The sequence below is a fragment of the Xiphophorus maculatus genome, chromosome 2 (genome assembly GCF_002775205.1).
Source record: "Xiphophorus maculatus strain JP 163 A chromosome 2, X_maculatus-5.0-male, whole genome shotgun sequence".
Classification (NCBI taxonomy): Eukaryota; Metazoa; Chordata; class Actinopteri; order Cyprinodontiformes; family Poeciliidae; genus Xiphophorus; species Xiphophorus maculatus.
The window spans coordinates 25471200-25755432 of record NC_036444.1 but is presented as its reverse complement, the minus strand read 5'-3'; the positions used below and the strand labels follow the sequence as shown (position 1 = coordinate 25755432).

Sequence of the window (284233 nt, the reverse complement as noted above, 5' to 3'; positions counted from 1 at the left end):
CTGCCAATCAAATCCAGTAATTCTCAAACCTCAGGTGGTTCCAAAAAACAGACAAAAACCCACGCAGAATCTGCAAATGGAGACAAATTTGGCCGGGCTGACCGGCGAAGAACTGGCTAAAGCCACGCCTGTGGAGAAAGGGCTTTACAGTGCCTTCCAAAAGTATTTGCACCCCATGAACCATTTCCTCTTTACTGGTATCGTACTCTTACACTTGATTGGCCTTTAGAGGAATATAGAAGGAATACCAATTTCGTTTTTCATGTATCGTTTTTCTTCCATTTTGTGGTTGCACACTACTTTGGGTTGGTCTATATAAAAATCCACATAAAATCCTGATTTTTAAACTTAAACTTTGTGTGTTGTACTGTTAGAAAATGCAAAAAATCTGTAATATTTTGATAAATTGCTGTACGGAAAACCCACAAGGATGCACGAAAGCATTGGACTTCCGGCTACTTTAAAATAACATTTAGTAGAAGCAGGTAGAAACAGTTTAATTAGGTTTTAGTCTGCGTGTTGAACACATTACATGCTAACTCTAGTTTATTTGTATAGCACATTTTAGCACCAAGGCAGTACAAAGTGCTTTACCCCTTAAAACCATGATATGCTAACTGTTTATGGAACAAGCAATAAACATTTCACTTAGTCAAATTTTATCATAAGAATCATCCAATATATTGATTAATATTCCAGTTATCATGACTCAAAGGTAACTCTAAACAGGTGGAGGAGTGGGGGTGGTTGGCCTTGATTTAAGGAATACTGCAATTTTTCAGTTTTCTGCAAGTTTGTTCCACTATAATGGAGCATAAACTTTTTGCATGCTTCTGTTCAGATTTTCTCCAGACGGGAGGCTCATAGTGTCCTGTGGGGACGACCGCTCCGTCCGTCTCTGGGACACATCCACCAAAGGCTGCATCAACACTTTCACCAACTGCGGAGGGTAATTCTGTCGGCCTGTTTCCTGTTACTTCTCAGTGGGTGGAGTTGGCAGAGTAATTGGTTTCGGTGGAATAATCATTACATCTGTTCCAGCTCGCTCACGTTTGTCGACTTCAACTCCAGCGGCACCTGCATCGCCTCGTCAGGAGACGACAGGTGTCTTAAAATCTGGGATTTGCGAACCAATAAGCTGATTCAGCACTATCAAGGTATGGAAGAACCACTTAGCCGGGGCTGGAGAGGCTCTGCGTCTCCTCTCAAACAAATTTTCAAACATGTTTCCGCACATTTAGTGAGATTTTCATACACCACCAGACTCACTGCATGAACATCGCACTCATTTTGGGCTTTTGAAGCAAATTTTACATTCAGACTCACACACCGGCACTAATTTCTGGCTAAATGTTTTTGGCAAATTGCGGAGAAACCAAACTCTTTTTTTGTAGTCATGAACAAGCTTCTGTCAAACCTCTGGCTGAATATTTGACCACTCTTACCAAACGTAATGCAGCTTGTTTCTGTTTGTTCCTGTTTGTTCTGGTACTGTTTCAGCTTTGAATTGTAATCATTGAATTTTCCTTGGAGCTGAGGTAGGCTGCTGTTCCAGAAGCTCATTCTCCCATCGTGTTTCAATAGCCGTGTACCAATGGCCTTGTCGTTCTAATACAGTGTTTTGCTTTGAGATTTATTCCTATTTTTTGTTTTGCTGCGTTTTCAGTCCACAGTGGAGGAATCAATAGTTTCTCCTTCCACCCGTCCAATAACTACCTAATCAGTGGCTCCAGTGACCGGACGGTGAAGATCCTGGACCTGCTGGAGGGCCGGCTCATCTATACCCTGCATGGACACAAGGTGGCGTTGCAGCAGAGGGGAAAAAAAAATCTTCCTTTGTCCTTTTCTTTTGCTTTTTTTGTTTGTTTAATTTATTTCTTTTGCTCTTTCGTTTACTCTTTCGTTTGCCTTTTCACCTTTTCACCCTTTTTTCTTTTGCTCTTTCATCCTTTCTTTTGTCGTTTTTATTCTTTCTTTTACCGTTTCTATTTCACTCTTTCACTCTTCCTCCCTTTCACTTCTCCTTCCTGTTTTATTCCCCCCCCCCAAGTTCCATTTCATCCTGTTTCTAAGATAATGGCCGGAGTCATTTTTTCCGAAAGTGGTTTATTTTTCTGTCTAAAACATTATTTTAATAAGGTGACGATGTACAAAGGCCACCTGCTTTACAAATCTCTTGGTAATCTCTCATAGCATTGTGGAGCATAATGGGATGAGAAGTCTTTTAAAGTCTTGTTTTATTTACATGACAAATGTGTCGTAACCATGGTGACAGTGTTAATCTGAAACCACAAAATTTGGGAAAGTCACTATCCATGCCTCTGCCAAACTGTCCCATTCCTGTGCATCACTTGGCTGTTATAATTCAATGAGGACATTTTGAACATTAAGTTATTTTCATTTCTTTGTGGCGGTTATTTGAATTATGGTTTATGATGTTTATTTGAATTATCTTTGTTCTCAGGGAGCCGTAATCGCTGTGGCCTTTTCCAGGCTTGGAGATCACTTTGCCTCAGGCGGAACTGATTGCCAGGTTGGTATGACATGACTTTCTTTCCTAATAGTTTGATAGTCGTTCTCCACAATGTTACTAATTTATTCTGTTGTTCAACACTGTTAGAGGAACTTATTTAACTTCAAAATGTATACTTTTTTATAAAATAGAATATTGTCTTGCAGTTGAATTTTTAACTTCTGAATTTTCCACATTTGTCCTACTTTCTAACTACAAACCTTAATGTCTTTCAACAGGATTTCAGGAGACAGAAAGTGAATTCTTGATTTGATTCTGTGCTTTGACTAGGCTATTCTAACATATGAACATGCTAACAGACGTAAAGCATCTTATTGTAGCTCTGGCTGTATCTTCCGGATAATTTATTTGCAATCGTAGTAGCGTACTTGCAAGTGACGTCATTTTGGTGGAAAGCCGTAATGACAGAACATTTTTCTTATGTAGAAACTGTTGCTAACATGGGAGCAAGTTGCAAGGCTTTCTGCAAATTGCAGCTATTGCAGCTTCATCTGTTCTGATTTTAATAGAGTATTCTTAAAACTAGCTGAAAAATAAATACATTTGTCAAACAACAACATTGATGCTGCTGGCAAAACAATCGCAACAGGTTTGTTCTTTGAGCATAATGTAATCGTTGTCTGTTATACAATAATAAAAAGCACACACACACAAAACTGTTAGTCTTTCTCTAAACATTTTAAACTTTGGGCTCCATGCATTGGATTTCCCGCCTCAGGTTCTGCTGTGGAGGACGAACTTTGACCGTAAACGTTACCGGGACGTTCTGCTACAACACAGCCAGAGGTCCACCCCTGATCCTCCGCCCCACCTGTCTGACATCCACCCCAGGGCACCCCACGCCCACGTCCACCGCTCACAGCCCACGGGCATTCAGGTATCTCCTGCTTCACCTCCCAGCATTGAAACCCAATGAATTGTTTCTGTTTTAAATTGGGGAAAAAAAATATGCGGTTTCATTCCAGGCTGTTGGTTTTCCATGTGTAGCCCCGTCATACCAATTCTTTTTTGTTCACAGATCAATCCAGTCGTGACAAACATGATGTCCTCTGATCCTCAGGTCGTAGAGGTCAGCCGATATCTCCATGACAACAAGGTAAGGCGACCAGCAAGAGGAAATCTGCACAATTACAGCAAAACAAGAAATCATCACTGTCTCTGATCTACTTATTGCTTCTTCTTTCTCTGCCAACTCTATGAAGTGCCTCAAATTGTAACATAGTAAGGCAGGGCATGCCAATTCTGCCACTAGGTGGCAGTGGAGACCAGTGTAGAGTAATGGTGTATGTCTTATGTCAGTGTGTCTTGTTTTAATTCACACAGATCGATGCACGTTTTGTCTACATGTCGACCTGTCTAATATGATCGCTCCATAATGGAGACCAATCAGAGGCAGCTGGTCAGTGTGTCCTGACTTTGACTTGCAGAAAGCAGTTTCTCACAGTTCTGCCAGCTCTAAAACTCTGGATGTGAATCGGTCTTATCCGCTTACTCTACAAATGTTGATCCCGGATAAAGGCTGGAAACATGAGGAGGATGTGGTTTAGTCAGAATGTTCAGGTTGAACGAGCATTAGTGTAAACGCTGCAGTTTCTTAGAAGAGCTGGCTGCTTGGTTTAGTGGAAGTTGTAGGTAAGAGGTTTCATCTTATCCGGGGCTAAGGTTTATTCAAGTTCAGAAGATCTGTCATGGCTGCCGAGTCCCGATCCAAGGAAAGAGTTTCAGATTTATTGTATGTAACAATGATTGCAACAACTGAAAACAGAGAAGCAATGTCAGCAACATGGTCATTTTAGGATATATGATATTGGTTTATATTGGTTATTGGCCATGACATCAATATTAATAATGGATAATGTTACTGGCCACAAATATTTATATATTCATATCTTTTAAAGGTTTTCTTAGCACTAGTGGCCTTTATTTGAGAGTGCTCAGACAGGAAAGTGGGTAATGAGAGAGAGAAAAGACATGCAGGAAAGGTCATCAGGGCGGGACTTGAACCTGTGATGGCCACATCGAGGACTAAGGCTGCCATACGTGGGTTGTGCTTTACCCCTGCGCCACCGCAGTGCCCCATATTGGTGCAATCCTAATTTTATTTTAATAGCTGTATAGATGCACATATCATAGGGTTTCATTATTTTAGAGAAGTCTTCTTTCTACAGCAGTTGTATGTGGGGATTCAGTTAAAGACCATTGTGTCAAAGATCATATTTCTCTAAGTTTAAAATACCTATTTTATTGCAACTATTTTCTCATAAATACGAGACCAGTAGGAGTATTTTTAATAATACTGTCTATTCAGTAAAACCCCAAGTTGCTTCATACTTCCATAGCACCGTATTTGAAATGGATAAGACTGAAGTGGTAATTCCTTGCTTCGACTTGAGAGAAATGGGCGCCAGTGATTCCACATCATCTCTCCGTCTTCCTGGGCTCAAAAGTGATCGGAGATTAGTTGCTCTTTTTATCCAGGTCTTAGATCTGAATCTGACATTTACAGTCATGTCGGTTTGTTCACTTAGGAGCAGTGTGTTGCCCTACATCTAATTGTAACTTGCTCCCTGCAATTACCTCCTGTGTGGGAGGAAAATGGTGAATGAACCGAGCCAAGTGGAAGTCATTTATGATGAGGATGGCCAAGTCGGATATGTGGTTTTACTTCAAGCCTCCATTAAGGACACATCCGTAAATCAGCCGCTCACGATTTGGACAGCTGTGAGGTTAAGGAGAACTCTGAGCAGTGCATGAATGAGCCAACAAAGACGTGAGTTTTAGGATACGAGTTCTGTTTGTTTGCAGATGTCGGTTTTAAGGAAATAATCCACTCATAACAAGTCTTAATCTTTTTGTGTCAGTAGACGGTCATAGTTTTGTGCTATCTGGTAATTATCCGGTTCTTAAGTTGTTGAAAACTTGCCTCAAATGTACAATAGATTCCACACTGTTGTTGTTTATGAAAGCAAAGCAAGAAAGGGAAAACTGTGTCTGAATGCAGTTTTGCATCGGCTGTTGAATAGTGCATTATTCATTTGCCACTTTTAGGTAAAATAACTCTTAGACATCCGACTGTGTTAACTTCAGATAATTGAGGTTTGCATCAGGTGTGGACTCTGATGCCTTTGAGACGCGTCTAGTTTCAGCCATTCTTCTATTGACCTTTTGCAACTACGTCACCTAGTCACATCGAAGAGCTGTGATGGACGTCAGAAGTGAGGGCTGGGAGCATTAAACGCTGCCACTGTGGTTGTTTTCCAAAGTTATTTATGCCAGTATAGCCATGGTTCCTTCTTGTTCATGTCCAGCTAATCTGACTGTGCAAGTAGCACATTTAGTTGGGGCTCATAGACGGTGATATTTCCAAAAGTTGGAAACAACTAGCTTAGAAACCGACCCAAACCTCTCCCCTCCTGACATGTTTGTTGGTATGATTAAAATGTTGACTTTGCCCGACTTCATTCCACATGGTTTATACCACTATGTCATAAAGGGTGATCCCATTACACCAGGGCAGATTCAAGCATGTATTAAAGTCTAGATGTTTACCAGTTCTTGTCGTGCATGGTAGGCTACATGACGATGGGGCATTTTCTCCAGGGTTGTCAGTAATTAGAAATGTACCTTTTCCATGATACAATATTTGATTGCATCTTTCTAATTAAACTTATGCATGACGTAAATGAACGTTAATCTTCTTACCTTGTGAAATCTACACTGACGATCGATGGCTGCTGTCAACAGCAGTTTTCTTTCCTCATCAAGAGGTTTATGACAGAATGACCAGTTTGGTTTTGCATCCTTGTCTGTTTGTCCTGCTGACTGCGCAGTGCCCTGTGATCATTTTTCACAGTGAAATCAGCTACATAAAAGTGATTTTAGGCTACCAGCTGTTAGTTTTACAAGAGTTATTTTGACGTTCATCTTAGCGAAGTTGGCCGCTTTCTGAGGAGTGTGATGTCACATGCAAAGGGTCAATAGTTTTGCTGTGTGGCATAATTGTCTGACCGATGAAGTTTGACTAAAATGGGACCATAAAACTTATCAGATGGTCTCAGACTTCACTGTAGAATATTTGGCATATAGAGGATAAAGACGAGCACAAGGCCCTCCATTCTGTGTGTGATGCTTCAGATCATTGAGAAAATAAGACAGTTGCTCTCTCTGAGCGATGGTTAGGGTGCATCTGTAGTTTATTTGAGTTATTTTGTGTTTCAGTTAGTTATCTCTCTTCTCTTTGTGTTTAAAAAAAAACCCTGTTTCTTTTCCCATCCATTGGGGTGGGAGGGTAGACATCCACGTGCCAGCCCCTGGGCCCCCAGGGGCCCTTCACAGCGAGCAGCAGTTCTAATAATAGTGGAGCAGGAGAGTTGCCTTCTCGTTTAGCTCAGTTGTTGCACATGCATCAGTTTTCTCCTTGCTAAAAATAGCAGCAGAACGTTGGTCGCTTTAGGGCAGCGTGTTCTAACTCTGAATACCTCCATGAACTGTGGTGATGTTAAAGTGTTTACCACCTTTAGCTTATTACTAATATGTTTTGTCTGCATTTTCTCTGTTTATGCTGATGATCGTCATGCTATTTTATATACAATCTATTAGAATCTATTAGAGACAGAGGGACGGTGAGTTTAGGAAAATGCCAGTCCTAATGGAGGATAGTATCTGTGTTTCCACAGGCCATAAAATTGCACAAATTGGATTTACGAAAATAAATTTGCGCAGTGGAAAAATGGCTCTTTGGAAAATACCCACGTGTTTAGATAAAAAGGTTTTTGCTCCGGGATGAGATGGTTTTCCTGGTGTAAAAACTGCAATGGAAACACTTTTTTTTTCGGATCACGATTTTTTTGAACCGGCGAAAACGACGAAGAAGATGATAGGAAATGGAAGGAGGACAATGTTTTTAATGAAATGAACAAAGTTAATTAATGGAAACACTGCAACTATGATATTGTGTTTTTTCTGTTTTTTTTTTTTTTTTTTAGACATTAGTGGAATATTGACAAAGTTTTACTCATCTTCTATTCAGACAGCTGGAGAGATTGAGCAGCTGTTGACTGACTTCCAACTTAATGACACATTGTTGCCACCTACTGGACTGGAGTGTAAACAGCAGGTTAGCTGGGTCAGGAAAAAAAAGAATGTGATTTTAATTGCATTTCTTGTTTAATAGAAACAACGTAATTGCTTAATTGCGCTTTTTTCGGCATTAGCGGAATATTGATAAAGTTTTAAGCACATTTGTAGTGGAAAAGAAGCAACTGTCAAAGTTTAACTGAACATAATGATCGGAAGTCACTTAAGTGTTTTAATCCAGATCAAAAATGTGCGACGTGTGTGTACATGTAGGTTGTTTGGGCATGACTCATCGGGTATGGGTCATGTGAATGTGAGTGACGGTCATTCATGTTCAGATTGGTTCTGAGCGGGGAGCCCCAGCCCCTCCAGTCAGCTCCTATCAGGTGAAATCCATCATCAGGGAACGTTCCATTCTCTTCCTCTCTTTCCTCCTCGTCCTTCCCTCTGGTCTTTTCTTTCCCCCTCCCACCGTTCTACATGTACTTGGAGTGCTTTCCCTTCCGCTCGGCATCCTTGTCCCCCTCCCCCACACACCCTCCTCACATCACCCTAATGGGTTCATGTGGAGGCGGAAGCATGAAGATGAGGCCTGAGAGAGCCTGACAGCTAGCTGGTGAGAGAGAAAGAGGGGGCTAGGAATTGCAGAAAGTCCTGAGGTGGTTGTGTGGGTGGTTAGACTGGGATGTTCCTGTCTAAGGAAATTCTCCAACCGTCAGTGACCTCTTGAGCAAAACACATGATTCTTTTTTGGGGGATTTTCCCTTCACTTTAGCGCATGAAATGTTTTTATGTGTAAAATTTCATTACGTTCTGGAACTCAAACACCACATTAAAGGGAAAAATACTTCTCTTGAATCGACTGAATCATCCCATTGTGTAGAGAGGCAAAGAATTCACTGACCTGAGACAGATGATGAAATGTTCTTAAAAATGTCCAGGAAAGACAGTTTTTTTTACCATTAAATAAGTGGTGCTTCACCAAAGTGTAACTTGGTCTTCACACCAAACTTGTTTAGTCCGTTTTCATCAAACTCTAGTTTGTTTGTCTAGAAAGTCTGGTTCATTTGTGGAGGTGTGACTGCGCAATCAAACTCTGATGCGGACTAAAAAAGTGAACTCTGGTCTGCCTAAAAAACAAACTGTTAGGCAGACCAGCCAATGTGCTTGGCTAAAGTGAACTCTGGTGCGGTTCGACTGCATATGTGCAGACCAGAGACCGCTCCAAAAGCAGGAAGCGAAGTAGAACAGGACATTCTGGGTAAATACAACTAAAACAAACGCATGAGTCTAGTGCCAGTGGGAGAATTGGCTCATGGTCTTCTACCAACAATTAAAGAGAAATCCTACAATCACCAAAATTTGATGCCACTAAATGTTTGTTTACATTTTATGAAGAAGGAAGTTGTGCTCTTTGTCTACTTAAAAGGTTTTAAGGTCGTTTCCTTTAGTGGTTCTTGGTGCAGCGCCACCACAGGTGAGGGGGGCAACAGGTTGTGGGCAATGCAGAGTGTGGTTGGTTCGACGCAATCAAACACTGCACAGCTGTCTTCCCTTCTTAATATAATAACACTTTAAATTTAACAATAAATCTAGCACAAGTAGATTTTACTTGTGCCTTGTTTTTCTTTTTCTCTGAGCATTGCTTTGTCTACCTTTGAGGACAACCCCTTTATGCTTTGCATTATATATTCAGATCTAGCACAGTTAGCATCGCTCTAACCCTGTTAGGTGACATATAAATATACATCTCACCAAAACCCACTGAAGTACTTTTGTACTTATTGTATCCCTTGTTGACAAGTAGCTTGTACTTCGACTTAAAATAGTTTTCCAAACAGCACTTTCTCTTTTATATTAACATTTTTCTTATATTACTGATGACCAAATGCTCCTAAAGCAAATATTTGTGTGTGTTCATGTGTGTGTTTAAGAGGTGATTAGATAGCAGACGGTTAGATATGGTTACTTGTGCCGTCTCTTGTGTCGCTGCAGACGTTAGCAGTGACGCCAGTTAGACCAGATTCTCTACCAATGTGCTTCTTATCGACCTCTGTGTGTTCGCGTGTGTGTGTAAAATGTTATCACGTACCCCATAAATGTGATTATTGCACATTCCTAATTGTAACAAGTTTGGGGTAAATTAAGTGTTTGCTCATGCTTAATGACTGCACTCAGTTGCATTATCAAGCCAATGTTTGTGTGTGGCGCTACATTAGCACGGATGACCCTGCTCCTCTCCAGCTTCCTGTGCAGGGGAAGTATTGAATACTTGATGACTGAGGGGTTGAGACGCCAGGTTTAAGTGCTGTGGAGGGTATCACGAGTGAGAAGACACGACGGAAACGAGATAAAGATAGCAACAGCTACAGGGGAGAGGGAGGGCTCACTTTCCACCAGGACACGAACTCCCAGAGGCTGCATAACACCCTCACACCCACCCCTCTGCACACACACACACACAGACACACACACCAAGCTGTGGCGCACTCACCGCTTTCATTCATGCAAAACCCTCTCCCTCCCAAAAAACAAAAACAAACAAAATGCCTACAGTGTTGCAAATTTATTCTCACTATATATTCTTATATACTCTTAATCTCACTGCCGCTTACACACACAAACAGCCTGCTGTGCATTTTTTATTTTTAGCAGTTTAAAAATAGACGGGAACATGTAGGCACTTCACATGATGTTTTACTGCGTTACATGTGAAATGTGATGCTACAATGGGAGTGAGTCGGATGATTTCATATCTAAATATGGAATGTATTGAAACAAACCCAAAAGACTGTGATTCTGTTGTTGGAGCTGTTGTCTGCAAAAATAACACCGTTAAATTTTTTAATGATTTAAGTTCCAATACAGTACTGTGTTAACTTCTTCTCACACCCTAACATAGGGCTGGACAATAAATGAATAACGAAATAGACGCTTAGATAATATGATTGATAGAGTATTCAGTAATTTCACTGAATTCCGATCAAGAACCCCTAAAGGTGCGCCAGCAGCAAACACGTTTTGCGCCTGACGCGTGCAACGCTAGGTGTAGAGCAACACACATCGAGGTTGAAGTGACAGACTCGTTTTTGATGCACATAATGCGTTTGGTGTGAACGCGCCATTAGCATTTTGGAAAATGTAGTTGGAGCAAAGACTTCAGCTGCTCCAACTCTCATGGCCAGCTTAGCAAGGTTGGTGGCATCAACTAACAGGTTACCTAGCAACAACTGGCTAAGTAACTTGTGCAGCAGCAGTTTAGGGTTTTGCCACTGTGCCTCATAACTGCTTAAAAATAAACAACAATGGAGTGAAAACTGGATGAAACAGGAAAGATCACGTCACTAGTATGGCAGAATTTCAGATGCATAAAACTAATAACTAATTATTGATATCGACTGATATGAATGCTTATGTTGCAATTCATTATTCATCAGTATCACCCAGCCCTACCTTAACAGTTTCTTTTTCATATTTTGTCAAGTTTTGACTCCATATTTAATGTGATTTAGAGTGTTTTCACACTTCACGGTCCAGTAGACTCTGTTCGAATTGGGACCAAAATCGCAATATTTGTTACATGTCCAGCTGGTGCGGTTTGCTTTCATACTGCGTTGTGCCAAATGAAGCAAACCCTTTGGACAACCTGTATTCCTCCTTGCCTGTGGTGGCGCTACACCGAGAACCATTGAAGGAAATGGCAACCTCTGAAGAAAACAATGAGCGCAAATTCTTCACGAAATGTAAACATGGAAAGCACCAGGTACATGTGAAGCGAAAGAAAAGTGATTTTTCATTTTCAAAACATTTCACAAATGCATACCCGAAAAATGTGGCATGCATTGCTATTAAGTCTCCATTAATATTGTGACATTCCTCTCAATGTTCTCGAGCTGGCTGACCCTCATCGACAACCACGTGCCTCTCTTCATGCTATTCTTAGCGCAGCTGAATACCCGTTCAGATATATGTTTTTTAATGCACTGGTTCATAGGCATCTACTCAAAAGAATCTGAAGAAAAGCATTAGAAAGAAAGAGTTAAGTGTTTTCTAACCAGAATGTCAATGCCGTGTTTGTGTCCTTGTTTTCTCTGAAGGATAAATTATTCACAGAAGGAAATCTGCACATCTCTCCCCACTAGCATTTCTTCTTCTTCTTCAGCTCACGTTCTGACTGGATGTTTTCTGTCGTATCTATGGTGTTGGTGTGTGTGTGAATTTTGACTAACGGTAAATTGGTAATAATTAAACAGATTCCGTTAGCTTGTGCTGATTGTGCAACGTTGCTGTTGGAGAAGCGGAAATGTTACTGAGCTGTTTAAATGGCTAATAAACGACTTTAAGATGCTAACTATTCCATAAACGCAGGCCTCTACATTCTTTGGCTTTTCCTTTTTGCCAGTCTCATAAGTTTAAAAAAACAAAACAAAAAACCCCAGCATCAGCAGCTGTTAAACATTATTTTAGCAACAGACATGTTACATGTTGTAGCTTGTTGTTTTAGGACAGTCCTTTGCTTGCGAGCCATGGGCTGTCTTTGTGCTTCCAAGAGGAAATGTTTTTGGGGAATTACCTTCACTCTTTCATAATTTCAAGTTGACTGAGCTGGAGAAAACCACGGACCACCCAGCAACACATTAAAAGCTTAAGTGGTACCAGCCAAACCAGTAGAGAAACAGCTTTTGGCACATTACTCCAACATGAAGCTGAGGATTGAAACACATTTTTACGGTTGTTCTGCTTTATAGCTGCATGAGTATTAAATGGATGTTCCAGTCACATTTTGGGACATTTTCAGAATTGTCTCAATGCAGGAGTTATTGTAGTGCAGGTTAATTCAGTCGGTTTCCGTAAATGTGAAATCAAGTGTAAAACATTTTGTTTTGAGACTCTTAATTGGAAGGGATAGTTGCATCACTAATCTATCATCGTATTTATTCTTATTTCTTATATTTGTTCTTCTTCTGTCTTGTAACTTTACTTTCTTTATCCAATCACTCTTCTCGTTTTACACATGGTAGTTTTTCTCTGTTTTGTTTGAGATGCTTCCATTCTGCTACCAACTGCTGGCCAATAAATACTACTTTTTAAGTTTTCTCCACAGATGCATCTGCTTGTAATTGTAATAGAAAAATGTGTCAAAGCACACTGCACGTAATGCATTTCTAGAGAAAACTTTTTTTTTTTTTAACAGCCATTTTTTTAAACAACTTCTCACTTCTTGTCGAAAGCAGATAAGAATGTACCTTATTATTAATTTGGTTACTAATATTGCCATCTCGTCATCTGCCATGGTTGTCCATGCAGGATCCTGTGCTCGTGCTTTGTCAAGGGTACAGCGTGTATCCTGGGGGACGTGTGGGGGGGAACGTGCTGACAGTCAGTACATGCACTGGGCTAAAAATAGGCAGGCAGGTTTATTTACAGGTATTACCGGGACACCTGAAAGGCAAGCCATGTTGTGTTGCTTTTCCTCTTTTTGCTCTGAGACGTGGTTTTGGTTCGGCTTCGAGGGATAAAAATAGACCTGGGAAGAATTAATTATATTGTTTATCATTTTTTGTAAAAATTGCTTATATGAATGTTGATTTATCGTTGTCACATTGAATTCCAATGAATGATACTGTCAGGAAAAGAGTGAAGTTCAGACAGTTTGGCATAGACACTCGGGGGCTGAAACTGAAGCACAACCAGCAGGAAGCAGGAAGTCAGTCACTGAGCAGGAATTATGCCATGAACACGGGATGGTGTTTTGGGTCAACTATATTTATATTAACAAAATTAAGTGAATTTATTTGATAATGAAGCCATCCATCTCACACCATACCCTGCTACTGTGCTATTCATTAGAATCGGACGTAAATCCAGGCCACTTTGCCACAATCCGGTTGCTTTATTTTTTATTTTTTAACATTATTAATTGAAATTGATCGGAACAATTTACAATAAACTATACAGTAAATGCCTGCCTCTAATCCAAAGCCTAGTAATGGTTTGGATTAGAGGTAGGCATTTATTGTAACGCAAAAATAGCATTAAAGATAATGTCAGGCTGTTTTTTTTTTTTTTTTTTACATTAATTTAAACAACTTACGATAAACAATAAGATAAATGCCTCTAATCCCAAATTACCCAAACCTAAATTAGAGAATTTCTTTTTATTCATTTCATTTTTGTACATTTTGGGGTGAAAAAAACCAATTGAGTTTAGTTGCAGTTCAAGAAGCAGCTTATTATTTATGACATATTTCTACAGGTATAAGGTCCATGATAACCTACACAGAATGACTTTGAAAGGCTGCTGCTAAAGCCAGTGTTAGAGAAACGGTGTGCGTGTGTAGGGGTGTGTGTGTGTGTGTGTGGGGGGGGGGTGTGCGTGTGTGTGTGTGTGTGTGTGTGTGTGTGTGCTGCCTGTGGAAATAACAGACTACCTTAATGTCTGGCAGGGCTGCTGGCTGATGCTATTTTCTGCCTTAGTGGAGGCAGAGAGGATGTGGCCCGGTGAACCGCGTAGGCAGATCAGACGCCTCATGGCTCCGCTGCTTGCCGGGTTTATTTCTGTACGCCTCATCTAGGTTTGCAGAAAAAATATGCAATTGATTTTTCTGAGCTCTCAATTTTTTCCTTCCCCAACACTGAGAGGGATTCACCTGTAAGCATTGATTTTATGTGGACAAAGGGAAGCAGAGGCGTGCTGTACCTTTAATCAACTTGTAGAAATGTATTTATTTTCCTCCACTGGCATTTTGGACTTGAGTGCATAAAGAATAATCATGTCTTAATCATCTGTGTTAGGTTAATTTTTCTGTTTCTTGAAGACTCTTGCTGTAAACCGCCATGATTAGATGAGGATAGATTGTAGTGTTTAATTCTTTACCAGCAAATTCTACTAAGAAAGAACCAAGAAAACAAATATTATGGGAGTAGAGAAAACCTCCGTCTTTCAAATTGGACCAACACTGAGCTCCAGATTAAACACAAACTCAACCTCGTGTTATCCTCTGTAAATTAAGCTCTGAGGAATTTATGTATCTGAAAGGAGAATTTTACTGAGTGATCTTAGCCAAAATACTGGAAGATGTTCTGCTTTTTTCTTCCTGTGGAGTGGATGTAGAAAACTGCACATTCCAGTTAAAGTGCCATATTTTGTAAAGTAAAAATTAAGACTAAGATGTTTAAAATAATAATAAAAAAAAAGTTCAGTAAGTTGTTTGTAAGTCCATCCTTTTTGAACCATTTTATGATCTAATTTCAAAATGTAGGCTTCTTGAGTAAAAGTCAGTCAGCACACCTCACCACATCATTTTGCTTTGCAAAGTTTCTCCAAATATACCAGATTGTGAAAATATTTCTAGTTTACCCCTCGTTTCGCTTTAGGTCACTCCACAGATATTTTCATATTTAGTTCTCCAAACTGTGATTTTCTTCTGCTCAATCTAATCTTTTGTTGACTTGGACGCATTCATCTCTTCACTATTATTATAAAATTAAAAATTCTTCTTGATCCTCAGCTTTCTTGTTGAAGGTTTTTTTTTTTGGCAGTATTGTCCAGTATTTGGAATTTCTCAGTAAGCCAAATTCCAATCCATAATATAATATTGCTGCTGAGCTTGCGTGCTACATGATGATGAAAGAACAACAGAATACAGTGACTGAGTGTGAAAATGTATCAAATTGGGATATTAATGGATTAAGTTCAAATATGAGTTCAAGTTTAAGTAAGACTCTCTCCGTCTACTTTTTATAGCCTCTGCACCCAGGCTGCCCTCTGTCATGATCAACAGGAACCTCTTAACTGTATTCCTCTGGTGAAAAGTTTGTCTGATTGGATGAAAATACTTCTGAATCCAAACTGGAACCTGTTATAAGCAGCTGTGTTTAGTTCACCAACCTAAAACGTGACACTTCCCTGTTAAGCCATCAGCTTTCAGAGCGTTTGAAACCCATCTGACCTGAATGTTTGCTATACAGACTAGTTTCATTTTGTTTGCTTCTTTGTTTTTATGGAATCTTTGTCAAATTCTTATAATTTGGTTAGACTTTACTTCAGTATCTTTTTGCATTCTGTTAATCTTGTGCAGTAGCTGAAAGAGTTAATTGACCTCTTGACCCTAGGCTGTTATTGTTCTTGTACTCTAACCTGTACACACACTGCGTTCTGTGGATTATATGCTGGCATACCCACTTTAGGAAATACTTAGGGATTATATTACAGCTTCCACCAAACATGTTTTTGTCACATTTTTTGCTCTGAAGTTTCTGGGCTTTTGAATATCTCACGTTCGGCTTTAATCAGATCTAAAATGAATTCAGCCAAGAAATGCTGACGTTTACTCCAAAAGCTGTGATTATGTCCACCACACTCAGTCATTTTTATATTCGTAAAAGACCCGGAGCACAGGAACGTTTTTGTTGGGTGATTATGAGTTTTGTTTGATTGTTTTTCAAGGTTCAGAAGTAAGGACCTTGGCTAAAAGATGCCTGAAGGGTCTTGGGGTGGCCTTTAGTGCGGTCTCCGTGGGAACGGAAAGGTTGGGTTGTTAGCATAGTGCGAGAGCTTATGTGATTTTAAAACTCGACTGCTAGCAATCAAGAAAAAGTTGTTCTCAATGGCAAATGAGTTTCCCACAGGTTCTCTGCAGACTTATTGGTATTAGCTTGAATGCCAGAAGCGATTAGCAGGCATGTGCGGCGGCGCAGCTCACTCCAATATTTCTCATGGATACGATTACTTTGGGCTTTAATAAAACAGTATTATTTGAGTAGATTTACAACCTAATATTTACATATTTTCTCTGATTTTCCTCAGCACGTGCATTCTTCCTGTTGACACTCTTTCATTTTTTTGTCTCCCTATGAGTTGTTTACCTGCCCAGCAATCTGCTGCTTGGCTTTCTCGCAGGTTGACTGAGTCACGTTAATTGTTGGATATGTGTGAAGATTACATAGGATTTCCTTCCTGCTGACCTCCATGTGCAGCATTCACTAAAGTTCACAATATAGTTACGTATGCCATGCTGATCTGATTTAGATTCAGTTTCTTTCAGACTAATGTGACATTTCTAAGAAAAAGACAAACATCCAACGTTAATTACTTATTCCTGCTATGTCAATGTCTTTCTTTGTATTCCAGCAGTTGTTTTTTATTTTTGCTCTTAGTTACAAAACAGCAATTTAATGATTTGCCTTAAACTACATAATGTAAATGTTCTTTAGAGAAAAAGTACAAATATAATCATTATAGCTTTTTAATTTTTATTTTCTCTCTCATTAATGTAATGTAGCACACCATGTATTTTCTACTTTGACATTAAATGAATTTATATTAAAACAAAGAAAAGAAAATAATAGCTTTACATACTTTTTTTAAATGTTGTTTAGTCATCTGGGACTTTAATTTAGGTTTCAGCGAGGTTCACATCATAATAAATTCAACTTAAATGTAACCAAATGTGGCTAACAAAGCATTACCATAGCTGATTTTTAAAATGCAAAAAAAAAAAAAACAGTAATAAGAGTATAAAAATGAAAGGATAAAAGTAAACGCTAAAATTACTACTTTAATTCGAAAAAGGTTTTCCACATTTGTTAATTTTATATATTCCTCTTCAGATATTTTGCTTTGTGGTTAAAAAAAAAAAGTAGCTGGGACAAGATCTTTTAACTTTTACCTATTTTTTGTAACTGAGACAGATCTTGGTCAAAAATATGTTTGAAACAAAAAGTGGATTGCAACATTTTTTGCCCTTCAACAAATTTTCTTATGTCAGCCACACCAATGGATTGAAGAAAGTTTTAATATCCACCAGTGCTTTGTGATGGGTTCTAAAATGTAGAAGTTGGCACTGCAGGTTTCGGTGGAAAGTTTCGGTCTGTTTCGGCTGTGTGTGCCATTCTGCTGTCTGGCAGCCTGCCACACTGAATGACCAAGGTCATTTCCATAAACTTTCTAACATTTATCTCAAAACAAAAGAATTGGGCTAAGTTTGCTAAAATCGACCGTACTCGCTTAAGATGAGTGAAATATTTAAACCATTTACAATATGTAAATGGTGCCTTTGAACAAAAATAAAGAGAACTATGAATGTGAAGGAGAACTTCCCTCGTGACCAACTGCATTCGATCATTTCAGTGGGCCTAATGAAAGGAAGTCACCCATTAATTTCTTTCTTCAGTAAAGCACTCTAGAAAGTCCCTGTGCTGCTTTAATAAAATTATTACACTTCTTCAGAAGCCTCGTTCTGAACTGACATCCATGTCCTGCGTTAGAAAACTCTGATCTTGTGACACACAGCAGCTGCTGTGTTTGGAGCAGCTCATGATTGAAACAAGCCTGGCCAACAAGGGATCTCTGAAGTTTGCTTGGGCAAAATGGATTAGGGAGCAGAATGTAATTACTGTGACTTTCCGTTTGGTTCATTTGGTTTCGTTTGTTGGTTAAATAAGACCAACATCTGGTTGACATTATGCCTTTTGGGCCTTGACCTGTTTTCATTGGGCGAACTACGTACCGAATGCGCCAGGGTCATCTCAGTTTTTGTGCAAGAGAAATCCTTAGAGGCAACATGCACCAACATGAATCACTGTCAGTTTGACACGGCTGGCCTTTGTAAGGAGACTGTTGCTGCATTTACCAACAAGGCCGCTGTGGCACAACAGGAAAAGAAGGGAAATGTGTGTTTGAATCCAGTTCACTCTCACCAATTTAGAGATGTACCGATCTGATATTAATATCTCTAACGGTCCTGATATTGACAAAAATTTTAGATGGGGTATCAGTGACAACGTGCCCAGATCTATTCAGTCTAATTCTATGCTTTGTGCTCTGAGCGACGTCATGCTTTATTATTTATTTTATATTCTATTTAGAATTCCTAATTGCTTTCTGGACCATTTGAAAGAAGGTTTGTTGCAGTTTATTTTTTTACAAGTTTGACCAAAGTAGTCAACACATTGTTTTTATCAGTTTCAGTTTCTTTTTGGCTGTTCTACTCATAACTGCACTGACTGAACAAATTAAAGCTGTGTTGTTTTTACATGGTTGACCAATCTTGTGAATCTGTTGTTGTATTTAAATGTGCTGTACTGGTGTAGATTTAACAAATAATTCATAATTCAGTATATTTATATCTGTGTTTAAGAAAAAAAAAACCCTAACATTTTAAATGAGCTCAGTAGTGTTTTTCTGCATCGGATCGGCATCGGCCGATACTTAATCTCAAATATCTCTATTGGTATCAGAAAAATAGATCTTATGGATCAGGCATACTGCCACTGATATCCAATCTAGAATTTCTTTCAACATCGGTCCTGATACAGATATTGGCATCAGATTGGTGCTTCTTTAATAAAATACACCTGTTAGCATAATTTGAACAACAGATGAATTAATATTCTCATTTTAGAATGTCTTAAATGGATTTTATTAACCTTGCTGAAGTTAAGTACCTTATTTGTCTGCAGCACAAAATAGAAAGCAGATAATATATTTTAGCATCACACCCTGGATCTAACATTAAAGATCTTTGTGCTGGTTAGGCTGAACGCCTACATTAAAACCTGTCTTATGTGTGAGGACTTGAGTTAGCGTGGATATTTCACTAGGGTTACCAAATCAACACCGTCTGCTAACTAATCCTGTTTTTTTTTTTGTTTTTTTTAAATCCTGAAGTAGATTTTTGTTTTTTCAAACTACCCACATATCCAACACCCACTCCAACTTATGCTTGCATTAAGCTTATCCATAGACAGTCTTGGTGTACAATATCCCAATACTGTTGAAACTTATGAATCATCAGTACATGTCCCAGATGGAAAGTATGAGACATGGAATGTGCATGTGACAGATCACACTGACAGTTTGTGATCTGTCAGTGCAACATGGATTGCTGAGCCCCCAGTGCGGATGGTGGGAATTATGTTGGACAAACTTTCTGCTTTAGATCGACAGTAAAGCATAGTTGAGCACTGTAAATATAATTGTTAATCTTTGTTTTCGGCAGCAATATAAATTCACAGCATGCAGGCTTGAAGGTTGGTAGACAGGGATTAGTATCCAACTGCAGAGAAGCTAATTAGGAAAATAACTTTGACCTTACCTAACCTTCATGAAGCTGAGATTTGATTTTAATAGAGAGGCACATTGTGTCTCAAATTGATCATCCTTTGCATATGAATGGATATCCATTTATATTTCATCTTTCTAGTGCTTATGACATTCTGTTATTTAAAAGTCCTTTCCCCTGATTCCACCAGACTGTTTTCCTGTTGCTCCTTACTGCTGCTCAATGCATAATGCTGGCATATTGACCGTCTACACCGTTGCAAAAGTCGTCGATTGTACAAACACAATAGTGAAGATAACATCAATAAAGGGCACATGCATTAAAAAAAAAAAGTTAGCTTCTTGCTTGTGTGATGGCAAAATCTTGGCGGCACATAAAGCACGATGACAAAAGCCCACCTGTGGCTGCTGGGGCCTGGAGCAGCTTTCCTAGCTCCCTCCTGCCTGCAAAGAGAAGGGCAAAGGCTCAGCATGACCTCCGACATCCCCCCTGCCGCCAGTACTGTCAATCAAGCAGACAACCTTTAGCAATTCCTTTAGTCTTTTGCTCTGTGATTGCGCCTCAATGATGGATGCACTAATTGCATCCTGTTTAATCCTGTCAGACGTTGTTCCAGCCACCTGCTGCCACTTAGCTCTGTGTACTGCTGGGGACATTTGAGTTTGTGAGGCCAGCGTGTAAAACTGTTGCTGCTTGCATGAAGAAAAAAGGTGTTTTTAGTTGCAGCTTTACCTACTGTGCTCATCTGAAACGGCTCTAGTGTGGTGGACCAACATACTAATTAAAACTCTCAGAATTACTACAATAATTTGTCAAAATGATTGTGGAGATTTTTTCCAACGAGCCTGTGACAATAACAAGTTTTGCTGGATAATAAATTGTCCCAGAAGTTATTGTGATGAACGATAATAATATTGTTTATGACCATCTTCATGTTATATAATGCTAATGGTATAATAATAATAATAATAATGCAGGAACACATTCTCAAAGATGAATAAGCTTCAAATTCTAATGAACATTTAACACTGGAAATGGAAGACAATTTAAATTTTCAAAAATAAATTGGCCAAAGTGTTGCCTGGGGTCCATTTGTGGCCACTGGACTGATTGTGTGTGTGGCCCTTAATTTCAATTCAAGAATGATACAATTTGCCCAAAATACATCAAATGCAAATTTTCTTTTTCTAATTGCGGCAAAATTAGCATAGACAAAGTAAAATCTTCTTGCAACCGAAAATGTTGTCAGCAGCACTAATTATTCATATTTAAATAACCAGGCTTCATGCATTCTCTTGCTAGGACCTCAATGACTTTTACTCAAAGTCACTGATAGATGACTTTGAGTCAAAAGCTGTATTTTCTGCATCCATATATGTTTTAATGACTTTATTAAACTTGGTTAAATACGGTAAGGATTTTAAAAAAAGAAAGAGTAACCTAAATCCTAACTTTATTGCTCAAAACTGACGATATATATTTTTTTGTTTTTCTTTGCAGTAGATGCCTACAAAATTTGCAAAATTTCTTTTTGGACCATGTGACAAAAAGTTTGGACACCGCTGCTCTAGATCATTTCTGTACCCTTATTGTTTCCATTTCCCAACACTTACACGTGAGCGAGGCCAACCGCTTTTGAAATTTTCTCCAGTTTAAGATTTAGTCCTTATTTCATGGCTCAAGGATTGTGATTTTAGCCAATGTGTGTATGTGTAGGTGAGAATGTCTAATACAATGTGAATAATGTCAGTAAATCTTTGTAAGGGGCTTTAAAATAGGTTAATCCGTCTCAAAGCCACAATGATGCCGATTCACTTCCTCACTGTGAAAGAATTTCCCTTCACCTGAGGTGTTGGTGGGAAAGAAACGGCTGAGAAAGAGGCCTTTGAAAATTAAAGTGAAATCCTAATTTCCTCTCTAGAAGAAACATGTTTTACGAAACCCTGCAGCAGGACATTAATCCATTCAAAGCGTATTTCACATAGCAATCATGCAGAGCTGTAGACATTTGCCTGTTGAAATTTTTGTCAAGTGGTTTCTGTCTTTAATTGCATGTGGCAATAAACTCTGCTGGCAGATTTGTCTGTCCGTACTTTCTTTCTTTCTTTCATTCATTCATTCATTCATTCATTCATTCATTCATTCATTCATTCAATATGGTGCCTAAGTCTTCGTGGCTGCGTGTCAAAATTGCTCTACTCGTTGTTTTTCGTTGCCGACCTATTTGTCAGACGCGTTTGACTCAAACGCTCCAAGCGCTTCAAATCGCACAAAGACTTTGAATGTAAAACGCGTTTGGTGTGCCTCCGCTGATTGGACATTTTCACGTTTGGCTTTAGTACAAGAAGTTATTCTGGCTTTAGCACATTTTTTGGTTATATGAACATCGATTATGTTGCGATTTAAAGTTTGTAATTGTTTAATGATTTGTTAAGTGGTTTGCGCTTCAGGGCCACCATAATCCATCCATCCATACATTAACCTTTTTATATAAGGAAGTTGATTTCTCTCAAACATGACATGAAGAAATTGTAAAAACCTTTATTTACTATAATAAAGTTATAGTTAGCGATAACTGGCCTTCTGAACTGGATTTGTGTGTGGGCGTATTTGCAGTGGGGTTATCATGTCTAAGCGTGTGCACCGATGCTTAGGTCTAAATGATGGGGGTTTTATTACTCCCATATGCTCACTCCACAGTAATTGTATTTGTCATGTGGACGGCTGGTAAATTATAGCCCACAGAGGTAAACGTGTTCCTTGCAACGAAGATCAAAGTGAAGACTGAAGATGATGAGGTTTTTGCCCATAAAAGAATCAATATGTAGAACTTTGTCTTTTTTTAATCAAGTAATTAGTTAACCCTAACCTTTGGTGTAAAACCTTAATCCCAGTGGCTGCAGGCTGCCTTTTATTTGCTCTCTTGTCTTTTGTTTGAAGAACGCCTTGACAGGACCTTGGTATGTTCCATGTTAATGATTCACAAGTTTTCTCATGCAGTATTTAGTTGGAACCATTGAGAGATGTACGTGAAGCTGAAGCTGAAGAACTTATTCCAAGTACAGAGACACACAATACAATACACATTGGCCCTAACTAGTTTAACCCAAAAAAGGCCATCCTCCAAGAGATGAATGTACATCTGCTTGGTTCAAGGCAGACTTGCAATCAAACAATTGCTCAACCCTTTAAAGGGGACAGTAAAAATGCAATTTCTGAGCATCAGTGGAGGATATCAGAATGCAATTTTTTTTCTCTTTTGCTGGAATTTTTCTTTTTTTTTTAAATTTTCATTAAGAAAATCTTTTAAAGTATACTTTTTTGTGTCATTTTCCCCGTTGTAATTTTGGAAGCCTGACGAGGTATTATTGGTCTATTAGACTAAGCATCTGTCCAATAGCAAACATGCAGAGAGCTATTTATTTTACAAATAGTTACAGTTACTAAACGGTGGGTTTGCTTAAAAGGGCTATATTATGTCTTTTCCAGCACAATCAAGTGACTATGTTACCTTCAGTTGTTATATGAATACTTTGTATATTAAATATGACTTAAAAGAAATTTGACGATGAAATTTGACCCTTTTAACAAAGTCTTTGCCAGCATTGCACTGAGAAGCAGCTTTTATAATGAGGTCAGCAGATTCGCAGTTCCACTACATGTTTGCTAATTGCTGCTGACTAGTCTGAAGGAGGCCAGTGGGGGAGTCACAAAGGCAGTACTAAGTTCAACAAGGCGTTTTGCACAGCTGATTGGTTGCTGCGGAAGATTAAAGGATTTCTCAAGCATGCATGAAAGAATCACTCCAGATATGTTTTATGAGGAAATATAATATGATGTAAAGCTCTAAAAAGTCAGTTTTACATAATATTGCCCCTTTAAGTCAGACAGAAACTTTTGTCTGAAATCAAAATTATACAGGGCTGAATGTAAATACCATACTCTAAGATATTCAAGTGGGTTGTCAGCCCCCTCTGTTTCAGATTCCAAACAAACCCGACAACCTGAGCTGTTGGTTTCTGTTGGTAGCAGTCGGTCTTGCATAGTCACAGTAATTTTGTTTTCCTTTCATCCTGTCCAGGTTAGACGAGGACATGTTAACTTTTGCCTCTGGGCAACAGGTGAGCACATGACATCCTGGGAGTAAATTATAGGGCTAAAACAAAGAGACACACACAGTTTATTTAGAATCTCCACTTGGCTTTAAATGCTCTTCAAGCAACGTTATCTTTGTTTAGTCATTTGCAACAGCTGTTAACGTTGGATCAGACTAATGTTAGCTTATACCTTGTTCTTTGTGGACATTAGACCATTGCTTTTAAACCACACAATGGATAACGATGATGGGGTTATTTTTTGCCAGTTCATGACTTGTTTTTTGGGGTTTTTTTGTTGTTCACTGTGACTCATCCTCTTTGAAGAAGTGGATGAACTGAATGTGTTTCCAGATTACAGGATGGTTATAATTCCACTTCATGGCCAACAAAGTGTCTTTCTACACCTACGCACTAAGGGCCTTGTAAAAGCAGTGAATGCTGAGCAACCTCCTTTTGGAGTGTGCTCTCATCCAAGCCCTTTGTGGCCCAAATTGCCTCTACTTTTAGCATAAATGGTAACCTGTAACCCTGTCGATGCAGTTATTGTGTGCTTACCGTTATTGGTCCACCTCCACAGTTCAAATTAGCACATGTACAACAAATAGTGTGGTTATATATGTTTGCCTCGATCTAATATTGTTCAGTTAGCAGAGGAGTGTTTTCTAAATTTTTGCTAGAATCTGATTCACCAAAATTACTGAAATTAATAATATCTACATGTCCAAGTTTGATTGAGTTAACAAAATTATTCTGCGGCGGCAGCGCGGCTACGCATGTAAAAGAATAGTCTTTTTGCCCTCCATCGTTGTCTGCATGCGCAAAATTTCCTTATGTAAACAATACCATGCAGGGGGTCTATATTTGTAAATCTGATTATGATTAAGTCGGTGCCTCACCAGCTATGAACCTCACCGCACGTCGCTGCTGTCAGGGTACCTGTTACGAACATCACTTTAAGCAAACACCACTTTTAATTTGTTCAGTTTAAAGTTGCAGGTGCATCATGTAACATTTTAGACGCCTTCTTACAAGTGTGTCTTGTAAAATAAACGTGTTTCCACCACAACTTATGGATGCGAGGAGCGGCCATATTGTTGGCCCTAAGAAAAATCGTCAACTTCCCGAGGGAAATCCGACTTCGGGAGAGCGTTCCAGATAATTTCCCCCTCCCCACCTGAAAAGTCAGAATTTCCTAGTTGTGACTCCAAATAGAATCCACCAGGTGTACAATTTTTATTGTAGATACATAACATCATCACTTCTCCATTAGATCTGACTGTACGACTTTAGCTTAGAGGTATGTAATACGTTTAACATATACCCTTTATATGATTGAATTGTCTTCCTCTTTCCCCATCTGCCATGCTTCACACATCTTTCAGGAATCGGTGCTGCCTGCCATCAGGATCAGTTCCTCACTTTGAGGCAGAAGCAGCATTTTTGCATAAATTCTGAACAGAAGCTGACGCTGTTATGCAACAGCTGAGCCAGTGTGGAACACTGTTGCAATAGGTCTCAGCATGAGGAGCGTTTGGGTGGGTGGCGTTAGTCACTGTGTGTGCATGCGAGCTTATGTGTGTACCGATGCTAGAAAGCCATTGGACCACTTTAGTGATGTCTGGCTGCTGGATGCTGTGCATGTGGATTTTGTGCATTGACATCAGAGCATCTGGACCCGAGTTTCAAACCCCAGTTGTTGGTGTGATGTTTTTTTTTTAAATCCTAAAACACAAACTTGCACAAGGTAATAGTTTTTCCCAAGAGCACCAAGTTACAGCTGGTACTAGCTGCCAGTTATAATCAGCAGAAACCCACAGGCACATATCTTGAGTCCTCACTCAGCAACTACCACTGACAACCCAACCTCACTTCCCCCAGCTGGAAGCTCTCTCAACAAATCCTCCCTTGATGAGTAACTGTACCCAGTGTTCTAATTACTACTTGTGATATACTAGCTGTTCTCTCCACTCCCATCTGTTGTTACATGGCATGTATGAACCAAACCTTTGCTTAGTCATTTTGTAGAAAATATGCAGCAGCCTTTTTTCTGGACTGTGTTGTAGCAAATACGTTCATCAAATCAAATCAAATTTATTTGTCTATCAAGACTGTCTTATGGAACCTGGGTGTCTCTTGAAGGTTACTCAATACATCTTACCTGAAACTGTTTTTTATCATTTGTGAATATATCCAGATGTATTTGGGTTTTTATTTCTTTTCATGAAGGCTCATTTCTCATGTTTAAACAAAAACCCCTTGACCACCATCACCCTGCACCAAGACTTAACTGGACCACACCAGTCGTGTTTTAATTTCTGGTTCGTTTAATTTAAAATCCCCACTTTAATTTTTTGCTGCCCTGGATGGTCCAGCTTCTTCCTGCATTATTGAGTTGTTATAAGTAGCTGCATTTCCATTACAAATGTGAGCAAAACTTTGTCAATATTCCACTACTGTCGAAAAAATACAATTAACCCAATTTAAAATGACTTGTGAACGAGTATATTTGCGCAATTAGTCATTAAAAACCTTGCCACGCCGTGATCCTCCAGCTACTTCCTGTCGTCGTCTTCTTCTTCGTGGTTTGTGTTGGTGGCAACATCCAGTTGTTGCTCACGTGACTCGTGTGTTTCGAAAAAAGTGTTTCCATTGCAGTTTTGCGAAATAAACCAATTTTGTTGCAGCCTAAACCTTTTATCAAAAAATGTCCACCCATCCATCCATCTTCTTCCGCTTATCCGGGGTCGGGTCGCGGGGGTAGCAGCTTCAGAAGGGAGGCCCAGACTTCCCTCTCCCCGGCCACTTCTTCCAGCTCTTCCGGGGGAATCCCAAGGCATTCCCAGGCCAGCCTAGAGACATAGTCCCTCCAGCATGTCCTGGGTCTTCCCCGGGGCCTCCTCCCGGTGGGACGTGCCTGGAACACCTCACCAGGGAGGCGTCCAGGAGGCATCCTGGCCAGATGCCCGAGCCACCTCAACTGGCTCCTCTCGATGTGAAGGAGCAGCAGCTCTACTCTGAGTCCCTCCCGGATGACTGAGCTTCTCACCCTATCTCTAAGGGAGAGCCCAGCCACCCTACGGAGAAAACCCATTTCGGCCGCTTGTATCCGCGATCTCGTTCTTTCGGTCATGACCCAAAGCTCATGACCATAGATGAGGGTGGGAACGTAGATCGACCGGTAAATCGAGAGCTTCGCTTTTTCGCTCAGCTCTCTCTTCACCACGACGGACCGGTACAGCGCCCGCTTGACGGCAGACGCTGCGCCAATCCGCCTGTCGATCTCCCGCTCCCTTCTTCCCTCATTCGTGAACAAGATCCCGAGATACTTGAACTCCTTCACTTGGGGCAGGACACCCCCCTGACCCGGAGAAGGCACTCTACCCTTTTCCGGCTCAATGTGTTTCTTCAAAATTTCCGTGTTTCCATTAAGCAAATGTATTTTCAAAATCTCAAATTGTGCAAGGGAAATGCAGCTAGAGTTACACTTTGATTGCATGTATATCTGAGTGTCATCAGCATAGCTATGAAGAAAGTGACAAACATTTGGCTGCGTATTAGGTTCAGAGAGCAAGACAAGGTATAAACACTCGTTTTTAGGAATGGGTTTTAAAGAATCTGTAATTGTTGAACAGTTTCTTCCAGGTTTGACTCATAGTTTTCAGGTGTGCCTGAGTCTAATGTGGCTCCCATATTACATTTATCCACATGCAATGAATTTGATCTGCAAAGAGAAGCTGTCCTGAACATACCTGTAAATCTGTAATTGTGATTTGCTCATCTTGTAGAGCTTGCATGGGGGAAAAAGGAAGCATAAAGAGTAAATATCCCTCCCCTTCAATCCAGGCCAGGACAAAGCAGGTATTTAAAATGGATTAATAAAAGATTCTTAAAAGGAAGTCAGAAGTAAGGTTGGGGTGAGATCTAAAGCTTCAATTTCCTCCCAGTCCCACCAAAACACCACAACAGAGGATTTGTCTTTCACTCGTCTGTGCCCTAATTGTTATCTGCCAGTACACAGTATCTGCTAATGCAGCTGATTATACGAGACTTGAACCCATATCTAAAGATCGTGGTGAAGCAGCACTGTTGCTTTTCAATGGCAAGAGCTCAGAGACTGTTGGCGAAAACAGAGGAGGTTCATGTGGTTTTGAGGAAGTGAATACATCCACTTCTGTTGCCACCCGCCTTCATTCGCCGCTATCTGTCTGCTTCTCACATCCGCATGATAGCCACCCACACGGTAAAATCAAAATGTCCTGCTCAGCAGTGGACTGCCATTAAGTGATTTTTTTTTTCTTTTTTTCCTATCCATAGATTTGTCATCTAATTAAAACAAAAACATTGCTTGTCATTATGCTATCACGTACATTTAAAATGGTTTAATATTCTCCCATCTAACTTATAACAGAGTGTCTGCACGTCCTTTGGCAAAACATTACGTGAAGAGGTGACAATATGTTAACCACAGATCTTAAATTTTGTCTTGACAGGATTATTTAATTCTGTATGTTATGATTTTGTTTTTTGCCCTTGCAGGACTTTTTTTTTTATCAGCCAAATGTTTGAGTCACACTCGGACACATCGTTCATTGCGTTCTCTGACTCGAGCAGTTGAGGCCACCAGTAACTCGCCGCTGACACACCCTTGCTACTTTGCTGGCTTTTTTTTACGTGCATCAAATTTATCAGCAGTTGACTGGACTAAGTTTGCACATTTCTGTGGACATTTAGGTCTTACATTCTATTCATAATGGTCTTAAAAATGTGCAAAATGCTTCCCATGTTTAGTTTGATCAGCATGCAAGGATCAGTTGTGCATCACTGTAGAAATACCAGCATCATAAGGCTGAAGAGTGCTGGGTTCATTTTGTTTAATCAGGTGTTTATCTGAGTTTCAGTGGTAATTATCCACCATATTTTAAGTTACAGATATTTCCGAGATTATTCAGGAAATTGTGTTCAATTATTCAAATTGACATGTTATTTGTAATAGTATTAAGCATCACAATATAGATTTTCATTGAGAACAACAAGACTGTAAATTTGTTGTGGTTGAGGCGCGAGGTTAGTGAGAGGAGGCACTGCATTCACAAACCTCCTCACTTAAGATCAAAGAACTTCTTCGAGGAGTCAGAGTACCAGACGTTTCAGCTAAATCTCATCCTCATGGTAATTGCTTTTTTGATCGGACAGCTGCGACTTAATTTAGGCTCGGAGGGCAAGCTATTCACAATTCTTTTGATCATAAAACATTCAAACAGTCCCCATTAAGGTTCTAACATGAACAGGCCTTTTGACAGCCATTCCATTTTAGGTAATACTGCTGCAATCGCGCTTGTAACGACATCAGCGCATCACTGATTAGCATTTAACTGCTGCGCTGGATACTGTTGCAAAATGTGTGAACTTATGTTGGAGGTACAATATACCACCGTTTATGTCAAGTTTACTAACATTCCCCTTTTTGATGGTGTGTTTCAGAGCTCTGAAGCTCTAAAACACACCATGTCTCATACCGTGCACTCTGCACACTTAAAAATTCTCCACGATAAGGAATTAAATTAAAGACTTAACAATTGGTCAAACCAACATCAATCAAAGGCAACGAAGTCTTATGCAGACTCTCATTAGAGTCAGAACAGACAAATTAAGAATGGGTGATGTTACTGAATCGCTGATATGTATTGATAAGAAATGCTTATATCTTATATATACACATTTTATATTAGTCGAGATTGGAGATGTAGCAAAGTCTTGTGACATTATAACAGCACACTATGTCTTGTTGGGGTTAATGCTTTCTTGTGAGCACCAGCCAGTTCGGGTTACTATGGCTTTGCCTGAAGAAATTGAAATAGAAGATACTTCAACTACACTAAATCATTTCTTTGTTGCATTTAAAGTTCCAAGTGGAAACCCAAAATTGTGACGGTGCGACATACGAGACAGGGAAATTGTGTAAGTACTCCATGTTGTTTAAATGCAAAAAGTGTCAGAAAGCATCGCTATAACAACCATTGGATGGATGTCTAAAGGTACATTAAAGCTACATAACAATCACAGCTATCAGTAGCAACTGGGAAACGTCGTATAGCCGACCATGCACAGTGAGAGAACTGTCCTAAGGTCTGAAGAGATAAAAACAAATCAGAAAATGAAGTTTGTTGAATTTGTGGCAAAATCTGTAAAAATGCTGAATAAAGACCTTTTGGAAGCAGAAATGTTATCTTTGAAGTAATATTAAAATCTCGTCCTGTATCGTTCTTGTAAAATCAGTATCATGTCTCGTCTCACGTTTTAGGGATCATTACGCCCCTAGTCAATATTGATAATAGATTTCTTTTTGCTTTTATATCCATACTGCCAAACTAGTGATGTGACCTGACTAAGGAGTGCCACTCTACAAGTTGATACCACACATTTTTAGAGTTTTAGTTGTAAACAATTATGAGAACCATGTATTCTTTCCTTCCTCTTAAGAATCATGCACTGCTTTGGGTTGGTCTGCCACATGACATTACACTGAGGTTTGTGGTTGCAACGTGACAAAATGTGAAAAAACGTTTCTGCGAATGGGACACTTTTGCAAGGCACTATCCATGGTAACATTTAAGCCTACACAGATGCCACAGAGTTTGTTGTTTTTTTTTTACATAATTTTTCATATTTACCCATCTAACCAAACTTTTGTGATGATCTTTGTCGTACATTTAAACTAAATATCAGTGTTGGGGATCCTAAAAGGGAAAATAGATCGGGTAGGTGTCAAACCACCACTCGTCTAATTATAAACTAATTTTCCCGCAGAGCTTTTCAGCGTATTTCTTATGAATTTATTTGAAAACTTGCATTTTTTTTTCTGTTGCACCAGAATGAGTGTCGAAACTGTTGGTTCATGTCACTCCCACTTCCTTCCCCCTCTGTAATTACAGCAGCTCATTCTACCCACCTTTGCATTTGAAACCTGCCTTGCAGCAACGCCAACACGACATTCCTGCCACGATTACCTGCTGTTACAGCAAACCATGACTCCGGACTTCCTGTGGAGCCTCGAAGGCTCGATTCTTACCTCCCCTAAAACCTCTTGGGTTCCGTTGACAATGTCAGGCTTGAGCTCGGTTGAGTGCGCAGTAAAGCGGTGTTTGCTTCACGTTGTTTCCGTGGTGCATCCCATCCACTCCGTCCGCCCCAATTAGCTCCCGACGTGCTTTTTAATTCAGATGTTCTTTTGACAAATTTGCATTTCAGTTGCGTGCGTTTTCCACCGCCCATTTAATACCGCACACACCGATTGTCTACATGTGTTTGAACATTGACTTGTTTTTTTTTGTGCATCAATTGACACAAAAGACAGCTGGGGTGCCTTGCCTGTTAAACGTTTGATTACACCCAAACTTCCTGGAAAAGGGATGGGGGAGTGTGGGTATGAAGGCCCGGGTCTGCTAGGCATAAATGAGCAGAGCAGATGTTGGCCAGATGTGGCGAAGGAGAGAAGAGGGGGAGGGAGTTCATGAAGGATGAAAAGAAGAAAGAGGGGAAAAGGGGAAAAAAATGAACTGAGATAGCAAAGTAGACTGTCTGCCACACACGGACAGCTTTGTTCTCCTCTTCCCTCTTAAGTGTAACCTTCCGCCTCTTCCTTTCTTTAAAACACATTCCTCCTGCCTTCTTCTCCTCCCTCCATCAGCCTCCATCTCCTCCCTCCATTGGCCTCCTTCTCCTGCTTCCTCACAAGTCTCCCTTTGAAGTGAGGACAGCGTGCAGGAAGCAAGCTGGAATCGATTGCTCCGTGCATTAGGCCAGGAATGTGTGACACCCCCTCCTTTTCCTATTCCTTCCTCTCCCATCCCTCAGACACATCCCTCATTAATTTGCCCCCTTCTGTTCCTCCTGTTGCACCACCAAAAGTCACTACCATCGCCCAACTTCGCCTCACTTTCTGGAGTTTAAACATGGATGACCGGTCCCAATTGTTCCTCATTTCAAAATCAATCATTTTGTTATATTAACCCTACCGAGGGGTCGTCACGACGATAAAATTTCAGATTTGATGCTTACTCTGAGTTTCGTTCTGCAGTATTTTGGAAGGTTTTGTTGAAGAGTTGTTTCGGAAAAGTGTTGTCATTTGCAGTATGGCCTTTCTAGTGCAAGCCCAATTGGAGATGCACCGATCCGATATTAATATCGGTATCAGTCCTGATATGGAAGAAAATTCTAGATCTGGTATCAGTCTAATTTTATGCTTAGTGCTCTGAGCGATGTGCTTTGTTTTTTGGATTATATTTACAAATGCTAATTACACTTTTTGAATCATTTGAAAGAAGATTTGCTGCAGTTTGTTTTTACGTGTTAGACCAAGCTAGTCAATTTATTGTTTTTGTCACTTATTATTTATTGTACATCGACTGTTCTATTTCTAATTGCACATTAGGGGCATAATTTCTAGGTAGCATGGTCAGGGTTTGCACTTTAAGGTTGTGGTGCAAGTTGTTTAAGTAGACAACTTAAACAGGAGTTTTATCTACTCCTGTTTTTCTGGGATCAGTAGCATAGCCAAGTCACAGAATAGAGGGGAAGGAGAGGTGGAGATTCCTCACTGGTGGGAAATCTCAGGAAAGTCTTTGGTGTTCGTAAATGTTCAGTGTTCTCTAGGTGCAATGTTCTTCAAATTGTAAATCGCAAGAGCTGATATTTGGGCATTAAGCGAACGAGTACCGAGTTCATTGTTGATGTAATCTCCTGGAATGTAAGAGGCCTTAGGAAATTGATCAAACTCAAAACAGTAATGAATAGACTTAAACAATAACATCCAAAGGTGTTTTTTATCCAAGAAACACACTTACTTACAAACGAAGTTGCACGACTAAGAAGAGGATGGCCAGGTCAAGTATTTTCTCCACATGCCAGCGGGGTGGCAATTCTTATTCATAAATCTTTACCTATTTGTATAAAAAAAGCTATCATAGATCCTGCTGGGAGATTCATAATAATCCAAGCCTCACTGATGAACCAAAACTTAATTTTGGTTAACCTGTATGGTTCTAATATACACTGCCTGGCCAAAAAAAAGTCGCCACCTGGATTTAACTAAGCAAATAGGTACAAGCCTCCTATTGGATAAGTACTGCATAGGCGATTATCTTTCAGCTGGCAACAAGTTATTTAACCCCAGCTGATGCAATGAGTAACTCCTCATTTCTTAAACAACCATGGCAAAAGACACATCCTGTGGTCGTGGAAAAGACATTAGTCTGTTTAAGAAGGGTCAAATCATTGGCATGCATCAAGCAGAGAAAACATCTAAGGAGATTGCAGAAACTACTAGAATTGGGTTAAGAACTGTCCAACGCATCATTAAAAACTGGAAGGATGGTGGGGAACCATCGTCTTCAAGGAAGAAATGTGGTCGGAAAAAAATCCTGAATGATCGTGATCGGCGATTACTTAAACAATACATTTAATTCCAACATTCTGGATACATGTGCTAAATGTGGAGATAAAGGCAATTTGATTCACTGCCTTTGGGAATGTCCTGAGATTCAGAACTTTTGGAAGGAGGTTTTGGATAAAATTTCACTTATTGTCGTTACTAAACTTAATTCCGTCAAATCATTTCTTGCCTTTCTCTTCTCAGTCTGCAGAACAACCTTGAGAATTGAATGTCTTTCAATTTCAACCTTTTCGACCTGTCAACTTTTCAGTTTGTAATAAAGACACACTCTTTTTTTTCATCAAATAGATGGTTAAGCTAACTGCTGCTCAGCCATTAAATGAGGCGTTTCTTCTTGTTCTTTTCATACATCTTGAGTTTGAAACCCGAAGGTGAGGTCCTTGTCCACATCCACGCGTTCGTACTGTATGTGCACCAAACGGAAACATTCACATTTCTAAAACAGTCACCTTCAACGTCAATCAATATAAATTGATTAGGTTTTTTTTTTTCCATTTTACTACAGTATGCCTTCATAAACAGAGCAGTGATATTCTAGATTTAAGCAATAGAATGAACTGGAGGTTGAAAGTCTTACAGAATCTCTTTAGCTTTAACCCCTCGTTTCTTCTTTGCTTCCTATTTTATACAATTTGAAGCAAACTGAAAACACACGTAGCGCATGGGTCATAATGATGATGTAGAGGGAACAGAAACACTGTCTTCTAAATTACTTACAATTAAAAACGTTAAATGTTAGGCTAATGTCAGTAAAGAGGCATTCAAAGAAAATGCTCAACACACTTTTCAGATACAGTAATTTCTGGACTATTGCTTGTACCTGGTAATAAGCCACACCCACCATCTTTAACAAGAAAAAAACTAGACCAGACTTTTCTATAAGTCGCAGGTGTCTGCGTTGTAACAAGATATTTACACAGAAATGAAATGCCGTAAAAAAAACCACACGAATATGCTTCCTTCAACATTACAGTCACGCATTGTGATGTTGAATGATCTACTTTGTTGATCATTCAGATAAAGTATTATGTCTGTATTCTGCTGATACTTGGGGAAATTTTAAGGGGTATGAACAAACTTGGCGAAGAAGCAGAATTCTTCTTCTCCTTCTGTTCCTCTAAAGATCTGCTGGCGGAAACATTTGAAGCAACTAGGCATCATGTTTACAGATCCGCTCCTCTTCTCACACAGCATTTAAAAAAAAAAATGGATCTGTCAGTCTGTTGCATTTGTGAGAACACTCAACAATAATGATAATAAAAAGAGTCAAATTTCCCTGAGAATAGTTTGTGATTTCTGATAAATGCAGTTGGAAGAGCTGCATGTGCTACAATAAGACGTCTTCTCTGTGAATACGACAACAACGCTCCAGTTAAACAGAATATAAAGTTCCGGTATTTAATTGGTTTTGTCACATTTTTTGAGCTTATAAAAAGTAATGCAACAACTTAAAGTTTGAGCCTTTAACTAGCTTTTCTTGCCGATGCCAGTGCATGATCTTATCAGTTTTTTTGTAAGCAAGTGTTGTATAAAGACGGCATCAGATATTCAGTACCGCTCTGTGACACAGCAACATCTAGCATGCAATCACTCCAGTCTATCAGATTGCAATGAGCTCAAGGTCTCTTGCATGTCAAGACAGGAAGCAGTTTTTATGTGTGTGGCGTATTAAAACCAACATGTTTTTGCCGACTCTTGTGTATATCTTATAAAGGAAAACGCAAGATTTTAAATTGTCCACTGGATCAGTAAAAGCCTCCTAACTAGTACCGGTGGTCAACAGACAGAGTGAACAGCGTGGTAAAATGTCAAACCTGTGCTGAAGGATGCAGGTGTGTTTTCTGGCCGTTCCCAACTTGTGCTGGATTTCGGCCCAGATGAACCGGTCTGATATTAATATCTCTATCATTTTCTTTATTATTTCTTTTACATTGGCTGCTATTCTCCTAATTGCGCTGACTGAAGAAATAAAGGTTGTGTTTGTTATTACATGTCTGACCAAGCTTGCATTTAAGTGTGTCGCACTGGTGTAGAGTTATCAAGTTTGCAATTCAGGACATTTGTCCGTGTTTAAAAAAACTAAAATGTTTTAAGTCAATTGAGCGCTGGTTTTCTATATCAGATTGGTATTGGTTGATACTGAACCAAAAATATTTCTATTGTATTGGAAGTGAAAAAAATGGGTCGGCGCAGCCCTAGTCTGGATGAGAAAGGTGTGATTGAATTGGTAATTATACTAGTATGAAAGAAGATAACAGCTGCTGATGGTGCATTGGCTTCTTGAAAGGATTGCATGGTTTGATTATTTTTTTTTCTCCTCAGTAATTAGCAACTTTAATTTAAAAATTGCATTTGAAGTTTACTTGTGTTGTCTTTGACTAATATTTAAATTGGTTTGAGGTTCGGAAACACCTAAGTAAGACAAACAAGCAAAAAAAAAAAAAAAAGGAAATCAGGAAGAGTGCAAACACTTCTTCACACCTCTGTAGATGTCCCAGTACTGATTGCTGGAAAAGGTGTCTTAGATGAGTTGATTCTGAGTCATAAGCAAGCTGAACACCCACCACAAAAAGTGTTCCTATCCTTGAATAGTTGAAAGCTTTTAGTTTTTCCCACTTTTGACGCCCACACAGGCAGACTTCCTGGAACGTCGTGTCACCGGATCGAGAGCGGAAGTGTGGACCCGAGGTGAAAGTGCCAGCAGGGCGGGGTCGACTTCTGGGAACCAGACCGGCTCAGATGGCCCGAGAAGAGGAAAAGGAAAGGCGGAGGAAGAGGACACGGCGCAGACCCGCCCACGGAACGTTCTCCCCGGTCGTCCATCAAGTCTGGACTTCACCCTGCAGCACATTGTTCGACAGCTGGACGTTCTCACGCAGGTCAGCTGGAGGGGAAATCTGAAAGCTGCTGAGAAGCAGCTTCTTAGCTACGTTTGTGACTCATTTCAGTGGAATAGTTTTAATACTGTCAGATTTTTTTTCTTTCAAATTTAGCTGTCTTATTACTAATCAGAAATGAATCAGAAATAGTGGACCCTGCTAAAGCAATATTATAGCTGCGCAGTCCTTCATTGTCAGTTAAATAAGCGTCTTTCTATTTCATCTCATATATTCTCATATATAATTTTTCCTCTTGGGACTTTTTTGTCAGACAAAACTTTGAGTCGTGTGTAGACATCTTCACTGCGTTCTGTGACTCGAAGCAGTTGAGGCTACTGATAACTAGCTGCTCATATACCTTTGCTTGCTAGCTTCTTCTAAGCCAGTGGATCTCAACCTTTTTTGGGCCAGCTCCCCCTATCCATTAAAGTCAGTTAAATTTCGCCTGTTTTTCTGTATCATATCAACATCGGCCTGCGCTAAACCTCAGATATCTGTATCGGTATCGGAAGTGAACAAAGCAGATCGTTGCATCCCTAGTCTCAGTGCCTTAAAATGTTGCCGCAAAGGAAACGTCATTTTTCAGAAAGGTAAATGAGAAACCAGGTCATCCATTCACAGAGCCTCTTCTGCGTCTCCCACTTTATGTTTCCAGAGTGATGACGGAACCAACTCCACAGGCCGTCCGACTTGCTTTTGCCTCTGTAATTATTCTGCGACTGCTGTGTAATTATTGTGCGTTCTAATCCCACCTGCTCTCCATGCAGACCGTTTCCGTGTTGGAGGAGCGTCTCACCCTAACAGAGGACAAGATGAAGGAGTGTCTCCAGCATCAGTCTCAGATCCTGAAGGACTTGAAGATATCGGGACAGAGATCTCGGACGGCGAGCGAAGAGATGGATGAGTCCATTTTTCATTTCACTTAAGGATCGTCTTCTGCCCCCTCATCTCTCAGGCAGAAACACCCAGAGTGGCTCTCTGGCTTCTCTCGTAACTGTTAAGAATGTATGGGTACGGGTATATGTGTGAGTGATTTATTTATTTTTGTCTTTTTTTTGTCTTTTTTTTTAAACCAACACCACGGTGGTCCTTATCTGGGGTCAGAGGGTTAATCAGGATTCTGACGGCAGTCAGTGATTTATGGTGCATCTCCTCGTGCATACGAGCGATCGACATGTTTCCCCGTGTTTCTATCATCACGTCTGACTGACAACCAGCTGTACGGCCCAGCGTCCATCTGTGTCTGAGCCGACATGCTGAGGTGTAACCTGCTGTGACAACAGGCCATCTGCCACAGCGCCTCCCAGCATTTGCATGTGGTTACTTGTAAATAAGCCGGTGCTTTTAGCAGTTTGCTGCTGCAAAAATTTGTATTATTATTTTTTATATATCAATCTGTTTTGCATCTGTTGTTGTAATATTCTGATACATAGAAGCATCAAACTGGGCACATTTTGCCTCAAATTAACCTTTGATGATTATTTATATGTTGATAGATAAAATATGATATTGCACTTTTTTAAGGCTATCAAGACCAAAATAGACTTTGGTTTTGCATAATATTTTTATTTTGCAAACATGTTTCCTCTGACTGGTCGTAATATTATTATGTTTCATGAAGTTGTGACTCGATTCTCATGTAGAGTCTTTTTTAGAAAACTAAAGATTAGGGTGATTGCATACCAGAGGTGTTGAGGAAGCTCAGGTTGCTTTGATATCGGCCCTCAGTTTATCTGTATTATTGGGTGTGGTGTTTCTCATCAGAAGATGATACTATAAACTAGTACTGTCAATGAGAACATTGACAGTACTAGTCTATAGTGTCTCAGTGGGATTCAGGTCAGACTAGTTTGCTGGCCAATCAAGCGCAGGAACACCATGGTCATTGAACCAGCCATTTTGGTGCCTTTGGCTGCGTGGGAAATACCAAGTCCTGCTGAAATATGAAATCATGATCTCCACGAAGCAGGAAGCATGAAGTGCTCTAAGATTTCCTGCTAGACGGCTGAAAACCCAGTGAAGCAGTAACGGCAGATGAAATGGAACATGTGTTTTTATCATCTGTAAGGCATAGTCATCAAAATATCATGAAATAAAGGCTTGGAATATTTAACTCTGTGTAATTATCCTACATGATTTTTACTTTCTAAAATAAGTAAGAAAGAATGTTGGTCTTTTACAATATAATTTTTTTAAAATCTCTTACACAACAGTGATAGTTTTAAGAAGATAAGTCCTTGGTAAGTGTACATTCTTCACATCTGACACTAATTCTAATTCACAAAGCAGATGCTAACAGTACTGTTAGCAGCTAATGGTTATCCAGTATCTTCAGTGCTAACAAATTGTTTGCTGTTAGCTGCTAATGTTTAGCCAGTGTCTTCACAGTGTTGACAAAACATTTGCTGTTAGCTGCTAATGGTTAGCCTGTATTTTCACAATGCGAACAAATCGTTTCCTGTTAGCCATTAATAGTTTACTGGTATATTCACAGTGCTAACAAATCGTTTCTATTAGCATTTCACTAATAGTTAGCCAGTATATTCACAGTGCTAACAAATCATTTGCTGTTAGCTGCTAATAGTTAGCCAGTATTTTCACAGTGCTAACAAATTGCTTGCTGTTAGCAGTTAATAGTTAACCAGTATGTTCCCAATACTAACAAGTCGTTTGTATTGTGTCACATTTTAACACAAATTGTGGAGGCTTGTTTAGTGCTGTTGTAACAGTATTATAAGCCAGCCAAATATGGTTTATTTCAGGAGCTACATCCTGTCTTAGATATACAGCATAAGGTAACATTAGTGCATACCTTCATATCATTGGGCATAATAAGAATTTACACTTATTTCACCAGATGGAGTCACATTCTGGCAATTACTATGTCACACTTAGCTATTTTTAGCCATTGACAAAAACAGATGTTTTAATGTTGCGAGACGTCTTCACAAATCATCAATTTGTTTCTTTCACTGGTAGTGGACCACCATGCTTCCACTGTGCGTAGCTCCGTTTTATATTGGGCCAAATCTCTTCATTTGGTTTGCTGTATAACGCCCTTCACACTTTGACATGTTCCTTCTTGCTGTATATCAAACACTCCATCTTTGAGATGTTTATGTTTTCCGGCGACTGAGGTGTGGTGAGCTGTGTGGCTGAAGTGGGAGGAAGCTGTAAAAACAAAACCCACACGAATGGAGAGCTCTCCACCGACTGTTGCTTATCTTGCCCACCACATCCTTCATGTCCTCCCTGGATTTTCTGTTTTTCTTTTTGCATGTTCCTTCTTTTTCGTTTTTTCCCGCCAGATGAAAGTTCTTCTGCCAGCTGAGAAAAGCCCAGAGTTCAACTCTGCCAAAGCAGCAAGAGCACAAATAGTGTGATGTTCACAAGTTAAAAGTGTAATTTAAACTTAAATCAGAACATGCTGCATGTTGATATGATCAGATTTTCTTAGCCTTTCACTGTTGGCCAATGCCATTTCACCAGGCAGACGTTTTCCTTCTGGAGGCCCTCACGCTCATTCACTGCGAACGAGTGCACACACAAACAACATTAGTCGCAAAACTTCGTGTATCCAGAAGCAGGAGAGCCACAAGCAGATGGTTAATGACCAATTTCCACCTTCACTTCCACTCAGATCTCATTAAGTGCACACAGGTCTTGCTTTACTGCAAACACAAGTGCAGTGTGGGGGCGTGTGTGTGCGTGTGTGTGTGTGCGTGTGTGTGTGTGTGTGTGTGTGTGTGTGTGTGTATGGGACTACCTTAAGTGCATCGTGAACATGACCCTATAACATGTTAATGGCTTCCTCAAGGAGGGGTTCCCCGTTGTTAGACAAGTTAGTGGGCTTGTGCATGGTGGCAGTTTATTGCTGAGTGATAAGTCGTGTGTTTGTCCCGACAGTTATAAGTTGTGGATGTATTTAGGGAACTGTTTTTCTCAGTGCTTGTTAGATCAGCCAGATATGGTGTCTAACGAAAGTATTAAACTTTTCCTAATTTTGTGACATTACAACCGCAACCTCAATTGTATTTTATTGGTATTTTCTGTAATGGATCAAAATAGTGCATCAAGGTAAAGTGTGAGGATTTTCTTTTTTAAATAAAGTGTGATTTTCAACAATTACCACAGATTTTCAATTGGATTTAGGTCTAACCTTTGACTGGTGACTGCTCAGTGTAATATTTTGTACTATAATATCTTCTTGTGTCTCAATGTAAAGAGGGATGAAGAAAAAATTGTTCCACATACTTCATGTATGTATTTTTCATAAAGAAAAAAAAAGATTTTACAAAAGAAAACAATTATTTTCTTTCCTACTCCTAATGATTTTAATTAATAAAAAGTTAATAAATAAATACACTGAAATGTGTAGCTGCGAAGTGACGAAATGTAAAAAAAGCTAACTTTTTTTGCAGCTTTTCAAAAGTTCGCTCAGAATTCACATGACAAGTGGATGATAACATAACTTGTGTGGAAAGAAGCCACCACAAATTCCCAATGTTGAAAGCAACATGGACCGAAGAAGTTACAGTTTGCCAAAGGACACATTAACGGGCCTGAGAACAAATGCTGTGACATTTTGTGGACTAATTTAAAAAAATTTAAAATAGGCCCTTTTTGGGCCTATGGACCACCCAGTTTGACAAACAATGCCAAAGAACTGGATTAGGGCCAGTTGAACTGTGAAGCAGTTGGCTCAAGCCTATTTTATTACACACCATGAATCATGGATCAGATTGAATTAGGGATGTGAATCATTAATCGACTTGTGATTGTCAATTAATGTTTGCTAGGTTAAAATGATTTCCTATCTTTTAACTAATCATGTCCGCTAAGACTGTTTTTCAGTGTTGTAGTGTGCCCACCAACCAGAAGAAGGTGCCACTGGTCATCCTCATCTGGACACAGTTGATAAAGAAAGAAAGATGGCGGGACAGTACCAGAATGGGAAAGCAAAAAGGTCAATATGGAATCCGGATTGGGATGCAAAATATATTTTATGCAATTCTGTTTAGAAATATAAACACTCGACGAACTCCCATTAGTTTTTAGCTGGACTATGAGCTGTTAGCTAGACTCTTACTAGCATTGGTTTTAGTCTTGCTAACTATTAGCTTGTCCATTAGTTTGATCGTTTTTAATTCTTGGCTCAATTCTTATTTGCTTTTAACTTGATCATCATTAACTATTAGCTTGACAAATTTTAGCTTTTGGGTTGACTTTTAAATGATTTTAGCTTGACTGTTATTAATTAATGGCTTGACCCAATAGCCAATAAATGGTTGAGCTAACAATCTAAGGATGGCCAAGCTAATAGATAACAAGAGTAACCCCAATGCTTATAAGGGCCAAACAGCTAATGAGACCAGCTAACAACTAATACGAGTCAAACTTAAAACGTAAACAAAAGCTATAAATGTTTAAGCTAATAGTTAATGTGGTGAAGCTAATTGCTACTTAGCGTTTACCTTGTGACTTATTAACTAACAGCTGATAAGAGTTAATAGTCAATAATAATAGAGTTTTGGTTTACCTCTTATTAGCTGTTTTATTAGACTGACTGAAATTAGGATTTATCTTGACTTTAATTAGCTTTTAGTTTTATTTTTATTAGCTTTGGCTTGACTTATGAGATATTAGCTTGACCCTACTAGCTTTTGGTTCGACTCTTCTTTCCTATTAGTTTTGCCCATTAGTAGTAGTTAATTAATGATTAATCAGTGTTAATAGTTAATAATCATTCATTATTAATGAGCAATGATTTTTCATCCATTAATTTTATTATTAATGATTAATAGTAAATCTTTAACTATAATCATTAATTTTTAATGATTAATTGCTAATGATTAGTTAATCATTAATTAATGAAACACTTAATGATTAATTATTAATCACTAATGATTAATAACTAATGGTTAATCGATTATTTGATTAAGTGATTAAAAATGATTGATACATTAATTGTAATTAATTAATTGGTTAATTAATAGCTAATTAATTAATTAATTAATTAATTAATTTCTACAATTGCTTAGCTACTATCTTGACTTTGATCAACAGTTTCCAAAAGATGTTGAATCTCTTCATAAGATAGTAACAAAGTGAAAAATAAGTCGTAAAGGTTTAAGAGAAAAGAAATGGATTAAATATAAAAAACATGTTTTTCTATAGTGATCAAATGTTCAATCAACATTTGGTAAACGTTCATTTGTGAACTCTTAACATTTGACTTTGAGGTAATGTTCACTGAACATTATCTGTTCACTGAACATTATCTGCTAGCTGGGTTATGGGGCAACCCGGAGCACGGAACCAACGCATGCACACCGTGCAGCTCTTCATCCATCTACTCTTGTAAGAGGAATTATGAGTAATCAATTGAACTCACTTTTGTGATTTACAAGGAACTTTCAGACAACGTCCCTTGAACGTAGTCCTGAAATGAATCACCTTAAAACATTGAGAGGATTAGGATTATGTACTTCCTTATCGTTCCAGATCCTCTAAAAAAAGATAACTTTTGTGATTTTTGGACCAAGTGGGGGAAGCCAGAGCACCTGGAGGGAACCCACTCATGCATAGGGGACAAAATGCAGACTTAATGCAGAAAGACCCCCCTATGCAGCCATACTTTTTTTTAAAAATCAAATAATTCTTGCAGGAAAAATTTAGATTAATCAATTGAACTCATGTTTGTAATTTTGGTCCCTGCTAGCAACGAACATTCAGACACCATCCCTTGCTATCAGGGACATTATCATCCTAACATAAAACCTTCAGAGGATTAGGATGGTATGTTTTCTCATCATTCCAGATCTTCCAAAACAAGATCAGCAACAGCCATATATACGGTGCCTTCATTTCTGTCCTGGCCTTCACAGTTGACTGATTCAAGATCTTCTAAAACAAGATCACCTTCATTCACATATATAGGGTTTTCATGTCTGTACTGGCCTTCATGGTCTTCCAAAACAAGACCACCTTTATTCACATACATAGAGTCTTCATATATGTCCTCGCCTTCAGAGTTGACTGATTCAAGGTATTTCAAAGCAAGATCACCAAGGTTCACATTTGTAGCATCTTTTGTGTTCTGTTGACTTTCAGGGGTTTCTTGTTCGGGATCTTCCAAAGCAGGCTGATACGGACGCACTTGTATGAAAATCGGATGACACTTGCTCATTGACGAAGCAAGGTCAGGATACACTCTGCACACAGTCCCAGAGACGACATTTTCTACGAGTGTTTGTTTTTCACACTCCTCTCTTGTTATGCCTACGTTTTGAGGCTTTGGGGAATCCTCAAAGCCTCTGCTTCTATTGTAACTTACATGAGATTCAATTGTGTTCTGGTTTTCAGGATTGACTAATTCAAGATCTTCCAAAACAAGATCACCTTCATTCACATATATAGGGTTTTCATGTCTGTACTGGCCTTCAGAGTTAAGTGATTCAAGGTCTTTCAAAGCAAGATCACCAAGGTTCACATTTGTAGCATCTTGTTTTGTGTTCTGTTGACTTTCAGGGGTTTCTTGTTCGGGATCTTCCAAAGCAGGCTTATACGGACGCACTTGTATAAATATCGGATGACACTTGCTCATTGACGAAGCAAGGTCAGGATACTCTCTGCACACAGTCCCAGAGACTACACTTTCTACGAGTGTTTGGTTTTCACACTCCACTCCTACGTTTTGAGGTTTTGGGGAATCCTCAAAGCCTCTGCTTCTATCGTAACTTACATGAGATTCAATTGTGTTCTGGTTTTCAGGATTGACTGATTCATGATCTTCCAAAACAAGATCACAAGGCATCACATCTGTAGGTGCTTCACCTTTGTCCTTGCTTTCACAGTTGGTTGGGCTTGACAGGCCTGGATGAACTTGCTTATGACGGAACATAACAGAACTGACATCTTTACAGGTGCTTTTCAGAGCACTTCTCAGATAGCTTTTTGGGAGATGAACTTTTCTGGGATGTGTGAAGGTTCTTTTGAAACAAGCTACAAGTTTGTAGTCAACAATTGGATGGTTAATTTTCATGAGATGGAAAAGCCTATCTCTTACCACATCCTCGTTTCCACTTAGAAGTTGGAAGATGTCTGAGCCAACTTTTCTGTCCATCTCTGGGAAAATGATAAAATCTAGATCCTTCAGTTCTCCCCACAGAACTCCAGAAAGCCTCTTGTAGATGGGGATAATGTCCTTCTGTCCATAATTTGTGGTAGATCTGTGACTAGCCTTACGAATCAGTTTCCAAAGAGTTAGATTTATCATTTTTCTCCGTTCATCTGTTCCATGTCTCATTTCCATCTCTCTGTCGTTTTCCACCAATCTTTTTCCATTAGGATAAGTAGACTTCAAACAATCCTCACTCAGGCAGTTCTCTTCTGCATACAAGCCTTCTGCATCAAACAAAGTGTCTTTAAGCTTTGTTCTTACAGATGATAAAAATTTATCCGTGTTGGTGGGTTCTTCAGGAATGGGATTCTCTAGGTGATGCTTGAATTCTTGAACTATTCTTGGATACGACTCTGGATATAAAAGGATTGCAAACAAATGCAATTCGCTTGCGAGGTGGAAAGAATCACTGGCGATGCTCTGAAAGATTCTTTCACTCAACTCTTCTGACATTCCTGACAGGATGTCCAGATCTAATTTCCCAGTTTCTGCCATAATTTGGCATAAGAGCTTATTCTGGGCGTTCTCAAACGTTTCTCTGACGAGGGGCAGGGTTGGTTCATCTGCAACTTTCTCAATAACCTGCCACAGAAGGTCACTGAGAAAGTCCCTTTTCAAATAATCAGGAATCCTCATGGAACAAATCTTTTGGAACTGATTTGTGCATATTTTCCTTAAGGACGTCCACTTCTTGGGTTTTGTCTCCATTTCGAACTTGCTAACTACAGACACTTGCTAACTACTGTAACTACTGTTACTCACAAAGAATATTTGCGAATGAGTTCTGTGCTAGAATTGTACTGTGCATAATGATGATTTGGTGATGTCACAGACTCTAACATCATCAATCATTCTCTGAAGAGAATGTGGCAAGAGTTTAAAGAAATATAAACTGTCAGAAATGGTAACTGACACATTTCACAACATATTAAACAACCAGGAAGGAAAAAATCTGAATTCTTAGACTTAGATTTATTTTATTGTCGTTGCACAAAGACACAACAGTGAAACTGGCAATGAAACGTCATCGCTTGGCCATCGCAGCACACAGAAAAAACCCCACAGAAATCACAAGTGTGTCTATAAATACATAAATATACAAGTAATAATAATATATTGCTAATTATATGTAACTTAGTATTTTCAAACAGTCTTAGGGATGAGATTATTGATCTATCTGATGGCCAATGGGAGGCAACTATGTCTGAGTCTGGCTGTTCTACAGCGGAGTCTCCTGCCATACGCCAACCAGATGAACAGACCATGGAGAGGATGGGTGGAATCAGAGAGGATCTGGTTTGCTCTGGCTTAGCAGCGTCTTTGTGCCATGGTGCCATAGGGGGTAGAGGAGTCCCAGTGATCCTCTGTCCTCTTCGCAGCGACTTCCAGTCTGAGACAAGATGGAGATACTTTGGCTAACTCCGACTTTTCGAGTCAAAATTGTTTCTATTTTTGACATGGAACTTACAAAACACAACTTACAAAACGTACAAAGTGAAAGCAAGATGGTGAACTCCGCTAACTCTGCGAGGGATGGGGCTAAGAAGTGGGTCAAACACACACATCCATTTTCAAAAATGGCGCCCTCTAAAGGACAAAAAAAGTGATGCAATCAAATTTACAACTAAATATTTTGTCCATGTTCAAAGCATGTTTTTTCTTTGTTTATTTAATAGCTATAATATTGCGCACATAACACTGTTTGATGTGTTTCTGTGTGCGGTTTGGCTGGAAAGTGCAGTGAGTTTTTCAGAGACAGATTGAATTCTAGTCTTCAATAAAATAACACTTTGAATCCTAGTTAAACCTTCAACTCTGCAACTTTGCATGTATTTGTTCACTGTATGCTAAACACTTCTTTACCAGGACGTGCAGTGAAAGCAAGTCTGGGTCACAGAACAAAAGAAGCACATGAGGCACATGGTCCGGAGCAGCAGCAGCAGCGTCATGAAGCATATTAGAACAACAGACTTTTGCAGACTGGTGTCAGTGTAAACACTCGTGGCCTGTTTTTTCAGGGCTTAGTCCATTGAAAGCTTATCTCCGGTGGACGGGGAGGCGGAGTGGATCGGCATGAGTGAAAAAGGGGAAGAAAGATCGACTCCCTCAACGCGTAGACTGAAAGGGACATCCGTCCAACTACATAACATGTTTGTTTTCGTTTGATCTCTGGGCTGTTTTTTTTTTTTTGTCTCTCCGTTTTTGTTTAATCCTTCCTGTTCCTCTCTCCTGTTCACAGGAAACAGACATGCATGTACCCAAGGCCTCTGACCACATGTTCAACCTTTTCTCATCTGACCTGAAAAGTTTTTTCTTCAAGCAATCCTCCATGCTGTGCAGCAGAGTCTGGTGAAGTATAAAGACAACCCCTCCATATTTCTAGGCTCCCCCATTAGAAAAGCATAACAGAGCAAAATCCAGATTTTTTATTTGTATACACGTACTGTATGTAATGAGGGGGGAAATGCCATATCCAGAGCAAATTACTTTTTTCAATTTCTACTTTACTTATTTTGTTATCCTAGTGTTGACGATTTTTTAACCCATATTGTCCCGTTTCCTTGGTGTATCAATCCGTAAATCAATTAGTCATTCATGTTTGTTGTTGATATGGCAACAACAAACAATTACGCAACATCTGACATAGACGTAGTGAATAAAATCTCAAAAGTACAAGTAGAAGTGCAATCCCATAAAGTGCTATAATAATAATAATAATAACAATAATAGTTATCCAAAGTTACATATACTTATATGGACTGGTGAGGAAAAGAGGCTCAATTCCTTATCAAAATCCCTGCAAACATGAATGGTTTGGGGGGAAAAAAATGTTCCTTCTGTCTGTTTGTGGTGCATGGACAACTCCATGCTGACTATTATAGAAACGTGAAATATTAAGTCTATAGAGCATAGGCATCTGAGAAGGATGTAGTTTACAAATCCTGTCTGGGAAAAAAAACTCTTTCCAGGAGAATAACCTCCTAGTTTTTGACCCTCCTGCATGTTCTGATCTAAAAATCTCATTGGAAACATTTAAATATGGATTGGATTGGAATGGATGCCAATTCTGAACTGAAGATGTATTTCACTAAGTCACATTAACCACATGGAGTCTGTTGGAAACATATCAAGTATGTCTAAATATTGTTTATTTTTAGTAAACCAAAATCATTGACTCTTTCGGTTCTGTTTTAATGTTAATTTGATCAGCTGATGAATAACATGTCTGAATTTAAATATTGTATTGAATGAATTACCCTTCTTCCTTCTTTTTTTGCATTTGGAAGCTCTATGTAGGACCTCATTGCAATCTAGCAGCAAAATCTTCTAGAACTTTTTCCTGGTCTTAGGATCTCAATAATGAGTGTAACCATGAACTACTTTTCGTTCTCAGGACTGGAGGTTCAATAAATATATTAACAAGGCACGACAAGTTATTTAAAGGGATTAGTACAAACAGGAAGCATTATGAAATTTTCCAGGACTCTGAAAGTGTGATGGTCAGCGTTGCAAAAGCCTGTTTGCTGACTTGCATTGACCCATAAGAGCTGATCTGTTGTCCATGTGCTGAAAAGCTGAAAAAAGTGTAGACACCACACACATACGCACGCCCCCACACACACAGTGCCACTGACAGTTCTCTGCTTCCTATGGGACTTTGCTTACCGATCTTACATCCGGTTCCTTTTTCAGTGGAACAAGGGGCCGAACATCTTGGCAGGTCATCTCTGTTCTTTAGTTGAGGAAGCAATGGACTTCCTGACATCCTGGACTGTTAGTGGCCCATGTCAGTCAAGGGTCACCCATCCTTCCTGGCTGCTATCCTTCCTTTTGTGAGTTAATCTTTAGCATATCAACGTCTGACATAAATTTATTTGGTTTTCAAACTGCATCCAAACATTTATCAAAACTTTGGTGTCCGATAGTGTCTCTGTACTACAATATTTTCATAAATCTCAAAGTTTCAAAAGTCAAAATAACAAAAAATTTTTTAAGAAGACTGTTGTGAAAATCACTACAAGCCCTCCAACAGAACACCGGTACCAGAAGAAGCCTAGCTAGCTTGTTATCTTATGGCAAATAAAGACTAAGCAGCTTCTATGACACCAGGGTGTAATATTACACCAGATTCTGAATATGTGAGCCATCTATTACTAAACAGGTTATTATTATGTTGGACCTGTAGACATGATAACTGTTCTTTTTAATGTAGCATTATTTTATGTTTTCCCTCCCGCTAACATAATTTTGAAATACATGAATAATAAATGATTGAGTTTTTTTCCACAAAAAAACTGTGCATTATTATCAAAATTAGAAAGGAATAGAAAAAAATATTAAAATCTCATTAAATGTCAACAAGCATGCTGATTAAAAACAAGGTTGTGTTTGAACTCCCAACTCAAGAAAATTTCCCATAACGTTCAGTAATACCGTCAGCTGTTTTCTGTTAATGAAATCTTTTGCCAAAAGTCTAGCTGAAACATTTGTCATTTCCCTAAAATATATATATCTATATATTTATAGTGCCCACCACATTTAGTAGCACCCTTGGTAAAGGTGCATTAAAAATGTCTTGTGTTTATAAAAACTGCATCTTCTCCTACCCATTTTGAAATCTGGTGGATGATGTGAGATTCAGTGAGCAAGTTTTTCATCCAACGTTTATGGAGTGCAGAGCTTTGTGAACCCTTTCTCAGAATGTAAACAAAAGTCTGATGAAATTCGGCCACCGGGTTGCTCAACTGGGCAATGGTGTAAAACATGTGGCTTAATCAACTCAGAAATGGTTCACCAGACACAAAATCAACTTGGTCCATGGCCGACTCAATCCGCAGACTTACACTCAGTAGAATGCCTGTGGTGTGAGCTGAAAAGAATAGAGAATATTTAAGAACATAAAATTTAGTTTAGCATTGTATAATGTTAAAGAGAGGATAAGAGTTGTCTTATTGGTAGAAGGACGTATGTAAAGCATTGAAAGCAGGAGTGCCAGTAATATTCCACTGTTAATTTGATTAAGAATCTATTGTTTACTTTCTCTGGGATAATTTCCCTTCTTTATAGAAAGAGTCCTCACATTTACCAGGGGTTCGTGCCAGTGAGGCCAATACTGTACATACTGAACAGAGGATGAGAAGAATCACATAGAACGAGTGATTCACAGATCTGGGAATACTTTCTTTAAGATGGTTTACCTAAGAGGCTTACAGAGTCAGGTAAACATTCTTATCAGCTTAAACTCAGGGTTCGTAGAGAAATTGCTGTTTGTCTTCAACAACATTAAAGCCCACACTTCCAGGCTGGCTGAGTTTCTAAACTACTTCATAGTCTCAGTTGGTTTCTTGCTTGATGTCCGGTGTAAACGCTCTCACACTCCAGCCGGGTGCCTTGACAGGATCCCCGGCTTATCCAGAGAGAACGGGACTCCCTCTAAGAAATGAGTCACTGAGTCATTGGCTCCGTCTCTCACTGGGTCTCCATGTGTGCGTACAGTCATGTGTTTGGCTTCAAACCTCAGGAGCTTCTAGTTAATAGTTTTCCCCGTAAGCCTGTTGTCACAACCGGTCTAGTAGGATGCCAGGACATCACACATGGCTTGTTGTAACAGGCTGTGCCTTCTCACACAGCAGACTCCTCAAACGTACCTGTAAGCCAGTCGCTGTCTTCAAGTACGGCTGTGTGCCGAAGAAGATGTAAAGATCTGACTTCAGTCACACTTGTCTCATATGTGATGTTCACCGCAGAGTGGAAGTGAATGAGATGCACAGCGTCTCAACCAAAGCCCAATGAGGACAAGACTAAATTATATTGGCAGGGCATCGGATGCTGCCTGTGATATTTTTCCACCCACTGTCAACAGTTGTTTGCTTTGCTTGATTTAGATCAAGACATATTTGGTGCATTGGACTCTCCAGTGTACAGGTCACTACTGACACAAAACTTGCTGCGACTTTGCAGAACCATTGTATCTTTTCAGTCATTGGTTGCTCCTTTTGTTGTTCTTGATTTCTTTGGTAGTTTCATCATGTAGAACAGCGGCCCTCAAGTAGTCCTGCCCTACATGATTCAAATGTGTCTCTGCTCCAACACACCTGGTTCAAATTATTGCTTGACTTATCTATATATTTACAGTGCAGCCACCAAATGCCACAGAAGCCTGTTAATCTCCCTTCCATTTAAGTTGGAAGCAAGGAGACGCCTAAAACATGCCGGACTGGGGCACTTGACTTGTGGACCAGGTTTGGGAACAAGTGATGTAGAGGAACCCCACCAATCAGACGGACATTACCTCTAAAACCTTGGATATGTTGCAGTTTGATCAAGCGTGTTGTTGGTCTTTAAGATGTAAAGAAAGACAAGCAATATCAGTGTGTAGAAGATGTAGGGAAATAGTATGGACTACTCAAAGGACTTGATTCACCAAAGCTGTCAATCTGGACTGTTGAATCTATCTTCTCTCAGACCAGTGAGTTCAGGTATTTATACTCTCACATTTATTCAGGGGCCAGTAAAACCATCCATTGTGAGAAGTTCCATCTGAAGGTCGGGCAGATGGGGAGTGGCCATTTTGTGGACAATGTTGGTTGAGATATCTTCAGCCATGACATCTCAGCAAACATTTTTTTTTATTGATAAATCACATCTCTGACTGTAGTTTGGTGGCTGTGCCTTTAATAACTTTGCTTTGCACTCCTACCTCTATTTATGTGGGTCAAGTAAAAATGCATCATCATTGTTATTGTCCTCGGAGGGCAATCCTTCTGAATGGTTACTGCACCATTCAAGAACTTTCAGTCTTTGTTTAGCGTTTTCTGTGTCTGGGTCAGTTCCAACAAGTCGCCCTTAGTGAAGCCCACTTCCTACTACAGCAGCGTCTTCCTGACCTCCGCTCTCTGACCCTTCATCTCTTTCACCATCTTTTATCCCATCATCCTCTTAAAGTGGAATTAAGAGAATCTCCGAGACACCTGCTAGCTCTCACTCTGCTGATAGGCTTTTTGTTTGACTTTTAAAAACTTCTTCCAGAGTAAGTTCTTAAATCTTTTAGTAAGTCAGTACACTGATGCATTAAGATTTAAAAATATCTTGCGTTTTCTTGTTTTTAGAAATGTGCAGCCTTTAAAGCGAGGATCTTTGATTGCATTAGACTTTAATCTGCAATGTGTCAAAGGTGGTTATCAACAGACTAAGAACATCGTTCTTAGTCCGCAACGTCACAAAAAACATTTTCTGTTTTGCAATAATTCTTTCCGTTATTGCCCTTCTTCCCTTGAGGTTTACGTCTTCACATCTTCCTTGCACTCCTTTCACTTTCCCTGCTGCTACTTCCAAATGTTCGAGCCTCATCTGTCAGCATGCCTGTTCCCCAGACAGCGGAAAAGGAGGGAAGGGAGACGGACGATAAGGTGACAGACAAGAGACAAGAGCAGAGCCTGAGTCAGTCCACACTGTGCAATGAGCTTCCTGGAAAGATATATTATGGGTTTTTTTAAACTCATGATGTGAGTATGGAACAGGATTAGGGCCACTGAAAAAAAAAAATTCTGACTTAAATCACAGAAATCTGATTTTTTTTTCTTCTCAGAATTCTGACTTTAACCCTCTGAGATCAAAAGTGAGAATTCTGAGAAAATCCTAATCCTCTTCCACACATGACGCATTTTTTATAAGAACATCCAACTTCAGTTTTTTTCTGTCTCCGTTCATCAGCTTTTTCAGATGTCAACATTTTTGTAGCATTAGGGAAAAGCAAAACTTCCCACGTGAAGCCAACTATCTGTCTACTCCTGTTTTCCTCCATTTTACGCATCATCAATCGTGACCTGTGTAACCCAACAGGAGCCCTTTGTTCTCCACATGAAAGAAATCCCTAGACCAGAGATCAATCAGCGACTGATAGAGAAAAAGGTTTCCATCCGCTCGGGTATCCATCGATACCGTGTCTAATGGAGGGGAATCCCTGGACTGGATTTCAGTTCATTTCTGAGTTTTAAGGCAGCTATTTTCTCCCTCTGCTATTCACTAATTTGTGTGGCCACCAAAATATCTGTTTTCCATGTTACTTTGGTCTTCTCACTAGTGTCTGCGTTTAGTCTATTATATAATACAAAGTGGTACAGCTATGTTTGTGTTTTAAAGTTTTTGTAGTTCCTATAAATACCAGTACATACCAGAAATTAGAATATTGCAAAAAAAAAAAAAAAAACAACAAAAAAAACTTCAGCAATATGTTAAAGTGAGTAGCAATTCACAAAGTGAAACGCTGCTGTTTCAAAAAAAGAGATTGGAGCGCCAACTTAAAAAGTTGGAAGTATTAAAGCAGATTAAAAAGGCTCCTTTGCTGTAAACTAAAGAGTCGAGAAGGGATGGGTCGAGCAAACTTCAGCATAAACCAGGTGTTGTTCTTGCCTTTGATGTAGTGGAGGACTTATTAGCTAAACAGGTTGTAGCCCCAAGACGCTGTCGCCAGGCTTCCTGAACAGAAAGGATGGGAAATGGAAAGGAAGGTTTTTGTTTTGGCTAAGTCATACTCAGGCGCCACGAAGGCAGGAAGTGAATTGTTCACACTACAAACTCAGTATTTTCGATGGACGTTGCACAACAGGTGGTTCACATAAAACTCATGAGATGATAACAGCCAGTCAAGTTAGTTTTTGGAAGGCAAAAATGTAAAAGACCAAATGAACAGATCAATCCTTTTGCTTCGTATAAACACGAGCTAGGTCACTTTTTCTTCCAGCTGTTGCTGCGATAAGTAAATACTGTAACCCAACCGCTCCATCTTAAAGGGGTGGTGTTATGCAAAATCTACTTTTTTGGGGATTTATGTCATGTGTCGTTCCTTCATCAAAAGCGTAGCCTTGGTGTTGCTTTGACTCATTCTTGCATGTTTGGTAAATCCTTGAATCTCTGGGATGCCTCAATGTCTGCCTCACACAGCTCCACCAGACTAGTTCCAGCAGCATTTAGCAAACACCTGGTGAAAATGTGTCTCTGCTGAGATTACCATACAAACTACATGACTCCTAACAATTACTGGTAAACAGCATCATGGAGAAGTACACAGAGTCGCAGTTGGCCCATGAGTCAAACGGGCCAACACCAAGCACTCTGAGACCCGCATGATTTACTCTATCCAACTCCACTTACTGGTCACTGTTGGTTTCAAAATAGGCAGCACTCTTTAATTTTTTTTATTTAAAGTAACCGCTGGATTTTCCAAATAGGAAATAAACAATTAGATGTGAATCTCCATCTAAACTCTTAAACTTATAAAAACTTATTGGACATATATCCCTGCAACACTTCTCCAATCCATCCTGACGTATTAGTCTTCTGTTGCCTTGTAGGCATCTGTCTGTGTGACGGTGACGTCTGATCTTCAGTGGAAGATACTGTCAGCACTGAGCTTTCCGCATCCCAAGAGCTTTGTGCTTAAGCAGCATTAGTGCAACTAAGGCTGTGCAGCCAGGCACGAGACCCATTGGCACCTGGCCCTCTGCAGGGCTGATTGGATTGTAGAAGCCAGGAAATGTCGACCAAGGCTACAGATAGACGGATAGTGGGGGAGGTTGGGCAGGTGGAAATAAGGAAGGTCGAGAAGGTCAGAGAATGGGGATGCACTGACAAGACCAGCTCTGATCAGCTCCTGTGATGTCTCTAGCTGTGTTTCCGTTAGCCTTAAAATTGAGCAAATTGAAAGTACAAAAATGTATTTGCTTAATGGAAATAAGCCAATTTCTTCTTTTTTTATTTAATAGAAATGTATTTAATATCAAAGTAGAAAATGCCTGGTGTGGTACATAATATATTGTGTTTTAAAGAATGAGTATTATTAACCATACGTGCATGTGTATGTGTGTGTGGGCGTGTACGAGCAAAGATGGTGGTATGAATGACATCATCAGTATGTGGAGCAATTAAAAGAACACAAACAAAAAAACAAGTGACAAGCCGATTTCTAAAAAAGACGTTTTTTCGATAAAAAGTTTTTGTGCTGGGATGAGGTGGTTTTTCAGCCGTATCAAAAATTGCAATGTAAACACTTTTTTTTTTCTTTTATACAAATAGCAGTCACCTGATCAGCAGCCAGACGTCATCACTGCCGAAAACACTGAATAAGGCGACAGCAGGTGGCAGGAGGATGATGGTTTGTTTTTGCTTTTTCAGACAATATCGAGCTGATTCCACCAGAACTCTCACAGCAAAACACAGTTCATAAAAGGCTGTTTCATTCCAACATGTTGAATCCACAACTCTTCTGTAAAATCACCGACTTCAATGTCCCCAAAACGCCGCATACGTAGCCGCTCCCATACCGCTCCTCTGATGGCTGATAGACGCCATTGCTGAATTACGAATATATCTGTTTACATACGTGGCTGCCATGGGTTTTAATCACTTATTGAGTGAACAAGGTTCTTCACATGTGAATTTAATTTAATTTCTTATTTAATAGAAACACTACAATTGTGAAATTCCGACCTTAGCAGAATATAGGCCAAGATTTGCGGCCATTTGTACTGGAAGCACAGCTATTGATAGACTAGAGGTAGTCGCATTACAGACGTTTTTCATTTTAAATGTTTAATATGACGCTGACAAGAGCTCGGTAAATATTTCCAATGTCCCTCCTGGAATGCTCGCGGAACATATTTTCCGCGTGTCCTGCTGTCGCTCCATCATATGGGAGGTGGACGAGTGCGGTGACAGTTGGTGGTGCAGGTTGCGGGGCGGTGGCGGTGATAATCGCTGCATCTCAGGCAGTTGGCTCCGAACACCGGCGACTCTTAGCGTCTTGCGGCCGTCTGCTCACTGTCACAGTGTGTCACTGTCACAGCTGCTGAAGAGCTGAAGGAAAATCTGGCCGTGGATTTAAATCCATGGCATACATTCGCTGGGAGAGACTTTAACTAATGAAAGTGACAAGAAGGGGATTTGTTGAAGGTCACCAAAATTTCAATTTAAGACCTTGAAAAACAGGTGAAAATAACGTAGGAATGAATAATAGCATCTATTTTTGGACTAACCTTTACAATGAAAGAAGGAATCTCATGTTTTTTGGGGGATTTTTTGTTTGTTTTAATTCCCTCTGCTACTAGGCAATGTTGGCGCCCTTGCACTATGCACTACTCTAGTAACCTTTGACAAAACTGGAATACAGAGAAAAGGGATCTTTGATCATTCTTTGCAGAGAATTGGAATATTTTCTCCAGAATTTTTGCAATCTGTGGAGATGTAAAGTTATTTGTAAGAGCCGGCCTCCTGAATGTTCTAGTTTTCTTCCTGGTTCAACACAACCAAATCAAATATTGGCTCATCAGCAGGCCTCCGCAGATCATTGGCATGCTGAGGAAGTAGCAGGGTGTTGAACCAAGGGCGCAAATCCCATCTCATTATTGGGAGAGACCATAAACAGGGAATTTTTTTAAGAGTAATTTTGGGGCGGCAAAGCTCCTGTCAAATGTAACGTAAAATGTGGTTTAAAAATGGTTTTTATTGTGTTCAAGCTGCATCACCAAAATTGACTAGTATGTAGCAATGCATATCAAATGTGTTTTTCTCAGTAAACAACCTGTTGGCACCTGTAGAAGTCAAACTAAGATCCAAATGCTGATATGTAGATATGAGTTTGGTTCAGTGTCACTGATCTAATCTCTGCTACACCTTTACAAAGATTTAAGACAAAGTTTTAATGAGTAACTCTACTTAATAAGATGCCTCATAAATATTGATTTATTGCAGTGGTTCTCAATACAAGTTATATGTTATTTAAATTAGAACTTTAAGTTGCTTTAAACTTTAATTTTTTTGTTGTTGTTTTGTTTGTTTATGTCCTGGATGGCTGAGAATCTATAAATATGTAGAAATTGACTTTATGGGAAGTATCACAACTTAAACTGAAGGCTCAGCACCAGAGTTTTCTAGAAAAATATTCAGATTTTATTTTGAGGTCTTAGAGGCTCTACATTGAAAATAAGAAATAAAGGCATACTTTATTTTATTTTATTTAATTTTTTTGTCTACTGCAATAGTCCCTCTGCAACAGAGACGGTTCTCCTGAGTTCTGTGTCCTCTCATGTTCGACTCCTCAATAGGGTTTCTTTTAAAATCTCATTTTTTAAATCTGAAATCGCCATCGGAGAAAGTTGATTTTGTGTCAAGACATGTCTACTTCATCTGTTCATTCGTTCCAGGCCCACCAGGAATGTTTGTTGTCAAAAAGATCATTTCATTCTCATCTGACCAATTCAGAGTCTCAGGAGTGTTTAGCAAATTCTTTTAACCTTTCTCTGGTATGGCTTACAATCAACTGGTAGCCATTTAGATATTGTAAAGTGGTTGTTATGGAAACAGGCTGGAGTCAGTCCAGTGAGCTTTTTGGGGATTATTTAAACTCCCTTTGTATTTTACTTTAGTGTACATCCTTACCATGTCAATAAACATGGAGGACGCTATAAAAAGGAGGCAAAAGCATCAAAGCGAGACTGTAGAGAAAAACATAAATCAAAATAGGTGACCTGGTTAGATGAAGGACATTTTCTTCTGAATCAAACAGCTGGCTGAGCAGTGACATACATCAGAGGTTAAAAATGTATTTCAAGCAGCAACTCTATGCTCTCAGAATGCATTACTGCTGCTCATCTGTTAGCTGAAGAAGACAAAGATGTCTGCATCATGGAGAAGCTACGATGCATTTTATGACTCTAGTATATTATTGTTGAATATTGTGATGACGGTGTTAAATTACTATTAACTCACATTTCCTTCACTATGCTAAGCTTTGGCACAGGAAATATAGCCCATGAAATACAACATCCAAGCAGTCCTTTGCGTTTATACGCTGTCATTGAATTGATGATTGCAATTCATTGCTTTGCAGCTCTGTAATTAATCAGAACTTCAACTAATTGTTGAAGTCCTGGTAGTTATTTAGTGAAGAACCGTACAAACTCCTCACTGTGTCAGACAAACACTCCTCAAAAGCCTACATGTCTTCTGCAGCCATAAGAACTAGATAGTGGACCAGTTCAGGAGAGATGTCGACGTTTCTGTCCAAGAAAATTTCAGCATAAAAAAACCCGGCGACAAACTTCTGACCAATCACACAACTCTTTGCACAGCTCTCTGTGGAAATGGCTCCACCCGGGCCTGGTGTCATGAAGGGTCAAATTGCCAACAAAATGATGCAATATTTTTGTCCAGCCTTTAGGTCAATGAGAGCTGAGCTCAGCTCCTCAGATGCAGTATGAGGGAGCCTCGGCAACAAACGGGTCAGGAGTGGCAGTAAGAGAGGGACCCACTGACATATGGCAGATATGTCATTGTTCTGATCTTTGTAACGTCTACGTTTAAGAACAGAAACCAAACCTCCCAATGAATGTTGTCAAATACATACATTCATTAATCAATATACATTAATATTTGTTCGCCAAATAAATATGTTTTATACAGAAGCCAGTACTTCGCTCAGTTGTCTGGTTCAATAGCGAAACTCGTTTGGCTCTTCATGTTAAAGCAAATTCAAAACCGTGAATGAATTCCAACAACAGAGTTCCGTTTTGTTTGGAAGGCGCTGATAAAAAGGTTTATGATTAAACTGCCAGCTCATAAAAGCGGGTGTTCGAGGACATGCGGTGGTTTATAACAGGATTTCCTTCACCGCGTTGTTCCAAAGGTTGGCTGGGATGACCGATCCCGGCGTCGGAACAGCTAAACGGAAACCAGCCGTTGGCTTTGCTGAAGCTAATTAACCGCTCTCTTTAAGAGCACGCTCATTGCTCGCTTTTAGGAGTCGCTTTGTGTCGACTGAATTCCTTGAAGTTCATTTCTTCCCCTCCGCTCAGGCGGTCAAAGGTCGTCCCTTGTTCTGACTGTCTTGTTCTCATGGACTGACTCCAGACGTCAGAACAATACTGGGCCACTGTGTGTTTCTGTGCGACCGAGTGGCAACCTGGGTGGTCCGTAGCTGCCCTACGCCGGGGCTGCCGGGGTTAAACCCAGTGCAGACAGTTCTTGTTTTGGTGTACAGAGCAAATCCTTAACCTTTTCGTAACATTTGGAGAGTATTAGAAATACTCCACAGATCCATGTCAAGCACACTAGAGAGATATTTGGATAGCCTCTGTTTGCGGAGCAAAGAGTAGTTAAAACATAAATTAGTAGACAAGTAGACACTCAGGATAACTTCCAGGAACCAGAATTTAGACAGAAGTTACCAAATAAATAAATAAGGTTTTGTCTTTTTGTTAGCTTCCGAAAATAAATTTGCTTAATGGAACACACCAATTTTGAAAACAGCTGCCGTTTTTCAATAAAAAGGTTTTTTTTTGCGCTAGGACACGGTGGTTTTTCAGCCTTATGGAAAGAGATGTATTTCGCAAAACTGCTATGAAAACACTTTTTTGACATCACACGAGTCACGTGGTCAACAGCCGGGTGTTACTACTAGAAAGAAAACATCAAAGAAGACGACAGGAAGTGGTAGGACGGAGGATGATGGAGTGTTTTTGCTTTTTTTTTTCAGACAATGTCCAGTTGACTCCACCAGAGCTCTCACAGCATCACATAGTTCAGAAAAAGTTATGTTTTATTCCAACATGTTGAATTCATAGTTCTGTAAAATCACCAACCAAAATTTCCCAAAACGCTGCACATGTAACCGCTGCCAAGTAGGCAGAGCTTGTTGCTCCAACCTGACATGAATACATAGACGCCTCATTGAGCGGGTCGTCCCGTTGCTGCGATACGTCACAGCGTCCGCCATATTAAATGTGGCCTCTGTGGCAGTAAGCTAATACAAGTAAATGGACCGAACTTCAGAAAGTGCCGTTCTACAAAGTATTTTAAGTTAATACTTGTCACATTTTCTCACACACACGCTAATATATTTGGTAATCAAATGAATGACAGAGTTTCTAACTTTTGATATGATTATTTAATTGTTTTGGGGGATTTCTGAATAAAGAGCACAATGTTTTTATTTGATAGAAATGATCCTGATCATTTTTATATTGACATTGATGAACAGACACACACTTTCACAGTGTTTTATTAAAGAACATATTTACATGATTCCATAATTGAATGTGCATTTAACATTTCAAGACGAGAAAAAAAGAGAAGAATTGTTGTATTAATTTTTTTATATATTATTGATAAATGACTTTGATTTATCAAAGTCATTGTAACTTGACAATGACTGATAAGTCTAAAGTCTAAACATTGGTTGTTATCTGCAGGGCAGATTTCTGTATGAATTCATCCACACACGCAGTAGCTTTTATCTCTACCCAGAGTTCCTAGAAGTTTGCTCCTTGTGGTTTATGCCAGCAACCAGATGCCGATAGTAATAACTGCAATAGTGGCTTAATTACACAGGGGGGGCCTCCACGCTTCACACAACAGCCAGCAAATCTCCAACAAACAACCACATAATTACCCTCATCCTGCTTGATATCCCATCATCTCCGGCCCCTGGAAGAGGGGTGTCATTACCCATGATGCTTTTGGGCCTCTTTCCTTTCCCAGCGCTTTACCACATTCCTTTAATTCTTCAGCCCTCCTCGCATGGGGGGCTCCAGACCCCAAACATGGGTGGCTGCATGTCTCTGTTGGCATGCAGGACCGAAACAGCTGCAGCCGAGTAAAACGGGTCGTGCCTGAACATGCACTTCTGAACTGCTTTCCTCGTTGGGGGTTTTCAAGGAGAACAGATCAATGCCTTTTTAAGGAGCCGAATGTTTGTTCCCACGGCTTTTACAGCAAGAAAATCCTCCGCAAGTGGGTTTGGTGGACGACACGCTGTCCATCTTTCTTAAACATCTTGGTGTTTCAGTAGAAATTAAAGGGTGATTACATAGTGAGGGGTAGATCAGGAGTATATTTACCAGGACCAGTTGGGTTTAATGAGACTTCAACCTTCTGTTTGAGAGGAGTTTTGCTCATTCCAAACACACAAACAGGAAGTCATAAAAACACCAATGCAGTCCTGTCAGTATGTCGGAGCTTACAGGGAGGATGTTTTGGCGCTCTTGGGATTTGAGAGACAAGCCCTTCAACAACAGTGTTCCTGTGTTTATGTCTTCCTGAATGTTTTTCAGGAAGCCTAGAGACTAATACAATGACCTCACCCTGCTGTTGAACATTGTTTGTGCTGCAGAATGCTCCAATTTTCCCCTTTCACCACTTCATTTCCTTCACTCTGCATCCACATGACAGTGTGCAAAAGTGTCCAAACCTTTTGCCAAAATGTTCTCTCTTTTATTTTAATTTTAACTACTCAACAGACTTTTTTTTTTTTAAATGAAGCTTGTATATCATTAAAGATCCAAATGTTTTTAGTTTAACAGTTAACCAATGAATCAATTAATTGCATGATAAATTAAAGCAAACTCAATAATTTACTTTTGCATGATTTATATTTTTTCTCTTTTCTCGCTCTTTCTACCAAAACCTGGATGATAAAATTCTTCAGGGTGGTTTATTGGCCTCAACTAGTCCCTGTTTTTAAAGACAATTTTGTTAACTAGACTTCATTATTCATTTTATCTATTGTTTATGTTGTTTTTTGTATTTATTTTGGATATTCAAAATGTCTTCCAGTTCCAGTGTTAAATGCCCATTTTAATTGAAAGTTCATTCATCTTTCAGAATGTGTTCCTGCGTTATTACACCATTACCAGTACATTACTTGAAAATGGTTTTGAAACACCAATATTATCATTTATCGCAATAACTTAATACATTTTTGTGCAGCAACATTTTTTTATTGCTGCAATCCCGGTTGCTGTAGCTGTGCAGAGTAAAAATATCCTAACAGAAATGAATGGAACTACTAACAACACTGAGGCACAACGATGGGGCCCCCATCATTGTGAAACTGTCTCCATCCACGTCCTCCCCACCAGCGTTTCCTGTTTTCTTCAGGCTCGGACTCATGTGCTTCTGTTTGTTTGCGGAGGGAGCTGCTCTCTAAGGACGCCCGTCAGTGTGGCGCTTCCTGTTTTCACTCGCCTCGGAATGTTAAAGTGCAAGACCGCAGAAATTCTCTGTTCGCTCCGTTTGGCAGCTAAACACTTTGACATTTCCCTCTTCTGCTCTTCCATGTCAGTTATTAGTTATTCACTAGTTTGCCTGAAAACATAGTTTCAAACGGGATGCAGCCTCTAAACGTCTCATGGAAAATATCCGTAACTGCAGGTACTCAAGTTGTCTTTTTGGACCTGTTGATCAACCCTCAATGCAGTAAAAACTTTTCTCAGGCGTTTCCAGGGCGGCCTGCTAATAGGGTTATGTAACTCAGGAGGATCATTGTTCACTTTCTAAACATCCGATTCTGTTTCATAACAACACTGAGTGACGGGTCGACACGCCTCTGTTACCAAAACAAGCTGAGGCTTGTTGTTGGTGTCGCTACCTGTTGCCTGTCAAACAACAGTCTGTCACAGGTTTGTGAAAGCGCTACTTCGCTAACCTTTAAACGGTTGTCATGTTTGTTTTTGGGGCAGTTTAAAGTAAAATCCTTAATTATTCAAAAAGGAAATGACTTTTCTGGGTGAACCTGCTGGATAGTAACAACAAGATACATAAAGCAGTTTTGGTCGGGTTAACTGTTACTGTTTTTTTATTTTACACCACTTTACTCTCAGACATTGACTCTGTCTTCTGTGTCCTGGTGGATGCAGAGTCAGCTGGACAAGAGAATGTTGGACTGACCAGAGACACACAGAACCTTAAAAGAAGCCGTGCCTCTAATATCCAGAGAAGTCCGATCCACAGAAACCTGATTGAGCTGTATTCATTCATAATAACTGGTCAACGGCCAAAAAACTTGTCTGGGATTTTTCAACTGCTTTAGGGTTATTTCAATGAGCTGAATCCAAAAATCACATTGGTTTTGCTCAATCAGATCAACTTTCTGAACTGTGGAGCAACATGGGCATCAAAATGCAGGACTTGTTCTCACATCAGGATCGGTTTCCTGAGAATCTGATCAATGAATGATGAGCAGGAGGAGAGATTCCATCAGGACAGAAAAGAGACGGAGAATTTTACACAATGAAGACATAATGTTCAATTTACATGTACTTACCATTAGTAATGTTCATTATTCAATTTACAGAAGTCCAAATTTGTAACACTTAATTGTTATTTTAAACCAAAGGATTTCTAGAGAGAAGGATGTTCTAACCTTTCGCCCAATCACAATTCGCATACCTTATCTATATCTATCAACAACTGTTGTTTAACACTTAAAATAATGTTATTTTTTTATCTTTGGGTGTATTTAAATCCATTTCTCTTTCAAAGACACACAGATGTGATGCACAGTGGTGACGTTGCCTTGCTGCTGGGGTCTCAAACTGCATTCTTCAAGGTCCGGTTGTCCTGCACCTTTTAGATGTCTCTCTGCTTCAACACACCTGGCTCTAATATGCGCTCATTAGCAGAGCTCTGTAGAGGTTGACTGCACGCTAATGAGGCAGTTTCACCAATAAATTCAACTGTGTAGGACAAGGAACACATCTAAAAATTGCAGGACTCTGGCCCTCAAGAAATGCGGTTGAGCCTACTGTCTTGCAACAATAAGGTCCTGGGTTTGAATCCTGGCATGGTGTCTTCCCACATGGTGTTTGCAATCTCTCCCCACGCCTGGGCGGGTTTTCTCTGGATACTCTGGCTTCTTCCCCCAATCCAAAAACTTGACTTTTAATTGAGTACTCTAAATTGTCCTTGGGTATGAGTGTGTGTTGCTGGTTGCTGGATATGATAGACTGGAGACCAATCGAGTGTGTTCCCTGCCTTTTGACCATTGATTGCAAGAGACCCATCAAGGAGGACTTTTCAGATGTTAGTTTGGCTAACAATGACATCCTGAGAGTTAAAAGAGTATGAACAGAGACGTGTGTGTGTGCGTGTGTGTTGGAGGAACGTGGACACCCTGTGAGGAAGGGGAAGTCGTCTTAGTGGGTGTCACACAGATAAAGAATGCCTGTGTGGTACTTTAATGAAGTTGAGTGAGCCGTCGCAGCGGCCCCTGACCCCTCCTGTCTGCTCCAGGTCTCCCACACACACAGATACGGTGAGCAGATCCAGAGCAGAGACAAAGCGACGGACGTGATAACACTGGAGCCGCCATTGTCTCTACAGAGCCGAGTCTGGTTTGTGCCGGTGTTTGTGTGTGCGGGGGTGTGTGTGTCTGGTGTTGTCACGAAACAAACTTGAAGGAGGCTGCCTGGAAATGAGAGCTTACACATGTGTGTGCTTCTCCTTATAATTCAATCAGTGGAGCGCTGTTTGTAAGTTCACTGTACAACAACAACAACAACCCCAACATGGACATTCTGCTTCCTGTTTCTGCATGTGTAACCTCCAAACGAAAACCCGAGGCCAAGGAATGAGTCGTTACGGGACCGGTGCTGCTGAGTGTGTGTTGCTGTGGTGCCCTGACCAGATAAAATCGATGTGATAAAGAAGCATCCATGCACTTGTTATCTAGAAGCTGCTTCTGCTTTGTCCCTGCTGATTAAAGACTTGAAAAAAATTCCCACTATCTGTCTCCTTGTCTCCTTTAAATGCGTAAAAGGGGCAGTGTTGTATAGAATTGAAATTTTTGAAAACCTGCAGTGTTACCTTCATTCTTTCATGCATGTTTGGCCAGTCCTTTAATCTCCATGGCAACCATTCAACTGTCCAAAAAGCTTGGGTGGACCTAGCACCGGCTTCGAGACGTATCTCCTTCTCGGAGCTCCAGTTTCCACGCTCCCGACCTTCCCCCTCCCAGGGCCCCCAGTCAGCTCCTTCAGACTAGCCAGCAGCAATTGGCAAACACCTGAATGAACTGCACATCTGCTGATGTCGTTATATGAGCTACTTCTCAGCACAACGCATGTAAAAACATTGCTAAGGGGTTTATAGAGGAGCCATGTTGTGATGACGTCCTGAACATAAGAGTTTCTTAAAGAGACAAAGGCCCAATTTCAAGGCTCTAAATTAGGAAGTCAAATTTCTTTAAAGTCATATTTGACGTAAACAGCATTTTTATAACAACTGAAGGTAACTCGATTATGCTATAAAATGGCATGATGTGCCTGAAAAACGCATACTGTCCCTTTAAAACTGAGATCATGGTAGTGCTTCTTTAGGTAATTTGATTCTGATGTATGCTTGCAATACTGCAATATTGTAAGTATTTACACAAATATGATGTATTCCTGTAAATTAATATGATGAATGAATTCATTACCTAAGCATACAGTGGCATAAAAAGTGTTTGCCCCTGATGGATGCATTTGGGATATATACTTTTTTTCCTTTTTTTAAAAAAAATCAAACTAATAGTTAAGATTTCCAAGCAAAGCTAATCTGAGCAAACACAAAGAAGTTTGGACGTTATGAATTTATTTATATCATGGAGACGCTCTCCAAAGCTGCTGGTGAAAAAGTAATCACCTGCTCAAACTAATAACTTTACCGGCCTCAGCAGGAGCAGCTGCCACCGACAGAGACTCTCTTTACATCACAGTGAAGGGATTTTAGTCTGTACATTTTGTACAAAACTGGTGTGAGAATGTTTAAGATGTAAAAAAGGAAACTTAAAGCTTGAAGTGTCATTAGCTTGAAGCAGTGGTCAGTCATGTTCTCGTTACTGAGTCGGTGCTTCGGTCTATGAGTGCGCTTATTGTTCCTGCAGATCCAAGCGACTTTTCCAAAAAGCCGGCTCAGGTTCTGCCCGGCGCCTTTAGCGTGGGTGTTGTGCGATCGCTTTTCCTTCTTCTGCAATGACTTGCAAGTACATTTAATACCTGGTTCCTCTTTCAAGTGCAAACACAGACTTCCTGTGCATCGTGTGTCTGACTTTTAGTGTTTTGAAACCTGTCCACGTATCCAGACGCTCTCTCATTGTCCGCCTCTGTCTGTCTCCGACGAGGAACATCATGAGAAGCCACATCCACTTCCTGAGTGTGTGTCATGCGCATCATGACACAGACACACACACGCACGCACACACCCCCACTGGAAGGCCTCGCTCCAGATCATGATTAGTGCATGTTTGGGAGTCTTTGTTTGAGGACAAAGGCTTTTCCCATCTGAAATGAGCAGCTGGTAGCAAGGAAGCAAGGACAGGGAGGGGTCAAAGGGCTCTTTGTGGGTAAAGTGTGGGGTAGATAAGTGATGGAAAAAGATGGATTAAAGGAGAGACGGTCTTCATATGAGGCTACAACATATGACAACAGCAGAGATTTGCTAACTTCAACTTTTGTCACACTTCGACCACAACCGTCAGTGGAGTTTATTGGGATTTTCTGTGATGAACCAACACAAAGTAGTGCATAATTAGGAACGGGAAAGAAAGTTGCATGAAGAATCTGTTGAAAGAAGGACTTTTTAATCTCAGAGGGAAATGCAAATTCAAAGCTTGTAAGAACAGCCACATGAAGAAGCTTTTTGCGATCCAGGATGTGGTGTGGAACTATGGAACAGTCTGACTGGGGGATTAAGGCAATGTCCAAACAGAACCAGTTCAGAATCAGAATTCCTTTACTGTCGATGTGCAAGACAGCACAACAAAATAATTTAAAAAAAATAACATTCAAAGACAAAATGTTATTCAGACAGTGGTAAGAGGAGTATGGTGCGGCATATTTATTAAACTTATTCATGAGTGATTTTAATTACGTGTCTTATTTAATGGAAACAAAGCAATTGAGAATTTTTTTCCTGATTTTTTTTTGTCGATATTGAGTGGAATTTATAGTGGAAATGCAACTAGTGATGCACTGCTTTGTGTTGTGTGACAAAAAGTCTAAAGGAATTCCTTTAAATGTATCACTTCACGTCACAAATTCAGTTTAGAGTACAACATGAAGGTATAAGGACCAATCGAGTTGCCCACCAATATTTCACACAACCTTCATGCAAAAACAACTGATCTTTACGTCGGTTTAGGAAATGTTTAGGAACCGTTGGTGGAAATGTTTGGTTTGGTTTGAACTCTTTCAGTTGCTCGTCACACATTCGTTTCACAGCTTGAGATTTTGTTCTGGACAAGTCGTTTCACAGCTGGTGCTGTGACGAGGGGCGGGGGTGGCGTGGGGTCAGAGACGTGGGACGTTCACGGGAAGCCGAACAATGTGCCAAAAAGTATGCGGTGAAAATGGATGTGCTCTGTTAAAGTCGCTGAGCAAAGATTTTTTTTAACCATTACCGTCGCGGCAGCCTATAGATGGAAGGTGACGTGTGTTTTTTTGTTTTGCCTTTACCAAGAAAACGATCAAAAGCACACGGTAATACTGAGTTTCTACCAGATAATGGAAGACTTTATAATTCTCTGTTTCCAATGATTCTCATGGAATATATAAGATTATGCCCCCTGATATTATTCACAATAGCTCTGATTAACTTCATGCTGATGGGGAATGTTTCTCAGACCCACATAACCAGACTTCCCTAAAGAAAAAAACAAACAAACAAGCTTTGGGAAATTGTAGTCAACGACTTTACAGAAGAGCGATGGATTCAACATGTTGGAATGAAACACAACTTTTTATGAACTGTGTGATGCTGTTGGAGCTCTGGTGGAGAGATTAAAAAAACACACACACAAAAAAAACAATCCATCATCCTCCAACTACTTCCTGTCGTCTTCTTTGTCGTTTTCACCAGTAGTAACATCCGGCTGTTGATCACATGACTCACGTGATGCAAAAAAGTGTTGCAGTTTTGTGAAATATATCTATTTTTACATGGCCCCCAAAAGACACACCTCATCCTAGTGCAAAAAACTAGATTTTTCAAAATTGGCTTTTTTCAATTTGTGCAGTTTTATGGCTTAAGGTGAACGCAGCTAGTGATCTATGCAACATGGCGGGTGTTTTATTTGGACAGCATCAGACTTCTCATCAGACTTCTATGGTGAATTTTCAGGCACCAGATTTCTTAGCAGAGGCCCAGAGGACAGAGGGTGGTGAGGGTGTGGGGATGAGAAACAAAGGATGAAAGAGGACGAGAAAGAGGGGGCAGAGGGCAAAACAAGACGGGCAGACGCAGAAGAATAGGGTGAGTGGCAGGGAGGAGGGAGAAGGTAGTGATGAGAGTGAAAAGCGGAGCGGGAGCCATGGGGGTCTGAAAGAGACCAGAATTCATTTGAAGGTGAATAGAAGCAGCTTGGTTTCATTCAGAGCGACTTCTGTCATGCCTGAGGAGACGGAGGAGGTGGGGGCGACCAGAGGGGGGCCCAAAGGCCAATGTTAACTCTGGAGCCGCTGCACACTTCATGTGCTAACGAACGGCTAGGCCTCCAGCCCGGTTGCACGACACAGCAGTCCCGCCTCAGTTCAGAAGCTGTTGAATGTGTCTGGATACGGTGGAGCTGGTTTGACACTTTTAACATTTAGAATTGGCCTCTTAGTTCATATTTTGTCCAACTTTTTTTTTTTGTTTTTGTTGCTGTCACTGAAAAGCCTGACAGTCCAGGTGAATGCTTTTCTTCATTCTTTATTTTGTCCCTAAACTGTTTGTTTGCTTCATTTTCCACTCTCACTAAAATGGTGAGTGTGGCCATACAAAGCTAAAATAGAAATATGTATGTAAAATGGGGGAAAAAATGGTTAGTGCACCTATCGATTGTGCCGCCTTTGGCAGCATGCCACTTACTTGAATTGATCTTTTTGGGTTTGTGTATGTGGATTTGTCAGTCTCTCACATCGTCATGGTAATTTTTTTTTGCCAACTCTTTCTAACATTGTTTCAGTTCATTGAGATTTGGGCTGTTCATTTTTGGACAGGTCTGAAGTCCTCTATGGCGTTTCAATGCATCTTGATTCTTTCTCAGCCATTTTGTTGGGAATTTTCTGCTGTTTTTGAGATAATTGTACTGCTTGAGTCGTGGCTCAGCTGTTGGACAGATTTCCTTAAAGGAGCAGTGTATGTATTTTCCAAGTTAACATAGTTTCTTGATAGTAATGAAGTATATGTTTTGTGTTAATTTCGTTTGTTAAAAACTGCTGTATATATCAAATATGACTTAAACAACATTGGGCCTCTGTCTCTTTAAGAAGCTTCTGCTCTTTCCGAAACCTCGCCATTATGAGCAAACAATCTGCCCCAATGGTCAAGCTTTTATAGAGCTGGTCTCACTTGCTGAAAATCTGATTGATGTTTCGTTTTTAAACCCGTTCTTGTCCCAGACAGGCAACAGAAACGGCGCACAGCAGCAACACAAAGCTGCAATCTGTAAAGCTGTAGCAACTTGGGGAGGGGTCTGTGATATTTCGGTTTTTCTTTTATAATAAACATTGGAAAAAAATTTCTACATTTCTGGGGTTTGTTTCTGTCAAGATAGTGTACATGCACAAGAAATAATATGAACTGTTTTTATTTTAGCAAATGGCTGCAATGAAACAGAAAGTGAAAATTGTAAAAAAAAAAAAAAAAAAAAAAAAAGTATTTAAATTTATTTATTTATTTATTTATGTAGTACTGGTCTGGTTAGCCCTGAAAAAAAAATCTGATTCGTCGGGGTAAGGCTGTAGCCCTGCATTACCACTATAATGACCGCACTACTTTGTAGTCTCTCTCCTCTCCCCCCCCCTTCCTGTAGTTCTGCTGTTTGTTTGTACTCGCCTCCATCCGGAGCCGAAATTCCTCTCCGTTTTTGTGAATGACAAACTCATTAACAATTCATCAACAACGGGCCGCTCCATTCGGCCCCCCGTTTCTAAGGCGACCGCCGCTGAGCACTCCTCCGATTGGTCGGCCGGCGCAGCGTATCCAATGAGGACGCTCCGTGTGTGCAGCCATTCAGCAGCCCGGAGAGAGAGAGAGCTCGCTCAGCCAGAGCGGCGTCGATTCACACCGAGCTGCGGAGGAGAAAGGAAGTGAGGGGAAACGAGCCGCATCCGCCAGTCGACTTGGAGCTGACCGTAAGCTCGCAGCTCTCTCCACATCAACCGCAGTTTCACACTGAATCTCTGCAAATAAAGACGGCGGGTGGGGAAGCTGCTGCGCCCCGCGACGGTGGAGTTATATAAGCGCAGAGGAAGCGTCCGACTCGCTGCAGGGCGGCTGTGACTCATTGAGAAATAACTCGGGCTCTCCAGGCTGATGCATGAATGAAGCGCCACTGAAGGCAACGCGCAGTGAGGAAAGATCGTTTTCCACAAGAGGGATATCTGCGTGGAGAGAATATTATTATTCTTTTAAACTTTTTTTTTTTTTTTTAGATCACATGAATTTATTCCATTGAACAGCGGTTTGGACCAAAAAAAATTCTTCTTTTTTTTTTACCACTAAACTTCCCTCTTATTTCCCTCCTTCAAACCCGGCGTTTCGCACTCCTGCTTATAAATGCTCGACAAGCTGAAACCCGTCATCCAGCTCGACTCGGTTATGGCGATCAGCAAGACGGTGGGCTGGCTCCGGGAGCAGCTGGAGACGCGCAGGGACGGCCTGCTGGTGATGGACTGCCGGGCGCAGGAGCTGTACGAGTCGTCGCACGTCGAGACGGCGATCAACGTGGCCATCCCGAGCCTGATGCTGCGCCGGCTCAAGAAGGGCAACCTGCCCGTGCGCTCGCTGCTCTCCGACGGGGAGGACCGAGAGAGCTTAGTGCGCCGCTGCAAGACGGACACCATCGTGCTGTACGACGAGTACAGCCGGGAGTGGAACGAGAACGTGGACGGGGGGTCTGTGTTGGGGCTGCTGCTGAGGAAGATGAAGGACGAGGGGTACAAGGCCTTCTACCTGGAGGGTGAGTTGAGCTTCATTCACATTTCCACACACATACTCACGCACACACACACAGTTGTGCTGATTTGTTTGTGTAAACACGGGGAAACTGTAAGTTTTTCAATGCGTGTAAATTTTTGTGCATGTTTTTTTTTTTTTTTTTTTGCAAAACATGCAAATATGAATACTTGAAGCTGGTGTTCATTGGGATTCATTTTCCCCTCGTTTCTCCAGGCGGGTTCAGTAAATTCCAGGCAGAGTTTCCAGCCCTGTGCGAAACCAACCTGGACGGCTCCTCCTCCTCCTCCTCCAGCAGCAGCAGCAGCAGCTCTCCCACCACGGCCCAGGTCCTGGGCCTCGGCGGCCTGCGCATCAGCTCGGACTCCTCCGACATCGAGTCGGACTTCGACCCGAGCAGCGCCACGGACTCGGACGGCAGCCCGCTGTCCAACCCGCAGCCCTCCTTCCCCGTGGAGATCCTGCCGCACCTCTACCTGGGCTGCGCCAAGGACTCCACGAACCTGGACGTGCTGGAGGAGTACGGCATCAAGTACATCCTCAACGTGACGCCCAACCTGCCCAATCTGTTCGAGAACGCCGGGGAGTTTAAGTACAAGCAGATCCCCATCTCCGACCACTGGAGCCAGAACCTCTCGCAGTTCTTCCCGGAGGCCATCAGCTTCATCGGTAGGTTAATCCCGGCGGACATCTGGCTCGTTCACATGCTGCTGCTGCTGGTGGTGGGGCTCGGTTAAACAGTTTCAATCGAGTATATATATCGCAGGGTATGTAATAAATCCCAATTAATCGAATTGAATGGAAAACTACATACTGAAAAAAATAATCAACCTTTTTTCAAATCAAAAAACATTTTTTGCTGCTAAATTATTGAATAGTCATAAGAGCTCAACAACAAAGATATTTATTGATATTTATCGTCTAAATAACAGACTTATTTAAATATCCTAAATAACAGACTGTTTTCAGTCTGTTATTTAGGATTTTTTTAAAAACCCATCATATTGGTGCAAAGTGAAATTATTTCCATTTAGCTTTCAGGTGTTTCAGGAATCCTTTATATTCAAGTAACTTCTTTGGGGGAAAAAAAAATTTAAAAATGTGAACTGGATGCTGACATTAGCATCGGACTTCACATGTTTCGCATTGAGTTGCTATTTCAGGCTTGTCTATTTACAGCGATAGGCTAACTTGTTTTTGTACAATGTGCACACAACAGTACTCTTTTTTTTTTTTCCCCAACATGCAATCATATTGTTTCTTAAAGTTAAAAATTGAATACAATTTCTTAACACATTAAAATCTATGTAATTTAGTGCAAGTCCCCTAGTAGCCTACATGCTCTTTTTAGGGGGACAAATAAAGAAAAAAGCCACTCAGTTTTACCAGAAAGGTTCTCCCAAAGAACATGTTGGCAACAGGTTGCAGAGTAATCTGTTGCCAACTGGTGAAATAAACAACTCATACATCGTTTACCTAATTTACTAGCCAACTTTCTCAATGAGCAAAAGTATTTGAATAGACAGGAAAGATTATTTGAATCCTGTTTATACAACAAGGAGTTATTTTTCAATGGCAAAAGGCAAAGAAAAGACATTTACTGATCTCCAAATGTGTGTGAAAAGTGGCTGAAGTCAATCAGATTGGCCAACCACATCTGACTCTCAGCACACTTGTTTGAGCAACTGTTAGGACTGCAGGCTGAAAGAGTCATCACTTTAACAAGGGATGGGTTGGGGTGGTATGACCTTCCAACAGTGAGTAAAAACACATCAGCATTTTAGGGTTTTACTGCAAAAACCTACAACTAAAAATGGCATCTGAACAGGCCTTTAAACTCAACATAATGTTGACATTTTAAAACCTGGGGAAAGCTTGTCGTCGGTAACCAACCCTTATTTCAAGACAACGAACAGCCAAACTTAACCAGCCATAAAGACTGGGGGGAACAAGACTATTCTCACATTTGCTAAACAACAACATGGAAAATAACGCAAAAGAAAAGCTACTGATTATTCAAAATGGATGTAAACACATCAGAGGAAGTGGAAATTGACAGTAAGGCAGCATAATCCTGTTAATATATGTCTTATCACTCTCTGGAGGTTCTTAGGCTCATATTGGGCCACTGACATTAGACGAGGTGTCCTCAACTGTGGCTTTATCAGGCAATCAAGCAGGGACACTCAGATTAAATCCACTGTGTTGAAGTGCGAGTGTGCCTCTGATGGCGCAACGGCTAAAATGCACTGTGTACAAAATGATTTGACTTCAATGGGAGGCGTTCTGGCCTATCTGTTGTCCTGGGGCTTGTGTAATTGCAGTACAAAGAGCAGCGTTGAAACAGGAGAATAGGGGAGAGGGGGAGGGAGAGCAAAGGGAGGGCGGTAATTTGAGCACAACAGGAAGGAAGTGGCATTGAAAGTAATCTAGGACATGGCATCAACCCTACCCCCCCTCCCTATCCCTCTTCTTCCTCCGCATAACAAAAGGAGCCATTTACAGGGCCTGTTGACATCCTGTTTGCCTTGACAGGGTGCCCTCATGACTCTTACATTTACACGCTCAAATGGCACCATTGTCACACCAACCCTGGGCGAGTGGAAGAATGCTTTAATAGACTGTAATAGTCAATTTCCCAGCCGGCTATTCCAGGACAAAACAAGGGAAAACGTTGATTCAGTTTCTCTCCGGCGACTCCCAGTTGTTGACAGGCGCTGCTGACAGATAGTCGGGGATTAAAAACTTTTCCATTCTTGGATGTGGGCCAGCTTGTAAACACAGTGCGGATCTTTATCACACGTTGTGCTGGGTGCGGCTCAAAGGGTAGATAACAGCTTTTGTACATCATCAGCGTCATTGTCCAGAAAAGGTAGAACACCCAACGGTTTGAACCACTGAACTGTAAGAAGTTTTTAAGAAAATCTAGATTTTAGTCGCCCATCTAATTTTGCATCCAAGCAATTCCTCACAATTGCGACAGTTGCGTACACTGACATAGCAAAGGCAAGGGCAGTTCAAGATATCGTACTGCTGGTTTGTTTGGTTTTGAGTAGAAGTTCTAGTAAAGGTTCACAGGACATTGGCTAAAATTCCTCTTCTTTTTCCCCTGTAACCAGATGAAGCTCGGGGTCAGAAGTGCGGCGTCCTGGTCCACTGCTTGGCCGGCATCAGCCGCTCGGTGACCGTAACCGTGGCCTACCTGATGCAGAAGCTCAACCTGTCCATGAATGATGCCTACGACATCGTCAAGATGAAGAAGTCCAACATCTCCCCCAACTTCAACTTCATGGGCCAGCTCCTGGACTTTGAGCGCACGCTGGGCCTGAAGAGCCCGTGCGACAACCGCATGGATCCGCCGAGCCAGCAGCTGTACTTCACCACCCCCACCAACCACAACGTCTTCCAGTTGGACCCCCTGCAGTCCACGTGAGGTTCCGAACATCAGTGCCTCTCTTGTTGGTGGGGGGTGGAGGGAAGTGTAAGACTACCACCCTGAATTCTCCTCTACGTCTTGAAAAAGTTGCAAAAAGTTTCTCGTTTTCCCGTCATCTGGTGTGCGGACCTGGCTCTGGACGATGCAGACGGTTTTTATTGGAGGGGGCTCGACAGCTGCTGAGCGTGACTACTGGAGTTGCCAGAGTGGCCTGGCCAGTACACACCTGCTGCTGTCTGAATGAGGACGGACAGTTAAATAAAGCAACAGACTCATTTAAAGACTTTCTACAATCATATTTCTGTTGGACTCTTGCGGTATTTCCTGTTTTTCTTGTGAAGGTGAACGGTGATCTGGAGAGCTGTACGTTCTGCTTCACAGATTCTAGGCTGGTGTGCCAAAGAGACACGATTGTTCAAACTGGACAGAAAAATGTTCTATGTTTGTTTTGGGGGTCGTCCCCCATGACTCGTGGGCGCGTTGACCCCCCTTCATCTTCTGTGAAGACTCACCTGTGTGGGGTTGAAGCACCTCAGCTTTCGTAGGCCACCCCACGTACTGGACTGATTTTTACACTTTTCAAACATTTATACTGTACATTGTGCTCATACCTTAAACGTAAGAGAGAGTGCGTACCTTTGGAAGTGTGTACTGAGGAATTTGTTTCATATTCTAGTTTCCTGTAAGCAAACCAACCGCATATTGATCATTATTCTTGCGTTAATTATGCCAAAAATCAATAGACTTTCCAAGAATCGTGCAGAAATGTGTACATTTGTAATATATTTATATACTCCATATTTGCTTTATGTATCAATTCAGCCAGCCGGCCTTTTTTGTTTTTTGGGGATTTTCTTTTGCACTCTCCCTCCCACAAAACAGTTGTTGTCGTTTGCCTTACTTACTCTCACGGGGTTTGCTTCACTTTATCCTCAAGAGATTTTACATTTCCCCCCCCTGCTTTGTCTATCTTAGAATCATCCGAGACCCTGATCAAGTTTGCCAGATTTTTCTTTTTAGATAGCCAGAGCTGCGTGAGGGCCCACCCACCGTGCGTGGTCCGGTGTGGTCAAATCTGCTGGGTGTTCAAAGCTTCTTCAGGGAAAACTCTTTGAAATGCAGTTATGAATTTGTCAGGATGAGAGAAGTGAAACTCTCTTAGCTTAAAATAAAATAAGAAAGGAAAAAAAAAAAAACTGTTCCAGGAGGATGTTGCCATGTTGGTGACCTCCGCCTGCCCTCCACCATTCTCCTCTGTTCTGAATGTAAAGGAAAGATAAGTTATTAATAAATTGCTATTTTGTCTATAGTTTCTGTCTCTTCTGCCTTTTTTTTTTTTTCCTTCTTCCACCAACATGGTGGTTGGTGTTTCGTCTGCTCGCACGCTCACACGTTTATGTAAGTGTTTCCTCACAGCTGAGTGTTAACCAGCAGGCCCGGTCACGACAACACAAACAGTAGCAGCGAATCGCGAGGCCCTCCATCAAGCTCCAGCTTTCCATCAACTGCGACGCTTGAGACACTCCCTGTTTTTTGTTTTTATTGTTTGTTTGTTTCTTCCCCAGCTCGAGAAGAAGCATGTCCTGTGACATGACGTGTCGATGTGAACACCCTGTTCACCAAAAAAAACCAAACAACAACAACAAAAAAACCCCACAGAGCTGCTGAACAGGTGCAAAGTGAATTGAGTCGATCTGGTTTTTCCAGGTGCCGGTTTGCTGCGAGTTCACCTCCTCCCGGAGGGCAGGGCCAAGCGCGTTCAGCCGTGAAAGGGAGCACAAAGTACCTAGATGTTGTGTCATTCGATAGCGAGAGCTGCGGCGTGTACCTGCGATGACCTGGAGCGTCTGGATAAGATGATATTCACGGTGCCGGCGAGGAGATTGCATTCTCACACCAGCAGTCACCCGTCTCATGTCGCTGCACGTGCTTCACATTTCCAAACATGACTGCAGTGTGTGCATGCAGGGCCTTCAACTTTTTATTTATTTTTTTCTTCATTTTAGCAGGATGGAATGCCATTGATATTAAAAATCTTTTTTTGTTTGTTTTTTCAAGGGAGTCCCGGTCAAGAGGCAGGAACAAAAAGTTACACAGTTAAGAGCTTTAAAAAACTTGGTACATGTCACTGAATTGGCTTCATTCATTTCTTTTTGTTTGGCTGTAAAAACACTAGTGCTGTATTCACATCAGCCGTGTTTAGTTCACTTTAATGGAACTCTAGTTGGTTTGCGAGGAAAGTCCAGTTTGTTTGGAGCGGTGCGAAGGCGCAATGTAACTCCAAAACGGTGAGCTCTAGTCCGCCTAAAAACCTTGGTCTTAATGTGGCTTGAATGTGAATACCAAGCTAACCGGAGACTATAGTGCAGGAAATTCTGGGTAAATACAACCAGAAAAACCCCGTGTTTGTGCTGGTTGTATTTGCGGAGAAATGGCTCGGTTGTTTTTTTGTTTCCTTTTTACCAACAACAAAATGAAATCTACTGCTAAAATCTGATGCCACTCCATATTTGTTTACATTTTGAGAAGAAGGAAAGTTGTGTTGCCCTGCGATGGACTAGTGACCTGTCCAGGGTGACCCCGCCTCTCGCCCGAAACGTTCGCTGGAGATAGACACCAGCAGCCCTCCTGACCCCACTGGGGACAAGGGAATAAGAAAATGGATGGATGGAAAGTTGTGCCAGATTTCTTCTTCAGAGGTTTTTGTGTCGTTTCCTTCAATGGTTCTCAGTGCAGCACCACCACTGATAAAGGGACGTTTTTCAATTTGGATCGTTTTGACACAGCATGGTGTGAAAGAGAAGAGCGACAGCTGAAAACGAGACAAATATTGCACATTTCTGTTCTCAATCTAACAGAGTCCACCGGACATTCAGCTGTGATTAAATGAGAGGAATTCAGTCAATTTGAAAGTTTCTTGTTGAAAGTTCAAGGATAAGGGAGTTGAGTGAACAAAAGTCTTCTTACCCAATTGTGTCCGAGCCAAAGGGAGAGAAAGAAACAAGTTGTGTGAGCAAAAAGTTTAAGTAATTTTGTATTTTGTCCTGTCAAAACCTCAAACTCCAATATACTGTGCCTCATGTGGTTGGTTGGGAAAAGTTTTAAAGGGAAATGAGATAGCAGTAGAGGAAAGAAAGAACCACAGAGAGAACACAAGTCAGCTCCCTGAAAGTCTGCCTCTAGACCTGCAGAAAGAGAAAAAAAAACTAAACTGAGAAACCACAGTAACAAACAACATATGGATTTACAGGAATAACAATTGTAACATCACTAAAAAGTCAAGTGTATATTATGCATAGTAAAATTCTGACAGGAATTATTTATTAAAAAATCTCTTCTATCTCAAGTGGTACCAGTTCTTTCCCTTGATGCCAACTTTGTTTAGGTGACAGTTTCCTCCTGCTGCTTCCACTGATCCATAGTTATAGTTCTCAGTCACATGATGACCGACGGATTTTATTTCCCTACTTATTCACATTATATTCGAACACAAAGGGTTCAACGCAGCATTTGACCAGAAACTGAAACCATGCAACCAGAGCAGGTTACCATAGTGCCACAAAGCCGCTCTATAAACAGTCAGATTTATGGCATAGTTATGAAACCATGCCACTTGGTGAATGATAATGTCACCATCTACCGCATGGCTAATATAAAGCAATTCCTGGTTGATTTACATTGTCAAACATTGAGCATGGGAACCTGGACAGAACCAGTACACTGATTATGTAATATCGAACTTTTATTGGCGGTATTGCTAGGTAGCAATGTGCCCAACGTGTCATTAACGGCCATTACTGTCAGGAGCAAAATCCCAGCGGTCCTTCCCATTTGGTCTTTATTATGCCAGTCTTGGCCAGGGCTGTCTTGCAAAATATATATTTTTTTCTGCCTTTGGGATTTGTCTGGTCAAATAAAGGTTAATAATATAAACCAATTATGTCAAAGTCACTGGTACCACGTTCTTTTATGGTTAAACATGAAAATGTTGGAGAAGACAAGAGTGAAAGCTTAAAAAGAATTACATTTCATGATGGATTGCTCAGTAAAGAGAAAATGACTCTTTAGTATATGTGATATGTTGAGATCTTAAGATTCTCATCAAAAGAAAGTGTTACTTTTTAAGCACTACCCAGCAGCTGTCACTAAGTGACTTTAGTGAAGTAAGTGTAAACTCTTATTATAAGTGTTGTGGGATAGACAAGGCCATGGGGGGGTAATAGACGAGTAGGCTGTGGCATTTAATTAATTCTCACTTGGCAGTAGGAGACCCAAAGTGTGTCAAGAAAATGTACCTCAAACCTTTACACCAAGAGCAGCCTGAATCATTGACAGAAAGCAGGATGGATCAAAGCCTTTTACATTATTTACACCCATTTTGATGCTTCCATCTGAACGCAACAGTTCTTAGACGACAGGTCTTGAGGTCAGTGCAGGCATGGAAATCTAATCAGCAGTCATTCCCAGTGTTGGCAAAAGTCTGCGTTTTGATCACTGTCACTTTGACCGACGGAGGCACTGCGTCGAAAGGAGGTGAGGCAAGGCAACAAAATATAGTTGGAGTAGCTTTATTTGGTGTTGCATGGTCACCATTACACCAACACCCAATTTTTGACTGCGAAACAAAGAATCCGGCTTTATCCTTTGGCCAATTCCACCCACACCAGGTGAAGGGGTAACAAACAAGCAAGGAATAATTTGCACAAACCCAACACAAAATAAAGGGTACAAATAAATATTTACATGCATGCAAATTAGAAACAAGCTAATCTTAAGGTCAATCAAGAAATTAAATTAAACTTAATATAACTTTCAGAGCATTACCCCTCTTAGTTGACACGGTATGTTCCAGGAGCTTTTTAACTGCACCTGGAGCATTTGTCTCCCTTTCTGCTCCACCCTTCTGAGGAGACGCACCCGAAAGGTAAGACTCAATTAACCCAACACCAAACAAAGTAAAATAAAGAAAGGAAACAAAATAAAGTATTTGTTCTGTAAATAAATATCAGTAATCAATAGGGATGGAGCCCCTAGTCTCCATCACATTCACAAATTCAATCATTTAAGGTACAGATGCAACACTTGCATCACAAACTTGTTCAAATTAACCAATCATTTTTTGTTGATACACCTAAGACCTCAATAATACTCCCCAGCCCAGAGCACAAGTCTGGCATTGTCTCCTGCTGCCACTGTAGCTAATCAGCTAGGTAGAAATGGCTTCTGATTTGTGCTAATGGAGCCTATAACCTCGAAGCAGCTTGACTCTTAATTAACAGAGCAATACACAGATTTGCAAAACCACAGCTGTGACATATGAAATCCATCCACCATGACTTGTAGTAGTAGAGTGCTCCAGCCCCCAGCAAGGAATACTCTCCTTAATAACGCTACCCTGATAAATATGGAACCGAAGACTCCTGCAGTGACCAAGCCTGTGAGCTTAAGAGCGAAAGCACATGTGTCCTGAGCAACCTGGACATCATCAATCAAATTCCAACCCGACTGCAACCAACCATCCTGTTCTCAGAAAGAGGCTGCGATGATGTCACGGCAGGACTGAGACTGACAGATGAAGCCCGGGATATGAGAGGTATGCAAGCATCCCAGAGGGTCTCGTGGTTTTTCTTCCTGTTTGTATAGCTCAGTGTTGCATGGCTTTAAATCCCAGGGATTAGAGGGCACAGGAAACGACCAGCGCTAATTTTGGACAGGCGTGCAGATGAGCTCGGCAGGCCCCTTCAGCACCTTCATCACCACAGCGTGGCGACCCTGTGATCAGCCGGGCCATAAAGGGATTTGGAAATGCATATGGCTGGGTCACAGTGAGGGCTGCCATGTTATATGGCAATGCAAGACATGCGGTCGGGTTAATGACGGGACAGGAGTCACATTTTCTCTATGTGGCCGACATTAGAAATATCTCTTACAGTTCAAATAAATCACATTCACTCTGTGAAAATTAGTATATTTCGCAAAACTGCGATGGAAAAACATTTTTGCATCACTCGAGTCAAGTGAGCAACAGCTGGATGTTTCTACTGACAGGAAAGATGAAGAAGACGACAGGAAGTTGCAGGAGGATGATGGCATCATGTTTTTTTTTAATGATTTATCGGGCAAAGAAACATATTCATGTTTGATTTTAATTGCGCTTTTTATTGAATTGCAAAGAGCATTTTTTTAAAAAAGATTGGTGGAAAAGTTCTGCGCACATTTACAATGGAAAACGCAGCTATTTACACTTTCCATTTGGAGCGGCCATCTTGCCAAATTGTTTGGAATCCTGTTTTTTTTTTAAAGCAAAGTGTGGGATATCTTTGAGATCAACACGTTCTACCAAGTGCATATAATGATTTTTTTTTTCGTTTCTTTCTGCTACTTAGGATGAATAAGTTCATTTTTTTCCCCACCACCCGTGTTGAAAACGTTCTCTCCATTTTATGAATGACATCCGGCTGTGTGGTCAAGTGTGCAACCTTGTTGCCCCACTTTCCGCTGGATTTCTGGCTGAGAAACTAAAGACTCTCGTCTTGCGGTTGTGGAGCTAAACTCGGTGTGCCAGCTAATCCTCTGCTAACGGCTCCTGTCCCTCTCACCCTGCAGCGACAGTGTGTTGACAGCGGCCTCCGCCCCTTCATCCTTCCCTCCTCCATCCATCCGTCCATCAACGCCCCCACCCACCTGTCTCATGTCACATTGCTTCCCCCTCATCCTCCTCAGTAATTTCCTGTTGCCCCCGTGGATCATGTTACAGGTTCCAAAACGGCAAAAGCAGACAGATAGACACACACATACGCAAGAGTGAGTGTGATTTCACTTTCAGAACACGCAGACAAAGAAGGCCGAGATACTCCCTCATATTCATGCAGACACTCTGCTATTACAGCAATCATTTGTAGTCCATTTATTCCTTACACCATCACATTTTCAGTGATCACAAGTACACTAAATAACTTTACTGTCCTTTTTTTTTTGGAATTACAGGTGATTACTTATCCCAAGATAACTAATCATAGCCACCACTGACGGCCAATAAACAGTTTTCCTATAACGGGAAGATGTTTCTCCATCACTGGCACATTGAGCAGCGAGTACATGAGCAGTGGAGGAGCCATATATACATTTTTGGAACTTAATGCAAAATGTTATTTTGTGTTTACGTGAGTTTAATTTTTTACTCTGCTATTTGAAAAAAGATAAGCAACTGTAATTGTATTGTGCTTAAGCTTATTACCTGGTGCCTTTTGATTGGTTATTGACTAATTAGTTTATGAAAGATGAAAGTACTTGCTCATTGTAGAAGTCTGGCACCTTGAGAGTAACACAGTCTTTTGACCATTACTTTCTATTTGTTTTGAATCTGGTTGTTGTTTTTTATTTTCCTTTTAAATTCAGTAAAGACTTAAAGATGACCGTCGGATTCAAGACCTCTTATTTTTTTTAGAAGAAATGTGTCGTGTACGAAAGAGCTTCAAGGGGCTAGACTAGTGAGAGCTTGCCACACTTACAAGCAGGATTGACAGCGATAAGACCCGCCCCTGGCTCTGATTGGTTGGTTTTGGTCGGGATTTCTTCGAACTGAAATAGTAGCTCAAGCAGGTGGAGGAGATTGATCTTTTCACAGATTATCTGTCTCATGACACTGTCACAACATGGAGACAGTTATACTAAATATGTCAAAAACCTTTTTCCATTACACAAGTTACACATTGCAGCTTTAAAGAATAGAATAGGAGTGCAGGCTAGCTGAGAACCAGGAAATAGCTTGATTTTTTACAACTTATACAGTTAGAATCTTGTTACAAATCTACATACAGTCAGTCTGTCCTCTTTGTTGACACTGAAGAAGAAGACACTTCTGATACCTTCACCTTTTCCAGGATCAAGTTGAAGGTTTTGGCTGAAATGTCCGAATGTTCCAGAGGAACAGTTTCAGCAGGATTACAAAATTACAAAAAAAAGGAACAAAACGGCCTTACCATGGAAACTGCGTGGGCTGAAAAGCCTGTGACACAGAGCGCATTATTATACTGTTTCACACAGGAACACTATCATATGGAGCAGAAGAGCAGCACACCAAGCCCCAGAACAAGGCTCCTCAGTCTGACTTCACCCCCGACTCCAGACATTCTTCCAGAGAGTGTGGGCGGCTTCAGAGATCCCAGTGACACGAGCGCTGATACTAACAGCAGGGAGGAATGTTGACGAAAACCATACGCTTTACATTATCAGCCACAATACAGCAAGTGGCTTCTGCTAGCCGCTAACACTTAATATATCGCTTCCTATTCAAAATAGATTGTAGTTCAACCTACTTTTAAGGGGCAATATCAAGCAGAATCAACTTTTTAAAGCGTTACATCAGTGCTATAATGATATTCCCTCATCTCAAACATTTTTAAGTGTTGCTTTGATTCTTTCATGCATGTTTGAGAAATCCTTTAAATTACCATTCGACCACGCCTGGTTGGATCTTGCTCCGCCTTCGAGGATGAAGCTCCTCCTCTGACTGGCAGTTTCTGAGCTTCAGCCTCACAGAGCAGTCCACCCCCACAACTCCCCTCCAACGCTCCTTCAGAGGAGCCAGCAGCAATTTGATGAGCGTAACGCTTTTGGTGTCAACGCGCCATTGGAGTGCTCTGAGTTGATGCTCCAAATCATATTTTTCCGGAAGATTTTTGTAATTTACAGCAATTTTCAAACCTTTCTAGAACATCCATCCATCCATCCTCTATGTCCACACATCAATAGAAGAATTGTGGGGTTTTGCTCCCACTTCACAATTCTGCACTACCAAACACCTACCTTTAGCATTCACTACAGGCTGGGCTATCAGGAAGAGGCTGATAGCATAGCCCGCACTGCTGAGATCCATTTTTTCCACAATTATTTGTCTCATTTTATTTTGTCACAACATAGAGATAGTTTTATCTGCAGCTTTAATGGTGACTTTTTTGCTGAAGAGACACTGATTAATATTGCTAATCTGAACTAATACAGATGCTCTCTAATAATTAATGTTATTTAAGCACCGTTTTATGGCTGTGGAAATGATCATTGTCACCATCGTTGATGTTTTTGGGTCTCAGACTAGTTGGAGTGCAAAAGAGAAAAGGAAAACTTTTCCTTCCCAACATCACACCTGCAAAGTCATACAGTTTGCTAAACTCTACTAGCATTATAACTCAAACACAGAGACTGCATTTCTATGAAAGTTTTCAGATGTTTTTTTCAGGCATATGTTTCATCAGAGTTCCAAGAAATGTTCTAAACTGTATTAAAAATCTGTTCCAAGTAAATCACAGCTGAAATAAAAATAGCTGTGATTCCTTTTGCCTGGATGAAATAACCAGTGCTGCCGCTTCACTCTGCTTCATTTTGAAGAAAATCGTGAGTCAGACTAGAAACTTATGAAACCTTGTCCTTCAGAAACTATCTTCGGCTCCTCCTCGAGTCAGCGTGTCCTTCTGTGCCATTCAACCCATACCTAAAGAATGCTCAGTAGTCTTTCTATTGCTGCAGTGCAGATAAAAGAAAGATGGAGGAAGAGGAAATAAAGAGAGAGAAACAGGTATAGAAATGGGGAGTGTGTTGACTAAAGGTGATGTCCTAACAGCCGTGAATCATCAGCGGGCCCATGCAGTCAGCTCTACAGGTTTATAAATAGTATTAGTGAAGAGTGGGTATAAAAAAAAATAGAGAGAGAGAAAATACAGAGAATGAGACGAAGCGAGCGAACATCGCATTCCGCCTACACACCCCGACCTGCTATCCAACACTTACTGTAACTGCTGCAGATTTTGTTTTTCACTTCTCTATTCAGAGCAGTGTTTACACTTTCTGGATGTGTCGAACACATGAACAGCGTGATGAGAAACAAGGCAGACATGGTGGAAATTTTAGGCTCGTAAACAGCCAGCAGTGTAAGACACAATTCAGATGTGACAATGCGTCCGGCTCATCAGAGCCAGTCGAGGCTGAGGTTTTAGCTGGAATTTTGGAATGATGAACTTTTAAAAAAAATGTTTTTGTCTCAAATACAGTAAAGGTTTCATAAATCAAAAAGTGTTTTGAAAAGTCAAGTTCCAGACATGTTTTCAAAGGGTTTGGTTGGTTTGACACAGAGCAATGTGAAAGCTGAAAATGTAGCAAACGTTGCAAATCTACCTGGACTACCAGGTGTGAAAACAACGTCGTGTCCTGAATGTTATCGGTTAAATCTTTCTGAAAATAAATTGGAACACCTTTCTGTTTTTTGGTTTGTTATCCAACATCCCTTATTTTTAATTAATCTAGCGTAATTAACAAGGCTAAGGACCAGGATCAAACCAACCCAAATATATATCCAAATATTTTGGCCTATCCCTTGTTTTCATTCTTTCCTACATGTTTGATAAATCCTTTAATCTACCATGGCAACCATTCAGCTGAGGAAAAGGCCTGGTTGGACCTAGCTCCGCCTTTTAGACACAGCTCCTCCTCAGATCATCCTGGTTTCCGCCTAGTGGAGGAAGGATGCTCTGTGAGCTCCTTCAGATTAGCCAGCAGCAAATAGCAAACATTTGATGGAACCACACATCTGCTGATCTCATTATAGTACCTGCTTCTCAGTGTTACATTGGTGAAAATGTTGGGTTGATAGAGGAGCCATGTTGTGATCACTTCCTGAAGGCGGAGTTTCAGAACGAGCAGGGGTTCTGGCAAAGATCAGATCAATACTGATGATCGCCTGATACTTTTGTTAAAGTAGTTATGATGAGGTTGCTTTGTTTTTTTCTTTTTCTTTTCTTTGACAGATTTCAAACAAAGACTTGATGGTTTCCAATATTTTGAACTTGTCTCTGCTTTAAGACGTCTGTAATAACCTGCAGGATGCTTTCCTTGTCTTTCTTCCCCTCCGATTTATCCATGTTGCTTCCTGTAATCAGTGTCCGCCCACGACAGGCTACTGACATGTTGAGGAACAGGAAGGGCGAGCAAGTGATTAAGGCAGCTTCAGGCCAGGCTGTCCGCTGTACTCAGTACATAGATGAGTAATACTGCTGACACAACAGTACCACTTCATGTGTGGCGAGGGGGGCTGATAAGGGAAACAGTGGGAGGAAGTTGAGCTTCATCATGTTAAGATTCCACCACATTTCACAATCTATTTGGGGATCAACAGACAAAATCACAGGGTCACTGACAGACCCAATGTGTTCCCACTCTACTCCTACTACTACTTAGAAAAACTGTTGACATTCGTGGCTAATTGCGACCAAAGTGTCAGATTGTTTGTTTTTGTCAATGTCAAATGCCAGTTTATTTATAAAGCGCATTAAAAGACAGTTTGCAGCTGCATCAAATGCTGGGCAATAATCACAAAACCACAATAAAATATGACGTATTATAATGAAACCCGGCGTTTGGAACAATAAGGCCTAAGAGGTGCAGTAGGTGACTTATATAAAATGTTTTTTTTTATATTTGTTGAAGCTGTAGTGACACTATGGTATGAGACAGATAATTTGTGCAAAAAAATTCAAGCTCCTTTGCCTTCTGTGCTTCCAGTGCTAACAAGAAACGACCAATCAGAGCCAAGAGGCGAGCCTTAGCGCTATCACCTCTTCATGCGGCGCTGCGCTGCTCTCTGGTCCGCTGCAGGTAGCTCTAGTACTGTTGCACTGACACAGTAACTCCTGGGAAAGGAAACCCCAGCCAAGCACAGATCCAGTAGCTGCAAGGATATGTTTCAGAAACCTGACATTTAAAAAAGAAAACAAAAAAAAAAATCTTTTCAACATAATATTGAACCTTTTTGAAAAACAGAATTTTGGATTGTAATTATCTCAAAGCCACAATCCTAGAAATAACAAGCTATAAGAGCTTGGAATATTTTTGTTCTACACGAAATGAATCCAAGTGTTATATGAGTTCACTTTCTAAATTGAGTGGTGAAAATATGAAACTTTTTTACAATATTTCAAGTTCTGGAGCTGCACTTGTATGAACTGAATAGAATTGGGGGGAAAAAAGCAATTTCTTTATGTACCCAGAATTCTTAGCAAAAACAAAAACCTGAGTTTGTCAAGGTAAAGAAATGTACATATGCACAAACATATTACACATAAAATGTATTAGATATATGGAAAAGTGACTTATAAAAGCTGTTTGTTGACACATTAACAATTTTTCTCATTGAGGGATGTTTTTGTTCAGACCAAAACAGGTTTGCTCTGTTTTCATCCACTCTGACCACCTCAGTACCTTTGCTATTTTATGCTGTCCTCATTTAGAGAAGAGGCTGTAAAAATAGACGCCTTTGAATCTGTGCAGCTTTGTTGTCCGCATAGCAGCATCTGGTGGCAACACAGCTCTCACATTTACCCATGAGCCATTACTGCATAAGGAACAAAAGAACACATAAAGACCAGTGATAGAAATGATCAGACCTTGCTCTGTAAAACACCCACACTCACCAAGTGCGAAGAGGAAGAGAGAAATGACTGTGAACTGTTAGTGGGACTCATATTTATGGAAATAATTTAGTGTTACTTTAATGCAAAAGCTGGGACATGTCCACATCTGTTTCCACTTCCAAATGTACTGGATCACGTTCTTATGAAGCACTTTCTCAACTTTTGCTGGCTCAGTACATTTCTCAATTAATCTTAAATACAGAAATATAATCGGTGACACTTATTTCTGTAGACAGTGTTATTTTTCTTAGTCACAAACAAGAAAGCACAATCTGGTGACCTGGCAATGCAAACACCCCCATCAAATGTAGAAGCTACAAACAAAGAAAACCTATTTTTGAATAAAGTCACAGCAATCCTCGCTCCAACAACAAGGACAACGGGTGCCACAGTCATCAACAATTATATATGAGTGGAAACACAAAGAAAATCTCCAAATATCAGCAAGAAGAAGAAGAGTTCTGTGTCCAGGGATGAATGTGTTTTAGAGGGAAAATATGCATGTCAGGCCCAGAAGAAAAGGCAAAGCTTTTCTGAAGAAAACAAAATCTCCATGTAAGTTGGGACTTGACTGTTCAGCATTAGCCTTAGCCTTATTGGGACACCAGTCCCAATAAGGCTAGCTTGTGAAATGCTTCTTAAATGTTAGCAGAAATGGGTCAATAGTCACATTTACTTGGTTTGCTTGAGTAACTTTTTGAATAAAACAAACTTCTATGGGTAGCGTTGCCATACTTTTTACTTTTACTAGAGTCACATTATTATGAAGTAATATATTCCCACTTGAGTAAAATTCCTGGCTACACACAGAAAATGCAGACAAAACCTGTTTGTATACAAGGTCCAGTTGATGCATTTCCATTACAAATTCATGCAAAATGTTGTCAATATTCCTTGATCTATAATCCTTGTCTAAATTCTGCTACTGCTGAAAAACCATAATTTTACATTATTGTACTCACTGTAAGCATAAATGTAATAAACTCTATATTTAATAAGGTGAAATTGAAAAAGTGTTTCTTCTTACAGCATCGGCTATCATAGGTGCTATTATTATCTGGGTGTGGTGATGGACTCAAACCGTCAGGTCGGGTCTGAGACGGTTACAAAAGATGGTCTACAAAGTCGGCCTTTCATCAAAGACTAATGTCCCAATAAGGCCCAGAGGAACTCTTCATTCCTTCATCTTTAGTCGCGTTTATTCCTGTAACATCGTCTTCACAGGCTGCAAAAACGTCAGACAGCTGCAGCTGATCCAGAATGCTTCTGCTCACCGTCTAAAATTCACCATTTCACCCCAGTTCTAAAGTCTCTACAGACTTCAGAACTTAATGTTATTTCAGAAAATTATCTATTTTCTGAAATTTCCAGTATTATAGAAATTATTACAGAAAATAATTTCTCTAATGCTATCATTAGTTCATAGACCACTGAATGGTTTAGCATCAAAATGCATCAAAAATCTGTTGTCATATCAACCATCCAGACCACTCCAGTCTCCTGGTTCAAATTTATGCTGCGTCCCCAGAATTAGAATCAAACATGAAGAAACATTCAGCTTTTATACTCCTCTAATCTCGAACGAACTTGCAGAAAACAGTAAAAATCCCGAAAGAGTTCCTTTAAATTTCAATCAAGGTTAAAAACCCCATTAGTTTTGAGCCTTTGACTGTTCCACTTGTAGTGAGATTTAACATTCTTCTTCATGGAATAGGACTCCAACAGAACAACAGTTTCACAGACAGCGCAGTTTTTCTTTGCGTTGTGATGTGAAAGATGACCGAGGTTTAGGTGAAGAAAATCTGACCTGTGTGCAAATAAACCTCATAAAAATACCTCGGTTGAATCTACAACAACCAGACATGCTGGCTCTGGGTTATAAATAGAGAACAAACAGTCCAACTTCTCAACCTTCATTTTTTTCCTTCATCACGGTGGTGACACTAAAAACACTAAACCAGAGTGCCTATGTCTTCTGGACTGACAGTTGGGTGAAAGGCGACTGAAATCAATATCCTCTTTGTGTCGACAGCTCACCTCTTCCGCCGGAATCCAGACACGTTAAACCCCTGAGCAATGATGGACTTAGGCAGATTTAGCAAACCGCTGCTGTGTGGTGTGCTGAGGGAAGGAGGCTTTCGGTAACATGAGTTCACACAAAACAGCTTAGGCCTTCAAGAATTATGTTAAGGGTAACTAGAGGACAGAATTTCTTCATTTCCTTCAGAGTTAGCTCAGCTTTGCTCCTCCCCCTCACACTGGAAAGAGCTAAACCTCAAAGGATTTTATAAAGAATTTAGGTCACACCTCTACGTAATGTTTAACAAGTCATTCGATTTTGAGACGTTTGTTTGACTATATTCCTCCGCTTTAGTAGTTCCTAACTCGGATGGTTTATTTAACTTTAATTGTAAAGCTTTTCAAACTGCGGTACAAGCACTCAGAGTGCCAGAACCCAGGAGTCGAGCTGTCTCTGGAAGTTCTCCGAAGATATTTTGGTATCAGTCATTTCCATGACAAAATACGCAATAATTCAATTAACAAAAACAAGGGTGGAGGGCAGTCACAGTTTCCTAGTATGTCATGAAAGTTGTGGGACATTAAGTATGTGTGCTGCCTTTGATGTGCAAAGGAACAGCCAGGTTCTGAAGAGAGCCTGACTGTTTTACAATAGATGGTGTTATGCTGCATCATGTTACTTTTGGCATGATGTTAACATTGCTGTATTTTCTTTCATATTAAAGTATCATATGACAGAGTGGGTGGGAGTTAAATTTCAGTGCTCTATGAGTTTCCCCAAAAGGGAACTATAATTATTTATTAATTAGAAAGTAGGTCAAGCCATCAGTTTGTCATTTTTTCCATTTTTTTCTCCAAAGAGTTTATGTCACACTAGTGGCTCGTATTTTTTGCGACAGCAGGCAGACAGGAAAGAGGGCGAGAAGGACTCCTGGCAAAGGTCGCCGGGACCGGGAGTCGAACCCGCGATGTCGATGACTAAGGCCTCCAAACCGGGGGCGTGCTAACCCTCTGCACCACCACAGCATGCCCCCCGGTTTGTCATTTTCAAGCATCCAGCATGCCAAGGTGAGCTAGGCATCTGTATAGCGTAGAGTGAGACCAAGAAATGCTATTAATGACTGATTGTTGTTGTTTTTCCAATTTTAGTTGCATCACTTATTGGTACATATATGTTATGTATAGTGCATGTATATATTTGAGATCTCTAAATATTTGGTCCAAAATAGCCTAGCTTACCAGCTGATCACATTAGGTAAGCTAAGGTTTTAAAGGTATAGAAATTGTTTTCTACTGGTTTAGTGTGTTTCTGTGGCATTGAAACTGAGGGAGGATACATAACAGTAGTTGCGATTCCATTAACCATGAAATTGTGCAAATTGAAATTATAAAAATGAATTTGGTGGCGCTACGAAGTGATTTTTCCATCAAAATGGATGTATTTTGCAAAACCGCAATTTTTCACAGCACACGAGTCACAAAATCAACAGCCGGATATTACTACTGGTGAAAATGACAAAGAAGACGACAGGAAGTGGTAGGAGCATGACGGTTTGTTTTTGACAATATCCAGCTGGCTCCACCAGAGCTCTCGCAGCATCACACAGTTCATAAAAAGTTGTGTCATTCCAACATGTTGAATTTTTAGCTCTTCTGTAAAGTTGCTGACTACAGTTTCCTTAAAACGCCTCTTATTGCTCTCCTATGTACTTGATGAGGGCTGTGAATATGTCTCTTGTAACTGTTCACATCCGTCGCTGCGCTGATTTTTAATGACTTATTCCGTAAACAAGCTTATTCACATGTGATTTTGATGTCATTTCTTATTTAATGGACATGCCACAATTGTGAAATTGTATTTTTTCCCCCCAACGTTAGTAGAACAGAGACAAACATTTGAACACATTTGTAATAGAAACGCAGCTAGTGTGAGCTGGTTGCCCAGTCCAGTTGACGCCATTTGCGCTCATCTGACAGAAAGATTCGGACCTCAGTGTTTGACCACGGACTTACGGTCTCATCACAGACTGAAAGTGGCTGAGACGTTGTTGACGTAAATCCACAGGCCAATCGCCGAATGTGGTCTGCTGCCAGTCAAATCGCTTGCATGCATTCCCCGGCTAGATCCGGCTAGTGCTGCATGTTATCGTTTAAAAGTATAGCTGTCCCCAAAATGTCAATTTGTTGGTTTAATATCTGCTTAATGGAGAACTAAAGAAAAAAAAACACTCAGCCCTCAACAGGCCATGTGACAGTATAATAAATATGTAGTAAAAGGGAAGTAAGTAAGCTGAGCCATCTGTCATGTGGTTCAGACTCGCTGTTTTTGTCTGCAGCCTCCATGTTGTCTCTGTAAACTCTCACACCACATCATCCGATGACTCTGTGGGAGGAAAATTGCAGAGATAAAGAGAAACCCACTGTCATGACAACAGACTTAAACCTTAATCCAGCTCCGGTGAGGTGTGTTTGTGTGCAAGTGTATTTGTGTGTGTGTGTCATCATACTTGCTCATTCTTGTGCTTGTAATCACAGTGAGTGCTGGTTGTTGCTGCTTTACTTCCTTCCTTCTCTGTTGACGGAGACCAGCGCTAATGACTGACATTTGCTGACTAAATTATGGGCTCTGAGACTTTGCAAACTCTGAGAGCACATCTCTCAACCTACAAAAAGCCTTCGAACTTTTCAAACTACTTTGAGACTCGACTCATTTTGGGCAGCACTAACTGAAAACATTTGTATCTCCAGTTGCAAGTGTGAAAGACACTAATTGAACTTTTTCGCATAATGTCAATCGATGCTCATTTGCACAAATGTTTCATTAGGCATTTATGTGATAAATAGACACAAAAAATGACTACAGCTGTTAAGAGGAAAAGAAAGGATGCTTGAAACTTTTTTTAAAAAAGAAAATATGAAATGTCAGCTTAGCCTCATGGAATCAATGTTTTGAAGATCCACTTTTTGCTATGGTGGCTGCAGCAAGTCATTGTGACCTCATAGCTGGAGCTCATTAAGGCCAATCAGGAGAAGTCCGAAGAAGAGTGGGTTCCCTGAGGCGGATGCCAGATTGCTTTGTGCACGAGTGGTAATTAGACTCCCTTCTTCTCTCTAGATGCACTTCCATTACAAATGTGCACAAAATTTTGTCAAAATACAGAAAAAAAACCAACACAATTTTGGAACTAAAGTAGTTTGTTCACTCGGTAACTTATTAAAAAGCATATCGTGCCACAATCATCCAACTACATCCTGTTGTCTTCTTTGTGGTTTGCAACAGCGGCAACATCTGGATGTTGATCATGAGACTCACATGATGCAAAAAAAGCGTTTCCATTGCAGTTTTGCGAAAGGAATAAAGCCAAAAAAAACAAACCCCACCTTATTCTACCATTTATTTAATGGACGAGATGCAATTGCAAAATTGTGTGTCTTTTTACATTAGAGGTTCTCAACGAGGGCGGTACCGCCCCCTGGGGGGCATTCAGAGGATGGCAGGGGGCGCTGACGGAAATTTTTACTACAGGGGGGCTTTGTGATTTCTTTGGGGGGAGTTTGCTTGAAGGTAAACTTTACACCTTAAATGCACAACAATACCAGTTTAGACTTTGAGCAACTTGCTAAAACTGAATTGTGTAACATTTAAACATGCTTGGCTCTCTTTCACTTCTGTGTTTGTTAACTTCTTGGCACAGCTCCGTTTTCCTGCTACCACTAGCGGAACAAGTCGGTGTTGGGCCGGGGGGCGGGGCTAATGACCGAGCCCTTTATACCCAAATAATAAAGCTCATGATAATTTAACTTTACAACATAGACATGCCCTCAACAGCTTACAAGTTTCACCACCACAGAGAGCAACTATGTCATTCTGAAATCCATCTGACATGAAGTACAACAAACCAAGAGAACAACAGAAACATCAGTAGTACGGCCCCTGGCCTCTTGAGGCTGTGGAGGCTTGTTTTTGTTATGCAGGTTCAGCTGTTTTAGCCGACCCCTCTCTTGAGCTTGTAGATAGCTGCCGCAAGTGTGAATTGCTGCAAATTGTGGAGCATTTTAAGCTGCAGGTCCCAAAACAGGTCCTTAAAGGTGACCTCAAGGCTCTAATAGTGGATAAGTTGATGGAGATTGGTGTGATCAAAGAGCCTGATCTGCCTGAGGCTGCTGCAGTGCCAAGCCAAAACGCCTTGTCTGTGGAGGACCTCAAAGATGGTTCCAGTGTGGAGGCAGCAGTGAGTGACCGGGGAAAGACACCTTGTACACTCCCTCGCTATGATCCACTCGTCTGAAGGTGCGGTTGGCACGTCTCCTAATGGAGGCTGAGGAAAAAGCCCAAGACAGAAGAACTCAGCTGGAGCTTGAGATCAGGAGGCTGGAAATAGAGGCCAATAAAGCTATACAGCTGCGCAAACTTGAGCTGGAGGCCCAGACTCGAGCGCCCTCTCCTTCTGTCACACCAGATTCCACCTCCATGTCTGCTATACCATTTGACATCAGTAAGAGTATTTCTTTAGTACCTGCTTTCAGAGAATCTGAGGTTGATTCATATTTTGCAACATTTGAATGCGTTGCTGGTGCTTTGCAATGGCCTAGGGAAACCTGGCCTCTTTTGTTACAATGCAAGTTCTCTGGTAAAGCTCAAGAGGTGTTGGCAGCGCTTCCTTTAAAAGACAGCTTAGAGGGCGTGCCGTGGTGGCGTAGCGGTTAGCGCGACCCGTATTTGGAGGCCTTGAGTCCTCGACGCGGCCATCGCGGGTTCGACTCCCGGACCCGACGACATTTGCCGCATGTCTTCCTTCCCTGTTTCCTGTCAGCCCACTTTCATTTAAGGGACACTACAGCCCACAAAAGACCCTCTGGAGGGGTAAAAAAAAAAGAAAATTTAAAAATAAGATAAAAAAAAAAATACAGTTTAGACTATGATCTGGTTAAAGCTGCTGTCTTACAAGCATATGAGTTGGTCCCAGAAGCTTATAGACAAAAGTTTCGACAGCAAAAGAAAACTGCTGGACAAACGCATGTTGAGTTTGCCAGAGAGAAAGGCTTTGTCTTTGATAAGTGGTGTGCTGTATCCAAGGTCAACAATTATGATACTTTACGTGAGCTAATATTGTTGGAAGACTTTAAGAAGTGCATTCCAGATCGGGTGGTGTCATATTTAAACGAACAGAAGGTGATCACTCTGGCGTCTGCTGCTGTTCTTACTGATGAGTATGTGCTTACCCATAAGTCATCCTTCATTCTTAATGAAAAGTCACATGTTAGCTCTGTGCCACAGTCCCACATGGTTAAAACCACAGTTCCAAAAGAAAGCCGTGAATGTTTCTACTGTCACAAACCTGGACATTCAAGAAATGATTTTTATTCCTATGGCTTTTTTGTTCTCTGGGAAATTATTTTTGATGATAAATACAGAAACAACCATAAAATTAAAACGATAGTGATAGTAATATTAATAATAAAATAATATTCAGTGCAAAGTAGCCCACAAATTCTTTGATAGGGGAATGTGAGGGACCTGGATATTGGATAAGGGGGCGCTGGCCTAAAAAAGGTTGAGAAACATTGCACTAAAGGAACATAGACAAAGTTTTGCACACATTTGAAATGGAAACACAGCTTATGTTCAAATGCTGGCTTTTTGGGGGGGAAAGTTATGAGCAGCAATTTCAATCTGTAATTTCTATAAGAACATTTTATGGCTAAATAAAAGGTTGAAAAAAATGTTTCAACTTTGTGAGAAAGGTGCTGCGAAGTCACTCATTTTAGTCCACGTCAACGACAAAATAAACTCCATCTCCACATCCTGAAGGGACTGCTTTTTCTGAAGATGTTGATCAGTTGTAGCGCTCAGCTTCCTTTCATCACCTAACCATTCTGTTCCACAACAGTCACGAAGAGGAATGTAGGGTGCGCTCTCACAGCTGATTGCCACCAGCCTGGCCCTGGCCCTCTCTTCCCCCTGTTTTACAATGCAGGAGGAGTGTTAAATTGCCTTGACCCCACATTCAACTCGGCCAAATTGATCCTGAGGAGTGAGATGGATAGGATGGCTGGGTAGCCGACAGGATGTCAGCCAAACAGAGTTCAGTTTTCATGGTGGTTCCCTTCTGGTCAAGGCAAGGTAGCTGGTTAGTGGAGTGGATGTTGCTCACATTGACCTGCTGTTACCGTGTTTATTTAATGTGTCCGGAAATAAGAGATGCAAAGTGAATTAATGTTGTAAAAGCTCTACTATGTACTCCTGCACTTGTTAAAACACATTGAGGACAGCAGCTGTTAGTGAGGGGAATGTCCATCACATAGAAACATTTGTCACTCTGTTTCTCTTCCCTGTTTTCCTTCCAAAGCAACTAAGGAACATTCAGCAGTCCTACACCACATACACCTTTTATCACCTACAAAACTGTTGCAAGGCCAAAAGAAGTTTCATTTTCCTCAAATAAAAACATGTACTCTGGTAAAAAAAATGAAGTTTTTCACTGACAAGTAAAATGCTTTCTCTTCTGCAAATCATCCTAAGCTGGGGGTCTCTGAAGCCTCTTCTCTACTGTCAATCATCACTGTAGCCGAGTAACTTTTGCTTCAGTTTTCGCCAACCAGATGTTTAGTTAGGTGTGTCTGCATTGGTGTTGTGTTCCTGTGCACAACTGATAAAAAAGTTTGGACCTCAGGGCTTGATCATAGAGTTATCGCTTTGCATCTTGCCAACTGCTACAGTCTTATTGATAATGGCGGTTGAGATGTTGTTGATGTAAATCCACAAGCTGATCAACGAATGCGGAATGCTGCCAATCAAATCGCTTGTGCGCAATTCCCAGCATCGGAACCGAATGGGATCGGCAAATGGAGGCAAATCTGGTTAAAGCCACGCCCATGGAGGAGCGGCTTAACTGCAGTCTGTAAAATCTGAATTTTTATTGAATTTTTCTTTAACGCAACTTTCCACAAACATCAACATTCAACAGAAGGAAACCCATCCTTTTTTCTCAAAGTTGACCTTTTCTTTATGTTGAAACCTAGAAATAGAAATAAAACAGGGACTCTTCAAAAGTGACAACAAAATTCCTATAGTCTTTTATTTTTCCAAAAAGTCACGTAAACATTTGTGGCTCCGAACAAAATCCCAGGGGCAGAAATGGACTCTTCGGGTTTGCTACAGCGGCTGAGAACAAATGCAAGACACACTTTTGAGAGATTTATTAAAGATTTAGAAAACTTTCATTTGTCTTCAAACAAACTTCACAGGAACTTTGTTTTGGTCTGTCAAATAAAATCCCATTAAATTGTGTTGCAACTTTTGATTGCTTGACTAAATCTGAAAATGTTCAAGGAGGCTGAATACGCTCGCAAGGCACAGAATTACTTTACAAAGTGTGGTAAACACAAAATACATACTAAAAACAATCTAGAAGTTATTACCATATTTATATATGTTATATATGTTGTTACCTTTGCAATCAAAATGTGTATAGTATGGGCTCTTAAGGAACTTTTAGTGAAGTGCCAGATGTGGCTCTTCAGTCCAAGTTGCATGACTGCTGTTTTTCAGTAGGAGTGTAGGAGTCATGTTATAATTTGATGTTTTCATGGGGAATCAATGGGATCAAGGCAGAAAGAAAAGCTTTGGATAGCACCTGTTTAAATCATCTAGGAATACACCCACAGTTTCCCAGAAAAGCTAAAAGATTATCCCAGCTTTTTCCTTCTCTTTTATTCCCCTCTTTATTTCTCCTGTGCCCTGTCCAGCCCTGTTCTCCTCTCTGGTCCAAAAAACATCGAGCTGAGAGGAAGGGCTATGGTCTAACCAGCAGAGAGGGAGGGGCTGGTGGTGAGGGTCATTGAAGGAGTGAAAAACAGGGCAGCGAAAAGAAAACGAGGCGAGAATAAATTCCCAATGATGTTCACTTCAAACATTGTTGAAGAGACCATCGTTTTCAGAACAAACTTTATTTTTGAAGTCATGTCTGGACTTAGGCAATGTGTACACAAAAACTGTCTGTCATTCCTAAAAAGGTTCCCTACAATGACAGCAACATTTCTAAAAACTGTCATCAGTTGACCTTAACTTTAGGTGCTAAAGTTAGCATTTCCAGACCTTTATGTGGTGCTGGAATACAAGAAAAATAGAGAAGAAGCTGTGGATCTTGCACAGGAACCTCAGTCGGGCCCAATGGTTTTCTTAGAGGCGGAGTTATGACATCATCTTCAAAAAGTTGCACAAAAATCTGTAAACACAAATGCAAAGCTGGTATTCAAAGATGCGTGTCCTTTAGATCTTGTGAACAAAACAAAAAAAGCCATTCTGGAAATTTTCTGGTGTTTATTCACAGTGATCAGAGAGAAAAGAGAAAGAAAGAGAGGAAGCTGAGATGCAATAAGGTCCCAGTGACAAGAATCGTACCCCAGATATCCAGATATGTTATGTAAAATCCACTTTTTTGAGCTTTACTTCATGTTGTCATGTTATTCACTCATCACAAACAGACCTGGAGTTTTGCCTTGATTCTTTCATGTTTGTTTGAGAAATTCTTTAATCTCCCGCAACAACCATTCAACTGGTTCAGCAAAATACCTGAGTGGTAGAGTCGCTAAAAACTACAGAGAAAGGTGTAACTGCAACAAATTTTACTTACTTGCTCTGTCACTGTTGGAATGACAACAGGGAGAAAAGAGGAGAAACAGATGCAGTCAGTGCCAAAACTCTTGATTTTGCCACAATATGTCATTAATTCACAGTATTTAGACTTTAAAACTGAATCATAATCACTTCAAAGTAAAAAGGAAGTTTACAAAATACTCACAGAAACACACACATAGTATGTCTTTCTATTTTAACAAGCACTTTGCATTGATTGGCATTCATTTTTCATTCATTTCTAGAACTCTAAGCCTAAGCCTATAACAGCACTTCGTCTTATGGGGTCCAGGCTTTGGGCCTCATAAGCGCCAGTGGGTCCCCACAATGTATGTGTTAGGTAGATCGTCCTTAAAGTGTTTCAAATGCAAGGCCACACATACACACACACAGACACACACATGCAGCAGCAAAGTTTCTTAAAAATCCTTTAATGTTCCACAGACCTTGTGGGTATTTTTATTTATGCCTAAGAATGCAAAACCTTAAAATACAAAATATGAAGGAGACAAATATAAACAGACATTCGTGATCTAAAGTTGTCTTGCGGTTGTAGTGAGAAGAAAGTAAACGTCTCGGACTGTTTTAAAATGGTATGGCTGATTTATAGTGCTAAAATAAAATGGGATGTTGAACACTCTCCTTTTAAATCACAAAATGGAAATGAAAAAAAAATGTAATCATACCATCTCCCATTCGTGACCTTTTTTTTTTACTTTCATTGGAATTCATTTCGGTTTATTTATACATACAAACTGGGCCACAAAGTTGGAGGTGGGTGACATAAGAAGGTAATGCTTTACTGAGAATAATTCTTCATCTTGCACTTCCACTTGAGGTCCAGTAGTTTTCTAAGGGGAAAAGACTCAGAAACCTTCAGTGTGGGAGAATGTGCTTTGATATTCTGTCAGCTCGTCGAACATTGAGTGTGCGGCGGCAACTGGAAGTGCTTGTTCTCAGCAACAGAAAGGTGTGAAAGGTTTCTGTGTGAAGAGGAGGAGGATTAACAGCAGAACAATGAAGATCCTCCAGTTTTCATTCCTACTTCTCCTTACCACCCGACAGTTCCTTCTGCTCACTCTCACCTTTCCTTTTCGTTCCCAGACACACTATTAGTATTACATTTTCGTTCCTTATTCAGATAAAGTCTATTTATTTCCAAAGGTGAATCCTATAAATGTAAAATAGCACGTTATTGTTGATTTTACAGGAGAAAACTGCAGATTGTTATCTAAGGGAAAGCTCCATGTGTGGTTTAACCAACACTGGGACGAAAATTACAGAAAACTGTAGGGAATCACATGAAACTTCTGAAATTCATGCACTTTTAGCAGCGTCTGAGTCACAGTTAGTGTTTATCAATTGAATTTCAGTGGTATTTTATGAGCGTTATTCTACGAGTGAGGATAGAAATGATTAAAACTCTGTTACACTCATGTGGTAGTTCTCCATCCACAAAAAACTGTTTGACAGAAATTAAGTCGGTTGTTTTACTATATGAAATTACTAAGATGGGTGGACCAGAGTCTTCCAGGACACTGATACCAGCTGCCATGAAATTGAATGTCTACATTTGGAACATTGTCCTGTTTGGAGGTCCAGTCTTCAGCTTCAGCTTCCTTACGGATGGGAGGCCATTTTCTCTCCGGATTTTCTGATACCTAACTGATTCCATAATGCTCTTCACATGCTGCAGGTTTCAAGTGACAATTTTCTTTTAAATGACCTTTTAATTGTGAAAGTTAGAGATTTCCAATCCAAATATCTTGGACAATTTCTGGAATTAGTCATATTTCTAACATGCAAAGAAACTTTACCATCAACAGTCCTGAAATTTTAGGTGTAACATCTCAAGCACACCTGATGTATACGAACTATTGAAGGTGTAGAATTTGAATCCTCACAATATTAGTTTTACTTCACTTTTCAGCTGTTCTTCTGCTACTTATCTATTGTGAACAATCAACATTTGAAGTGGAAGTTGGACTTTTGATGCAACTATATAGGCTTGTTTTTATTTCTATTACTTTTATTGAGACCCCCATAAAACTGTCTATTTTAATAGTTCACACACCAAATACATCTTAATGTGCATTAACAAACACGATAGAAACTCTTAGCACTGCTGCAGAAGCTAATATCTACAGTTCACAGTACAATGGAGTGGCTGCTTTACAAATGCCTGTTAACCCCATTATTCTAGCTTAAGCTACATTTTCTTTTGGAATATTTTAGGTATGTGTTATAGAAACCTGAATACACGGAAAAAAACACAAGTACTGCATTGCAAATAGGCAGTGGTCTACTGTGGGAAGCTAGCAGCTAGCATCCTTCTTTTTTCTGATTTTAGCCATTTAAAAAAAACTCAAACTGAAAGTACTTTTACCACAATTTTTTTTTTTTACAAACCTTCTGTAAAACAACATTTATCCACAGAAAATAGATGAGGGAACTACTTCTGATAACATGGCTAGAGAATGTTACTTCCAAAAATCTTACCACGTTTAGTTAATTTCCAGGAATCAATGCGCTTAAAACTACAACTAGTAGCTCACAACATAGCTTGTTTGCTACATAGTGACAGCAAATTCCTCATAACAAGTTTCTTTTGAATATGATATAGTCATTCACTGAAACAGACTGCTAACTTGTTAAACTGTGAGAGGGAAAAGGTGCCAGAAGTGTTAATACTCTGCTAATGTCAGGGTGCTAATGGGAGTACCTGGTCAAATGGTGTGGAAATAGCTCATAGCCCTTTCTGTGACAAAAAGTGCTGGGGTTAAAGGTTAAGGGCTTCCTGCAAATTGTTTTTTTACTTTGCATTTCTATTGTGCTGCTGCTGGTGGGGGAGGCAAAGGTCACCATGGGGTTAAAAGGTGAGCTTTTGAGTTCACAAAGAAACAGAGTTGAGGAAACTGCAGGTAAAGGGTGATAATTGCTCTATTGTAGCCTAGATGACCCAAATCACGTCTGGCTTTAAATCTATGGGACAAAGATCTCAGAATAACAACGTGGTGCTAATAGGGAAGAAGATTGATATTAAAAATGTTCTTGGCCTTAAAAAACATGTTGTGAAGTCAGTCAAGTTCAACTATATTAAAATACTACTATGTGGTGTCAATCTCATATCCTGTCAATGACTGTCTCTAGATGCATAAAGCTGGTAGAGACATAACCCCCAAAACAAATATTGACTAATGAACACACACATGAAACCATGCTTTTCTTTTCCTGTCACTTCAAGATTCCACATCAAATCTGTTCACAGGAAATCCACGATACATTACACTGACAGCTGTGGTTGCAACATGACTAAATGTGGAGTTGTTCAAAGGGTATGAAAACTGTCGAAAGGCCGCGCTGAATGACTAATATTGGAATGTGGGAAACTCGTTTTTTCTACTTTCACACAGGAACCATCCTCGATGCTCTCGCACGTCTCTCAGAAACACGTTCTTGTGGAAAATGTCTTTTTTTTTTACAGTCACTTTTGTCAAGATAAAAAAAAACAATACACCTACATGATGTAAGGTGGCGTTGAGCGAGATCTGTAGACGATTTGTTTTACTATAGCTCCATCCACTCTAAAGCATCAAAGCCACCAATTTAAACCAAATAAATGCAGTAGATGAAGGAATAAATCAGCTGTTACAGATTTACAATTATATATTGCTGATGGAACTGAAATGATGCAAGGAACTGAAAGACAGTTTACATTCAGTCACATCACGACAAGCCACACATATCTATAGAGTTTTCTTTTCTAACAAGAAATGATTGCATGTATCTACAATGACGGGGTGGAAACATACTACCACATTTGGGTTTTATGAGTGGCAATTTTCATGCAAATCTGTCCACAGTTGTTTGAGTCTTTATACAAAAGCACATGAGGGCTTGGAGAGGCAGATTTACTGTCCGGGTGGAAATTCTGTCCCCATTTCAGGAACTGTTAATGCAAAAATGCGTCTGTCCAACCAAACCGTTTGCTTTTCACTACTCGAGATGTTTGACGTTTTTTTGCTCCTCACAGCATATGAAGGAATAAAAATGCCAAACTGGAGCTTATGTTTTCAAAATATCTGCTTTCCTTTATTTACAAGCTGTTTAACTCACCCATACGCACTTCAGGCAACTGAAAACAATATTATTGCACCTCAAAGATAAACACTTATGTAAAGATTAATACCTCAAATCTGAAATATGAATATGGCTACAAATTAATTATCTTTAAATGCAAACTTATTGGTCTGTTTATTTGTATATAAAGTCATTTGAAATAACATTCAAACTAGATTTTGTTTTTAAAGTAACCTGAACTCCATTCAAGTGCATGGCAAAAGTGACATTGCAGTGCAGAGTAAAGTCTAAACGTTGGCAGTCTGCCATTTGTTCCTTTGAATTTCAAAGCCATAACCAGCACAAAGTAATAATAATAATAATAACTCAAAATATGAATAAAAAAATTCTAACTTTTGTGAGAGTTTGAAAGCGGTTAGAAATGCAGTCGATGCTTGTATATGGGTTAGAGATGTTTTTGAATAAAATGTCCAACAACATTGCAATCAGGCACATCCAGCTGTGGAATTAAAGATGACCTACTCTGAGTTTCTTCTGCCGCATTATGTTTGTGATCAGCTACGCAATTCAGTTTCGCGAGAGTTCACATCGCAGTGACCGCTTTGATTGCAAAGCTATCACTTCAACATCGAATCAACCAAGAATATAAACCCCCTAATACTCAGACCTCGGTTCTTTGCAGTCTACATGGGAAATGTGCCCAACAACCTGAGCTCGTGTGCAAACAGCGTCCTGGCTGAACTTCCATTGATCCTGCTGTCTGGAATAACTACAAACTGAAAGAATAATGAGGGCTGAAGTCTTTTTACTGGCTTAGTGAGAGGAAGTCAGTAAATGAAGGAAAGGTGAGGGGCAGCACATCTGTTTACAAGCCCACATATGAAAACACAAAAGAGAGATACAGCATATTGGACACGGCATAGCTGAGTGGTGGATTAATGCTTTCTGCTGCGTAAACATATGTTTTGAGTACTCTAATGAGGACTGCAAGGCTCTAGCTCTGTTGCGCACTTGCAATAAAAATCCCCTAAAAAGGACAAAAATGCTGGGACTCGGCAAACGCCCAGGTGCGTAAAAATGCAGAAAAGGAAAACTTATGATCTCATTTGTAGGGACCAATAAGGCGGAGCTCCAAAGAGTGTCAGAGCGGCACCTGAACGGTCGATGGTGAAGGCAAAGAGAATTTCAAGTAGAGCCAGACCCATTGTGCTTTGCAGGACGTGTGAAACTGAGAGAAAATCTACTGAAATGCAATAAAAAAAATAAATAATATCACAGGCTTCAACCCTGAGCTGGAAGTGAAAAATGTAAATCAAAAGTCCATTGGCTAATCACATCTTAGGCTTCTGAATCGTGACTGAATCGATTCGCCAAGTCACAAAGATTCCCAGCCCTCGTATTAACCGCTGAACCTGAAATGGAGCTATGGACTCATTTGGTTTATAAAAGCAGTTTGGATATATAGAGAATAACATTTTTACAGCTTAAGAAAAGAAATGGCCTGAGTGGTGAGAAGCACACCATATGCCTCCTTAATGAATGAAACTGTTTCATTTGTTGAGGCGCTGTAACCTCCATTTTAAAAAATACCAGAACATGAGAAGTTCAGTCAAACATCCACTGGCACCACTCACTGCTTTATTTGGGGTCCTCCCCAAAAACCAGTAACTGTCACCCCATCAGGCTGACCTTGTGGCCTTTCTCACGCTACTGGCTAAACGTATTATACTGATGCATTGGAAGAATCCTCTCCCACCCTCACATTGTCATTGGGTAAAAGATGCCCTTTTCTTCATGAAACTGGAAAAAATTAGGCATACTCTCTAAGGCTCTGAAATCACATTTTCAAGAATATGGTCACTGTTTCTGGACCATGTTATGACACTCGATGTGACCCCATGAGTGGTGCTCCCCTTCCTTCCCAGTTGTAATGGCATACACCCTTCATATACAGTAAGTCTTATAATAATTTTAGTAGCACATAATACATTAAGCCCTTTAGGTGCCCCCTTTTAGTTGTTTTCTGCCTAATTTATATTTTATTTACTTTCTGTTACCTCTGTTTGTTTATCTTTTAGTCAACTACTTTTTATCCACACACTTATGGAAATAATTGCTGGGTTTTTGTTTGTGTGTCTTGTTTCATTTTTGGTTCTTGTTTTGTCATTTATTAGTTTGTGTTTACTCTTCAAAGTACTGTCTCAAGTATGACTTGAACATCTATGTATGGTGCTCATTGTTTTGTTAAAAACCAGAAAAGAAAAAGAAAAACATCCACTGGCAGTAGAGTATTGATATAGTGTTTGTGCTCTTCAATGGCTGAATATTGACACAAACCGAGTGTTAGGAAAGGCAAGGTCAAGACTTTCTGTGAAGACTGACGATGGAAGGGACTATCACCTTTACCAAAAGATTTGTATGTGTGAGAGAACAGAAACATCCTGCGTGGTGCTGGCAAGATAAACTGCTACATGTTGAGGTAACTTGCATGGGAACGCTCAGTCTATAACTTTACAAGCTGCACATCATTGATTGAAGTCCCGGGTTTGGCCTAGAGGTTTTCCAAGTGCAGCAAAATGCTGCTTATAAACCATGGGCTAATTTAATTGCACGGCAATTTGCTCAAAAGCACTAAAGTAAATCTTAACCTCACAGTCACAAAATGGAGGAATACGTTTTGTTACGCCAAAGTTTGAGGAGGCAGTCATCTGGATACCAGAAGAAGGAGAACCTGAGCATCTCTACCACTCTGGCTTCCAGTTCTTTCCTTCCTCACGTTTTCTCAGTTCTGGTTCTCTGGGATGCTGAAGTTCCCTTTCACACTCCTCCTTTCCCAGGTGAAGATGAACAAGGCATACTGTACCTTCAGCTGAACCTCTGTTCTTCATCCAGCAGATGTAAAACAACAAAAGAAAAAAATCATGGGGCGTCAAGTGGTTTATTGGTTTATTTAACAGAGGCTATAGTCCTCAACACGGTTGACCTGTTTCCTGTCTACAGTTATCTAGCTGACTCTAGGTCAAAGGATGTCGTCTTACAGAGAAAATGACAACTACTTAAAAACAATCATTTAAATTGTGAAGAGTCAACAGCAAGAAAAAAAATACAGACAATCTATAATATGCAATGGAAAGATGTCAGTTAAGAAAAACAACTCAGCTTTTTAAACACAAATTTTCTGCTCTAGGATGAGGTTTTTCTTTTTTTGGCTGTATTGAAATTAGTACACTGAAAAGAAAATACCTTTTTCGCATTACATGAGTCGCATGATCGACTGGGACTGGATGTTACTACTGGTGTAATAGCCGAAGACAGAAAGTGGGCAAGTGGCATGTTTTTTTTAATGACTTATCGCATGAACAAACTTATTCACATTTGTTTTTAACGGCATTTGTCATTTAATGCAAACAGTAATTGTGAAATTGTGTTTCTTAAACATTAGCGGAATATCAACAAAGTTTTGCGCAAGTTTGTTGTGGGAACGCGGCTATAGAAACAAAACCTCCCCATCCATCTCCAGATAACATCCATCTCCACACCGTCCAGATAACACTGAGACCACATCCAACGCGAGTCAACACAACACCTCCACCTGCAAACCGCAATTCACTTTACTGCAGAATGCTTAAGCGTGCATAGTGGCGAAAGTTGCATCTGTCTGGGCTTGAACATTTTCTGTAAAATGTAATGCAATATGTGATGTGACTTGGTGTCCACAACCCAATTAATTCAAAACTGAGCAAATAATCTGATTGATTTTGTAATTTTTTAAACTAGAGACCCAATCAACACATCCATCCATCAATCCATTTTCTAACACCCTTGTCCCCTAATGGGGCCGGGAGGTGCTGGTGCCGACCTCCAGCGAATGTTTCGGGCGACAGGCGGGGTCACCCTGGACAAGTCGCCAGTCTGTCGCAGGGCAACACAGAGACAGACGGAACAAACAACACAATCAACACATAGCTTACTTAAATTTTGTAAGCTTTAAAGATGGCTTTTGCCAGATTCTATGCTTTTTGGTCAAATTCTTCTTTTGAGGCCTGCTGGCAAAATATTTAAACATCCTTCTAAAGAACTCTGAAAAAGATTCTGTTCAAAAACACCTACCAAAAAAAGACGTTACAATTTGTGCTGTCCTTCAACCTACGATGGCAGCAGCTGTGCAGATGGAAATGAAGTTTGCTTTGCCCAGGCAGGCGGGAGGCTGGCTAACAGGCGAGAGATGTGGGGGCCAACTTCAAATGAAAGAGTGGAGAGGAAGGGGAGCATGCACTCATAAACAAGAATGTTTACATGGTCGGCCTTGTTTAGTCTGGTCATATAACAGGGATCATTACCCATGGCTCCTGGTATCATTGTGTACTTCATGCATGGCTTGCTTGAGAAAATGTAAGGAGAAATAGTCTTTGGTTTAAGTTACCCAATTCGAAATAATTTGACTGCTGTGAGAAGTCTTCGTCTTACTGTCTTACTGTAACCGTGAGAACCAGCAGATAAGCTAACAAATGCAATGTTTCTAGAAAGAACAGCATTATATGCTTTCCAGGCACATAGCGCCATTTTATAGCACAAACAAGTAACTATGTTGCCCTCAGTTGTTATAAAAATGCTGAATATATCAGATCTGACTTAAAAGAACTTTGACTTTGATATTTAGTCTTGAAATTGGGCCTCTGTCTCTTTAAGAAACTCCTGCTCTTTTTTGAAACTCTTTCTTCAGGAAGTGATCACAACATGACTCCTCTATTAACCCTTTAAGAAAGTTTTATTTATTTATTTATTTTACCAGAGTTGCACTGAGAAGTAGGTTGTATAATGAGGTCAGCAGAAGCTCAGTAATCCAGGTGTTTGCTAGTTGCTGCTGGCTAGTCTGAAGGAGCTGAGTGGGGGAGTCGTGGGGGAAGGGAGGCTCAAAAAAGTACATTTTACTCAATACTGCCCCTTTAAGCCTTTATCAGCTATACAAATGCTCTACAAAGCCAAAGGTATTCTCTCATCTGCCTTCACATATGTATGAATTGAGTAACATCCAGTTCTTAATATGATTTTCCAACCCCTCCATTCTTCTGGGAAGGTTTCTAAGTGTGTTTATGGAAATCTTTGACCATAATTCCAGAAGTACATTTGTGAGGTTAGTGCACTGAAGTGGTGGGAGGTTGATGACATGGCATGTTTTTTTTATAGGGCATCACATGAACAAACTCACTGCGGTGAGCTCTCCTCCCAGCTGAACCTTACCAGCTACTTATATCTGGGATTTGATCCCCGATCAAATCTAAATAACTCTAAGTGACTTTCTGCTGGTAGATATTATCTGTTGGGTTCACATTTCCTTACAACAGTGAGTAGAAAATTAAAAAAAAATCTATAAATTATAAATTGTCAAAGTGGGTATGAACTGAAATGTCTTGTGTTAGATGGGAAACGCTGGGATAGAAATCGACCAAAAATACTAAAGTATGGAATGTCAAAAGGACTAACTTACCAGGAACCATAATGGAAAATGTGTAAGCAAATGATTTATTTCCAAATAGGTAAAATTAAGAACAGTGTAGTAAAATGAAATATTCTAATTTTCCTATTGGATGCATATGAAATTGAAAACATGCCCAATGAAGACCTTTTGATTTAAGTTTAAACGGAAACAAACTAATATCTCTGAGGCTGTAGATGGTTTCTAATGTTCTCCATGTGAGGATGCACCCACATGACATTAAAGGTCACTTAGCTTCTTCCTCCTCTTTTTTCTTCTTTCTTGACACACACACACGCACACGCACACACACACACACACACACACACACACACACACACACACACACACACACACACACACACACACACACACACACACACACACACACACACACACACACACACACACACCCCAGCCAAAGCAGGGTAGCTTCTGAGGTAATGGCCCTGAGAGAGAGAGGCAGCCCTTCTCCCCTGAGCTCCTCCTGCATTATTGAAAGGCCAGTTCATTCATGTCAACAGGAACTTCCTGCCTCCCTGAGCAAGTGTAAGGGATACACACAGGGACCTGTCTGCTCGCACTCTCAGTAACCAGAGAATGCCAAGACCTTGCTAAAAGGAGCCGCTACATCCGCTGCGCCGGACAGAGTGAGTTGGGTTTGCGTGGGCCGCTGGGCCACACCGAGGTGGGGGTGGGGGGGGAACATGACACCAGTGGAGGAAACAATAGACGTCTTCAAATTTGTGATTTGTGATCCGGAAACCAAGAGAACCAACTTCACAAGGAGTCTAGAAAATTCTTAACTGTTCGCTCGCTTATTCAGCTCAAAGTGCTTTGCAAATGTCTTGCACATTTGGTTGTAATGTGACATCTTGTCACATTACATTCATCATATGTCATTGGACTTTCATGTGATTGATCAGTAATTTGCAATTTTTTTAGTTCTGCCAATGTTTTTCAAAAGAGTCTGAAAAGTGTGGCATGCATCTATACAGAAACCAACTGCTACTGCTGTTGCATTTTCGCATGCTTCTCCTAGTTTTGCACATCTAAAGAGGGAAATTGCTTTATGCTTCAAAGCAGCAGTGTGTAACTATGGTAAAAAAGTACATATTTTGGACATATTTGTTGAAACTGTCACTATGTGGTGACAGTGTGGAGACAGATAATCTGAAAAATTTTTGCTCCTCTGCCTTCTCCAATTGCCAGCTAGAAACAACCAATCAGACTCAGGAGGCGGGAACTAGCTTTGTTGCTCACAATCTCATGTGGCGCTGGTAATCCCACCTTTCCCCTTGCACTTCACTTTGCGCTAGCATAGCATGTTGTGAAGGGTAAAGCTAGTTAGCATAGCCACCAATGATGGCAGATAAATGTTTTTTCTGTAACTGTAAGTTGTTTCTCCTCCTTTAGCAGATTGAACATTGAGTACATGAGGTTAACTGAGCGCTGAGACCCGCCTTCGGTTCTGATCGGTTGTTTTTGGTGGGTGCATTTCCTCAGACCGCAGTAGTAACTCAGGGAGGACATGGAGGATATTGATCTTTTCACAGATGATCTTTCTCATAGCATAGTGTCACAACATGGTGACAGCTTTAAAACAAATATGTAAAAAAAAACCAAAAAAACAATAACATGCTTTATGAAAGTTACACAGTGCAGCTTTCATTGAATTCATTCCATTCCAGCTTTGGCCCTGTTTTAAATGCTGACCTTTTATATATGATTGACCGTATATAGTAGCCATGCCACTGGCTTTGCTCCTCACCGGTCCACGAGTTCAATGGACTGATCTGTGTTTTTCAGTGAGGTTGTGATGTGATTATTTTCGCCGTCAGCTCAGAGTTTGTGCTCTGATGTCACGAGATTCAGTGAAGCCAAAAATAACCACAGCTGCTCACATGACCAATAAACAAACACGATTCAAACACTCTTTTAGTAAATCGAAGCTAAATATATATTCACAGTGTATGTGAAAATATATTTTCACATATATTTTCACATACACTGATCAAATGTTCATGATCATGAACATTTGTGTAGCTTTCACACCTATGGAGGACGGGTCCTGCCAAAATTGGTAATAGTTATGGAAACAAGAACATGGATTGGTAAAGTAGATAATGTGCCAAATATTGCATCCAGAAAATAACAAATACATTTTTTAATTTAGTGCAACGTAAATATTTGGTTAGGATTTTCAGCAGTATTAATTTAACATTATCAATATTATTTAAATGTACTTTTTACTTTCAATCTTATTGGGTTTTTTTCACTTTTTGGTCATTTTTTTCATGTTCTATATTTTTTTATTATTTGCCATGTATGATTTCATTATTTATTTTTTCAGTTGTTTTCCATTTTCTATATTTGTATATATTTAGTCTTTTTTTTCATTTGCCTCACTTTTGTCCATACAATAATTTATTTTCTCCCCCCCGTTTTCTCTTTTACCTGTTTATCTACAGATTTCCTTTTAAAATATTTCATGTTCTCCTTTGTCCCTCTTTCTGACTCATTGTAAGACCTAATTTGAAAAAGTGGCATCTACATAAAATCTATACAGCAGCTAAAATAGCTACTAATAAAGAAAAACAAAGAAAACCAAACCATCATCCTCCTACCACGTCATGTTGTCGTATTCGTCAGTAACAACCAGCTGTTGATCACGTGATTTGTGTGATGTGAAAAAAACAAATTTCCGTTGCAGTTTTGCAAAATTCATGTATCTTGATACGGCCGAAAAACCACGTCATCCTACAATGTAAGAAAAACCGTCTCTAATCCACGGTAAAATACCAGCAGCTCTGGTTTGCCAGAATTTTACCGTATAAATACGGATTTTACCGTACATTAGAGACATTTTTTTTCAGTGTAGCTCAAAAATTTCAATTTAAACACAGCCATCGACAGTTAAGATGTTTAATTATGGTACAGATTCAACAAATTTGAGCAACTGCGAGTAGATATGCAACGGGCTAAAGATTCGTTGCTAATCGAATCTTTAGCAACAAATGGCTCGTTGCTAAGAATCTTTTTGAGGTAGAGCCACAAAGTGAACACTTTATTCAAAACACATGACTCTGAAGACATTTCATCCAGATGTTATGATGTTTTAGCGTTTACTAAAACTGCACTGCAAAAACACTGCGAAACGTTTTAGGACCCAATAAATAAATTAGTTTTATGTTCGCTAATGAGACAACAAAAGGCAGCAAGACCAAGCAAGAACCGTATATTCTTTAGCAGCATCAATTTAAGCAACATCCTAAAATAATGGACTAAGTCATTTTTTGAGAAAAGTGATTTATTTTGCCTAAATTATCTTTTGGCAAACAAGACACTGTGATGTTTGTTTTTGTTTTGTTTTTTAACAAAAACACTTTTGGCAAAAAAAAAAAGACAAAACAAAAAAACATTTTAGGAAGGTGATGATCTGTAGACCTCATTGCTGACTCCTGTTAGCTGGACGGCGCAACACAAAGTCCCTGCAAAGCTCACATTCTCGTCACTCATGGGCCGCCCTGAAGCGTTATTTATTTAACCTTTCAGGCTGGGGGCCACAAGCCTGCTGGCCCTGGGAGACAGAGCAGCTTCTTTGAAAATGGGCCACTTGTGGAATTCCCAACAGTCCTTTTAAAAGTGGCAAAAAATTCGTGAGTATCCTGGTAAACACTGAGGGGTCTGACCTCATCCTAGCTGGAAGTTCAAGAGGTCACCGCTGACAGGCGGCGGAGTCTCATCTCACACACATGATAAGAGGCAGATTACAGACTCATCCCTCAGGGAGAATCTCTGTGACCTTTAAACTCTTGAAACACAGGCCAGGGACCACACACCAAAGTCATAACGCATAGGACCTAATGGTTCTGATTTTTGTTGCGATACATGTTTAAAAACAAATAGAGATTTAAGCGCACATTAAATGCGCTTCCATCCATTTAACGTGGATTTTAGCACGTTTGAAATACAAATCTTACCAATTTAATAATGCAGGCATCATGACGCCATATTTCCATCGCCAACAGTCATAAAACCAATCGCTTCCAACGTCCATGGCATAATTCCTCACTTGTCAGTGTGAAACTATGCTTCGTGGCTGTAATGTTAAACGCCGGCTTCCTGCGGCCTTTAAATAGGAACGTCACAGTGGCTGATTTAGGAACACATCCTCAAAAAGACACCTGGACCTCATTCCTCTGTTGACCCCCCACCCCTCCCCTCACCGAGACAAATGGGTTTAAAGCCGCGAACAGAGTGAGGTAAAGATGACAGTATTTTCTGTGCTGCCCTCATTTACCCTCCTTCACAGCCCTTGTGAAATGATCTAAGACTGTTAAAGTCAAACGGATGACTCAACATGGTGTCACGGCTCAGCGGAAGCCTGGCTAGGAGAAGACTCAAATATTGATGCTGTGAAACGCGCCGAGTTCTGAGGTTTGGCAACGCTCTGCTACAACCAAAGAAATTCTACTTTCAAGTCCATTTATGCAGTGATTTTGCCCCTAGTGACATAAAATCTCTTTCTGTTTAGTTTCTTTTGGTGCTTTTCACTCTTAGAAGAAACTTAATTTGCAAAGTTTAAAAAAAATGAATCATGAGGGAAAAAAGGAGATGATTATGAAAACAATGCAAAACCAAATTTTCAGAATCTCTAAAGTTTGAAAAATTGGGATTTCTATCACTTATTTATAAGTACAGTGTTTTGTTAAAGGAGCAGTAAATAAAATCTACATTTTTTAGCTTTAAATCACATTACATTTTTTTTTGCCAGTTGTTTGTTGATTCTTTGGTTGTGTGTGAATTGTGAGACAGTTATTTTTTGTTTTTGGGCATGTGCACCGACTGATGGCACCTTTTGAATTTTGTTGTTCTTGTGACAATGACAATAAAGATTTATCTTATCTTATCTTATCTTATCTTATCTTATCTTATCTTATCTTATCTTATCTTATCTTATCTTATCTTATCTTATCTTATCTTATCTTATCTTACATTCCCCCATTAAAAACATACCTGGAGTGTTGCCTTGTATGTAAAGGTAAAGCTATTTATGGGGGAAGTTTCACAGTGCACCTGGTGGGAAATTTATTTATATATCTGGACATCTTAGCAGGTGACCTAAAAGATATCAAGAGATACTTCTTGTCGGTATTGGAGTAGCTGAATAACTTCTAACAGTATTTGCATTGAAGCCTAGAAATGTTGATTTTTCAAGAAGTCTCGATGGACCAGTCTGTGTAGTCTGCAGTTTTCCAGCTTCAATTTGAAAAACGAAAACGTTTAGTATTTGTCTGAAGACACGCACACTCTGTTGAACCAGTGCATGTACAGACTGAACTTTGAAACTTTAAACACCTAAAATGCAGAGGACGGATCAACAGGCACCGACGGCAACAGAAGCGTTTTTTTAACACGGGCCGAGATATTCAGCAGGCCGAGTGCGAAAGCTTCAAAAATAATCCATCTACTGTATTCCAAAAGTGTTCTGCATTCATCTAATTATAGACTACGTAGATGGAGCCTCGCAGCATCTTTAGAAACAATGAATCATTTAAGATTTGAATAAGATTCTTTTTTTTTATAACAATTAAAAGACTGAATCACTGCTCACTGCTGTTAAATTGTCAGATGAGTCACTTCCTTTCCAAGGTGCTCCGAATTATTCTCATTACACGGCAAAGTTGTGAAAACTGAGACTTTGATACTCAAATTGAAATGTTGCTCAGTGATGGTGAATCAGTGGGGAAAGTTACAGTCCAGAACTTTACCACTGTAGTCTTTTGGGAGTCACTGTAATATTTGAGGAAATAAGTGTTGATGAGGTTGTGTGAAAACAAGGAACATCATTAGTCTAACGAGGTAAAACTAGTGAGTCCCTTAAAAAATGTATGTAGATCTAGGATTGAACATAATTCTCTGACTTAAATGGCATGAGTCTCCCATTGGCCTTCCTGAAATCTTCACTGTGTGTTACTGTATGATAAGATACTTTTGATAATTACAGTCTGCCCAGATTTTCCAACATAAAACAGTAACAGAAGGTTAAAACCATTTTTGTTGCCAAACGATGAATACAGGAAGCACACCAAGCTTGACTCAGACACATATTACAAAGTCTTACCTTGGATTAGTCAGACTGCATAAAAACATAAGCGTACTGATTTCACGGTCTTACTGGTGACTTCAAGGGTATCCAGGTAGTTGGAGAGTTCTCTATCTTTGTACCTCCCACAGCCACTTTAGCATTTAGAAAGCATGTTACCTCAGCATCGGGTCATTAAAAATTCAAGGGCATTTTTTTAGTTAACAAGTAGCTGTCTTAGCAAAATGCTAACTTCAGTGCCAGCAAGGTGGATAAATGATGTATAGGTTGGATGATATCATTTAAGAGTCATGCAGAGCATTATGTCTCAAATTTTGATTGGATTATGTCAGCTTGCCGCAGGTTTCTGAAATCCTTCTAAGAGAAAACTTCAATTTTGAGCACAAAAACTAATTGTATTAATATTGTAGAAGTCGCTAAACTACTTTCACAAATTGGTGCTCCAATCCCAAGAGGCAGTGAGGCAGCTTTATTAGCGCCTGCTGCAAAGTCAGTTTCAGTGTAAATAACCCAATTGGTGTGTATTATGAAAGTCACTTCTACACTTATGCCTAAAAGACTGAGATACATAGCAAATATTGGCACAGGGCACTGCTGCTTACTTTGACAGTCACCTTCATGTGGGCAGATGTGAAAGCTCCTCGAAACTAATCAGGGGAGCTCTGAAAACATGGCTCTCAGTTTGCTATCCGGCAAAGAGAATTTGATCTAATGGCAGGAAGCTATTTATTGTATATTTTTAGTTTTTCTGTATTGCTGCATTCCTTTCATGTCTACGGAGTAACGTGATAGTTAGCTTGCTGCCTCGCCTGCTAATCTGATTGAGCTGCCTCTTTTGATAGCACTCTAAGCAGGAAGCTGGTGTGCCTGCAAAGTTTGGAAATGTCTGATCAAGATAACACCTTCTGCTGTACTGAGATCTGACACACCTTAATCTGTAGGATCATTTCCCAGTTGATCACCAATAGGCATCTAAACTTGAAGCAATCACCGGAAACCTTTCCTTTCTCTTACTTTGTCAATGAATAGCAAACGGAGGAAGTTAACAACAACACAAATGGCGGCTAGCATTATGCTGCATGACCTGTTTGACACGTGTTCTGATACAGATGTATGCTACATGAGGACTTGGTTCATCGGAGACGGAATACTGTTTTCTACACGAGGTGAACGGTCAGGGTCAAGAGCGCATGTAGGTTTCAACAACATGCTAAAATCACAACACCGTCTTGTGACTTGTCACAGCAACTACAGCGGATTCAAAGCGTTTTGGCGGTCTGGACTAAACATGAACTTTTTCCCCATCCAAACATTCCGTCAGTTTCCTGACAGCGGTCTTGTGTAAATGTAGCCTAATCTGAAGATGCTTTGCTGGAAAACAGTAACATTTTTGCAATACTCCAGTTACTTTAGGCAAGTGGGTTTTCCAACATTTTGCAACAAGCACCACCACAGTAAATAATAACTTTTTCAAATACCACCATCCTGATAGCAAACAGCAATGCAACGGGACTTGAATTGTAACTTTTCATGAAAACAGCAAGTCCACTGGCACTGCTTGATTGGTACAAGGACTCGGTGTAGTTATGTGAGCTTATTTGGATTTCTGAATGTTGGTAACTCACGTTATTACACGACTTTATTAAGTGAACATGTTGAAAAATGTACAAAATGCAAAGAAATTGCTTTTAGTCGTAAGCCTGGTCACTGAACGTAGCAGCCCGCAAAACCCAGACCTGAAGTCCAACTTCAGAGGTAAACAAAACACAGTGATGAACAGATGCTTCTGGTCTGCTGTTGGTCACTTAATCAGAGTTAGTTCCTATTTATCTCACAGATTCTTTCTGTGAATGACAAAAGGCAGCTGGGTTATAACCAGTGGTAAGCTTGACTTTAGACCGAGGCTTTATGGTTAGGTCTAAAGCTCAAAGCTACTTTGAAGAAACGTTCTCCATTATGTTTGGCAGTCAGCACGAAGCATCATTTATTCTCAGAAGACATTAAGAATTCATGTTTCGTCTGCTGTTTGCCACAAGCTGTGAACTCAGGATGGATGACTGTATAATCGCTCCAAATCTGATTTCATGACTTCATGTTTATGTAAGATTTAAGAATGAGCAAAAAAAAAAGGAAAAAGAAAAGAAAGAGTGGAATAATAGATGAGCTTGTCTTGGCTTCATGTTCATGCTGAGCCTTACTTTTCTGATAAATATCAACATGCTGATGTCCTCATCAATATTTCAGATGTTTCATTTTATGTGTGCAGGCTCTTCTCTCATTTTGGATGTTTGTATTTGTCATGAGGCTGTCAAGCAGAATGTTGGCGCATTTGTCAGTAAAATGCAGCTCCAAAAAGAACATGTTATGTAAGGCTTGGCTCATATTTTTCATTCTTGACAGTTTAGTGGGTACATGGCATTATGTTCTCTGCTCCAGGGTATCGAACTCCTTAAAAGGATTAGTAGAAATATCTCAGTTATATTACTAATATTATTTCTTCATTTCAGTTTCTGCTTCTAAACTGAATTACGGTAACGCAGAAAGTTTGATCGCATTTTAATGCTGACGTTGATACTGCAGGAGTGTAATGGAAAAATGAGGGATTTAATATTTTTGGTTGGTGAATTTTACCTGGGAAAACTAAGGGTGCATTCACACCAGCCCTGTTTGGTCCGCTTTAGTCGAACTCTTCTTCGTTTGCCTTGAAAGTCCAGTTCGTTTGGGGAGGTGTGAATGCATAATCGAACCAAAGTAAGTGAACTCTGGTCTACCTACAAATCTAGGCCGGAAACCACTCCAAAAGCAGGTAGAGGATTATAGTGCAGGGCATTCTGGTTAAATACAAGACAAACTAGTCTAGAGCTAGCAGGAGAAATGACTTGTGGTCTTTTACCAAAACAAAAGAGAAATCCTACAACCACTAAAATCCCACATAACTCCATTTTTTTCCTCTCATCTCTTCTTCAGTGGTTTCCACAGGCAAGCTTTTCAATTAGTTTTTGTCGTTTGACAGTGCAGTGTGAAAGTGAACTGTAGCAGCCGGAAATGTTACAAATGTTGCAATTTTGGTTCACAATCGAACCGTGTTACCGGACTCTCACTTGTGAAAACACCCTAAGCATTGCTGCTAGCTTGCTACACAAAGTCCAACAACTATTACTGCACTACAAAGGATCCTAAAGTAGAAAAAAATCTTAAGGTAACCTGTAGACACCATAGAAGAAGTAATTTGGTCACATTGCTTTGCATTGCTTGCATCTGCCTGCAACTCAGAGTCAGTAGGTCAACCAAAAAACAAGCTAATCCACCAAGTGCTGGCTGGAAAATAAGAAGTGGGAAGCCCACTTGGAAGTGGGGGCCAAGTCAAAGCCCAAATCTTGATTTCACTGATAGGCTGTGGGGTGGCTTGAAGCAGAAGAAACACGATAAACATCTTCCAGCATCCTCTGGCTGATTTCCAAGACTGGTAGAAGAGGGTTAGGGTTACAAGAGGCGCCTGACTGAAATTATTTCAAACCTTTGCCCTGACGCCACATTTTGTGAGGTATAGTGTCCTAACTTTTTCCGGTTGGAAAAAAGGCACATTTTTGTGTGGTTTGCTCGTCAGTAATTTACTTTTTATTGCACACTGGGTGGCTCAGGTGGTAGGGCACATGTACCATGTGCAGGGGCTGTAGACCTCGACACAGTTGTCCTGACTTCAATTCCCAATCTTGGATCATTTGCTGGATGTCTTCCCCCTGCTCTCTCAACCATATTTCCTGTCCACCTACTGTTCACAAAAACCCACTAGTGCCAAAAACCCCCCTCTTCTTTTCCAGAGAAAAAAAATAGATGTGAGTACAAGCCGAGCTCATGGGGGTTTGTTGCTAGTGCCTGTCTCCAGCAGCCATTGGCTGAGAGGTTTTGTACACTCAGGATTTTTTTGTCAAGGCTACAGAGAGACACACAGCAATGTCCACACAAACTGACATGGAACATTTAGAACAACCAATTAACCCAAATGTCACGTTTTTGAACTGAAGGAGGAAGCCTGAGGACCTGGAGAAAACAGGGAGAACATGTAAACTCCACAGACTCTGTGGATTTGAACCCAGGACCTTCTTGTTGCAAGGCATCAGTGGTACTAATTGTTCCATCGTTCAACCAGCACACTCTCAGTCGAGTATAAATTAGCTCCGACTAGATTAAATAAATGCAGAGTTTATTAAGGGTTTGGAGAGTAATGAACTGAAACAGTTCAACTTGCCGATTTCTTTTGTGCAGGAAAGCATTGGCATTTTTTCTCCTGTTTTTCCCTTCCTGCTTTCACAGCTTGTCCGCTTCCTCACAGGAAAGTGTGAGATGATGCTGAAGTGTGATTCTATTTTTAGTTTCAGTTTTCAAGATTCTCAGTGTTTTTTTTTACTTTTTATTTTCCAGTCAAACATGGATCTCAAACAACAGGCACTGTTGCCTTGCAACAAGAAGGTGTTTGGTTCAAATCCTGGTCTAGGATCTTTCAGCAGGACTTCTCGTGCTGGAGTTGAATTTGAATCATTTATGATTGGCCATGCAACTTTTTATGATACATTTCTGCACATAGTTTACATTTGTTGTAAATTGGTTCCAAATTAATAAACTTAATGAACTTATTTGCATAGTGAGAAATCAAAAGTGTTTTTTTTTTTATTATGATGCTCTGCCTGCTCCTAATGCTCTTGTTCTTTCACTGAATTTGCACAAACATCCATGTTGCATCATTAGCACTTGTGCAGTCAAACCCAGTTGATTTGTCAGGGATTAGACATTTTTAAGATAAGATAAGATAAGATAAGATTTATTGTCATTGTCATCAACAGATTACAACGAGATTGAGATTTGCTCGACTCGAGTTAAGATGCAGGTTATGTGTATATACGTAATATACAAAGATAAAGAGATAAATAGTACCAAATGAGAAATACATTTTAACAAAGTGGTGTCAAGAGCAGAAGTTCTTATGCCTTTTGAATTTATTTTTTAATGTTTTTGATTGACTTGCATAAGAAGTGATGACACTTCTATTCTTACCTCATGAATCATGAGTTAGGCGTTTCTTTGTGTGGCTGTCTCCAGAAGTTCCTGTACGTCATACAGTATGTCATAGAGACTCTTAAAGGATTTACTTTGTTTTTATCCTTTGAGTTGCATGGAATTTGTATTTTTGCGACTAAACACACTAAAATGCAACAGATTCATATTTTCTTTTAAATGCCATAGAAAAAAACAATTAAAAATAGAATTATGATAATCTTTTAATTAGCGATCTAACTTTCTGCCTGGTGACAAAATGCAAAAAGAGGAGATATATAAATAAAAAATAAATGTGGGTGGAATATAAGAGAAAGGAGACGGGCATAATAAAAGCGACATGGAGGAAAAGAGGAAGGGGCAGAGCTCGCTGCTGATGGTGGGGTGCTCTGATTCATCCTCTCCCAAAGGCAATTTATTTTGGTTAGCCGGAACTACAAAATCCAGTCCAAGTTTGGATTGCTCTGCTGTGTGACGCAAAAGGGATATGTGTGTTTGGGAGGGAGGCAGACAGGGATGCCTCCATCGCAAGTAGGCCAACGATTTAAAATAGCAGAAAGCAACAGATACAACTCAAGGAAAGAGTTTTAGAAATAACACACTTTCGTTGTATGATTCAAGTCATCTTTTTAAATTATTTTTGTTTGTTTTTCCTGTGGTTCTTTGTGAAGCAGCAAATTGTTTTTCATGGTATTATACATATTGTACATCCACTGATTTGTGACCCTTTTATTTGTTGTGTTTTTCAACACTGTTTGAAGCAAAACTATAAATCATTTCACTTTGGCTTTCTTAAAGGCTGATTGGACCATTTTGAAGCTCTGTTAATTCTCATTTTAATCTTTTTAATATCCTGTTTGCGCTGCTAGAAATGAGCAAATTTCCAAATCACTGTCTCGACTATTCATCTGGAAAATTATGGAGTTAAATTTGTTTCACAATTATTCAATCAAAAAAAATTTAATCACGTCAAACAAAAAAAGAGAGTTGTGATCAAAACTTTTGGAATTTCACCAAAAAAAATTTTTTTTCCAAACAAAATAAAAAATCTCAACCAAATTGTAAGAATTATTTTTTTAAAAACCAAAAAATTTACTTAAAAGCTTTTTTAAAAATTGAAATCACTAATTTTAGTTTGAAACTTTTATTTTTGCTTATCAGAATTTTTTGGTTGAGGCTAAGTTTTTTTGGTTGAACTCAACGTTTTTTGGTTGCGAATCTCACATGAACATCCTGGGCGGGGCCTAAAGACGAGCGATGTAAGACGTGTTCCTATTGGTTAGCGCTGACTAAAGCGGGATGACTCCGACTCCAAGCGATCTCAGAACTCTGTCCCGAACTGCAGGGATTTGGTGACGGGACACAGAATGTGAATGGTAAGTAATCTTCACAAAATTACACCGTTTAGCAGCTACTAAAGTGTCCACCCTGTTTCAAAGAAGAAATCTTACACAACTTATGAAGACAGTCACATATTTTGTCTGCCGCGATCCCCGGTAGCATGTCGTGCTAGCTAATGTTAGCACTAGGTAAAGTGCATGAACTAGGCTTGTGTGATATTCACTTGTCTTTATGTTGAATTCGTTAACCAGCGCACCTCTGTCGAGTGGCATTAAGTGTGGAAAATACCAAATGCATCTGGGGGAAATATGTGTTAAAATCTGTTGTGTAATCCGGCGTGTGTGTGTGTGTGTGTGTGTGTATTAACTAGCATTGAAGCTAAATTGGGAAAACTCAGCGGATCGCTGCACCAGTGTTATTAGGTTCACATTAATGTGCATCACATGTGAAATGACTGTACAAATTATTTATTTATTTACCAAGCACATAATCAGTGCTGGGGATGAGGGGAGACAATGTAACTCTTAAATATAGATTTTCTTCCAGATGCAAGATGAAAAACCAAGCTGGTAGATCACAGGCCAAAGGAGGATATTCACATAATTTCTGTCTTTTTTATTATTTGGTGTGTCTGTGTCTTGCACTTAGTTTTATTTCAAATTAGATGTAATATGCTGTGTTATGTTATGAAATTAAATTGGTGTTCTCCTAGTTTCCCATTCTAGTAGCAGAGTGGAGCTGAAGCAGGACAGTGCTTGTAGGTTTTACTGAACAGAGCGATTCCTCCAGCTGCTAGAGAGGATCAGAACATGAGGATGGAGAAACCATCCAGTGTTGAGTCAGAGACGGCCAGGTAGGGAAGTAAGTGTTGCTTTTAAGGGCCAGGTGTATTTGGCTAACTATATCTGTCCAAGTCAGTTTCTTTATTGGTTTTAAAACTAATACCTGTTCTATGTTATTTTTTTTTTGCATTATTCTTAGTACAGATAATCGGCGTACCCTGTACTGTGTCTGCTAGTAGTTTAAATTGATTTCAGCTACATACTTTCAAAGGAATATTCAGATTTTAACATACATTTTCTAATTACTAAATATTTCAGTTTACTCTCTCTCAGTAACTTCAGTGTTACACCTCTGAAATATTTTTTGCAGTTTCCCTTATTGTGATACAGTAACCGTTTCACTTGAACATTTAATTAAAGTGTCATTATTTACAAAATTATGCAAAATTGCCCTTTTAATGGACTTTCAAGGCAACCTTTAGAGCAACTTTGCATTAAAAGTGTCATTATTTACTGGATGACACTTCATGACAACAGACATAGACAGTCACAAAGACTCTTTCATCTTCAACAGGTGTTATGTCATGTTTTTATGTCATGACTATCTTATGTTACCAAATAAAGTGTTATCGAGTTTCGTTCTGCCAACCCATAGTTTACCAACTTACATTTTCAAGCTATGCCAAACTAGCATGTGTTGAATACTTCCCATGTCTGAGTGCAAGATCCCAAACTGCATCAGTGTGTCTGCAGGAAAGGCATTTTGAGGAAGGCACTGTGGGTGGCTTACAAAACATTATTTTTGTAGGCACTTGCTGACGATTCACAACGATTCACAGACTTTGTTATGCAAGGGGTTAGTCACTATGATGTGATTCATCTCTTACTTCACCCTTTTTCATTTCCCCCCTAAAATTCCTCAACCTGAACTCTTTCCAGTAGAGGTACAAGCTGTGAGTCAGTCAGAACGACCCTATTTAGATGTAGAGAGAAACTCAGAATTTGGTAAGGTAAGAAATATACCCAAGTCAAAAGCGTGTTTTAAGACAGAACAGCAAAGAAGCAGGTCCACCCTAACCCTATATCCAAGTACAGATGAGTTTACGTAGCACAAGTCTTAAACAGAAACTGTAGTTTATGGAGGCCACTATAAAGGCCACAAAACAATTCCAGGTCAAACTTTCTTGCATCTGGACTCTTTAGAGATCTAGAAAGAGTAATTTAGCCTGTTTAAACTATTGCATTAATGTTTGCTTGACCTGTTTTAGTGGCTCGCAATTAAGACATTCACCTCTTAGGCCTCCTTCAGTGTTCAAAAGTACTGTAAAGAAGGTTAAAAATGTAGAATGGAGTACCGCTGTTTCCTTTTACCTAACATGACCTGACATGATGACTGAGGCAAAAAGCTCTTCACTTAGCATACATCATGCTTAGCTAGCACCACAGGCTAAAGCTAACTACTATCAAAAAAGGACATACTCTTCTTAAAACAACTCCCATCTCTAAAAGGATTATAGAAATGTATTAAAATGCATTTTTTTAATGATACCATTCCTCAAATACATGTATATCCACACAGAAACGAATGATTATTTACACAGGAAATGAAGGTTGGGTCCACACCAAGCCTGTTCCTTTGTAAAAAGAACAGAACATGTAAAAAAGCATCTTTGACTAGAGTAAATGCCAGGTAACAACCCCAAAATGCAAACATGAAACACATGCGAGAAAAATGTCAAACAAAGTTTGAAAAACTCCATTCTTTAACACTAAGATGATTGAAGTTTGCTTTGGACTTGACTAGCCCTTAGCTTCAAATTTTGTGGGCAACTCATTGGCATTCATAAAGGAAGACGCCGTGTAGATATGAAATCATTTTCTCACAGTATATTAAAGGGACAGTTCTTTGTGAAATCCATTTTTTGAACTTTATATTATGGTATAAAGTCATCCACTCACCAGAAACATACCCAGAGTATTGCTTTGATTCTTTTTTCTCCTGTTTGAGAAATCCCATAATCTGCCGTGGCAACCATTCAGCTGTGCAAATCAAGTGGGGGTACCTAGCACCTCCTCAGAGGACGAAGCTCCTCCTTGGATCTGCGACTTCCAATTCTCTGCATTACAGAGCACCCGTCCCCCACTGATCTCCCTCTCAGCTCCTTCAGACTAGCCAGCAGCAATTAGCAAACACTTGGTGGTACCGCGCATCAGCTGAGCTCTTTATAGGAGCTACTCCTCAGTGCAACGCTGGTAAAAACGTTAAAGGGTTTACAGAGGAGAGACACGATGACTTCCTGAAGGCGGAGTTTCAGAAAGAGACAGAGGCCCAATTTCAAGATGATAAAGTGCGGAGTGAAATTTCCTTTAAGTCATCCTTGACATATGCAGCGTTTTTATAACAATAAAAAGACAATTTTATAGCATAGTGGTGCTACAAAATGGCACTACTATGTGGCTGGGAAAACACATAATACTGCCTCTTTAAAAATACCAAGATTTCAGAATATTGTGATTTTAATAGAATCTTTTTTAGTTTCCCTTACAAGTCCAACCATGCTCCACCTGACCCTGCAGCCTCCTGCCCCTTCCCCTCGCCCCGTCACACACACACATCCAATCCTCCTGCTACTGTAGATCCCTGCTACTCCACCCCCCCCCCACCCCCCTCCCTCTCTTACATAAGAGGGTGATAACACTGTTCACTGGGCTGCCAGGCGATCTGAATGAGGACAGAATTATGAATGAATAATCAGCCATTCTTAATCCTGTCTCTACCTCCCTGCATTCCACACTTCTCTATCACCATGAATATGAAACAGTCTGCAGCCTCTCTGTGTGGGTGCGCTTATTTCTTCCCTCATAATAAGCTCCAGCTTCTTTCACTCCTGTTGTCATCTCCGTTGCCCTAACCCATGGGTTCCGGATTGCAGCAGCATCCGGCGGTTGTTCGGCAGTAAAGATTAAATCCCGTAATCCTAAAATGAGCGGAAGCGGCTGCGTTCATGTGCGTGTGTGTGCGTGCGTGAGTGGGCGTGCACGTACGTGTTTGCAGGGGACCAGATGATTTCTGTTTGCCTTGCATCACGGCAACAGTGGCGGTCGATGATGACACTGTCGGCACTCATTCACAAAAAAAAAAAAAGCAGCCACTGTATGAAAGTGGGGGAAGGGAGACTGTTGGGCCATGGAGGGAGGGGCGAGATGCTGTCATCAGGGGAAACATGTGCATGTTCATTCACAAATAGAAAAATGAGGGCACTCCCGTTGCAGCTGCAGTGTTTTGCAAAAGTATGAATTCCTGCAAGACATGTCAAAACTATCACATTAAAACCATAAACCTCAATCACTGTTGTATGTATTTTATGACAGATAGATTATAGTGACATTAAATTACACACAAGCGGACTCCATTTCTTTAATAGGTGATTTCTGAAGGCAATTTGTTTTTAGCTTTTATTTAGGGGTATCATAGTAACAGCAGGGCCAGCTCATATATTCACTTTAGTCTTGCAATTCTTTTTGTTGTTCTGTCAAAAATCCAGGTAAGAAATCCAAATATTAAAGTTTCAGATTTGAAAATGTGAAGTTTTTTTTTTTTCTTCAAAGTCAAGTCCAGTTGTCTTGTAAAGCACTTTTCAGCTACAAGCCTTTGAACTGCCTTGCTGCTGAAATGTGCTGAACAAATAAACTTGATCGATTAGCCTATGTCTGCCGGTACAGACCGCCTAAAAGTCCGCACGCAGCCACCAGGCCCTTTTCCTCTCAGACTAGAAAATGTGAAAGGGTTTGAGGGACATGAATGTGTTAGAAATGCTCTAAATGTCTATTTTTTTCTTAGCGGCAGGCAGTTCAGCAGCCGGAAGAATTTGCGAAAATAATTTTAAAAGGTTTAGTTTTCCACTCAGAGCTTATTTTTCTTGTAATCAGAACATTTGATCAGTTTTGTAATATTCTGATGATTGCCAATACTAATGAGGGGACAAATATATTGTATTTTATTGTTTATTTTTAATTTTTATATATTCATCGGGCTCTTTAAATGTTGGCAGCAGATGCACTGCTTTACCGTTTGCATTTGCTCTGTTCATCAGGGCTTTCTGATTGAATTAACCATTGCTAAGTGGACACATTTGGGTCAGTCAAAGTAATCAATTCCAGAGGTCATCCGTGCTGACAAGTGGCTCGGTCATCCACTGACACACACTGATTGCAAAGAGGTCAAAGCTGGGGTCGGGAAGTGCATGCGTGTGTCAGCGTAGGAGGTAAATTGACTGCTCTCCTGGATCCATGTGTTTGTTTGCGTCACTATCGAGTTTGTGTGTTTGTGTTTCGAACATCCTGTTACGGAGGAAATAGAAACCTTGCAGAATGGCAAGTGATCACAGGAATCGCAATGACCTCATTTACTCTACATGCTGTGCAACATCTGTCGTGAACATGAGCGCGATGGGTTCCAAACATGTGCTTTCCGTCTGCAAAGGCTCTGTTGGTGGATGGCTACCCAGGCAGGGTTTCCTGCATAAGTTTCGAAATGTAAGCTGTTCTTTAGAGATGAGGAAAAAACAGCCGTTTACAGGGGAACAACAAAAGATTAGAAAGTGATCGAAAGTTACGGTTTATTTCAGTAATGAAATTCAAAAAGTGAAGCTTAAGTGAAATTTAGATTCAAAATGTGTAACTTATATAGTCATATTAGAATTACGCAGTGCAACCTACTGCTTTTCTTTAGACAACTGATCTTGGTTATCTGCTAAATTAATTACTCAAAGCAGATTAAAAAGTTTCCGAGTGATTGAATTGAAATTTCTTTTTTAAAAAGTGCTTTCAGACAACATTTGTTGTGAATTGGCGCTATATAAACAAAATGAATTGGATTGAGTTAGCACAAATGAAAGAGTGCTGAAAAGTTCAAGTAAAATGAATGAACAATTAAAACTGAAGAACATATCTATTAACATTTTCTGTAAAATGTAACAAAGAAAATCCAGATTTGTGATGAGGCATAAATTGGGACAACCCTAATTGTATTCTCTCTCAGACAAAAACAAATGCATCTTGCATGGGTGAATCCCACCAGATTAGGGCTGCATGACATTAGAAAGTCTTTCAATGTTGATAATATTGGTAAATATTGTGATGATTATGCATTTGTATAATTTTTATTGAAGGCGTTTGGATTCAGGTGGGTACAGATACACTCCATATTGGGCTTCTTTAACAGTTAGTAACATGTAGTTTTCAGTGATATTGTTATAATATATGTAAATGTTGTTTGTCACTGTGGCTTCTCGGTTCTTTGTTATTTTTTTCTCTCTTTCTGCAGGTGTGGAAGCAGACTATTAGGATGTTATTTTGCATTCATGTCATCCTTCTTTCTCCCCTCAATTTTTATCTCATTCTTTGCCTTTAAACTTTTTGCCCAACCTCTTTCCCTTTCATTTTTTTCTTTTTCCCATACTTTTCTGTCTCCATGTCCATTTGAAAAACAATTTCTAATATTTCTTTTATATATAAATCACGTGAAGAGACCATCTCCTTGGCCTTAGAACATTTCAGTACATGTAACTATAGTTACTCCCCGTCTCTGCTCAGCAGTCAACCGGCTTGCTTTGAGGAAAAATGCTAAGAGAAATTTTAGGTTTTCTCTTCCTAAAATATCCAAAGTTGACACAGTGTACATGTTCACGCCAAAGCAGAGCACTGCAACATGAGGTGTGCTCACGTCAAGTTTGTCATGTAAAACAAGAGCATTGCCCTGTTCAAAATTCTCAAAACGCGATCTCCACGCTAACACATTCATTCACAACACTGCCCCGTATCATTAAACCATCACCAGGCAGCCTGAACCATTGACGCAAGCAGGACAGATGCACAGAATTATTTTGGTTGCGCCAAATTGACTGACTCTACCAGCTAATTGTTACAGCTCATATAAAGACTCATCAGACCAGATGATGTTTTTCTAATCTATTCTTGTTTTATTCTAATCACATTGTCGAGTGCGTGAGAATTGCAACTCTCAGTTTCCTGTTGTTAACTGACAGAAATGGCAGCTGGTGTGATCTGCTGCTGCTGCTGTTTATCTGCTTCAAGGTTTGGCATGCTGGTCATTCAGAAATTATATTCCACATTCCTTAGTTGTAATGAGCGGCTATTTAAGCTACTGTTGCTTAAGTTTTGCCTTGCAAAATCCATCCATCCATCCACCATCTACAGCTGTTCGCCTTTGCAAATTTGAGGAAGCTGATGGAAGACATCAGCTTCCTCAAACAGAAGCAAGCTACTGTTGCTTTTGTATCGTCTGAATCCAGTCTGTCTATTCTCCGCTGACCTCTAACAGCAGCAAGGCACTTCTGTTCCCTCAGCTGCTATTTCCTGAGTGTTTTTCTATAAACCAGTGAGATAATTGTCTACAAAAACAACAACACCAACCAAAAGCCCAAGTTTATCAACAGTTTCTAAAGTTCTCAAACCAGCATATCTGAGTGGTATTCCAAGTCTTTTAAATCTCACTTGTTCTCCATTATGATGCTCAGTTTTAGTTTCAGTTCATCATCTTCATCATGGCCATCAGTGTCTTCCACCAGCTTCCTCAAATTTGCAAAGACGAACAGCTGTAGATGGTGGATGGATGGATGGATTTTGCAAAGTAAAACTTGTCACGCCTGAGACGTAACTCTACATTCACAAACATCGTCTAAAACGTTTTCTACTGAAGAGTTCAGTTAAGATGCACATAAATGAGTGTCAGTGTAAATGACCTAAAGACCTTTTATTTCAATTTTTTTACTTAAGAAAAATTCTTTATTTTAAATGCAATCCAACTCTAAATTGATTTAAGCTTAACTTGGACTGTCAGCAGGACAAAAAGAGTTTGGTTGTGCTACCACCTGGTGGGCGTGTGTGGAATTGTAGCCTTTAGATATTTAAGACTGCAGATAAATAACACTCTTAATTTTTGATAGAAGCAGTACAATACAACTACTTATGATTTTCAAACAATGAAAAGGGGATAATCAAAATATATTCTAAATTTATGTGAGATGAAAATATTTACTGTATGTGGATGTGAACGCTTAGAGAAACTTTTATCTTTTTAGGGTTGATGACCATGTAACTAAAATATGGGTAAAAGCATCCTTAGGTGTGCATTCTTTTGGGTGTTTTTGACTTAGGTTTTGTGAAATTATTAAAATCTGGTTTAGTTGTTTCTGTGTTTCTGTACATGGTCATTTGCTGTTCATTAGTTGATTATTTTATTAGTTATCACTATTAGCTTTTAATTACCTTACCAATATTCCTCTTAGCATATCTGTCATTACTATGTTTTTCTCCAACAGTCTACTGGATCGCTGCCTTGTCCTCTCATCTCATCCAGTTTTCTTACTGTTTCTATTAAATGCTGTCCCAAACTGCTGAAGCTGAGACTGTTCGCCCTCTGTCTCTGTTTCTTAATTATCTTTCTCATTCACTATTCAAAAAAAGGAAAGAAAACAACTCATTACTGTATACTTAACACTTCAAAAGTCCATCAGAGTAAGTAGGTGATGAAAAGTTACCAAGCAGAGGCAGCTGGTCCCTCTAGTGGTCTCTAAAACAAAGTACAACTAAGATGTGTTAATTCTTTTACTCCCATTTCTATACTACCGTATTCTCCTCAGGGATGACTGAATCCCTTCATGAACTTGGGCCTTGCTTATGGCAGGAAACATTTTAAATGTGGTGCTACATTCATGAGGTTTGTGTTCTATAAATACGGACTGATCACTGTGAGGTTTGACTCAAGCTGGCGTTCTCTTATTACAAACATCTGGAGTTAGTCTGAGAATGACAGAAAACCAGGATAAACGAATGATGAACATCATTGTCATCCTGCCGTTCCTGCTCTTTCATCAGTAGAAATTAGCATAGCCTTTGATGTCTCTGCATTTGTAACCAGCTTAGTGGAATGGGACTGAGCAGCATCACTAGCATGAACTGTAACAGTGAGGAGTGACTTAGAGAACTAGGACCCATCCTATAAACTGCTGTTAGAATAAGACTTGTTTCTGAGTCCTATAGGTTCTCAGAGCTCCAAGTGATTGTTACCAAATCAGTGGACCAGTCAGCCACCATCATCACCAGTATCACGAGCAGTGATGGCATAGTTACTTTGAAAAAGTAACTTTAATCGGATTACTGATTACTCCTTGAAAAGGTAACTTAGACTACTGACTACTTGATTTGGAAAGTAACTAAGTTACATTAAAAGTAACTTTTTTAGTTACTTTCAGCAGCAGCTGCTAACAACATCGCTGTGAAAATTACATTGATCTTTGCCAATACTTAATTGTAAGCTATTTTATAATGGTAACATCTACAATGTGTCTCCACTTATAAGGTTGAACTGAAGGGGAGATTTTTTTTAATGGTTACAGTACAAAAAAACCCCAAAGTTAGTAATTTGTGTGTGTTTTTGTGTGTTTCACTATTGTCTGGAAAACTGAGAAAGATTTCAACCCCCCCCCCCCCCCCCCCCCAGCCTCCGGGTTATGTTACGGCCCTGTGTTTGGTGTCCACAATTCAGATGGCTGCTGCACAGATTTGTGACACTTATCTTAATATTAATAATTAGAATGGCGTTTAGTTGCACAACTTTACGGACTCATTCATTCGTGGCTGTTTTCACATTTATTGCGCTGTTCATATTAGCCTCGATGTTTCCAATGTTCTGGATAGCTCGACGTAATTGACAGGTAATATAATAACTTGACATTAACAAAGACACAGCGGGACGGATCATCCAGGAAATGATGGACAGGGGAAGCCTGACTAAAACTAATAGAAGGTCAGACACATTCTGGGGTTTATGTTACTAAGTAACGCGTTACTGACATCACTGATCACGAGTCATTTGAGGTGAAGCAGGGAGAGAAACGGGCAAAAAACATACCCCTGGACACAGGTCTTAAAGGTTGTATGCTCCTCAATAAATCTTGAACTCTTGTTTCTGAATAGACGTATGAAAGAAAAAGGTTGTTTAACAAAATAAAGGATTTATTTATTGTTTTTACCAATGAAAAATATGTTTATTAGCCAAATTATCTTTTTGGTGTGTGTTTGTATTCAAGTGCTGCAGTGCAATTTGAATTTATGCCAATGCAAAGAAAGGCCCTTGGTAAAAGAGGTTACAAACCAGTGGTTAATATGCAGGAGCACAACTACATACTTTCTGAGGTGTATGCGAACATGTCGTCGCCCCCTGAGGCATTCTGTTAGCATGTTTTCTATCATTCTTATAGCTTGATAGGAAGCCTGATCCAAACTGGCAACCCACATTAATAAAATGGTGAAATAATATTGACCACAAAACACTGTATTTATAAAAGATATCAACGTTTTCCCTACACAATCCTAACAAACGTTTTTAATGTTCTCTTCTCAATATTTATTTATTTACTATTAATCTATTTGTATGATTTGTTCTTTAAATTACCGTCTATATTATTTTTCAGTCTCAGGAAATGATTGAGGGATGAAGAGACTGATGTCTGGTTCTTTAGGTTCTGACGGGTCTGCGGTTCCTCTCCTGATCCATTATGTCTGATATCAAACAACCCACTGCATTTCTTTTTAATGTCCTTATTTAACTTCACTGTAATTGTTTAGCCTGGAATGTGTGTCTTTCTCCTCACGTCTGTATTTTTGCCAGAGGTTTTGCTTCTAAGGACGGTTTAGTATCAGGTGGACATTTTAAAAAGACGCGGGTTGGTAGCAGCTCACCGTGGCTGCGTAGCAACCGTCTCTACGCAACCATGACAACAGTGTCAGTTCTTTGGGGGCTCCTATTTAGGTCCAGCAAACACAATTTAGCTGACCTTAATATTTCCCGTGTTTTGTTTTGGTCATTATTATTACACTTATTGTTGAGATGTGTGATAGGTGTGTCTATCAGACATTTATAGCAATACGGAATAAATCGCGTCTCGTATTGGTTCAATACGGGGCGGAGACAAAAACAACCTGTCATTTTAGCCTAGCTTAAGCTAACCTGAATATTTACAACTCTCTTGTTGATACACTGACATTACTTACCTTCTGTCTTTCAACCACTTTGAAAAGCTTTTCTTCGTCTCTCCAACATCTTTATCCTTCCCCTTCTTTTGTTTTCTGTTTTGTGCCCTGGAGTTTTTTTCTGCAGCCCCATTTTTTGCTCCCTGTTGTCGAGGCAGTACTACAATTCAAATGTAAAAGAAAAAAAAACAAACGCGCCTCAGCGCATTGTTGAAGGGCCGCTGTCCAAGCTACCTGTATGGGAGGGAGAGTGGCACCTAATCAGTGCTGTTCCTCTGTTATTGATCATTTTATAAACAAACAGATGTTAAGTACATAAAATGCTGACTAGAAAAGAAAATCCCCACATCGTTTTTGCGCCCCCTCTAGTGCAGCGCCCCTATGTGTTGCATACACTGCATACCCACTTTTTGCGATCCTACAGGGTGACTCCGGGTCACTTGAACCAGCACTAACTTCTCGTGAACTTTGGTAGAAAAAGAGCAATTCCTTTCTCCGGTTGCGTATCATTTAGAAGCACGCTTTTCATGCGAATGATACCGTAACTTTCTTCTTGTGACTTGACGCCAACACCAGGTTACTTGCATTCACAATAATGCAGGCTGTTGGAAGCTGTTACAGTAGCACATGCTGGTCACTTGTTTTGCATGCATGTCATGGATTACTGACGGAACTGCTTTTGTCTCAGGCATCACAAGGATTCATGCTTCAAGCCTGTAGATTACGCTAAGGTTCATTTTATTCCACATATCTCAGTAGCTACTGTCCATGAGAACGGTCTAACGTTGGAAATTTGCAGTGACTTATTGCGCTGCCTTAAAATATAATGGCAAAAAGTACATTTTGACTTAATACGAACACAATGACACTAAGGACAGATGCACTTCCAGAACGGAGACAGTTCTGCTCTACTTTATTGCACTCCTCCACGCCGACGGTACAAAGAATCCTTTCAGTCCATGCAATCCTGTTTAAAATCTCTTCTCACACCTTTGTATGGGCTATAAACAGACACTTTGTTGAAATTGTAAAGTTCCACTTTGAAGTCAGCTCCCACAGTTGTGCTCCATAGACCCAAATACAGCTAGAGTAAAAGAGGCTCTAGTGTCAAATCCTCAATAAAGACCTCGGCTAAGCTTGTTCTTTGTGTTGAAGATATAAGTAACTAAAGACACAAATGAAGTGCACAGCCAAGGAACACATTCATTCTTCACAAAGGTATCTCAGATATTCGTTTTCATGTCAAGCTGAATTTATAGACTCAAGATGCTTTTCAGTTGTCTCTACTGGGTTCACTGTGACTTCAGCAGTGGATGATGCCAAACGGCCCAATGAGTCTCACCAGGCAACTTGGAACAACATGGTTTGCATTACAAGCTGCATTTCAGTTGACCATATAATTATGCAGTTTGACATTTTGAAAATAAATTTGCTCAATGGAAACATGCCAATTTTGAAAAAAAAAAAAAAAAAAGTTCAATGAAATGTTTTGGCATGAGGATTATATATATATACATGAAAGACAATGCAATTTTCTGGATAATTTCTTTTTAAATGCAACACAGACTATGTGCAAAATATAATTACAGACTTGTTAGCCTTTGAGACTTTTAGAAGCAAGTAGGGCACTTAAAGCTGCAGAATATAACTTTTATAAAAATATATATATGTTTATTTTTACACATTTGTTAAAACGTTTCCATTTCATGTAATCTGTGAAATGATCCAGCTCCTCCACTGCCACCCTGAGCTTCTATTACCGTCTGATGAAATGCATGGCTCTCGACCAAAAACAATCAGAGCCAGGAGGAGGGTCTCAACACTGCCAATCAATGCTGTTGAATGTGCTGATGGCAGAGAAACAACTTACCATTACAGAAAACTGTTCATCCACTGTCATACTAATTAGCCTTAGCATGCACTACAGACCCTGCTATCAAGAAGAAGCTGTAGTCTAGCACAGAGAAGTAGGGATGGGGAGGCGGGATGAGCAGCACACACAGAGGATGATTAACAACACTAAGACCTGCCTCCAGACTCTGGTTGGTTTTTTCCAGTTAGCACTGGGACAAGGCACAGGATTTTTTTTAATTCACATTTTATCTGTCTCATACGTCACGACATAGTGACAGTTTCACTATGTAAAAAAATATGTGTAAAAGTTACGTACTGCAGCTTTAATTGTAACTGAAAAATACAAAAGAGAGTATTACAACATGATGAGGTCGCTTAGTTCCCTGTAAAAAGCACTACTGAACCACCTACTGTACTACTCCCACATTACGGCTAATTTACATTACAGAAGCACATGCTGGTCACTTGTGCACATCTGGATCACAAGTTTCTGCATGAAAGCTATTTCTCTGAGGTATCACAAGGATTAAGGCAACCTCAACCTTAAGGAAGCATAAACTTTGATCTTCAGTCGCACGTATAGCCAAACCTAACGAGACCTCAGCACTTTGCTACATTTAGAGTAATTATTCTTCAAATTGAAATAGCACAGTTGCATTTGATTTGTCTTGTATATTGGTCACAACACCACTGTGTGTCCTGTGTGAAGGTATTTGAGGTACAACCAATCAATTTGATAGTGATGTCACAGGAAGAACTGGGCAGAAATATGAATCATGGCCATGAGTTTCCTCATGTGGGCATTGATAATTCAGTGATAATTTGTGATTCTACTACTTTTCCCTGTGCTGACGCATAGAATTAGCATAGAGTCACACTGCGGTAGTCATGGCAAATTATTAGCAAGTAGATAAACCAATCCATGCTTCAGAATACCGATTGGAACTTTTACATAAATCAAATCAAGCTTAAGGTATCATTCCACATTAACTGAACTTTAAAAAAAAAAACATTTACAGCTTGGGGAAAAAATTGGGAAACCACTTAAAATGATCAGTTTCTCTTACTTTACTTTTTAGAGGTATATGTTTGAGTAAAATGAACATTGTTGTTTTATTCCACGAACTACTGACAACATGTCTCCAAAATTACAAGCAAAGATTTTGTATTTATTTGCAGAAATAGAGAAATGGTGAAAATAACAAAAAAGACACAGTGTTGTCAGATCTCAAATAATGCAAAGAAAACAAGTTCATATTCATTTAGAAACAACAACAACTGTTTTAACTCAGGAAGAGATAAGAAATCAACATTTGGTGGAATAACCATGAGGTTTTCAATGAGGCCTTAAAACAACAACGAAAAAACTTGTATAGCTTAAAAAATTGTAATATTACTTCCACTTGATTTGAATAAAGTATGTTTGAACTGAACTGAACTGAACTGAACTGAACTGTCCATGCACCACCATCTCTCCAACAGTAAGGCGGTCGTCTCCTCCATCATTTTCATCATTTCTCGACCTCCTTAGTCCCATCCTGGGTTTCTTCAGTAAACCCGAAAGAACAAGTCAAGTTTATTAGTGCAGTTCAGCACCAAGGCAGCTCAAAGTGCTTAACATCATAAAAACATCATACAGTCATTGATTATGAAACAAGCAATAAATATTACATTTTGTCAAATGCCATCATCATAATCATCAATTAAATACACATCAATTATGTTGATCAGTGTTCCAGCTGTTATTAATCAAAGGAAATCCTAAACAGGCGAGTTTTTAACCCTGACTTAAAGGAATTCAGTGTTTCGACTGTTGTGCAGTTTTCTGGAAGTTTATTTCAGAATTGTTTGAGCTCATTCTCTTGTATCAATAAACTGTTCAAACTTATTTTTACTGACAGTAATCTTGCCTATATTTGTTGCCTCCAACTAAACCAACTTGACTTACGGTCAAAAGTTTATGCTGTTGAATGGTAAAGTCATTTGTCGATATCTAAACCGCTCTTTTGTTTATTTTTGTGGTATTTTATATATTCCTTTCCCTAGATTCACACTAAAGACCAACTTCAAACAGTTTCCTAAACCAATGCTAACAATACTTACATAGCATGATTTTTTTGTCATGACAATTAATCTCGATAGAGCAAACATAGTTTGTAAAAGGACAAAATAGAAGATCCAATATTTTCTTGTTTCATTGAACAATGTTATTCTAAATTTAATGCAACAATTTATATAAAAAAAAAACTCTGGCTTTATACAGATTAACTCAGTTTTGTAAGGAAATAAATGCAACATATATGACTATATGTCAGTTACAGCATAAGACATAACATATGTCTTATGCTGTCATGTATGAGGGGCCGTTTAGGACAAAATTTACGTTTTGTCTCTCACACACTACCAAAAAGTCTCGCATACTCCAAAAAAGTAGCCACGCACACTCCAAAAAATTACGTTTTGTCTCTCACACACTACCAAAAACTCTCGCATACGCCAAAAAAGTAGCCACGCACACTCCAAAAAATTACGTTTTGTCTCTCACACACTACCAAAAACTCTCGCATACTCCAAAAAAATAGCCTCGCACACTCCAAAAAATTACGTTTTGTCCCTCACACACTACCAAAAACTCACGCATACTCCAAAAAAATAGCCTCGCATACTCAAAAAAATTACGTTTTGTCTCTCACACACTACCAAAAACTCTCGCATACTCAAAAAAATTACATTTTGTCTCTCACACACTACCAAAAACTCACGCATACTCAAAAAAATAGCCACGCACACTCAAAAATTACTCACGCACATTCAAAAAATACTCAAATTGCGTATACACACACTACTAAAATGTCACACACACACACACAAACGTTAACTTTCTCGCTCACATACACTACTATCAGCTCGCTCACATACACTGTACTAACAGCTCGCACATTCACAAACGTTAACTTTCTCGCACACATACACTGCTAACAGCTCGCACACACACAGACGTTTATCTCTCACATACACAAGACTAAAGTTGAACACACACACAGTACTAAGACTCGTTTTATGTATGTGTGAGAGCGAGACTTTTTATGTATGTGTGAGAGCGAAACTCTTTATGAATGTGTGAGAGTTGTCACGGAAGAGGCGGGGCATAATTTTTGGATCAAACTGCGCATGCGTAGATCCTAAACTATAAGTTTCGATTGTTGACTCACTGTATGTTCTATTACTTAGTATATTTGTGCTTTTAAATATATATAGAACGTTTAACTTTCTTGTAGATTAAATGTGCTATAGAAATAAATGAATCTGATTGATTGATTAAAAATAGCAAAATTGCTGTAGTACAATCTGTCCACTGGGTGCCAGATTGTAGCACTGCGGGCAGTCGTTGAATCGTTTAATGCGCCTGTCAAAGTGCTGGTTGCCTCCGGAGAAGATAGAATGGTGTTTAAAATGGCAGCTGCCTGACCAATTCTCTCTCGTTTCGAATTAGAGTTAGCCATGTTCGGTATAGCAAACTCTTTCTTCTTCGGCACTAGTTGGCGCCGGTTAATAATTCCTGTAATACTGGCACCCAGTGGACAGATTGTACTACAGCAATTTTGCTATTTTTAATCAATCAATCAATCAGATTCATTTATTTCTATAGCACATTTAATCTACAAGAAAGTTAAACGTTCTATATATATTTAAAAGCACAAATATACTAAGTAATAGAACATACAGTGAGTCAACAATCGAAACTTATAGTTTAGGATCTACGCATGCGCAGTTTGATCCAAAAATTATGCCCCGCCTCTTCCGTGACAACTCTCACACATTCAAAAAGAGTTTCGCTCTCACACATTCATAAAGAGTCTCGCTCTCACACATACATAAAACGAGTCTTAGTACTGTGTGTGTGTGTTCAACTTTAGTCTTGTGTATGTGAGAGATAAACGTCTGTGTGTGTGCGAGCTGTTAGCAGTGTATGTGAGCGAGAAAGTTAACGTTTGTGTGTATGTGCGCGAGCTGGTAGTAGTGTATGTGAGCGAGAAAGTTAACGTTTGTGTGTGTGTGCGCGAGCTGGTAGTAGTGTATGTGAGCGAGAAAGTTAACGTTTGTGTGTATGTGCGCGAGCTGGTAGTAGTGTATGTGAGCGAGAAAGTTAACGTTTGTGTGTGTGTGCGCGAGCTGGTAGTAGTGTATGTGAGCGAGAAAGTTAACGTTTGTGAATGTGCGAGCTGTTAGTACAGTGTATGTGAGCGAGAAAGTTAACGTTTGTGTGTGTGTGTGTGACATTTTAGTAGTGTGTGTATACGCAATTTGAGTATTTTTTGAATGTGCGTGAGTAATTTTTGAGTGTGCGTGGCTATTTTTTTGAGTATGCGTGAGTTTTTGGTAGTGTGTGAGAGACAAAATGTAATTTTTTTGAGTATGCGAGAGTTTTTGGTAGTGTGTGAGAGACAAAACGTAATTTTTTTGAGTATGCGAGGCTATTTTTTTGGAGTATGCGTGAGTTTTTGGTAGTGTGTGAGGGACAAAACGTAATTTTTTGGAGTGTGCGAGGCTATTTTTTTGGAGTATGCGAGAGTTTTTGGTAGTGTGTGAGAGACAAAACGTAATTTTTTGGAGTGTGCGTGGCTACTTTTTTGGCGTATGCGAGAGTTTTTGGTAGTGTGTGAGAGACAAAACGTAAATTTTGTCCTAAACGGCCCCTCATAGTCATGGGTGCCATGACAATCATTCAGTTGTCATGGCACCCAACTGAAAAATTGGGTGCCATGAGAAGATAAACCACTATGTAGTGTCCACTTGTAAAGAGAAACTCTGGGATTCTCCAAATTACACTTATGGCATAAATATTCTCACTCAAGACCTGCATAGAAGTGGATAAGTCTCACAAATTCATGCGACAAATCGTCTTATACCCTTGTTAGATCCATCGTCACACATCAGCAGACACATGACTGCGCGTCAAAGTAGCCGAAGCTTTCATTTGCTCACGAGCACAGCGAGGAACATTTCAGAGAGCGGGAGAGCAAGTCACAAAATACCAGAGACACACTCGTTTTGAATGTGGCACTATGATCCTCTGGTGACGTGTGGCTGGTGTTCACGGGCTCCCTCTTCCCTTCTGCAGTCAGTTGAGAGCTTTAATCCCGTCCGGTATTGTCGCTGAGGGCCAACAGAAGAAACGACACTCTGTCTTACCTCTGTTACCAGAATGCATCCGACTAAAGAAGAGAATATTGAGCTGGGATTCGATCCTGCGTTTGGGGTAAGTAAAATGTCGTCTGGATTCTCTTTAAAAGTTTCTAGTAGTGCTTTGCAACTAGAAACTTTAAGTTCGAATGACATCATAACATTGCTAACCAGGATTTTTTTCTTTTACATTTAATTTTAGTTATTTTTTTTAATACAATGGACAGAGGGGTAAAATAAGTACAGAGCGGAGTAAAGGCTAAAAGTAAGCCACAGTGGAATGCAGTGACTAAAGCATAAATGAGTTTCACCAAGCACGAGAATATTTTAGTGGAATTGATTTTAATGCTTTCAAAACATATGGGTAGACAATTTTTTTTTCAACCTAGATGCCAGATTTAAAGTATTAAAGAGCTAAAACATGAACCCCCAAACTAGACAGTAATAAATACAGCTGGACGTACAGAAAAGGGTGAACATTATTTTTGTCACAGTGACCTAAATCTGTTTACACTCACATTATGGAAACTTTTCCTCCTAATGAGGACTAACATTTGTTAGGGTTATGCCGCAGGGTTAGATGTAGGTCAGAATATGGAACAGTTATTATGAATAAGCAGAAAGGAACTTTGAATAAAATCATTTTCAGTCAGTTTCATGGCCTCCATGGCGACATGAACCCCACTGTGAGTGTGGGAATGGAGCAAAACAGACTGCATAGGGTGCACAAGTGTTCACAGCTGAGTCAGAGCTTGATATTTTTCCTTTTTTTTTTCCTTCCCTCAAAAAACGTTTTAAGTACTTCAGATCACAGGGAACATAAATGCTAGCACGCAGATGTGTGGACATGGCAGGCGGTCAACGTGTGCACACACAGCAGCACGAGGTCTTATTATCTGCATCCTCGTATCCATACCAACTGACAGTCATTGTAAAGCAGAACGTTAGGCTTCCAAATGCCGAGTTAGTGGTTAGACAAGACAAAATGAGCCAACGCAAAAATACCGGGTTGGTTGGAACCGAACAAAATGTTACACATTTTTCACTGAGAATTAAAAGTCTCTAATCTGATGCCTGGTTCACAAGGCAAGATTTCATTTATTTATTCATTTATTTCAAACAGATTTTTAAAAACAAAGAAAACAGCTAACCAGTAAGACAAGAGGAAACATATGGATACTTAACTGAGAGCAAACATAATTAGCGTACCACCACTTTTCTGTTTGAAAAGAAGTAGAAAGAAATGAACACTTATTTAATCTCATCCCTTATCTCAATCTAATGAAATATATTGCTTACCAGAAATTTGTACTTAAAAACAAAGTATGGTACTTGTACAACCTGTTCAATTTACTGTGCTAATTTATGTACATAAAACAAAATTAACACAAATTGACTCTCATTACAGGACAAGAAAACTGACTGACCCGTAATGGTAGTAGTTATAATGACAATTGTAAATAATAGCCAGACACACAGTGTCAGAATAATTTAAAATTGAAGGCTGATTTTCAAGACCTGAGAGCCATCGTTTTGATTGCCAAAAAGGAAAAATTGTGACAAAAAAAATCTTATTTTTCAGAAACACAAAAAAAGGTTTTTTAGTGGTGAACCAGCTCTTTTGGCTTTGATCATTCAAAAATATTTTCCATTTAGATCAAGAGATGAAGAGGAAAATTGCTCTTTTCTAAAAGGAGCAATTTTACATCATCAATTTTTTACATCATTTTGTAAAAATGATGTCTTCTCTTTCCCTTTGTCATTGGTAAAAATATAATAATTTATAAAAGTGGTGGAGCTTTCTTCAAAGCTTTAGCAAATCTTGAGAACAGTAATATTAGCACTATGAAAAAAACTTAAGTGAATCAATTAAAAAAAGTCAAATAAAGTTCTCCAGAGTCCTGACTGAAGCAGAGACACATCTGAAGGTTGCAGGACTCCTGATTAATTTAGTCATCAGTTATTCAATGAATTATCCTGATAATTAATTGATCAATTTTTCATTTAAGATTCTTTTCAAGATTTTTCATTTAAGCCTGTTTTATACAATATTAGAAATATGATAAAAGATGCAAATAAACTATTCTATTTCTCTTTTAGAAACGAAAATATCCTTTGCATTGCCTAAATCACAGCAGCAGCAGCAGCAGCATTCCTTTAGTGAATCTGAACCAGGTGAAGCTAAAACTGCCTTTTGAGGAGTTTTCAGTAGAATATACAACGGCTTGCAAAAGTATTCATACCCCTTGGAACTTTTCCATATTTTGTCAAACTGCAGCCACAAACATCCATATGTTTTGTTGGATTTATAGATGATAGACCAACACAAAGTGGTATGCTGATGTGATCTAGAAAGAAAATTGCACACGATTCGAAACATTTTTAACAAATAAAAAGCTGAAAAACACAAAAACATTTGACCCGCTTTTCTGAGGGCAACCAGTTGCCTTCAGAAGTTGCCTGATGACTGAATCACTGAATAAATCCCACAGTGTTGTAACCCAGTCTCAGTACAAAAGTGGCTGAATACTTTTGCGCACCGCACTTTTGAGGTTTTTATTTGCACAAAAGTTTTTGCATCAAGTTTTTCCGTCTGGATCACAACCGTTTACAGTTTCAATGAAATATATTTGTGATTGTAATATGACAAAATATGGAAAAGTCCAGGGGGTAGGAATACTTTTCCAGCTGCTGTATTTAGAGACAAAGAGGTATTATAGTAAATTCTAAATGTACATATTCTTAGTACAGTTTTGGCTTAATTACTGATCTGATGGCATTTGTCTGTCAGTAAATTGTCTTGTTTCAGTCTGTACGCTCGAATTAACAATTAATTGAATACTAAATTACTTGACGATTAGTTCAATAGTCTACGCATCGCGATTGTTGAAATACTCGTCCAGATATTTCTACCGTGACAAACAGTGATACTGATATGCGTCGCTGACGTCGGATCACTTTTTTTCAGTAACGAGTAATCTAAAGCGTTACTATTTCAAATCCAGTAATGAGATTAAAGCTACTTATCCAAGTCACTGTGCGTTACTGTTTCCTTTTGGAATTTAATTTTATGACCGCCGTTCCTTCGCTACAGCAGCAGCTGATCGCTCGCCGTCACAGAAATGTAAACAATGGAAGGAGGAGAGAAATGTGCGTTTTCTTGCTGGAAAAACAGGAACAATTTTGAGTTTCTGGTCGCTAAGTCCGACTATTATAAACAACTTTGGGGCTTGTTTTTACTAGAGTCGCTTGCAAATTTAATGAGTCGCAGGTTGCGGATTTTTTTGGGGGGCTCGTTTTTGAACGTTGCTCATTTGGGCTTGGACATAAGACGAGACACATAATCAGCCCCAGAATTGGTCTGACATCCAGTTAGTCTTAGTCAGATTCTCCCCGTCCATTGTTTCCCGGGTGATCCGTCCCTCTGTGTCTTTCTTAATGTCAATTTAATATATTTGCAGTGAATGACGTCGAGTTTCGCGTTGCGCTCCAAAAAAACTGCAAGCATCAAATCTAACCTGGACAGCGCAACAAAAGGTGAAAACAGCCATGAATGAATGTGTCCGTAACTAAACGGCATTATAATTATTAATATTAAGATAAGTGTCACAAATCTGTGCAGCGGGACATCTGAGTTGTGGAGCCGCAGGAGGAGCGCTGTGCGCTGCGCTCTGACAGTAAACAGGGCCGTAAAGCAAAACCTGGGGAGGCATATTCTAAATTCATATTTATAGTTTTCCAGACAATAGTGGAACACACAAGAACATGCAAAAATTACTAAAGTTTTTTTTGTCTACTATAACCGTTAAACAATCTCCCATACAGCTCTACCTTATAAGTAGAAGCAGCTTTCAGCATCTATGCACCACAAATTTGGAACAAACTTCCAGAAAACTGTAAAACAGCAGAAACACTGACGTCTTTTAAATCTCGACTAAAAACCCACCTGTTTAGGATTGTATTTGAAACTTAATCAATTACAAATCTTTTGATGGAACTTGACTTAATGTCGTGTTTTGATTGTTGATTCCATGTTGCATTGTGTTTCTGTGTTTGATATGATGGAAAGCACTTTGAAATGCCTTGCTGCTGAAATGTGCTATACAAATAACATTTGATTTGATAAGTGGAGACGTATTGTTGATGTTACTATTATGAAATTCTGTAACTTGCAATTAAGTATTGGCAAAGATCAATATAAGATGGCAGAGGGTTGTTGTCAGCAACTGCTGACAGTAACTAAAAAAGTTACTTTTAATGTAACTTAGTTACTTTCCAAATCCAGTAATCAGTAATCAAACTAAGTTACTTTTTTCAAGGAGTAATCAGTAATCCGATAAAAGTTACTTTTTCAAAGTAACTATGCCATCACTGGTGACTTACCATTTTAGCAGTAGAGGAAAATGGTCTCTCAAGGTATCAAGCGAATCTCGAGGATGCATTTTATTTTTGTAGAAAGATTTGGCATTAGTGTGCTGCTGCTAAAAAGCTCTAAAAATTAGTCTGCAGAGTTCATGACAAGCAGAGCTAGAAGTACAAGTAGTAATAATTACTGTTCAAGACACTAAAAACTGCCAATTGTAAAAATGGACAGAGCGGATATTTGATAACTTATTTAATGAGTACTTCATCCCAGCCCCTCTGCTGTGTTCATAGGTCAGCTTTATTAGGCAGCGGAAGTGGTTGTGTGTTCAGCTCGGCACACACAGATGTTACATAAGGATCTCTACCACGACTGATTCATTCACAACGAGCCTAAAGTATTGATAATTCACAGCAGCTATAACGCTACAACTAAATAAAATAATGAAAAAATGATGCTTACAGTGCTGGTTCTGATCCTTCATCTAAAATCACAGCCACCTTTTCTCTCCTAACCTTCTTTGTTTATGAGTAAATTAAATGATCATTTGAAAAGCAATGGCTTGCTTTAACTCTCGCAAATAACGCAACAAATACGTGCGCGTTCCTCTGCGTAGCTGCGTCAGTGCCGTCAGGTGGCCAGTAGATGGAAGCAAACGCTTTCACATGCGACCTCCAGAGCCATCTTGTCTTTAGTTAAATACCTGCTGAGAAACTGTTTTAAAGTAAAAACAGAGAGAAAATGCAGAACACGTTGCATTTCTGCTCGTCTCACCGGTTTAAATCACGCGTGTGACTTGAGTAACGGTGAGCTATGAAACATTCAGCCACGCGGATGCTTTAATCTGACACGCCCCTCTTATTTATTACCAAATCAAAAAGCTTTTTCCACAGAGAAATGATCGGTGAATACTTTGGTTAGTTGATTTTCAGCACAGAATGTCCTAATGCATTTACAGCAAACCTTGAAACGTAACAAATAATAATAAAAGAAAGGCTTCCTGTCATCAACGCTTTTCTCTCTCCACCATTTTCCTGTTTCCTGTCCCTATGAAACAGCCGCAACGGAGTTTCACAGCCTTTAGGAGGCCAATTCAAAATTCATCGAAGGGTTTGCATAAAAACCTAGTTTTTATGCTTATTTCCATGCCAAAACGCATGTTTGGTGGTTTGTCAGGAGTCAGACACAAAGCAGAAGAACTTTTCAATGAACATCTTCCACACAGACAGTCACAGCAACGCAAGTTAGCTTAAAAATGACTATTTTCTGAAGATGGAAAATGTTGTTTTTTTTATAAATAGAAATTACTTTATAATTACCTGAAATAGAAAATAAAATTTTAGCCTATCAATTCTAATTAAAAGCTAATGCTATCACGTCCTCTACCCCATGCAAAGTAGCTGTGTTTTCATTACAAATGTGCACAAATCTTTGTCTATATTCTGCTCGTGTAAAAAAAAACAACACATCTTTGCAATTCTGTTGTTTCCATTAAATAACAAAAATGACATTAAAATAACACATCGATAAGATTCTTCATGCAAATAAGTCACTAAAAATCATGACAGCAACTGATGTAACATGAGCTATACTGTATATTCATACTTCAACCGTGAATTATGAGTATCATTTTAATTTTTTCTGCGGTTGGAGCAACATGGGAGCCGCTGCATATGCTGTGATTTAAGGGGAAATTATAATCTGTGGTTTTACTGAAGAGCTGCGGACGCAACACGTTTTAATGACACACAACTTTTCATGAACTGTGTGATGCTGTGAGAGCTCTGGTGGAAAATAACAAAAACAATCCATCATCCTCCTGCCACTTTCTGTCGTCTTCTTTGTGGTTTTCATCAGTAGGAACATCCGGCTATTGATCACGTGACTAGTGCGATGCTTAAAAAAGTGTTTCTATTGCAGTTTTGTGTAAAACATCTATTTTGATACCACAAAAAAAACCCCACCTTATCCCATCGCAAGAACGTTTTATCAACAAAAAAAATAGTTTTTTTCTGTAATTGTCATACCATTGAGCGAATTTATTTTTCTTACTTTCAGTTTGCGCAATTTTTTGGTTAAAGGAAATGCAGATAAAGTTGTCATGATTTCAGTTCCACCTTGATTCTTTTTGCTGATCTTCTGCTGATTTGCTCATTGTGCTCCATATTTAAACACCTTCTCTTCACCTGCTCAGTGTGAGATTGTATGATGCCTTCAAGCCCTGGTTCATGAGCCGACACTTTACTGGCCCTGCTTGACTCACACCATTGCTTTTTGCTTTGTCCTTACTGGTGTAACAGTAGAGGTTTTGAGCTTCCATTGCTGAACCTTTCCTGACTTTGACCTCGTTTCAAGCCTTTTCTATTCTGGATATTTTTCCTCCCTTGCCGGAGACCCTCCTGTGCATGACCCTGGACAGTTTATGAACCGTGAATGATTGGCTGTTGGACGTAATTATCTCTGCTCTCAGTGAACATCTCTGAGGCCCTGAAGGCCAGTCTTTCACAGATCCTCTAGCCCCGCAGAAGCTGGATTCTTGGACCCTGTAAATCCCTGATTCCTGGTAAATCTCCTTTTTGTTTTCCCTGTGTCCTGGTTCTCATCCAGTCATGTCACTCATCTTTGTTTTTTTGTATGCTGGGACCACTTCAATGCCATCCCGCTGTGTTTTGTAATAAATGTTTTGGAATCTTTCCTGTTATGATGGTCTACAGTACAGCAATTGTACTCTCTGTCTCTGCTTCAGCTAACGATTAGTTTGTTTTTGCTATTTTACCCATGATGTCATGTTTTATTGTACAAAAGCCCTCAATTCTTTAAGAATTGTCAGACTTACCTCTTTGTTGTCCTCCATACAGTTAGCTATATGCCTTACAAAGACCATAAACACTTAAATTTGGCCATTCTGCATTCTGCCCTGGTGAGCTTACTCTAGGATAAAAAAATGCCTGAGGGGCGTTCAGAGGACGACAGGGGGCGCTGATGGAAATTTTTACTAAAGGGGGTCGCTGGAATTTCTTTGGGGGGCGTTTGCTCGAAGGTAAACTTTACACCTTAAATGCACAACAACAGTGGCGGAGCTAGACTTTTAAAGTTGTGGGGGTCAAGGGGGGCCAGGGCTATCTTGAGGGGGGCAGGGGGTGTGTGGCAAAGATGAGAATGTGTGTGTATATATATACATCTATATATAGATCCATCTATATGCATGTATACACATCTATATGTATGTATGTGTGTGTGTGTAATATATATATATATATATATATATATATATATATATATATATATATATACACATATTCATTCTCTTAAAGGCAGCACATAGCTGAGAGAAACACTGAAGAGAAGAAGAGTTATGATTCATATAGTTGCAGTTATAGCCATGTTTTAATGCTGCAGAGCACAGTTTTGCAAATAGTTCAAAGGTTAAACTGGCATTGTTGTACATCTTTTATCTGGTCACTTTGTGCAATATTTAACAACTAACATCAGAAAATGACACAGAAGAAGAATATTTCTTGCCACTCTGATTGGCTGCTGTCTACCAATTTTAACTTGAATGTCCATCCATCCATTCATTTCTGGTAGACGCCTGTAAAAATGATTTTTATTCACGTTGCGTTTTTGTTCTCTGGGAAATGATTGAGCCTGGGATGTTTTTAAGCAGCACTGGACTTTAAATGTGCACTATTATGTAAAATCAACTTTTTTCGTTTTACATGATGTAATTAGGTTATTCCCTCATCAAAAACGTACCTGGAGTGTTGCAGTGATTCTTCCATGCATATTTGAGAACTCTTTTCATATCCTGTGGCAACCATTCAGCTGTGCAAAGTTGAGCGCCGCCTTTGAGACTCAGCCTGCAGGACCTGCAGCTTCCGAGCCTCCGCCTCACATGGCGGGGGAGTCGCAGGGGGAGCCACAGGGAGAGCCTCCCCTGCGACTCCCATTCATTCGCAGGGGAGATTGAGTTGGAAGTCTCCTCTGCGACTTCCAACTCAGCTCCTTCAGACTAGCCGGCAGCAATTAGAGGTGGTGGGACTGCACATCTGCTGATCTCATTATACGAGCTCCCTCTCAGCTCCATCTCATGGGAACAACCATGCTTGTAAAAACGACATTAAAGGGTTAACAGAGGAGCCATGTTGTGATGACTTCCTCAAGGCAAAGTTTCAGAAAGAGCAGGAGAGACAGAGGCCCGATTTCAAAGCGTTAAATTAGGAAGGAAAAACTGAAGTTAACATAGTTACTCGATTGCACTATAACATGGGCACTATTTGTCTGGAATATGTAAAATATTCCCCCTTTAAAACAAAACAAAAAATAATTGGATGTAATATGAAAATGTATGTTCAAATTGGGAGCAGGTTTTGTCTGATATTTCTTACAAGCTGCATCTGATTCCAATGGCTCTCCAGACGGTTTACTCCAGGAATGCTAACAGAAATTGCATATGGGGTTGGTTACCATTGGCAGCTTGGTTGGGTTGAAGATGTGAGATAATGATATGCAGGTGAAGCAGGAAGAGGTGAAGAAGTTTTTTCCCATTACTCTTGACTGCTTCACTGAAAGCTCACGTAATCCAAAGTGTTTCTGAAATGATTTTCTAAGAAGTTTGAGAAAATCAGTCTTTTTCTGATTTTAGAAGAGCAATCCGATCTTCTCTCCATTTTCTCATGTTTCAACAAAAGAAAAACTCACAGTTTTCCCATCACTGTTGGGTCTGTGTCTGATCAGAGGCATGAAACTCTGAAAAGTCCAAACCTCCAGTACAGAGGGGAGAACTGTCAGCCTGGACTGTTTGCTCTTTTCAGAATGGTGGGCTCTTTGATTTCGATACAGTGGAGGAGCATTGAGCATCCTTACTCATGTATTTCAGCCCTTGTCTTTCTAAGTGATTTCTTAAATCTACCAGTCTGGAAATAATCAGTCTATGTAAGATATTACAATTTGTTTAATAACTTGAAACAACTACATATGAGTAAAATCAGCAAAAACAAAACGAAACACAACAAACAAGAAAACAGGAAACATGTAAGGGGAGCTTAATTCATCCTCCTCATTTGTGGTTAAGATGTGAGGCAGTAAAGTTTGTGAGAAACACGGTTTCTGTCGGCCTCCAAACGTTTGGCATCAACTGTCACAACACACAGTCTGGTAGAGCTGAAAAAAGCCTTTCAAAAGCCTTAAAGAACAATGTTATTAGCCAAGTAGAACAACTAGTTTTGCTGCAAAACCTGTAAAATAAAACCTCAAAACAGCAAAAACATCATCCCAGCTTCTGTGAGCAAAAGCTGGGTTCATCTAACCTTCGTTCTTTTGGGTTAGATCAAGCCCACAACAACCTCCTGTGTGTTCAGGGAGTTTTTAACCCCGTTTATTTACTTTTTTATTTTATTTTTTACTTGACTTGGCTGAAAATAATGTCCCGTTTCCACATGCAGATAGAAAACGTAAGTTCCAAAAAATATTTATAGAACAAATGCTTTTTGCCAATCAGCACTTTCCCTTTCCAGGAATAATCTGCATATCTGCGTACACACATTCCAAACCAAGCATTTAATGAATGGAAAATGATTCAGTGAAAGCAAACAAAAAGACAAACTTTATTGTCATTCAGTTGAGCATTTAAAATGTCAAGCGAACATCAAGCAAATTTTTGTTGTTAATAATAAAATGAATGATTAACATTAAGAACAAAAACTATAAAAAGAAAACCGCTTAGTGAATATTGGAATGTGATAACTGCATCTACTTGCCCATTTCTCCTCCTCTGTTTTTACTGTTGAGACTAAACCAGTTGAGACTAAAGCAGGATTCAAGACAGTCACGGTTATTTTCTTGCTTTGGAAAAAGGCTTAGACTGGATTTGATCACCTGTTTACTTTTTTTTTCCGGCTGTGTTTCAAGGGCAGCGATGAACAGCCACAGCTAACCGACACCGTGGAGCCACACACCGATGAGCCTCTCGGACCGACGGTAGACGAAGGTGTCGACTTGGTTTACGCTCTGAATGACAGGCCACCCTGGTACCTTTGCATTCTCCTTGGCTTTCAGGTAAATGAATACCAGCTTATCAGTTTAAGATGAAACAACATATAAAATTAACATGAGTTCCCATAGTGGGTTGTATTCATTTGGTAAAGGGTAAGATATCCTGTATTGCGCTTTATCAAGTTCAGAGAACCCCAAAGCGCTTCGCGCTGCATTCAGCCGTTCGGATTGTGGCACATTGGGTCAGTCTGTCTGAGGTGAGGCTGCCAAGCACCGATGTCCAACATTTTTCCCTTTCACTTGTGACATGTTGGGAGTTTCCTTGCATGTATGGCCTCATTAAAATCACCCAACTACATCTTAATGAAATCAAGACCTGAGCTTTGAGTTGGCCCAAGTCATTTCATAGTTCTTAGCCAGTCTCTGTCTGTTGGTATGTTTTGGATCAGTGTCATGTTGCAAAGATTAGTTTTGCTTCAGTTGTTTGCTTTTTTCTTTTCATATACATAAGTCTCATATTTTTCTCAAATACCCTCAGAAACACGGCGTAATGGTGGATTATATTATCTATGTCTGCAAGTTCTGCTGCAGCAAAATTTTATACTTCTTGATTTGTAAGAGATTTTTGTTTTCTTGGAATGCTGTATTTAGTTTATAATAATTTCATTGTCTACAGTTTTGCGGCAGATCTCCGTCTGAATTTTATTTTACTTTTTTCTAGAAAGCAGAGATTTCCTCCTTTAAACTTGTGAATTCGCTTTCATTCTTACAGTAGCGATAGTCCGTGTCATGTGTTGACATTTTAGGATCGGTAAGCTTGGTTAGAAGGCCAGACATTCATAACTTTGATAGTTGTTATGGATGTCATTCAATTGTCTGATTTGAAATAATGTTGATGTGTCTTTAAATCCATTACTACACTCAAAAGCTGCTACAATCCAGACAGACGGCCCTTTTGATCACAGTAGAATTTCTATATAAATGTTTTCTTTGATTTATTTTTTCTTCTATTAATAATTTTTGTTAATAGAAAGAATATACATATTCTTTCTATTAATATACATATTCTTTAGAATGCATATATACAGTATATATACAGTACAGACCAAAAGTTTGGACACAACTGTGTGTCCAAACTTTTGGTCTGTACTCAATACAGGCCAAAAGTTTGGACACACCTTCTCATTGAATTCAATGAGAAGGTGTGTCCAAACTTTTGGTCTGTACTGTATATATATATATATGCATTCTAAATTATTAGAACATAATTCTAAATTATGTTTGCATAATTTGTATTTACTTATGTGGGTTTATCCTTATGGGTTTTCTCCATTGTTTTGCTCAAAATCAGTTCAGGTTCCATAGACAGACATAACAGAGTGCATATAAAATAAGTCATCAGTAGATCTACTCAACTAATGATATACTGATGACTTATATCACCAGTCATCCACGATGGCTCATGGAAAAGACAGTCATGACTTTTCTCATCGTGGATAGACGATGAGAAAAGTCCGACATTACATAGAAGCAGTAGATTATCTAGTTTTTCTTCTGGCTCTTCTTGCAAACTAATAATTCTGCAGGTTTTTATTCTTCTGAATAGAATTAGATATGCATTCCTGTGGTGTTGTACACCCGCAGCATTCTTTCTGTTGTGCTGTTTAAAATCAATCAGCAAACACTTTCTTTTTTTCTGAGCAGTCTCCCTGAACCGACTCCAGCATGTCTGTGCGTTTACCACATTAGATAAAGTTCTCATGTGAAACCCTGATGGGTTTAATGCAAGCACAAGACTGCTACTGTGACAATGCTGTTTTGGTTTTTCATTTTTTTGAATATGCATGCGGCCCTTACTGTAAATTCTTAAGACACATTCCAGACATGTAGTATTCAGTGCATTATTTTTTTTTCTGTATGTATTAACTTTATCAAAAGTCTGCCAAATCTAGGATTGGTGACGAAGATTTGTTTCAAAGTATTTCCATATATCAAAACATACACAAAAAATCGGAGTAAGGGCGTGCCGTGGTGGCGTAGCGGTTAGCGCGACCCATATTTGGAGGCCTTCAGTCCTCGACGCGGCCATCGCGGGTTCGACTCCCGGACCCGGCGATATTTGCCGCATGTCTTCCCCCCTCTCCTTCCCAGTTTCCTGTCAGCCTACTGTCATATAAAGGACACTAGAGCCCACAAAAGACCCCCTGGAGGGGTGGAAAAAAAAATCGGAGTAAAGGTCAAATGATGTTAAAGGTTAATTTGTTATGTCAGAAGGATACGACTAAGGTATTGTGTCGTGCTTGCGCTTACACAAGGAAATCAGAGGACCAGCGGGTCATGAGTTTGTTTAAGAGGTAAACAACCATGACATTTGAATCATGCCGTAAAACTAGTTAAAGGAGGCACAGCAAAATGGATAAACATTGGTCATGAATCAGCGATTAGATATTTTTAGAGCTTAATCATTTCAGCTTTGGCCCTCCGCAAGGCCCCCAGATGAACCACAGATGAGGATGTACTAGTGATAGAAACAATTCTCATATCCTCTTAGCTTTTCCTTATTTTGTCATGTTACAACTACAAAATAAGTACAATTTTACGTGATATGAATTTTACATATTAGGAGAACATAATTATTTCCATATGACTAATAAGGAATTTAGTCATAAGGGAATATAAATTGTAATGAATATAAATTGCAAAATTTATATCAAATTTTTCAAAATATATTATTGTTTCTGTTTCTGATGTCAGTCAGATGGTTAATTACATAGTGATTATGAATTTGAATATTGCACCTATTTGTATAAATATAGATGTGATGCTTATTAGGTCTACTGGGCATTTAAGGTATGAAAAAGGCTGTTCAATCTTGAAATTGAGTAAAAATATACATTTCTGAACATTTAATCATTACAGTGTGTCACATATGGCTAAATATTGCAAAATGCCGTTGACATCAGTGTTTGTAAACCTTTAACCACCAATAAACCTTTAAAGGGCCAGTATAATGTATTTTAAAGGCACTATCAAGTAACTATCTTCAGTTATTAAATAATGCTATGTCCATCCATCCATCCATCCATCCATCCATCCATCCATCCATCCATCCATCCATCCATCCATCCATCCATCCATCCATCCATCCATCCATCCATAATGCTATGTATGTCAAATAATTAATTTAATGCCTTGAGCCTTAGTTTAAAAACTCCTAGTCTTTCTGAAACTCAGCCTTCAGGAAGTCATCACAACATGGCTCCTCTATCGACCCTTTAGCAACGTTTTTACCAGCGTTCCACTGAGAAGAAGCTCCTATAGTGAGCTCAGCAGATGTGCAGTTCCACCAGATCTTTGCCAATTGCTCCTGGCTAGTCTGAAGGAGCTGAGTAGTGGAGTTGTGGGAGAGGGCTACTCTGTAATGTGGGAGACTAAAGGATTTCTCAAAAATGCACTAAAGAATCACATCTATACTCCCGGTTTGGTTTTGTTGAGAGAATAACATTATACCCTTATGTAAAGCTCAAAAAAAGTAGATTTTACATAATACTTTCCCTTTAATATGTAACTCGCGTATGAAATCATGCTACTTCATAATGATATTCAAATCCAGCAAACCTTTAGTAATAAAACTAAATATCAGTTTTATTTTTAAGCATTGCAAGCAAAAGGTGGTGCCTTCTATTAAAGGTTCTGCTGTCGATCACACAACTGGAGGCTCACCAAAGATCCTCATCTGAGTCGTGATGAAAGGTAATGGAAACCTGCTCAGCTCGAAAGTAAAAACATGCTTTTGTTCATCTGAGGACATTATTTTCTGACGTTTTTTGGCCAGGTTTAACATTTGCAGCTGAGAAAACACTTCTTCGCAGTGAATTATTACCTCGCCGCACATTTAAATTTTTAAAGCCAATAGCACTTATTGTGATTATTGGTATGCTGTTTTCATCTTATTAAATAATCAGGTTGTTTACAGGCATATAAGTGTGCGTGTCTTTTTCATTTGTGAAAGGGTCTGTGTTTAATTTGGACAGAGTACAAGTGCCAGATACCTCATAGCGAAAACTATAAAGATGTCAGCAGTACCTGTCTCTTATCACAGGATGGTGCCTATCTACATGCGGTGTGGGAGAGTCATATTTCTTTTTTCACCTGAAAAGGAAAATAAGAGGAGCTGTAAATTCCCAGGTGGCTGACTCAAGCAAAGATAAAAGACTATGTCTTCATGTTATCTGGATACCCTCAGACCTACAGAACACGCCTGAAGACCAGGGCTTAACACACGTTTTACCACACTAAAGCACAGCTTGAAATAGACTGCTATAAACCCAAAGGATATTCAAACCTCACGGTTCTCCAGTCACCTCATCGTCAGTGTTGTCAACAGGTTGTTTTTTTTCCTGAATCGAATCGGACGAGCTCTGCCTCGCACTTCCTCTGCATTCCTGCTAGAAGCCTCTGCATTAAGGGGTGCAGCGCCTTGCAAAAACATTCCCACCTATTGAGCTTTTAGTGTTGTTACAATTAGCTTTGTTGCATTTTATTAGGATTTTATTTGATAATGGAAACACAACAGGAAGTTTTCTGTGTTGTAGTACCAGTAAACATCTCACAAGCAAACTGCATTTTCTTTGCAAACTTGCATAGGTTCTTTTGATATTCCTCTAATGCTGAAAATTGTTGAAATTAAAAGGGCAGTATGCAGGGCCGGGCCCAAGGCATAAGCAAACTAAGCAGCCGCTTAGGGCCCCAGGGCCACCAAGGCCCCCCCCGCAGAAGAGCTGATTTTTTTTTTTTAGTAACAATTTCTATGTCATTATGACAAAAATACACAATTTCATCATGAAGTGATTTGTTTCTACAGTAATATATTTGATAATGTATGTAGAAATCATTATTCTTGGGGGCCCCTGGTGGCTGCGGAAGGTACCGCACGCTTCGCGGGAACATGAGCTGCCCTGCAGAGAGCATCCTAACATCCAAAGCTCCGGTAGAGGATAAGTTCTGTTAAAATCATTTCAAGGCTCAGAATCAACCCGGTACCGGTCCACATTCTCAGGGGAGAAAAACTCACCTGGTGTAAATTAAACTTTTAACTATTGGAGTAACTCTTAGAAATTAATTTAATCAAAGAATGTCATGAATATGTGTGTATGGCTGCACCGATGGCAGTTTTCTGGCCGATCCCTGGTTACAGATCTTTAAAGAGCCTGACCTGCCGATTTTGATTTTGGCCGATACCAATTCTTTTGTCTGAAATGTCGCTAAATAAAGGAAGAAAATCACTGAGTTGGCAACAATGAGGTGAATATTGTTAACTGTAAATGTTCAGACCTGACCTGGTGGGCCGGTCTGTCAGTCAAACCTCTCACTGTAGAGCAGAAGAGGACAGAGACTGATTTTAAACCTTTGCTGACGAAAATAAGATCAGGGGACAAGATGGGCTTCACATGTACGTATCGGCCGATCACCATCCCCCAAAATTATCCCAGAAATCGACTGGCTGATAAATGTATCCTATATTATACATGCATAGGGTATAATGAAAACAACACCATCAGAGATGCAATAAGTTTATAGCAGGTGTGCGAATGATCTGATTGTCTAACTGTTGATTTCAGAAATCCACATTGTCAGCAGAAATAGAGGGCCACAAAACCAACTTTTGCTTAGGGCCCCCTGGAGACTTTGGCAGTATGTATTTTCCAGATGCATAGTGCCATTTTACCTGACTTTATAGCCCTTATAAAGATTCTGTATATATCATATGACTTAAAAATTTGATTTTATAATTTAATACCTTGAAATTGGGCCTCTGTCTCTTTTTAAACTCCTGCTCTTTCTGAAACTCCAGCTTCAGGAAATCATTACAACTTTGCTCTACTAATAATCCTTTAACAATGTTTTTAACCAGCGATGCACTGAGAAGTAGCTCCTATAGTGAGCCACTTGTTCCAGCTCCTTCGGGGAAATCCCAAAGCGTTCCCAGTCCAGCCGAGAAACATTGTCCCTCTGCGTGTCCTGGTTATTCCCTTGGGCCCCCTCCTGGTGGGACGTGGCCCGAACACCTCACCGGGGAGGCGTTCAGGAGGCATCCTAACCAGATGCCCGAGCCACCTCAACTGGCTCCTTTCGACATGAAGGAGCAGCGGCTCTACTCTGAGTCCCGCCCAGATGACTGAGCTTCTCACCCTATCTCTAAGGGAGAGCCCAGACACCCTATGGAGAAAACCCATTTCGGACACTTGTATTCGTGACCTCGTTCTTTCAATCATGACCCAAAGCTCATGACCATAGAAGAGGTACTAGGGACATAGACCAACTGGTAAATTGAGAGATTCGCCTTTTGACTCAGCTCTCTCTTCACCATTACAGACTGGTACAGCACCTGCTTCCCTGAAGATGCTGTGCCAATCTGCCTATCATCTCCTGCTCCGTTTTTCCCTCTTTCTTGAACAATATCCCAAGATACTTAAACTCCTCCACTTTACGACATGATGTCTTCCCTTTTCCGACTCAAGACGAAGGCCTCGGATTTGGAGGCACTGGTCCTCATCACACTCAGCTGTGAACCACTACAGCGAAAGCCGTAGATCACAGTAGGACCACATCATCTACAAAAAGCAGAGATCCGAAAGCCATCAAAACAGATCATCTTAACATCTTGACTATAAATTCTGTCTGCAACCCTACCCTGGATAAATGGAAGAAGATGGATGGATGGAGACAAAAGGGGACGTATTCTTCCTCTTGTTGAAATAATTATAAGCACATTGGTTTGTCCAATCAGTACATTCTTGTGTTGCTGGCAAGCAGCGCTCACTACTTTGTTCCTCTTGGTATTTCTTTAATTATATGTGCAGTACATAGTTAAAACAGTGTGAAAGAGACTTTGCGCTTTCATTATCCCAACAAGGCACTTCCAGTGTGTCATTATCATGTTTTACAAATGTGAAATCGAATATGTGCCAATCTTAGAAATTAATCCCAGACGTCAATCTATCATGATCTGCTATCAATCTGAAGTAATCCTCCAAACAGCCATCTAAAATATGCTGGCTTTCTTCGTGGGAGTTTAAAAAGTGCCTTCATTAATCTGCTCCAGTTTATTACCATCTGTCTTTGGTTTGTATTTCCTTTTACACAAATTCTTTTTAAACAGTGGTGATCTTCACCAGCAGCGACGTCCTAACTCCCCTCAGCACACACAGAGGTTAAGCCTGAAGTGTGAGCTGAAAGAGTGCAAGATGTGCAAGAATTTCTGGTTTGAGTTTATACAGTCCTCCCCTCACATTTTTCTTAGTTTATCTGGTTACTCTAGATTTCCGTTCTCTCTGCTGCCCCGTGATGCACTGGTGCAAATAAGTGGGCATAGATGATGGATAAATTGAACATTGCTCTTAACCTGTTGCCAGTTGTTGCCAGACATTTTTTTAACTTACAGTAAAAAGACACTTGTTACAGTGAAATTAATTTTTGAGGATACGCCCACATCTGTGAACACAGCTGTAGCTGAACTTGACCGTATCACATAGTACTGTAGAAACCAGCAACACTTGTTCTGTAACTGAAGCTTGAGGTCTCGTGATCAGTGCTAATCCTTCAACATGTCCTCTCTCCATCTTCTCGTTCACGATTCACAGCACTATGTCCTTGCCTTCGGCGGAATCATCGCCGTCCCACTGATCCTCGCCGAGCCTCTCTGCATCGCAGACAACAACGTGGCCAAAAGCCAGCTCATCTCCACCATATTCTTCGTGTCCGGATTGTGCACAGTGCTGCAGACGACCGTTGGAACCAGGTAACAAAGCCCCAGTGAACCAGTAAGCCACCTGGCTTACGCAAAGCTCAGATACATAAACTGGCACTTTCAAATGTGTGTAAACCTCTTAAGAAGGTACTTACTTCAGTGTAAAAGGATATTTATCACTGTGCTGTATGTGTGGGTGGGTTCCTGTTTGCCCTGGGGTTGTTTTTTTCCCATTTTTTTGTTTGAAGCATGTGTAAAGTGAAGAAATATCTTACCTAACAATGCCTCCTCTGTGCTCAGGTATATTTGAACGTTTAACCCTTGCCCTGAGTGTTTCCTGCAATGATAGAGGACTCATTTACATTTGAGCTTTTTTGGGGATTACCTGAAAGTAAATCTCTGTCCACCTCCATGTTTTGCTTTGCATTGATTTGGTGTGAGTCAGATTGCCACACAAATGCTCAGAGGAAGACTTTCTCTTTCAAGTCTAATCCCTGCACTCCCTTTACTTTACTCGGCTTTACGTGGTTGTGTTTGAAGCTTTCTATTTAATTGCCAATAGTTTCTGTGACTAGAGTTTATTGAACTTCATAGTTACTACATATTTGCCATTCTGCCTCCATGTAGGGACACAGTGTTAGAAAGTGCACATATACATCTGTGCATCAGTTAGCATGTGGAAATAACTAAAGCTTTTGTTCAAGTCCTCCACCTACATTTGGTGGCAAATGCTGTGAAGGTCACAAGTGATCCAAGCAAACAGGTTGACATTGAGTAATAGGTCAGTTAATCTTTATTTTCTTTGCATATGTTCAAATAGCTCTCTAACAACTGAAACGTGTCTCTTCAGTGCCTTGCAAAAGCATTTGCACATCTTGAACTTATTCACGTTTTGCCATGCTTCAACCATAAACATTAATGTGTTTTATTGGGATTTCATGTAATAGACCAACAAAAAGTACTTAGGAATTATGAAATGGGAAGAAAACGATGCACTTTTTTCAAAGCATTTTACAAAAAAAATGTTAAGAGTAGCCGTCTTTCCATTGCAAATGTGTACAAAACTTTTTTGATATTCTGCTAATGTAAAAAAAAAACCCAACAACCCGAAACACAATGTCGAAATTGTTGTGTGTCCATTCAATAGGAAAATCACACGCGTTTAATCTTCAATGGAGCGGCAAGCTCCTGGGGAGGAGCTGCGTATTTATGCAGCGTTTTACAAATTTGCAGTGGACAAACACAACTTGGGATGTTCTGTGCGATGCTTGAGACCTCTGGTGGGCCAGCTGCACATTGTCCAAGGAGGCCAGTGCCTACAAATAAACATCTTGCTGTTTTTTTGTTTCTTTTTTTTCTCCAAAATTTCCATTAAGCACATTTAGTTTTATAATTCCAATTTGCTCAATTTTGTGTGTCGGCGGCATGGGCGGGCAGCCTTAACCGTCCACAGCAGGGGTCCCCAAACTTTCTCCTGTGAGGGCCACATAACTTGTCCCTTCTCTGATGGGGGGCCGGAGTCAGTTTGTAACAGAAAAAGTGTGACGATTGTAAGAGTGCTAAACATAAAAATGTATTGTTTTTCAGAAAGCACAATCAAATAACCTTTTCTGGATTCTTCAGAGAACAAAAGTTAGGAAATAACACTATTTATGAAATAAATAATAACCAAATAACACTGGGTTCTCCACATAAAAAAAGGGTTAGGGTCAATTATATGCATGTATAAAATAGTTACTAACTAGTAGTTAATAATAAATAAAGTTCATTACTAACATTTATTTTATTGCAAAAGTCCAACTTATCAAATAAAAATGCACATATATGAAAATACTCTGGTATTGTTCAGGGGGCCGGACCAAATGTGGAGGCGGGCCGCATCTGGCCCGCGGGCCGTAGTTTGGGGACCACTGGTCCACAGAGTCAGCTGGCCGCCCTAGACTAGAAGCTGTTTCTTTTATTTTTACCTCAGAGCGACCAACTTTCTATTACTCCTGTCTCACAGTAGTATATACAGTAAGGGCACCCGCACCTCCCGTATCTGTGCCCTCTGTCTCTCGCAGACAATTGCTTAAACCGTTGCTAACATGTCGTAACGTGTTTTTCCGAGCCGCCTGTAAACGCAACATAAACGCCACGATGGTCGCGCGGCAGCGACGGAGAGCAAAGCGACACGCCGGTGAAAAAAAAGCAATTACCTTTGCACAGTCCCCATCCACCCCACCCTGAAACTAACCGAGTAGGTTGGGTAACACAGGTGATGTCAATATTAGGCTTGTTAACAAGAATATGCTATTAGTATTGTTGTTATCTATGTTCAAAAGTGGGTAGTATTGGTTACATTTACTTGAGTGACTTTTTTTTTTGAAAAAGGGGTACTCATGAGAGTAGTTTTACTGCACTGTACTTTTTTTCTTTTACTTGAGTAATATTATTATTGCTACTTTTACCTGAATAGATTGATTTTTCATTTAAAGAAATTGGAAACCTTAGATTTCTGCAATATGAGCTAATGTTTGCAGATTTGAGCATAATCACTTGTTTATTTTGTATTAATAAACATGGTATTTGAAATATTTCATCGAGGTTTGTTTATGTATTTATATTAAAGTAAAAGCTCACTTAGATCCCCTCTCCTCCTCCCCCAAACATAAGCCAATGACCCCCCTACCTTACTTAACTCCTCTGGAGCCGGGGCTGTCTACTGTCTGATCATGTCACAGAGCACCGTTTAGTCCTTCGTTGGGAAGTGACGTAGGTCAGGGGTTTGTAAACCTTTCTATGACAGGTCCCCTGAAAGAGCATTAACCTCTGGCTGAGGACCTCATTTGCAAACCCACAGAAAATGCTACAAAATATATAAAGAAACATCAACTTGTAGACTTTTTATTCACCATTCAACAATACATTTGTTTAGCATAAATTTTGCTTATACTTCCTGATTTTAGGTGGCCATAAGACTTTTGGTGGAAACCTTTGTTATTTATATGTTATGATTCTATTTCCAGATAACATAATGTTTCATTACAGTCTGTTCTTTTGATATATATGTACTATTATTTTATATTATTATTAATTATTTTTATGTTAATCAGATCAACATTTATTTTATTTCCACAGTTCTTATGGTATGGTTCTTTTGGGTTTTTTTCTTGTCAAAAAAGGTTCCATTTCTTGCTAGCTGTAATAGCTTGAGGAGCATAGATGCTGGATGAATTTGACTATTGAGAGTCTGGACTATTTCAATTCATTGTTTTAACTTATATTTTACATAAAACATGGCATAACAAAAAAACCAAAAAATTATGGTGAGAAATTTAAGAAAAATTATGTGATTTATTTATTTATTTTTATTTATTTATTTATTTTTATTTTTTACATTTTTTTCATCATCTTCCTTCCAACTTTCTGAGGCCCCCACATCGCCTCCTGGTGGCCCACTGTGAAAAACACTGGTGTAGAAGAGCACAACTGTGCCAGCAGTTCCTTTAGTCAGATGAGTCCACAAGCCAAACATTTTCACCTAAATGCAAAGTATTTAGGTAAATTACAGCGTGGTAAAAGTTGTTATGTAAAACGTCCCTAGGAAAGTCTTACATAACTTCCCTAGTCCTTCTATTAAAAGCTGGCTTTTAATAGTTAAAGCAACCAGAAAAAGATTAACTTCTCCTTCCTGACATATGGTTAACAGCAAATATGATGTTGTATCCACCCATAGATAGATATTCTTTAAGTTTGTCTACCCACTAAAGGTTACAGAAAGATACAGGAGCATGCATATTTTAGCCAGATACTGCTGTACCGTCTGTCTTCTTCCATCTCTAACTTTGCGTGGCTCCCGTCCCACCCATTAAGGTCGCCCTGCTCTGCTGACTTGTAAACTCTCGACTTTACCGATTTACAGGTTACCAATCCTTCAGGGAGGGACTTTCAGTTTCATTACCCCTACTTTGGCCATTCTTGCCCTGCCGAAATGGCAGTGTCCAGACCCAAATGCATCTGTGACCCCGTCCATGCAGCTGCAGAATGGCACCAGTCCACTGCCACGGGAAAACTCCGATGAAATCTGGATGCCACGAATACGTGAGGTCAGTAAACTATTCACTGCAAGAAGGCAATAATTCCCAGTAAGATGGATTAGCGACACTGTGTCTGAAATAAGAACCTCCACTAGGTTTTTACAGATTCCAAATCAGCTAAGCATGAGACAAAATGCCCTGAGAAAATTCACGTTGAGCTCCATAATTTGTAATCTTTCTTGGTGTTGGTCAGGAGTCTACATCATTTTGGATGAACTCCGCTTTTACACAAGTTTCTGAAAATTACAGCTTGGTACGAGCTGTTATGCTATTCTTCAATAATTTTTTTCCTCTCTGTCTGTAAGGATTTGGGTTTTTCTCTGTATTTTTGAGTTTTCTGTGTGTTTATTTTGAGTTTTCTGTGTCCTCTGAGTAGCTGTGCTGTCCTGTCTTCCCTTTGATTGTTCCCAGGTGTGTCTCGTTCCCTGATTACCTCTTGTGTATTTAATGTCACCTGTTGTCTCTGTGTCTTTGTCGGGTCCTTGTCTCAGTTGGCGTCTTGTCGCTGTCGTCTGTGTGCCCAGTCCGTCTCTTCCTCCGTTTAACCGGTTGCTACCGGCGTCGAGCCCTGGTGTCCGCTCGGCCGTGCTGCCCGGTACTCTGGATTGTATTGGACTGTGTTTATTCTGGATATTCTTCATTAAACCTTAATTTCATCTACTACGGCGTCTGCTTCACCACCACACCTCGCAGTTTATGACACTGTCAATGTACTTTATACTGTCAGTCACAGAGTTCCCAAAGAAAAAGTTTTTACCTGTGAATTCATCTTTGCGTACTTTTTGACACAGTTCTGCTTCCCTCTGCATGGGACTGTAATTCCCAAATTTTCTGCATAATACATGTCAAATAAAAATATGCTTGGCAGGATTTATAACTGTATTGTGTTTGAAGGCAGTGATGTTTAAGATACTTAAAGCTGCAGGGTCATAATCATAAATCTATCTGTTGCATTAAATTTATTAAGGAACCTGCCAAGTTAAGATACTTTCTTCACATTTGAAATTCTTTTCCATATTGACTTAGCTGAGAGCTTGACTTGCATACTTTTCAGCTCTTGATTATTTACTCAGCTGGAAATTACAAAAAAGAAAAAAAAAATCCATGTGATGGGGTCTCAGACTACTGTAGCTGCACTTATTGAAAATATTTTAACAACACATAAGTAGTTAGGATTTGGTGCATTCATATATAAATGCGTTTTAGTCTAGAGTTATTTTCAATACCATAGATCAAAATATTTGCTACGTAATATTTTGTTACGTGCATTTCACAAAAATTGCTCAAAAGTATTCGTGTTTCCCAAATTCAAACCCACTGCTAACTTCAAAGAGCAAAGCAATTTTTTTTAGGATTTTCATGTTAATGCACTGGATGTAATAGGACTGACTTCAGTTTGTATTATGTCGTAAAAACAACTGGAAGACAGAAAATTGCTCTCTCACATTATAAACTTAACAAAACACACGGTAAAAACAATTGTCTATTTCCACTTCTATGTGTATCTCATGAAACCTTTCAAACACACTACTGTACACACACATGTAGTGAGCTGCTGCAGTGTGTGAAAGCACAAAATGCAAAAAATAAAAAAACATTAGTTTTTATTATTAAAACAGTAAACCGAGTCACTGAGCTTCATTCATTCATTGGGAAATGTTGAGGGATTGGTCAGGATCTGTGAGTATTTGTGTTTCAGTTTTGCATTATTTTCCATCAGAGTTATTATTTGATACTTCTAATTTCATTCAGAGATTGTCATCGCAGTGTTTCTCCTTTATTTGGTGTTTAGTCTATGAATTTTACATTTGCTAGCTCCATTTATTCTCTGCAGTGTCAAAAATCTTACCTGGTACGTTTGTTTGGGTTTTGAACTTAGAATTGAACACCATTGGGTTTGATATCATTTTCTAGTCGCCATAGAGTGCATCCTAGAGTGACTATACATGCATAAACAAATAAATAAATAAATAAACCTAATTTAAACAGGTTTTTGAAAACATTATTTTTATATGTCTTCACTATTGCTGTTACTGGTGTATTAAAAAAACCTATACAAAATAAACAAGCAATGCTTAGCCTGGTAGCCCCCCACATTTATAGAACACCGGGGGGAAACCAGGCATTCTGAATGTAAACTTCTGATTTTTTTAAAAGGTTTTGTTGGCTCTAGTGGCCTTTATTTGAAAGTAGTTTGACAGGAAACAGGGTAATCAGAGAGGGAAGACATGCGGCAAACGTCGCCAGGCCAGGAATCGAACCTACAACCACCGCTACAAGGACTAAGGCCTCAACGTGGGTCATGCTTTGCCCCTGCGCCACCACAGCACCCTAAACTTCTGATTTTAAGAGTGAAAAACCCAACAATCTCTGACATATCCTGTCTCTCATTTTTGTGGCATTTAGCAAGCAGAAATTTGGCAACTCAAAGTGACCTAAAACGAGAGAGATTTGGTCTGATTTAACTTCAGACAGTGTGATAAAAGGTCTGGCTTTTTTATGTATCCAAGACAGTTTCAACTGTATAAAATATGTCTATCAGTGTGTTCAAAAGGATAAAAGTGGAACACTTTGTATGCAAAGGATGTCTGTAAGTGGTGGTTAACTGTGCGTAATAATCTCTTTCTCTGGAATGTGAGTTTAAATCTTTTCCTGTTTGGTTTCTTTCTACAGATTCAGGGGGCCATCCTGGTTGCCTCTCTGGTTCAGATTGTCCTGGGCTTGTCTGGACTGGTCGGCCTCGTGCTTAAATACATCGGTCCTTTGGCTATCGCTCCTACGATCACCCTCATCGGCCTGTCGCTGTTCATTGAGGCTGGGAAGAAATGTGGCAGTCACTGGGGAATTGCTGCTCTGTGAGTGTTTCATTAATGCACTCAATCAACATTTTTCAGAGCCTTGCCTTCTTACTGTAGAGATTTTAAGTTTCTCATGTGCTGATTCTGCCTATGTGGAAAAAACACATATTCGTATGAACTGTGTTGATGCTGAAAACTCTGGTGGAGCCAGCTGCACATGATCTGAAAGAAACAAAAACGAACCATCATCCTCCTACCTCTTTGTGTTATCTTATTTGTCGTTTTTGCCAGTAGTAACAGCCGACTTGTTTGATGCAAAAAAAGGTTCTTCCATTGCAGATTGCTAAATAATCTATTTTGATACGGCTGAAAAATCACCTCATCAAAACCTTATCGAAAAATTTGAGGTTTTTCAAAATTGTTGTGTTTCTGTTAAGCAAGTATCAGTTTGCACAATTTTTTAGTTGATGGACACACAGCTACTGTCATTAAAGTAATACATATTTCTTAGGGTCATGTTTGCTGTTATCAAAGTAATACCACGAAATATTCGGACAAAACCTGAAGTCCATATCGTCCACCCCTAATTGAAACACAACATAGATGTGTTGCTGTGTTGTTGTTTTTGCTATCCTTACCAATTTCTACCAAGATTCATCCTCCGTTTGCCTTTTCTGTGGCCTGCAAATAATTAACCCTTTCATGCACAGTGGTCACTACAGTGAACAGCTACGTATCTAAAAGCCATTTGCTTGTGCTTGTAAATTCTTATGCACACAGACCACTGAAGTGGACACTAATGCATCACAAAATACCCTATAAACTACTGGCCATCAGCTGAAAATGCAAGAAATTATTTTTAAGTCCAATATGGCCAACAGACAAAAAAGCAAGCCAACCGACCCGGTCCCTCCTTCTACTGTAGACGACTCTTGCAGGTAAAAAAAAAAAATTGTGACATCAGATAACCCCTATAGAAAAATACTACTGATATATTTTTCAAATAACAACGTTGTGTTTGAAGAAAATTACAATTGATCACCTAAAATATATATATATATATATATTTTTTTGTTTTGTTTTGTTTTTTACAAAATTTTTTCCCTACCTTTTTTTATGCCTTAAGAAAATAAAAATAAAAAATGTGGAAAAACATCATGACACAAAACACCATAATTAATACATAAAATGGTTAAGTTGGGGTAAAAAAAAAACACAGTTTGAGGATTAGAATGTGATTTAAGATACAGTCAGTATTTGATATGGTTGGGTTTTGCTTGTTGTGCAAATATATTCATAATTTTCCCTTTGTTAGATGATAGCACATCAAAATAAGCTCTTTCTATGGATTAAAAAGTTAAGCTGTTCTGGGTCATGTTTCAGTGACTTTACCTGCACATGTACAAACCAGCCACCAAATACATTTCATTTCATTTCTGATAGTGTGGAATAAATCTGATATGTGTATTGGCAGTTATCAGTTTTATGGCAGGAAATATGAATCCAGATGAATGTCCAGTTAGATACATTTCCTGTCTGGTGTCATACATGAACAACAACAGCCATATTGAATTTCTCTGACAAAGGTAATGGATTGCTTCCATCCATTCTGAGTGGAGCGTGTTTTATAATATTTGTCACAAAAAGAAAGAAATAATGATCCTAATAAATAAGCATCTGTTGTTTTATTGACAACAGACACAAAGGACAATACCAGGAGAATTATGCTGATCTAAAACCTCTCATTAACACAGCGCCCCTGGAGAAATAGACCCACATTGCTTTTTATTTGCTTTTTTTTCCTTCAGCATAGGCAAGATTCTAAACTCTTAAATATTTTTCATTTTAAAAACATCAAAGATATCGCGATGCTGGCTAAATGAAAACTCGCAGGGTGCCATACCACAGGATTAAAAAATACATAAAAACCACAAGGCTGACCAAAAGGCTGTATACTAAAATCAAACACAGAAAAACAGACCACGTAATAAAAGGTGCACAAATTGACAATAGTTGTAAAAGTTGAAACAAGCCAGAAACAATGTTTTACAGAGTGAAAAAGGTGTCGTTTTGAAGCGCATTACTTAAAGCATTTCACTATAGGAACAACAACAGAAAGAAAATATTAAAGACTCTTAACTTCCTTTAATGTGCATTTAATAATTTTTTTTAGCTTAGGGTTAGTGAGAAACATTAAATACAATAACCTCGTCTTATCTTTAAACATGGATCATTTAAAAAGACAAAAAAATGGCCACAAATGAGGACACTTGGTTTGCATTTTCTCTGCACATAATCAACACACTATTGTGTAACAAAGTGCAATTTTTTCTCCCAGCCTATTTATTCACATGGATATGGACAACAAAATATGCAAAAAAAAAACACCAATGTATATTAATAAAACTACACTTTCTCTTTGCATTGATGCCAACAAATGCATGCATCTTAGATGAGTGGCTTCCCAGTTGTTCCCAGTCCTGGAGGATTGTAGATTTATCTATTCAGTTTCATCACAGCTTCATTAACATTTTTTGTTGACAAAAGTTACAGTTTTGACTTCAATGGACTCAAGAAACTGCAGTAAAACAATCAGAATGACAAATAGACCTTCCTGCAGAGCATTTTCACATGTTTGGGAATCACTTAAATGTGCTTCTTGGAATATTGCATAAAGAATTTGAATGTGTGAGAACCAGTAACTTACTTAGGTTGTTCTTAAAGGGGCAATATTATGTAAAATTATCTTTTTTTTAGCTTTACATCACATTTTGATGTTATTCCTTCAACAAAAACGTACCAGGAGTGTTGATTTGATTCTTTCATACTTGTTCGAGAAATCCTTGAATCTCCTATGGCAACCGTTCTGGGGTGCCTAACTGCTTGCTCTCACCAAATGCATGCAGTTTAGTACCAGTTAGCTTTAACTGGTACTAAAGCTAATATCACACTCTGTACTGTGTAGAGAAAACAAAGGAGAGTTTTAAAAACTCTTAGTCTTGACATCAATCAGTCAAAAGTTTATTTGCATAGCACATTTCAGCAACAAGGCAGTTCAAAGTGTTTTACGTCATAAAAACATAAAAAATCCCCCATCATACAGTGCTACTTCTCCATGTTTGGTTCTGGTTCCGTGGATGTAGGCCCTCCAGAAATGAGTGGATACAACAACATCCAGTTGTTAATGTGTTTTGGTGCTGAGTCATGGAGTGATTTATGAACTACCTCAAGTATTTTAAAGTCTATTCTCTGAGCTACAGGGAGCCTGGGGAAGGACTTTAGAACTGGGGTGAGGTTCTCTAACTTCCTGGTTTTAGTGAGGCATGTCTATGAAGGGGAACTAAGAGGGTTCTGCTGCGTCATGACTGGGTTTAATACTTCTCTATGATGTCACCTTAATTTTCTATTTCATATATGAAGATCAGCTTACCATATGGAAGTAAAATTTCAGGGTTCTGACATGTGATCGCGAGTATTAATTTATGAGCAGTGTCTAGATGAACATTTGTTCTGTCTTCTGTTCTGCAGCACAGTCTGTCTGATCCTCCTGTTCTCCCAGTACCTCAGCAAAGTTCATGTTCCAATGATTGCATACAAGGATAAGAAGTGGAAGGTTTTCCAATATCCACTGTTCAAGCTCTTTTCTGTGAGTCACCTCAGATTATTTTCTGTATTTGTCTTTTCCCACGGCAACGTTTTTTTTCTTGTTTTTTTTTTTATATGTTGGAAAAATGTCAGGTTTAAGGTAAGAGAGGATGAAATTAATTTTAAGAGCTGTGCACAAGTTGGAATTTATTGTGCAATTTTTTTTAATTACCACAAGTCAAAACATTGTATTAGGCTAAAAATAAATATACCCCATGTATTAGCTCTAGGTCAGGGGTCGGCAACCCGCGGCTCCAGAGCCGCATGGGGCTCTTTAGCGCTGCCCTAGTGGCTCTCTGGAGCTTTTTCAAAAATGTTTGAAAATGGAAAAAGATGGGGGTGGGAAATATATATTTTTGTTTTAATATGGTTCCTGTAGGAGGACAAACATGACACAATCATTCTTAACGTTTTCCAATGCTATAAAAATGTGTAGAATAAATATTAAATTTCAACATTTTTGTCTACAAAGATTTGCGTCACAGCCTGTGACAAGTTTCTTTCAGCTGGGTGGGGTGCGAGGCAGGTGGCTGCTGTAAACAAACCGACGGGTGTGAGGTGGGCCATGGATAGCAAAGGGGAAAAGAGAAAAGTAGCCGAGGCAAGATTCTACATTTATTGGACCGAATCATTTGTATTCATTGCCAATGCAGAAGGATTACCTGAATGTTTGCTCTGTAGCGAGAAGTTGTCAAATAACAAAAAGAGTACCGTACTTCCCGGACTATAGAGCGCACCTTACTATAAGCCGCACCTACAGTAAAAAAAAAAAAAAAAAAAACTGGAAACGTACACACATAAGTCGCACCGGGCTATAAGCCGCTTGGTTCAAAGCGTGAGGACAAAGTAGCGGTTTATAGTCCGCAAAATATGGTAATGTGGAAAGACATTTTCGGGGAAAGCGCTACATTAACTGCCGCCCGATGTTGAGAAGCTGTCCAGTGATGTCCGTAAACAGAAGTCAAATTAAACACGCAAGAACACAATCCTGCCATGGGCAAATATATTTAGTAACAAAGTTGTTGTTTTTATAAATTGATTAATGATTTTTGTCAGTATATATTTAGAACGACACTTAGCGATATTATTGTGTTTTGTTGCTCAAGTCCGAGGATGGCTGCGTGTCAAAAGAGAAGAGGATGCTGCCATGTCTTACCATTGCACTGACTTGCTTGGCATCTGCACAGAAATCAAACTTAAACTGTATTAATTTAATTTCAAAAGGCTGCTGTTTTATTTTAAAACTGCAGGTTGCGTTTTATTTCTCTCTGTTTGTTGCCCAGATAAGCGGCACGTTATGCACGTTCCGTTTGGTTGTTTTTTCAGTCACACACTTAACAGTGATTATTTACAAAGAGCGATCGCCGTTATGCAAACTGCATTTTGGAGCAGATTTTCCGAGTTCCTAAAGGAAAAAAATGACCTTTTCCCTGTCGATTTTCATGATAAAAATGACATCAAAAATCAGATTTCTTTATTGCATTTCCTTAATTTTATCAATGCAAAGAAACACAATACATTAATATTGTAAAGGAAGGTAAACTTAAAGCACCATCGTACAACAGAGTCACGTGGTGCGTCATTCCGTCCAGGACACATACAGGAAAAATAAACATTTAATCATGAATGCTAATTATGTATACACTTAGTGATTTTGATAATAGGCTAATATAGCTAATATAAACACTTAAAGCTTATTTTGCATTCGTTATAAACCTTATATAAGACTTTTAATTTTTTGCGGCTTCGGACAGATTTGCTTTTTGTTTTTTTGATCCAAAATGGCTCTTTCAACATGTTGGGTTGCCGACAGCTGCTCTAGGTGATGCTGAACAAATAAGTTTAATGTTGGCTGTAAGCTGCATTCAGTCCTGCTTGCTGAGTTGTTGCAGTGGGCCCTGGCATTGTCAAGTTAAAATATATTCTAAATCTCAGAGCATTCTAAGAGAAGTGTGCAAGGATTAAAGAAAATCCATAAGAAATTCAAACAAAATTAGGATTTAAGAATCCTAGTTAATAATACTGAGTGTACACATACACATGTTTGATCAGAAATAGAATAGAAATTAAAAAACAAATTCTGAATCCGCAAACAGAAGTTTATATAAAAAGATTTAGAGACTGAAATGTCTTCAGAAAAAAAGAGCCTTGAGTCAGTTACATTTCAATGTTGATAGTTTTGAATTCAATATGTTTTCCAATTTATCTAATTGCTGCAGGTCTTAGCCAACTTTTAGAGTTGGCAAAGACTTGCAGCAATTAGCAAGATTCTGCAGGATAAAAACCCCAGCTGTGAGTCTTAAACGTGTCTGCAGAATTATTCATTTGGACTCATATTTATGTCAAGGGTAATACAAAACATGTTGCACTTAATGGTGTGAGGAAATGAAGTCAGGTGTAACATCACATGTTTTTCAGAATGTAAACAACTTTTATAAAATTGAGGAGCTATGTTCTCCATTAAGTGATATGATGCATGACATAATAATCAACTCCAGGATTCTCTTTAGAGAAAAGAAAAGGTGGCAGTTAGTCGCATATCACGAGCATCCTTTATTTTCCTTTTAACCTCAGCTCTGTTGTGGTTGTTTTTGTTTTGTTGTGTCAATAAGCATGCACTTGTATATGATAAAAAGCTGTTCTAGCTCCAACCTAGTCCAACATGTTAACAGGATTACTTGCTAATTGTTTGGCATTTTAAAGAGTACATGCACATTTGGCTTAAATGTAAAGATGTTTTCCATATGAGACTCGACTCAGAATCAAAACCAGTTGTGCACTGTGTGTAAAACATTCAAGCTCATGAAAGGCTTTTTTTTCTCAAGGAAACGTGTACTTGACTTTTTCCCCCTCTTTATTGGACAACATGATTGCAAACAGTGATTTATTAGCTTTATTAGCTAATTATATATTAGTGAATTGACAGGAAATGTTGACCACTTGAATTTGTACTTTATGTATGATCCTTTCTGCTTTTGTACTTTAGTACCTTTATGTAGTCACAGAAAAGAACCTAGGTAAAATAATACCAAGATGCTCTTGACATTGATCTTAAATTCCAGGCTTTGTTTGGAATGTGTGGTGCCTGGCTGGTCTGCTTTTTACTGACCATCTTTGACATCCTGCCTTCAAAGTCGAATCAGTATGGCTTCTCAGCAAGAACCGACATCAACCTGAACGCCCTGACAAACTCGCCGTGGTTCCGCATGCCTTATCCAGGTAAGAAATCCTACTTTATACCAAAAAGTAAATTTTTAAACATGCAAATGCAAAATGCAGTTATCGATGTTGGCCAAAATGCACATCTAGTTTATGATTAAGAGGGAACACAGACTATTGTAGTTCTGTAATTTCAGGCATCAGAACATTATGAAGCAAGCAGGGCCTCATGTACAGACATGTAAATCAGGAAAGCAGTGTATGCAAAACAAGTCTAAATGCATCACGCTGTCTGGATGCATGATCGAAGCATATTTTCTATATTTCAATCAACATTGAACAGAGCACACATGAGTGTGTTACCAACTCCTTCTTGGACATGCAACTATTGTTTATTGTTTGTGACCCATTGATAACTTCTTGCACTTCTTGTTTGTTTTTTTTGGCAATTGCTTTGAGCAATGCACGGTCAGACATTGGAATGAACCTGCTGGGATGTCCACTACTGAGAGGATCGGCAACAGTTGCTAACACATTAATTCCTGGGAAGAATGAATACCGTCTCATGGTTTTCTCAAGGTTGTGTTAGCAACTTTTCATTGTAGAATAGGGGACTTCAGGTTAATTGTAAATGGCTATCAGTCCATCCATTATTTTCCCCTTATCTCTAAGTGAGAGCCCAGACATTCTGCGGAGGAAACTCATTTGAGGTGCTTGTAAATTTCAGCTACCGGTAAATTGAGAGCTTCATTTTTTGACTCAACTATTTCTTCGCCATGACAGATCTCTTTCTAACTCTTCCATGATAAATACGGAGCAACAATTGCGCTTATAAGTATATCGTTGATGATTTGTCTTTGTGTCAACATGCCTGGATGCTGCACACCTTCAAACTGTCAAAGTCTCTGCTTACATAGAAGTGGTCACGTTTGCTGATAATCTTTGAATCACGTGCATTTAATTAGCGAGTTTGAACGTTAAATCATGTAAAGCAGCAAGGATTCAGATGGTTCCTCAAAAATTGCTGTATTGAAAGCCATAGAATTCAAGGGCTGTACATTACATTCACTCTAAAATTCTTCAGTGAGCCTGGCCTGTGTATCAGTTCAGTCAAATTAAAGAGATTTAACACCTGTTTCAAATCCTGTATATATTAGTCAACCGTGTCCAAGTTTAAACCACTGGAATATGTTTTATATTAGTGTAACTTCAGTACTTTTAGAAAGAATGACATGTCAGCTGAAAACTGGGATTTGTTTCGACAGTCGCCTGTGAATTGCAAAATGTTAGGTTTTTAGATAAATACAAATATAAAGATTAGGAGACTTTAAGGACTGAGAATCTATGTCTGGTCCCAGAGTGTGTGTGCCTTTAGCAGCAGGAAGCAAGCCGAATTGGGAGACAGATGGCCTGGAGATAAGAGTGACACCTAACAGGAGAGAACATCAAAGACTAAGGGTCAAAGTTTTATGACCTAGACCAGGGGTCGGCAACCAATGGCTCCGGAGCCACGTGTGGCTCTTTCATCCTTCCGTTGTGGCTCCCAGTGACTTTGGGAAACAGAATATTTTATTAAAATTCAATCATTAAAAAATTATAAATTAAAATCATTTTAAAATAAATTTCTAAATCTGAAGATTATGGTAAACTTGTAACATTAAAACAAAAAGTTTTGAACATTTTTAGCACCCAAAATATATGTCATGTCCGCCAATGTGCGACAGGCATTCCTGGCGAACCCCACATGTCTGGCAGACCGCATTTTTTTAGCGAGCTGATTTATTGACTTTTTGATCCTTGCCTGGAAGATACATCATAAATAAATCCAAGAAAAGGAAACATTCTGAAGATGGCAGAACATTTAATGCTACGTGGACAGATCATTTTGCTTTCACTGCTGATGAAACTGGTTCACCAGTCTGCTTAATATGTGGCGAAAGACTGGCAAATAACAAGAAGTCAAATGTTGAAAGACATTTCGAGAACAAACACTCTGTCTTTGCTAAAAAATATCCCGAGGGAGAGGAGAGAAAAAAGACCGTTTCGGAGCTGATGCGTTTGGCTGAAGCGAGCAGGAGTCACTTCAAGAAGTGGATTAAGACGCAAACTCCACTACATGTGCCAGTTTCGTGGCTACTCAGGAAATAATCAAGCATGGTAAGCCATTTACAGATGGAGATTATCTACAAATATAAATACATAACTATATATTGTTAAGTGAAATAGTCTTTTTTTTTTTTTTTAATTCAAGAGGACAGGTGACCGCACACATGCGACGGGACACAGAAGCAGACTGCGCATTTTTTGGTTTGCATTGTTCGTTCAGTGCCGGTGGATAATATTTGGATAAGTTTTGATTTTTATCTCCTGAATAAGAGGAGGACAGGTGACTGCATTCTGTTTCTATTTTTCCTTCAGTGCGGGTTGGGTAAGTTTCGATTTTTATTTCTTAAATACAAAGACCCAAATAGACAGAGGGTGTTTTGTTTGAAATTGAGCATCAACAAAGTGTAAAATGCGTTTTGTTACATGCAGAAATAAAATTTTGTGTTCTCTGCAGCAGTTCGTTGATTTCATAAACGCAACACAGTATTGATTTTTGTACATAGCATATAAGTTATGCTATGTTCAAATAAACATGTTTGAACATAGCAAACATGTTTGCTATGACGTCATATACAAACAGTATATGACGTCAAAATGGGTTGTGGCTCCAAGTGCTTTCTTTTTATTGGGAGGCGGTCCCAAATGGCTCTTGGAGTAGAAAAGGTTGTCGACCCCTGACCTAGAGGGACACGAGAACTGAAGTTTGTGACCCAGAGAACCTCGGGAACTGGAAATGCAGGATGACACCATTGTTTAAGAAGAGACTCTGTGTTGACAGCTGTGTTTTCTGTTTTCTGCACCTTCTATGCAAATGATTTGTAACTTAAACCACGCCTCAATGTAATAAATATGCAATTGCAAAGGAGAACGTTAGAACTGGTCCGGAGACAGAGATAAGAAGTTGTCCCTGGGCAGAGTTCTCCATTCAGTTGTAAGAAATTTAACCGTCTCTGTGTGTTCTCATTTTTGTCCAGCAAGAATGTCAGGTAATAGACCCAACACAAATCTTTATTTCTTTCACCACTTACATGCATGTATTCGCTACGTAAGTGTGTGCATATGCATTAGACAACCACTTTCACAATACCTATGGGAAAAGTTGCATTACTTACAATGCAACCTGAGCAGAGTGTTGAGTAGTTCAGCAAGGCTTTAGACGCATGCCCATTTACAGAATGTATAACTTTTTAGTAGAGCTCAGACTTTAGAATTGCTAGGGTCATGTGAAAAGGTACCCCAACTTTCAGGTCCGTGTTGCATTTGTCAGAATTTTGGAGTTGCAGGTCAATTGGATTGTCCACCAAAGTTGGAATTCCATCTTTAAAGGTTGGAGGTCCGAGTCACTAACCCATACTTCAAAATTGAATAAAGCTGTGAAACGAGTAGAACACAGTAATAAAAGAACGATAATTTGATGCACTATTGGTATTGAATGTGATACTGATGTCATTCTTGAAAAAATAAGGCACATGGTCTATCCACCAATCCACATATCAAAGTTCGGTTCTGCTGCAGTTCATGTTTTGACTTATTTTATGCTGGAATTTAAAGCATTCAGCCAAAAACTTCCTGCACTGTAAAATGGAAGACCAATAAATGCTAATAATAAGCTGCATACCAACATATAGTATGTTTCACATAACTCACTGGATGTTTTTTTTTCTTAATCATCTGGGCAGTGTTTTTGTTTCAGAAGTGGCTATTGATCAATGTGCTGCGGTGTCACATTAATTTTCCTTTAGCAAATCCGGTGCAGCTCACCCTGGCTATTCTCAGATTGTTGCACCTACTCCAGGGGTAATACTAGCAGCACCGAACAAGGTATGGTACGGAAACAATTTGATTGACAGTTTACCACATTCATTGATTGCCTCGTTATTTACGTTTAGCTGTGGACCATGGACATGCTGTCTGCTATTACAGAGGTGTTCAGTACAGATTAGTTTAATTATGAGTTTAATCAGGAGCAGTGGCAGGAACACATTCAGTAACTTTTGCAGCAGAATCACAGAAGCATGGCTGCTAGCTAGGGCTTGGGAATATGAGGAAAATCTAATATCCTGATATATTTTTGCAATATCATGATACACGATATATATCACAATATTCTTATATGAGCTCCAATGTTATTTTAAACTAGACTCCTTGCAGCATGATATCATCCATGCAAGTTCCCGTCCCCATTTCCCTGCTAGACTTAAATGTAAGCTCATATAAAATGGGATGCAGTGTTTTGCTATTAACTGTCTCCACTATGACTAGATAACAAGGTCAGAAATAAGTTTTAACTAAGAAAAAAAAATAGCGAGGGAGAGGGAAGTAGGTCAGTTATGCTTGAGTTTGACAAACCTAACATATAGATGTGCTGTGGAATAAGGTGTGTTTTGGTACAGCTTGAAAATAAAAAAGGTGACCTACACACAAACTGACAGATAATCAGTAAAGCAGGTGTTTAAATTAGCTAATCAGCCACCACAGTGTTAGCTTGGCTGATAGCAGCGGTGGCTAATCTACCACAGCAATCACTCATTAATAATCGTAAAATTCACATCAAGCCTAAAAACACAAAACTGTAACGAACTGAATGTTCTGTTCTATGTGCAATGTTTGAGTGTTTTTGGCGCTGAATCCTGATACATAAAGTTGCGTTTTCCGCAAAAAAGTGAAATTATAAATATAATGTGTGAAAAATTCTAAATATATTATGTGAAAACATTTAAATAAATACTAACACTTGGGAAAAGATGGAGGAACCTCCACACCTTGAATAAATTTAAAGGCACAAACATAATACCAAATTACAAAGAATTACTTTCTTAGTCCTCAAGCAATTCTGTAAGAAGTGGTATTGGAACCTCAGAGGAATCTGAGACCTAAACACAGCACCTCAGACCCTCAGTCATTCTGATGTAGTGCAGGTGGGTTAAAGTTCTCTCTGCTCCATGATGCACTTTTTAGTCTACTTAAATGAAAGAGAATGTGTCAGAAGTGGGGATCGAACCCTAACACAGCGCCTTGGACCGCTCTACCATCATGCAGATGTGTCAATGTTGTCTTTGTTCTTAGAATCCACATATGGGTGAAAACCACTTGGTTAATAGAGGGCTCTGCAAAGTTTAATTTTCTCTGTATCTATTGGGATGATTTCACTCCTTAGATGTTCCAACAGCAAAGTCAGCAGTCATCTGGTCCTAAATTTCAAATGTCTTACTTACTTACAGGAAAAGTATGTAAGTAATCCAGGCAGAGTTCAATCCAAGCAAATGGCTCATAATGAGGAGCAAAAGTTGGCAGTTTATTTACCAAATTACTACATTTGCGTTGCTCCCATGCCACTGGTGTAAATTGTTACCATAATGTGTGCGGAGAGATTTTATTCCAGAAAACGTCTCCTTAAGATCTGGTTGGCAGATGCGAGCAGAAGATACCGTTCTTATTTCACTTAAATGCAAGCAATTGTGTCAGAAGTGGGATTCGAACCCACGCCTCCCATTGGAGACTGCGACCTTAACGCAGCGCCTTAGACCGCTCGGCCATCCTGACCTCTGTCAGGTGGTTGTTAGATGCCTTCAAATGCGGTAGGCTCGAACGGCAAAGATCACTTGACAATTCTATAAGAATAATGCCAAATATTTGTTCATAATGTGGAGCAAAAGTTGGCAGTTTATTTACCACATTACTACGTTTGCATTGCTCCCATGCCACTGGTGTAAATTGTTACCATAATGTGTGCGGAGAGATTTTATTCCAGAGAACCACTGAATGTCTACTAACGTTCTTGTTGGCAGATGCAAGTAGAAGATACCATTCTTATTTCACTTAAATGTAAGCAATTGTGTCAGAAGTGGGAGTCGAACCCACGCCTCCCATTGGAGACTGCGACCTGAACGCAGCGCCTTAGACCGCTCGGCCATCCTGACCTCTGTCAGGTGGTTGTTAGATGCCTTCGCATGCGGTATGCTCGAACAGCAAAGAACACTAGACAATTCTATAAGAATAATGCCAAACATTTGCTCATAATGTGGAGCAAAAGTTGGCTGTTTATTTGCCACATTACTACGTTTGCATTGCTCCCATGCCACTGGTGTAAATTGTTTCCATAATGTGTGCGGAGAGATTTTATTCCAGAAAACCACTGAACAGACGTGGTTCAGTGGTCCTGAACCACCGAGTGCCTTAGACCGCTCGGCCATCCTGATCTCTGTCAAGTGGTTGTTAGATGCCTTCGCATGCGGTATGCTCGAACGGCAAAGAACACTTGACAATTGTATAAGGACTATGCCAAACATTTGCTCATAATGTGGAGCAAAAGTTGGCAGTTTATTTACCACATTACTACGTTCGCATTGCTCCCATGCCACTGGTGTAAATTGTTACCATAATGTTTGCAGAGAGATTTTATTTCAGAGAACCACTTAACATCTACTAACGTTCTTGTTGGCAGATGCAAGTAGAAGATACCATTCTTATTTCACTTAAATGTAAGCAATTGTGTCAGAAGTGGGATTCGAACCCACGCCTCCCATTGGAGACCGCAACCTTAACGCAGCGCCTTAGACCACTCTGCCATCCTGACCTCTGTCAGTTGTGTGCGAGATGCCTTCACATGCGTCCAAAATGTGTCCTAAAAACAGTTGTGTGAGAGGACAGTTGGACCTCCATTTCAAATTCCTTACTTATACCAGAAGTACATAAGTCGAGTTCAAACAAAGTCTAAGAGTGGAGTCAGGGAAATTGAAAATAGCCGGATTGTCAGAAGTGGGATTCGAACCCACGCCTCCATTGGAGACTGCGACCTAAACGCAGCGCCTTAGACCGCTCGGCCATCCTGACCTCTGTCAGGTGGTTGTTAGATGCCTTCGCATGCGGTATGCTCGAACAGCAAAGAACACTTGACAATTCTATAAGGATTATGCCAAACATTTGCTCATAATGTGGAGCAAAAGTTGGCTGTTTATTTGCCACATTACTACGTTTGCATTGCTCCCATGCCACTGGTGTAAATTGTTTCCATAATGTGTGCGGAGAGATTTTATTCCAGAAAACCACTGAACAGACGTGGTTCAGTGGTCCTGAACCACCGAGTGCCTTAGACCGCTCGGCCATCCTGATCTCTGTCAGGTGGTTGTTAGATGCCTTCGCATGCGGTATGCTCGAACGGCAAAGAACACTTGACAATTGTATAAGGACTATGCCAAACATTTGCTCATAATGTGGAGCAAAAGTTGGCAGTTTATTTACCACATTACTACGTTCGCATTGCTCCCATGCCACTGGTGTAAATTGTTACCATAATGTGTGCAGAGAGATTTTATTTCAGAGAACCACTGAACATCTACTAACATTCTTGTTGGCAGATGCAAGTAGAAGATACCATTCTTATATCACTTAAATGTAAGCAATTGTGTCAGAAGTGGGATTCGAACCCACGCCTCCCATTGGAGACCGCGACCTTAACGCAGCGCCTTAGACCGCTCTGCCATCCTGACCTCTGTCAGTTGTGTGCGAGATGCCTTCACATGCGTCCAAAATGTGTCCTAAAAACAGTTGTGTGAGAGGACAGTTGGACCTCCATTTCAAATTCCTTACTTATACCAGAAGTACATAAGTCGAGTTCAAACAAAGTCTAAGAGAGGAGTCAGGGAAATTGAAAATAGCCGGATTGTCAGAAGTGGGATTCGAACACACGCCTCCATTGGAGACTGCGACCTAAACGCAGCGCCTTAGACCGCTCGGCCATCCTGACCACTGTCAGGTGGTTGTTAGATGCCTTCGCATGCGGTAGGCTCGAACGGCAAAGATCACTTGACAATTCTATAAGAATAATGCCAAATATTTGCTCATAATGTGGAGCAAAAGTTGGCAGTTTATTTACCACATTACTACGTTTACATTGCTCCCATGCCACTGGTGTAAATTGTTACCATAATGTGTGCGGAGAGATTTGATTCCAGAGAGCCACTGAACGTCTCCTCAAGATCTGGTTGGCAGATGCGAGTAAAAGACCACATTCAACTTAAATGCAGGCAATGGTGTCAGAAGTGGGATTCGAATCCACGTCTCCATTGCAGACTGCGACCTGAACGCAGCGCCTTAGACCGCTCGGCCATCCTGAACTCTGTCAGGTGCTTATTAGATGCCTTCGCATGTGGTTTGCTCGAACGGCAAGGAACACTTGCGAATTCTATAAGGACTATGCCTAACATTTGCTCATAATGTGGAGCAAAAGTTGGCAGTTTATTTACCACATTACTATGTTTGCATTGCTCCCATGCCACTGGTGTAAATTGTTACAATAATGTGTGCAGAGAGATTTTATTTCAGAGAACCACTGAACGTCTACTAATGTTCTTGTTGGCAGATGCAAGTAGAAGATACCATTCTTATTTCACTTAAATGTAAGCAATTGTGTCAGAAGTGGGATTCGAACCCACGCCTCCCATTGGAGACTGCGACCTGAACGCAGCGCCTTAGACCGCTCGGCCATCCTGACCTCTGTCCTTTGTGTGCAAGATGCCTTCACATGCGGCCTAATTGTGTCCTAAAAACAGTTGTGTGCTAAAAACAGTGTGAGAGGACAGTTGGATCTCCATTTCAAATTCCTTACTTATACCAGAAGTACATAAGTCGAGATCAAACAAAGTCTAAGAGTGGAGTCAGTGAAAATGAAAATAGCCGGATTGTCAGACGTGGGATTCGAACCCACGCCTCCATTGGAGACTGCGACCTGAACACAGCGCCTTAGACCGCTCGGCCATCCTGACCTCTGTCAGGTGGTTGTAAGATGCCTTCGAATGCGGTAGGCTCGAACGGCAAAGATCACTTGACAATTCTATAAGAATAATGCCAAATATTTGTTCATAATGTGGAGCAAAAGTTGGCAGTTTATTTACCACATTACTACGTTTGCATTGCTCCCATGCCACTGGTGTAAATTGTTACCATAATGTGTGCGGAGAGATTTGATTCCAGAGAGCCACTGAACGTCTCCTCAAGATCTGGTTGGCAGATGCGAGTAAAAGACCACATTCCACTTAAATGCAGGCAATTGTGTCAGAAGTGGGATTCGAACCCACGTCTCCATTGGAGACTGCGACCTGAACGCAGCGCCTTAGACCGCTCGGCCATCCTGACCTCTGTCAGGTGCTTATTAGATGCCTTCGCATGTGGTTTGCTCGAACGGCAAGGAACACTTGCGAATTCTATAAGGACTATGCCAAATATTTGCTCATAATGTGGAGCAAAAGTTGGCAGTTCATTTACCACATTACTACGTTTGCATTGCTCCCATGCCACTGGTGTAAATTGTTGCCATAATGTGTGACGAGAGATTTTATTCCAGAGAACCCCTGAACGTCTCCTCAAGATCTGGTTGGCAGATGCGAGTAAAAGACCACATTCCACTTAAATGCAAGCACTTGTGTCAGAAGTGGGATTCGAACTCACGCCTCCCATTGGAGACTGCGACCTTAACGCAGCGCCTTAGACCGCTCGGCCATCCTGACCTCTGTCCTTTGTGTGCAAGATGCCTTCACATGCGGCCTAATTGTGTCCTAAAAACAGTTGTGTGAGAGGACAGTTGGAGCTCCATTTCAAATTCCTTACTTATACCAGAAGTACATATGTCAAGTTCAAACAAAGTCTAAGAGTGGAGTCAGGGAAATTGAAAATAGCCGGATTGTCAGAAGTGGGATTCGATCCCACGCCCCCATTGGAGACTGCGACCTAAACGCAGCGCCTTAGATCGCTCGGCCATCCTGACCTCTGTCAGGTGGTTGTTAGATGCCTTCGCATGCGGTATGCTCGAACGGCAAAGAACACTTGACAATTGTATAAGGACTATGCCTAACATTTGCTCATAATGTTGAGCAAAAGTTGGCAGTTTATTTACCACATTACTACGTTTGCATTGCTCCCATGCCACTGGTGTAAATTGTTACCATAATGTGTGCAGAGAGATTTTATTTCAGAGAACCACTGAACGTCTACTAACGTTCTTGTTGGCAGATGCAAGTAGAAGATACCATTCTTATTTCACTTAAATGTAAGCAATTGTGTCAGAAGTGGGATTCGAACCCACGCCTCCCATTGGAGACTGCGACCTGAACGCAGCGCCTTAGACCGCTCGGCAATCCTGACCTCTGTCCTTTGTGTGCAAGATGCCTTCACATGCGGCCTAATTGTGTCCTAAAAACAGTTGTGTGCTAAAAACAGTGTGAGAGGACAGTTGGATCTCCATTTCAAATTCCTTACTTATACCAGAAGTACATAAGTCGAGATCAAACAAAGTCTAAGAGTGGAGTCAGGGAAATTGAAAATAGCCGGATTGTCAGAAGTGGGATTCGAACCCACGCCTCCATTGGAGACTGCGACCTAAACGCAGCGCCTTAGACCGCTCAGCCATCCTGACCTATGTCAGGTGGTTGTAAGATGCCGTCGCATGCGGTATGCTCAAACGGCAAAGAAAACTTGACAATTCTATAAGGACTATGCCAAACATTTGCTCATAATGTGGAGCAAAAGTTGGCAGTTTATTTACCACATTACTACGTTTGCATTGCTGCCATGCCACTGGTGTAAATTGTTGCCATAATGTGTGACGAGAGATTTTATTCCAGAGAACCACTGAACGTCTCCTCAAGATCTGGTTGGCAGATGCGAGTAAAAGACCACATTCCACTTAAATGCAAGCAATTGTGTCAGAAGTGGGATCCGAACCCACGTCTCCATGGGAGACCGCGACCTGAACGCAGCGCCTTAGACCGCTCGGCCATCCTGACCTCTCTCAGGTGGTTGTAAGATGCCTTCGCATGCGGTAGGCTCGAACGGCAAAGAACACTTGACTATTCTATAAGGATTATGCCAAATATTTGCTCATAATGTGGAGCAAAAGTTGGCAGTTTATTTACCACATTACTACGTTTGCATTGCTCCCATGCCACTGGTGTAAATTGTTACCATAATGTGTGCGGAGGGATTTTATTCCAGAGAACCACTGAACGTCTACTAATGTTCTGGTTGGCAGTTGCGAGTAAAAGATCACATTCTTATTCCACTTAATTGTGTCAGAAGTGGGATTTGAACCCACGCCTCCCATTGGAGACCGCGACCTTAACGCAGCACCTTAGACCGCTCTGCCATCCTGACCTCTGTCCGTTGTGTGCGAGATGCCTTCACATGCGTCCTAAATGTGTCCTAAAAACACTGGTTTTTATACCAGCGCTCTACTGATCTATGACCGCCGAACTCTTTTGGATCTTCGATCCTCAGCAGAGACGAAATTTCTTTATGGAAATCCGAAAACTTTGCCTCCGGTTCTCATGGGAGTACCGGATTACCTCCTCTGCATACTGGCCACACCTTTCCGGAGAAAACGCCATCGCGTCCGGGGGAGACGCAGCGGTAGGCTGGTGAGGTTGAAGTTCAGCTTATCACGGATTGCCACAACTGGAACGAATCTTTTTTGGTCCCCTCTGGATTCTGCTTATACCTGGTTGGTGCCGCTGGCTGGCTCAGAAGGACGGGTTTTTCAGCAACGGCCCCGCTACTGTATTCAGAGACGCTCTAGACAGCAGGGAGTGAACTCGACGAACCTCCAGGCTCTACGTCGGGGTGTTTACAGCGCTAAAGACCAGAACTGACCGGCCCCTGTCAGGATCGGCTTGGTAAATGCCAGATCACTTTCAAATAAAACTTATATCCTTAAGGACTTCTTCATTTCAAATCGACTAGACTTCCTGTGTGTAACAGAGACTTGGCTGAGTGTTGGTGAGCTCACTGCATTCTCTGAACTTTTACCGCCAGACTGTGTTTACTTGAATTGTCCCCGAAAGTCTGGTCGTTGAGGAGGAATAGCAACCTTTTTCCGGAATGTATACAAATGTACGCCGCTGCCCGCGTCTTTCTCCTCCTCCAGCTCCAGCTTTGAATTGAGTATGTTTGAGTTGGGTCGCTCGTACCCAATGCTGTGCGCTGTTATTTACAGACCTCCTGGATATAATAAGGACTTTTTGAATGATTTTTCTGAACTGTTGGCATATGTTTTGCCTCTATATGATCAAGTTCTTATTGTTGGAGATTTTAATATTCATGTTTGTTGCCCGGACAAACAGATGGTAAAAGATTTTTTAAATTTGATTGATTCTTTTAATTTCACTCAGTGGGTATTTGAGCCCACACATGAAGGTGGTCATGTATTAGACCTTGTTCTATCTTTTGGGTTGCCAATTTCCCACTTGATGGTTGGTGATGCTGTGTTTTCAGATCATAAACCGGTGTTGTTCAATATTGATATGCCTTGTAACTTTGTAAAACCCTGTGTTTCTGCACGGTGCCATCGCGTAATAAGCCAGCAAACGGCTATTCGTTTTTCTGAGTTATTTGAATCAAAAATTTCTATGCCATCATTTAATGATACGGAGACCCTTACCGCTTGGCTCTATTCTACATGTCAATCGGCTCTAGATGAAGTGGCTCCAATGAAACCCAGGAAATGGAGGACTAAAATGGAACCATGGCTCAATGATAGAACTCGTGCTGCTCGACGTGAATGCAGAAAATTTGAACGAAAGTGGAAAAAAGACAAGTTACAGGTGTCGTTCCAGCTGTTGAAGGATTCCTGGCATCGATATCGGCTAATAGTGAAAGACACCAAACGGGAGCACTTGTCAAATATAATTTTACTTAATCGTCACAAGCCTCGCTTATTATTTCATATTGTTGATAGTGTTTTGAATGTTCCGCATTATACGGGCTTTGAGCCATCTCTGGAGGTATGTGAGAAATTTCGCGTTTTTTTCGAGGACAAAGTGGCTGGTGTTAGGGCCAATATTATGTGTTCAGCTTCTGACCCTTCAGTTGCTGTCAAATGCTCCACTGCTTTGTCTCAGTTTGAACCTGTTACTTTGACTTTAATACATGAGACTGTAGGTCATCTTAAGGCCTCAGGTTCTGCAGCTGACATTTTACCCCCACGACTTTTTAAAGAGGTTCTTCCTGTTTTAGGGATTTCTATTACGGCTATTATAAATAGTAGCCTGATCACTGGTGTGATCCCAAAACCTTTCAAACAGGCATCAGTTCAACCGCTGATCAAAAAACCTGGCTTAGACCCTTTTCTGTTATCTAATTTTAGGCCTATTTCAAAGCTTCCATTTATGTCTAAAATTTTAGAGAAAATTGTTTATAATCAATTAAAGGCCTATCTCGATGTAAATAATATTCTTGAGGATTTTCAGTCTGGTTTTAAAACTTTACACAGCACCGAATCTGCATTGTTGAGGGTGTTTAATGATATCCTTTTGGCTACTGATGCTGGAGATCCAGTGATTTTAGTTCTTTTAGATTTGACTGCAGCCTTTGACACGGTGGACCATGATGTTTTACTTTCCCGTTTAGAGCATTATGTAGGTCTCAAAGGCACAGTCTTAGTGTGGCTTAGGCCGTACTTGACGGATAGGTCTTTCTGTGTTGACATAGATGATTTTAGATCATCGTCTGCTCCTTTATTGTGTGGAGTACCACAGGGCTCGATACTTGGACCTCTTTTGTTTTCTTTATATTTGCTTCCCCTTGGGTCAATATTTAGGAAACATAATATTGCTTTTCATTGCTATGCGAATGATACACAAATTTATGTGCCTCTCAATCGTAAGGGAGTCTATACAGTACCAATTTTATTGGAGTGCCTCGATGACATAAAAACTTGGATGGCTCTGAATTTTTTGAATTTTAATGAAAGAAAGACGGAAGTTATTATTTTTGACCCTGGTACTACCTGCAACTCCACTCCTGTGGATTTGGGTCCGCTATCACATTACGTAAAGCCATTTGTTACAAATTTGGGCTTTGTAATGGACGCAAATTTTAAGTTGGATAAACAAATCAGTGCCGTTGTGAAAACGAGCTTTTTCCATTTGAGACGGCTTGCTAAGATTAGGAATATTGTACCAGTGGATTATTTTGAAATATTAATCCATGCTTTTATCACAACACGACTGGATTACTGTAACTCCTTATATGTGGGTGTCAGCCAGTCTTCTTTGTCCCGTCTTCAGCTGGTCCAGAATGCGGCTGCTCGGCTCTTAACTGGATCGCGGAAGAGAGAACATGTTACCCCGATTTTATATTCTCTGCACTGGCTGCCGGTACATTTCAGAGTGCATTTTAAGATTCTTTTATTTGTATTTAAATCTTTAAATGGCCTTGCTCCCTCCTATCTCTCTGAGCTGCTACATATACACTGTCCTCCTCGAGCTCTTAGATCAGCGAGCCAAATGAACCTGGAGGTGCCGAGGACTTCCAGGAGGCAGAGAGGAGACAGGGCGTTTGCTGTTGCAGCTCCCAAACTTTGGAATTCTTTACCTATGTTGGTAAAACAGGACCCCTCTTTAGCAATTTTTAAATCTGCTCTTAAGGGATTCGAACCCACGCCTCCATTGGAGACTGGGACCTAAACGCAGCGCCTTAGACCGCTCGGCCATCCTGACCTATGTCAGGTGGTTGTTAGATGCCGTCGCATGCGGTAGGCTCGAACGGCAAAGAACACTTGACAATTCTATAAGGACTATGCCAAACATTTGCTCATAATGTGGAGCAAAAGTTGGCAGTTTATTTACCACATTACTACGTTTGCATTGCTCCCATGCCACTGGTGTAAATTGTTTCCATAATGTGTGCGGAGAGATTTTATTCCAGAAAAACACTGAACAGACGTGGTTCAGTGGTCCTGAACCACCGAGCGCCTTAGACCGCTCGGCCATCCTGACTCTGTCAGGTGCTTATTAGATGCCTTCGCATGTGGTTTGCTCGAACGGCAAAGAACACTTGACAATTCTATAAGGATTATGCCAAATATTTGCTGATAATGTGGAGCAAAAGTTGGATGTTAGATGCCTTCTCATGCGGTATGCTGTGTGACGAGAGATTTTATTCCAGAGAACAACTGAACGTCTCCTCAAGATCTGGTTGGCAGATGCGAGTAAAAGACCACATTCCACTTAAATGCAAGCACTTGTGTCAGAAGTGGGATTCGAACCCACGCCTCCCATCGGAGACTGCGACCTTAACGCAGCGCCTTAGACCGCTCGGCCATCCTTACATCTGTGCTTTGTGTGCAAGATGCCTTCACATGCGGCCTAATTGTGTCCTAAAAACAGTTGCGTGAGAGGACAGTTGGAGCTCCATTTCAAATTCCTTATTTATACCAGAAGTACATAAGTCAAGTTCAAACAAAGTCTAAGAGTGGAGTCAGGGAAATTGAAAATAGCCGGATTGTCAGAAGTGGGATTCGAACCCACGCCCCCATTGGAGACTGCGACCTAAACGCAGCGCCTTAGACCGCTCGGCCATCCTGACCTCTGTCAGGTGGTTGTTAGATGCCTTCGCATGCGGTATGCTCGAACGGCAAAGAACACTTGACAATTATATAAGGACTATGCCTAACATTTGCTCATAATGTGGAGCAAAAGTTGGCAGTTTATTTACTACATTACTACGCTTGCATTGCTCCCATGTCACTGGTGTAAATTGTTACCATAATGTGTGCAGAGAGATTTTATTTCAGAGAACCACTGAATGTCTACTAACGTTCTTGTTGGCAGATGCAAGTAGAAGATACCATTCTTATTTCACTTAAATGTAAGCAATTGTGTCAGAAGTGGGATTCGAACCCACGCCTCACATTGGAGACTGCGACCTGAACGCAGCGCCTTAGACCGCTCGGCAATCCTGACCTCTCTCCTTTGTGTGCAAGATGCCTTCACATGCGGCCTAATTGTGTCCTAAAAACAGTTGCGTGCTAAAAACAGTGTGAGAGGACAGTTGGATCTCCATTTCAAATTCCTTACTTATACCAGAAGTACATAAGTCGATATCAAACAAAGTCTAAGAGGGGAGTCAGTGAAAATGAAAATAGCCGGATTGTCAGAAGTGGGATTCGAACCCACGCCTCCATTGGAGACTGCGACCTGAACGCAGCGCCTTAGACCGCTCGGCCATCCTGACCTCTGTCAGGTGGTTGTTAGATGCCTTCGCATGCGGTAGGCTCGAACGGCAAAGATCACTTGACAATTCTATAAGAATAATGCCAAATATTTGCTCATAATGTGGAGCAAAAGTTGGCAGTTTATTTACCACATTACTATGTTTGCATTGCTCCCATGCCACTGGTGTAAATTGTTACCATAATGTGTGCGGAGAGATTTGATTCCAGAGAGCCACTGAACGTCTCCTCAAGATCTGGTTGGCAGATGCGAGTAAAAGACCACATTCCACTTAAATGCAGACAATTGTGTCAGAAGTGGGATTCGAACCCACGTCTCCATTGGAGACTGCGACCTGAACGCATCGCCTTAGACCGCTCGGCCATCCTGACCTCTGTCAGGTGCTTATTAGATGCCTTCGCATGTGGTTTGCTCGAACGGCAAGGAACACTTGCGAATTCTATAAGGACTATGCCAAATATTTGCTCATAATGTGGAGCAAAAGTTGGCAGTTCATTTACCACATTACTACGTTTGCATTGCTCCCATGCCACTGGTGTAAATTGTTGCCATAATGTGTGACGAGAGATTTTATTCCAGAGAACCCCTGAACGTCTCCTCAAGATCTGGTTGGCAGATGCGAGTAAAAGACCACATTCCACTTAAATGCAAGCACTTGGGTCAGAAGTGGGATTCGAACTCACGCCTCCCATTGGAGACTGCGACCTTAACGCAGCGCCTTAGACCGCTCGGCCATCCTGACCTCTGTCCTTTGTGTGCAAGATGCCTTCAAATGCGGCCAAATTGTGTCCTAAAAACAGTTGCGTGAGAGGACAGTTGGAGCTCCATTTCAAATTCCTTACTTATACCAGAAGTACATAAGTCAAGTTCAAACAAAGTCTAAGAGTGGAGTAAGGGAAATTGAAAATAGCCGGATTGTCAGAAGTGGGATTCGATCCCACGCCCCCATTGGAGACTGCGACCTAAACGCAGCGCCTTAGACCGCTCGGCCATCCTGACCTCTGTCAGGTGGTTGTTAGATGCCTTCGCATGCGGTATGCTCGAACGGCAAAGAACACTTGACAATTGTATAAGGACTATGCCTAACATTTGCTCATAATGTGGAGCAAAAGTTGGCAGTTTATTTACCACATTACTACGTTTGCATTGCTCCCATGCCACTGGTGTAAATTGTTACCATAATGTGTGCAGAGAGATTTTATTTCAGAGAACCACTGAACGTCTACTAACGTTCTTGTTGGCAGATGCAAGTAGAAGATACCATTCTTATTTCACTTAAATGTAAGCAATTGTGTCAGAAGTGGGATTCGAACCCACGCCTCCCATTGGAGACTGCGACCTGAACGCAGCGCCTTAGACCGCTCGGCAATCCTGACCTCTGTCCTTTGTGTGCAAGATGCCTTCACATGCGGCCTAATTGTGTCCTAAAAACAGTTGTGTGCTAAAAACAGTGTGAGAGGACAGTTGGATCTCCATTTCAAATTCCTTACTTATACCAGAAGTACATAAGTCGAGATCAAACAAAGTCTAAGAGTGGAGTCAGGGAAATTGAAAATAGCCGGATTGTCAGAAGTGGGATTCGAACCCACGCCTCCATTGGAGACTGCGACCTAAACGCAGCGCCTTAGACCGCTCAGCCATCCTGACCTATGTCAGGTGGTTGTAAGATGCCGTCGCATGCGGTATGCTCAAACGGCAAAGAAAACTTGACAATTCTATAAGGACTATGCCAAACATTTGCTCATAATGTGGAGCAAAAGTTGGCAGTTTATTTACCACATTACTACGTTTGCATTGCTGCCATGCCACTGGTGTAAATTGTTGCCATAATGTGTGACGAGAGATTTTATTCCAGAGAACCACTGAACGTCTCCTCAAGATCTGGTTGGCAGATGCGAGTAAAAGACCACATTCCACTTAAATGCAAGCAATTGTGTCAGAAGTGGGATCCGAACCCACGTCTCCATGGGAGACCGCGACCTGAACGCAGCGCCTTAGACCGCTCGGCCATCCTGACCTCTCTCAGGTGGTTGTAAGATGCCTTCGCATGCGGTAGGCTCGAACGGCAAAGAACACTTGACTATTCTATAAGGATTATGCCAAATATTTGCTCATAATGTGGAGCAAAAGTTGGCAGTTTATTTACCACATTACTACGTTTGCATTGCTCCCATGCCACTGGTGTAAATTGTTACCATAATGTGTGCGGAGGGATTTTATTCCAGAGAACCACTGAACGTCTACTAATGTTCTGGTTGGCAGTTGCGAGTAAAAGATCACATTCTTATTCCACTTAATTGTGTCAGAAGTGGGATTTGAACCCACGCCTCCCATTGGAGACCGCGACCTTAACGCAGCACCTTAGACCGCTCTGCCATCCTGACCTCTGTCCGTTGTGTGCGAGATGCCTTCACATGCGTCCTAAATGTGTCCTAAAAACACTGGTTTTTATACCAGCGCTCTACTGATCTATGACCGCCGAACTCTTTTGGATCTTCGATCCTCAGCAGAGACGAAATTTCTTTATGGAAATCCGAAAACTTTGCCTCCGGTTCTCATGGGAGTACCGGATTACCTCCTCTGCATACTGGCCACACCTTTCCGGAGAAAACGCCATCGCGTCCGGGGGAGACGCAGCGGTAGGCTGGTGAGGTTGAAGTTCAGCTTATCACGGATTGCCACAACTGGAACGAATCTTTTTTGGTCCCCTCTGGATTCTGCTTATACCTGGTTGGTGCCGCTGGCTGGCTCAGAAGGACGGGTTTTTCAGCAACGGCCCCGCTACTGTATTCAGAGACGCTCTAGACAGCAGGGAGTGAACTCGACGAACCTCCAGGCTCTACGTCGGGGTGTTTACAGCGCTAAAGACCAGAACTGACCGGCCCCTGTCAGGATCGGCTTGGTAAATGCCAGATCACTTTCAAATAAAACTTATATCCTTAAGGACTTCTTCATTTCAAATCGACTAGACTTCCTGTGTGTAACAGAGACTTGGCTGAGTGTTGGTGAGCTCACTGCATTCTCTGAACTTTTACCGCCAGACTGTGTTTACTTGAATTGTCCCCGAAAGTCTGGTCGTTGAGGAGGAATAGCAACCTTTTTCCGGAATGTATACAAATGTACGCCGCTGCCCGCGTCTTTCTCCTCCTCCAGCTCCAGCTTTGAATTGAGTATGTTTGAGTTGGGTCGCTCGTACCCAATGCTGTGCGCTGTTATTTACAGACCTCCTGGATATAATAAGGACTTTTTGAATGATTTTTCTGAACTGTTGGCATATGTTTTGCCTCTATATGATCAAGTTCTTATTGTTGGAGATTTTAATATTCATGTTTGTTGCCCGGACAAACAGATGGTAAAAGATTTTTTAAATTTGATTGATTCTTTTAATTTCACTCAGTGGGTATTTGAGCCCACACATGAAGGTGGTCATGTATTAGACCTTGTTCTATCTTTTGGGTTGCCAATTTCCCACTTGATGGTTGGTGATGCTGTGTTTTCAGATCATAAACCGGTGTTGTTCAATATTGATATGCCTTGTAACTTTGTAAAACCCTGTGTTTCTGCACGGTGCCATCGCGTAATAAGCCAGCAAACGGCTATTCGTTTTTCTGAGTTATTTGAATCAAAAATTTCTATGCCATCATTTAATGATACGGAGACCCTTACCGCTTGGCTCTATTCTACATGTCAATCGGCTCTAGATGAAGTGGCTCCAATGAAACCCAGGAAATGGAGGACTAAAATGGAACCATGGCTCAATGATAGAACTCGTGCTGCTCGACGTGAATGCAGAAAATTTGAACGAAAGTGGAAAAAAGACAAGTTACAGGTGTCGTTCCAGCTGTTGAAGGATTCCTGGCATCGATATCGGCTAATAGTGAAAGACACCAAACGGGAGCACTTGTCAAATATAATTTTACTTAATCGTCACAAGCCTCGCTTATTATTTCATATTGTTGATAGTGTTTTGAATGTTCCGCATTATACGGGCTTTGAGCCATCTCTGGAGGTATGTGAGAAATTTCGCGTTTTTTTCGAGGACAAAGTGGCTGGTGTTAGGGCCAATATTATGTGTTCAGCTTCTGACCCTTCAGTTGCTGTCAAATGCTCCACTGCTTTGTCTCAGTTTGAACCTGTTACTTTGACTTTAATACATGAGACTGTAGGTCATCTTAAGGCCTCAGGTTCTGCAGCTGACATTTTACCCCCACGACTTTTTAAAGAGGTTCTTCCTGTTTTAGGGATTTCTATTACGGCTATTATAAATAGTAGCCTGATCACTGGTGTGATCCCAAAACCTTTCAAACAGGCATCAGTTCAACCGCTGATCAAAAAACCTGGCTTAGACCCTTTTCTGTTATCTAATTTTAGGCCTATTTCAAAGCTTCCATTTATGTCTAAAATTTTAGAGAAAATTGTTTATAATCAATTAAAGGCCTATCTCGATGTAAATAATATTCTTGAGGATTTTCAGTCTGGTTTTAAAACTTTACACAGCACCGAATCTGCATTGTTGAGGGTGTTTAATGATATCCTTTTGGCTACTGATGCTGGAGATCCAGTGATTTTAGTTCTTTTAGATTTGACTGCAGCCTTTGACACGGTGGACCATGATGTTTTACTTTCCCGTTTAGAGCATTATGTAGGTCTCAAAGGCACAGTCTTAGTGTGGCTTAGGCCGTACTTGACGGATAGGTCTTTCTGTGTTGACATAGATGATTTTAGATCATCGTCTGCTCCTTTATTGTGTGGAGTACCACAGGGCTCGATACTTGGACCTCTTTTGTTTTCTTTATATTTGCTTCCCCTTGGGTCAATATTTAGGAAACATAATATTGCTTTTCATTGCTATGCGAATGATACACAAATTTATGTGCCTCTCAATCGTAAGGGAGTCTATACAGTACCAATTTTATTGGAGTGCCTCGATGACATAAAAACTTGGATGGCTCTGAATTTTTTGAATTTTAATGAAAGAAAGACGGAAGTTATTATTTTTGACCCTGGTACTACCTGCAACTCCACTCCTGTGGATTTGGGTCCGCTATCACATTACGTAAAGCCATTTGTTACAAATTTGGGCTTTGTAATGGACGCAAATTTTAAGTTGGATAAACAAATCAGTGCCGTTGTGAAAACGAGCTTTTTCCATTTGAGACGGCTTGCTAAGATTAGGAATATTGTACCAGTGGATTATTTTGAAATATTAATCCATGCTTTTATCACAACACGACTGGATTACTGTAACTCCTTATATGTGGGTGTCAGCCAGTCTTCTTTGTCCCGTCTTCAGCTGGTCCAGAATGCGGCTGCTCGGCTCTTAACTGGATCGCGGAAGAGAGAACATGTTACCCCGATTTTATATTCTCTGCACTGGCTGCCGGTACATTTCAGAGTGCATTTTAAGATTCTTTTATTTGTATTTAAATCTTTAAATGGCCTTGCTCCCTCCTATCTCTCTGAGCTGCTACATATACACTGTCCTCCTCGAGCTCTTAGATCAGCGAGCCAAATGAACCTGGAGGTGCCGAGGACTTCCAGGAGGCAGAGAGGAGACAGGGCGTTTGCTGTTGCAGCTCCCAAACTTTGGAATTCTTTACCTATGTTGGTAAAACAGGACCCCTCTTTAGCAATTTTTAAATCTGCTCTTAAGGGATTCGAACCCACGCCTCCATTGGAGACTGGGACCTAAACGCAGCGCCTTAGACCGCTCGGCCATCCTGACCTATGTCAGGTGGTTGTTAGATGCCGTCGCATGCGGTAGGCTCGAACGGCAAAGAACACTTGACAATTCTATAAGGACTATGCCAAACATTTGCTCATAATGTGGAGCAAAAGTTGGCAGTTTATTTACCACATTACTACGTTTGCATTGCTCCCATGCCACTGGTGTAAATAGTTTCCATAATGTGTGCGGAGAGATTTTATTCCAGAAAAACACTGAACAGACGTGGTTCAGTGGTCCTGAACCACCGAGCGCCTTAGACCGCTCGGCCATCCTGACTCTGTCAGGTGCTTATTAGATGCCTTCGCATGTGGTTTGCTCGAACGGCAAGGAACACTTGCGAATTCTATAAGGACTATGCCACACATTTGCTCATAAGGTGGAGCAAAAGTTGGCAGTTCATTTACCACATTACTACGTTTGCATTGCTCCCATGGCACTGGTGTAAATTGTTGCCATAATGTGTGACGAGAGATTTTATTCCAGAGAACCACTGAACGTCTCCTCAAGATCTGGTTGGCAGATGCGAGTAAAAGACCACATTCCACTTAAATGCAAGCAATTGTGTCAGAAGTGGGATTCGAACCCACACCTCCCATTGGAGACTGCGACCTTAACGCAGCGCCTTAGACCGCTCGGCCATCCTGACCTCTATCAGGTGGCTGTAAGATGCCTTCACATGTGGTATGCTCGAACGGCAAAGAACACTTGACAATTCTATAAGGATTATGCCAAATATTTGCTGATAATGTGGAGCAAAAGTTGGATGTTAGATGCCTTCTCATGCGGTATGCTGTGTGACGAGAGATTTTATTCCAGAGAACAACTGAACGTCTCCTCAAGATCTGGTTGGCAGATGCGAGTAAAAGACCACATTCCACTTAAATGCAAGCACTTGTGTCAGAAGTGGGATTCGAACCCACGCCTCCCATCGGAGACTGCGACCTTAACGCAGCGCCTTAGACCGCTCGGCCATCCTGACATCTGTGCTTTGTGTGCAAGATGCCTTCACATGCGGCCTAATTGTGTCCTAAAAACAGTTGCGTGAGAGGACAGTTGGAGCTCCATTTCAAATTCCTTATTTATACCAGAAGTACATAAGTCAAGTTCAAACAAAGTCTAAGAGTGGAGTCAGGGAAATTGAAAATAGCCGGATTGTCAGAAGTGGGATTCGAACCCACGCCCCCATTGGAGACTGCGACCTAAACGCAGCGCCTTAGACCGCTCGGCCATCCTGACCTCTGTCAGGTGGTTGTTAGATGCCTTCGCATGCGGTATGCTCGAACGGCAAAGAACACTTGACAATTATATAAGGACTATGCCTAACATTTGCTCATAATGTGGAGCAAAAGTTGGCAGTTTATTTACTACATTACTACGCTTGCATTGCTCCCATGCCACTGGTGTAAATTGTTACCATAATGTGTGCAGAGAGATTTTATTTCAGAGAACCACTGAACGTCTACTAACGTTCTTGTTGGCAGATGCAAGTAGAAGATACCATTCTTATTTCACTTAAATGTAAGCAATTGTGTCAGAAGTGGGATTCGAACCCACGCCTCACATTGGAGACTGCGACCTGAACGCAGCGCCTTAGACCGCTCGGCAATCCTGACCTCTCTCCTTTGTGTGCAAGATGCCTTCACATGCGGCCTAATTGTGTCCTAAAAACAGTTGTGTGCTAAAAACAGTGTGAGAGGACAGTTGGACCTCCATTTCAAATTCCTTACTTATACCAGAAGTACATAAGTCAAGTTCAAACAAAGTCTAAGAGTGGAGTCAGGGAAATTGAAAATAGCCAGATTGTCAGAAGTGGGATTCGAACCCCCGCCTCCATTGGAGACTGCGACCTGAACGCAGCGCCTTAGACCGCTCGGCCATCCTGACCTCTGTCAGGTGGTTGTAAGATGCCTTCGCATGCGGTAGGCTCGAACGGCAAAGAACACTTGACAATTCTATAAGGATTATGCCAAATATTTGCTCATAATGTGGAGCAGAAGTTGGCAGTTTATTTACCACATTACTATGTTTGCATTGCTCCCATGCCACTGGTGTAAATTGTTACCATGATGTGTGCGGAGAGATTTTATTCCAGAGAACCACTGAACGTCTCCTCAAGATCTGGTTGGCAGATGCGAGTAAAAGACCACATTCCACTTAAATGCAAGCACTTGTGTCAGAAGTGGGATTCAAACCCACGCTTCCATTGGAGACTGCGACCTTAACGCAGCGCCTTAGACAGCTCGGCCATCCTGACCTCTGTCCTTTGTGTGCAAGATGCCTTCACATGCGGCCTAATTGTGTCCTAAAAACAGTTGCATGAGAGGACAGTTGGACCTCCATTTCAATTTCCTTACTTATACCAAAAGTACATAAGTCGAGTTCAAACAAAGTCTAAGAGTGGAGTCAGGGAAATTGAAAATAGCCGGATTGTCAGAAGTGGGATTCGAACCCACGCCTCCATTGGAGACTGCGACCTGAACGCAGCGCCTTAGACCGCTCGGCCATCCTGACCTCTGTCCGGTGGTTGTAAGATGCCTTCACATGCGGTAGGCACGAACGGCAAAGAACACTTGACAATTCTATAAGGATTATGCCAAATATTTGCTCATAATGTGGAGCAAACGTTGGCAGTTTATTTACCACATTAGTACGTTTGCATTGCTCCCATGGCACTGGTGTAAATTGTTACCATAATGTGTGCGGAGAGATTTTATTCCAGAGAACCACTGAACGTCTCCTCAAGATCTGGTTGGCAGATGCGAGTAAAAGACCACATTCTACTTAAATGCAAGCAATTGTGTCAGAAGTGGGATTCAAACCCACGCCTCACATTGGAGACTGCGACCTTAACGCAGCGCCTTAGACCGCTCGGCCATCCTGACCTCTGTCCTTTGTGTGCAAGATGCCTTCACAAGCGGCCTAAATGTGTCCTAAAAACAGTTGTGTGAGAGGACAGTTGGACCTCCATTTCAATTTCCTTACTTATACCAGAAGTACATAAGTCGAGTTCAAACAAAGTCTAAGAGTGGAGTCAGGGAAATTGAAAATAGCCGGATTGTCAGAAGTGGGATTCGAACCCACGCCTCCATTGGAGACTGCGACCTAAACGCAGCGCCTTAGACCGCTCGGCCATCCTGACTCTGTCAGGTGCTTATTAGATGCCTTCGCATGTGGTTTGCTCGAAGGGCAAGGAACACTTGCGAATTCTATAAGGACTATGCCACACATTTGCTCATAATGTGGAGCAAAAGTTGGCAGTTCATTTACCACATTACTACGTTTGCATTGCTCCCATGGCACTGGTGTAAATTGTTGCCATAATGTGTGACGAGAGATTTTATTCCAGAGAACCACTGAACGTCTCCTCAAGATCTGGTTGGCAGATGCGAGTAAAAGACCACATTCCACTTAAATGCAAGCAATTGTGTCAGAAGTGGGATTCGAACCTAGGCCTCCCATTGGAGACTGCGACCTTTACGCAGCGCCTTTGACCGCTCGGCCATCCTGACCTCTGTCAGGTGGTTGTAAGATGCCTTCGCATGTGGTATGCTCGAACGGCAAAGAACACTTGACAATTCTATAAGGATTATGCCAAATATTTGCTGATAATGTGGAGCAAAAGTTGGATGTTAGATGCCTTCTCATGCGGTATGCTGTGTGACGAGAGATTTTATTCCAGAGAACCACTGAACGTCTCCTCAAGATCTGGTTGGCAGATGCGAGTAAAAGACCACATTCCACTTAAATGCAAGCACTTGTGTCAGAAGTGGGATTCGAACCCACGCCTCCCATCGGAGACTGCGACCTGAACGCAGCGCCTTAGACCGCTCGGCCATCCTGACCTCTGTGCCTTGTGTGCAAGATGCCTTCACATGCGGCCTAATTGTGTCCTAAAAACAGTTGTGTGCTAAAAACAGTGTGAGAGGACAGTTGGACCTCCATTTCAAATTCCTTACTTATACCAGAAGTACATAAGTCAAGTTCAAACAAAGTCTAAGAGTGGAGTCAGGGAAATTGAAAATAGCCAGATTGTCAGAAGTGGGATTTGAACCCACGCCTCCATTGGAGACTGCGACCTGAACGCAGCGCCTTAGACCGCTCGGCCATCCTGACCTCTGTCAGGTGGTTGTAAGATGCCTTCGCATGCGGTAGGCACGAACGGCAAAGAACACTTGACAATTCTATAAGGATTATGCCAAATATTTGCTCATAATGTGGAGCAAAAGTTGGCAGTTTATTTACCACATTACTACGTTTGCATTGCTCCCATGCCACTGGTGTAAATTGTTGCCATAATGTGTGACGAGAGATTTTATTCCAGAGAACCACTGAACGTCTCCTCAAGATCTGGTTGGCAGATGCGAGTAAAAGACCACATTCCACTTAAATGCAAGCAATTGTGTCAGAAGTGGGATTCGAACCCACGCCTCCCATTGGAGACTGCGACCTGAACGCAGCGCCTTAGACCGCTCGGCCATCCTGACCTCTGTCCGTTGTGTGCGAGATGCCTTCACATGCGGCCTAAATGTGTCCTAAAAACAGTTGTGTGAGAGGACAGTTGGACCTCCATTTCAAATTCATTATTTATACCAGAAGTACATAAGTCAAGTTCAAACAAAGTCTAAGAGTGGAGTCAGGGAAATTGAAAATAGCCAGATTGTCAGAAGTGGGATTCGAACCCACGCCCCCATTGGAGACTGCGACCTAAACGCAGCGCCTTAGACCGCTCGGCCATCCTGACCTCTGTCAGGTGGTTGTTAGATGCCTTCGCATGCGGTATGCTCGAACGGCAAAGAACACTTGACAATTATATAAGGACTATGCCTAACATTTGCTCATAATGTGGAGCAAAAGTTGGCAGTTTATTTACCACATTACTACGCTTGCATTGCTCCCATGCCACTGGTGTAAATTGTTACCATAATGTGTGCAGAGAGATTTTATTTCAGAGAACCACTGAACGTCTACTAACGTTCTTGTTGGCAGATGCAAGTAGAAGATACCATTTTTATTTCACTTAAATGTAAGCAATTGTGTCAGAAGTGGGATTTGAACCCACGCCTCACATTGGAGACTGCGACCTGAACGCAGCGCCTTAGACCGCTCGGCAATCCTGACCTCTCTCCTTTGTGTGCAAGATGCCTTCACATGCGGCCTAATTGTGTCCTAAAAACAGTTGTGTGCTAAAAACAGTGTGAGAGGACAGTTGGATCTCCATTTCAAATTCCTTACTTATACCAGAAGTACATAAGTCAAGTTCAAACAAAGTCTAAGAGTGGAGTCAGGGAAATTGAAAATAGCCAGATTGTCAGAAGTGGGATTCGAACCCACGCCGCCATTGGAGACTGCGACCTAAACGCAGCGCCTTAGACCGCTCGGCCATCCTGACCTCTGTCAGGTGGTTGTTAGATGCCTTCGCATGCGGTATGCTCGAACGGCAAAGAACACTTGACAATTATATAAGGACTATGCCTAACATTTGCTCATAATGTGGAGCAAAAGTTGGCAGTTTATTTACCACATTACTACGCTTGCATTGCTCCCATGCCACTGGTGTAAATTGTTACCATAATGTGTGCAGAGAGATTTTATTTCAGAGAACCACTGAACGTCTACTAACGTTCTTGTTGGCAGATGCAAGTAGAAGATACCATTTTTATTTCACTCAAATGTAAGCAATTGTGTCAGAAGTGGGATTTGAACCCACGCCTCACATTGGAGACTGCGACCTGAACGCAGCGCCTTAGACCGCTCGGCAATCCTGACCTCTCTCCTTTGTGTGCAAGATGCCTTCACATGCGGCCTAATTGTGTCCTAAAAACAGTTGTGTGCTAAAAACAGTGTGAGAGGACAGTTGGATCTCCATTTCAAATTCCTTACTTATACCAGAAGTACATAAGTCGATATCAAACAAAGTCTAAGAGGGGAGTCAGTGAAAATGAAAATAGCCGGCTTATCAGAAGTGGGATTCGAAGCCACGCCTCCATTGGAGACTGCGACCTGAACGCAGCGCCTTAGACCGCTCGGCCATCCTGACCTCTGTCAGGTGGTTGTTAGATGCCTTCGCATGCGGTAGGCTCGAACGGCAAAGATCACTTGACAATTCTATAAGAATAATGCCAAATATTTGCTCATAATGTGGAGCAAAAGTTGGCAGTTTATTTACCACATTACTACGTTTGCATTGCTCCCATGCCACTGTTGTAAATTGTTACCATAATGTGTGCGGAGAGATTTGATTCCAGAGAGCCACTGAACGTCTCCTCAAGATCTGGTTGGCAGATGCGAGTAAAAGACCACATTCCACTTAAATGCAGGCAATTGTGTCAGAAGTGGGATTCGAACCCACGTCTCCATTGGAGACTGCGACCTGAACGCAGCGCCTTAGACCGCTCGGCCATCCTGACCTCTGTCAGGTGCTTATTAGATGCCTTCGCATGTGGTTTGCTCGAACGGCAAGGAACACTTGCGAATTCTATAAGGACTATGCCAAACATTTGCTCATAATGTGGAGCAAAAGTTGGCAGTTCATTTACCACATTACTACGTTTGCATTGCTCCCATGCCACTGGTGTAAATTGTTGCCATAATGTGTGACGAGAGATTTTATTCCAGAGAACCCCTGAACGTCTCCTCAAGATCTGGTTGGCAGATGCGAGTAAAAGACCACATTCCACTTAAATGCAAGCACTTGTGTCAGAAGTGGGATTCGAACCCACGCCTCCCATTGGAGACTGCGACCTTAACGCAGCGCCTTAGACCGCTCGGCCATCCTGACCTCTCTCCTTTGTGTGCAAGATGCCTTCACATGCGGCCTAATTGTGTCCTAAAAACAGTTTTGTGAGAGGACAGTTGGATGTCCATTTCAAATTCCTTGCTTATACCAGAAATACATAAGTCGAGTTCAAACAAAGTCTAAGAGTGGAGTCAGGGAAATTTAAAATAGCCGGATTGTCAGAAGTGGGATTCGAACCCACGCCTCCCATTGGAGACTGCGACCTTAACGCAGCGCCTTAGACCGCTCGGCCATCCTGACCTCTGTCCATTGTGTGCGAGATGCCTTCACATGCGGCCTAAATGTGTCCTAAAAACAGTTGTGTTCTAAAAACAGTTGTGTGAGAGGACAGTTGGATCTCCATTTCAAATTCCTTACTTATACCAGAAGTACATAAGTCGATATCAAACAAAGTCTAAGAGGGGAGTCAGTGAAAATGAAAATAGCCGGATTGTCAGAAGTGGGATTCGAAGCCACGCCTCCATTGGAGACTGCGACCTGAACGCAGCGCCTTAGACCGCTCGGCCATCCTGACCTCTGTCAGGTGGTTGTTAGATGCCTTCGCATGCGGTAGGCTCGAACGGCAAAGATCACTTGACAATTCTATAAGAATAATGCCAAATATTTGCTCATAATGTGGAGCAAAAGTTGGCAGTTTATTTACCACATTACTACGTTTGCATTGCTCCCATGCCACTGTTGTAAATTGTTACCATAATGTGTGCGGAGAGATTTGATTCCAGAGAGCCACTGAACGTCTCCTCAAGATCTGGTTGGCAGATGCGAGTAAAAGACCACATTCCACTTAAATGCAGGCAATTGTGTCAGAAGTGGGATTCGAACCCACGTCTCCATTGGAGACTGCAACCTGAACGCAGCGCCTTAGACCGCTCGGCCATCCTGACCTCTGTCAGGTGCTTATTAGATGCCTTCGCATGTGGTTTGCTCGAACGGCAAGGAACACTTGCGAATTCTATAAGGACTATGCCAAACATTTGCTCATAATGTGGAGCAAAAGTTGGCAGTTCATTTACCACATTACTACGTTTGCATTGCTCCCATGCCACTGGTGTAAATTGTTGCCATAATGTGTGACGAGAGATTTTATTCCAGAGAACCCCTGAACGTCTCCTCAGGATCTGGTTGGCAGATGCGAGTAAAAGACCACATTCCACTTAAATGCAAGCACTTGTGTCAGAAGTGGGATTCGAACCCACGCCTCCCATTGGAGACTGCGACCTTAACGCAGCGCCTTAGACCGCTCGGCCATCCTGACCTCTCTCCTTTGTGTGCAAGATGCCTTCACATGCGGCCTAATTGTGTCCTAAAAACAGTTTTGTGAGAGGACAGTTGGATGTCCATTTCAAATTCCTTGCTTATACCAGAAATACATAAGTCGAGTTCAAACAAAGTCTAAGAGTGGAGTCAGGGAAATTTAAAATAGCCGGATTGTCAGAAGTGGGATTCGAACCCACGCCTCCCATTGGAGACTGCGACCTTAACGCAGCGCCTTAGACCGCTCGGCCATCCTGACCTCTGTCCATTGTGTGCGAGATGCCTTCACATGCGGCCTAAATGTGTCCTAAAAACAGTTGTGTTCTAAAAACAGTTGTGTGAGAGGACAGTTGGATCTCCATTTCAAATTCCTTACTTATACCAGAAGTACATAAGTCGATATCAAACAAAGTCTAAGAGGGGAGTCAGTGAAAATGAAAATAGCCGGATTGTCAGAAGTGGGATTCGAAGCCACGCCTCCATTGGAGACTGCGACCTGAACGCAGCGCCTTAGACCGCTCGGCCATCCTGACCTCTGTCAGGTGGTTGTTAGATGCCTTCGCATGCGGTAGGCTCGAACGGCAAAGATCACTTGACAATTCTATAAGAATAATGCCAAATATTTGCTCATAATGTGGAGCAAAAGTTGGCAGTTTATTTACCACATTACTACGTTTGCATTGCTCCCATGCCACTGTTGTAAATTGTTACCATAATGTGTGCGGAGAGATTTGATTCCAGAGAGCCACTGAACGTCTCCTCAAGATCTGGTTGGCAGATGCGAGTAAAAGACCACATTCCACTTAAATGCAGGCAATTGTGTCAGAAGTGGGATTCGAACCCACATCTCCATTGGAGACTGCAATCTGAACGCAGCGCCTTAGACCGCTCGGCCATCCTGACCTCTGTCAGGTGCTTATTAGATGCCTTCGCATGTGGTTTGCTCGAACGGCAAGGAACACTTGCGAATTCTATAAGGACTATGCCAAACATTTGCTCATAATGTGGAGCAAAAGTTGGCAGTTCATTTACCACATTACTACGTTTGCATTGCTCCCATGCCACTGGTGTAAATTGTTGCCATAATGTGTGACGAGAGATTTTATTCCAGAGAACCCCTGAACGTCTCCTCAGGATCTGGTTGGCAGATGCGAGTAAAAGACCACATTCCACTTAAATGCAAGCACTTGTGTCAGAAGTGGGATTCGAACCCACGCCTCCCATTGGAGACTGCGACCTTAACGCAGCGCCTTAGACCGCTCGGCCATCCTGACCTCTCTCCTTTGTGTGCAAGATGCCTTCACATGCGGCCTAATTGTGTCCTAAAAACAGTTTTGTGAGAGGACAGTTGGATGTCCATTTCAAATTCCTTACTTATACCAGAAGTACATAAGTCAAGTTCAAACAAAGTCTAAGAGTGGAGTCAGGGAAATTTAAAATAGCCGGATTGTCAGAAGTGGGATTCGAACCCACGCCTCCCATTGGAGACTGCGACCTTAACGCAGCGCCTTAGACCGCTCGGCCATCCTGACCTCTGTCCATTGTGTGCGAGATGCCTTCACATGCGGCCTAAATGTGTCCTAAAAACAGTTGTGTTCTAAAAACAGTTGTGTGAGAGGACAGTTGGATGTTCATTTCAAATTCCTTGCTTATACCAGAAATACATAAGTCGAGTTCAAACAAAGTCTAAGAGTGGAGTCAGGGAAATTTAAAATAGCCGGATTGTCAGAAGTGGGATTCGAACCCACGCCTCCATTGGAGACTGCGACCTGAACGCAGCGCCTTAGACCGCTCGGCCATCCTGACCTCTGTCAGGTGGTTGTAAGATGCCTTCGAATGCGGTAGGCACGAACGGCAAAGAACACTTGACAATTCTATAAGGATTATGCCAAATATTTGCTCATAATGTGGAGCAAAAGTTGGCAGTTTATTTACCACATTACTACGTTTGCATTGCTCCCATGCCACTGGTGTAAATTGTTGCCATAATGTGTGACGAGAGATTTTATTCCAGAGAACCACTGAACGTCTCCTCAAGAACTGGTTGGCAGATGCGAGTAAAAGACCACATTCCACTTATATGCAAGCAATTGTGTCAGAAGTGGGATTCGAACCCACGCCTCCCATTGGAGACTGCGACCTGAACGCAGCGCCTTAGACCGCTCGGCCATCCTGACCTCTGTCCGTTGTGTGCGAGATGCCTTCACATGCGGCCTAAATGTGTCCTAAAAACAGTTGTGTGAGAGGACAGTTGGACCTCCATTTCAAATTCATTATTTATACCAGAAGTACATAAGTCAAGTTCAAACAAAGTCTAAGAGTGGAGTCAGGGAAATTGAAAATAGCCAGATTGTCAGAAGTGGGATTCGAACCCACGCCCCCATTGGAGACTGCGACCTAAACGCAGCGCCTTAGACCGCTCGGCCATCCTGACCTCTGTCAGGTGGTTGTTAGATGCCTTCGCATGCGGTATGCTCGAACGGCAAAGAACACTTGACAATTATATAAGGACTATGCCTAACATTTGCTCATAATGTGGAGCAAAAGTTGGCAGTTTATTTACCACATTACTACGCTTGCATTGCTCCCATGCCACTGGTGTAAATTGTTACCATAATGTGTGCAGAGAGATTTTATTTCAGAGAACCACTGAACGTCTACTAACGTTCTTGTTGGCAGATGCAAGTAGAAGATACCATTTTTATTTCACTTAAATGTAAGCAATTGTGTCAGAAGTGGGATTTGAACCCACGCCTCACATTGGAGACTGCGACCTGAACGCAGCGCCTTAGACCGCTCGGCAATCCTGACCTCTCTCCTTTGTGTGCAAGATGCCTTCACATGCGGCCTAATTGTGTCCTAAAAACAGTTGTGTGCTAAAAACAGTGTGAGAGGACAGTTGGATCTCCATTTCAAATTCCTTACTTATACCAGAAGTACATAAGTCGATATCAAACAAAGTCTAAGAGGGGAGTCAGTGAAAATGAAAGTAGCCGGATTGTCAGAAGTGGGATTCGAAGCCACGCCTCCATTGGAGACTGCGACCTGAACGCAGCGCCTTAGACCGCTCGGCCATCCTGACCTCTCTCCTTTGTGTGCAAGATGCCTTCACATGCGGCCTAATTGTGTCCTAAAAACAGTTGTGTGCTAAAAACAGTGTGAGAGGACAGTTGGATGTCCATTTCAAATTCCTTACTTATACCAGAAGTACATAAGTCAAGTTCAAACAAAGTCTAAGAGTGGAGTCAGGGAAATTTAAAATAGCCGGATTGTCAGAAGTGGGATTCGAACCCACGCCTCCCATTGGAGACTGCGACCTTAACGCAGCGCCTTAGACCGCTCGGCCATCCTGACCTCTGTCCATTGTGTGCGAGATGCCTTCACATGCGGCCTAAATGTGTCCTAAAAACAGTTGTGTTCTAAAAACAGTTGTGTGAGAGGACAGTTGGATGTTCATTTCAAATTCCTTGCTTATACCAGAAATACATAAGTCGAGTTCAAACAAAGTCTAAGAGTGGAGTCAGGGAAATTTAAAATAGCCGGATTGTCAGAAGTGGGATTCGAACCCACGCCTCCATTGGAGACTGCGACCTGAACGCAGCGCCTTAGACCGCTCGGCCATCCTGACCTCTGTCAGGTGGTTGTAAGATGCCTTCGCATGCGGTAGGCACGAACGGCAAAGAACACTTGACAATTCTATAAGGATTATGCCAAATATTTGCTCATAATGTGGAGCAAAAGTTGGCAGTTTATTTACCACATTACTACGTTTGCATTGCTCCCATGCCACTGGTGTAAATTGTTGCCATAATGTGTGACGAGAGATTTTATTCCAGAGAACCCCTGAACGTCTCCTCAGGATCTGGTTGGCAGATGCGAGTAAAAGACCACATTCCACTTAAATGCAAGCACTTGTGTCAGAAGTGGGATTCGAACCCACGCCTCCCATTGGAGACTGCGACCTTAACGCAGCGCCTTAGACCGCTCGGCCATCCTGACCTCTCTCCTTTGTGTGCAAGATGCCTTCACATGCGGCCTAATTGTGTCCTAAAAACAGTTTTGTGAGAGGACAGTTGGATGTCCATTTCAAATTCCTTGCTTATACCAGAAATACATAAGTCGAGTTCAAACAAAGTCTAAGAGTGGAGTCAGGGAAATTTAAAATAGCCGGATTGTCAGAAGTGGGATTCGAACCCACGCCTCCCATTGGAGACTGCGACCTTAACGCAGCGCCTTAGACCGCTCGGCCATCCTGACCTCTGTCCATTGTGTGCGAGATGCCTTCACATGCGGCCTAAATGTGTCCTAAAAACAATTGTGTTCTAAAAACAGTTGTGTGAGAGGACAGTTGGATGTTCATTTCAAATTCCTTGCTTATACCAGAAATACATAAGTCGAGTTCAAACAAAGTCTAAGAGTGGAGTCAGGGAAATTTAAAATAGCCGGATTGTCAGAAGTGGGATTCGAACCCACGCCTCCATTGGAGACTGCGACCTGAACGCAGCGCCTTAGACCGCTCGGCCATCCTGACCTCTGTCAGGTGGTTGTTAGATGCCTTCGCATGCGGTAGGCTCGAACGGCAAAGATCACTTGACAATTCTATAAGAATAATGCCAAATATTTGCTCATAATGTGGAGCAAAAGTTGGCAGTTTATTTACCACATTACTACGTTTGCATTGCTCCCATGCCACTGTTGTAAATTGTTACCATAATGTGTGCGGAGAGATTTGATTCCAGAGAGCCACTGAACGTCTCCTCAAGATCTGGTTGGCAGATGCGAGTAAAAGACCACATTCCACTTAAATGCAGGCAATTGTGTCGGAAGTGGGATTCGAACCCACGTCTCCATTGGAGACTGCGACCTGAACGCAGCGCCTTAGACCGCTCGGCCATCCTGACCTCTGTCAGGTGCTTATTAGATGCCTTCGCATGTGGTTTGCTCGAACGGCAAGGAACACTTGCGAATTCTATAAGGACTATGCCAAACATTTGCTCATAATGTGGAGCAAAAGTTGGCAGTTCATTTACCACATTACTACGTTTGTATTGCTCCCATGCCACTGGTGTAAATTGTTGCCATAATGTGTGACGAGAGATTTTATTCCAGAGAACCCCTGAACGTCTCCTCAAGATCTGGTTGGCAGATGCGAGTAAAAGACCACATTCCACTTAAATGCAAACACTTGTGTCAGAAGTTGGATTCGAACCCACGCCTCCCATTGGAGACTGCGACCTTAACGCAGCGCCTTAGACCGCTCGGCCATCCTGACCTCTCTCCTTTGTGTGCAAGATGCCTTCACATGCGGCCTAATTGTGTCCTAAAAACAGTTGTGTGCTAAAAACAGTGTGAGAGGACAGTTGGATCTCCATTTCAAATTCCTTACTTATACCAGAAGTACATAAGTCGAGTTCAAACAAAGTCTAAGAGTGGAGTCAGGGAAATTTAAAATAGCCGGATTGTCAGAAGTGGGATTCGAACCCACGCCTCCATTGGAGACTGCGACCTGAACGCAGCGCCTTAGACCGCTCGGCCATCCTGACCTCTGTCCGGTGGTGGTAAGATGCCTTCGCATGCGGTAGGCACGAACGGCAAAGAACACTTGACAATTCTATAAGGATTATGCCAAATATTTGCTCATAATGTGGAGCAAACGTTGGCAGTTTATTTACCACATTAGTACGTTTGCATTGCTCCCATGGCACTGGTGTAAATTGTTACCATAATGTGTGCGGAGAGATTTTATTCCAGAGAACCACTGAACGTCTATTCAAGATCTGGTTGGCAGATGCGAGTAAAAGACCACATTCTACTTAAATGCAAGCACTTGTGTCAGAAGTGGGATTCGAACCCACGCCTCCCATTGGAGACTGCGACCTTAACGCAGCGCCTTAGACCGCTCGGCCATCCTGACCTCTGTCAGGTGGTTGTAAGATGCCTTCGCATGTGGTATGCTCGAACGGCAAAGAACACTTGACAATTCTATAAGGATTATGCCAAATATTTGCTGATAATGTGGAGCAAAAGTTGGATGTTAGATGCCTTCGCATGTGGTTTGCTCGAATGGCAAGGAACACTTGCGAATTCTATTAGGACGATGTCAAACATTTGCTCATATTGTGGAGCAAAAGTTGGCAGTTTATTTACCACATTACTACGTTTGCATTGCTCCCATGCCACTGGTGTAAATTGTTACCATAATGTGTGCGGAGAGATTTTATTCCAGAGAACCACTGAACGTCTCCTCAAGATCTGGTTGGCAGATGCGAGTAAAAGACCACATTCCACTTAAATGCAAGCACTTGTGTCAGAAGTGGGATTCGAACCCACGCCTCCCATCGGAGACTGCGACCTTAACGCAGCGCCTTAGACCGCTCGGCCATCCTGACCTCTGTGCCTTGTGTGCAAGATGCCTTCACATGCGGCCTAATTGTGTCCTAAAAACAGTTGTGTGCTAAAAACAGTGTGAGAGGACAGTTGGACCTCCATTTCAAATTCCTTACTTATACCAGAAGTACATAAGTCAAGTTCAAACAAAGTCTAAGAGTGGAGTCAGGGAAATTGAAAATAGCCAGATTGTCAGAAGTGGGATTCGAACCCACGCCTCCATTGGAGACTGCGACCTGAACGCAGCGCCTTAGACCGCTCGGCCATCCTGACCTCTGTCAGGTGGTTGTAAGATGCCTTCGCATGCGGTAGGCACGAACGGCAAAGAACACTTGACAATTCTATAAGGATTATGCCAAATATTTGCTCATAATGTGGAGCAAAAGTTGGCAGTTTATTTACCACATTACTACGTTTGCATTGCTCCCATGCCACTGGTGTAAATTGTTGCCATAATGTGTGACGAGAGATTTTATTCCAGAGAACCACTGAACGTCTCCTCAAGATCTGGTTGGCAGATGCGAGTAAAAGACCACATTCCACTTAAATGCAAGCAATTGTGTCAGAAGTGGGATTCGAACCCACGCCTCCCATTGGAGACTGCGACCTGAACGCAGCGCCTTAGACCGCTCGGCCATCCTGACCTCTGTCCGTTGTGTGCGAGATGCCTTCACATGCGGCCTAAATGTGTCCTAAAAACAGTTGTGTGAGAGGACAGTTGGACCTCCATTTCAAATTCATTATTTATACCAGAAGTACATAAGTCAAGTTCAAACAAAGTCTAAGAGTGGAGTCAGGGAAATTGAAAATAGCCAGATTGTCAGAAGTGGGATTCGAACCCACGCCCCCATTGGAGACTGCGACCTAAACGCAGCGCCTTAGACCGCTCGGCCATCCTGACCTCTGTCAGGTGGTTGTTAGATGCCTTCGCATGCGGTATGCTCGAACGGCAAAGAACACTTGACAATTATATAAGGACTATGCCTAACATTTGCTCATAATGTGGAGCAAAAGTTGGCAGTTTATTTACCACATTACTACGCTTGCATTGCTCCCATGCCACTGGTGTAAATTGTTACCATAATGTGTGCAGAGAGATTTTATTTCAGAGAACCACTGAACGTCTACTAACGTTCTTGTTGGCAGATGCAAGTAGAAGATACCATTTTTATTTCACTTAAATGTAAGCAATTGTGTCAGAAGTGGGATTTGAACCCACGCCTCACATTGGAGACTGCGACCTGAACGCAGCGCCTTAGACCGCTCGGCAATCCTGACCTCTCTCCTTTGTGTGCAAGATGCCTTCACATGCGGCCTAATTGTGTCCTAAAAACAGTTGTGTGCTAAAAACAGTGTGAGAGGACAGTTGGATCTCCATTTCAAATTCCTTACTTATACCAGAAGTACATAAGTCGATATCAAACAAAGTCTAAGAGGGGAGTCAGTGAAAATGAAAATAGCCGGATTGTCAGAAGTGGGATTCGAAGCCACGCCTCCATTGGAGACTGCGACCTGAACGCAGCGCCTTAGACCGCTCGGCCATCCTGACCTCTGTCAGGTGGTTGTTAGATGCCTTCGCATGCGGTAGGCTCGAACGGCAAAGATCACTTGACAATTCTATAAGAATAATGCCAAATATTTGCTCATAATGTGGAGCAAAAGTTGGCAGTTTATTTACCACATTACTACGTTTGCATTGCTCCCATGCCACTGTTGTAAATTGTTACCATAATGTGTGCGGAGAGATTTGATTCCAGAGAGCCACTGAACGTCTCCTCAAGATCTGGTTGGCAGATGCGAGTAAAAGACCACATTCCACTTAAATGCAGGCAATTGTGTCAGAAGTGGGATTCGAACCCACGTCTCCATTGGAGACTGCGACCTGAACGCAGCGCCTTAGACCGCTCGGGCATCCTGACCTCTGTCAGGTGCTTATTAGATGCCTTCGCATGTGGTTTGCTCGAACGGCAAGGAACACTTGCGAATTCTATAAGGACTATGCCAAACATTTGCTCATAATGTGGAGCAAAAGTTGGCAGTTCATTTACCACATTACTACGTTTGCATTGCTCCCATGCCACTGGTGTAAATTGTTGCCATAATGTGTGACGAGAGATTTTATTCCAGAGAACCCCTGAACGTCTCCTCAAGATCTGGTTGGCAGATGCGAGTAAAAGACCACATTCCACTTAAATGCAAGCACTTGTGTCAGAAGTGGGATTCGAACCCACGCCTCCCATTGGAGACTGCGACCTTAACGCAGCGCCTTAGACCGCTCGGCCATCCTGACCTCTCTCCTTTGTGTGCAAGATGCCTTCACATGCGGCCTAATTGTGTCCTAAAAACAGTTGTGTGCTAAAAACAGTGTGAGAGGACAGTTGGATCTCCATTTCAAATTCCTTACTTATACCAGAAGTACATAAGTCGAGTTCAAACAAAGTCTAAGAGTGGAGTCAGGGAAATTTAAAATAGCCGGATTGTCAGAAGTGGGATTCGAACCCACGCCTCCATTGGAGACTGCGACCTGAATGCAGCGCCTTAGACCGCTCGGCCATCCTGACCTCTGTCCGGTGGTTGTAAGATGCCTTCGCATGCGGTAGGCACGAACGGCAAAGAACACTTGACAATTCTATAAGGATTATGCCAAATATTTGCTCATAATGTGGAGCAAACGTTGGCAGTTTATTTACCACATTAGTACGTTTGCATTGCTCCCATGGCACTGGTGTAAATTGTTACCATAATGTGTGCGGAGAGATTTTATTCCAGAGAACCACTGAACGTCTATTCAAGATCTGGTTGGCAGATGCGAGTAAAAGACCACATTCTACTTAAATGCAAGCACTTGTGTCAGAAGTGGGATTCGAACCCACGCCTCCCATTGGAGACTGCGACCTGAACGCAGCGCCTTAGACCGCTCGGCCATCCTGACCTCTGTCAGGTGGTTGTAAGATGCCTTCGCATGTGGTATGCTCGAACGGCAAAGAACACTTGACAATTCTATAAGGATTATGCCAAATATTTGCTGATAATGTGGAGCAAAAGTTGGATGTTAGATGCCTTCGCATGTGGTTTGCTCGAATGGCAAGGAACACTTGCGAATTCTATTAGGACGATGCCAAACATTTGCTCATATTGTGGAGCAAAAGTTGGCAGTTTATTTACCACATTACTACGTTTGCATTGCTCCCATGCCACTGGTGTAAATTGTTACCATAATGTGTGCGGAGAGATTTTATTCCAGAGAACCACTGAACGTCTCCTCAAGATCTGGTTGGCAGATGCGAGTAAAAGACCACATTCCACTTAAATGCAAGCACTTGTGTCAGAAGTGGGATTCGAACCCACGCCTCCCATCGGAGACTGCGACCTTAACGCAGCGCCTTACACCGCTCGGCCATCCTGACCTCTGTCCATTGTGTGCGAGATGCCTTCACATGCGGCCTAAATGTGTCCTAAAAACAGTTGTGTTCTAAAAACAGTTGTGTGAGAGGACAGTTGGATGTTCATTTCAAATTCCTTGCTTATACCAGAAATACATAAGTCGAGTTCAAACAAAGTCTAAGAGTGGAGTCAGGGAAATTTAAAATAGCCGGATTGTCAGAAGTGGGATTCGAACCCACGCCTCCATTGGAGACTGCGACCTGAACGCAGCGCCTTAGACCGCTCGGCCATCCTGACCTCTGTCAGGTGGTTGTAAGATGCCTTCGCATGCGGTAGGCACGAACGGCAAAGAACACTTGACAATTCTATAAGGATTATGCCAAATATTTGCTCATAATGTGGAGCAAAAGTTGGCAGTTTATTTACCACATTACTACGTTTGCATTGCTCCCATGCCACTGGTGTAAATTGTTGCCATAATGTGTGACGAGAGATTTTATTCCAGAGAACCACTGAACGTCTCCTCAAGATCTGGTTGGCAGATGCGAGTAAAAGACCACATTCCACTTAAATGCAAGCAATTGTGTCAGAAGTGGGATTCGAACCCACGCCTCCCATTGGAGACTGCGACCTGAACGCAGCGCCTTAGACCGCTCGGCCATCCTGACCTCTGTCCGTTGTGTGCGAGATGCCTTCACATGCGGCCTAAATGTGTCCTAAAAACAGTTGTGTGAGAGGACAGTTGGACCTCCATTTCAAATTCATTATTTATACCAGAAGTACATAAGTCAAGTTCAAACAAAGTCTAAGAGTGGAGTCAGGGAAATTGAAAATAGCCAGATTGTCAGAAGTGGGATTCGAACCCACGCCCCCATTGGAGACTGCGACCTAAACGCAGCGCCTTAGACCGCTCGACCATCCTGACCTCTGTCAGGTGGTTGTTAGATGCCTTCGCATGCGGTATGCTCGAACGGCAAAGAACACTTGACAATTATATAAGGACTATGCCTAACATTTGCTCATAATGTGGAGCAAAAGTTGGCAGTTTATTTACCACATTACTACGCTTGCATTGCTCCCATGCCACTGGTGTAAATTGTTACCATAATGTGTGCAGAGAGATTTTATTTCAGAGAACCACTGAACGTCTACTAACGTTCTTGTTGGCAGATGCAAGTAGAAGATACCATTTTTATTTCACTTAAATGTAAGCAATTGTGTCAGAAGTGGGATTTGAACCCACGCCTCACATTGGAGACTGCGACCTGAACGCAGCGCCTTAGACCGCTCGGCAATCCTGACCTCTCTCCTTTGTGTGCAAGATGCCTTCACATGCGGCCTAATTGTGTCCTAAAAACAGTTGTGTGCTAAAAACAGTGTGAGAGGACAGTTGGATCTCCATTTGAAATTCCTTACTTATACCAGAAGTACATAAGTCGATATCAAACAAAGTCTAAGAGGGGAGTCAGTGAAAATGAAAATAGCCGGATTGTCAGAAGTGGGATTCGAAGCCACGCCTCCATTGGAGACTGCGACCTGAACGCAGCGCCTTAGACCGCTCGGCCATCCTGACCTCTCTCCTTTGTGTGCAAGATGCCTTCACATGCGGCCTAATTGTGTCCTAAAAACAGTTGTGTACTAAAAACAGTGTGAGAGGACAGTTGGATGTCCATTTCAAATTCCTTACTTATACCAGAAGTACATAAGTCAAGTTCAAACAAAGTCTAAGAGTGGAGTCAGGGAAATTTAAAATAGCCGGATTGTCAGAAGTGGGATTCGAACCCACGCCTCCCATTGGAGACTGCGACCTTAACGCAGCGCCTTAGACCGCTCGGCCATCCTGACCTCTGTCCATTGTGTGCGAGATGCCTTCACATGCGGCCTAAATGTGTCCTAAAAACAGTTGTGTTCTAAAAACAGTTGTGTGAGAGGACAGTTGGATGTTCATTTCAAATTCCTTGCTTATACCAGAAATACATAAGTCGAGTTCAAACAAAGTCTAAGAGTGGAGTCAGGGAAATTTAAAATAGCCGGATTGTCAGAAGTGGGATTCGAACCCACGCCTCCATTGGAGACTGCGACCTGAACGCAGCGCCTTAGACCGCTCGGCCATCCTGACCTCTGTCAGGTGGTTGTAAGATGCCTTCGCATGCGGTAGGCACGAACGGCAAAGAACACTTGACAATTCTATAAGGATTATGCCAAATATTTGCTCATAATGTGGAGCAAAAGTTGGCAGTTTATTTACCACATTACTACGTTTGCATTGCTCCCATGCCACTGGTGTAAATTGTTGCCATAATGTGTGACGAGAGATTTTATTCCAGAGAACCACTGAACGTCTCCTCAAGATCTGGTTGGCAGATGCGAGTAAAAGACCACATTCCACTTAAATGCAAGCAATTGTGTCAGAAGTGGGATTCGAACCCACGCCTCCCATTGGAGACTGCGACCTGAACGCAGCGCCTTAGACCGCTCGGCCATCCTGACCTCTGTCCGTTGTGTGCGAGATGCCTTCACATGCGGCCTAAATGTGTCCTAAAAACAGTTGTGTGAGAGGACAGTTGGACCTCCATTTCAAATTCATTATTTATACCAGAAGTACATAAGTCAAGTTCAAACAAAGTCTAAGAGTGGAGTCAGGGAAATTGAAAATAGCCAGATTGTCAGAAGTGGGATTCGAACCCACGCCCCCATTGGAGACTGCGACCTAAACGCAGCGCCTTAGACCGCTCGGCCATCCTGACCTCTGTCAGGTGGTTGTTAGATGCCTTCGCATGCGGTATGCTCGAACGGCAAAGAACACTTGACAATTATATAAGGACTATGCCTAACATTTGCTCATAATGTGGAGCAAAAGTTGGCAGTTTATTTACCACATTACTACGCTTGCATTGCTCCCATGCCACTGGTGTAAATTGTTACCATAATGTGTGCAGAGAGATTTTATTTCAGAGAACCACTGAACGTCTACTAACGTTCTTGTTGGCAGATGCAAGTAGAAGATACCATTTTTATTTCACTTAAATGTAAGCAATTGTGTCAGAAGTGGGATTTGAACCCACGCCTCACATTGGAGACTGCGACCTGAACGCAGCGCCTTAGACCGCTCGGCAATCCTGACCTCTCTCCTTTGTGTGCAAGATGCCTTCACATGCGGCCTAATTGTGTCCTAAAAACAGTTGTGTGCTAAAAACAGTGTGAGAGGACAGTTGGATCTCCATTTCAAATTCCTTACTTATACCAGAAGTACATAAGTCGATATCAAACAAAGTCTAAGAGGGGAGTCAGTGAAAATGAAAATAGCCGGATTGTCAGAAGTGGGATTCGAAGCCACGCCTCCATTGGAGACTGCGACCTGAACGCAGCGCCTTAGACCGCTCGGCCATCCTGACCTCTGTCAGGTGGTTGTTAGATGCCTTCGCATGCGGTAGGCTCGAACGGCAAAGATCACTTGACAATTCTATAAGAATAATGCCAAATATTTGCTCATAATGTGGAGCAAAAGTTGGCAGTTTATTTACCACATTACTACGTTTGCATTGCTCCCATGCCACTGTTGTAAATTGTTACCATAATGTGTGCGGAGAGATTTGATTCCAGAGAGCCACTGAACGTCTCCTCAAGATCTGGTTGGCAGATGCGAGTAAAAGACCACATTCCACTTAAATGCAGGCAATTGTGTCAGAAGTGGGATTCGAACCCACGTCTCCATTGGAGACTGCGACCTGAACGCAGCGCCTTAGACCGCTCGGCCATCCTGACCTCTCTCCTTTGTGTGCAAGATGCCTTCACATGCGGCCTAATTGTGTCCTAAAAACAGTTGTGTGCTAAAAACAGTGTGAGAGGACAGTTGGATCTCCATTTCAAATTCCTTACTTATACCAGAAGTACATAAGTTGAGTTCAAACAAAGTCTAAGAGTGGAGTCAGGGAAATTTAAAATAGCCGGATTGTCAGAAGTGGGATTCGAACCCACGCCTCCATTGGAGACTGCGACCTGAACGCAGCGCCTTAGACCGCTCGGCCATCCTGACCTCTGTCCGGTGGTTGTAAGATGCCTTCGCATGCGGTAGGCACGAACGGCAAAGAACACTTGACAATTCTATAAGGATTATGCCAAATATTTGCTCATAATGTGGAGCAAACGTTGGCAGTTTATTTACCACATTAGTACGTTTGCATTGCTCCCATGGCACTGGTGTAAATTGTTACCATAATGTGTGCGGAGAGATTTTATTCCAGAGAACCACTGAACGTCTATTCAAGATCTGGTTGGCAGATGCGAGTAAAAGACCACATTCTACTTAAATGCAAGCACTTGTGTCAGAAGTGGGATTCGAACCCACGCCTCCCATTGGAGACTGCGACCTGAACGCAGCGCCTTAGACCGCTCGGCCATCCTGACCTCTGTCAGGTGGTTGTAAGATGCCTTCGCATGTGGTATGCTCGAACGGCAAAGAACACTTGACAATTCTATAAGGATTATGCCAAATATTTGCTGATAATGTGGAGCAAAAGTTGGATGTTAGATGCCTTCGCATGTGGTTTGCTCGAATGGCAAGGAACACTTGCGAATTCTATTAGGACGATGCCAAACATTTGCTCATATTGTGGAGCAAAAGTTGGCAGTTTATTTACCACATTACTACGTTTGCATTGCTCCCATGCCACTGGTGTAAATTGTTACCATAATGTGTGCGGAGAGATTTTATTCCAGAGAACCACTGAACGTCTCCTCAAGATCTGGTTGGCAGATGCGAGTAAAAGACCACATTCCACTTAAATGCAAGCACTTGTGTCAGAAGTGGGATTCGAACCCACGCCTCCCATCGGAGACTGCGACCTGAACGCAGCGCCTTAGACCGCTCGGCCATCCTGACCTCTGTCCGTTGTGTGCGAGATGCCTTCACATGCGGCCTAAATGTGTCCTAAAAACAGTTGTGTGAGAGGACAGTTGGACCTCCATTTCAAATTCATTATTTATACCAGAAGTACATAAGTCAAGTTCAAACAAAGTCTAAGAGTGGAGTCAGGGAAATTGAAAATAGACAGATTGTCAGAAGTGGGATTCGAACCCACGCCCCCATTGGAGACTGCGACCTAAACGCAGCGCCTTAGACCGCTCGGCCATCCTGACCTCTGTCAGGTGGTTGTTAGATGCCTTCGCATGCGGTATGCTCGAACGGCAAAGAACACTTGACAATTATATAAGGACTATGCCTAACATTTGCTCATAATGTGGAGCAAAAGTTGGCAGTTTATTTACCACATTACTACGCTTGCATTGCTCCCATGCCACTGGTGTAAATTGTTACCATAATGTGTGCAGAGAGATTTTATTTCAGAGAACCACTGAACGTCTACTAACGTTCTTGTTGGCAGATGCAAGTAGAAGATACCATTTTTATTTCACTTAAATGTAAGCAATTGTGTCAGAAGTGGGATTTGAACCCACGCCTCACATTGGAGACTGCGACCTGAACGCAGCGCCTTAGACCGCTCGGCAATCCTGACCTCTCTCCTTTGTGTGCAAGATGCCTTCACATGCGGCCTAATTGTGTCCTAAAAACAGTTGTGTTCTAAAAACAGTTGTGTGAGAGGACAGTTGGATGTTCATTTCAAATTCCTTGCTTATACCAGAAATACATAAGTCGAGTTCAAACAAAGTCTAAGAGTGGAGTCAGGGAAATTTAAAATAGCCGGATTGTCAGAAGTGGGATTCGAAGCCACGCCTCCATTGGAGACTGCGACCTGAACGCAGCGCCTTAGACCGCTCGGCCATCCTGACCTCTGTCAGGTGGTTGTTAGATGCCTTCGCATGCGGTAGGCTCGAACGGCAAAGATCACTTGACAATTCTATAAGAATAATGCCAAATATTTGCTCATAATGTGGAGCAAAAGTTGGCAGTTTATTTACCACATTACTACGTTTGCATTGCTCCCATGCCACTGTTGTAAATTGTTACCATAATGTGTGCGGAGAGATTTGATTCCAGAGAGCCACTGAACGTCTCCTCAAGATCTGGTTGGCAGATGCGAGTAAAAGACCACATTCCACTTAAATGCAGGCAATTGTGTCAGAAGTGGGATTCGAACCCACGTCTCCATTGGAGACTGCGACCTGAACGCAGCGCCTTAGACCGCTCGGCCATCCTGACCTCTGTCAGGTGCTTATTAGATGCCTTCGCATGTGGTTTGCTCGAACGGCAAGGAACACTTGCGAATTCTATAAGGACTATGCCAAACATTTGCTCATAATGTGGAGCAAAAGTTGGCAGTTCATTTACCACATTACTACTTTTGCATTGCTCCCATGCCACTGGTGTAAATTGTTGCCATAATGTGTGACGAGAGATTTTATTCCAGAGAACCACTGAACGTCTCCTCAAGATCTGGTTGGCAGATGCGAGTAAAAGACCACATTCCACTTAAATGCAAGCAATTGTGTCAGAAGTGGGATTCGAACCCACGCCTCCCATTGGAGACTGCGACCTGAACGCAGCGCCTTAGACCGCTCGGCCATCCTGACCTCTGTCCGTTGTGTGCGAGATGCCTTCACATGCGGCCTAAATGTGTCCTAAAAACAGTTGTGTGAGAGGACAGTTGGACCTCCATTTCAAATTCATTATTTATACCAGAAGTACATAAGTCAAGTTCATACAAAGTCTAAGAGTGGAGTCAGGGAAATTGAAAATAGCCAGATTGTCAGAAGTGGGATTCGAACCCACGCCCCCATTGGAGACTGCGACCTAAACACAGCGCCTTAGACCGCTCGGCCATCCTGACCTCTGTCAGGTGGTTGTTAGATGCCTTCGCATGCGGTATGCTCGAACGGCAAAGAACACTTGACAATTATATAAGGACTATGCCTAACATTTGCTCATAATGTGGAGCAAAAGTTGGCAGTTTATTTACCACATTACTACGCTTGCATTGCTCCCATGCCACTGGTGTAAATTGTTACCATAATGTGTGCAGAGAGATTTTATTTCAGAGAACCACTGAACGTCTACTAACGTTCTTGTTGGCAGATGCAAGTAGAAGATACCATTTTTATTTCACTTAAATGTAAGCAATTGTGTCAGAAGTGGGATTCGAACCCACGTCTCCATTGGAGACTGCAACCTGAACGCAGCGCCTTAGACCGCTCGGCCATCCTGACCTCTGTCAGGTGCTTATTAGATGCCTTCGCATGTGGTTTGCTCGAACGGCAAGGAACACTTGCGAATTCTATAAGGACTATGCCAAACATTTGCTCATAATGTGGAGCAAAAGTTGGCAGTTTATTTACCACATTACTACGTTTGCATTGCTCCCATGCCACTGGTGTAAATTGTTACCATAATGTGTGCGGAGAGATTTTATTCCAGAGAACCACTGAACGTCTCCTCAAGATCTGGTTGGCAGATGCGAGTAAAAGACCACATTCCACTTAAATGCAAGCACTTGTGTCAGAAGTGGGATTCGAACCCACGCCTCCCATCGGAGACTGCGACCTTAACACAGCGCCTTAGACCGCTCGGCCATCCTGACCTCTGTGCCTTGTGTGCAAGATGCCTTCACATGCGGCCTAATTGTGTCCTAAAAACAGTTGTGTGCTAAAAACAGTGTGAGAGGACAGTTGGACCTCCATTTCAAATTCCTTACTTATACCAGAAGTACATAAGTCAAGTTCAAACAAAGTCTAAGAGTGGAGTCAGGGAAATTGAAAATAGCCAGATTGTCAGAAGTGGGATTCGAACCCACGCCTCCATTGGAGACTGCGACCTGAACGCAGCGCCTTAGACCGCTCGGCCATCCTGACCTCTGTCAGGTGGTTGTAAGATGCCTTCGCATGCGGTAGGCACGAACGGCAAAGAACACTTGACAATTCTATAAGGATTATGCCAAACATTTGCTCATATTGTGGAGCAAAAGTTGGCAGTTTATTTACCACATTACTACGTTTGCATTGCTCCCATGCCACTGGTGTAAATTGTTGCCATAATGTGTGACGAGAGATTTTATTCCAGAGAACCACTGAACGTCTCCTCAAGATCTGGTTGGCAGATGCGAGTAAAAGACCACATTCCACTTAAATGCAAGCAATTGTGTCAGAAGTGGGATTCGAACCCACGCCTCCCATTGGAGACTGCGACCTGAACGCAGCGCCTTAGACCGCTCGGCCATCCTGACCTCTGTCCGTTGTGTGCGAGATGCCTTCACATGCGGCCTAAATGTGTCCTAAAAACAGTTGTGTGAGAGGACAGTTGGACCTCCATTTCAAATTCATTATTTATACCAGAAGTACATAAGTCAAGTTCAAACAAAGTCTAAGAGTGGAGTCAGGGAAATTGAAAATAGACAGATTGTCAGAAGTGGGATTCGAACCCACGCCCCCATTGGAGACTGCGACCTAAACGCAGCGCCTTAGACCGCTCGGCCATCCTGACCTCTGTCAGGTGGTTGTTAGATGCCTTCGCATGCGGTATGCTCGAACGGCAAAGAACACTTGACAATTATATAAGGACTATGCCTAACATTTGCTCATAATGTGGAGCAAAAGTTGGCAGTTTATTTACCACATTACTACGCTTGCATTGCTCCCATGCCACTGGTGTAAATTGTTACCATAATGTGTGCAGAGAGATTTTATTTCAGAGAACCACTGAACGTCTACTAACGTTCTTGTTGGCAGATGCAAGTAGAAGATACCATTTTTATTTCACTTAAATGTAAGCAATTGTGTCAGAAGTGGGATTTGAACCCACGCCTCACATTGGAGACTGCGACCTGAACGCAGCGCCTTAGACCGCTCGGCAATCCTGACCTCTCTCCTTTGTGTGCAAGATGCCTTCACATGCGGCCTAATTGTGTCCTAAAAACAGTTGTGTTCTAAAAACAGTTGTGTGAGAGGACAGTTGGATGTTCATTTCAAATTCCTTGCTTATACCAGAAATACATAAGTCGAGTTCAAACAAAGTCTAAGAGTGGAGTCAGGGAAATTTAAAATAGCCGGATTGTCAGAAGTGGGATTCGAAGCCACGCCTCCATTGGAGACTGCGACCTGAACGCAGCGCCTTAGACCGCTCGGCCATCCTGACCTCTGTCAGGTGGTTGTTAGATGCCTTCGCATGCGGTAGGCTCGAACGGCAAAGATCACTTGACAATTCTATAAGAATAATGCCAAATATTTGCTCATAATGTGGAGCAAAAGTTGGCAGTTTATTTACCACATTACTACGTTTGCATTGCTCCCATGCCACTGTTGTAAATTGTTACCATAATGTGTGCGGAGAGATTTGATTCCAGAGAGCCACTGAACGTCTCCTCAAGATCTGGTTGGCAGATGCGAGTAAAAGTCCACATTCCACTTAAATGCAGGCAATTGTGTCAGAAGTGGGATTCGAACCCACGTCTCCATTGGAGACTGCGACCTGAACGCAGCGCCTTAGACCGCTCGGCCATCCTGACCTCTGTCAGGTGCTTATTAGATGCCTTCGCATGTGGTTTGCTCGAACGGCAAGGAACACTTGCGAATTCTATAAGGACTATGCCAAACATTTGCTCATAATGTGGAGCAAAAGTTGGCAGTTCATTTACCACATTACTACTTTTGCATTGCTCCCATGCCACTGGTGTAAATTGTTGCCATAATGTGTGACGAGAGATTTTATTCCAGAGAACCCCTGAACGTCTCCTCAAGATCTGGTTGGCAGATGCGAGTAAAAGACCACATTCCACTTAAATGCAAGCACTTGTGTCAGAAGTGGGATTCGAACCCACGCCTCCCATTGGAGACTGCGACCTTAACGCAGCGCCTTAGACCGCTCGGCCATCCTGACCTCTCTCCTTTGTGTGCAAGATGCCTTCACATGCGGCCTAATTGTGTCCTAAAAACAGTTGTGTGCTAAAAACAGTGTGAGAGGACAGTTGGATCTCCATTTCAAATTCCTTACTTATACCAGAAGTACATAAGTCGAGTTCAAACAAAGTCTAAGAGTGGAGTCAGGGAAATTTAAAATAGCCGGATTGTCAGAAGTGGGATTCGAACCCACGCCTCCATTGGAGACTGCGACCTGAACGCAGCGCCTTAGACCGCTCGGCCATCCTGACCTCTGTCCGGTGGTTGTAAGATGCCTTCGCATGCGGTAGGCACGAACGGCAAAGAACACTTGACAATTCTATAAGGATTATGCCAAATATTTGCTCATAATGTGGAGCAAACGTTGGCAGTTTATTTACCACATTAGTACGTTTGCATTGCTCCCATGGCACTGGTGTAAATTGTTACCATAATGTGTGCGGAGAGATTTTATTCCAGAGAACCACTGAACGTCTATTCAAGATCTGGTTGGCAGATGCGAGTAAAAGACCACATTCTACTTAAATGCAAGCACTTGTGTCAGAAGTGGGATTCGAACCCACGCCTCCCATTGGAGACTGCGACCTGAACGCAGCGCCTTAGACCGCTCGGCCATCCTGACCTCTGTCAGGTGGTTGTAAGATGCCTTCGCATGTGGTATGCTCGAACGGCAAAGAACACTTGACAATTCTATAAGGATTATGCCAAATATTTGCTGATAATGTGGAGCAAAAGTTGGATGTTAGATGCCTTCGCATGTGGTTTGCTCGAACGGCAAGGAACACTTGCGAATTCTATAAGGACTATGCCAAACATTTGCTCATAATGTGGAGCAAAAGTTGGCAGTTTATTTACCACATTACTACGTTTGCATTGCTCCCATGCCACTGGTGTAAATTGTTACCATAATGTGTGCGGAGAGATTTTATTCCAGAGAACCACTGAACGTCTCCTCAAGATCTGGTTGGCAGATGCGAGTAAAAGACCACATTCCACTTAAATGCAAGCACTTGTGTCAGAAGTGGGATTCGAACCCACGCCTCCCATCGGAGACTGCGACCTTAACGCAGCGCCTTAGACCGCTCGGCCATCCTGACCTCTGTGCCTTGTGTGCAAGATGCCTTCACATGCGGCCTAATTGTGTCCTAAAAACAGTTGTGTGCTAAAAACAGTGTGAGAGGACAGTTGGACCTCCATTTCAAATTCCTTACTTATACCAGAAGTACATAAGTCAAGTTCAAACAAAGTCTAAGAGTGGAGTCAGGGAAATTGAAAATAGCCAGATTGTCAGAAGTGGGATTCGAACCCACGCCTCCATTGGAGACTGCGACCTGAACGCAGCGCCTTAGACCGCTCGGCCATCCTGACCTCTGTCAGGTGGTTGTAAGATGCCTTCGCATGCGGTAGGCACGAACGGCAAAGAACACTTGACAATTCTATAAGGATTATGCCAAACATTTGCTCATATTGTGGAGCAAAAGTTGGCAGTTTATTTACCACATTACTACGTTTGCATTGCTCCCATGCCACTGGTGTAAATTGTTGCCATAATGTGTGACGAGAGATTTTATTCCAGAGAACCACTGAACGTCTCCTCAAGATCTGGTTGGCAGATGCGAGTAAAAGACCACATTCCACTTAAATGCAAGCAATTGTGTCAGAAGTGGGATTCGAACCCACGCCTCCCATTGGAGACTGCGACCTGAACGCAGCGCCTTAGACCGCTCGGCCATCCTGACCTCTGTCCGTTGTGTGCGAGATGCCTTCACATGCGGCCTAAATGTGTCCTAAAAACAGTTGTGTGAGAGGACAGTTGGACCTCCATTTCAAATTCATTATTTATACCAGAAGTACATAAGTCAAGTTCAAACAAAGTCTAAGAGTGGAGTCAGGGAAATTGAAAATAGACAGATTGTCAGAAGTGGGATTCGAACCCACGCCCCCATTGGAGACTGCGACCTAAACGCAGCGCCTTAGACCGCTCGGCCATCCTGACCTCTGTCAGGTGGTTGTTAGATGCCTTCGCATGCGGTATGCTCGAACGGCAAAGAACACTTGACAATTATATAAGGACTATGCCTAACATTTGCTCATAATGTGGAGCAAAAGTTGGCAGTTTATTTACCACATTACTACGCTTGCATTGCTCCCATGCCACTGGTGTAAATTGTTACCATAATGTGTGCAGAGAGATTTTATTTCAGAGAACCACTGAACGTCTACTAACGTTCTTGTTGGCAGATGCAAGTAGAAGATACCATTTTTATTTCACTTAAATGTAAGCAATTGTGTCAGAAGTGGGATTTGAACCCACGCCTCACATTGGAGACTGCGACCTGAACGCAGCGCCTTAGACCGCTCGGCAATCCTGACCTCTCTCCTTTGTGTGCAAGATGCCTTCACATGCGGCCTAATTGTGTCCTAAAAACAGTTGTGTTCTAAAAACAGTTGTGTGAGAGGACAGTTGGATGTTCATTTCAAATTCCTTGCTTATACCAGAAATACATAAGTCGAGTTCAAACAAAGTCTAAGAGTGGAGTCAGGGAAATTTAAAATAGCCGGATTGTCAGAAGTGGGATTCGAAGCCACGCCTCCATTGGAGACTGCGACCTGAACGCAGCGCCTTAGACCGCTCGGCCATCCTGACCTCTGTCAGGTGGTTGTTAGATGCCTTCGCATGCGGTAGGCTCGAACGGCAAAGATCACTTGACAATTCTATAAGAATAATGCCAAATATTTGCTCATAATGTGGAGCAAAAGTTGGCAGTTTATTTACCACATTACTACGTTTGCATTGCTCCCATGCCACTGTTGTAAATTGTTACCATAATGTGTGCGGAGAGATTTGATTCCAGAGAGCCACTGAACGTCTCCTCAAGATCTGGTTGGCAGATGCGAGTAAAAGTCCACATTCCACTTAAATGCAGGCAATTGTGTCAGAAGTGGGATTCGAACCCACGTCTCCATTGGAGACTGCGACCTGAACGCAGCGCCTTAGACCGCTCGGCCATCCTGACCTCTGTCAGGTGCTTATTAGATGCCTTCGCATGTGGTTTGCTCGAACGGCAAGGAACACTTGCGAATTCTATAAGGACTATGCCAAACATTTGCTCATAATGTGGAGCAAAAGTTGGCAGTTCATTTACCACATTACTACTTTTGCATTGCTCCCATGCCACTGGTGTAAATTGTTGCCATAATGTGTGACGAGAGATTTTATTCCAGAGAACCCCTGAACGTCTCCTCAAGATCTGGTTGGCAGATGCGAGTAAAAGACCACATTCCACTTAAATGCAAGCACTTGTGTCAGAAGTGGGATTCGAACCCACGCCTCCCATTGGAGACTGCGACCTTAACGCAGCGCCTTAGACCGCTCGGCCATCCTGACCTCTCTCCTTTGTGTGCAAGATGCCTTCACATGCGGCCTAATTGTGTCCTAAAAACAGTTGTGTGCTAAAAACAGTGTGAGAGGACAGTTGGATCTCCATTTCAAATTCCTTACTTATACCAGAAGTACATAAGTCGAGTTCAAACAAAGTCTAAGAGTGGAGTCAGGGAAATTTAAAATAGCCGGATTGTCAGAAGTGGGATTCGAACCCACGCCTCCATTGGAGACTGCGACCTGAACGCAGCGCCTTAGACCGCTCGGCCATCCTGACCTCTGTCCGGTGGTTGTAAGATGCCTTCGCATGCGGTAGGCACGAACGGCAAAGAACACTTGACAATTCTATAAGGATTATGCCAAATATTTGCTCATAATGTGGAGCAAACGTTGGCAGTTTATTTACCACATTAGTACGTTTGCATTGCTCCCATGGCACTGGTGTAAATTGTTACCATAATGTGTGCGGAGAGATTTTATTCCAGAGAACCACTGAACGTCTATTCAAGATCTGGTTGGCAGATGCGAGTAAAAGACCACATTCTACTTAAATGCAAGCACTTGTGTCAGAAGTGGGATTCGAACCCACGCCTCCCATTGGAGACTGCGACCTGAACGCAGCGCCTTAGACCGCTCGGCCATCCTGACCTCTGTCAGGTGGTTGTAAGATGCCTTCGCATGTGGTATGCTCGAACGGCAAAGAACACTTGACAATTCTATAAGGATTATGCCAAATATTTGCTGATAATGTGGAGCAAAAGTTGGATGTTAGATGCCTTCGCATGTGGTTTGCTCGAATGGCAAGGAACACTTGCGAATTCTATTAGGACGATGCCAAACATTTGCTCATATTGTGGAGCAAAAGTTGGCAGTTTATTTACCACATTACTACGTTTGCATTGCTCCCATGCCACTGGTGTAAATTGTTACCATAATGTGTGCGGAGAGATTTTATTCCAGAGAACCACTGAACGTCTCCTCAAGATCTGGTTGGCAGATGCGAGTAAAAGACCACATTCCACTTAAATGCAAGCACTTGTGTCAGAAGTGGGATTCGAACCCACGCCTCCCATCGGAGACTGCGACCTTAACGCAGCGCCTTAGACCGCTCGGCCATCCTGACCTCTGTGCCTTGTGTGCAAGATGCCTTCACATGCGGCCTAATTGTGTCCTAAAAACAGTTGTGTGCTAAAAACAGTGTGAGAGGACAGTTGGACCTCCATTTCAAATTCCTTATTTATACCAGAAGTACATAAGTCAAGTTCAAACAAAGTCTAAGAGTGGAGTCAGGGAAATTGAAAATAGCCAGATTGTCAGAAGTGGGATTCGAACCCACGCCCCCATTGGAGACTGCGACCTTAACGCAGCGCCTTAGACCGCTCGGCCATCCTGACCTCTGTCAGGTGGTTGTAAGATGCCTTCGCATGCGGTAGGCACGAACGGCAAAGAACACTTGACAATTCTATAAGGATTATGCCAAATATTTGCTCATAATGTGGAGCAAAAGTTGGCAGTTTATTTACCACATTACTACGTTTGCATTGCTCCCATGCCACTGGTGTAAATTGTTGCCATAATGTGTGACGAGAGATTTTATTCCAGAGAACCACTGAACGTCTCCTCAAGATCTGGTTGGCAGATGCGAGTAAAAGACCACATTCCACTTAAATGCAAGCAATTGTGTCAGAAGTGGGATTCGAACCCACGCCTCCCATTGGAGACTGCGACCTGAACGCAGCGCCTTAGACCGCTCGGCCATCCTGACCTCTGTCCGTTGTGTGCGAGATGCCTTCACATGCGGCCTAAATGTGTCCTAAAAACAGTTGTGTGAGAGGACAGTTGGACCTCCATTTCAAATTCATTATTTATACCAGAAGTACATAAGTCAAGTTCAAACAAAGTCTAAGAGTGGAGTCAGGGAAATTGAAAATAGCCAGATTGTCAGAAGTGGGATTCGAACCCACGCCCCCATTGGAGACTGCGACCTAAACGCAGCGCCTTAGACCGCTCGGCCATCCTGACCTCTGTCAGGTGGTTGTTAGATGCCTTCGCATGCGGTATGCTCGAACGGCAAAGAACACTTGACAATTATATAAGGACTATGCCTAACATTTGCTCATAATGTGGAGCAAAAGTTGGCAGTTTATTTACCACATTACTACGCTTGCATTGCTCCCATGCCACTGGTGTAAATTGTTACCATAATGTGTGCAGAGAGATTTTATTTCAGAGAACCACTGAACGTCTACTAACGTTCTTGTTGGCAGATGCAAGTAGAAGATACCATTTTTATTTCACTTAAATGTAAGCAATTGTGTCAGAAGTGGGATTTGAACCCACGCCTCACATTGGAGACTGCGACCTGAACGCAGCGCATTAGACCGCTCGGCAATCCTGACCTCTCTCCTTTGTGTGCAAGATGCCTTCACATGCGGCCTAATTGTGTCCTAAAAACAGTTGTGTGCTAAAAACAGTGTGAGAGGACAGTTGGATCTCCATTTCAAATTCCTTACTTATACCAGAAGTACATAAGTCGATATCAAACAAAGTCTAAGAGGGGAGTCAGTGAAAATGAAAATAGCCGGATTGTCAGAAGTGGGATTCGAAGCCACGCCTCCATTGGAGACTGCGACCTGAACGCAGCGCCTTAGACCGCTCGGCCATCCTGACCTCTGTCAGGTGGTTGTTAGATGCCTTCGCATGCGGTAGGCTCGAACGGCAAAGATCACTTGACAATTCTATAAGAATAATGCCAAATATTTGCTCATAATGTGGAGCAAAAGTTGGCAGTTTATTTACCACATTACTACGTTTGCATTGCTCCCATGCCACTGTTGTAAATTGTTACCATAATGTGTGCGGAGAGATTTGATTCCAGAGAGCCACTGAACGTCTCCTCAAGATCTGGTTGGCAGATGCGAGTAAAAGACCACATTCCACTTAAATGCAGGCAATTGTGTCAGAAGTGGGATTCGAACCCACGTCTCCATTGGAGACTGCAACCTGAACGCAGCGCCTTAGACCGCTCGGCCATCCTGACCTCTGTCAGGTGCTTATTAGATGCCTTCGCATGTGGTTTGCTCGAACGGCAAGGAACACTTGCGAATTCTATAAGGACTATGCCAAACATTTGCTCATAATGTGGAGCAAAAGTTGGCAGTTCATTTACCACATTACTACGTTTGCATTGCTCCCATGCCACTGGTGTAAATTGTTGCCATAATGTGTGACGAGAGATTTTATTCCAGAGAACCCCTGAACGTCTCCTCAGGATCTGGTTGGCAGATGCGAGTAAAAGACCACATTCCACTTAAATGCAAGCACTTGTGTCAGAAGTGGGATTCGAACCCACGCCTCCCATTGGAGACTGCGACCTTAACGCAGCGCCTTAGACCGCTCGGCCATCCTGACCTCTCTCCTTTGTGTGCAAGATGCCTTCACATGCGGCCTAATTGTGTCCTAAAAACAGTTTTGTGAGAGGACAGTTGGATGTCCATTTCAAATTCCTTGCTTATACCAGAAATACATAAGTCGAGTTCAAACAAAGTCTAAGAGTGGAGTCAGGGAAATTTAAAATAGCCGGATTGTCAGAAGTGGGATTCGAACCCACGCCTCCCATTGGAGACTGCGACCTTAACGCAGCGCCTTAGACCGCTCGGCCATCCTGACCTCTGTCCATTGTGTGCGAGATGCCTTCACATGCGGCCTAAATGTGTCCTAAAAACAATTGTGTTCTAAAAACAGTTGTGTGAGAGGACAGTTGGATGTTCATTTCAAATTCCTTGCTTATACCAGAAATACATAAGTCGAGTTCAAACAAAGTCTAAGAGTGGAGTCAGGGAAATTTAAAATAGCCGGATTGTCAGAAGTGGGATTCGAACCCACGCCTCCCATTGGAGACTGCGACCTTAACGCAGCGCCTTAGACCGCTCGGCCATCCTGACCTCTCTCCTTTGTGTGCAAGATGCCTTCACATGCGGCCTAATTGTGTCCTAAAAACAGTTGTGTGCTAAAAACAGTGTGAGAGGACAGTTGGATCTCCATTTCAAATTCCTTACTTATACCAGAAGTACATAAGTCGAGTTCAAACAAAGTCTAAGAGTGGAGTCAGGGAAATTTAAAATAGCCGGATTGTCAGAAGTGGGATTCGAACCCACGCCTCCATTGGAGACTGCGACCTGAACGCAGCGCCTTAGACCGCTCGGCCATCCTGACCTCTGTCCGGTGGTGGTAAGATGCCTTCGCATGCGGTAGGCACGAACGGCAAAGAACACTTGACAATTCTATAAGGATTATGCCAAATATTTGCTCATAATGTGGAGCAAACGTTGGCAGTTTATTTACCACATTAGTACGTTTGCATTGCTCCCATGGCACTGGTGTAAATTGTTACCATAATGTGTGCGGAGAGATTTTATTCCAGAGAACCACTGAACGTCTATTCAAGATCTGGTTGGCAGATGCGAGTAAAAGACCACATTCTACTTAAATGCAAGCACTTGTGTCAGAAGTGGGATTCGAACCCACGCCTCCCATTGGAGACTGCGACCTTAACGCAGCGCCTTAGACCGCTCGGCCATCCTGACCTCTGTCAGGTGGTTGTAAGATGCCTTCGCATGTGGTATGCTCGAACGGCAAAGAACACTTGACAATTCTATAAGGATTATGCCAAATATTTGCTGATAATGTGGAGCAAAAGTTGGATGTTAGATGCCTTCGCATGTGGTTTGCTCGAATGGCAAGGAACACTTGCGAATTCTATTAGGACGATGCCAAACATTTGCTCATATTGTGGAGCAAAAGTTGGCAGTTTATTTACCACATTACTACGTTTGCATTGCTCCCATGCCACTGGTGTAAATTGTTACCATAATGTGTGCGGAGAGATTTTATTCCAGAGAACCACTGAACGTCTCCTCAAGATCTGGTTGGCAGATGCGAGTAAAAGACCACATTCCACTTAAATGCAAGCACTTGTGTCAGAAGTGGGATTCGAACCCACGCCTCCCATCGGAGACTGCGACCTTAACGCAGCGCCTTAGACCGCTCGGCCATCCTGACCTCTGTGCCTTGTGTGCAAGATGCCTTCACATGCGGCCTAATTGTGTCCTAAAAACAGTTGTGTGCTAAAAACAGTGTGAGAGGACAGTTGGACCTCCATTTCAAATTCCTTACTTATACCAGAAGTACATAAGTCAAGTTCAAACAAAGTCTAAGAGTGGAGTCAGGGAAATTGAAAATAGCCAGATTGTCAGAAGTGGGATTCGAACCCACGCCTCCATTGGAGACTGCGACCTGAACGCAGCGCCTTAGACCGCTCGGCCATCCTGACCTCTGTCAGGTGGTTGTAAGATGCCTTCGCATGCGGTAGGCACGAACGGCAAAGAACACTTGACAATTCTATAAGGATTATGCCAAATATTTGCTCATAATGTGGAGCAAAAGTTGGCAGTTTATTTACCACATTACTACGTTTGCATTGCTCCCATGCCACTGGTGTAAATTGTTGCCATAATGTGTGACGAGAGATTTTATTCCAGAGAACCACTGAACGTCTCCTCAAGATCTGGTTGGCAGATGCGAGTAAAAGACCACATTCCACTTAAATGCAAGCAATTGTGTCAGAAGTGGGATTCGAACCCACGCCTCCCATTGGAGACTGCGACCTGAACGCAGCGCCTTAGACCGCTCGGCCATCCTGACCTCTGTCCGTTGTGTGCGAGATGCCTTCACATGCGGCCTAAATGTGTCCTAAAAACAGTTGTGTGAGAGGACAGTTGGACCTCCATTTCAAATTCATTATTTATACCAGAAGTACATAAGTCAAGTTCAAACAAAGTCTAAGAGTGGAGTCAGGGAAATTGAAAATAGCCAGATTGTCAGAAGTGGGATTCGAACCCACGCCCCCATTGGAGACTGCGACCTAAACGCAGCGCCTTAGACCGCTCGGCCATCCTGACCTCTGTCAGGTGGTTGTTAGATGCCTTCGCATGCGGTATGCTCGAACGGCAAAGAACACTTGACAATTATATAAGGACTATGCCTAACATTTGCTCATAATGTGGAGCAAAAGTTGGCAGTTTATTTACCACATTACTACGCTTGCATTGCTCCCATGCCACTGGTGTAAATTGTTACCATAATGTGTGCAGAGAGATTTTATTTCAGAGAACCACTGAACGTCTACTAACGTTCTTGTTGGCAGATGCAAGTAGAAGATACCATTTTTATTTCACTTAAATGTAAGCAATTGTGTCAGAAGTGGGATTTGAACCCACGCCTCACATTGGAGACTGCGACCTGAACGCAGCGCCTTAGACCGCTCGGCAATCCTGACCTCTCTCCTTTGTGTGCAAGATGCCTTCACATGCGGCCTAATTGTGTCCTAAAAACAGTTGTGTGCTAAAAACAGTGTGAGAGGACAGTTGGATCTCCATTTGAAATTCCTTACTTATACCAGAAGTACATAAGTCGATATCAAACAAAGTCTAAGAGGGGAGTCAGTGAAAATGAAAATAGCCGGATTGTCAGAAGTGGGATTCGAAGCCACGCCTCCATTGGAGACTGCGACCTGAACGCAGCGCCTTAGACCGCTCGGCCATCCTGACCTCTGTCAGGTGGTTGTTAGATGCCTTCGCATGCGGTAGGCTCGAACGGCAAAGATCACTTGACAATTCTATAAGAATAATGCCAAATATTTGCTCATAATGTGGAGCAAAAGTTGGCAGTTTATTTACCACATTACTACGTTTGCATTGCTCCCATGCCACTGTTGTAAATTGTTACCATAATGTGTGCGGAGAGATTTGATTCCAGAGAGCCACTGAACGTCTCCTCAAGATCTGGTTGGCAGATGCGAGTAAAAGACCACATTCCACTTAAATGCAGGCAATTGTGTCAGAAGTGGGATTCGAACCCACGTCTCCATTGGAGACTGCGACCTGAACGCAGCGCCTTAGACCGCTCGGCCATCCTGACCTCTGTGCCTTGTGTGCAAGATGCCTTCACATGCGGCCTAATTGTGTCCTGAAAACAGTTGTGTGCTAAAAACAGTGTGAGAGGACAGTTGGACCTCCATTTCAAATTCCTTACTTATACCAGAAGTACATAAGTCAAGTTCAAACAAAGTCTCAGAGTGGAGTCAGGGAAATTGAAAATAGCCAGATTGTCAGAAGTGGGATTCGAACCCACGCCTCCATTGGAGACTGCGACCTGAACACAGCGCCTTAGACCGCTCGGCCATCCTGACCTCTGTCAGGTGGTTGTAAGATGCCTTCGCATGCGGTAGGCACGAACGGCAAAGAACACTTGACAATTCTATAAGGATTATGCCAAATATTTGCTCATAATGTGGAGCAAAAGTTGGCAGTTTATTTACCACATTACTACGTTTGCATTGCTCCCATGCCACTGGTGTAAATTGTTGCCATAATGTGTGACGAGAGATTTTATTCCAGAGAACCACTGAACGTCTCCTCAAGATCTGGTTGGCAGATGCGAGTAAAAGACCACATTCTACTTAAATGCAAGCAATTGTGTCAGAAGTAGGATTCGAACCCACGCCTCCCATTGGAGACTGCGACCTGAACGCAGCGCCTTAGACCGCTCGGCCATCCTGACCTCTGTAAGGTGGTTGTTAGATGCCTTCGCATGTGGTATGCTCAAACGGCAAAGAACACTTGACAATTCTATAAGGACTATGCCTAACATTTGCTCATATTTCTGGCGACTCCTGCGTACTTTTTCAACATTTGTAGGCGTAGGAGAAGGTTTTTTCTCTTTTTCCGATTTACAAATCATGTTTCACAGACACAACTATCCAATGTTACACACAAAGATGCTTACACGAGTTACAAATCCAGTATTACACACGCACAGATATTTTGAGACTATTTTCACTCCATATATGCTACACCTTCCAGATTTTTACTTGTAAAAGTTGTTAAAAATAAAACTACTTCCACTTCACCACTACTAAATTTTGGGCAACCTTGTTAAACTCCTCAAAAATACATGAAAGTTTTTGGTTGTGACATGAGAAAATGTGAAAAAGTTGAAGGGATACAACTACTTTTGCAAGATTAGAGCGAGTCCACTTGCTTGTTTGCTGGTACATGGCAGATTTACATGCCAACCAAAAATCACAGAGGTTCTCTATGATTCTCCCTCCCATTGTTTCATTAAGATTGAACTTAGAATTTTCACAATTTTTTTGACATTCCTAAATGTTGTAGATTTGAATATTAGACTACTTCACAAGTGATGCAGTTCCTAGGCAAACTGCATCACAGTTCAGAGAAATACAGAGAAATCACAATCTTCTTTGTGCTTTTCAAGCCATGGATCCCACAAGCCAGAGTATCTCTGTCATCCATATGAGAAATTAACATACTGCATGTGCATCAAAAGACAATGCCATGTCGAATCCTCCACATGAAGAAATTGTGAACATCTGTAGGATGTTTTACCTTTAAGTGCATACAGCAGCGGTTTCCAAAGTCAGTCCTCCTGGGCCGGTGTTCTGTATGTTTTAGTTGTTTCTGCGGTTCAACAACCTGAATTAAATCATTGTTCCTCAGTAGGCCTCTGCAGAACTTTGACATGCTGAGCAGGTAGTTGAACCATTTGAATCAGCTACGTTGGAACAGAGACACAACTAAAACTGGCAGGAAGCCAGCCCTTGAGGACTGAAGATGTACACCAATAGCATACAGGTTCTAATTTTTATGTTGTGGTGTTTTCTCGAATACTTAATCTTAGGAAAGAAAAACACTTTCCAAAAGCAGAAATGATCCCTGCTGAAGTTTTGCAAAGACCTTTTCTTTGGAAAGCACAAGATGGGTCATAGACTTGTATGAATAAAATAAAATAAAATAAAACAAAACATTCATACAGAGCGTCAAGCGTTACTTCAGTAGTAGTTTTGTTAAAAAAACCTAAAGACGGTTCTTTAAAAACTTACTGTGATGGTCCGTTGTATTGTGTAATGAATGGCATCCATGCTTCCAGTTCTTACAAGGTTTTAATCATGTTTATTGAAGGGACTGCAGTTCATCTTATCCAACAGCAATAACAGCAATAGCAATAATTTCATAACTGAACTGTCGTAAAATTGAGGCAAACTGTTTACTCTCTACATTTCCATTTGGTTTTTATGTGGATTCCATTTTTCTATGCTCCTTGTAAAAAACCCCAAATAACTGTTTTCCCCCAGAGATGTGGAAAATGAAATACAAGAGTAGAAACTGTGTAAGGTCTGATGATGACTATGTTATTTTTTCCCCGTTATTTAATTAATGACCTAGTCTGGTATTAAACCATCTAACCAATTACGTTCTATGCTTGATTAATTCTATTTTGGTATGACAATTCAGTATGTCTAAAGATTTGAAGAATTTGTCCATTGGAGACCATGAGCTTTTAACCCTGTGTGCGTTCTGCCAGGGTCACAGTGACCCTGCCTGCGCTTTTACAAGGGTTTTTTTTGTGTATCTTGTATCTGGAACTGATGGTATGATGAGGAACTTTATGTACAGCCATTTGGAAAATGAAATGTGATAAATTAGTTTTCTGTCCACAGGTCAATGGGGTATTCCCACTGTAAGCCTGTCCTCGGTGTTGGGAATGATGGCAGGCGTTTTGGCATCTACCATGGAATCCATCGGTGACTACTATGCTTGCGCTCGTTTGTCTGGTGCTCCTCCACCACCCATTCACGCCATCAACCGAGGCATCGCCGTTGAGGGCATGGGCTGCATCCTGGCCGCACTGTGGGGAACTGGGAATGGAACCACTTCCTACAGCCAAAACATCGCTGCACTTGGAATTACCAAGGTACACAGCTCCAGTCGGGTGCCAGTACAGTCTACTGTTGTGCAAAGCTAATGGAGGCATGTTCAAAAACTTGAAACGGTGATTACCATGAAAGGGATCATATTTTTCACATTTGACTTGTAAAAAGAGGAAATGAACACCCTGTTTAATTTTCCTTTCACTTTACAGTTATGTAATACCTTGTGTGGGACTATAAATTTGTGGTTATAAAGTAACAAAATAGGAAAAACCTCTACTATTATGATTACTTCTGCAAGGCAATGTATGTTAAAGGGCAGTATTGTGTAAAACTGAAACTTTTGAGTTTTAAATCATGTTATAATGTTATTCCCTCTTCAAAAACATGCCTGGGGTGTTGCCTCGATTCTTTCATGGATGTTTGAGAAATCCTTTGATGTCCCGTGGCAACCATTCTGCTGTGCAAAACACCTGGTTGGACCTAGCACCAATTTGGAGGTGCAGCTTCTCCCTTGAGCTTCTTCAAGCTACCACAGAGCATCCCTCTCCTCCTGACTCCACCACTCAGCCCTTTCAGTCCAGCCAGCAGCAATTAGCAAACACCTGTGCATCTGTTAAGCTCAGCGTACAAGCTACTTGTCAGTGAAACGGTGAAAAAACATTGATAAAGGGTTAATAGAGGAGCAATGTCATGATGCCTTCCTGAAGGCTGAGTTTCAGAAAAAGAAGGAGTCTGTTTTCCATTGAACGTATCACCTTTAGAAATATCAACATTCCTGCTTTTTGGACACTTGCCGAGTGAATCACAAAGTGCATTTGGCACCATAAAATTTAACTGCTAACTGAAACTTTAACAAGAGTCTTCATTTCTGTCTTTGAAGTAGCGCTGGTTTATTCAAATATAAAAAAGCCAGCAGAGCTTCACCTGATACCCGTGGTCACATTCTAAACCAGCGCACTCATCACGCATACATCATGTTGTGTGACACTGTCCTGCTTTACCAAGCCAGTACACTTAAACAGTGAGTTCACTCATGCGACAGGTGAGAAATGCATTACTGTTATCTGTTCAGACCTGCCAAACAAATATGAGGAAAGGAAATAGAAATAGAACGGAAACAAACACACAAGGTCGAGTGTGTGTCTAAGTAGGTAGTTAGAGGGTGAGTCTGTTGTGAGCGTCTACTGCACCGATCAAATCTAGTAATCCATCTCCTGTCAAGTATAACTCAGCTATTGTAAGTTTTCCAAAAACAGGGTGAGGCCACTGTGATTATTTGTTGATAAAATTGACATGTAATGTCAAGATAAATTACTTTTTGTACAAAAGAAAATAAAAATTTGGTAGCATATCAGGAAAGTTTTGCTTCACTCGCGAAGTTTCCAATGCAGTTCTGGGAAACACAACACTTTCAATACAACCAAAATCCACCTCATCTTAGTGCCACAACTATTTATCATAAAACTAGTTTTTTCAAAATTGTTGCATTTACATTAAGCAAATTTATTTTTGAAATTGTCAAATTGCAAAATTATATGGTCATTAGAAAAGCAGCTATAGTTCTTAAACAGATTGGAGCAAAACATTATGTATTTTGCTCCAAAACACCTAATGTGTGCTCCATAATATGTGGATGCATATCCATGTACTGCAACATGGGTATGCAATACCATGTTGCATACCCATAGTTCCATACGTGCAAAATTAACCCGGTAGTGTTTTACTAAGCTGGGATCTAGTGACTGTCAAGAACTTTTCTGTACTCTGTCTTGGATTTTTCCAATTGAGCTTGATTTCTCATGATGAATTTCACCTGGGCCAATCAGCAAACAGAAGTAGAATGTGTTAATGGTGATGTTGAGTTTCTGCACTGTTTCACAAGTATAGTTTGCAATGTCAAAGGAGAAAGTGAACAAAACCGTTCAGACCATGCTGGCCACTCTTCCAAATATTCAACAATTAAAGTCAGACCAAGAGGAATGTTTAAACCATAAATATCTAAATATAATCAGGGTTTCCAAGTATCGTCATTTTCTTTGCTTCATCTCAGGTTGGCAGCCGTCTCGTCCTTCAGACAACAGGAGTTTTGATGATTGCTCTGGGCGTCTTTGGGAAGTTTGGAGCGGTTTTTATCACCATCCCGGACCCAGTCATTGGAGGAATGTTTCTTGTTATGTTTGGCATGATTGCAGCTGTGGGGATTTCCAACCTTCAGGTAAACACATTAAGTGTTTTTTTGTTTGTGTTTTACAGATGCTTTACAAGCTGATTCTACACTATATTGACTTGGGGGGGCTGAATGTTTATGCATACAACACTAAAATTTTTAAAAGAAAAAAAACATCATCATTTTCCACCACCTAATTTTATTTGTTTTAAGAACTTCTTTCACCTTATAGACAAAATTTCTTTTGTATTTAGGCCTGAATTGTCTCTGGGGATCAATAAATGAACACCTCTTTTCAAAGCAATGTTCACAATAACTATCCATCCAATCAGAATGAGCTTCAACTATTTTGCAAAGGATAGGCAACAAGTCAAATCAAGATTTTGTATATCACATTTCAGCAACAACATATTTCAAAGTGCTTTACGTGATAAAAACATAATACTTTTACCGATTATGAAACAAGCAGCAACATAAAAATTCGTCAAATGCCATCGTCAAGAATAATTGTTATCAAACATTTTGATCAATGTTCCAGTCAAAGACAACTCGAGACAGGTGAGTTTTTAGCCTTGATTTAAAGGAACTCAGTGTTTCATCTGTTTTGTATTTTTTTGGAAGTTTATTTCAGATTAGTGGAGCATAGAAACTGCTTCTCCAACTTTGCTTTTCATTTTGGGGATACAAAGTAGACTTGAACCAGAAGACCTGAGTTTTCTGGAAGGTTGACATGACAACATCAGGACTGAAATGTATTTTGGTGCTAAGACAATCAGTGATTTATGAACTAATGAAAGTATTTTAAAGTCTACTCTCTGAGCTACAAGGTGCCAGTGTTAGAACTTTAGGACTGGGCGATGTGCTCTATCTTCCTGGTTGTAGTGAGAATGCCAGCAGCAGGACTGTGGATCATGTGGAGCCGTTTGACTCAGTGCAACTAAAGATAAAGACATGGATGAGTTTCTCTGGATCTTGCTGGGACTTTAATTCTTTAATCCTAGAAATGTTCTTCAGGTGATAGAATCCCCACTTTGTAATTATCTTTATTTGTCTTGTCTGAGTACATCACAACACCCAGATTTCAGGCTTGATTGATAGTATCTAGCTGAAAAATCTGAAGCTGCATGCTGATCATTCCACTATTGGTCCAAAGACAATAACTTCAGTTTCGTTTCTGTTCAGCTGGAGAAAGGAAAGACGCCTCCACACATTGATTTGTTCTACGGATCTGTTCACTACATGGATAAGTTTGGAGTCGTTTGGTGAAATTGTAATGTAGAGCTGTGTATTATCTGCATAGCTTTGGTAGTTAAAGTTATGACTTGTTAAAGTCTGAGCTAGCCGGAACCTTGGGGTACCCTACATGCGACTTCTGTGTGTCCCAATGAGAAGTTACTTTATGACAAAAAAGTCCCTGTTTATTAGATAAAACCCAAACCAGCCAACTACATGTGCAAAGCTGATATACCTAAAGACTTACAGGTATAACGGCAGCAAAAATGTGCTTCATGAGTATTTAATCTGGAGGGCTTAGCATAAATACACTCCACATGGTTTACAGATTTTTACGTGGAATACCAAATGTTAAAAACTTTGCATTTTCCTCCACCTCACGATTAATTGTGTGCTTCTTTTTATTTGTTGCATAAGAAAATGTGGAAAGGTTTCGGAAACACTTTCCGTCAACAACGGCTCCTATCAAGTTTCAACGTTTTGACTGAGGTCTTTAGTTTTAATAGCAACCGTAATTAGACGTTGGTCTTTCCTTCTCCACTATAGACAAGTTAACATGAGATCTGGCAGAACATTTGTTGAAACTGAAAACTATTGGAGTGCTCAAATAACAAATAATAACTATTAATTGCTTTGTGCTGGTTTTATTTGCCTTAGACCATAACTGTTTGGCTGGTTCTCAGAGGTCTCAGGCTGCTTTTAACGAGTGTTAAAGAAAACAAGCAGCAGGGAGTCCAGGGAAGCTTTTGCAAGAAAGTAACACCCAGAACATAGAAATCTCCACTTTGCGCTCTCAAAGCACCGACTCACCATCTCATTAGTGTTTGAAGTCCCGTCCCAATGACGTATTTTTCCTGTAAAGAATTTCTTTTATCAGTCTTTGTAAAACAGTTGAAACTTTATATGTTTTGGCTTCTTTTTATATTCATCCAACAACTGTTTTGTTCGCATTGAACGACTACAGCTCCCTCGAGTCCCAGTTATATGTAGCAAAAGCTTGAGGGAGCTGCAGTTCAGTGTGTACCATTTACACAATGCCTGGTTGCAATATCAAAGTGTTCAGATTTAGCATTGAACTGAAACCTTGGGTATTGTATTTCAGTTTTTAAGCAAATGGAAAAACACACAAGGGCCCAATGGAGATGGAACACATATAAAGTCAAAAGTTCCAGTTTCCATGTGCATTTGTCTTTACCTGCTGCTATTCATGTTGATTACTGACAATTTTGTGTCATGGGAAAATAAAGATTCTTGCTTGTTTCCCCAATCTGATTCAATTCTGAGTCTATAAATACTAGGGGCTAACCCCACTTTAACATTTTTAACCTGTTATGATCAAATGTGAATCCATCTTAAAATAGTATTTGACTCATAGGCTTTTTTTTATTTCCACATTATGTCTAATTTCATTTTATCTACTCTGTTCCAAAACAGAGTTGGCTGCTCATTTTCACAGAACAACAAAATAGTCTGGAAGCAATAGTCAATAAACCAATTTAAACAAGTTGTGTGACATAATGTCATTCTCCCCTCTCCCCCCCTCTCCTTCTCTTTAGCATGTTGATCTCAACTCTTCCCGCAACCTCCTCATCCTTGGTTTTTCTACCTTCAGTGGACTTGTGCTACCTACCTGGTTTCATTCCAATCCAGGCATCATTGACACAGGTAAAGTTACAATAGACGCTCTTTTAAAAGCCTTTCAGGTTCGAAAACATTACAACAAAAATGAATGATTACCCCAGTAAAGTGGATTTGTATGTTTAGGCCTAGTCCACACATAGCCAGATATCTGGGAAATCAAATAAATATTTATGTCTTTTTTTGCCTTTCAGACACATAAAACCTGTAATTTCACAAACAACAATTATTTATAACAACTCTGACCAAAGTCACCAGAACCTTCACCAGAATTATGATGGGCTTTTTGGCTCCTTCATTAATAATGAATTAAGGCCTGTATGTTCTAATATCTTATTTTACACGATGTTGCAAGAATAAAACCCTTTCAGGATTTGACAAACTTCATAAGAACACAAGTGGAGAACTTTTGCTGAATCCTAATAAGTTCTGCAGCATTTGTCAGTGTAGTAAATGTAAAGAATGTTTGCCTTTCGTTTGCTTCTTGTCTTGACTTCTTTCCTGTTGTGGGTTGCTTTTTTTCATCTCCAGATGATGAATTAAGCTGCACTTGATGAAGTGTTTCAGAGCAACTTTTCATGAACCGTGCGATGCTGTGAGAGCTCTGGTGGAGCCAACTAAACGTTGTCCGACAAAAAACAAAAACAAACCATCATCCTCCTACCACTTTCAACACCCTTTTGTTGATCACGTGACTTTTGAGACGCTAAAATAGTGTTTCCATTGGAGTTTTGCAAAATCCATCTATTTCGATACAAATGAAAAATCTCCTCATGCTAGCACAAAAACGTTTTACCGAAAAACATGTTTTTTCGAAATTGCCGAGTTTCAATTATCAAATTAATTTGGTATTTTCAATTTGCGCAATTTTATGCTTATTCAGGAATTGCAGGTGGTGAGACAAGTTGTACTGGATTTTATTTGGGGGGTACCAGTTTAGTTTGTCAATAAAATGTGTAAACCATACATATTTTCCTACTTCCTGTTGCACTATTGCTTAAAATCATAATAAAATACATTGCAATTTATTGGTTTTAACGTGACAAAATTTGCAAAGAAAACTTTCACAGAACAAGGTAACAAGCAGCACGCCGTTTTATTTAAAAAAAAAATTGTTCTCTCATTTAACCATGTGTGTTCTATACCTGTGTTAAACTGACAGGTTATAAGCTCACAACTTGCTGGCCTGTATTAGCTTGTCAGGATGTGGGACTGTTTGACAAATTGTTCCAACCACTCACTGGCTTATCGTTTAGGAACTACCATATCTTCGTCACTGGTTTATCAGTATCAGCAAGACTACTATGCTTGAATGGCATTTACTGTATCTTGTTATTGTTGTATAGCTCTCCAATGAGAAGTAGCCCTTGTTGGTGCCAGTGTTCTTTGGTATGCATCCTGAAGCAGTCACAGTCTTTGACTAAAAAGAAACCACCATCTGATTAATTAAAGAAAAGAGCTTTGATTTTTCCAAAGAAAATAACAGGCTCATGACTGAAAATGTTAGTGTTCTCCCATTGTGTTTCCACTTTCAGATTACACTTGAAAAGATGGGAGCAGTTCTGCCAGTCTAAGCTTCTAAAGGGAAGGTGTTGCCAAATCCCAGAGGCCCCAGATGGCAAACAGTTTATCATTAGCCTTCAGCCTGGATTTCCAAGTGACAAGGACAGAGTTTACTGTTGTCTTACCTGAACAGATCTAAATATGTTGTTGTTTTTCCATCATTTTTCTACTCCTGTCAGACTCAACAGAAGGAGTGGATGGATTTAGTTTGTGGCTCAGCCGGTCAGACCGAACCAATCAGCTGAGTTCTGTTGGCATGTAAGAACCAGTTCAGCCTGCTGGGGGCAATACTGTGTCTCCTATGCTCCTGATCGTTGATCCCTCTCAGATTTGGTACTCTTTGGCTTGTGTCTTGTTAGGGTCTGGGTATGGAGGAAGTTTTTTTTTTTTTTTTCAAGCTTCCCGGCACAACCGGATGAACTGAACAAACCTTATTAGCCTCCACAAGGTGTGTCCACTGTGGGCGAGACTGTGAAAGAAAAAACATACCAGCTTAAGGGAGACGACAGATGAAATAAAAATTGGATCACTGGGGATGTTTTATACTCTGGAACATTAGTGACCCTTTCTGTTAATGCGTTTAACCGTCTAACTAGATCATTGTTGGTAAAGCTGGTCTGCTGTGCTACTCATATATGTGTGGGCTGGTGGAAGCATAAGCAGAATGACATAAGTGGTGCAACGGGTCAAAGACAAGAATTAAACTGTTAAGGTGACAGGTGAGCATTGTAACCTATGCCCAGGGTTTAATCTGGGTTAAATCCAGGTTAACTGGTACCTCTGGGTTGTTTGTGTGTACCAGTGTTCACAAATGGTGGTGGCTGTGGGTAGTGTATTTGCTGCTTTGCAAGAGAGAGACACAGACTGAAAAAAGATGAGGAAACAAAATATCAGGAGGAAATTAAAGTATACTGGTGTAGAAACTAGTCAATGAGTCTTTTTTTGTACTTTTAGTTCAGTGCAGCTAAGCCGAATAATATTTGTACCATTGGGTGTAAATACCGTATTTTCCGCACTATAAGGCGCACCTAAAAACCTTCAATTTTCTCAAAAGCCGAGAGTGCGCCTTATATATGGACCAATATTGAGCCACAACAGGTCTCACAACTACGGTAAGCAGCCGCCGACTTCATTTTCCCCCGTAGAAGAAGAAACGCGCGGTGCATGCTGGGTTTTGTGTAAAAACCCCAAAATGGCTCCTATTAAGAGACACGCTTACGACGCAGAGTTTAAGCTCAAGGCAATCAGTCACGCAGTAGAACACGGGAATAGAGCAGCAGCGAGAGAATTTAACATGAACGAATCAATGGTTATAGCAGAAGTGGATACATATTGTGATTGCACTAACGTTAGATTTACCGTAACAGTATCAGACTGTTTTTTACGTGTTTATTGAATTGAGGAAAAGTTCCCCTCCACTATATGTTATATCTTGCTGTTGTTAAAAGATAAACTGTGTCACAAAAATACCACGTCACTTACTTTACCTCGGGGAAAATAATAGAACAGCTGTTCATTCATTTTGAGAATGAACGGAGTTGTCAGAAAGCTGGTTTGTAATCTATTAATAAAGTTTGACTGAAATATCTGACTGTTTTGTTGACATTCCCTTTAGCGCAGTTCCATCTAATGGATGCATAATGTAACCCCAGCCTCTACTGTAGCATCTATTCTATGCGCCTTATAATGCAATGAAAAAAGTTTTAAAATAGGCCATTCATTGAAGGTGTGCCTTATAATGTGGTGCGCCTTATAGTTGGAAAATACGGTAATAAGAAATAATAGGAAATCTTTTAATTCAATCTACAAGTTCCTTGTGAGTGAAGTCATATCCATGATTTTCAGTGACCCAGATTGAGTTAAATCTGATTGAAAGGGAGTTTAAAGATTAGGGCATTGGCCTATCAACCTCATAGACTTAAAGGTTATGACCAAAGATGAATTATCAAAAAGTGAAAGCATGGGGGGAAACTGCTCAAGAACTGTAAATAAATCATCCCAAAAAATTTGTAACTTTCTTTGTGGTGTTTATGTTATGTTTTTAAAAACGTAACATAAATCTCAGTTCAAATAAGACAAAACGTCTTGTTGGGGTTGGTGATAAGGCCTTCAGGTTGTATCACTATTTTGTGGTATTGTTTTGAAAACAATAAACAAGACAGTTCTTAGTTAACTGTTTGACTGTAACCGCATGACACAACATTCATAGCCCCACAAATACAAAATTCCATTTTTAATGCGCTTCTTCAGCACACTAGTCATATAAAGAAGTGTGATTTATATCCATAATCTACACACTGTCACTTAATTTAACAATATTTTCAGATTTATTGATATTTATTGATACTCTCATTGAATAAACAGTGGAAAAAAATCGTAAAAAAATGAAATAATCCGAACAATTCATGCAGTTTTCTTTTACTTCATTAATAGGAATTTATTGTGACAATGATAGATCAAAATTCTTATCATAATAAGAAATTTATAACGATAAATTCCCACCCCATACAGTATGGTATCTATACCCCTGTATATTTATATACATGTATAAATATACAGGAGTATAGATATGGCCTCAGCCAGATAAACACATCACTCCAGTTGACATAGACAGAGTTCTATGTGCAATAAGTCGAAGACGTCAAAACCACGTCAGTCGCAGGCCGTTAGTTGCTCTTGATGCTACATCGACTGGTTTTAATGAGACCGTTTGTGGTGACCCTCTATGAAGGCATTATCAAAAGAGCAATCCCCAAGATTAAACAGTTCTTCTATGCAGACATAAGACTTTGATCCTAGAAGTCATGTGATGCGAGTGTCTCCAAGGGAAGTGCTAATCCAGAGTCATCACTGGGCACAAAGGCTTGTCTGGTTTTCTCAGGTCTAGGCTGCTTACCTCCCAAATCCTCTTGGCTGGCCCCCATGACAGTGGCTGTAATCTGCCCGGATCAAATAAAGCACCCTTCTCCAGAGTCTTTCTCTTGCTTCAACACTCAGCTGATTTGTCCGCACAACAAGATCGAGGCCTCTCGATGCTCTTTGTAAACAAACCGTAGTCTGTTCCAGACATTCTTAAAACTATCGGCTGTGTGAGTTCCACTAAGCTCAGCAGATACCATGAACTTTTGACTGGCACCTCTTTGGGCAGGAGAATTTCCTGATTGCGTGCAAGGGTGTGTGTGTGTGTGTGTGTGTGTGAGCTTGCTTGGGCATGCTGGCGTGTGTGTGTGTGCGTCTTGGGTTAACCAAACAAGAGTGCGTTCAGATTAAAACTACGTCAGTTCTGTTTTCAGTTCTTGATTCAATTCGATACAACTTCATTAGGAGGTTTATTGCCGGAGGGACGTTATGAAAGCAGGGCAGAATCCAACATGCTGGCATTCGCACTCAATAGCCCTCTGTGTTCACCCTTGTGCTGGTGGTCAAACATGCCACATAAAAGGCTAATACTGACTGAGAAAATCAGTACTCAGGGGTCTGGTGACAACAAAGGGTTCCCTTTTACCACCAGAAGATTTTCTTGACTGTTTTGATTTTTAATGCAACCTCAGTCTTCTGGTGATGTTTTTTTTTTTCCTTGAATATGACATTCTTCAATCAGTCCTGCCATCTTACCTTCTTAAAGCTACAATATGTAACTTTGACAAAAATATGGTTCTCACATGTTCTTTTCAAATTGTCACCATGTTGTGACAGTATGGTATGAGACAGATAGTCTGTGAAAAGATGGAGCTCCTCCACCTCCTCCCAGAGCTCCTGTTGCCGTTTTGGATAGATGTGCCGCTCCCGGTCAAAAAACAACCAATCAGAGCCCTGAGAAAGGTCTTAGCGCTGTCACTGAACCTCGTGTACATGCTTCTCAATGTGTTAATGGCAGAGAAACAACTTAGTATCACAGAAAAACTGTTTAGCCGCCTTCATCGGCAGTTATGCTAGCTAGCCTTAGCATTCATGGCAGGCTCCATTTTGGTGAACTAGCTGTAGCGTAGCAGATAGGAAAGTGAAGGGTGACTGACAGCTCTAACACCGTCCTCCTTTCTCTGATGGTTGTTTCTGGTGGAACAGTGTGTTTGTTTAGATGACAGCAGGTTCATAGGAGAAGGCAGAGCAGCTTGATTTTTTTTCACAGTTTGAGACTATTGTCTCATATTATACTGTCACAATAAAGTGATAGTTTTAACATAATATGGAAAGAGCTTGTTTTAAATAAAAGTCAAATACTGCAGCCTTAAGGGTTTCATACGCATTCATTTATTTTCCTAAGTCCCAGAAGAAAAAAGTGTTGGGTAAAAAATTGGGTAAATTATTTCCAAACTTGGTATACCTTCAAGGAAACCTGAATTGTGTACAAGCTAATTTGTTAAGGGTTTGCATTCGTGTATGGAAACCTTTAAACTAAGGCTTTTATTTCAGTTTAAGCATTCATTCTTACCGATGTCAACCCTCCAGCCAAATGCAGTAAATCTGGTGAATCAAAATGAAAATCCAGCTAAGCCTAACAGAAATTTGCTGATACCTACTCATCAGTGCAATGAAGCCAGTGCCACAAAAGTAGCAGCTGGAAAAATGGTTATTCCACACCATATCAGGATTTTACATATTTCTAGAGCAAGAAGTAAAACAGATATCTTTTTTTAAACACCAAGTCTTGCTGAAATATTCCAAGGTTGTGTGGGAGAATGTGCTCTTCACTGGAAATTTAGTAACACAAAAACACCAGCGAGTATCGCCCAGACAACACCAAACCCACAGTAAACATGGTGGTAATAACATCATGTTCTGTGTTTTTTGTTCTTCAAACTGAATTTCATGATACCACTTTTGCATTTTATCATCAAAGGTTTTCGGCTCATTGGACCTTCAAAGTGGCTCACCGACACTAAATCCACTGGTGTCTGCTAGAAAGCTGATGAGCGATTTGTAACTTTGGGAATGATCTAACCAGAGTCCAAAACAAAATCCAGCAGAAGTTCTGAAGGGAGCTGGGGACAAGAGATGTGCTAACAATCTATAATGATCAAAGTGAATGCTGAAGTTAAAGCTAAAGATTTTCCTACAAAGAGTTAGTATTAGTATGCAATCAGGTCTATGCGCATTTAAATTTTTGTATTTTAGAGATTTGTTTTTCATTATAATTGCCACAGCATACATGCAACATTAATCAGTGGAAAAAGTTTGGGAATTACTTATCATGTTCTCAAATTTTTTAAACCCTGGAATTTTAACAAAGCTGTGTGGCCACTGGACTGTTCCAACTTTCAAAAACACATCATTATCTCCCCGTTTTTGATGGATTTATTTATTCCTGAGCCTGAAGTTAGTTTTTTGTCCAAGATTAAGGCTTGAACAAATACTATAAAGGTTAATTGGAATTGTGTTTGTGGCACCTCCAGATTCGGAAATAAAGGAGCTTTTGAGAGTAGGGTGTTCCAATAAAAAGAAATCGGTTCGGTTTTTCAGCCGAGTAACTGACACAAAGTTTTATAAAGCGAAATACTGCGGGATGTCTTTAATGTCTTTTTTTTGTTTTGTTTTGCTTTCTTTTTAACGCTTTAATCGCCCACTCAGGAAAGATTCCCATCCCGTACTCTCACATGTAAATGTTCTCACAGGAAAGTAAGCAGCCATTCAGTCCTCCAACTGTTTTTTGTTTTAATCCTTTTCATAATCTTCATCTACTATCAGCTTAAAATTTGTTTTTCTCATTAGCTCTCAATGGTTAGCTCATGAGAGCTTGAATGGTAAATAAAGAAAACAGAAAAGTTTACATCCATTCATCGGGGCAGGACTGTCATTTTCAATTGAAGTTCTGGATCAGTTTTGATTTTGAACCATTCTTTCTCCAGGGAGGAATGATTGTGATAGTGATTTTTCAAAGAAATAATTAAGTGTACAGATTTTAATTTACTGTTTGATCTACTGTTTGTTTTAGCTAACGGTAAATTAGCTAAAACAATTGAGCTAATTGACTGTTAAATTAACAAAATTTAACGTATTTCGCTAATTGTTACAATTGTATAAGCTGGTACAATTTCACATATATAATGTGCTATATATGTATAGCAAATACATATATTTACCTACATCAATGTAAATTACTGTACAAGTCACACTGAAAAGTGACAAGGGCAGAATCTATTAGAGGCAGGAATTCTGAGTCACTTTACAATTTGATTTGATTATGATTCAGTAGGCTACATTATAAATCAGTTATTAGTGTAACATGACAGCCACGTCTCCAGTATATTTTATCCCACACAATGAATTGGAACTTCAAAGAGAACATGTCCTGATCCAAATTACTGACCACAGAGAAGAAACCAGCTAGCGTTAGCATGCTAGCCTACTGTTTAAGCTCCTCCCAGACGCTCTGAGCAGAGCGATATCCATGTTAATTTCCAGTCCAGTTTCAAGGTGTTAAATTACGAGGTCAAATTTATTTGGAGTCATATTTGATTTAAGCAGCATTTTTATAACAAGTGAAGGAAACATGGTTACTTTATTGTGCTATAAAATTATTCTATGTGGCTGAAATACACATAATACTGTCCCTTTTAAAGAATTGTGCAAAGAAGACTGGGTAAAACTATTCAACCTTTATTCAATATGAAAGGGAGTCGCCCCTCCTCACCCCTTAATGAGCTTACCATTGAAAACTGCATATAGAATATATGAAAAACTAACTAACACTAACACTAAAACTAACAAAAATCTCTACTTTTTCATGGAATTATTGTTGTTTCAGAAACTTAAACTTAATGAACCAAGACCTTTGACATTTATATGGTTCAAGATACCGCACAATCTTTGTAAAGGTGCTTAACTTTTTTTATTCCCTCCTAAAGGAATAAAAGAGATGGACCAGGTGATCGTAGTGCTGTTCACCACACATATGTTCATCGGTGGAATTTTTGGGTTTCTTCTTGATAATACGATTCCAGGTAAAGAATAAAACATTAGAAAACATCAAATTATTACAAAATTCATTGTTGCTGCCAGCTTACCCAGTCTTCTCTTTTTAGGCACGGCCAAAGAGAGAGGGATCAAGAACTGGCAGGACAAAGTGCAAGGGGACGGCTTAAACTCCTCTGACTATGACATCCCGTTCTGCAACAGTTTTCTAAAAAGGTTTAAATGTTTCCAGTATCTACCCTTTCTGCCGTCTTACAAAACCTCAAATAAAAGAGCGTCAACATAGAGAAGTGGAAACTTCCTGGGCAATATTAATCCCGGAATCCTAAAGCCTTTAGGTTGAGCGAATAAAGTAAAAGCTTGTCTATTTTTTTAATAAATATTTGGTTTGACTTTGGTGTTGAAATTAAAATATTTGAGTTCATTTGCGTTGATGTGTGAGTTATTCCCAAAAGAAATCAATTTCTCATATGAGTATTACTACCTTATGATTAATACTCGAGTAGTGAATAGGAAGGATTTTTTTTATTATTATTTGTGAGTCTTAAGTTCATATACAACGGTATATTAATGTGAAAGTAAACATCTTTTGGCATTGCTTAAGAGCTCAACATTTTAAAAGTGCCTTTGCTTTTGCTCATTTCTGTTCCAGTACTCCTGAACTGTGATAATAAAGAGTTGTTCCAATTCAGTAAATAACTTTGAAGATGGAATGCCATGGAGTAATAATGCTCACAATTCAGTAAGGCATCACATTACTGGGTTTTTCTTTGGAAAATCATAAAACAGTTCTAAGAGCCTGTTGATCAACTTTATCGACACATACTAAAGTGAAATATTTCGAGATTTTATTATTTTCTTAATTGTGATAATTGTGGCTTACAAATGAAAACCAAGAATCAATTTATGGTACTTCAGATCACTATATATATATATAAATATAATAAAACAGTTATGCCTTGTGCATGAATTTAAATCTGTGCACAATCTTGATTCCATAATCAATACACTCCTTGTGAAGCTCTCCGATCCTCTTGAATGAATTTTGCTCGACTTTCCTCTCAAGGCTGTGGTTATCCCTGTTGCTGCTGCACATTTCTCCATTACACTTCTTCCTTCCACTCAACTTTCTTGCTCAGTAAACCTTTGCAGGTGTTTTGAGTTAACCTGCTGATTAGGATGCGATATCATGAGTTTTCAATATTTAACTTTTTGACAATTCTCAAATTTTCCGAGACTGAATTTTGGGCTTTCATAACTTGCAGGTCATAATCATCAAAATTACAAGAAATAAAGGGTTGAAATACGTTTTAATTTTTTTTTTCTCCGAAGCGTTTTTGCGGCGCTAGTGGCTCGTATTTTTTCAACAGTACGCAGACAGGAAAGAGAGGGGGGAAGACATGCGGCAAAGGTCACCTGGAGTCGAACCCGCGAAGTCGACTAAGGCCTCCAAACGTGGGGCGTGCTAACCCCCTGCGCCACCACAGCATGCCCCGAAATAATATTTTATATATATGAAGTATATGAGTTTGGAACGGACCATTATACACTTGTAGATGGAAAAAAAAGAGTAAATTTCAGCCAAAAATGTATCTTCAAAAAAAAAAAAAAAAAAAAAAACATTGATATTTCTGAGTTTTTTTTGTGTGCAAACTTTCACTTTTCCAACCCAGAAATTGACATATTTTAATCTTTTTTTTTTCCAGCAAATTTTTGACTTTGCAAATTTTTTATGCAATGGTCCTGATATGCCGACGTAGATAACATTGTATATTGTATTCTTACAGCTTCACATAGCTAAAGTTAAACTCAACTAAGTTATGGACAATAATTATGGTTATCTCGCTAAGAGAGTGTGGCTCACTAACCTCGATTTAGACAGTATTTCTGTGTACGTAGAACAAGTCTTAGATCTACCTATCCCCAATGGGGGCAAAAGTAAAAGTGGTGGTTTATGATATTCTTGACAGTTTTTATGTTAATAGTGACAGCTCTGGAACTTGTAATTACTGTCTGAAACCTCAAAAACCACCGAAAACTTGTGCATGTAAAGTTCACTGAGCTGGGGTAACGAACCAACTGTACACTTTCTGCTTTTCTGATCCATGACCCAAAAGCCGTCGTTTTGCTCATCACTGATGTCTTTGCTCTGAATCCCTCAGGTTGAAGTATTTTTGAAACAATATTAGATCTGTTACAGTCAGGATTAGGACTGCGGAGGAGGTTAAGTGGGTTAACGTAAACGCTAAGATTAGGCACTCAAGCTAAAGGTGAGGTTTAGTCACCGGATAATAGAGCTTTACACAAACTATGTATCAAGGTTTTAAAACTAGTCTTTGAAACTTAAAAAAAAACATTTCTGATTTCTGTCTCGTATTCATTCACCGATCCTTATGAAAACTCATACAGCAAATTGTGGTATAAGAATAGTCAGCTTTCAACCGTCTCTAGAGTTCATTTTTGACGAAAAAGATTCAGATTGTGATTCTACTCATAAAGGCCGAAATACCAAACTTAGGAGATGCAACATGTGACAGTAGGAGAGAACTTAAGGACCAGCCACATGTTGCTCCCTCTCTACTCGTTTTCTACGGAACTTGCACGATGAGGCAACAATCATTTGCCCTCCTCCAGCTGAGGAGGGAAAGTTGTGAATTTTCAATCTCGTACACGTAGACGTGCACACGAATGCCGGCGATGCGCCACAAGAAAGCAGAAAAGTGTTAAACTTTCTTGTGCCGTTGCTGCCGTTGCCATCACATCTTGGGTGTTGGTGAAGGAGACTTTAACTCACCGCTGTCACTCGTCACTCGTCACGCTTCTCCTATGACATTTCAAAAATGTTGGCGCATACAGAGAGAGGCATATTTAACCATTCTTCTTCTCTTTCAAGCTCATCCGGTGGGTGAAGTCTCTTTTTCTCTCTTCTTTTTAACTTGTCTCACAAGTTTTTTGTAGCATTTCGATCAGAAGACTGATCTAAAGGCTGAAGGTTGATTTCTGGAGAACCTTGCCTGCACTGATTTGACAATATGTTAAAACACAAAATGACAGTTTATTGCTGGAGTCCGCCATATTTGTATTTAAATGAACATATTTGTATTTAAATTACTCGATATTTGAAAGAATCCTTGATGCCTCTTTAACAAGGTTTGGAAGAGGAACCGCGGCATCATAGATCCTCCACTATGCTTAGCCGTTAGCCTTTTCATGCATTCATCCTTTGTGAGACCTTCCTTACGTCAACCTTTACGTCTTCAAAAGGGCTGCCGAAGATTGTTCATCCATACTATTGGAAGGAGAATAAACTGCTATTGAAATAGGAATAGGGTCTTATCACCTCAAAGCTCAGCATGAAGAACTTCCAGTTCAAATGTGGGCGTCGCATCTGCTGGGAAGGTGGATGTTTTTAACACGTTTTTACACAGTTTTCAAGAAACACCTTGATGACTTTCTGTTTCTTGAAGCTCGACGCCAGCTGATGATTGGCTGCTTCCTCTCTTGCAAGGTTTGTTTATCAATTATGTGAACTAGGCTGGATCGATGGTTGCAGACAGGTGTCGTCACCAGGAAGTTATTCCTGACAGAATCTGTTTCCATGAGGATCACTCGGCAGGAAGTCCTGCACATTTTCACTCCAGATGGCTTATTTAAAGCCTAAATGTTTTTATTTAAGGACATAACATTATCTTTGAATACAATATCAAAAATTGATGCATTCATCTCTATGCTACATCAGCAGCATTTTATCTAGTCAGTAGGAAAATATATACAGTATGTTTTAAAATTTATGAGAAATATGACGCATAATGTTGTCAACTCAACGTCTAGATATATCTACGGGCTGACAGCAGTCAACCCAAACAAACATGTGGTGCAGATAGCGTGGACAATTATTTTTATCGCATTCCCGAGATTTATCACAATCTGTGAACCGGAAGCAGCAACAAACACAAAACCTAGAGCGCTGAAAACAGCCACTGCTGCCTGTTCGACACCAGCAGTTGCCGCGACACAGGGAGTGAAACGAGGTCACACACTTTGGGTGCCATATTTAAAAGCCAGGTGACCCGGCCGGGGGTGTGTGTGCCAAGTCTGACAGTCTGGACCGATCTAGGAACAGGGTCGTTTGCAGGGAATAAAAATGAAAGCTTGTTTTGCACAAATCTAACGGGATTACCGAATGCTTACGCGGATTAAGCCGTATCGGCATATGCGAGTGTTCATTAAGAGAAGAGGCTCGCCCGGTCACAATGTTCTGAGCGCGAGGTATTAGAGAAAGTCTGTCAGAGCATTACCTGCCGGGGTTTTATCATCCCTTGGGAACGTGACTTATTCTAGATGCCAGTCAGTCTGAGCTCAAAGTCTTGGATTTTCTTTCTTGTAAGGAAGAAAAAGAAAGGTATAAATAATATGATTTGTCTGTAAAAAGCAAAAGAAAGTTTGAAAATAAGTATCAAAAAAAGATTATGCAGAAAATTTGTTGGTTATTCTGTGAAAGTATTACAAGTTTTCAACTCTTTTTTTTTTTCTTTTGTTTATTTTCCTTTAAAAATTTGAAGGACCTGCTGTTGTAAATTGCCTCCCCAACAGGAGAGTGCATTAGAAAGTTTTTCTTAAAGGGGCAGTTTTATGCACTTTACAGAAACATTGGGCCATTTTATAACATAATCAAGTAACTATGTTCACTTCAATTTTTAAAGAAAATGCTATATATGTCAAATATGACTGAATTTTACTTCATAATTTACCACTTTGAAAGTGGGCCTCTGTGTCTGTAGCTCTTTCTGAAACTTTGCCTTAAGAAAGTCATGACAACATGGCTCCTCTATTAACCCTTTAACAACATTTTTACTCGTGTTGCACTGAGTAGCTCGAATAATGAGCTTGGCAGATGAACAGTTCCACCAGGTGTTTGCTAATTGCTGCTGGCTAGTCTGAAGGAGTCGAAGGAGAGGTCTGCTCAGTGAGGCGAAAGCTTGGAAACCCGGAAACTGCAGTTTGGAGGAGGAGCTCCATACTGAAGGCGGGGCGAGGCTCAGCCAGGCGTTTCACACAGCTGAATGGTTCCCACAGGAGATTCAATGATTTTTCAAACTTGCATTAGAGTCAAGACAAACTCCGAGTATGTTTTTGATGAGAGAGTAACATTATAACAAGACGTAAATCTCATAAAAGTTGATTCTACATAATACTGCTCCTTTAGCAAATCACGAGAAGCAGCCGAATTTAATTGACCCAACAATCAGAAGGAAAAGACAAAATAAAAGTTGTTTAGTTTCCCTCTGGTTACTTTCTGCAGCTTTACTCCAAAGTACGACGCAATTAGCTAATCCATGGAGTCCGAAGAGCTAAAATCCATCATTTATTTGTTTTATTTGGGTCACTGATGCTGGAGTCACAAAACAGACAAAACAACAAAAAAAAACATTTCAGACAAAATTTGTCACTTAAAATCTCCACTCATTTAAGAACACAGTGATGAGACTTTACTTGTATTTCCTCTGTGATATATGAAAAACGTTTAAATATTTTAAGATTATTCAACTAAAACTTAGCAAAAAATAAATAAATAAAAAAATCCAAAAGGCAATCCAAAAATGAAGCTTCTTGAAACTCTGCTGGATCGCTGTGAATTTAGCTGGAAAGAAACAGCTGCTCGTGTAATTAGTTCAATAATAATTAATGAACTTAAGTAACTAATTTAAGTTAATTAAATAATTAAGTATTAAGGTCAGGAACTTGGCCTTTTAGACAGCAGCTCAACTCTATGTTTTTTTTTGTAAAGGAGTTTATTTAGACAGCACCAATTCACAATGTTGTTTGTTCTGCACTATTCAGAAACTATTCCTGAATAGTTTATGTTGTGTTTAGACTGGCAAAGATGTGCTGAGTTTATAAACTGTTCCTGTTCATCCTCATTGCTTTCATTTACTCTATTCAGGTTTGCTGTTCATTTCCTCGTTTAGTAAGTGTTACGTTTTTCTTAGTGTGACGCTTCTTGTGTATTTGCACGCGTTCTCTTAGATTGTCGTCAGTCCCGCTTCTCCTTTTGGTTTGGAGGAACAAACGGGATCTGGGTGTTTAGGTGGAGCTGGTGGTCAGACAGGTGGAAGGCGGCTAGGAGTCCTAGAACTGTAGACTGTGGAAGGCGGTTCTAGAACTACTTGAGCAGGTGGGGGGAGAAACCCTAGGAGAAGGCAGGAGGAAAATGTTAGCAAAGGTTTTAATGCACACGGAAAAACCATAGGAGACGTAGAGAAAACTTGAGGTTCCTGTTCGCTGCTTTTATCGTTATCGGTGGATGGCTGATCATTTCCAGGTGTGTGGGAGCACACCACTCAGCCCCACCCTTGGAAAAAACCTGAAGTTCCACAAACATGATCTCTGACAGAAGGAATCTAAATTTAATAGCTTGTTTCTGGAATCTGGTTCTTTCCACCATGATCATATCTTATTGAACTATCAAAGGTGACGGACAGAATGTAGACAGTCGAGTAAATTAAGAGCTGGACTTTTTCTTAACAACCGACTGCTGGAGAACCAGCATTAATGCAGAAAGCTCCTAAACCATGTATAGGGCAACATATGCTCTGTTTCTTTTTTTCCCCACTTGTTAATGAAGGAAAAAAAACCATAGTCAACAGTATCATATTAGAATGTATTTACCTAAGAAGTTTGAGTAGCTGTTTTTTTTCTCCTCAGTGAAAAAAGAGTGACTGATAGCACTGTAGCTAATATCTATTATTAGCCAAAATTGCTCTGCTCTTGGTTTTGTTTGACATAAGTTTTTATGTTTTGTTTGTTATGTCAAACAAAACAAAGAAAAGCATAAAAATGGAGGATTTTTGTGAAAATATTGAGTTAAGTCCAATAAGAAAAGGAAGCAGATGAAACTGGATTAGCCTCAAAGTACAGTAACACTCTTAATCCTCAAAAATTGGAGATGGGATTAGCAACGGACTAGTAGAAACAACAAATAGTTATATAATAGCTTAACTTAAATTATAGTTTAAGTTAAGCCGCACTAAAAGTAAGTATTTATTTAATTTAAAGGGACACAATTACAATTTGTTCTGAATAATTGGAGTTTTTTTTCTTTTCTTTTGCAAATAAAAGACAACGGCTAATCCACAACGCTACTTGGAAGGATTGCTGCCTAATGATATTTTTTTAGTACAAGGTATCCTCAGACACTGTTTTTATTTCTTTGTCTCGTGTATTCTTCCGTTAGATGAGGTGCATTTCCAGTTAAAATGTGTTTTGTGGGTACAAAGAACAAATGTATGCAGTTTGATATGTAGCATCGGCTCCAGGTGATATCAAACGCTCTGAGCCACTGCCAAAGGGCTGTCAGTGAAGGAATGAGGAATATACTTTTTCCTTAAGATTAGATTACAAACTGCCTTGATGGCATGTCGAGTTTCTAATCAACACAACTGGATTGAACTGCTACCTGAATCCAATGAAAGAAAAGCATTCTAATGTAACCGTTGTTGTGTAACCTTATAAGTACAACTGTTGCTGCCCTTTAGCAAGGCCTTTTAACAAAATGCATTTTTATTTAAGTAAGTTTAGTTTGTCGAATTGGAAGCTGGAGTCGGAGGCCAACTTCAGCTCCGGGTTATAGAGTACGTTTGTGCTTGATGTCATAATGGATTACAGTAAAGTCTGTCAAGAAACACACCTACGAGACGACAGATAAGACACGCCAACTATTTTTCTTGACAGTGTTTTCTGTAAAGAAACTGTGACCAGTTTAGGTATGCTAGTTAGCCTGTGCAAGGCTTATGTTAACCTATCCAATGTTAATAACAGCCTTTCTGTGCAAATGAACAGCAGACGAAGTAATCTAGTGGGTGTTTAGCCTGGGCATGCTAGTTAGCCAATCCAAGGCTAACACCAGCCTCTCTGCAAGTGAGTACTCTGCTTCTCATTTTTCAGCACCTGCTCCTCAGTTAGCAGTAGCACCATATCATTAATCACAACAGTCTCTGGTCTTGGAATAGATAAAATCTCCTTCGGTGCTCGTGGGAATTAGCCCTGGAGCTGAAACTGCACAATACAACTCCATTCCTCAAAACTACAAGAGGCTTTTTGCAAAGTAAATGGTCAAAGCTCCATCTCTAGGTTTAGTCAAAGCTGTTTTGTTGGAAAAGGGAGATGAACAAAGTATCAACACCAGGAATAACAATATCTGTTTCACAGTTCTTAAAAAATATTTCTAGTTGTGCAGTTTTTTTCCACCCTAAAACAAAAAGAGTAAAACAAATGATATGAACGGAATGAAATATTTGATACTGTAAGGATTTGGTTTTCTCTGTGTTGATTTAAGTTTTTCTGTGTGTTTATTTTGGGTTTCTGTGTCTTTTGAGCCTGTGTAGTCCTTGATTGTTCCCAGGTGTGTCTCGTTCCCTGATTACCCTGTGATCCTTGTCGTACCAGTCTGTCTATTCTGTCTGTTGTCTTCAAGTCGAGTCCAGTTACTACCAGTGTGAGTCGTTGCTTCTGCTCATCTCTGCTGTCTGGATGATTGAGACTTTCATCATTGCCTTCACTCCACCCTGGGTTCATCGCTTTTCTCCTCACCATCTTCACCCCACTTCACAACAGATACCAACAATGCTCAGCCATGTCTGTCATCATCTCCTCTCAGCAGCCTATTTCCCTTTCAGGCTCAAGTGCTTGGAAAAAAAACAAACCCTTTTGTCATCTTCATGTATTTTGTGACAGCAGAGTCTGTTTGTTATGTCTGACTCGCCAAGCGTGGTGGTTCCAGCCCCGGATCAGCTGACTTGTACAAAGCCAGGCTGACTTTGCAGATCAAAGAAATTATGCAGTGATGATCAGTTTGTGCAGCCAACCAGTTGTGATGTAAACGCCACTCAGCAGTCACTTTCAAGGAGAACATTCAAAAAGGTGCAAAAGGTACGAGTACAAAATGATCTTGCCTGTTTTGTCTGTATGTTGGCCCTTTCACAGTAGTTTTATTGAAATTGCTTCTCAGGTGAAATGAAACTGTGCAAGCTGACATTTTGAAAATAAATTAGCTCAATGGAAACATGACAATTTTGAGAAAAAAGGATGGAAAACTTTTGGTTGCCAGTAAAACGGGGTTTTTTTGTTTGTATTTGCATTGACTTATCATGCAAAACTGCAATGGAAACCCTCATTTTGCAACCGGATGTTGCCACATGCGCAAACCTCTATGAAGAATATGACAGGAAGTAGTTGGAGGACGACGGCGCAGCCTGATTTCTGCTTACTTACTTACTTACTTAGAGCATGAAAAACCGTATTCACATGTGGTTTTAACTGCGTTTTTTTGTCATGGAAACGATGCAATTGCATTTCACCGAAGGAACATTGAGAACGTTTTGTGTACATTTGTAGTGCAAACCCAGCTATTAATGTTTAACTCCGTAACAGTCACCCTAAAATGCTTTCTCTTGTGTCATCATGACAGTTCATGGGTTAAATAAATTTAAATAAAATAGTTTGTTAATCTTGTTACTTAAAACTGAACTTTAAATAACTTTCCAATTGCAGAAAAGCGGTTGAGATTTAAGGTCCAGGCCTGATGCGGGGTCTTTTTTGTTTTTGTTTTTCATATTTGTGATGCTGTGGAGAAAAGTTATGCTTGGGGAAGTTTCTTGTTTTCCTTTTGTGTCTGGACATGTTCGTGTCATTTCCTGCACTTGAGTTTTTACTGCAAGATAAAACTAAAAGTTCTTATCTCTGTAAACTCCTTTTGATAGTCTAGTGACACGCAGGTTGTGACAATGAAAAATATGTGCTGCAATAAATCACCTTTATCCTGTCAAAATCAAAAACCGACCACAACCATACAGGTTTGGACTGAATGAGGTCCTCATTCTTGGATTACATTTGATCAACTTTTTTTAAAAATTATTTCTGAGTGGAGTGTTACTTTAACCCAACAGGAAACATTCTTTACCTTTCAGTGAACTTGCGATATTGTCACAGAATGTGTGAACTGACCTGCCAAAAGATGATATGGTTTTAAAAAAAGAAAAAGTCCTAAAGGTACTTTTGGTTTTTTTTTCTTCTTCTTCCTCTTGGCAGAGTGACAAAGGGCAAAGAATTTATGTTGGTGTAAATCTGCAGAACTACTTTGCATATCTGTAATGAATTTGCCACTCAGTTGTGGTGAGACATTTTCAATATCTGAAAATTCTGGATTATTGAATATTAAATATATGTATTATCTTAAACATTTTATTTAATCTGTCTACTTTTAATTTGTTTTTTCTTTTTCTCATGTTTTAACTTTTTTGTACAAGCACTTTGAATTGTCTCTGACTGAAAGGTGCTACATAAATAAAGTTGCCTTAAATGTGCTTCATTTATTTAGCAAATATGGTCTTTCCCTCTCGTAGCTTCAGATTTGTCTTGCTACCTCTTAACTTTGCCACTGGATCCGGCAAACATCTAAAACCTAGTACTTCTAGTGTTAACTTCTGAACCGAAGCTACAGATTGGAGGGGGGTAGCTCTCTTGTTGATTCTCAACATTAACTGGTAAATGGCTTATTCTTATACAGCATTTGATCAAGTCCATAGGTCCCCGAATTGCTTCACACTACATTCAGTCGTTCACCTACAGTGTGTTCAGAACCAGTAACCCACTGATTGTGAGGTTAACTCCTGCCACCATCGTCCCATCAGCTCAGTGTAACATACAAAACACTTTTTCCTTTGTGAAAAGACGAGTCTGATGACTAAAGCCTTTCCTTGGCCTCCATACCCCAGAATGCCATGCGGTTCTGGATCAAAGTTCAGTTAATCAGTGGATCGACATTCCATCGATTCGCTGATGGAATGTCGATCCACTACTGGAATATAGTAGCAACAGCTTTAGCTATTGATATCGTTTTATCGCCCAGCTCTAGGATGCATTCAGCCTGATCTGCAGTGCAACACACACTGAATGCAGGTCAAACGTTCAGCATACGTGGCCACCTTGTTTCACGTAACTGGAACACATAGAGGACGTAGCTTTAGAATTAGCACTTCTTTTCTCATAACTTCTCCACAAACACCAGATTGGGTGTCATGGCTGCAATGAACACCCAATGACAAAGATTTGTCTAAGATTTCAAGACAGAGAAGGACTATCTGTGTCTGTCGGTCGTCACATTTTCCATGTGGTGTTGAAAAATGTGTGTCAAACGTGTGCGCAACAGTGCTAACAAGTACTTCATCACTACTTGAATGTCTGATAAAAAGGAGCAAGAAATCGGTTGCCCACATTATGAATAGGGCCAGTTTGATAAAGCGCAGGAATGGAAGAACTGTTAGAAGAACACATGACTGGCTAAAAACAGATTCAGTTGGTAAACCACACACAAAAAAGAAAGTGAAAAACAGTTCTGTTCTGACAAACAAAAATGAATCTTTTCTCTCCTACACATCAAAAAGTAAGACTTATTTTTATGGCTCAATGCTAATCTTTTACTTTGATGTTGTAGGGAACTTTGGGAGACGGTTCAGTAACAGTTCATTACATTCAATCAGGCCGTCTCACCCGTTTGCTCACTGCCTCCTTTGGTTCATTTCATAGGCACCAAGTTGGATCAAAAACATTTTTAATGTGGCAGTTGCTGTGAGCCGTCACAAACCCTGAATGTGTGTCTTCCAAGAAAAGGACACTGTTCATCCTCATCAACCTGTCATCTGATAGCGTTTGGTTTTCTGCTCACTGATTTGAATACTAGTTTCTGGCATGTGGTATAATGTGAGATAAAAATTAAAAAAAAAAAAGCTATGAGATTGTTTCAAAGAACCCATAATCTGCTGTCACTCTATCTGCAATTTGATCAACTATAAAAATGTGCAAATTGAAATAAAAATTTACTTGCTTAATGGAAACACTGCAGTTTCGAAAACACACATTGTTCGAAAAAAAAAAAAAAAAGAAAACGGTTTTGCAGCGGATTTGCGACTACATTTTCACAACACACAAGATCAACAGCCGGATGTTACTACTGGTGAAAACGACGAAGAACACGACAGGTAGTGATAGGAGGATGACGGTTTGTTTTTGTCCAGCTGGCTCCACCAGAGCTCTCACGGCATCGCACGGTTCATAAAAAGTTGCATCATTCTAACGTGTTGAATTCTTAGCTCTTCTGTAAAATCATCGACTACAATTTCCACAGAACGCTGCATACGTAGCTCCCATGTAGGCGGGGCCTGTTGCTCCAACATCTGACGATGACGCCGACGTCTCCTCTGATTGGCTGATAGAGCTCGTTCCACGGCTGAGTTATGAATACATCTCCATCTAAGTGTTTGCATGCATGGCTGCCGATATTTTTTAATGGCTTGTTGCGTGAACGAGCTCATTCACGTGTGATTTTCATTTTATTTCTTATTTGTCGGAGAAATCGCAACCGTGCTTTTTCTCGACATCGTCAGAAAACGGGAAAATATTTGCACACATTTGCAGCGGAAATGCAGTTACTGTTCATGGAGAAAATATGTGGGATAAATTGTGAGCAAATTAAGATTTTCGTTTATGCAGGCCCAGAAATGCATGCCACACCACTTGAGGTGGATGGAGAAAACCTCTGAAAGTCTCTCTCTCTGTGAGCTTTAAGGTGTGAGCTGGTGTTGTAGTGTCTGTCTCTGCGTTGGCCGTGAACCATCCAGGTTGTACCCTTCAAGACTTTCATGACTTTCTAGTACTTTATAAGAGAAATGAAGCATAAAGAATCACTAATTACCAAAGTAGCTTAAATCTGTGTCATTTTGTCATCTTTGCACTGCTTGTCTTGAAGCAGACAGTAAATAATGTGGCTAATTGCAAAGGCACCCAAAGCAAGAATAATTACTTACGAGCATTTTCCTGGAACAAGACCCATGTCTGATATCTTGCAGCCTGTCTGCCGATGCACAAGCATGTGATTCAGAGGAAAATTGCAGGTAAACCAAAGGCATTCAAGGCATTTTAGTTTGCTGGAGCCAGGAGTGATTAGATAAATCAACTTGCTGTAAATATCTGCCAGGGAACACTTTATTAGGCCTGTAAAATAGGAATTAGATTATACTGATTAATGGACTTTCAATATGTCCTCTCCAAAATAAGCCACTGGTCTACTGGTGTAGACACATTATATAAGCTGTTTTAGTTATCCCTGCACAATTTGTCTGTCCCTGTAAGTGCGTTGACATTCAAATTTACAGATTAACAGCAACCTGTGAATGGACACAAATGGTCTTTTCCACAATAAAAAGAACATGAAACATTTTTCACACTTTCTTTCAACCAGGACTTGTATTCAGCACCATTGAGTCAAAGGTTTCAGTGAAAGTACAGCTGCAAACATTATGGGGTTAGTCTACACCACCTTCCCTGTGTTTGGTGAAGAAAAGTGTCCCCACTACCATGTTTAGAGCGATATGCAGTATTGTTTTGCTGCCACACACGGGATACTGCATGTAGACCAGAAATGACTTCAATCACCTTTCTTCCCTGTTCTGATGCTCGGTTTGAACTGCAGCAGATCGTCTTGGCCACGTCTACATGCCTAAATGCATTGAGTTGCTGCTATGCGATTGGCTGATTCGACATTTGTGTTGATGAGCAGTTGGACAGGTGTGCCAAATAAAGTGGCCAGTGAGTGTGTATTTATATATCTACATACAGTACATAGCCCTTTGTTTGGTCATGGAAAATTCCATAGTTTGACAGAACTTATTAGTCCAGCATTTTGGAGTTAAAAATCTTCTGAAGGGTCTCCATAGACTCAACCACTAATAAATGGTAATATTTAGTATTTTTTTTCTTAGTCCATGTACAGTCCTGGTACAAAAAAAATATAAAAAATTCACTTAAAATTAGCTGTCACGCAAATTCACTTTACTGTGTTTTAACATGCACTGACTGTGGTTATTCTCTCACGACGACATGGAAATGCTCTGTTAGTAAGACTTTCTACCCAATAGATGGTCTTGTGGAAATAGAACAGTTAAAGCTGCACTTAATTTTTTAATGATCAAAAAGAAAGTTATTATTATTATTCTAGTCATCTAGTCACCTGCGTGTGTTTTATTAGGACATTTATCATACAGTGGCAGAAGACATAAAATTAGAACAGATGAAGGAAGTCATCATTTGTGTTTAAAGTCTGGCTTTTTTCTCTTTGGCTGCATCACTTGAAGAAAGTGCTTCCAGCCTGGATTACCTACTTGAGACAATTTTATCGCTTCAAGAAAAACAGCTTACTCACATGTGACAGCCGAACAGCTGATTCATCAGAACTCAGTTACACTTTTTATTTATTTATTTAATTTAGCAAATATGTCAGATTACCATATTGCTATAAACAAGACAAATCCAAGATGACAGGCTTAAAATGGTTAAGATCCCAACAACTGAATAAACAGCGAGAATAGCCAGTGATGTGTGTTTCTCCCACTCGGTGATCCGTCTGATCACCAACCGGTCAAGGATCAAGTACTGAGATAGGCAGCTTGGAACAGATGATCCCCTTCTGGAACCTGCCCAGCTCTAGTGCACTGAGTTCGTTACTCATGGAAAATAGAAAGTGATCTAATCCCGGCGTCTGCCTCATCACTAATGGCAGCTTCAGTAAATCACACACACACCAAAAGATGGCAAACGACGCACCTGTGTTATAATAACCAGACATGTCATTAGAAGGAATTTAAATATTACAGAGCCCCCTAGGGGACATGGAGGACTTTTTTTTTCTTTTTCGTTACCTCGCAAACGTATTGCGTACAGTCGCAATAGGTTTGAATACTTTAAGCCTTTCTTATAGTGGCCATCATACTCTCGGCTGTTATATAAGATTTTCGTAAGGTTTTTCTATGTATGTTAATAACTTGTTTCTGCAACTCCTCATCCAGTAAGTCATTACAACATGGCTCCTCTTTTAATGTTTTCACCAGTATTTCACTGAGAACTAGCTCATATAAGGAGCTCAGCAAATATACAGTCCCACCAGGTGTTTGCTAATTGCTGCTGGCTAGTCTGAAGGAGCTGAGTGGGGGAGTAACCAGGGAGGGCTTCTCTGTAGGGTGGAAATTTAAAAGCTTGGAATCTTGGAAGCTGCAGTCTTGAGGAGGAGCTGCGCCTCGAAGGCGGAGCTAGGTCCACCCAGGCATTTTTCACAGCTCAAGGGTTGCCACTGGAGACTAAAAGATTTCTCAAACATGCATGATCGAATCAAAGCAACACTCCAGGTGTGATTTTGATGAGGGAATAACATTGTAATGTGATGTAAAGCTCCAAAAACTGCCCCTTTAAGCCAGTTTTTCCTGTCACCCTGTGTTGACCTCAGATAGACGCTTGGGCTTAAAGCCAGTGAAGGAAAATACACTTCTGAATCAGATTTCTATACAAAATCGGACAAAGACTATTAATAATTGTTTGGACCATTGTAAGCTGGATCAATTAGATCAATTCTGAAAAGCATTGATCAAGTGAATACCATTTCCACTCCACTTGTAAAGTTTTAGTTGAACAAAGTTTGATATCCGTGTTGAAGTTTTGGTTTTTTAAAAATTCATCAGGTAGTTAAACATTTGTTTTCATGCTTTTATTTTGAAGAGGGTGAAGATTGTTTACAAAGCAGTTTTGTTTCCTCTCCTCACGTTCTCTCTCTCAGGAACTAAATGAAACGCAGACAATGGAGAACAAGATACAAACACCGTATTTAAGGTGATAGCAGAATATGTAAATTATCATCTCAAAATTAAAGTGGTGCTCAAGTGTTGGATTCTTTCAAGGGTGGATATAATTTAACTTGAAATTGGCTTGAACTTCATCACGATGCTGGTGTTGTGCTTTAGCATTAGCATGACTGTTTATAATTAGCATTTTAGGGTTTGCACAACAAACCTCTTAGCTAGCAGTGAATATCCAATTAGTTTTTTTTTCTGGCAAAGAATAAGGGATTTAATTACACGAAAACACCAGAAACCTTATTTGACTAATGAAACAAAAGCTATCGACAAGTAATTCAACTCATTGGAAAAAGTTAGGACACCTACCCACGTATAGTTAGTTAAACAATCTTGGCTAAAACAACTTGAGACACTGAGACACATCTTCTAGTGATTGACCAATGTCTGACCCCTGTCCAAAGAAAACTTGGCCCACTCCCCACTTTCAGTTGTGAGATGTTTGAAGTCTTTCTTTTATGTACTGCCTGTCTCAGATCACTGCACAGCACCTTTTCGTGAACAATGGATTTAACTTGGGCAAGGACTTTTCATTTTTTCTTATTTTTGTATAAGATTTCTGTGACTCTGTGTAGTAAAGAGACCTTGGGAATTGATTCCCATCTTTGGGAAGCTGTCGCTCCAGGATATCTCTGTCAGCAATAAAATCTGTTACGTGACCTCTCACTCTGACTTTAATTGCTCAATATGTGGAGGCTTTGCCAACACGGACTGAAAGGCGTTGTCCGCTTCCTCTGCTGCCAACCCAAATTAGAACATCATTCTACAAATACCATTCTTCTGTGGTAAACTTTGAACTAGTGCTGTCTTTTATTTTATTTTTTTTAAGAGAACTACAGTTTCCGTCTTGCACGAACCATTTGAAAGCTACGTTTGTTCAGTCCTTTGCTGATTGTGCAAATAAGCCCTTTCAGATCTCCAGTAGCAGCAGACTGCTGTAGATATGACGATTACATTTGAGGGTTGGAGACTTCTTTCACAATAATCTGTAAGCTGCAACAACTTACTTTGGTCTCACGCCATGCTGTTCAAGCTGCGCAAACTCTGTGACTGCGCTGTCCACGGAGTCAAGCGTACTGATTGCGCGCATTTCTGGTGACAAATTACTTTATTTCCCCTTCATCCGAATGGATACTAGCAAGTATGATGAGCTAATTAGGAACCTAAAACTGTTTCTGCTCCGCCAGGGCAGCCACCCAACACCAGGTAGTAGCTGCAGCACGTCGTCCCTGCAGTTCTCAACCTTATCAGCTCTGTGTCGAATATAAAACAGATGGTTGTGAGCACCGTTTCCCCACCAACCAGGTTACTGTGAGACACAAGTAAGCGGTCATAAAAATGTACCTTTGCGCGGACGTTTCCGGTGGACGTCCACATTGAGTCCACCTCGAGTGAAGAGCACCATAGTATGTGGGTGACAGACGTTTTTTACAGTGGATACAGTGGATTCATCTTTCAGTTGTAAGCACCTGATGTATTATGTCTCTTTGTAATTTTAGCCATTTTAACTGGAACTAAGTATGGGAGCATCCTGATTTATTGCTCACCGGAGCAATAAATAAAGGTCTTTCTGTCGGGTTTTTATTGTTCAGTTATATGGACTGAATGTTGAAAACATTCAGTCATCAAGTCTTTACATGATGACTGTAGCTCATCATGTAAAGACTTCATCCAGCCTGTACTGTAGGAAAGAATGTGGCCAGTGGTTCTAGTCTGTGTTCACCATAATGCCCCAGCCCTTCTGACGTCCACCTCTGGTGCTGCTGATTGATTTTTTGTTCTTTTTCATCTCTGCACACACAGTAGCTCAGCTTGTCTCTGCCCACTTCCACCTTCGATCTAAACACTAAGACATCTTTTAACCTCTTTCAGCATTTTGGGGTTGTCGTTCGCTTTCATGGTAATGACTTTGAAATCAGTAGCGTCCTTTATGAATTTGGAAAATGGACCAGGTTACTCAGTCTGTTTGCTCCTTGAGATTGCTAGTGTCATCACAAACCCCTTCAAACATTGCACTTCTTTCTTGTTTAAAGCAGTTTCCAGGAGCTGAAGCAACGCCGGCTGCCCACCAGATGGCTGTTCTGGTTTTACTTCCTGACATTTTTCAACGCAGCAAACACACTGGTGTGCTCTGAATGGCCAGGGTTGGGGGCAGTAAATGGCCTGGTGTTCCTCACTGATGCTGTAGGAAACATTCTCCGGATAATCGTTTACACTTTGGGACAGTCAGCTGTGGAGGACTGACCTCAGGCTGACATGCATGGGATCCAGTAAAGATTAGATCTCTGTTAGGACATCAATGTGTTAAATCGCAAAGTCAAATTTATTTGATGTCATATTTGATAGAGCAACTGAAGGTAACATAATTATTTGACTGTGCTGTAAAATGATACCATGTGGCTGGAAAATACATAATACTGTCCCTTTAACACCTGCTACAGTTAGGTAAAACTGATCCAGACCCAATACTTTCACTGCTTTGCCCTGAGAGAAATGGTGTACTTTTATAAGCTACTTTGCCACATAAGTAATATTTCATTGTTGTTTTAGTAAATACTGAAAACAGGTTAATTTGAACATGTTACAGTTCAATGCAATCCCAAAGAAATCCAAGGTTTGTTGCGTAAAAAAGCGTAAAAGTGGAAATTGATGTTGGTGCTTTAACTAGGCTACGATATTCAGCCATTATCCAGGTGTTCAGCTTTAATGTTCTGCTGAAAGCCTTCCTGATGTTGCTTTAAAGTATGCGTGTAAATGTGCTTGTAAAAAAGGAAACATCTGGTAGAGTTTTTTGAACAGAAAAGCTGTTCAAGAGATGGTGTTCATTTGCTGCTGCAACATTTATGTCACTTTTAAAGTTACTTTTTGCTGATGATGCAGCTGTGTCCGACTGCCCGGTTATTGGAAACCCGTCAGCTCTCTCAAGGTCCACCAAGAGAGCAGTGAAGTGTTGGATTTCTGACATGATGTCATTTGATCAATGGCGTTGGAGATGATACATTCCTGTGTTTCTCCAGGACCTTCAAGTTGTTTGAAAATGATCCTGGTAGTTTCACTGCAATAGTGAGGTGAGGGGTTTTTTTTCTTTCTTTTTTTCTATTTATTTTTTTATTAAAAAGACTTTCTACAGGTCAACTAATAACTTCCTAAAACCTCAGCTCAAAGAAACAAAAAAATATACATATGTAAAGTATAAATTCCCTACAGCTACAGTTCTGTACGGTGGCTTATTAGGGCCATAACAAATAGAAGAAAAAGGAGTAAATTTCCACCACAGAATTCAGAAATGTTCTGGGAAAAAAAACAAGGAAATGTTTGAGCTCCAATAGTCAAAAACTAGCTTGGAAAAAAAACTCTGAAATTTCGAGATTCATTTCAGAAAAATTCTAGAAAAAAAAAAAAAGGAAATTTCTGAGGTTTACGTCAAACATTTGTGAGAAAAAAAAATCTCATATGGATCTCAAGAATTTTCTAGAAAAAAACATGTACATTGTACAAATAATAATAAAAAAATAACTTCTGAAGCTCAGGCATTTGCATGATTTCTTTCAGCAAATTTTGGAAATTAGCCTCAAAATTTCAGAGTTTTTTTGCTGGAAATTTACTTTTACTTTTTCTTTCTATCTACAATGGCCCTAATACACCTCCCTAGATATGATGGATATATATACCCGTGCATACCTGTACCTGTATATATATATATTTATGTAATGTTGAAACCTGGCAGAAGAATCATTTTCAGATCTGTGTCAGCGTTTATGCACCTTGCCAGCATACAGGAGCTGCTGTTAGATGTGCCTTTTAATCCTCACTGAGGTGTTTTTGCAACCAAGGCTTTACAAATGAAAATAGGCAACATCTGTGCACTATGAGTTGGGCATGAGGATAGACAAATTGGCATCTATTCATCATGCTTTTAGATGAACAGAAAAACTGTCAGTATATCAGCAGGTAGGATATGGATGTTCATTTTCTATTCATCTGAGCTTTGGCCTTAAGGTGAAAGTTTGAGTAAAATTTATCTGTTTGAGAGCAGAACTTCCGCAAAACAACATGAGAAAAAACTTCTCAGTGATCAAATTCAATCATCATGCTGGTCTGCGAACATCTCTATCAGCCAGACATCTGTGGGACAGGTCGAAGGTGGAAGATTTAGGATTTTGTCAAATTTGTATTTCGCTCTGATCACATGCTTGCAGTCACATAAATTGGTAGGCACGCAGGAAAGTGCAGGGTCCAAATCTGGCATGTGATCTGCTTTTCAATGTTATCTATCAGATCAGTTAATAATGAGATAATGCACTCTAAACATTCCTTCTCCACAATTTTCCACTCCTTTATTTGGGGCAGCATGTGAGCACTTTCCTCAGCGCCTGAGCCAAAGAGGACAGTGTCCTCAGTGGAAGGGAGATACTCTCCTCTTCAGCGGGTAAAAACCTCTTCCCCTCCTGAAGAATAATGTAACCACACCCTGTGTTTCATGGTCTGTTCCCTGAACTTCACAAACCTATTACACTTGGACCAGGGCCGGATCTGTAACATGGCTTTTACTGTATTATAACGAGGATTTCTCTGAATCAATAAAGACTGGAAAATGCAGGATTAGGGCGGGGCGGGGGTTTACTGATTCTTTGCCTTTCAAAAATTTTTTAAAAAATCCAGATAAGTTAAAACCTTCTTAAATGTTGAAGTGGTTGTACTTGTGCTGCACCAAAATGCAGCAAAATTTGGCAGCGCAGCACATTGTGAGGATTTTTTAAGAACCACGGAAGCAACCGAACAAAGAGGAGCAAAAATAATCCAGTGACTTTTAATCAAAAACAGACTTGGGTGCGTCCTGCCATTCATTTTGGCTAAATATGCCAAATGCTTTTTGAAAAAAAAAAAAAGAGTTAACCATAGCTGGGTTTTGTTGCTGAAAAGTACAACGGCATATTGAGGCAGATGAGTGAATTTTCTATAAAAATAAATTGGGGAAATTTCAAGAGTTTAGAAAGTCGATCATTTCCGACTTTTGAAAATCTTCGGAGTTTCAATCTATAATTTCTACAATGTGCATTGAAGCAGTTGTAGAAAAACAATATCCAGATCCCCTTACTGTTTGGTGTGTTTTCTTAAAATATTAGATTTTTAGGTTTTTTTTATGCTGACAAGAAAAAGCAATAATTTCACAATTAACCTTTTTTGTGGCTTTTATTTTATATATATATATATATATAATATTTTTGAAAATACTTTTACTCACGAAAAGATCCTGAAAGCCAGAAAATCCCTCAGATCACTCTTCATTTAGGCCCTTTTTTTGAAACAGTTGCCAAGCTAAGATCTGGTTAACTGTTTTGAGTTCAGTAAGCACACATGCTCGGGTGGTTCAGTCAAAGTCCAGAGCTAAACCTAGTGGAGAACCTGTAGCAACAGTTGAAGATCTCTCTTCCCAGTCTCTAGCCACTGAGCATAAAAATCCTTAGGTTTTTATTTTATTTCATTTGAGAAAGATTGGATAACCTAGCATCCCTTTCTTTCCACTTCATAAATCTGCCCTACTTTTTGCTGGCCTGTCACGAGAAAATTCATTAAAGATTGTTGCTCTGTGACAAAATGGGAAATGTTCTGAGGGGTATAAATATTTTTGGAAGCCACTGTAAAAGCAAGTCCCAGCTGAAGCTGTTGAAAACGTTGAGCTGGGACTGCCTGAGGTGTGTTTAACGGATTTCACAGTCCTGAGGAAAGAGAACATCTTTCTAATTTAAACAAAACAAAAAAATAAGAAGGAGGCTAAGACACACTGAACACACAATTTGACTGAAACCGTAAGATTTTTTGTTGTTATTATTACTACTAATCTCAGTATTTTTACTGCCTTGTCAAAATGATGTGAGCATCATAAAGTGCAATATCTGGATAGAGAGGACGTTTGATTTAGCAAAACCTTCCATGCGTTTTCCGTGAGAACAGAACCATTGAGACCATAAAGTCTCAAGTGGAAATAAAGAAAAGATATTTCGTTCATTTTTTTATTGATAGGAAAAACGTTCCTAAACATGATGGGGTGTTCCACCAAATGTACGGGATCCTTCACTTCCAAATGTATTTCTGGCTGTGAACCAAAGCAAATCAACTCACTGTTACGAGACACTTGGAGGTTTTGATGTTTAAAATACATCAGTGTTTGTTTCTTTTAAATTATTTGATCAGTATTTCAGCATCAGCTAAATTTACAGGGCTAAAATGTTGCACACCGACACAAACTGACTTGTACTGGATCGCTTTAACTAGACTGGATTTTTTTTTCCCTCTTTTGTTGGAATTTTCTGACTGTGAAACTCCACACAAAATTAACTTTGTCCTGCATTAACTCTGCCTGTTCTTATGGAGGAGGATAAAATTAGCAAATTTTCTTAGTTAATTACTCAGCATAGGGCTTCAGATAAACTGTTTTAATGATTCTTTTTTTCCCTGAAATTGCAAAAAATTAAATTAAGCACTTTTGAAAGTGTCAGTGTTTGGCCAAGTTCTGCTTAATATTCTGTTAGTTTTCTTTCTAGTTTTGTACATTTACAAAAGCTTTAAATACTGTCTGATGGGGAGTTTATGGCTCCTAGTCTGCAGGAAGTCTGTGTGAGTCTAAATGTTTCATCAGATTTACTGGCCCGCCAGGTTCTGCCAAGACCCTCCACAGATGTTCGCATGTGGTTCAGATTGTTGGGAGCCTGACTGTGTGCTGACAGCACCAATAAAATTCCCATTGACTGAGATGATAAGTAGAAAAAGTAAAGTAAAAAAACACCAAGGATGCAACTTTTTTTTTAAATGGCTAGTCGAGAGATCTGTTATTATCAAGATTTTGATCATTTATTTCAGTCTGTAGAGACTCACAGAGAAAAAGCAGCAGAAAGTTTTATTGGCCCAAAGTTCTTTGGCGATCAGACGCCAGCAGAAGATGTGTGTGCTGAGAATCGCTGAGAGCTTGAATGATTGGCTCGGAGCGAAGCTCAGGGTAGTCTTCTTCCAGGCCCGGACACTGGTGGTGGAGCAGAGCCTGGAAGGAGCCTGGGAGGAGCCTGGGAGGAGCCTGGGAGGATGAGGGTGGAGACGGGGAGGAGGTGGGTCGAAGCGCAGCTGCAAAGCAGGTGGATCTGTGGTTGGTTGGCCTGTTGAAGGAGCTCTTGCGTGGTGATTGGCTGAGGCGAAGCAACAATCCAGTGCTGGTTGGCTGAGGCGGAGGAATGGTAATTGGATGATGCTGATAGGCTGAAGAGAGTCTCACAGCTTGAATTCACAGCTTTGTGCTTCATTTGTCAAAAGCTGTAGGGGCCGAAAACTGCATTTATTCTGCTGGGAAATTACTTTTGTTTTTTTATTAAGGCTGATTATTTCTTGTCTTAGTAGATATTGACAAACCACAACAATAATGTAGTTACTAGTTACAATTACTCAGTTACAGTTACTTGAGTAATTTTTTTGGGGGGGAAACAAAATCAGTCTTTGGAGTAGTTTTAGCGCACTTTTAACTTTTTCTTGAGTAATATTGTTTCTAGATACTCTACACTGCAAAAACCTTCAGGGAAATATAAACATATTTATTAAAAAAAAGCTTGAGAAACAGACCCACACCTACAAAGTACATGTTAAAGTAGCAGTATTGTGTGTTTTCCAGGCACATAGTGCTACTGTATCTTATAGAACAATCAAGTAACTGATAAATTCACTTGTTATAAAAATGCCATATAGATCAAATATGACTTAAAACAAAGTTGACTTTGTAATGTAACGCCTTGAAATTGGGCCTCTGTCTCTTTTAAAAGTTCCTGCTCTTTATGAAATTCCTCATCCAGGAAGTCATCGCAACATGGCTCCTCTGTTAACCCTTTAACATTTTTACCAGCGGTGCACTGAGAAGCGGCTCCTAATGACATCAGCTGATGCTCAGTCCCACCAGGTGTTTGCCGATTGCTGCTGGCTAGAATCAAGTCAACACTGCAGGTTTGTTTTATTTAATGAGGAAATAATGTCACACTGTGAGGTAAAACTCAAAAATGTTGGTTTTAGGTAATTTTGCCCATTTAAGCGAGTATAATTTTTGGTATAATTTTACCTGTGTGTTTAGAACCTAGCTGTAAGCTAACTTCCTTGATGTCATTTCTGTAGCAGCTGCTGAGGGGAGCGGCCTTTAGGCTTCACCTGAGCAGTTACAATACGGTGCACTTTGCTCTGTATGTTATCTGGTTTACTTTGGCAGAGACACAGAGGTGTTACAACAATAATAGAAGCTAACTAGGATATTGTTTAACTCTCTCATCCATGACAAAAGCAAAGTGTCTGAGAGACTTTTTTGTTTGTTTTTGTTACTGTGGCATGCAAAGGGAGTTAATATTTATTTCTTACTTGGGGGAAGTCGTTGAATTTCTTTCTTGGTCAAAAAATGTTTTTGCTGCCCCAGTTTTAAACTGAGGGGAGACAATATGGTGACTGTTCCCTTAACAGACTAAATGTCTTTTTTTTTTGTATTGTAAGGAAGGAATTGATGTCAACTTTTAAAATTTCACATGATAAGCATTTTAATTTAATCCATCCATTTATTTTCTGTACACCCTTGTCTCTAGTGGGGTCAGGAGGTGCTGGTGTCCATCTCCAGCGAATGTTTCGGGCGAGAGGCGGGGTTCACCCCGGACAGGTCGCCAGTCTGTCACAGGCTTTAATTTAATAAAATACCACATTTGTAATACGCTAAATATTCTTTTGATTGGCCAAACCAAGTATTGGTGCACAGAAATAGACATTTCCCCTCACAAAATCCTTTTATGTAATACTGTAATGTAATAGCCACATTCTTAAGCTGAAAATTAAATGAACTTAAGGCTGGAAATATTTCACTCTCTCTGTTATGAATCTAAATTGTCATAAGTTAGAAAAAGTAGTGAACTGATGATAATTGTGATATTTTGAGCTTTATTTTTGTTGTGTCCTCTTCTGACCTTCTCATGTCAGAGTTTCAGTTGTTTTGAACTTTTTAATCCTCGCTCCTGCTGCGAGTATTGACATGCTTCTGCAGTTAGCTATTTTCCTGCATCTACTTCCTCGTTGATAAAGATCAACAAACGATTATGTTGCTTGAGTGAGAAGTTATTTTGTAACAGAAGAGAGAGCGACAGAGATCTGATGTCGCGTCTTGAGTTGTAAAAAGCTCCTAAACAACCTAAGATGAAAAATATAGATATGTATATGATATATGTATCTGCCTCAAATCTGGGACAAACTTCCAGAAAACTGCAAAACAGCCAAAACACAGAGCTCCTAAAAATATCAAGATTTGAAAGCCTACTTGTTTAGAGTTGCTTTTGAGCCATAATAAATGAAACACTGAACAACATATTTGATGTGTTTTGATGATTTTGGCATTTTGATTTTGATGACTCATCAAAACGTAACGTTTGTGACTAGATTTCTCAATTGGTGGTGTTTTTTTATGATTTTGCATTTTTGTGTTTTTATGACGTAAATCACTTTAAACTGCCTTGTTTCTTAAATGTGACATACTAGCAAAGTTGATTGATTGATTGATTGATTGATTGATTGATTGATTGATTGATTGATTGATTGATTGATTGATTGGTTGATTCTACACGTGAACTGAGGAAACCAGGGATCGAGCTATAAACGTAATTCATGGTGAAGTATTCACCGTGTTCAGCTGGATCTGCGGCTCCAGTGATTTCTGTTTTTAATACTTTATGTGTTCATATTACCAATAACTCGGATCCAGGGCTGTGTGATGTAGGCGGAGCTTTAAGCTGCACGAGACCCAACGCTAACAAGTTGACTTTTAAGTCGAAGCTAAATGCATTACAGCATGGACGTTGTTATTCACAGCAGACAAAAGCAATCTGTTAGTTTGCAATCCCAGCTCAGCCTTTAAACCCATAAAATCTGTACAAAGGGGTTGAACGTAACCCTTTTGACCTCTGCATTAAAACGGATCTAAACTGAAAGGTTCATGAACTCCTGGTTCGTGACCTTAAACATGTTGGTCCAAGTGGTCGAAGTATTCCTTACCGTACCTCCAGCAACAGTTAGTTTAGAGATAATCTCTCTGTTGAGCTCGTCTGAAAGGTTGGAAGGCAACTTTAGGCACTTTGAAGAGGGGCTGGGTGAGCTGTGCCACTTATTCATCTAAGGTTAGTATTATTTTCAGAGAAGGAGCCCCAGTGTGAAAAAATCCCCCAGCAAAATGTACTGGGACTGAGACAGAAACATTTAATACATTTAAATATGCACTCTGATAAAAAAATATGTTGACATCTACAAAATGTTCAGCACAGAAACTCAAAAACATATTGAACATTTCCACATTTTATGTTTTTAAATATAATTATTAGTCAGATATTGTTTAGTTTTTATTAGTTATAGTAGTAGTTTTAGTTTTTTCATACTTTTGTTCATTTGTAGGGGCAGAATAATCCATAATTGTCATCATCCATAATCACAATAGTATTGTGTAGTGATTACATCAATTGGGTAATAATTATCCAACTGAAATACTTGTTTTGGTACTAAAAGTGGGTAAAACAGAGACAAATCTGTGAACACTTCAGCACATTTTGTATGTATTTGTTCATACAAAATGTATATTTTGTATGTACAAAAATACACATTTTTGTGTATTTTTGCTCAAAAAAATAAAGGGAACACTTAAACAGGTGTTTAACACTTAAAGTGTTCCCTTTATTTTTTTGAGCAGTATATTTTACTGCCATTATCTTAAATTTGGCTTTTCCATTAGATCTTATTTTACTATTATTTTCAAAAATGTCTCTTTCTTTTTGAAGTTGATGTTGATTCTTAAAAGCTTAGCCAGAGATTTTCATTGCAAATAATCTCGTGACCTCAGCGGTCATGTACAAAACCGCGGTTGCTTTATGCTTTATTTCTAAATGCAACATTGTTTTCAACCTTGTCTCTAACCAGATAACCTCTAAATCAATTCATAAATAAAGGAAACCAGTGAAAGCATGCCGGGATGTAAACCAAAGCCCGGGGTTCTGGCAGTTGATGAGTTGCATGCACGTTTTGCTCCTAAAAAGGTGAGCTTGATTTATCCGCCTGCAGCATCCACAGCACTAATAATAGTTTAGAACAATCTGTTTATGTTTGATGTAGCTTCATAATAAATTGACCACAAAGAGCCCTGTGTGTGATCATTATGGGCCATTTCAGAACAGAATAAATGGAAACGTTGATATTCTCTGCTAAGCCGGCTGCATTATTCCAAAAATGTTACCAGCTTTTCAAAGTAAAAGCAGATATCTTCTTTATAGATTTAGAACAGGCTTTCCTAAAAATCTTCAAACTTCTCCAGCTCAGACTAAGGTAAAGATATTATATGTTATGTAGGTGAGGTGTGGATAATAAAACATCAGATATGTTTTTACAAAGGCATATTCATTCAGGGACTTTAAAAAATCCAGTTTTTCACAAATTTGCAAAATTCACACAAAATCAACAGATCCCCACAAATTTTCTTTTTCTGATTTTACTGACATTTTTTTCTCAAAATTGGCCCAAAGCCTTGGGTTTAAGTGACTGCTGCCTTCGCCTGACCTGATGTCAAGTTATAGTCTGTGACCGATACTTATTAAGTCACATTTAACGTCACACATTAGCGCAAATATTCTAGAAATTCCTTACAAATATTTCTAAATTAGCACCACAGCATCTGTGATTTTGATTCCAAAAGAAACCCAGCACAAACACAATCACAAAATTGGAGTGATTGGATGGAGTGATCAGTGTGAAAAGTACATTTTTTTAATCAGTTATTTATTTATTTAATTTAAGAAACACTTATTGAATATGTTAGCAATTTAATGGGTTTTATCAATACGTTTTGACACAACCGGCCCTTTAAGAAGATTCGGATATCTGATCCGGCCCAAAATGAAAACGAGTTTGGCGCGGCAGTTAGGAGACACAGCCAATCAGCACCAAGGAAAATGAACTGGATTGGCTGCTTTGCAAACATCTACTATTGCCATGCCATAATCAAGGTTTTACTTAATTATGCTATGAAGTGCTACTGTGGCACTAAAGTAGTCTGGAAGCGCATAGCACTGTCCCTTTAAATTATGAGGTCTGATCATTTTTTTAACAGGTTTCAACTTTTAAAACTGGGTGTTCCACAGCAAGAAACTAAACAAAAGATTTGAGGTGATTTTACTATGTGTTAAAAATGAATGTTACTGCGTGGGAAAAGTTAATCACGGCGCATACGTTGTGTCCCATGACGCAGTGCTGGTCAGTGTGGTCAGAAATAGCCTCAGACAGCGTTGGATACTTTGGGCTCCAGGGGAAGTTATTAGGAAATCTTGAATAAATGGTTTTGTTTTTTTTGTGCAATCATCTCTACAGAGACTGCGGGTCTTGAAGGAGGAATATTTGTGCATTTATTCCTTTATTAAATTTCTTTCTTTTTTTTTTTTTGTAGTTAAAAAATATTGTTAGCAGAAATTCAATCTCCAAATCCATTCTGAAGCCCATATGAAAGGGTGTCAGTTTCGTTTTTTAGATCCAGTCCTCTGGATCAGTTTTCAACTACACATAGAAGTTTGGATGTTGCACATGAAGCAACACTTTAGTGTAATAAGTGGAGTCCATCTTTTCTGTGGTATCTGCAGCCCTGGTAGTGATTTCTGCCTTATTTTTGATCGCCGTCTTTTGATTTTCATCATTATTTCATTAATGCAAAGATTAACCGTTAAGATTGGACTTGTTTATGGTGGGCATCTCAGGGGTCTGCCACATGAATTTAAAATTTTTTTTGGTAGCTTCAAAAAGAAGAAAATCATCGTGTGATGTTACGGTGCACTTTGAGACAAGGCAGAGGCTAAATATTGGAGCCTTCTTTAAATTTGTTTGCCTAAAAAGAAGGTGAAACTCAACCTGTATGCATGTTTGACCCAATGCTGTTCTTTCCAAAGAGAAAACAAAACAAGAAAAGGACCTTTGGGGGGAAGTATTTGAACTTTAAAAAACTGAAAAGACATCAAATATCCAAGAAATCGGAACGCCAGTAAGCCAAGTTCAAACTCTAATTATTCTGCTAAAAGCAAAGTTTCTAAAAGTGTTTGGGAAGCCAAAAATAAAAAAATCAAACGTGCTTCATCATGCAGCTTAGCTGAAGAATGGGCTGCATGGTTGAGTTGCCACAAAGGAACCGTTTTATAATACGCCGAACAGTTCAGAGGAGACAAACATCAACAGCTCTGAACAGTGGTGAACTTCATGAATAACTCCATCAAATGCCGTGATGAAAACTAATTCAACTGTGAAATATGAAGTTGGATCATTAACATGTTGCTGATTTGTGAGTTAGATGGGCCAAGATGAACGTAATCAGATAACAGTGGTGGAGAATCAGGAGAACCAGCCTGGCTCTGATATCATTTGGGTTTAAAAAAGAGAAAACACAATTGTTTGATTGTAAATGGCTGCAGCTAACTTCTAACTGTGACAAGAAAAAACAAACAAAACATGTTGTTCATATTCTCTAAAAAATGCAAAATCAAACATCTGAAATTCTGTCACATTAGAAAAACTTTTGATCGCAACTGTAAGCCTAACTAGGTGATTTACTCAAAAGGCTTATTTTGTATTTAACGTGAGTTCACACATACATCATTTGCATACATTTTTTTGAGTAACTGAATATAGGTTGTGTATTTTGCAATCAGGAACTCAAAATGCCACATTTTCACATCCTTTTCATGTTACTACTACAGACTGTGTTGTGTTTAATTGAGGTTTTATGTGTTTGACTAGCAAAGTAGAAAATTATATGTAGGTTTCAGAAAAGTTTGCAGATAAATAATGATGAAAAGAAATGTGGTGTGCATTTGTATTCACGCCCGACCCGCACAAAATGAATACTTTGTAGATTGTAAAGCGCATACTTTTAGATATAGCCTCATATTACTGCTAGCAAACAGCATTACGCTGGAACCATCATATTTACAGAGAGAGGCTGTGTGTGAGGATAAGGGGAGGTCTAAGGTTTTGTTACACATAGAATGAGGCTTGGAGGCCAAAAAATGTCTTTAACATTGCAAGCTGAGAATGATATTATGTCCAGCTTCCCTCAACAATTCTTTTTTTCTTTTCAATCTTCCATGAAGGTCATATTAGTTAACCAATGATAGATTCCCTGCTGCAGCTCCTCCAGAGTCAGTCTGGGCCTTTTGCGTCTCTGTTTACAGCTATAGGCTAAATGGTTGCAATGGGTTTTATTTGCATTAAAAACAATTAAGATAATGAATCATTTTTTTCTACTTGATACTTATCTTACCTATGATGTATTCTCCATAATTACACTTTGTACAGCATCACCAAAATGCCTTGGAAAAAGAATGGAAAAAGTTCAATAAAAGCTCCCATGTTTTTTTGAGCCACCATTCATTTCTTTTTTTTATACTTTATTTTTGATCAGATTTTTATACATGGCAAAATACAATCACAACACAAAAAATGAGAGGAAATAATAGTAATAATAAAATAAAAAAATAAAAAAATCACAACAAGTACAATGAACAGCCTACAGAACTGAAAGGTCACCAAGGGAGGGGGACAGCAATACAACACACACAAAATAAAATTAAATTACAGACAGATTTCAGGTGAACAGGTTACAATGTATGAAGAGATCCATGAAGAGTCAAACAGGTGAGAGTTTCTTTACATAGTTACCAAGTCCTGCAAAACTGTACAGCGCCAAACCTCAATTACCACCCCGAATAATTCATTAATGATAGTCAACTTGCTTTGAGTTGGGTGATTTCAAAACTTCTATTTCTGCATTCTGAGATTGCTCTTGAACTCCAGGTTCCAAGCAGACACCTACTGGTTTAGAGCCAACATTAAGCAGTAGTTGGAACTGTTTAAGATTTAATCTACTTTGATGAAAAAGTGGAGTTGTTGTTACAAACACACTAGTTTGGACCAAACGTGGATCAAAAGTCCCAGTTTGCTTTTGTCAGATTATAAGATTATAAGTCTCAATTTTTTTTTGTTGCAAATTTTAGCAAGAGTTGGAGGTTTTCTTTGGAATCCTACTTCTGAAACCAGTCACAAATGGAAAGCAGGAGATTGTTGTTACATGCAAGACACAACCAGAAGTTCGCTGTGGAATAGTTTCAGTTTTCTTGCCCTGACTGATACCTTTGTATAATGAGATCTTTGAAGCCACTGTAATCCCTCTGAAGGCTTTCGGTTTAGCTAAAGGATGCAAATAAGCAAATGTCAAGAACACCCTGCTAGGATGGGTTAATCAGATTTACTTTACTTTTGGGTTAATCAGATTCATTAGCACCTAGAGCAGGTGTGAACTCAAGAAGACTGAATGCTGAAACTGAATAAAGAAGTGTAGCTTTCAACACTGTAATCATTTTGTGGTGAATGTAAATGACACCAGGTTCCTGAAAGGTTTTAGTTTGTTTTTCATCCAATGCACTTGAATTTTATAGGAGACAAAACTATTTATAAAAAATTAAATGATCTGTGGTGTGATCTGAGGGCTCACGGTATGTGGGGCACACCTAGACAGAATTTTTCACAGTTCCAAGCTAGAAGAAAATCATTTCATGAGATGCAGCATGATTATTTATATTGCACTTTAGCTTGAAGGGTGGGAAATTTACAGCGTACAACTGACAACATAATCCTGTTGCTCTGTTGTCCATAATCCAGTTTTGAAGAAAATTAAAACGTTTAAAAAAAATTCAATTGGCCTTAGCTGAATATTATTGTTAATTTCTGAAGCACCAGTATACAGTTCTTTACTTCAGACTGTGACCTGGACTCAAGAAACGTAAAGTGGATGACAAAGACTCATCACATAGATATCTTGTCACTAATGTCACTTTTATAGAGAAGTCAGAATCAGAAAGAACTTTGCTTGCATGATACCGTTAACATTACCTTTTTTTAAAAGGTTTTATTGGCTCTAGTGGCTTTTATTTGATAGTGAATTGACAGGAAGGTGGGTAATGAGAGAAGGGGAAGACATGTGGCAAAAGTCACCAGGCCGGGAATCGATCCTGCGACAGCCGCGTCGAGGACTAAGGCCGCCATATGTGGGCTGTGATTAACCCCACCATAGCACCCCCATTAACATTAACTTTTAGCAACTATCATTTTCCACCCGGACCACAGATCTCCACAACCTCAAAAACTTTGTCCGCCATCTGGGACAATCTGGCAAAAACCAACGTCTGCACAGATGCTCTGGTCTCATTTTCCTGTAATTTTAGGTCACCTAACTCCATTCCTTCCCTCTGGTCCTTTCATGATCCCCACTTTCTTATTCCGTCATCACAGTACATAACATGTAAATCTGCCCAATCTCCATCTACTTCTCCGGACCTCACAGCCAATCACCAATCAACACTAGCTCTGCTCAGCATTCGCTCACTTTGCAATCTCATTCTCAGCTTTATTCAGGACAGAACATTACAACAACTTTCATCTCCATTCCTGACATTCCTTCATTGGAAAACATTGATTTTAAACTCTCTGGTTCCACTCCTCTTGTCAAGTCTGCTCTCCACACTCACTCATGGACACACACTGGATCTTATATGCTTCTCCGGCCTCAGCTTCAATATCTCAGACCACCTGGCAATCAATGTGGATATCAACATTCCCAAAGATAAACTAACTTTCAGAAACCTCAGATCCATCCCCCCCTCTGTTTTTAAGGCCTATCTCGCCTCCAAAATGCCCCCTTGCTTTACCCTCTCACTTGATAACCCATGTGACCTTGTGACCTATTATAACCACATAATCTCTTCTAGTCTTGATCAGCTGGCTCCCATCAAAACCAAAAACAGTCACTTTTAGGCACCGTGCTCCCTGGTACACCCCTGATCTCCATCAGATGAAGTCTATGGAATGACTTTGCAAGAAAACTGATTCAACTGTCCATCACCAATACAAAGACGCTCTTAGCTCAGATCAGTCCACCCACTACTCAAACCTCATACAGGCTCTTTTCTCCACAATAAATAAACTCCATCTAAAAACACCTCCAACTCCGTTACAGTTAATAAGTGCTGTGCCTTTCTGACATTTTTCCAAAACAAAATAGGCACCATTTCTAGTTATGTGACTACCTCCACCATCCTCTTCCAATTGTTTCCTCTCCTTGCAGGACTCAGCCCCTATCTCAGTTCTCTCCTGTGTCCACCTGTTCTCTGGATCCTATCCAACTATGTAAAGTACTCTCTCCCAGCCATTTTCCCACTCATCATTGATGCTACCAGCTCTTTCAGCTCTGGCTCAGTCCTTTAAATTCTCAAACTGGCTTCTGTCAACCCCATCCTCAAACAACCTGAAGGCGCCCCCCGGGGTTTGGTGCTTGGTCCTCTACCCTTCATCCTCCACTGCTATGCTGATGATGTCCAGCTCTACATTTTCACCAAAACCCATCACCACTGAAACTCACTCTATAAAATGATCAATAAACTCAAACTTCTTCAAACTCAACTGTGACAGATCAGACATTATTTTCATTGATCCCAAATCCCTCACCAGTACCACATGGGACTTCAGTCTCACCTTTGACAACACACATCCACAACCTCAGAGTTATCTTTGACAGCACCCTTTCCTTCAAAAACCTCGGCAACCACATCGCAAGAACTGCCTTCTTCCACATTAAAACATGTTACTTGGGGTGCTGTGGTGGTGCAGGGGCAAAGCACAACACACTTATGGAGGTCTTAGTCCTTGTGGCGGTAATTGCAGGTTTGATTTCCAGCCTGGTGACATTTGCCGCATGTCTTCCCCCTCTCTCATTATCCTATTTCCTGTCAAACTACCTTTAAGTAATGGCCACTAGAGCCAATAAAACTTTTTTTTTAAGGTGTTGCTTATCTCCACACTTCACTTCCTTTCACACTCGCTAAAATGTTCTTTCCTGCCTAAATCCCCACAAAACTTGATAACTGTAGCCACATTCTTTATTGTTCATTATCCAAAGTCCTCAATAAACTCTGAAGCTCGCCTGCTCACCCACACCAAATCCCATGACAATTCGCTAGACGCTCCATTGGCTCACTGTCCCACAAAACCTTCCATAACCAGGCCTTTTTCTGCCTCACTAATCTGATGCCAGCCTCTTGTCTCCACCACTCAGAACCATTCACCGGACCTAAGTATGGAGCCTTCTCCATTCCTACTCCCGCCTTCTGGAACTCTCTCCTTAAATACATCCTTGAGTGTACATACCTATTCAAATCACATCTCAAAACATGCCTTCTTGCAACTTCCTTCAATAGCGTCATTTCAACTAACCATAAAATTGCACAAATTGAAATTAGAAAATTAAATTTGCTTAATGGAAGCACACCATTTTCAAAAAGACGCACGTTTTTTGATAAGTTTTTATCCTGGGACAAGGTGGTTTTTCAGCTGTATCAAAATAACTGTATTTCTCAAAGCTGCAATAGAAACACTTTTTTTTCGCATAACATGAGTCACTTGATCAACAGTTGGATCTTACTGCTGGTGTAAACCACACAGAAGACGATAGGAAGTGGTAGGAGGATGATGGGTTTTTCATTTTTTAATTTTCAGACAATGACCAGCTGGCTCCACCAGGACTCTCACAGCGAGACCGAGTTCAGAAAAAGCTGCTTTCATTCCAACGCGTCGAATCCACAGCTCTTCTGTAAAATCACCAAAGTACAATTTCTGCAAAACGGAAAACGTAGCCACTCCCAAATAGACGGGGCTTGTTACTCTGATGCCTGAATAAGATGCCTACGTCTCCTCTGATTGGCTGACAGACGATGAGCGCTAGCGCCATGGCTGAATTATGAATGTAACTGTTTATATCCATCCCTGCTATCATTTTTAAGGACTCATTGCTTCAATAAGCTTGGTCACGTGATTTTGACTTAATTTCTTATTTAATGGAAGCACAGCAATTTTGACATTAACAGAAAACTGACAAAAATGCAGCTAATGTGTGATTAATGTCCTGGTTTATTCTTATCCTGTGTTTTTTTAAAGTGTCATATATGTAAGTGTTCCACTTTTAAAATCTTGTTTAATATTCTGATTTAGACAATTTTGTTGGATTAATGTAGAGTTTTTTGAAAAGCACTATGCAAATGAAAATGAAATTTATTACTGTCATTTTGATTATTATCTAGTTATGGATTTGTACAGGTCCTACAAGTATGTCTGGCCTCTGCAACTTTCGTTGAGGAAATCTTTCAACTGGAAGTACTAGAGAAATGCCAGATTAACTTAACAAAAATAAACCACGCAGCGCTCAGAATGGCAGGAGGTTCAACTCGCCGTCTGTGTTTCTGAGATCTAGAAACTCTTGGAGAACCTCAGCTCCCCAAATTCAACCTGATCTGGCCTGCCTGGTGTAAAAAAGGTTCATGTTGAAGCAACAACGGCCACCGCTGTGACGGAAATTGTTCATTGGCAACTGAAGGCATGAAGCCAGAGTAGCTGTCACAAGGAGTATAACACACAAAGAATGAAGAGAGACAAGAAAAACTGATGAAATAGTTGACTGGGACACTCTGAGCATTTTTTAAGGAACTGTGTATTATTCGTACTGGGGTGAGCAGAAAGATTTGTTCTCCTTCAACTTTTCCTACATTTTATGATGTTTTATTTACAAGTTTTAATGACTTTTCCTGGGATTTTAAATTGCAGTCCATAAAACGTAGTGAAGTGAAAGGATGAGGCTGTAATTTAGGCAGTGAAATCACCTGTGCTGGAGTGGAAACATTTGCACAACATGCCGCTGAAGACTACAAATGGTCATCTCTTACCCTGGATCCTTCAGCTGTCCTTCTCCGACTGCACTGATCCCCACCACCGTTCTCTAGTTTTCCTAATTTTAATTTTTGCGGCTGTAATGTGACGAAAAGTGACAAAGTTCAAAGGATCTAAATATGTATCCTCAGAAATGGATGAGGGAAAGATGCCGTCGCTGACATATCTTATGTCTTTGTTGAAATTATGACTGGCAGTAAGGTTAAACAACATACAGACAGATGCCTCGCAATTAAATGCCTATAATTGTGCAGATTGTAACCTACTTTCTCTTGTCAACAGGAAGTTTACAGTAACCGCTCTTGTGGCCAATGGCGGAGGAGCAGCAGGATTAACTTAACAAAAATAAACCACGCAGCGCTCAGAATGGCAGGAGGTTCAACTCGCCGTCTGTGTTTCTGAGATCTAGAAACTCTTGGAGAACCTCAGCTCCCCAAATTCAACCTGATCTGGCCTGCCTGGTGTAAAAAAGGTTCATGTTGAAGCAACAACGGTCACCGCTGTGACGGAAATTGTTTATTGGCAACTGAAGGCAAGAAGCCAGATAAGCTGTCACAAGGAGTATAACACACAAAAAATGAAGAGAGACAAGAAAAACTGATGAAATAGTTGGCTGGGACACTCTGAGCATTTTCTAGCACTAGGATTACTAGGGTTTTCGACCTCTCCCCAAACTTACTGAAACAGAGCCAAAAGGTCCTGAGTCCAAACTGACGACTCTGATGGCTCAAATTAGCATCCCTTCTTCAATTGTAAATGTGGCCGTTGACCGTCAGGCCAGAAGGTAGGAGTGTGAATAGTCCATGTTGGGGGTGGGTATCACCTGTTCTCTGGATCCTATCCAACTATGTAAAGTACTCTCTCCCAGCCATTTTCCCACTCATCATTGATGCTACCAGCTCTTTCAGCTCTGGCTCAGTCCTTTAAATTCTCAAACTGGCTTCTGTCACCCCCATCCTCAAACAACCTGAAGGCGCCCCCCGGGGTTTGGTGCTTGGTCCTCTACCCTTCATCCTCCACTGCTATGCTGATGATGTCCAGCTCTACATTTTCACCAAAACCCATCACCACTGAAACTCACTCTATAAAATGATCAATAAACTCAAACTTCTTCAAACTCAACTGTGACAGATCAGACATTATTTTCATTGATCCCAAATCCCTCACCAGTACCACATGGGACTTCAGTCTCACCTTTGACAACACACATCCACAACCTCAGAGTTATCTTTGACAGCACCCTTTCCTTCAAAAACCTCAGCAACCACATCGCAAGAACTGCCTTCTTCCACATTAAAACATGTTACTTGGGGTGCTGTGGTGGTGCAGGGGCAAAGCACAACACACTTATGGAGGTCTTAGTCCTTGTGGCGGTAATTGCAGGTTTGATTTCCAGCCTGGTGACATTTGCCGCATGTCTTCCCCCTCTCTCATTATCCTATTTCCTGTCAAACTACCTTTGGCCACTAGAGCCAATAAAACTTTTTTTTTAAGGTGTTGCTTATCTCCACACTTCACTTCCTTTCACACTCGCTAAAATGTTCTTTCCTGCCTAAATCCCCACAAAACTTGATAACTGTAGCCACATTCTTTATTGTTCATTATCCAAAGTCCTCAATAAACTCTGAAGCTCGCCTGCTCACCCACACCAAATCCCATGACAATTCGCTAGACGCTCCATTGGCTCACTGTCCCACAAAACCTTCCATAACCAGGCCTTTTTCTGCCTCACTAATCTGATGCCAGCCTCTTGTCTCCACCACTCAGAACCATTCACCGGACCTAAGTATGGAGCCTTCTCCATTCCTACTCCCGCCTTCTGGAACTCTCTCCTTAAATACATCCTTGAGTGTACATACCTATTCAAATCACATCTCAAAACATGCCTTCTTGCAACTTCCTTCAATAGCGTCATTTCAACTAACCATAAAATTGCACAAATTGAAATTAGAAAATTAAATTTGCTTAATGGAAGCACACCATTTTCAAAAAGACGCACGTTTTTTGATAAGTTTTTATCCTGGGACAAGGTGGTTTTTCAGCTGTATCAAAATAACTGTATTTCTCAAAGCTGCAATAGAAACACTTTTTTTTCGCATAACATGAGTCACTTGATCAACAGTTGGATCTTACTGCTGGTGTAAACCACACAGAAGACGATAGGAAGTGGTAGGAGGATGATGGGTTTTTCATTTTTTAATTTTCAGACAATGACCAGCTGGCTCCACCAGGACTCTCACAGCGAGACCGAGTTCAGAAAAAGCTGCTTTCATTCCAACGCGTCGAATCCACAGCTCTTCTGTAAAATCACCAAAGTACAATTTCTGCAAAACGGAAAACGTAGCCACTCCCAAATAGACGGGGCTTGTTACTCTGATGCCTGAATAAGATGCCTACGTCTCCTCTGATTGGCTGACAGACGATGAGCGCTAGCGCCATGGCTGAATTATGAATGTAACTGTTTATATCCATCCCTGCTATCATTTTTAAGGACTCATTGCTTCAATAAGCTTGGTCACGTGATTTTGACTTAATTTCTTATTTAATGGAAGCACAGCAATTTTGACATTAACAGAAAACTGACAAAAATGCAGCTAATGTGTGATTAATGTCCTGGTTTATTCTTATCCTGTGTTTTTTTAAAGTGTCATATATGTAAGTGTTCCACTTTTAAAATCTTGTTTAATATTCTGATTTAGACAATTTTGTTGGATTAATGTAGAGTTTTTTGAAAAGCACTATGCAAATGAAAATGAAATTTATTACTGTCATTTTGATTATTATCTAGTTATGGATTTGTACAGGTCCTACAAGTATGTCTGGCCTCTGCAACTTTCGTTGAGGAAATCTTTCAACTGGAAGTACTAGAGAAATGCCAGATTAACTTAACAAAAATAAACCACGCAGCGCTCAGAATGGCAGGAGGTTCAACTCGCCGTCTGTGTTTCTGAGATCTAGAAACTCTTGGAGAACCTCAGCTCCCCAAATTCAACCTGATCTGGCCTGCCTGGTGTAAAAAAGGTTCATGTTGAAGCAACAACGGTCACCGCTGTGACGGAAATTGTTTATTGGCAACTGAAGGCATGAAGCCAGAGTAGCTGTCACAAGGAGTATAACACACAAAGAATGAAGAGAGACAAGAAAAACTGATGAAATAGTTGACTGGGACACTCTGAGCATTTTCTAGCACTAGGAGTACTAGGTTTTCGACTTCTCCCCAGATTTATTGAAACAGAGTCAAAAGGTCCTGAGTCCAAACTGACGACTCTGATGGCTCAAATTAGCATCCCTTCTTCAATTGTAAATGTGGCCGTTGACCGTCAGGCCAGAAGGTAGGAGTGTGAATAGTCCATGTTGGGGGTGGGTATCTATGATACCTACAACTAGTCAGTTTAGTTTTGAAGCATACATGAAGTGTTTTTGGAGAGATGTGACCTTTTGCAGCTGATCCATGATGTTGTGCTGCATTATCCAGGTCATTTTGCCAAATGTACATAGAGTTCGCAAAACATACAATCTGTTTCAAGAAATATGCAAAAAATTTTCTAAAAGAAATTAGTAATGTTTTTCTTTTAAATAAAGTTAAGTGGGTTGAAAATGACAGTTTAGAAATAAACTAACCAAATTAATTGTGTTGATCCACCTCAAAAAAATCATGCAAAAATGTAAGCAAAAGAAATCTGGGAGACTTTGCACATGCAAATTTGCATGCAGCCTTTTGTGCTGTGGAGGATAAATAGGTGACTGCTTCACCTATTTAGTTCACAAGAACTAATGGCATTTATTTCAGTCATAATCTTGCGAGGGGTGACCAAGGTTCCATCACTATGTGACAGCTGGTCAGCAAACCTGGCAAACATGATTGACATGGCAGCACTGAATGCACATGTGCTTTATCAAGCATGCATTGGGGTGCAGGAGAGACGGGTGGACTTCCTGGTTGAGCTTGCAAAAGAGTTGGGTAACTCTCATGTGAGTGAGAAGAAGGCACACAAGGAGAAACTGCTTCGGCAACAACCTTCCACACCCAGCTCAGGCAAAAGGGCGAAGTGTCAGGTCAACCATCGATGCAGGATGCGTGTCCTGAGGCCGAAACATCATCAGTGACCCCTCACACCCCCACCATGGACTGTTCTCCCTGCTGCCCT

The 284233-nt window shown here is 40.6% G+C and overlaps 3 protein-coding genes and 136 non-coding genes across 140 annotated transcripts in view; 3 read left to right on the top strand and 136 right to left on the bottom strand.

The window, feature by feature from the left end:
- The window catches only part of poc1b (POC1 centriolar protein B), a 41841-nt gene extending 3627 nt beyond the window's left edge, over window positions 1–38214 (top strand). For both annotated transcript variants that reach the window (XM_005811854.2, XM_023344999.1), the window contains 8 exons: window positions 842–949; window positions 1042–1157; window positions 1667–1800; window positions 2465–2533; window positions 3252–3410; window positions 3552–3629; window positions 35856–36101; window positions 36869–38214. In XM_005811854.2, the coding sequence (XP_005811911.1) occupies window positions 842–949; window positions 1042–1157; window positions 1667–1800; window positions 2465–2533; window positions 3252–3410; window positions 3552–3629; window positions 35856–36101; window positions 36869–37027 (1069 nt within the window). In that variant the 3' untranslated portion in view covers window positions 37028–38214. The remainder of the gene's footprint in view (window positions 1–841; window positions 950–1041; window positions 1158–1666; window positions 1801–2464; window positions 2534–3251; window positions 3411–3551; window positions 3630–35855; window positions 36102–36868) is intronic.
- Window positions 38215–69101: 30887 nt separating this feature from the next.
- dusp6 (dual specificity phosphatase 6) lies at window positions 69102–74780 on the top strand. The gene is made up of 3 exons (XM_005811848.2): window positions 69102–70039; window positions 70252–70704; window positions 73155–74780. The coding sequence occupies exons 1-3, from the start codon at window positions 69637–69639 to the stop codon at window positions 73466–73468; spliced, it is 1170 nt and encodes a 389-aa protein (XP_005811905.1). The 5' UTR covers window positions 69102–69636; the 3' UTR covers window positions 73469–74780.
- A 61562-nt stretch (window positions 74781–136342) lies between these two features.
- Window positions 136343–244927, top strand: LOC102234562 (solute carrier family 23 member 2-like). The gene is made up of 12 exons (XM_023343577.1): window positions 136343–136599; window positions 146797–146943; window positions 154524–154681; window positions 158535–158718; window positions 161383–161564; window positions 165036–165153; window positions 168215–168371; window positions 230778–231031; window positions 233041–233205; window positions 235947–236055; window positions 244437–244532; window positions 244614–244927. Exons 1-12 carry the CDS (start codon window positions 136546–136548, stop codon window positions 244787–244789), a joined length of 1800 nt encoding a protein of 599 aa, XP_023199345.1. The 5' UTR covers window positions 136343–136545; the 3' UTR covers window positions 244790–244927.
- On the bottom strand, window positions 173877–173960 carry trnal-aag. The gene has a single exon. It is a non-coding gene; the product is annotated as a tRNA-Leu (tRNA).
- On the bottom strand, window positions 174254–174337 carry trnal-cag. The gene has a single exon. It is a non-coding gene; the product is annotated as a tRNA-Leu (tRNA).
- trnal-aag lies at window positions 174910–174993 on the bottom strand. The gene has a single exon. It is a non-coding gene; the product is annotated as a tRNA-Leu (tRNA).
- Window positions 175168–175250, bottom strand: trnal-uag. The gene has a single exon. It is a non-coding gene; the product is annotated as a tRNA-Leu (tRNA).
- trnal-aag lies at window positions 175823–175906 on the bottom strand. Its single transcript has one exon. It is a non-coding gene; the product is annotated as a tRNA-Leu (tRNA).
- Window positions 176081–176163, bottom strand: trnal-uag. Its single transcript has one exon. It is a non-coding gene; the product is annotated as a tRNA-Leu (tRNA).
- Window positions 176827–176910, bottom strand: trnal-cag. Its single transcript has one exon. It is a non-coding gene; the product is annotated as a tRNA-Leu (tRNA).
- On the bottom strand, window positions 177099–177181 carry trnal-cag. Its single transcript has one exon. It is a non-coding gene; the product is annotated as a tRNA-Leu (tRNA).
- trnal-cag lies at window positions 177469–177551 on the bottom strand. The gene has a single exon. It is a non-coding gene; the product is annotated as a tRNA-Leu (tRNA).
- Window positions 177839–177922, bottom strand: trnal-aag. Its single transcript has one exon. It is a non-coding gene; the product is annotated as a tRNA-Leu (tRNA).
- Window positions 178097–178179, bottom strand: trnal-uag. Its single transcript has one exon. It is a non-coding gene; the product is annotated as a tRNA-Leu (tRNA).
- Window positions 178473–178556, bottom strand: trnal-cag. The gene has a single exon. It is a non-coding gene; the product is annotated as a tRNA-Leu (tRNA).
- Window positions 178745–178827, bottom strand: trnal-uag. The gene has a single exon. It is a non-coding gene; the product is annotated as a tRNA-Leu (tRNA).
- On the bottom strand, window positions 179481–179564 carry trnal-aag. The gene has a single exon. It is a non-coding gene; the product is annotated as a tRNA-Leu (tRNA).
- On the bottom strand, window positions 183433–183516 carry trnal-aag. Its single transcript has one exon. It is a non-coding gene; the product is annotated as a tRNA-Leu (tRNA).
- Window positions 183691–183773, bottom strand: trnal-uag. The gene has a single exon. It is a non-coding gene; the product is annotated as a tRNA-Leu (tRNA).
- trnal-cag lies at window positions 184067–184150 on the bottom strand. The gene has a single exon. It is a non-coding gene; the product is annotated as a tRNA-Leu (tRNA).
- Window positions 184339–184421, bottom strand: trnal-cag. Its single transcript has one exon. It is a non-coding gene; the product is annotated as a tRNA-Leu (tRNA).
- On the bottom strand, window positions 184709–184791 carry trnal-cag. The gene has a single exon. It is a non-coding gene; the product is annotated as a tRNA-Leu (tRNA).
- Window positions 185079–185162, bottom strand: trnal-aag. The gene has a single exon. It is a non-coding gene; the product is annotated as a tRNA-Leu (tRNA).
- Window positions 185337–185419, bottom strand: trnal-uag. Its single transcript has one exon. It is a non-coding gene; the product is annotated as a tRNA-Leu (tRNA).
- Window positions 185713–185796, bottom strand: trnal-cag. The gene has a single exon. It is a non-coding gene; the product is annotated as a tRNA-Leu (tRNA).
- On the bottom strand, window positions 185985–186067 carry trnal-uag. Its single transcript has one exon. It is a non-coding gene; the product is annotated as a tRNA-Leu (tRNA).
- On the bottom strand, window positions 186721–186804 carry trnal-aag. The gene has a single exon. It is a non-coding gene; the product is annotated as a tRNA-Leu (tRNA).
- On the bottom strand, window positions 190711–190794 carry trnal-aag. The gene has a single exon. It is a non-coding gene; the product is annotated as a tRNA-Leu (tRNA).
- On the bottom strand, window positions 191044–191127 carry trnal-aag. The gene has a single exon. It is a non-coding gene; the product is annotated as a tRNA-Leu (tRNA).
- Window positions 191302–191384, bottom strand: trnal-uag. Its single transcript has one exon. It is a non-coding gene; the product is annotated as a tRNA-Leu (tRNA).
- trnal-cag lies at window positions 191678–191761 on the bottom strand. The gene has a single exon. It is a non-coding gene; the product is annotated as a tRNA-Leu (tRNA).
- Window positions 191950–192032, bottom strand: trnal-cag. Its single transcript has one exon. It is a non-coding gene; the product is annotated as a tRNA-Leu (tRNA).
- Window positions 192577–192659, bottom strand: trnal-cag. The gene has a single exon. It is a non-coding gene; the product is annotated as a tRNA-Leu (tRNA).
- Window positions 192947–193030, bottom strand: trnal-aag. Its single transcript has one exon. It is a non-coding gene; the product is annotated as a tRNA-Leu (tRNA).
- trnal-uag lies at window positions 193205–193287 on the bottom strand. Its single transcript has one exon. It is a non-coding gene; the product is annotated as a tRNA-Leu (tRNA).
- Window positions 193907–193990, bottom strand: trnal-cag. Its single transcript has one exon. It is a non-coding gene; the product is annotated as a tRNA-Leu (tRNA).
- trnal-cag lies at window positions 194179–194261 on the bottom strand. Its single transcript has one exon. It is a non-coding gene; the product is annotated as a tRNA-Leu (tRNA).
- Window positions 194549–194632, bottom strand: trnal-cag. Its single transcript has one exon. It is a non-coding gene; the product is annotated as a tRNA-Leu (tRNA).
- Window positions 194807–194889, bottom strand: trnal-uag. The gene has a single exon. It is a non-coding gene; the product is annotated as a tRNA-Leu (tRNA).
- trnal-cag lies at window positions 195183–195266 on the bottom strand. The gene has a single exon. It is a non-coding gene; the product is annotated as a tRNA-Leu (tRNA).
- On the bottom strand, window positions 195455–195537 carry trnal-uag. Its single transcript has one exon. It is a non-coding gene; the product is annotated as a tRNA-Leu (tRNA).
- On the bottom strand, window positions 195831–195914 carry trnal-cag. The gene has a single exon. It is a non-coding gene; the product is annotated as a tRNA-Leu (tRNA).
- On the bottom strand, window positions 196103–196185 carry trnal-cag. Its single transcript has one exon. It is a non-coding gene; the product is annotated as a tRNA-Leu (tRNA).
- On the bottom strand, window positions 196473–196555 carry trnal-cag. The gene has a single exon. It is a non-coding gene; the product is annotated as a tRNA-Leu (tRNA).
- On the bottom strand, window positions 196843–196926 carry trnal-aag. Its single transcript has one exon. It is a non-coding gene; the product is annotated as a tRNA-Leu (tRNA).
- Window positions 197101–197184, bottom strand: trnal-aag. The gene has a single exon. It is a non-coding gene; the product is annotated as a tRNA-Leu (tRNA).
- Window positions 197376–197458, bottom strand: trnal-cag. Its single transcript has one exon. It is a non-coding gene; the product is annotated as a tRNA-Leu (tRNA).
- trnal-cag lies at window positions 197746–197828 on the bottom strand. Its single transcript has one exon. It is a non-coding gene; the product is annotated as a tRNA-Leu (tRNA).
- Window positions 198116–198199, bottom strand: trnal-aag. The gene has a single exon. It is a non-coding gene; the product is annotated as a tRNA-Leu (tRNA).
- trnal-aag lies at window positions 198374–198457 on the bottom strand. The gene has a single exon. It is a non-coding gene; the product is annotated as a tRNA-Leu (tRNA).
- Window positions 198649–198731, bottom strand: trnal-cag. Its single transcript has one exon. It is a non-coding gene; the product is annotated as a tRNA-Leu (tRNA).
- trnal-cag lies at window positions 199019–199101 on the bottom strand. The gene has a single exon. It is a non-coding gene; the product is annotated as a tRNA-Leu (tRNA).
- Window positions 199389–199472, bottom strand: trnal-aag. Its single transcript has one exon. It is a non-coding gene; the product is annotated as a tRNA-Leu (tRNA).
- trnal-aag lies at window positions 199647–199730 on the bottom strand. The gene has a single exon. It is a non-coding gene; the product is annotated as a tRNA-Leu (tRNA).
- trnal-cag lies at window positions 199922–200004 on the bottom strand. The gene has a single exon. It is a non-coding gene; the product is annotated as a tRNA-Leu (tRNA).
- trnal-cag lies at window positions 200292–200375 on the bottom strand. Its single transcript has one exon. It is a non-coding gene; the product is annotated as a tRNA-Leu (tRNA).
- trnal-uag lies at window positions 200550–200632 on the bottom strand. Its single transcript has one exon. It is a non-coding gene; the product is annotated as a tRNA-Leu (tRNA).
- Window positions 200926–201009, bottom strand: trnal-cag. The gene has a single exon. It is a non-coding gene; the product is annotated as a tRNA-Leu (tRNA).
- Window positions 201198–201280, bottom strand: trnal-cag. The gene has a single exon. It is a non-coding gene; the product is annotated as a tRNA-Leu (tRNA).
- On the bottom strand, window positions 201469–201552 carry trnal-aag. Its single transcript has one exon. It is a non-coding gene; the product is annotated as a tRNA-Leu (tRNA).
- trnal-cag lies at window positions 201744–201826 on the bottom strand. Its single transcript has one exon. It is a non-coding gene; the product is annotated as a tRNA-Leu (tRNA).
- Window positions 202114–202197, bottom strand: trnal-aag. The gene has a single exon. It is a non-coding gene; the product is annotated as a tRNA-Leu (tRNA).
- trnal-aag lies at window positions 202372–202455 on the bottom strand. The gene has a single exon. It is a non-coding gene; the product is annotated as a tRNA-Leu (tRNA).
- On the bottom strand, window positions 202647–202729 carry trnal-cag. The gene has a single exon. It is a non-coding gene; the product is annotated as a tRNA-Leu (tRNA).
- On the bottom strand, window positions 203017–203099 carry trnal-cag. The gene has a single exon. It is a non-coding gene; the product is annotated as a tRNA-Leu (tRNA).
- Window positions 203387–203470, bottom strand: trnal-aag. Its single transcript has one exon. It is a non-coding gene; the product is annotated as a tRNA-Leu (tRNA).
- Window positions 203659–203741, bottom strand: trnal-cag. Its single transcript has one exon. It is a non-coding gene; the product is annotated as a tRNA-Leu (tRNA).
- Window positions 204029–204112, bottom strand: trnal-aag. Its single transcript has one exon. It is a non-coding gene; the product is annotated as a tRNA-Leu (tRNA).
- trnal-aag lies at window positions 204504–204587 on the bottom strand. The gene has a single exon. It is a non-coding gene; the product is annotated as a tRNA-Leu (tRNA).
- On the bottom strand, window positions 204776–204858 carry trnal-cag. The gene has a single exon. It is a non-coding gene; the product is annotated as a tRNA-Leu (tRNA).
- trnal-cag lies at window positions 205146–205229 on the bottom strand. The gene has a single exon. It is a non-coding gene; the product is annotated as a tRNA-Leu (tRNA).
- Window positions 205404–205486, bottom strand: trnal-uag. Its single transcript has one exon. It is a non-coding gene; the product is annotated as a tRNA-Leu (tRNA).
- On the bottom strand, window positions 205780–205863 carry trnal-cag. The gene has a single exon. It is a non-coding gene; the product is annotated as a tRNA-Leu (tRNA).
- trnal-cag lies at window positions 206052–206134 on the bottom strand. Its single transcript has one exon. It is a non-coding gene; the product is annotated as a tRNA-Leu (tRNA).
- Window positions 206422–206504, bottom strand: trnal-cag. The gene has a single exon. It is a non-coding gene; the product is annotated as a tRNA-Leu (tRNA).
- trnal-aag lies at window positions 206792–206875 on the bottom strand. Its single transcript has one exon. It is a non-coding gene; the product is annotated as a tRNA-Leu (tRNA).
- Window positions 207064–207146, bottom strand: trnal-cag. Its single transcript has one exon. It is a non-coding gene; the product is annotated as a tRNA-Leu (tRNA).
- Window positions 207434–207517, bottom strand: trnal-cag. Its single transcript has one exon. It is a non-coding gene; the product is annotated as a tRNA-Leu (tRNA).
- On the bottom strand, window positions 207909–207992 carry trnal-aag. Its single transcript has one exon. It is a non-coding gene; the product is annotated as a tRNA-Leu (tRNA).
- Window positions 208184–208266, bottom strand: trnal-cag. The gene has a single exon. It is a non-coding gene; the product is annotated as a tRNA-Leu (tRNA).
- On the bottom strand, window positions 208554–208637 carry trnal-cag. The gene has a single exon. It is a non-coding gene; the product is annotated as a tRNA-Leu (tRNA).
- Window positions 208812–208894, bottom strand: trnal-uag. The gene has a single exon. It is a non-coding gene; the product is annotated as a tRNA-Leu (tRNA).
- On the bottom strand, window positions 209188–209271 carry trnal-cag. Its single transcript has one exon. It is a non-coding gene; the product is annotated as a tRNA-Leu (tRNA).
- Window positions 209460–209542, bottom strand: trnal-cag. The gene has a single exon. It is a non-coding gene; the product is annotated as a tRNA-Leu (tRNA).
- Window positions 209731–209814, bottom strand: trnal-aag. The gene has a single exon. It is a non-coding gene; the product is annotated as a tRNA-Leu (tRNA).
- trnal-cag lies at window positions 210006–210088 on the bottom strand. Its single transcript has one exon. It is a non-coding gene; the product is annotated as a tRNA-Leu (tRNA).
- Window positions 210376–210459, bottom strand: trnal-cag. The gene has a single exon. It is a non-coding gene; the product is annotated as a tRNA-Leu (tRNA).
- On the bottom strand, window positions 210634–210716 carry trnal-uag. The gene has a single exon. It is a non-coding gene; the product is annotated as a tRNA-Leu (tRNA).
- On the bottom strand, window positions 211010–211093 carry trnal-cag. The gene has a single exon. It is a non-coding gene; the product is annotated as a tRNA-Leu (tRNA).
- trnal-cag lies at window positions 211282–211364 on the bottom strand. The gene has a single exon. It is a non-coding gene; the product is annotated as a tRNA-Leu (tRNA).
- Window positions 211652–211734, bottom strand: trnal-cag. Its single transcript has one exon. It is a non-coding gene; the product is annotated as a tRNA-Leu (tRNA).
- Window positions 211923–212005, bottom strand: trnal-cag. The gene has a single exon. It is a non-coding gene; the product is annotated as a tRNA-Leu (tRNA).
- Window positions 212293–212376, bottom strand: trnal-cag. Its single transcript has one exon. It is a non-coding gene; the product is annotated as a tRNA-Leu (tRNA).
- Window positions 212768–212851, bottom strand: trnal-cag. Its single transcript has one exon. It is a non-coding gene; the product is annotated as a tRNA-Leu (tRNA).
- trnal-uag lies at window positions 213026–213108 on the bottom strand. The gene has a single exon. It is a non-coding gene; the product is annotated as a tRNA-Leu (tRNA).
- Window positions 213402–213485, bottom strand: trnal-cag. The gene has a single exon. It is a non-coding gene; the product is annotated as a tRNA-Leu (tRNA).
- On the bottom strand, window positions 213677–213759 carry trnal-cag. The gene has a single exon. It is a non-coding gene; the product is annotated as a tRNA-Leu (tRNA).
- trnal-cag lies at window positions 214047–214129 on the bottom strand. The gene has a single exon. It is a non-coding gene; the product is annotated as a tRNA-Leu (tRNA).
- Window positions 214417–214500, bottom strand: trnal-cag. Its single transcript has one exon. It is a non-coding gene; the product is annotated as a tRNA-Leu (tRNA).
- Window positions 214675–214757, bottom strand: trnal-uag. Its single transcript has one exon. It is a non-coding gene; the product is annotated as a tRNA-Leu (tRNA).
- Window positions 215051–215133, bottom strand: trnal-cag. Its single transcript has one exon. It is a non-coding gene; the product is annotated as a tRNA-Leu (tRNA).
- trnal-aag lies at window positions 215421–215504 on the bottom strand. Its single transcript has one exon. It is a non-coding gene; the product is annotated as a tRNA-Leu (tRNA).
- On the bottom strand, window positions 215693–215775 carry trnal-cag. Its single transcript has one exon. It is a non-coding gene; the product is annotated as a tRNA-Leu (tRNA).
- On the bottom strand, window positions 216063–216146 carry trnal-cag. Its single transcript has one exon. It is a non-coding gene; the product is annotated as a tRNA-Leu (tRNA).
- Window positions 216321–216403, bottom strand: trnal-uag. Its single transcript has one exon. It is a non-coding gene; the product is annotated as a tRNA-Leu (tRNA).
- Window positions 216697–216780, bottom strand: trnal-cag. Its single transcript has one exon. It is a non-coding gene; the product is annotated as a tRNA-Leu (tRNA).
- On the bottom strand, window positions 216972–217054 carry trnal-cag. Its single transcript has one exon. It is a non-coding gene; the product is annotated as a tRNA-Leu (tRNA).
- Window positions 217342–217424, bottom strand: trnal-cag. Its single transcript has one exon. It is a non-coding gene; the product is annotated as a tRNA-Leu (tRNA).
- On the bottom strand, window positions 217712–217795 carry trnal-aag. The gene has a single exon. It is a non-coding gene; the product is annotated as a tRNA-Leu (tRNA).
- On the bottom strand, window positions 217984–218066 carry trnal-cag. The gene has a single exon. It is a non-coding gene; the product is annotated as a tRNA-Leu (tRNA).
- trnal-cag lies at window positions 218354–218437 on the bottom strand. Its single transcript has one exon. It is a non-coding gene; the product is annotated as a tRNA-Leu (tRNA).
- Window positions 218829–218912, bottom strand: trnal-aag. The gene has a single exon. It is a non-coding gene; the product is annotated as a tRNA-Leu (tRNA).
- Window positions 219101–219183, bottom strand: trnal-cag. Its single transcript has one exon. It is a non-coding gene; the product is annotated as a tRNA-Leu (tRNA).
- Window positions 219471–219554, bottom strand: trnal-cag. The gene has a single exon. It is a non-coding gene; the product is annotated as a tRNA-Leu (tRNA).
- Window positions 219729–219811, bottom strand: trnal-uag. Its single transcript has one exon. It is a non-coding gene; the product is annotated as a tRNA-Leu (tRNA).
- Window positions 220380–220462, bottom strand: trnal-cag. The gene has a single exon. It is a non-coding gene; the product is annotated as a tRNA-Leu (tRNA).
- trnal-cag lies at window positions 220750–220832 on the bottom strand. Its single transcript has one exon. It is a non-coding gene; the product is annotated as a tRNA-Leu (tRNA).
- On the bottom strand, window positions 221120–221203 carry trnal-aag. The gene has a single exon. It is a non-coding gene; the product is annotated as a tRNA-Leu (tRNA).
- On the bottom strand, window positions 221392–221474 carry trnal-cag. Its single transcript has one exon. It is a non-coding gene; the product is annotated as a tRNA-Leu (tRNA).
- trnal-cag lies at window positions 221762–221845 on the bottom strand. The gene has a single exon. It is a non-coding gene; the product is annotated as a tRNA-Leu (tRNA).
- On the bottom strand, window positions 222237–222320 carry trnal-aag. The gene has a single exon. It is a non-coding gene; the product is annotated as a tRNA-Leu (tRNA).
- trnal-aag lies at window positions 222509–222591 on the bottom strand. Its single transcript has one exon. It is a non-coding gene; the product is annotated as a tRNA-Leu (tRNA).
- Window positions 222879–222962, bottom strand: trnal-cag. The gene has a single exon. It is a non-coding gene; the product is annotated as a tRNA-Leu (tRNA).
- trnal-uag lies at window positions 223137–223219 on the bottom strand. Its single transcript has one exon. It is a non-coding gene; the product is annotated as a tRNA-Leu (tRNA).
- On the bottom strand, window positions 223785–223867 carry trnal-cag. The gene has a single exon. It is a non-coding gene; the product is annotated as a tRNA-Leu (tRNA).
- On the bottom strand, window positions 224155–224237 carry trnal-cag. The gene has a single exon. It is a non-coding gene; the product is annotated as a tRNA-Leu (tRNA).
- trnal-aag lies at window positions 224525–224608 on the bottom strand. The gene has a single exon. It is a non-coding gene; the product is annotated as a tRNA-Leu (tRNA).
- trnal-aag lies at window positions 224783–224866 on the bottom strand. The gene has a single exon. It is a non-coding gene; the product is annotated as a tRNA-Leu (tRNA).
- On the bottom strand, window positions 225058–225141 carry trnal-aag. Its single transcript has one exon. It is a non-coding gene; the product is annotated as a tRNA-Leu (tRNA).
- trnal-cag lies at window positions 225330–225412 on the bottom strand. Its single transcript has one exon. It is a non-coding gene; the product is annotated as a tRNA-Leu (tRNA).
- On the bottom strand, window positions 225700–225783 carry trnal-aag. The gene has a single exon. It is a non-coding gene; the product is annotated as a tRNA-Leu (tRNA).
- On the bottom strand, window positions 226175–226258 carry trnal-aag. The gene has a single exon. It is a non-coding gene; the product is annotated as a tRNA-Leu (tRNA).
- Window positions 226447–226529, bottom strand: trnal-cag. Its single transcript has one exon. It is a non-coding gene; the product is annotated as a tRNA-Leu (tRNA).
- trnal-cag lies at window positions 226817–226900 on the bottom strand. Its single transcript has one exon. It is a non-coding gene; the product is annotated as a tRNA-Leu (tRNA).
- trnal-uag lies at window positions 227075–227157 on the bottom strand. The gene has a single exon. It is a non-coding gene; the product is annotated as a tRNA-Leu (tRNA).
- trnal-cag lies at window positions 227723–227805 on the bottom strand. Its single transcript has one exon. It is a non-coding gene; the product is annotated as a tRNA-Leu (tRNA).
- trnal-cag lies at window positions 228093–228175 on the bottom strand. Its single transcript has one exon. It is a non-coding gene; the product is annotated as a tRNA-Leu (tRNA).
- On the bottom strand, window positions 228364–228446 carry trnal-cag. Its single transcript has one exon. It is a non-coding gene; the product is annotated as a tRNA-Leu (tRNA).
- trnal-cag lies at window positions 228734–228817 on the bottom strand. The gene has a single exon. It is a non-coding gene; the product is annotated as a tRNA-Leu (tRNA).
- Window positions 244928–284233: the final 39306 nt, after the last annotated feature.

Bases quoted from the DNA above. Each gene is read 5' to 3' on its own strand.
- dusp6 (XM_005811848.2), top strand. From the start codon at position 69,637: ATGCTCGACAAGCTGAAACCCGTCATCCAGCTCGACTCGGTTATGGCG. The intron at 70,040-70,251 runs GTGAGTTGAGCT...TCGTTTCTCCAG, and splicing joins CAAGGCCTTCTACCTGGAGG to GCGGGTTCAGTAAATTCCAG. The intron at 70,705-73,154 runs GTAGGTTAATCC...CCCTGTAACCAG, and splicing joins GGAGGCCATCAGCTTCATCG to ATGAAGCTCGGGGTCAGAAG.
- LOC102234562 (XM_023343577.1), top strand. From the start codon at position 136,546: ATGCATCCGACTAAAGAAGAGAATATTGAGCTGGGATTCGATCCTGCG. The intron at 146,944-154,523 runs GTAAATGAATAC...CACGATTCACAG, and splicing joins GCATTCTCCTTGGCTTTCAG to CACTATGTCCTTGCCTTCGG. The intron at 161,565-165,035 runs GTGAGTGTTTCA...TCTGTTCTGCAG, and splicing joins CACTGGGGAATTGCTGCTCT to CACAGTCTGTCTGATCCTCC.